Genomic DNA, 287,289 nt, shown 5'->3' with positions numbered 1-287,289 from the left:
TCGCCGGAAATTATCAAACCAAAACGCCCGAAACCCAAAATCAAATTCAATACACCCAAACAATAGCAAATCGCCGGAAATAAAACCAGAAAAAAAAATACCAATCCATGAGAATCGGTCGCCGGAAATCGGTCTCCCTCTTGCATCTCCAGCTCCGATCGGTCTCCCTCTTCCATCTCCCTCTGTGTGAAGAAAAGAACAAAAAAAAAAAGGAGATTTAGGAACGAAGAGCGTGGGAAAAAGGGAAAGAAGGAAAAGAACAAATACACGCGGAAATCATACCACATACCGGATCTCCAGCTCTCTCGGTCTCCGTCTTCCATTTCCCTCTCTGGCTCTCTATGACTGTGTGAAGAAATAAGGCTGGGGAAGAAAAGAAATAAGGGGAAGAAAGAAGGAAGAAGGCAGAAAAAAGAAGAAAGAAAAAAGAAGAAGAAAGAATCGGCCGTCCATTATCCTTGAAGGAAGAAGAAAGAAGAAAAAAGAAATGATAAAGAAAAAAAGAAGAAAGAAAAAAGAAGAAGAAGGAACCGGCGTCCATTATCCTCGAAGGAAGAAAAAAAAAAGAAAAAAGAAATGATAAAGAAAAGTCAAACAATGCGGGCGGTGCAGAAGAAAAAAAAAAAAGGAGGGAATTTTGAATCACTTTGCTACGTTTATTTGATACACGCGGCCAATTGGCCGCGTGTAAAAAATAAACGCGGCCACTTGTTTTTCGCAAACAATCTGTCACGTAGTCATTAAGACACGTGGCTAGTTGGCCGCGTGTCTACAGTAACTATTACTGTAGACACGCGGCTAATTACTTCTTTTTTTTGTAGTGTCTTAACACTCAAGCACAACTCAACTAAAATGAAAGGACCTGGTCTAGCTTACACGTCACCTGAAATGTCCAAGTAATTTAAAGCTTATTACAAAGGTAAACTGTGAAAAGAGCTAAGAATGTTTAGAAGAAAAAAAAAAAAAAAAAAACAAGAAAAACTGCCAGAAAACCACAAAAACAGCAGCATCAGAAATCGTCGTCACCGGAGCCGGCGCGTGCAAGACACGCGCTGTCACGGGAACCGGCATGTACGATACACGCGCCATCATCAGAAGCCCTCCAGCAGCAGACAACATCCGAAACCACCGATCTACACCAGCCACCACCGCACACGACAGGCAGTGGCCCTCACGCGCAAGAAACAGGAGAAAAACTCCTCGGCGCGTGCTGGCCACGCGCCAAGCAGGAGGCACCACCACGGCCGTGGCTTGACACAATCCGACCGGATGAAGCCGACGACCACCACGGAAGAGCGCGTGATGAGAGAAAACTAGCCGAAGGTCACAGATCTAGCTCTAAAGAAAATTGCAAATTTTACACAGCCAGCCATAACCTTCGCCAGAAAACTCTACAGACGACCACTTCCTTCTACCAATAGCTGATGTAGCTTCTGCCAAAATAAACCAAGAAAGAAAGCAACAGAAAGAACAAGAAAAAGCTTCATAGCTCTAAAAGCTAGGAGAACAACAGCCACCACCGGCCAAAGCCAGGGGGAACAAAATCCGCAGCCCTAGAGGCTGGGAGACATCTAGCCTCCACTGGTTCGCACCAAGGAGGGCAAAAAACCACCGTAGCCTAAGGCTAGGGGGAACAGATCCGGGAGGAGGGAGACATGAAGCCTCCCTCCCCCGGCACAAAGACCTCAAATTCTAACTTTCTCTCTCTAGAAAAGAAACGAGACCTTCTCTCTCTAGACTTTATCATAACGGGAAGGGTGTGTTTTCAATTTTTTTTTTTTTTTTTTGCTTTATTCATTACAGTGGTCAATGTAGGAATTCTCCCTCCTTTCTTCTGTTTAATGTAATCTCATTTAAAAAATAAAAAATAAAAAATAAAAAACAAAGAAAACTAGAATCGCCTTCATCTTAATATTGTCATATCTTATTAAGATACGTGTAATGTTAAAATAAAGACTCATATTTTTTTAAAAATTCTTTTAAAATTAATATAATTTTTAACATTATCATTATATCATAATTAATACTAATCTATCACACAATTAATAATAATTATAAAAATCATATTAATTTAAAAAAAAATTCAAAGAAGACATCAATCTACCAATTTAAGAATATTACTCGCAAGCTGGATAAGTGCACGTGTTATGGTTTTCCTAGCTGCATCCAACAGGACACTTAAAAAAAGCTCATGCCTGAGGCCCTCTCACCTCCCCCTCCCGGCGCTGTTCCTCCCCTAGCCTTCGGCTAGTGGGGTTTTTGTCCTCCTGGCTTGTTGCCAGTGGAGGTTCTGTTCCCCCGATGTTTGATCCGGTGGTGTTTGTTTGTTTCTTTTTTTTTTTTTTCCTTTGTTTTGTTGTTGTTTGTTGGTGCAAATAGAAGATTTTCTGGTTCAGATCCATGACAAACGGCGGGTGTTGGTGGTTTCGGCTGAGGTGTTGCCAAAGTTAGATCTACAAAACTCGGCTGGGATTTCATCGACAAGGATCTTTCTGTTGCGGTCGCCGGCCTTCCCCGGTCATGGTGGTCATTCGGCGAGTCCGTGTGGTGCGCTCCAGTTCGGCGTGTGACCAACACGCGCCGGGGTTTCCTTTCCATGGTCTTGCGCGTGAGGGTCACCGTCTGCTTCTCCGGCCTTGGACGGTGACTATTTGGACTCCTGAAGGTCGTCTGGCGCAAGAGAGGTTCTCGGAGATGGTTTGTGTTTTACATGTGTTGTCTCCGGCGGCGGTTTCTTACAGTTTCTCGTTTCCGAAGATTTTTCTATTTGTTTGGTGTACATTCTTGTCTATGTTTCACAGCTTACCGTAATGGTAGCTGCTCTAAGCTAGTTTTCTAGCTTTGTGGTTAGAGAATCTTCTTCCCTAATCACTCCTACGGCCTTCGGGCTCTGATGGTTGTAGATTGGCTTGTGATGCCGTGGTTCTTTGTTCTGTTCTTTGTTTGTATTGCTCTTTGGGCGTATGTTTCAGTAATGAAAATACCACTTGTTAAAAAAAAAAAAAAAAAAAAAAAAAGCTGATGCCTGATTATAAAGCTCCTCGAAAGTAGCACCAAAAGGATTAAAGCAAAACATCTGTCCAAACCCTCATACTCATACAACACGTGTATAACTTACTGCCTCCATATGCTGACACGTATTATCTCCCATCACAGCCAATAAAACCCACTCTCTCAAAGGCCAAAGCTTTACATTGCCTATAAAAGTCAAGGTCCTAGGCTCCCAGCACCATCCCAAACCACGTTACACGCCTAAACTTTGATCTCAGAAATTTTCAGAATTGCTTTACCAATATGACAACAGCTGGGATTGGAATTCCAGTATGTGTTCAATGTGGGACGGCTAGCAATCCTTGCCGGTGCAAGGTGGTCGGCCCGACTCTTGGGTTCCTGGCGTTTGCCGTGGCTGCTATTGTGGAGTGGCCGGTGGGGGCTTTGGTCTATTGCTTTCGCCACATGAAGGGCCGCCGCATCATGGCTCATCCAGCCACCGTTGTTTACCCAACCGTCTCCAATGCATTTCCAATTTGATTACTTCTTTGGTGAAAGCGGCCGCTTGTGTTATAAAATAAATCGGTGTCTTAATGTGTTAATTAAAAGTGTGTACGTAAGTTGTGTGTTTTTTATGTAATTCGCTTCTAATGATACCAGTTTGTGACTACTTGCACTACTTCTTAGCTAGATAATAGTAGATAAATACTAGCATGTAGAGGAAGTGAACTATTGCTAATAGTGAAAGTAAACCTAATCCTAATAAGGAAAGAAAATATTTGTATGTAATGAAAATAAACATTTTGTTAGTAGTGAAAGTAAATCACTCATAGTGAGGAAAATAAATAAATAAAACAAATCTAATCGAAAATAAATAAAGTCATAATTATAAATAACAAAATAAAATAAAATAAAAGTTTGACTTGACGATCATGTCTTTTCTTTTGTATTTTCATTGTCTGAGAACAAGTAAAATTCTAAACAAATGGCCTACTCTAATATTATTTTTAACATTTTTATATTTTCGTTTTAGATCTAGATGTGACTCGAAGATACAGGCATTTGTGAGTTCAATGCGAAAATTTTCATGGATTACATTATAAGAAATTTTTGTTATGGATTAAATTATAAGAAATTTTTGAAATAAAAAATGAATATTTGAGAACATTGTAGACATCATTTGAAAATGAGTAGTTCAGATAGAATCGAGCTTTCGGTTGATCCAGATACTTGGGATCCAATGGATGAAGACATGGTCTCTCTGGATCCCATTGAATGAGTATATTATGTCCTACATCAAACTAATAGGTCTATGGGTATTTTTTTTTAAAAAAAAATTAGTTTTTTGAAGTTAAATTCTGTTAAAATATTTGACGGATTCTTGTAGATGCAATGTCAGCACCGACGACAAATGACACTTTTAAAATTAATATTAAAAAAAAAAAAGAAAAAGAAAAAGAAAAAGGAAATAAGTGACTACTGATTGAGCAGCCACCCCTTTGGGCGGTGGCCAGCGTAGCACCCCTCGTCTGTGTGATTGATGCAATTAAAGTTATCCTTTATCTTGAGAGCTAAGGAGTGGAAATGGTCTAGCTCTGCAAGGTGTGAAGAGCTTGTTACTATTCAGAGCAATATGCTGCCTACTGTTAATTGGTGATGTTGATCATGCCATTTGGGTTTCTTCAAAGAGTCAAAGCTGCTACGTGGGAAGATATTAGAAAGCAGGAAATAGAAGGTGGATCGGTGGAGACTAATCTGGAATGTTGTAGCTAATATTCCCAATTATGTTTTTTTTCTAATTTGGCTTTGTTTTTCGTAATGGCCTCTCTACTGGCCGGAGAGAAAGTTTTGAGCTGTGGTTTAATTTGTTGGGGATGTGTCTTGTTCTTTCTGCCGTGGATGTATTGAAAATGCTGAGCACTTGTTCTTTGGTTCTGGCCCTTCTGGGTTTAATGCTAGGCTGCATGTGGAAGGCTCTTATGCAGAAAAATTTGCCGTTTGATCCCCCTGTTGAGTGGTCTGATCGATATATATAGCGAGTCATGGTCTTCAACATTGGAGGAAAAAGAGTTTATTTTTTGCTAGCTCTAGCAAACTTTGCTTAAGAAATGAGGGGAAAAAAAAAGGGTGGGTTTCTTTAATTTGGTTAATTATGAAAAGATGGCCACAACGGAGGAGGAGATGGTAATGAAATACAAAGATCCATGAGCAACATGCTATTCCAATAGACCTCAACAGTGATAATTACCATAGCACAGTATTCAACCTCGGTGCTTAAATGGGCAACAAATGATAGCTTTTTGGCATATTAAAACATATGATTCTCTTTGTTTCAATTCACTTAATGAGCAGGCCAGCCAGATTTAAAATTAGGACATTTAATGGTATGTATAAAATTAATTTGGCATGTCTGTTAAAAAAATTAAATAATATTGTAAAATTGTTTATACTCAGTGACAGAGTCACACGATCGAACTCACGAAGGCCAATAAGAGCCATGACCCTCCCAAAATTTAAAAAAAAAAAAAAAAAAAAAAAGAAATCTCATTTGTATGTGTTGATAAGGAGAGATTTTGAAGTGGTTGGTTAATTGCCCTCCCAAGCTGTGTGGCATTCTTCCAAATTGGCTTGAAGAACTGGCAGTTGAAACTTTATAATTGAGAAAAATGCAGAATTTGAAGGGTGTCTTTTACCCCAAGGCCAAAAAGCCAAAGAAAAAAATAGATCGAGGACCTGCCTTGTTCTTTGTTTTTGTCTTGGAGAAAGCTTTCCAATTTCTTGCTAAGCATTTCATTTTTTTATATATATGTTTTGAATTTATATTACAAGCAAAAGATGCATTTATCTATTGTAAAATTTGGAAAGAAAGAGGTGTGTTAATTAAAGAGGTGGTGGTATTTTAAGAATGATGTCGGCTTCTTGAGTGGACAGTTGTTTTTTTTTTTTTTTTTTTTTTTTAGAAATCAGTTTCATATATTTTGGAAGGGCATTTTTGTTATTTCACTTTTATTTAAGACAAAAATGCCCCTCAAACTGCAAGGAACCGTTCCTTATATGTGTGTACATTTTATTTTGGCGTTGAATTCTTGCTTTCGTCACACAGTTTTAGATACATAACTTTAAGTTTAAGTAATTGGGACAATAACAAAATATATTACCCATTTAAATAGCGTATTCTTTAACCTTCTTAATTTATTCTCTTTTAGAGGAACAATAATAACTCAACACGTGTACAAGAAAACAAGAATGCCCTTCATCTCGCTATTGGTGCATGTTGGATATATAAGTGCACCCCATGCTTTGGCTGCATCGCACTAGGACACTAAAAAATATCTCATGCCTACTCAGAAAACTTCTCGGAAAAGTCTCGAAAGTGCACCAGAAGGATAAGGCAAAACATCATCTTTCCAACCCCCTCATATGCTGACAACACGTGTATAACTTACTGCTCCCATATTCTGACACGTAGCATGCATCCTCCCATCACAACCAATAAAAAAAAAAAAAAAACCCTCTCTCTCTCACAGACCCCGACATTGCCGGCCTATAAAAGTTAAGGTCCTGCACCATCTAAAAAACACGCTTAAACTTGATCTCAGTCTGATATTTTCAGATATTTGTTTCTTGGTATTTTTCTCCTCTCTATTTTTAACGCTTGCTTGCAACCAATATGACGTTTCCAATATGTTTTCAATGTGGGACGCATAGCAATCCTTGTCGGTGCAAGGTGTTCGGCCCGACTCTTGGGTTCATAGCGTTTGCGGTGGCTGGTATTGTGGAGTGGCCGGTGGGGGCTTTGGTCTATTGCTTTCGCCACATGAAGGGCCGCCGCATCATGGCTCATCCAGCCACCGTTGTTTACCCAACCGTCTCCAATGCAATTCCGATTTGATAACTTCTTCATTTGGTGAAAGCAGCCTGCGTTAAATCTGTGTACGTCTTAATGTGTTAAAGTGCGTACGTAAGTTGTGTGTGTGTTCTTTTTTTTTTTTTAAAATTTATTTACTTTTTTATAATCATGTATTCGAGGCTTTATCCCAATTAGATTTTTAGGACACCGTACGGTAGGTTCCTCCATATGGATAGGATAAAGTTCGAGCGGCCAAGCGGTTCCTTAAATCGACCTGGCATCTCCGATCCAATCGATCCAACTACTCGGATTATGTATTGTATTTTTTTTTTTTTTTTGTTGTGTTTTACTTCGCTAATTATGAATCTATGATGATACCGGTTTGTGACTACTTGCAATTCTTATGTACTTTTTCTCATGTTACTTCATTAATTAATGGGCTTTTTCTGTAATTTATATATATATATAAATGAAACAATTCAATCACTTCATAATATAATTGTAACTGACATCAAATTAAGTCAGGAAATTTTTTTTTTTTAGTTAGATTACAATAAAGCGTATGATTCTGCGCACAAAACTTTCTTCTATTTACAAGTTTTGATAACGGCGTATTGGCTTTTTTGCCTGAATCAAGATCCTTTATAATTTCTTCCCAGCGTTTTATATCGAATTGACGGGGACATATTAGAGATATGATATGTTAATAATGAAAAAAAAAAAAAAAAAAAAATTGTTCTAAGAAGTTTTTCTTAACCTTGATTTTGTATTGTATAAAAGTTTTGGGCAAAAATTTGCTTTACATCGAAACATTTTTTTAAGAGTGAAGAAAAGAACTTTAGAATTTTTTTTTTTTTTTTTTATTGTAACATGTTATATTTTTAATATATAGCATTTTTCACGTCATTTTGATGTAAAAAAAGCTTAATTTTAAAATATTTAAAAATTTCAAATTTCTTTAAAATTATAAAGAATCTATCTGTTTTGGCCTAAGAGCATTCGTAGTGAAGTCGTCAAACAGACAAAATCACCAAAATCAGACGATTTTGCTCAAAATCTCGTCTCCAACGAGCTCGTCGCCTCTACAGTAAAATTGATGATTGTCAGAAACTCTCGTCTAATGAGACCAGGGCAAAGTCGATCGTCTATTATTATTTTGCATTTGTTTATTCCATTTTCACGGGGAAGGTCGTTGATGAGCAGAAGATCAACGCCAGAAATATCACAGGGGAGACACACAATCAGAAATCACAGGGGAGACAATCGGAAATATCACAGCAAACCCACAAGAAACACGATCAGCCAGAACAAGGAGATCAACACCAAAAATACACAGTTCATTAAAACCCATTAATCAATAATAGCCCAAATTAATCAATAATAATCCAAATAAAAAATACAATAAATTACATTAAGAATTTTCTGTTTAATCACAGAAAAATTCACCAAAAGTCATCTCTCAGTTCACCGGAAAACACCCATCGGAAACTCACTGGAATTGCCACGATTTTCACTTGAAAATCACCTCACGTCCACCGGAGATGGGTTCTGGCCGACGAACCATGGATGTGGGTCTCTGGGTTCGTCGGATTGCTACGAGTCCTCCACGATTGGGCTGGGTCTCTAGCACTACAAAAATCACTTCAAATTGCCACGTGCAGTTTGACACGTGTACAGTGTCGTACACGTGTCAGACAGTTTGACACGTGCATCACGCGTGTCAGATGTGGAAGTCATTAACTGCACATTTTGACACGTGTATCTCAATACACGTGTCAAACCGATTTTTTTTTAAAAAAAAATTCCAAATTGTTAGCCACGTGTATACATACACGTGGCTAAATGTGTGTGTGTGTGTGTATATATATATATATATATATATATTAGTAAAAAAAATGAAAAATTATATATTTTTCTTGATACGTGTTAAGAATACACGTTGCCAAAATCAAAAATATTGCTTTAAAAAAAAGAAGAAAAGAACAGATCTGTTCTTTTTTTTTTTTTTTTTTCCTTCCTAATACGTATACGATATACCTATACGAAACACATGCAGAACCAACTTGTCGTCCACTTAGAACTGGCCGGTGGTCCAGTATTGACGGAGAGATTAGAATTGGCCGGTGGTCCAGTATTGACGGAGAGATTAGAACTGGCCGGTGGTCCAGTATTGACGGAGAGAGAGAGAGAGAGAGAGAGAGAGAGAGAGAGAGAGAGAGTGAGAGAGAGAGAGCGAGAGACAGAGACAGAGAGAGCGAGAGAGAGAGAGAGAGAGAGAGAGAGAGCAAGAGACGTTGGGAAGGCCGGAGGGAAGGCCGACCACGCAGTGGTCGGGAAGCTGGCCTGTGATCCAGTATTGACGGAGAGAGAGAGAGAGAGAGAGAGAGAGAGAGAGAGAGAGAGAGAGAGAGAGTGAGAGAGAGAGCGAGAGACAGAGACAGAGAGAGCGAGAGAGAGAGAGAGAGAGAGAGAGAGCAAGAGACGTCGGGAAGGCCGGAGGGAAGGCCGACCACGCAGTGGTCAGGAAGCTGGCCGGTGGTACAGAGAGAGTGAGAGAGAGCGATACAGAGAGAGTGAGAGAGAGCGATACAGTGAGAGAGAGAGAGAGAGAGAGAGAGAGAAAGAACAATGAGAGCGCGCAGAGAGAGAGAGAGAGAGCGAGCGAGAGTATATAAATTTTTTTTTTCTTTTTTCTTTTTGAAACTTAAATTAAGAATGGTCATCAGGTGGGGGCGGGATAATTCCCGCGCGCCTACCTACACTAATTCTGGCCACGTGGCCTAAAGCCACGTGGCCAATTCTCTGGTACATATACATATAATATTTTTTTTTAATCAAAACCTTAATAAAATTTGTTTTTATTAATATATATTTGATATTTGCAATTGGCCACGCGTATTAATTACACGTGGCTAATCCGGGACGTGTATTTAAATACACGTCCCCAATTGTTGAAATTCTATTTAATTAAAAAAAATTATATTTGGGAAAAAATAACAGTTTGCCACGCGTATTTAATACGCGTGTCCAATTGTTGAAATTCTATTTAATTAAAAAAAATTATATTTGAAAAAAAATAACAGTTTGACACGTGTATTTAATACACGTGTCAAATTGGACGCGTGTATTTAATACACGTGTCCAATTGGACACGTGTATTAAATACACTCGTCCAATTGTGAAGATGGTACAATTAGACACGTTTTTCAGAAGACACTTGTCTAATTAGACGCGTGTCTACAGTAATCGGTACTGTAGACACGCGTCCAATTGTAGCGATTTTTGTAGTGTCTCAAGTCTTAGGTCTCCTAGAAAATGGGCTTCGATTAGTCACAGGTTGCAGAGCGATTTAGCCGGAAATCACTCCACAGGCCACCGATTGTCGTGTCTCCTGCTCCTCTGGCGACAATCCATGGAACCTACTGGAAATCGGCACCTCTGGAAGGTCGGATCTTCTCCGGTTCTATCTCCCGATCTCTGGGGTCTGATCTCTCCCGGTGTGCTCTCTCCCTTGATCTCAATCTCTCTTTCTCTCTCGTTCAGTATCTCACTGTCTCTCGGTGTAGAGAGCGAAGAAGGAAAAGGAATCAGATTAGAAAAAGAAGAGAAAGAAGAAGAAAATAATAAAAGTGTGTGTGAGAGAAGAGAAGAGGAGAAGAAAAAAGAAAAGAAGGTATAAATTCTAGAACAATTCGAAAAAAGTAGGTTAGTTGAAAATGAAGTAAAAAATAGTATTTATTTTAAAATAGAGAATATTTGAAGAGTTTGATATTTAAAAATTTTAAAAATTAGGTAGCTAAAATAATAAAAGTGATATTTTTTTATCAAAATTTACTAAAATTTTGACTGAATTCACTACAAGTGCTCTAACCAAGTGTACAAATTGTTTTTTAACCATATATGAATGTGAAAAATTAATTAATAATGAATTTTAGAAACGCAGATCGAGATTGGACCGACAATTATCTACTGATCATGATAATGCTCGCTTTTTATATCCTAAACGTGAAAAGTCTATGACTGTCACAAAAAGATAGTAGGAATAATATGAACTTTTTTCTACTTTTACATTTTGCATGCTTTTTATCATGAACAGGCCATATTCCAGTCTTTCTGGATTAACGGGGAATCAATTCCCCATGATTAAATTAAGATTATGCTAGCGAATGAGTACCATCACCAATTTAATTCTAACACGTATCATGTGTGGGACCCTAACAAACACGTAGTTGTTTGGGCCTTAGGCACGTACGTACGTGTGGACCATAATGTGGATAATATAAGAGCACGCAAAGTTTGGGCCCCCCCGTTCATCTTTGCTTAGAAGCCTCTCGAATTTCTTTCTTGATCATATATATTCAAAACAAGCAGTTAATGGTGACGCCTAGAATAAAGAACACCTTCATCAGAAACCTACTAGATAGGGAATTGCATGCCTTTTAGAACATAAGTTTATCCTTCCATTCATTTACAAAAATTAATTATAATTATAATTAAAAATCATGATCGGACGGAATCCATTATTATTCCTGAGAGTACACCACTTTTGTGTACATTAAGAATTTGAGATAGTGTTCTTTGCAGATCAAAAACTATTCAAATAAATTTATGAATAGAGTTGGATATCTTTCGAATTTGGTTTGTATTTAAACCAAATGATACGTTTTACATCGAATTTTAATGGTGGATAAAAATAATGAACATATGAACAAAAGGAATACATTTCAGTCTTGATCACTAACGCACCTCGATCACTATCGCCTTCTTCGACTGCTCCACTCTACACCGATCTCCTCTGCACCTCCATCTAGCTAATAGCCACGCGTTGGCGCATGGTTTCCACTTGCAGGCGTGTGGCTTCCATGTGTGACCCATAAGTAGTGCTACGATTAAAAAAAAATTGTTAAATTGTATAAAAGTTGTCAAGAGTTGTATAATAATTATTTTTCTTTTTTATTTTTCTTTTAAAAATGATGTCGGCTTCTTGGGTGGACTTCTTCCGATATTTGAAGGGTATTTTTGTCATTGCACTTTTCTTTAAGACAAAAATGCCCCTCAGGCCTCAAACTGCAAGGAACCGTTCCTTATATGTGTGTACATTTTATTTTGGCGTTGAATTCTTGCTTTTGTCACCCAGATTTAGATACATAACTTTAAGTTTAAGTAATTAGGACAATAATATTGTTTAACCTTCTTAATTTATTCTCTTTCAAAGGAACAATAACTCAACACGTGTACAAGAAAACAAAAATGCCCTTCATCTCGGAATTGGTGCATGTTGGATAAGTGCACCCCATGCATTGGCTGCATCCCACTAGGAGACTAAAAAATATCTCATGCCTGATCAGAAAACTTCTCGAAAAGTCTCGAAAGTGCACCAGAAGGATAAGGCAAAACATCATCTTTCCAACCCCCTCATATGCTGACAACACGTGTATAACTTACTGCTCCCATATGCTGACACGTGGCATCCTCGGGCCCATCACAACCAATAAAAAAACAAAACCATTACTCCCTATAAAAGTCAAGGTCCAGCACAATGTAAAACACGCATAAACTTGATCTCTCTGATATTTTCCGATATCTGTTTCTTGGTATTTCTGTTCTCACTTTTAACACTAGTTGCTGCAACCAATATGAAGAGTGGGATTGGTCATCCAAAAAAAAGTAGGAATCGTAGGACGCATAGCAATCCTTGCCGGTGCAAGGTGGTCGGCCCGACTCTTGGCTTCGTGGCGTTTGCGGTGGCTGGTATTGTGGAGTGGCCGGTGGGGGCTTTGGTCTATTGCTTTCGCCACATGAAGGGCCGCCGCATCATGGCTCATCCAGCCACCGTTGTTTACCCAACCGTCTCCAATGCAATTCCGATTTGATAACTTCTTAATTAGTTACTAAAAGCCGCTTGTGTTAACTGTTAAATCGGTGTCGATCTTAATGTGTTAAAGTGCGTAAGCTGTGTGTCTCTGTGTGTGTTTTTTTTTAATTTATTTACCTTTTATAATCGTCTATCCAAGGCTTTATCCCAATTAGATTTTCGGAACCACGTACAAAACGTTCCTTTATATGGATAGGATAATGTTAGAGAGGCCAAGTGCTAGAAACTTAGACCTGGCATCTCCATAATGACCAATCGATCCAACTCTTCGGATTATGTTTTTTCTTTTTCTTTTCTTATTTTGTTCTGTTTTAATTCGCTTATCATGAATTATGATGATACCGGTTTGTTACTACTTGCACATCTTGTATACTTTTTCTTATGTGAAAAATGTTACTTCATTAATGGGCTTTTCCTGTAATATATATATATATACCCGATAATGGTTCAACGCAAGTGTACGTACAAAACAACATTACAATTCAATCACTTCATGCAAATTGTGTAGTCGATCAAGCAACAAGTGTAATTATCTATAAAAACTTGAGAGCGAAGGAAAAAGGGCGATTTACGAACTCCGAGAGCAGAGAGCAAGGAAAAGCATTTCGTGTTGGGGAGGAGGGAGGTGTTTTTGGGTTTTGTTTTTTAGATAACGGTAGGTATTCATCTCTCTACGGGCGTTGTCGGCACCTTAGAGGAGAAGGTGGTTTTTATCTCGATCGTCCTGTTTCTGGGATGGAGAGGTCGCTTTTATGTCTTTGTTGTTGTCTTTGCTTCGTGGGTCAACCGGTTTGATGCGTAGCTAGAGTCCGGTGCTGATGTTAAATCTGAGTGAGTCTCCCTAGATTCGGTGAAAGGGTCTCCTATAGGGGCGAAACGAACTGTCTGAAGAGGAAGAACAAATTAAGCCGATGGTTTCACCCACACCGAAACCCATAAGAGAGAGGAACTCCAGGGATTTGGTGGCTATGCTTTGGTCTTTTTGGATCTGCAGTTATTACATGATGCGGCTGCTGGATTTGTTGCCCAGGTTTTCTCCATGGAAGCTTGCAGCGACGATGGCAATCGGATCTCTGCTGGGACGGAGGTTCGGGTGAAGAGTGGTTATGTTCTACGGTAACCGATCTCTTGCACATGGGGCACCAGGCCGAGGTTTTCGGTGAAGCAACGGTGTTAAAACTGTCCGATAAAAATTGTATCGTGTCTTTGATGGCTTAGTTAATGCGCACCCAAACCGACGAGCTTTTTTCTATTTCTTTGTTTGTGTCTTGTATAGTATTCTAAATACAGCCTGCTATGTATTTTGGATCAAATTTTTATATGTAAAAGAGCTATTGTTTTTATATCTAAAAGCCATATATATATAAAATGAGTAATGATTGAATACCACCTAAAGATACAATTTTTCATCATCTTGCCTATGTGACAAGGTGGTCCCCTACTTTAATTTATTTTTAAAAAATAAAAAAATTCAAAAAGTAGTGGGGTGACCACCTTGCCACATAGACAAGGTGATGAAAAGTTGTATGTTTGAGTGGTATTCAATCATTACTCATTATATATATATATATATAGCTTAGCATGTGTATCTTCTCTTAGATTAAGTAAAGATTCATGTGACGTAGATGTATCTTTTGTTAATTAGGTATTTTTTTTTTAACAGTGTTATAGTTTGTTATAATCTAAATTTGACTTTGCTTGAGTAAAGAAAATTTTACTCTCTCTACGTCTGACTTAATTTATTAGAGAAATTTTGTAACCTTGAGCATTAGTTTGTTTGGTTTCTTTTATATATAGCGGAAGATATGTTTTTTTTTTAAAAAAAAAAAAAAACTCAATCACTTCATAGTTCATATATAATATAATTGGGGTAATGTTTGGGTGAAGCAAAACTTTCAGAATTCATTGAAAAATTTTGCTTCACCATTAATAATTACAAGTATACCATCGTAAAGCAAAATTTTCGGATGAATTCTAAAAGTTTTGCTTCACCAGCACTGCTCGTATAATTGTAACTGACACCAAATCTAGGAAAAACAATTTTTAACAAGATTACAATAATCAAAGTGTATGATTCTGCGCACAGAACTTTTTTCTTTTTAAAATTTTTGATAACATTATTGGCTTTGCCCTAACCGGGTGTACAAAGTTTTTTTTTTAAGTATATATGAATGTGAAAAATTAATTAATAATGAATTTTAAAAACGCAAAGATGACCTACAATTATCTACTCATGATAATGCTCGCTTTTTATTTTCTAAAAGTGAGAAGTCTATGACTGTCACAAAAAGTGGATTCTTATGTCCCTCGTGCATTGCATGATTCGGATATTTTCTTTGATGCTAAATTGTTTACTATCATTAAGGGAAGGGATTAGTTTTTGCCCTTTGCTTGATCAAATTTAATTGTAGAGATTCAATATAGGCTGCCTGAGATTTCTCTTGAAGGTGTTGATTTGGCTATTTGGCATTCTTTTAATGGTGTTTATTCTCGTGCAGCAACATGGGATCAATTGAGAGTTAAATTTCCCGTTGTTATGTGGTGGAAGATAGTTTGACACTCTTTGGCTATCCCTCAGCATTCTTTCTTTCTTTGGTTGGTATTTAGAGAAGCCATAGTAACTAAATACCGTATGAGTAGTTAGGGATATTTTGGAAATTTGCTTTGTATGTTTTGCCATGCTTGTCATGAGAGTAAGGAGCACATTTTCTTTCGGTACGGTTTTAGCTTGCGGATATGGCAGACTTTGATGTCTGCGTGTCTCATCACTGAAGTTTCATCTGATTACGAGAAGGTTGTAACCTGGTGCATTGCTAAGCTCTGAGGGAAGGGCTTACGAGCTAGTCTTGGCAAACTTTGCTTAAATGATTGCATTTTTTTTATTTTTGACAGCAGATGAATGCTTGGGTGCACAACAACAATTTGAGATCTGAGGAGGCTATTGTTAAACAGATAACGTGGGAAGTTCGTACTCGAATCCTTATTAAGGAGTTATTTAAGAACCTTAATTAATGTATAGAGCTTGTAATTAGTTGGAATTTACAAAAGTCGTTGGTTTGTTGTTTTGTTTTGTAGTAATGGTTGTATAGGTTTTTTTGGTAGTTGTCTTTTGTTTGAGGTGTTTATGGATATAACGCTCCAGATTTTAAGATATAAAATAAATATCTTAAAATTGAATTTAAGACCTAATAATAAGGCAAATGAATAAATATAAATATTTATTTATTAAAAAGTGTTTATAATTTAATAAAAGTTCAAACGGACTTTAAATTTTAGAATAACGAAAATAGGATCAAACGAAGTCCGTTTTGGTCGATTCAAAAGCCAGAACGCTCGTCTCGAAGTCCTCTAGCTACTCTCCGAATTTCATAATTTTTGGACTTCGTTTAGTATCCGAAAATGGTACCCTGATTTGGACGAAAATTAGCATTAATAATTTATAGACCCATTTTATTTATTCCTACGTAACAGTCCAGCCCATTTCTATTTATTAAAAGCCCAGCCCACGTGAAGAAGACCCACAGCCCATGTGCAGCCCCCCCCCCCCCCCCCCCCCCCTCACGGCTCCTTCTCTCCCCTTTTCTTTGATTTGTCTTATATATCAAAGCAAATATCTAATCTTCAAACTTGCTCCCCAAGTTGTTTCTCAACCCTTAGATCAGATTGTTTTGGGTTAATCTGGGCTGTCCAAAACCTTATAAAAGGAACCCATCCTCCTCTGATTGCTCACGCTCAATCTCTCTCATTCTCTCCCTGCAACTTTTCTCAATTATTGTCTCTCTTTTGGTTTGGGTTCAGCAACAAAGATAATTTCTCTCTCTCTCTTTCTCTTCCCCTCTCTTCACTGTCTTCGTTTCAGTTCACCTGCAGGGAAGAAGAAGAAAAAAAAGGAAAAGAAGCCTTCCTCTCCTTTCTCTCTGTCTCTTTTCTTGCAGACAACAGAGAGAGAGCTCGTCGTTGCTGGGGGAGGGAGGCCTCCCTCCTTCCCCCAGGTTTTGTTTTTGTCCCTTGGTCCTCTTGGACTAAGGTTTTGTTTCCTCCTGAGCTTTTCTCAGTGGAGGCTAGCTTTCTCTCAGCCATTAGGGCTGTGGAGCTGTTGTCCCCTAGCCTTGTTAGGCTATGGTGGTTTTTTCTGTGTTTTCTTGTCTCTTTCTTTTGTTCTTTGCAGGAAGGCCCAAATGGAGGTGTTCTAGCTTGGGAGTGCGGCGGGTTTTGTGTTTTTAACGGAGGTTCTGGCCGGTTTTATTCAAATTTTCTTCTTCAACTTTGGAGCCAGATCTGCACACCTCCGGCTATTATTCCAAGACACGCGCCCCCCAGCCGTGTTCACCGTCGTCGTCCGCTCCAGCCGCCGGAAGCTCAGGCCACGTCGGTAATCGGTTCTCGGCGCGTGGCCGGCACGCGCCAGAGAGCTTGCTGCTCTTCGGCGCGCGTGTCGGCTACGCTCCGCCTTTTCTGGCCGTGCACGGTGATGGATGGGGTCTACGATGGTCGATCCTCTGCTGGGTGGTACCGGTGACGGCGCGTGTCCTCCACGCGCCGCCGTCTCCGGCGAAATCCGCCACTGTCTCACTGCCGGCAGCTGCTTTGGGTTTTCTCTGTTTTTCATTGTACATTCCTTTGTGTCTACTGTGGATCACAGTTTGTCTATTTGTAATGCACAAATGTTCATGGACTTATTTGGTGTCTGGGGTAGACTAGGCCAGTTTATTTGGTGCCCTTGTAATATTTGTGGATTGTACTTAGGCATCTGTTTCAAGTCAGACTTGTTTCTGACTTAAGGTTTAGGGGGGTCTTGTACCTCTAGCCTTGTACCCGCCCTTGGGGCGTTTCAGTAATATATGGTAGCACATGCTATCTTGTTAAAAAAAAAAAAAAAAAAAAAAAAAAAAAAAAAAAAAAAAAAAAAAAAGGAAAAGAAAAGTAGGAGGTAAGAAAGAAAGAGACAAAATGATAAAAGAAAGAAAAGAAAATGAAAAAGTGTTTGCGTTTGGTGGGTACAAAAAAGAAAAGGAAAAGAAGAAAAGAAAATGACAAAAGCAACAACTCTCTCCAGAAAAACCAAAAAGGAAAAATAGAAAAGAGGAAAAAGACAAAAGTAATGGGATATTTGGTGAGGGCTTTGATTTATTTTATGTAAATTTTTAATTTATAAGTTTTAGTTTTATGAATTTTATATATTTTATTATTATAAATTATAAATGTGTTTTATGTTGTGTTTAAACCTGACTTTTTTTAAGTGGTATGAATGATATATAAAACACGTAATTATGATGCTTGAATAAAAGTTACTATTTTATAAAAAACATCATTGCGCTGCCTAAATGCTTTTAAATATTATTAGGCATTATTAATGTCGTTAATCTGCTCAATTTAATAAAAGAATAAAATTAGATTATCTTATAAATATAACAATTAGTTATATTAATAGTTATGTTTATTATGATATATTATATTACTATGGTTTAAAAACGAAAATGATCATTTTTAGTAAAAGGGTATTTTAGTTATTTAATAATAAGGCTGTTATAATGCCCACATAAAATATGTGTCATTATAATTAAACCATTTTATATGCCGTTATTATGTCTAAATGATGTTAAAGATTATGTTAAGATTTAAAGGTTAAAAATGAAAATAAAGTTAAGATGAGTTTATTAGTAGGTTGTACTAATTCACTATTATTTGCATTAAATATATATTGCAGTGAACAATTATCTGTGAACCTTTTTGGAAGCTGGAAATAACGGTGAGTATTACTTACTCACTGAGGATGATACGTGTTGGTGGTCTTTGATGATATTGTAACGTCTGTTTTATTTAATTGTATGCGAGTTGTTTGGTATTTAACATGTTTGTTTGGAATAATGTATATGTCACTGCAGTGAGTATTTCTTACTCACCGAAGATGATATGTGTGGTGGTTTTTGATTATATGTTAAAGTCTAATTTATTTAATTGTATACGAGTTGTGTGTAACATGTTTTGTTTGGAACCATGCCTATTTTATTGAGTATATTATTGACATGATTAATGATTATATTGATAAACTGTCATTGCATATTTTATCATGAGAACATATGACTTGTTAACAAGAAAAGACCGAAGGTTAGCAACCCAAGGCAAAGACCAAGGGGTAAAGTCTTAAGGCGAAGACTGCGGGTGAAAGTCCTAATGCATCAATCAATCAGACAAACTGAGGGTTAATGTCCCAAGGCAAAGACCAAGAGGTATAGTCCTAAGGCAAAGACCAAGGGGAATAGTCCTGAGCCAGTATTGATTCAGACCATAGGTTTTAATAAGACGTAAGATGGTGAGACTCCACAAGCACTGATCAGTAATTCACTAATAATAATAAGACCAAGGCTTAGACCCTATGGCATTAATCAATAATAAGTCCTACAGTTTAAATCCCGAGGAATAAATGAATATTGAAATTGTGCATACATATAACTGTCATTATATAATTGTATAGTGTACTTTTAAATGATTCAGTATTTCATTATGTGGTCAAGGATCGTTGACTCACTTGACTACAGCATGAGATTGTGGTAGTAACTGCCATCTCATGCGAGTTTTTGCAGGATGGATTGAAGAACGGAACTACTAGGAATATTATGATAATATTATTATAGTGTGGTTAAAGACTTTTAAGTTGATATGTAATTATTTTTATATGTTAAGGTGTATTAGTTGAAGACAATGTTTAAATATTATTTAGTGGCACATATGTTATTATTTTGAATGTATTTATTATATCAGAACAATTGGTTAATATTTTTATATATTGAGGTAATTCAGTCAGTTCTAATATGTTATTGTTAAGAAAAAAAAAAATATTCCGCTGCCAATATTTATAACTCTGATAATGTCGTAATGTCACGTGAAAATCAAAATTTTCACTTACGCTTTTTGTAAAAATAGGGCGTTACACTGGACTAGTGTTTACTAGCTAGTGTAGCTTATATATATCTTTTTTCTACTTTTTATCATGAACAGTCCATATTCTTCTCTTTTTGGATTAATGGGGCATCAATTCCCCAATTAAGTTTATGCTAGCGAATGAGTACCATCACCAATTTAATTCTAACATGTATCATTAATGGGATCCTAGCTAACACGTAGTTGTTTGGGCCTTAGGTACGTACGTACGTGGACCATAATGTGGACAATAAGAGCACGCAAAGTTTGGGCCCCGCCCCCCGGGAAATTTTTTTTGTCTTTGATTAGAAGCCTCTCGAATTTCTTTCTTGATCATATTCAAAGCAAGCAATGGGGACGCCTAGAAGGGCTAGAATAAAGAACACCTTTGTCAGAAACATACTAGATAGGGAATTGCATGCCTTTTAGAACAAAATTTTATCCTTTTAGTCATTTAAAAAAATTATAATTATAATTAAAAATCATGATCGGACGGAATCCATTATTATGCCCGAAAGTACACCTCTTTTGTGTACATTGAGGTAAGTGGGGAAGCCGATAATTTGTTTTAGTAGGAGTGAAATTAAAATAATAAAATATAATAATAAATAATTTTTTATATATATATTATATTTTTATTATAATATATAAAAGTATGGTAATTACAATTCAAAATATAAATTATAACATAAATATATGTATCACAAAAAATATATCTATCAAACTTTATAAATATATGTCAAACTGATATATCAGTTAACATGTAGGCACTAAAAAAAAAGGAAGAGTAGGGGGGAGGGGGGGAAGAAAAATACAAAATACAAAGTGTCTAAAGCTCAGAAGAAGAAGGCACATAGGAAGTTGCCTACTAAGACCACATCAGGTACTCTACCTTCGGCAGGACATAAGGTTCCATGGCATCAGCGGCAACAACATCGGTCTATTCCGAAGAACACATCAAGGCACTACAAGAAAAAGCCGCAAAAGCCCGATAGCAACCATGCCTATGAAAGGTTGCTGAGCTTGTTACAAGGGATGCTGAGGAGAATGGACAGTATGAGCAATACCCGATCACATCTACAACGGGTACACCAGGGTTGGGTCAGAAAGGATGAGATCATTCACCTCTTGAGAGGGAGTAGACTTACCTAGTATAGGTGCAGTCTTACCATGCTTAGGATTTTGGTTCATAAATCCTAGTGCATACCAAATTTCTGTTTAAATATTTTCAAGAATATGTTGTCCAGTGGCTTCCAGCATAGTGTCAGATAGAGGGCTCTTTGAAAAATAGATCAATATTGAAATCATATGTTCCAGAGATCTTAAATTTTAGATGAGTTAATTCCTCCTGCTCATATAGAGTCTTCCGTAACCTTTTCCTCTAGATCTGCACAAGCTAGAGATTCAGGAGTGAATCTTCTTTATCATCTTGCAGACCACTTGTCTAGAGGATTTCTTTCTGCGGATGATCAATTTCGGGCAAGAAGACTCAAGTGACTGAAACTTTTCAGTCTATGGTTTCCCAGCTTTAAGAGCAAAAAGCCGAAGTGGCTCAAATTTAGAATATGTGATATCTTAAGGTCTTTAGGTTTCCTCTTATGTTGATTTGAGTTTTTATTGAAACACTTTACTATTATTCTTGTTGTTTTGAATTTTGGTAATTGTGGTTTTCTTTATACTCTGTTTACCCTTTGTCCTTTTGTGACAAAAATGGAGAGTATTTTTGTTTTGGATCGGTAATGTATTTCTAAACCGGTCAAGTGTTTTTTGTCCCAGAATGGCTAAATAGGGAGTTTGTTAGTATTTTATATTGGCAACATTCTGGTTGACAAAAACATTTTATGTAATGATTGCGATTTAACAGGATGATCGGTTCTCAAATTCAGAATCTTCATGTATTCAGAAAATGTTCAAATCAAAGCATGTGACTGATCACAAGTATTTTGAAGATATTCATGAAGAGTCCTTGCAAATTCCAGGGCAAATCAATCGGTTCCTGTGCAATCGTTCAGACGGGCCATTTGAAGGCGTTCGGACGCCCCGCAGTGTCTCACAGATAAACATTGAAGACGTCCGGACGTCAGAGCAACACCGTCCGGACGCTAGGTCAATCAGTATTCAACAATGAGTTTGTTTTCAGAAGTCGACACTGTTTGGGAAGTCTCTGCAAGCCGTCCGGATGACGTGGCAACACGCTCAGACGATGTCCAGTAGTTCAGAATATTCCAAAGTTCCGTTCGAACGCAGAAAGGATTTTAGCGAAGACCGTCCGAACGCTGGGGTCTAACCGTCCGAACGTGAACCTGATAAAGATAGAATTACGCTGGTTCTGAAAGGATATCGTAGAAAACCGTCCGGACGTGACTAACATCCGTCTAGACGCTCGCCAGCCAGAGTCCGAATCCAGCAGTTTTTTAGGTCTCTTGAAACCTATAAATAAGGGGCTATAGGCTAGTATTTTGTGCAGAATTCGGTGGTGAATTCCATAGTGCTTTGAGATGATATTTAGGGAGAATCAAAGATCCGCTAGCTCTTTAGCCGTTGCCAGTGTGTGCTAAGTTGTTCGTGTGAAGTCTATCTTAGGGGTCGGCCCTAGGGTAAAGGAATCCATAAAAAACCCCTTCAGGTGGAAGATCTGGTTGGGAAGCGTTCTTGTTGGGCTACACGTCAGAGTTAAAGGTATGACTACTGCATAGGGTTATGTGAGTACAAGTGTTTTGTAACTAACTTTGTTTTTGGATAGTGGATTTCCTGGGTTTGGCTGCCCTAGAATGGTTTTTTTTCTCTTCATAGAGTTTCCACTTCGTAATAAATATCTTGCTTTATTTAAATTCAGCATTTAAGATATTTGTTTGCACACAAACACACACATTTGGTTTAAATTAGAAGTCAATAAATTATTTTCAAAAGTCTATAGCAGCATTGAATATGTCAAAATGATAATGCTCCACCGTGATGTGATCTCGTTGATGACAACCTCGACCTTCAACATAACGAGCACTCAAATATGGAATGTCAGTTTCAAATTTCTTGGAGAAAGAAACTACTTTATCAAGCAAATTATCTTAATCTTCATTTCTCAATTTTTGGAGGAATGTTTTTATACTAGAAACTAACTGCATAGCATTCAAGATGTCTTGAGATTTTTGCTGCAAATGTTGACAAAGATGATTGGTAGTACCTATGATTTCCATCATCAAATATAAAATGAATATTAATTTGAAGGATGTAATCATTTTATAAATAGCATTAGCATCTCCACGTTGAGAGTAAGTAGACCCTCCTTTGATAATATTTTCAAGCGCTGAATAAGTAGAACCAAACATCCTTATTAGGCTACAAATAGAATGAAAATGAGAACCCCATCGAGAATCACCAGCTTATTTCAAAGTGCCAATTTGGTTAGCTCATTTTTCAGTTTCAAGTTCATCAACAGCTATCAAATGTGCGATTTCTGCTATTCGAGCTGCTTGTAGATCATCATGACGTTTACATGAAGCACTAACCACATTGATAATGAAATTCAAATTTGAGAAGAACTTATGAACAGAAACTACCTCTTGAGACGCAACAACTAATGCTAATTGTAATCGATGAGCAAAACAATGAACATAGCATGCACAAGGACAATCACTAAGAAATAATGCTGGCAATCATTTCCATTCACCTCGCATATTGCTAGCACCATCATACCCTTGTCCACAAATACTTTGAATATCAAGACAATATTGAGAAAGAACATCAGATATTTTATTTTTTAAAGTCAATGCCGATGTATCTTTAACATGGACAATATCAAAGAAGCGTTCTTATATAAATCCATATTTGTCAACAAATCTCAAAACAATAGCCATTTGTTCTCTCTTAGACTCATCTTGTGCCTCATCAACAATAATGCAAAATTTTGAATCACCAATTTCTTCACGAATCGCATCTCGTACCCTCTTTGTCAAGACATGTAGAATCTTTTTTTGGACATAATGTGAAGTATATTTAGCATTTTGTAGAGCATTTTCTAAAACAACCTTAGCAACATCCTCGTTGTAAATGGAGATAAGTTTTATCAACTCAAGAAAATTGCTACGACTTTGTGAATCGGGACCTTCATCATGATCTCTAAGAGCACATCATTGAGAGATATTAAATACCGAATAAACTCGATTGAAGCCTTCAATCGCAATCGATTATTCAATTTTTCTTCTGAAGTTTGCTTATCTATCACCATATCAATATGTTGAGATTGGTTTGGTTCTTCATAGTGTCACAATACTTAACAGCATTATTATGAGGCAAACATGGCCCATTTCCCATATGGACTAAAAAAGCACAATTCATATCATCATTAACCTTCTTCCAATTACGAAATCCTTCAATAGTAAATGCATTTGCTCCAAACCGTCTTGTTGGCTTTTCACAAAATAAATAACAGGGTAAACAATAAGCAACATCTTTTGTAGGAGAGTATTCTAACCAATGAAACATTTTATACCAAGATGATTGAAATCTCCGATGATTTTTTTCTTTTCCTAAAAACGGATATCCAAAACTATTAGGAGGAATGAATCTATATGGACCGTCTTTAAGATAAGCATGTCTAATTTCATCTTCTTGACTAACAGGATATTCCCACTTTTGAGGATGTAACACTGGATCATGTTGTAGAGTAGAAATGTTAACTAACTCAACTTTTTGAGATTCAATTCTTGGCATCTTAGAAGCAACTTGCTCAAGATATGATGTTTGATGATTAGATGTTGAGGAAGACATTTTAAAATTTGAATTAGCATATTTTTTCTTAAAAAATGCATCAATTATTTTTTACTTACTCATGTTGTAATCTAAGAGTTTTCGGGAACCTGAAAAATTTATTTATCTATTAGTGTTAAGACTTTTCACACTAAACAACTAATGGCCTAATGACACATACTCTAATGATATTCTAATAAAATTATTAGCATATTCCAATAGCTATTAATTTAACAAATTAACAAACAATGTCTTAATAAAAAGAACAAACAATAACAAATAACGTACCTGATAGTGGCAAAAATTCTAGTGAAAGTTGTTGTCACTTGGCCCAATCCCAAAGTATAAAGAAAACATTATTAAAAAAAAAATGACAATGTTTTTTTAAAAAAGAGAGAGAGAGAGAGAGAGAGAGAGAGAAAGAATAGTCAATAAAATTATTTATAATCACATTGATGTCAAAAGAATAAATAAATAAATTGAATTCGAGTATAGAAGTTTGAACAAAAATAAAAATTACAATTTATTAAGTAATAAAGATGAAAGATCTTTGACTCTTGCAAAGTGCAAACTCCACTTGGCACTTTGCCAAATTTATTAAATATTACCCTCACCTTTGACAATTGACCATGACCCTCTCCCCACACCACACAGTCCCCACCCACTTGGCATGTATAAAATCTGTTCTGCTCATGTATATTGTACACATGTTAATTTACTAAGTACCCTAAGTAATTGTAAATTGCAATTCATCACTCACTATTGATTCATTCAACCATCAAGGCATCAACCATTCACTAACGCATCATTCATTAAGCTGGCCCATTAGATATCAATATATCATGGATGTTTTACTTTTAATTTTTTTTAGGGGTAATTACCTTTTCCCCCCATGAACTAACGAAAGTCGCGGCACGCTATGATGAGTAAAATCATTGGGAGTAAGAGAATTCCTAAAGACTCAGATCTAGACTAGTTTCCACGGAAATTGAGTAGATTAAGAAAAGGAACAACAAACATGGGATCTCATTCACATACAAAGAGTCCGAAGCTAGCCCAACCTGTTTGGGTTAAGCCAAAAACAACAACACAAAATAGCTAAACATAATAATTAACAACAAAAAAACTCCAAACTCAAAAAAAGCAACACCAGAAGCGGAGGAGGTGGGCACATGGATGGGCATGAGATCAAGCAAGTTTAGTGAGAGGTGGCGATAGGGTGTGAGGAGACTAGAGACGACGGTGGAGAGGCGCGTTGGTTGGTAGGATTGTCGGAGCGGGGTAGTTCGAGCATCAAAGAATCCAAAAACTAAGACCCATGACAAATCCAAACGAGAGAAGAGTCCCGATGGCTCAAGTGAAGTGGTAGAGCGTCGGTAAAGGGGTTGAGGTTGCGATTTCTAAAGGAGATTGGATAAAGCCTCATAAGAGGTAGAGAAACCTAGAGAAAAAAAAAAATGGAAAGAGAAGGAAAATATGATGAGAAAAGAAAGAGGAGTAAGAGATGGGAGGAGGAGGTGGGCAGAACTATCACCCAATCATCATTTTAAATGTAATATCTCTACTTTTTCTTTTTTTTCTTTTTTATTTTTATATAGGTATCCATAATTTTGAAAAAAGTTAAAATGAATAAAAAAAATAAAAAATCGCACACCCAAACATCCCCTTAAAACCCTAAGAGAGCTTTCAGATTCCCCCCTTAACTTGTCTACTTGGGTATATTGTTAATATGTTCTTGTGCGTATTTTTTGTTTTTATTTTAAAAAAATGTAAAGATAAAATCAGTCTTTATATTTTGAAAAATGTTTTTGGTTTGGGTTTTTTCTTAATGCTTTTAACTCAAGAAAAAACAAAAGATAGGAAATATATATAAATGGGCTAATGAAAATTTGTTTTGTTTTAATTTCTAATTTCTAATGAAATTTTGTTTTGTTTTAATTTCTAATTTCTAATGAAATTTTGGCTAAGTAATAATAATGACCAACTTACTTTAAAAAGAAAAAAAAAAGAAAAAGAAAAAGATATTAATGACTCAAAAAAGTTTAAAGACGACTCAAAGTCAACCAGTCAATTCTACGTAACCTGTAAAACACGGTGACTCCCCACTTGGCATTTGACCCAGTCCTATAAGACTTCAGTATTTGGTTCACTGGCTTCTCTATCTCTGAGTCCGTATCTTTGTTTGCTCAATTCTCTTATTGTGATCATGGCGAGGCTTCTACCAAGCCTCCCCATGTACATGCATCATCTTTCATCTTCTTCAACACCGGCCGTCACCATTTTCTTCCTCCTAATTGCGATTTTCTCCGTGTTTTCAATCATAACATTTTTCTGTTCTTCTAGCAAAGTCAAGAAATCACTGGGACTAAAGGAGGAAACAATCTTTCGGTCGAACGAGAAAAGGCTCGTCTCAAAGATAAACAGCAATATTAGTAGCAGAGCTCTTTCAATGGTAAAGATGATTTCTTGGAGGAAGGCGCAGGCAGAAGGAGAAGAAGAAGAAGATAATGATGATTATAGTGACGAAGCAGTTTGGAGGAAGAGGATCATGCTGGGAGAGCGTTGTCGTCCTTTGGATTATTCAGGTAAAATTGTATATGATTCTCAAGGGAACCTTCTTGCAGATTGACCTCATCAAGATCCGAGTAAGAAGTATGTTTCACTGGAAAAAGTATAGTTTTTACTTCTCAATTAGTTCTGTGAATTGAAGGTTGAGAGGTGAGAACATCTTTTTTACCTGGGTCTTTTAGTTCTTTTTGCCCTTTTCTCCTCGATCTGAGTAATTTGCTATAAGAAAATTTCTATTGGAATTCAATATTCTATTTTCTCTTCAGATAAAATAAGTGCATATATCTATAGCCTTGGTAATAAAGTTGAGCATATAGAAAATATGCCAAACTATCTAATTAATCATGTAGGTTGACTGCTGCAAACTTAGGATTGACTAAAATCTAGCAATACCAAATTTGTTCCTCTATATATAACCCTATCTCTTGTTTATGATCTAAATGTTAATTTGAGTAATACTATATACTACACCACTAATTCACTTTGTTGATGTAATATTGCCAATCAATTAATTATTAGTTTTTTTTTTTCTCTTAATAAGAGCTGATTTAAAGATGAATTAACAATAACTTATCAGTATAGTGATATAATGATGAGATAGTGGAGTGATATAGCATTACTTGGTTGATTTAGTCGATGGAAACCAAAGGATAGATAGATGGCAATGGGTTTGGGCGTACTAGTTTTGCTTCTTTGCCATTAATGATTGAGCAATGCTACCCCTTCATCTTATTCTTATTTCTTTGTGTTGACGTGGTAGTCCATTAGCCTTTAGATCCGTCCTCATTAAAAAAATAAATAAAAAGATTGATCAAAACTATTACATCAGTCTAATAAAACGGAGTGAGAGGGGAGGTTTAATATTTAACATTTCTTTTATTAATTATCAACTACACACAAGCTGTAGCAAGCACACAAAAATACATCAAGACGCGTATGCATGCAAGAGTATAAGAATTTCAAATAATTAGAAAAGTGGCTTAATGGGCTCGTTTTGTTGCTTAATGGGCTCGTTTCTGTCCGGAATAAATATGATCAGGTTGGCCCAATCTGTCTTTTGAAGCCCTCCAACACCTCTTTTATCCGTGTTCGTACAGATAAAAGAGGTGACCCACGACTATGTCTATGTATCTAATAGTTGAGACCCACATTGGCCGTGTCAAGCACATTATGGACTCAATAGTAAAATGTTTATGCTAGTCCACCCAAAAGGTAATAACACAACATTAAGGACATGTAGTGAATTAAACACAAATTTAAGACTGCAATCCACATCCTCAATCCGGCTATACATAATGAACAAAGTTTTCTTCTATTAAGTCTATTAAATCGATTTGTGTTCAAAATGCATGTGATTTTCAAGTGAATTTTTAATAAATCATATAACTCACATGCTTTTAAAAACTGCAAGTTCGAATCAAATGTATTTTGAATACATATCAACATAATTGATTGAATAAAAACAAACCCACCTAAGAGGAAAACTCTTTTGAAGGAAAACTTTGTCTATATATATATATATATATATATATATATATATATATATATATATATATATATATATATATATATATATATATATATATATATATATATATATATAAGTTTTGAGACAACAGTTACAAGCACTCAAGAGATAAGAGTTATAAGATGATAAATTAGATTTATATATAGAAGTAGAAAAGACTTTTAACGTTCAGACCATTTCTCTATAAATAGAGTCTTGTATACAATATTCAAATAAATTAAGGAAAGATGTAGCCTGCCAACAAAAAGGTTTTGACATGCATATAGATGTAGACGATAGGCTAAACCACCTTAATTCTATGTCTCTTTCTCATTCTCAACTCTTTCCTAGAATATTATTAGTTCTAACAATAAGAACTAGTTATACCGGCCGATATTCTCTAGGACCTCAGAAAAAAACAATTGACAATAGAATGTATATATACAAAAGGACATGGACAAAGAGGTCGAAGCTAGTCGTTGAACTGCTGTTTTCTTCTACCCAATATTTTGACAAAGTCGACTGCTATTTAACTAGCTAGACAAATCTCTCTAGCTTCCGCCTCTTCCACCGGAACGAAACTCACTCGCTTCTGCAAATTTAATATGATCCGAGAAAAAATAGTCAGCATAATTTATTTTCCATATGCTTTGTAATTGAGGGAAAATAATAATTAATAATAAATTGAATTCAAAGTGGAGGTTACGTAAACAATTTAAATACGTACATCATTTGAAACAAAATTTATTTCCTTAGAAATCATTAGAGACAGCCTAATTTTAATTTTAATTTTAATTTTAATTTTAATTTTAATTTTAATTTTAATTTTTTCATGTCCAAATGCAATGTTCCGATTGACTTTTTGTTGTCTTCCATCATTCATTGCTAAAATCCCGCTCCAATTAGGAAGACTTTTATTCTAAACCCATCCAATTAACCTCTTGTCCGTACCAAAGAGATAACAAAATCTAGCCTCTAATGGTGTTTCAAATATAAAAATTTGCTAGCTAGTCGCTTAAGGGCTTGACATGATTAGATTAGTTAATTAACATTTGCGACTTTAATCTTTTAATAAAAATGGGTGGCGTCCAAATAGAAAAAGACAAAAATTTGTTCCAAATTGAATTGTAGGAATCCAACAACATAAAAGTAATATTTGCAATTAGTTCAAATTTAATTGGTCAAGTCTTTTAAGGCTTCTGAATGGCCCATTAAGTTTTAGACACCGGCTTGTAGGTTATTCAAGCACACAATTAAATAAGTTAAATAAAAAGAAAAAAAGAAAAAAACCCCGACAGTTCTTTAAGATTTCAATACCTTTTATTAAGGTGTTTTGAAATGTGTTTTTAATCTTTTATTTGACTTTTTTTATGTGACATAAAGATAAAAACAATTTTTTAAGTTTTTGTAAGTGTTTTGTATTTTTGTATTTTTTTTTTTTTTTTTTTTTGTATTAATGGTTTTATTTTGAAAATAGAAAACAAAAGAGGGAAGAAAAAAGTTTTAATAAACGAAGGGTCTAAATTTTTCAAATTTCTTTCAGTCAATTCTCTAGGCGATTGAATAAGTATGAAAGCTTAGGGTCCGTTTTAGTTTACTATTTTAAAAAGTACGATTTAAAAAAATAATTATTAAAAACGCAGTTAATCGTTTGACAAAATTTCAATTTAACCTTTAAAATTAGTCCTTAAAATTTTACGTTTTTAAAAAAGTATCATATTACTTACGATTTAAAAAAGTAGATTTTATACGTTTTTAAATCGCAATTTTTAAAAACTTAGTTCTTAAACAATTTATGTTCTACGATTTGGTTTAAAATCGCATTTATTATCTACAAAATTACAATTTCAAATGCACCCCTAGTCTACTAATCTTGAGTAGCACTCGGTCCCAATTTTTTTACACAATAGACAACATGTTGATTGTTGAGGCAACAACTTTTGGTTTATATGTATATAATAATAATAATACAAAGAAAAATGTTACAATTCCTTTTTTTTCTTTTGTTGTTGTAGTAGTAGTAGTAAGTGTTGAGTTTTGTGGTACGGACTGGATAAGAGAGACAGACAGGCCTTTCATGGTCAAATAAATACGTAGTTTGGCCAAGTCATGCCGCAAATCACTCTACCAAGAAGACACCTAATAAAGAACGACCAACGGCTTTCAAGTCAAATTCCGTCGACTGGTTCTCTTCTTCCCATTAAAGGGCTAACGCCTAACGAGGAGGTTTTCTTCTTTTTCTATTTTTGGGTGTTGGTGAGTGTGCCATATTCCATTCCTATAATAAAAAAAAATTTCAATATATTGGATTGTTCAAATTCTTTTAATTCCGTCTTTAAAAATGTTATTTATTTTATGAAAGTCTTTTTTTTCCTTTCAAATATTATGAGACTTTTAAAATTATTTATTTGATCAAAATACAATAATACTTATATCAAATATAATTGTAATTTTAAAATACATAAAAAAAATTGTAAGAAAATGTTTATGGGATCTATGTGATTAAATAAAAATTAGGCTGTCAAACATTTAATTTGATTAGGTGGGTCTTATAAATTGTTTTTCACAATTATATGCCTGATTTTTTTTCAAATTCAAACAAATAATAATAGATGATTTTAATATCAAAATTTTAGCAATGTGGTATGTCGGTCAAAAATTAACATTGTTATGAACACGAGGAATTAATTACTGCTGCATGTCCGAGATTAATCGCTTAATCTTCCACAATCCTAACGAGTCATAATTTTAAGCATAATGAAGCAAACATGGCACACGAAATTCGAAGTAAAACGTACCTTATGTGCCGTGTTTTTCTCCCCAATGCTACCAAGAGCCGGTTTCCATGGCGCTTCCCGGTGCATCAACACGCCATGATGCTCTTTTCCCTCCGGCGCATCCCCGTTAACCTCTCCGGCATGGTGCCTATAAAGATCTAAGATCTTGTCGGCCACCTCCGCCTCATCTTTGCTTTCAGCCATCAATTTGGCCACTTGAGCACTTGGCAACCTCACTTTCACCGTCAATTGGCCGGTAGCAGTACTACTGGTCCCGGGACGGCCGAACACGGGCCCCGATGACGGTCTACCAATTGAAAGGTCAGAAACCGTTCTTCGGGATAGCATCAAGCATTCGAGCCTATCCTTGGCGCTCATGTGCATACCACCAGATTGCGACCGCATAGGCAGCTTTTCCTCCGGCAACTTCGGCAGTTGGATTAAGAAGTATATTTTCTTGGGCTTGAGCTCTTGCTGCGGCTCCAATGGCTTGGCTCGGATGCCATGACGCTTAACGGCGTCAGACTCCAATAATACGTGACCAGGGTAGTCCTTTACAACGTCCCAAGCTCTCACGGGGGTCTTCAACTTCAAGGTTTCCCCATTGATCTTCATCACCTTAGCTTTCTTCCTCCCTCCTATACTGTTCCCCATCTACCTCTCTCTCTCTCTCTCTCTCTCTCTCTCTCTCTCTCTGTGCTGCTGCTTAGCTCTGAATATCCTTGAACATGATTTATATATTTACTCGGTCGTCTTACTACGGCTTTTTTTTTTTTTGTTTTTGGGTGGGGGGTTGAATTTATCCAAGTAGTGGAAAGTTGAAAAAACCAGCTATATAGCTATAATATGAACTGAATGGTCTGAATGGTTGAATTTTGTTGAGATTCCCTTAAAACTTTTGTAAAATAGTAGTGGGAAGCCGAGAAAAAATAGAAACAAGTAAAAACAATGGTGGGAAAACACAATCGCATCAATGACAAGACGCTTTGGAGTAAATGAAAATGATCAATAATATTTGGGCATGCTAAGTTAGCTGAGCTAGCTTCTTGTCACCTTTTACTTTACGCCCATTGAGAAAAGTAGTGGCTATCTTTAAGATTCTATTCATACTTTTGGGATAACTTTGGTGTTTGTCGTTGACAGCTTTTGAAAGGGATGGAGCCTCAACTTCAGAGCAAGCAACGTTAACATACAGGATAAAGATCACAATAACTAGCTGTCCGGCCGCCAGATTATTGTTAAATTTGAACGGTTAATATGAAAGGGATAATATGAAATTTATCTGTTCTGACAAGTGAACCTAAAATTTTGTTCAAATTATTAATAATTTAGACAATTAATTGTTGTGAATCATTATCTTAACATACATGAGATTACAGTACTGGATTGTTAATAGGGAAGTCAAGATTCACCAATTATGGATTGCTAGGTAAATTTTTGTAGATAAAAGTTGTGTAGTTATACAGCCATACTATTAAGCAAGCCAATCTAAAATTTACCTGTCATGACCGGTAGTCAGACAATCTAAAATTCTGCTCAAATTACTAATTATTTGAACAGCTAATTGCTATGAATCATTATCCTAATATACTTGGGATTACACCGGATTAATGTTAATAGGGAAGTCAGATTCACCAATTATAGATTGCTAGGTAAATTTGTAAATAAAACGTGCTTGTAGTTATACAGCTATACCATTAATAAAGGCAAGCCAATATATATTTGTAGAGCACGTGTTTTGGCTTTAAGTTTAGTATGTAAGTAATTAAGGGATTAATTAAACATTAAAAAAAAATCTAATTTTTTTAACTTCAGCAAAGATATTTTAGGCATTCTATGGACAAAAATAGTTATAGCATGATATAAAGCCAATTTTTTTTTTTTTTTTTTTTTTTTTTTTTTGAACATAACTGCATTTCATTGATATATAAAAACTGACCCTAAAACAAAGGATTTATGGACCAACTTGTTCCCTAAGTACAATACTAGCAATACTCTTCGGAATCTCCTCTAACCAATCCGAATCCATCAAAAAACTTGAAGCTTCTTTGGCAAGAACATGAGCAACCTTATTACATTTTTTAGATACATGGACAAATGAAGCACATCACAAAAAACTCAATTCGGTTTTAATACTCTTTACAAAGAGACCTATCTTGGACATATTAGGGGTAGTGGCTTTGACAGCTTTGACAATTTGCAGTGCATCCCCTTCAAAGATAGCTTCCAAAAAATCTACCTCCCTGGCCCTGCTAAAAGTGACGGCTTGAAGAGCAGCCATGACTTCAACCAATGACGGATCAACAAGCACCTGTTTTCTGATACTGCGGGCTCCCTGCAAAAAACAACCACCCATATCACTAGCAATAACCCCAATCCCTATACAGTTCCCTTCTAATTTATTGATGGAAGTATCCCAGTTAACTTTAATTTTTCCACAAGGAGGGGCCTGCCATCGTAGAGGTTGGTTAAGAGATATTGTTGCCTCCCGAGGATTCCTGCCCTTTTGTAGAGTTGCATCTTCTGAATTCTTCAAGTGAACTGATAGCCTCTTTAATAATTCAGTGTGGTGAGTGACTACCTTATCAAAAACCACCTTATTTCTCCTTAGACAAATCCGTCGACAAGTAACGACCATAAGTTCCATATTTTCCTTGTTAAATATGAGGAAGCTTTCCTCGAAAAAATACTTCGGTGAAACACACCCCATCAGAGCTGCACTTTTGGAAAACAATAGAGCCTCCTCCCCATTCATCTTGTACTGCCGAACAGCTCCAGAGGGCATGGATTACATATTCATACCAGGGAGGTTGATAACAGACAATATATTTGCTGCTTATGAGACTATGCATACCATACAATCTAAGATGTGGAGCAAAGTGGGATTTATGGGCATTAAACTCGATATGAGTAAAGCCTATGACCAAGTGGAATAGAGATTTCTGGAGGCTGGAAAATAGGTGGATTAAGTTGGTGATGACATGTGTATGCTCAGTCTCTTACTCGGTAGTGATCAATGGGAATCCGGTTGGGTTTTTTCAACCTACTAGGGGGATCAGACAAGGAGACCCTATTTCCCCTCATCTCTTTTTATTTTGTGCTAAAGCCCTTAGCTCCTTGTTGTATAAGGCTGTGAATTTTGGTGTCATTTCAGGGGTCCCAACTTCTCTAAAGGGGCCTAGGCTTAGCCACCTTTTATTCGCTAATGACACTTTACTTTTTTATAAGGCAAACTCAATTGAGTGGAGAAGATTGCTATTGATTTTGGGGGTTTATGAAGCTGGCTCGGGTCAAAAATTAAATTTAGAGAAGACATCTATTTTTTTCAACCGAAATACAAGTCATGCAAAACGATAGGAAATCCATAGTTTGCATGCCCTCCATCATAGGAAAATCAAAAATTCAATCTTTCAACAACATCAAGGAGAGTGTCCAGAAAAGATTGAACAATTGGAATGTGAAATTTCTTTCACAAGCTGGTAAAGAGATATTACTTAAGGCGGTGGTTCAAGCGATTCTCACCTATTGTATGAGTGTTTTCCTACTCCCGATAGTTTTGTGCAAAGAATTAAATCGATTGATGCAGAATTTTTGGTGGGGACATATGTCAAAAGAGACCAAAATCCATTGGATGAGCTAGAGAAACTGGGAAGATCCAAATCAGTGTGGGGGGTCTTTGGTTTCAGGATCTTATTATGTTCAACAAAGCCCTCTTAGTGAAGCAAAGATGGAGACTACTTCAAAATCCCTCATCCCTAATAGTACAAATTCTCGAAGCTAAGTACTTCCTTCGCTCTTCTTTTTTGGAATCTTCTATTGGGAACTGCCCATCTTTTGCTTGGCAGAGTATTTTTGCTTCTAGAGAGCTGTTCTGGCCGGCAAAGGTTGGTGTGGAGGGTTGGTGATGGTAAAAGTACACATGTTTGGAAGGATAGGTGGCTGCTTACCTATATTTCTTACTCGGTGCAACCCCCTCAAAACATACTTGAGATTTACACTTAGGTTGCTGACCTTTTAAACACTTAGTTGAAATCTTTTTTTTTTTTTTGATGAATCACTGAGTTGAAATCTTGGAATACAAACTTGCATCAGGAGGTATTCATGGGGAGAGGTGTACATGAAAATCTTTTTTTTTTTTTTTTTTTGATGAATCACTGAGTTGAAATCTTGGAATACAAACTTGCTTCAGGAGGTATTCATGGGGAGAGGTGTACATGAAAATTATTTTTAATAGAAAGGAGAGATTTCAGATATATATATATATATATCCGAAATCCGAAATCCCTTACTTACGATACATTCTTTCCCAGTCATTATATCCGGGTTAAGTGGTTAACAAATATTTAGTTAAAGAATATTTTTTTTTTTAATTTTATTTATCCATTTTTCAAAAAGCATTTTTATCCAAATCAAACATTTTAACTATCTACTTTTACTATTTCATTTAATATATATTTTTTTATTTATCTATTTTTACTATTTCCATAAAGGAGAGAGAATTAGACTGCTTTTTTATTAGTTTTTATGCATTGCTGGGAGAGAATTAGACTGCTTTTTTATTAGTTTTTATGCATTGTCCAGCAATGCATAACAAGTAACCAATTTCTTAGCCGAAGTGACTAGATCAAAGAGATTTTTTTACTATTTTTTTTTTTTTTTGTTATAGGACTCTAGTCGGCTAGTTTGACTAGCCCAATGACCATTCTTTATTGACTAGCCCAATGTAAATGTGGGTTATTTTTCTTGGTCCATTCTTTGTTGGTCTGTGGGCTGCAAAACAGCCTGGTATAGTGGGGGTCTTCTTTGAAATTGAGACTTGGGTTTCATATTTCCAAGCAAGTGAGATTTTTGCACTCCAATTTCATCATCTCTCTCAATTAAGAATTGTGTCGGTGGTTAAATAAATCAATCCGAAGGTGTGAAGGTCCCACAATCTCGTTCTAAATTTTCAAATTTTTTTTATATAGTTAGTAAGTTCAAATAATAATAATTACTATTGTTATGGAGGTTCGTGTCTATAAATTATTAATTAGTGCTTGTTTTGTTTGTAACAAATGGCTTAACAACGGAAAACCTCACCACATTGTTTGAGAAGTCAAGCTACACAGGTAAACATTTCTGTAGCGCAATCGCCAAAATATTCTATACTCAAAATTAACAAGAGCAAAAAAATGATAAGACATTTCTTCTGTAGCGCAATCGCCAAAATATTCAATACCCAAAATTAACAAGAGCAAAAAAAAAGATAAAACATTTCTGTAGCGCAATCGCCTATAAAAATACTCAATACAGTAATATATTTAAAAAAAAGAAAAGAAAAGAAAGACAATTCAGATCGAATTAAGAAGAACACTCCAATGAATCAACGAATAATGAAATATGTTGCAGTGGCCGCCCGACACTGGGATGATCAGGAAAATCAAACCAATAATTTGAAAATTAAACTTGGAAAGGCCATGGCCAGTCCTTCAAGTCTTCCTCTTGCTGCACCTTGGCAGTACTCCTCCTCATGGCATAGCGATTAGCCCCATCACCCTCAACATAAGCATAGTACTTCAAGAAAAATGCAAGGGTCAAGACCACCCACTCCAAGCAAAAGATCAACACACATAACCCTCCAGCCAACTTTAGTATCACAGCTCCATCCTCTTCCCTCACATACGACTTCAACTGCCCCAGAAAATCCCCTGTCCTCGTGAAGATCAGCACCGAGACCGACCCTTGAAATATTGCGGTGAGAACCGTGGTCACCATGTGAGCGGCGTACCACCGGCTAGTCCCTGATGACGCTGCCGCACAGCCTGAGACCGCCCCAGCGATGGTCAAGACGTGGAGGAGGATTAGGAAGAAGCCGCTTATAGAGGGGAGGAGGCGGAGCGAGAGGGTGAGAAAGATGCAACTGGAGGCCGCACCAAGTAGAATGTAGTTGCAAAAGAGGAAGACCTTGTGGGTGTGGTAGTGGGATTCAGCCACTGAGCTTGGTGGGGTGGTGTTCATGGCGAGACCCATTTGAGGATTCCTCAAAATTCAGAAAAATTGAACAAATTCCGGTGATTTGCGGAGATCTTGGGCAAGTGGGTTTTGTGGAATTTGAGTTTTGGAAGCTTAGAAATGGTGGATTTGTTTGTAGAGAAATGAGGAGGTGAAGGGGGAAGATATAGAGTGAAGGGGGTGGGGAGACTCAACGGTAATATTTGTTGAGAGGACAAGATGAGACTCAACGGTCATATTTGTTGAGAGGACAAAATGTGACCGTTGAAGGAAAAGTCGAGGAGCCCCACACGCATAAATTGAAACGGCTAGTTCTGCTTTCAAGAGTTCCTTGCATGTAATACATACATACAGATGGCATTCATTTGATTTGGATCATTCGATTTGTTGGGATTCGACCGTTGATGGGTGGCGTGAAGAATCATCGAACGATCAAAATGAACTTATCTCAATTTTGTTGAACTAATCAACAAATGTAATTTCCCGTGAAAATCCAACTAATTAAGCCTATTCCAGATTAGTCTAGATGGCCTGCCACTTGTCAGGCTGCCAGCAAAAGAAAAAAGTAAACATAGAGAAGAACAAAAAGATATTTTATAGATTGTGTTGCCAATGAATTCTTTTACAAATTTGAATGAAATTTATTGTTTGAGAATGATGGGTTGTATAATTGGGTTAGTCCCTTAAATTATTGTTTAAATTTGAAAAAATTTAGAGAGGTGATTGTGATTATAAACCTACTTAACCAAATAAGTGGTTAAATAATTCAATTTTTATTTAGTCAGATAAATTCTATAAATAGTCTTTCACAGTTAATTATTTAAATTCTCTCAAATTTAAATAAATAATTTAAAAAAAATTCTAATCCTGTATAGTTACTGAGGTAAAATTCATTTCCGAAGACGGTTGCAAATGCTGTAAATCTTGTAGCATTGTTGAATGATACAAGTTAGTCCAACATGCATCCATATCCTCGTGGCAATATATTAGAGTCCGGATGTTACACCTGCCCAAAACCCGTATATGGCATGGTGAACGTGTCATGCATTCACGAGCATGCCACATGCGCATGGTGAAAGATCATTAATTCGCAGTGCACGAAAATATGAGATTTACATATTAATTAACGTACGTGCCCTTCACGTGCTGTCCACCCGCCACTGGCTTCCGCCTTTGTTGACCGTCTGTTTCGTTTTGTTTTTGTTTTTTTGTTTACATGTTTTGGGGTTGTATTGTTTTGTCGTGCTTTCATGGGTTGTGTCACTTGTGTGGGTTATTGGTACTATATGGTTTTAGCTTACAGTGGAGACTCGTGATTTCTCTTCATTATTGGTTATTGTTTTGGATTTTGACATTGTTTTTCTCGTTTCAGTTTTCTTTCCATAGTTTTTAGAGTTTTTTAGTGGAGATTTAGATAAGTTCGTCCATATATTTGAAACCAAAAATTTTCTACAACGTCCTTCTATTCTTTAATTTTGTACAAGTTTACAACGCTACATGCGGCTCCAACATTCGGTTCAACAAATGTTTAGCTAAAAGAATATCTTTCTTTATTTTAGCTACCTATTTTTCAAAAGCATTTATATACAAATTAACATTTTAGTGTTATGAAGCGGAGGTCACTAGTTTGAATCGTTCCTCCCCCTCTTGTGTGACATGTCAAAAAAAAAAAAAAATAAAAATTAGTTATCTACTTTTATTATTTCATTTAAAATATTTTTTTTCTTTATCAATTTTCACCATTTTCTGAGGAGATAAAATCAGACTGATTTTCTTATTAGTTATTTTTTGAATTATTGAGCTATCGTGCTCAACACTATAGCAACTAGCCAATTCTTTAGCCAAAACGACTATAACCCGGTTGAGAAAATCTTTTTACTATTTTTTATTTATAGGATAGATAACATTTCGACTATTTTAATTAGCCCAATGTTAACGCACTCGGTCCACTCTGTATTGAGCGGCCCAATGTAAATGTGAGTTATTTTTTCTCGGCCCATTCTTTGTTGGGCCTGTGGGCTGCAAAACAGAGGCTAAGCCCTCCTCCCCTGGTGTAGTGGCGGAGTTCGATCTCAGCAGTCAACTTTTTAATCATTCCAAGATCCCAATGCAACCGACACAATAGACATTGTAAATGACGTAACCTAACACCGGCCCTGTTGTTGGACTTGGTTGACTATTCTCGCAACTAAAAATTCCTAACCAGTTAGACTCCATGATCAAGTGAGAAGGAGGGAGACGAATTATTAGTTTTGAAGAAGAGAGAGAAATTAAACATGTGAGAAGGAGGCAGGAGTTGGGGGAGGACTGAAGAAAATCACACCTTTCGGTTTTAGAAAATTAGTACTTTTTTTTGGCTTATAGAGACTTTTTAGGGGCTTAATTTATGTCTTTTTGAAAAAGTCCAGGTATTTTTATTTTTTTTTTCAAATTTTTCTAGAAGAGAACTTTTAGATTTTAGGAAAAATATTATTTATTTATTTATTTTTTTGGTCAGATTTTGGATGGGGATCAAGGGATTTAGATTTTTGACGTGTTCAATTCAAAGACCTTTGAGAGATTTTTCAAAATTTTGCTTCCTGCCCCCCACCCCCCATTTTTTTTTTCAATTTATATTTTATTATAAAAATATAATATAAAATAATTTCATATACTTTCCATCATCAATTTAACTAAAAATTGGACTAAGACTTTATTTGGCAGATATGCCTTAACATGCGATAGCAAAATTTACACAAAAAAAAAAAAAAAAAAAAAAAAAAGAAGGAAAAATGTAGGTCTCAGTTTGTAAAAGAACCAAAGCACATTTCCCCTACTTTTTCTCTTTCTTCGTCCCGTCTGACTCTAGTCCCTCCTATGCATGGAATTGCATTTTATGAACAAGGAAACGTGCTTTATGGAATAAACCGAAATTACGTTAAGCTTTCTTGTTTAAAAATAATTAATGGTGGTAGCGGTTCAGCGGACTCAAGAAATTTTTTAAAGTGGTTGGACATGTATTAAGGAAAGAGTTCGACTCCCAAAATGAGAATTTTCAATTATATTAGTATTAACCGTTTTGAGTCTCACTGATGCCTTAATGGGATTAGGTCAGGCTATGGCTTAGTCAGACTCGAGGGAACGCTTACAGTTTCCACTATCTAGGTCCCTCCTTATGTGGCTCCCAACGGACTAATGTTACTATAGCCTCACTCAGCTAAAATATAGTTACAGTTGATCTTTCTCGCTTGTCATTTTGAATAGGACAAAAAAAAAGAAAAAAAATAAAAGAAGAATAAGAAGAAGAAGAAGCAAACAACTACATGTATATATATATATATATATATATATATATATATATATATATATATATATATATATATATATATATATATATATATACTACTTACCATGAAAAAAGGCTACATTTTATAATTTGCTCAATATTTTTGTAAATTAATAACCGTCAGTCCTTTGTCCCATATATATACAGCTTGCAAATTTTAAACAAAGTCAATGCCAAAACTTCTACAACGTACCGAAATCTCACTTGCTGGCGTTCCTAAGTAACATTAATTTCCTTCATTTTGCACTCTAATTTCATCATCTCTCAATTAATAATTGTGTCGGTGATTAGGTTAATTATCAACCTACTCTCTGATCATGTGCTACTTCCCTCTAGCTCCTTAATTCCAAACGAGCCTTCAATAATCAATCCGAAGGTCCCATTAATCTAATACTAAATTTTCAATTTTCAATTTTATTTTTTATTTTTTATTTATATGTAGTTGAGTAAGTTCAAATAATAACAACAATTATTAATTATGTAGGTTCATGCAGATCACAAGTTTGAAGACTTTGAGCCCATAACTTGTGCGAGGATTTTCAATAAAAATAAGAAGAACGTATATGCAACATTGCAATAGATAATTATTCAAGTATATTTATATTCCATGCATGATTAGCGGGTTTGCACTACTTTTCTTTTATTCATTTATTTATTTTTCTTCTCTTTTTTCTTGTGCAGGGGCCGGTGTGGAATGGTGTCAGGCTTAATTATTAAGGGCCGTTTGGTGGGTTTTTTTTTTTTTTTTTTTTTTTTTTTTTTTTTTTTTTTTTATTATTATTATTATTATTTATTTTATTTTATTTATATAGTCAAACAAGAAGGATGATCAGATTGCTTATGACTCCTAATTGATGTATGCAGTTCTCAAAATATAAAATACGATCGTATTGACGAAACCTTTAGAAAGCTATATTAATCCAATCGAATTGGGCCTTCTTAGATGGATTTTGCTGTTGCTATCACTCATCACAGATATCTAAGACCTATGGCTACAGACTGCATGTACAGTACGTCGTCTCTCTCTAGAGATCTCCTCAAAATAATTCCAATTTCTCGTATATTGATAATTGGCCGGATGATGATTGTTTATCGTACGTGTGTATATATATATACAAGATTGGCCCTTATATTGAATGTGTTGTTGCTATCACATATCTAACACGTACGTGTTCTGTCTCTCTCTTGTGGCCGGGGATAAACATCGATCTAAATGTTTGTGTTGTTGAAACGAATGATTGCGGACAGGAATCTCCATCTCCATCATCGATTCATTGATCTATATATGCCGGCCGGTTCCTGTCTCTAATTATTAGTGCGCGCTTAGTTGTTTTGTTTGTATGGCTTAAAGCTGAAAGAATCTCAACGGAAAACCCCTCCTGGCCACATTGTGTGAGAAGTCAAAAAGTAAATTCTATTGAAAGAGTACAGATGAAATTAATTAATTAATTATAAATATTGCTAAATGGGTTTCTTTATTTGGTCAAATGCACACTGAGTAGAATGAAGAATAACTTCAACATAATTTAAAAAAAAAAAGAAAAGAATAACTTCAACATTGATCATCTTCTAATGCTTCTATTTTTCAACCCCTTTGCAGTTTACACATCATGTACACAGTATATATGCATGCACAATACCCCAAAAATAAAAATAAAAAACATGGCTTTTTGAGCCGTTTTAACCAAACCCCACCTGAGAGTTAGACAACGTAAATGCATGGAATGATGGAATGAGTTGTTGTTAGGGTACTACAAAATTTACTATTATAAGTTTTATATAAATTGCCATTATAAATTTACTATTATAAGTTTTATATAAATTGCCATTATAAATTTACTATTATAAGTTTTATATAAATTGACATAATGGCAATTTATATGATACTTAATTAGCACGTCAACTACTAAATTGTAGATTGTTATGTGATAGTTTACGTGTCACTTATTCTTATAAAATGTGAATTATCATATGAGTTTGTAAGAGGTTGTAATCATAACTTCTTATCGATGAGGGGTCAAAACATGAATGAGAAATATATTAAGATATAAGAATCAAAGCTTAATTGGATTAAAAAAATATATTAAGATTGACAATTAAATCAATATATATGTGTGTGTGAAAATTGGTATCCATTCAATATTAAGAAAATATAAGCAAAAGAAAATACACAAAATAATTGTTTCTTAATATATTTCAATTTTCAATTCAATCACCTATCAAAATGGAACTTTGAGTTCTTTTAGATCCCAAAAATCATCTATGATTGAATAGTATGTACTAAATTTTGTAGCAATTCATATCCCGATGTAAAACATCAAAGAATCAGTCAGAAACTCATCTTCGATTTTGTTGTGAAGCCCAATTTTGACAATATTTCTAACTGAAAATGCTTGTTTTGTAATTGTGGTAGAAATAGGAAGAGTAAGCATAAGTACAACAAGCTGGTAGACAGTTGATCTTCAGGTGCTTACCAACACTATTAATTGGCACAATTCTAAATGCATTTTTAATTCATGTAATTTGGAGTTTTGACAAATAGCTCGATGAGTTTTAGAAAGTAATTAACTAATCACCTCGTAGGGTAATCATAGGTCCCTACCACCAAAATCCGTTAATTAGGGGTGAGCAGACCCGTAGGCCCCCGCCCCAAACCAAGCAACCTGCCCGCCCTGCCCCAAAATTTCAAAAAACCGCATATGCCACCCAGGCCACGAGCCAGAAATTGGGCCCCCCACACGATGCGGTGCTGGCTACGGGTGGTCCGTTTCGAGATTAACGGGGACCCGCCCCTCCTCGCAGCATTAAAAAGAAAAAATACAAAATACAAAAAAAAAAATACAAAAAACCCTAAAAACTAACCCTTGCAGTGCCGCACCCCCCCTCCCCCCCCCCCCCCCCCCCCCCTCTCTACCTCTTCACATTTTTTCCTTTCTTTTCTTCCTACTCCCTAGCGCCGCACCCCTTTGTCTCTTCTTCTTCTTCTTCACGATTTCCTACGTGCTACATTTGCTCTAATGGAATTATGGAAGTTGATAAGCCTCGCCAAGTCGCCGATTCTGTGGGGACGTCATGAAGCTCCAGATCAGGGTTGACGAGGAGACCAGGAACTGCGGGAAGATCGTCGACGCTCACTTCAAGAGGCCTCGCCAAGTCGCCGATCCTGAGGTCAGTGACCTCTCATCCTTTTTTGTGATTTCTTTGAATCTGGCTTTTGTGATTTTGTTTGAATTTGGTACTGTTTGAATATGATTTTCTTGTTTGGTTCCTGAGAAAATCTAGCTTTCTTTTCGTTTTTCATGTTTCTAAATCTAGGTATTAAACCCGCATATCCCCGCACAACCTGCACCCATCGCCTCGGACCGCACGAGTTCTCCCCATTTTGTCCGGTTCGCGGGTGCGATTTTCGCAACCCGTAAGGATGCGAGGTGGTGCCACCCCCCCCCCCCCCCCCGCACGCGCGCGCGCGCTCCATCACAACAAAAAATCCTGTAATTCGCCACTTACAATTAGCCACGTGTACGGAAGCTATACACGTGGCGAACAGTTAGCCACGTGTAATTGGCCACGTGTTCGGGGCGTGGTAGATCCGGTTGTAGCGAATTATACAATTAGCAACGTGTATCTGAATACACGTGGCTACCCGTGTGCTACGTGTATATTACACGTGGCACAGTGGCCACGCTCCTATCAGTGCACGTGGCTGACAGTCAACCATGTGTATTGTTAGCCACGTGTATTTTCTGTACATGTGGCTAACTGTCAGCCACGTGTACTGATATACACGTGGCTGACTGTTAAAAATTAATTTTTTAATTAATTTATAATTTAATTTTTTTTTGTTAATTTCTTTTGATTTTTTTTTTATTGTTAATTTCTTTTTTAATTTAATTTTTTTTAAAAAAATTCTTTTTTCCATCCAAAAATATCACAGAATCTATTTTACCCAAAAAGATGACAAAATCAAATTACTTAAATCAATAATTAATAACGTGTTCGTTAACTACACAAATAAACACAACAATATACTAATAAACGTGTTCGGTAATAACAAAAAAAGATTACACAAAAATATCTACAAATCTGCAGAGCGTCCTTGTGGATCACGAGGTACCGTCCCAGGCGTGTACTCGCCAGCCGGCGATTGCTGCGCAAGGGATGGTGTAGCAGGCGATGGTGTTCCGACAGGAGAGTGCTGGCTCAGCCGTCTTCCAATAGGCGATAACGGACCAATCGTTGTCGCATTACCTACAAGTTATAAAAACAATTAAAGTATATAAAATTATATGCAATTTTAAACAAGTAATCTAATAAATTAAAAATAATTTTGTCGTATACACAATATGAATCATACCTGCAGATGCACTACTGACAGACGACGTACTACCGCCGTTGGCAGGTGAAGACTGCTGAGCACTAGGGCATAGATGTGATTGTCCCATAGAGGTCATGAAGGCCTCGAATTGTCGCATGCGTTGCTCCATGGCGTCGAATTGTCGCATGCGCTGCTCCAAGGCGTCATTCCTCTCTCTCTCAGCCTGTAGCATCGCCTCCATTTCCGCCATCTTTCGGGCATGTTCGGCCCAATCCCGAGATGTGACCTCAGATGGTCCCCCTTGTGAGCGAGCCATGTACGAGAAACACGTCCCACGAACAGGAGTAACGTTCGGCCCAACCTACCAAACCCTCCCTGCGTACTGCAAAACCAACATAAATTCACGAGGCACCGCAAAACCAAAAAAAATAACAAAACAATATATATAACTAAAAAACAAAACTGTACGCATATTTTCCATGCATAATGACCAACCGCAACAAAACATAAAATATAATAGAACAATATATATACAATCGCAACAAATTATCAGTAGCATTGCATGAAAAAAAAAAAACAAAACCTTAATCTGTTTTAAATTGCTAAATCCACATACTAGAAAAGAAAAGCAATTAAGAAAATATCTAAACAAACACATTAAAATGTACTAAATTTATTATAGCAAAAACATGAACAAATAAAATGTAAAAATTACTCACAATCGTGTATTATGTGGTGTAATATATGATTCTTGTATTTTTCGTACCTGCATTTTTGGAGAGGAAAAAAAAATTAATAACTGAAAAAGAAAAAAAAAAAAAGGAAAACCACACTTGTGGTTTTACTTAACGAGCAAGTTCAGTAGAGAGAGAGAGAGAGAGAGAGAGAGAGAGAGAGAGAGAGTGAGAGGGTATTGTTGTCTTACCGGTCGGTGATGTACTGGCCGGCCGGAGTTTGGAGAGAGAGATATAGAGATATAGATATATATATATATATATATATATATATATATATATATATAGAGAGAGAGAGAGAGAGAGAGAGAGAGAGAGAGAGAGAGAGAGAGAGAGAGAGAGAGCGAGATATTAAAGAGAGAGCTAGAGAGAGGACGTGTCACCGGAGGGAAAGCCGGCCACGCAGTGGTCGGGGAGTTGGCCGGTGGTGCAGTGAGGGAGAGAGAGAGAGAGAGAGAGAGAGAGAGAGAGAACACTGAGAGATAAAATGCACGGTCAAAAATGGGTAGCTTCCTCTAGAAGCTACCCATTTAACGAAATTTTTTTCTTTCAAATATTTAAATATAATTTATATATATATTATATTTGAAAGTAATGGCCACGTGGCCAATTCTCTTATTGGCGACATGTACAACACGTCGCCATTTGTATATTTTAAATATATTTTTTTATCAAATATATATATATATATATGTAAACATAAACCGAAGCCTAAGTGTATGTACTATATATAGTGCTAAACACTAAAACAAATATGGTTTAAGGGTTTATATAAACTCTAACCCATAAAAGTAAACCCTAAGCTGTAACCCTAAAACTAAATCATAAACCCTAACCCTGCGTATATATATTGTATAATATTTTAAGTAAAATTAAAATACTATATATAAATATATATATATTTTTGTTGTTATTTGTAAAACGCAAATACGAACCCTAACCCTGAGAGTATGTACTATACATACTACAAATTAAGCACTATGACATAAACCATAAACCATACATAAGGAAATCAACCTTTGAACCCTACTATTTACATATAACACATAGTCCTAAAACCTAACCCTAAGTGTATATACTATATATACCTATAAACCCTAACTATATATAACCATAAACCATAACCTTAAAAGTATATATTATATATAGACATAAACCATAACCCTAAGTGTATATACTATATATAGCCATAAACCATAATCCTAAGTGTATATACTATTTATAACCATAAACCATAACCCTAAGTGTATATACTATATATAGTCATAAACTCTAACCCTAAGTGTATGTACTATATATAGCTATAAACCATAACCCTAAGTGTATATACTATATATACCTATAAACCCTAACTATATATAGTTATAAACCCTAACCCTAAAAGTATATATATAGACATAAACCATAACCCTAAGTATATATACTATATATAGCCATAAACCCTAATCCTAAGTGTATATGCTATATATAGCCATAAACCCTAACCTTAAGTATATATACTATATATAGCCATAACCCATAACCCTAAGTGTATATACTATATATAGCCATAAACCCTAACCCTAAGTGTATGTACTATATATAGTTATAAACCCTAACCCTAAGTGTATATATTATATATACATATAAACCCTAACTATATATAGCCATAAACTCTAACCCTAAAAGTATATACTACATATAGACATAAACCATAACCCTAAGTGTATATACTATATATAGCCATAAACCATAATCCTAAGTGTATATACTATATATAGCCATAAACCATAATCCTAAGTGTATATACTATATATAGCCATAAATCCTAACCCTAAGTGTATATATTATATATAGCCATAAACCCTAACCCTAAGTGTATGTACTATATAAGAGACTAAACCATAAGTATACTGTTTATATATAGGAGGGAACCCTAAAAATAAGTGCATTTACTATATATAGCCATAAACCCTAAGGTTAATTAGGGTACACACAAATCATTATAAATGTATATAGTTTCTAAACCCTTTATATGCATGCATATATTTATATAGTCTGAATTATAGGTTTTTTAACTTTTTTATGTATATATATATATATATATATAAACATAGAAATGTTTAAGGCGATGGTCTACAAAACCAAACCTTAATTTGGTGTTATATATATATATATATATATATATATATATATATATATAGAGAGAGAGAGAGAGAGAGAGAGAGAGAGAGTGTGTGTTAGGGTATATATATATATATATAGTAATATATGGTATATATATAGCTAGGGTATATATATATAGTAATATATAGTATATATATAGTACAATATGCAAATTAGTACTAAATTACTAAAGTATAAAATTAGTCAAAACTCATTTGTAGTACGTCCATAAATGTAAACGCTAACCCTAGTTAGGGTTAGAATTTACTTATAAGTATACCATATATAAGGAACTCAACACGTAAACCTTAAGTATAATATTTACATATAGCATATAGCCTTAAAACCTAACCATATGTGGATATATATACTATATATAGCCGCTAACTCTAACCCTAAGTGTATATACCATATATAGCCATAAACCCTAACCCTAAGTATATGTACTATATAAGGGACTAAACCATAAGTATACTATTTATATATAGCACGGATTCCGTAACAATAAGTGCATTTACTATATATAGCCATAAACCCCAAGGTTAGAGTATATACAAGTCATTATGAATGTATATAGTTACATCAACCGTTTACATGCATGCATATATTATATATATATATATAGATAGTATTAATTATAGGTTTTTAAACTTTGTTATGTATACTTGTTTTTTTTAAACGTAGACGGTGTACAAAACCAAACCTTATTTTGGTGTTATATATATATATATATATATATATAGCACCAAATTAGGTTTAGTTTTGTATATAGTATGCATATAGTACAATATGCAAATTAGTATACTATTTATGGTACGTCTCTAAATGTAAACGCTAACCTTAATTAGGGTTAGGGTTTACTTATAAGTATACCATATATAAGGAACTCAACACGTACACCCTAAATATACTATTTACATATATCATATAGCCTTAAAACCTAACCTTATGTGGTTATACTATATATAGCCATAAACCCTAATTATATATATATAGCACAAATCTAAGATTATGATATGTACGCGTCATTATGCATGTATATAGTTAAAAAACTAAAGTTTTTTTTTTTTCCCAAAAAAAACCTAAATACAATGATTTATATGCATGGCGTATAAAATGAGTCATTATGCATATATATATAGTAATATTATTATGCATAGTGTACAAAACCTTAATTACATTTTTTTTATTAATATATATTTGATTAAAAACAGTTGGCCATGTGGAATATTGACACCTGTCTAAGTGGACACATGTAATAAATACACGTGGCCAAATGGACGCGTGTATAAAATACACGTGTCCATATGGATACGTGTGTTAATACACGTGGCCACTTGGACGCGTGTAAATAATATACGTGTCCATATGGACACGTGTATTAATACACGTGGCCAAATGGACGCGTGTATTAATACATGCGTCCATATAGACACGTGTCCATATGGACACGTGTATTTTATACATGTGTCTATATGGACGCATGTATTTTATATATGCGTCCATTTGGCCACATGTATTTATTACACGTGTCCACTTGGACACGTGTATTAAATACACGCGGCCATTTGTTTTCCATGTACAAATAGCCACGTTGTCATAAAGACACGTGGCTATTTGGCCGCGTGGCTACAGTAACCGCTACTGTAGACACGCGATGAATTACAGTTATTTTTGTAGTACATGCTCAGCCCTACCGTTAATGGCCACTACAACACGTACGTACGCGACTTTGAGACGCAGGTCCACAAGAGGAAACTCTGGGGAAGCTTCTCAAGTGGCATTTCAGCCACTCTTAATTTAGAGACAACCAATTGGAGGCCATTGAAGTTGTTCCTTGATGTTTGTACATTCCTTTCATTTCTTGTACGTGTTAATTTCTTTTTAACAGCTTCATATATGATTCACGTCCAAAATTAATTTTGATCATTTTAATAGCTCCATATTTGGCACCAAACTACCATATTTTTTATATATTATATTATTTTTTTAATAAATTTTTATTTTATTTTTTATTATAAGTGACACGTATGTGCCATATTATGATTGGTACTTATATGGCACATTAACGGATTTTGTCAACTTTTCTAATAATATGGACCAATTTGTTTACACACACACACACACACACACACACACACACACACACACACACACACACACACACACACACACATATATATACTTACCTTAGGTTACTTTTAAAAACCAAGTAAGCTATTTGTGAAAACTTCAATCACATTGACCAAAAATGCATTTATCCCATTAAGACCTGGAAGTTTAAGGCATCGTTTGGTTTGCGAATGAATATTCTATTAGGAAAATGAATAGTTATTACTGGGAATGAAAGAGAGTACTATTGGAATGGAATAGTTATTTTTACTCTTTAGTTTGGTGACAACACATATACTTTAATTGGAATCGAATCAAAATTACTAAAAAAAACTTCACATTATTTCTTTTAGTTTTTTTTTTCTTTTAAAAATAAATAAATAAACCTATGCGTGTCTGGCCAACCACCCCAATGGGTGGTCAACCAGCCACAAATGGAGCCGGGGTGACTACCCCTGGAGCATTTGGGGGTGGCCTAGGCCACCCCTGACGACGCTTGGGGTTGGTCGCAGCCACCCCGAGGGACTTCGACGGTGATCACAGCTACCCCCAAATGCTTCAAGGTTGTTCGCACCACTTCTAGAACGCCTCGGAGGTGACTGCTGTAACGCCCAATATTTTAAGTCAACGTCTTAAATTAGAATTTAAGACCTAATAATAAAATAATATAAGGATTATATGAATATTTATAGAATTAAATATTCATTGGTAATTGATATGAATATTTATATGATTAAATATTCACTAGTATTTGATGTTGTAAAACATTCACGTACTACACAAACTCTAGACTGATGAGTGCGCTCAATCCCTACATTCTTGCACTCAATCGCAATGTCGCTCGATCCTCTACATGTGACGATCAATCTACCTAGCGCTCGATCGCCAATATATGCCGATCGATCGACGAAGAACTGCAAAAACCGAAATGCACGTAACACATGTCTTCCAATTTTATCCAGATATTTTCCTTAATACATGAACCCAGTTCGTAGGTATCTGATTTTTGACTCCCAGGAAGGCTAACTAAACTAATTAAATAAGAAACCTTAAATATTTTGTAAGGTGACTCATCACAACAGCTTGCTACCCACGTTGAAATCTCTCAGCTTTTGATCAAATTCTACCCAAAGTAATCTCACCCATTCAAGGTTTCTATAAATGAGAGATGCAGCCCCTTCGGTACACGCGCAAGCTACTCCTTTCTTTCTTTCTTTCTCGGTTTAGCAGCAAGCTCTCTCATCTAGGGATGTAAATGAGCTGAGCTCGGGTGAGTAGTGCATGTCAAAGCTTGGCTCATTTAAATTTATTACGAGCTTGAGCTTTTTTATAGAGCTCAAGCTCATATGACGAGTTTTAAAAATTAAAAATTAAGTTCAACCAGCTCAAAAAAAGAAATACCGATCCAGTTACCACTAGTTCCTAATCTTTATAGTTTACATTACTATAAATTGTATACTTATTATGAGTTAGAATTTATGAATTATGTGACATTATATGACTATAATTTATACACACACACACACACACACACACACACACACACACACACACACACATATGAATTATTAGATCATATTTTATAATTTATATGATTAGATCATACTTAGTCACTAGTCATACACAATAAGTGTTGTTGTCTTGTTGATATAAATGATGAATCATATGTTTATTACATAATTTATATTATATAATGAAGATACACTACACTCTATCAGCATATCACCTAAATTCTAAGATTTAGTATCATATAAACAAGCGAGTCAAATTTTATACGGGTTTGTATCGTTTAATAATCGAGTATATTTTCATGTGCACGAATAGTTCATTTAATAACCGAGTCACGCACAAGTCGAGCTTTACCGAGCTGAGCCTAAACGAGCTCACAGATAACTCTACTTCGTTTACATCCCTACTCTCATCTCATAGTCAGTAGCAGAAGTTCTTGGTGTTTTTCCAGAAGCTCATGTCCACCTTAACGGCAGAGAGTACTCATTTTTCCCTCTCTTTCTCAGTCCTGTATAGTAGAAGAAATCCCTCTCTTTCTATGTTTGTTTCATTCGGCCAGCATCTCTAAAAATAAAGTTGCAAAAATCTTGTTCTCTCCTTCCCTATTTCTCTCTCAAAACAACAGCTCCCTTCCTCTTTGATTCTTTCACGACCAACATAGGAGAAAAGTCTTTCAAATAATCTCTCTGTTACTCTTTCATCCCATTAGCAAAACAAGAAAAGAACTCTCTGTTTCTCCCTCTCTCAGCTGTAGAAAATTCTCTCAAAAGCCTTCTTTGTTTTCCCTCTTACAAAAACCCTTCTCTCTTCCTATCTGTTTTGGTTACAACAGAAAAGAAAAAGAGAAAAAACTCTCTCTAAGTCTCTCTCTCTGCTTTCACCCACTCGGCCAGCACAAAAGGAAGAGAAAAATTCTCTCACGCACTCTGTCCCATTCGGCCTGTAGCTGAAACAAAGAAAGAAAACTAAAAAGGAAAAGCAAACACTCTCTATACCTCGGCCAGGCTTGGTTCTTAGCCTTGGAGTGCTTTTAAAAATATCCCAATCCCACTTTGAGATATTTTAGGTAAACCTGTAAACTTTGGTGTACATTAGATTTTGTAATTTTTAAAGTTATTGGTTGTTTAAATATTTAATATGTGCTTAAAAAGAGTATTTTCAAAGTGGAGTATTTATTTACCAAATACGTCGTTGTAATGTCGGGATGAAATCAAATGTTTTATAAAAGCGACGTTACGCTGCCTAAAATTCTAAAAGTGTTTTTAAGCATTAGTTACACTAATGACGTTGTTCTGTCAAATTTTATAAAGAGATAAAATATGAATTATCTATAAATATGTTGTTATGTCACTCATGTGTTTTAAAAATATTATACCCGTTATTTATACTAATAGGATTGTTATTACTATTTTTATACAAAGAATAATACATTTTTAGCATACTAATGCAGTTATGATGCTTGTTTTACTTTGTAGGTATTTTAGGCATTAATTACTAAATACTGTAATAATGCCCACATGAAAATATGTGGTCATGCAACCGGCTTTAATTTATATGCCGTTATAATATCTAAACGACATTAGGAAACAATGTTAGGTTGTATAGAAGTTAGATGTGACAAAAGTATTAAAATAAATTTCTTAGCAATTTGTATTAATATATTATTACATGTACAAAACTGTATTGCAGTGAACACTTGTGTGAATATTTTCTGAAGCAGGAGAGTGATGTAAATATAAATTACTTACTGAGCGTGATACTGATTTCCATAATCTAATGATTATAGATTTGTTGAATTGTATGTCTGTGAATGGAACATTGCATATTATGCATGCTATTGTGATTAATGGATTTGTGAATAAAAAGATCGGGTGTTAGAGGCCCACGACACTAATAAATAACAAGACCGTATCATGGGTTAAAGTCTCATGGCACCAATAAATGATAAGATCGTATTATAGGTTAAAGTCCCACAGCACCAATAAAAAATAAGACCGTATCATGGGTTAAACCCACGGCACCAATAAATAATAAGACTGGGGGTTAAAGGCTCACAGCATCAATAAAAAACAAGACCAGGGGTTAAAGGCCTATGACATCAATAAATAAGATTGTACATATAAAATGTCATAATATATTTGCATTATTAATTTCTAAATAAATCAGTAATCTCTATATTATTGAAACAGTTGACTCATTTATGTGTATATGGAATTGTGGTTATGTCCATAATCTTATATATGGATGAATGTGCATAATTGAAATGAGTGAAGTACGAGGACTATCAGGATCCTGTTACCACTCCTAATATATGTGGATGAAGTTATCTATTGCCTCTTTTGTGTGATGGACTACCCTACTTAGTCTATCTTTTGTATTTATGCTAGACTTATCGTTTACGTAATTCTTTTAATATGTAATATTTTACATTATGGTTTGTATTAGGTTAAAATAATGGTTATGTAATATCAATGCCGCATGTGGCACATATATCATCACTTTAATGTATATTTATTATGTAAGAACATGTTCATATTTGTTTATATTAAGGTATATTAGACAACTCTGATGTGTTATTAATTCCTATGGATTTAGAAAATAAAAAATAAAAAATTCCGCTGCGAGATTTTATCGTCTCTATCTGGTGTAGTAATGTCACGTGGATTATTGGATATAATCACTTACACCTTTTTGTAAAAGGCGAAGTATACGTTATAGCTGCAGTCAACCCCAAGAGTTGTCAAGGGTGGCTCAGGCCACCCTCAAATGCTTCGGGGGTGGTCACAAAAATCCCCGGCTCCATCTGTGGCTGGCCGACCACCATTGCGGTGGTCGTCCAGCCACACATTGGTTTGTTATATATATATATATATATATATATATATATGAGAGAAAATACAAAAATAATGTAATTTTTCTGAAAAAATATAGTTTATTCTTTTCGTAATTAATAGTTATTCCTCTCAATTTTTTTTAGAAGAATATATATTTCTTTTTTAAGAGTTATTTCCATTGAAATAACTGGAATAAGTAATCCACAACCAAATTAATAAAATAATAGACGTAATTGGCCGAACATGCAAGAACGAACATATTGGCCGACCGGTGGTCCAACATTAATCAGAAAAAAATCTTCCAAATAGACGTAAAGTTCCCACCCAGAATGTGGAACTGAGGTTTAACCTTTGCGTTGGTCTTCACAACTTTCAATGAAATTTATTGCTTGAGAACGATGTGTCGTATAATTACTAGGGGGAAATTCATTCGTGAAGACGGTTGCAAATGCTGTAAATCTTGCAGCATACATATATATTGTTGAATGGTAGTTACTCCAACATGCATATCCATATCCTCGTGGCAATGTATCACAGTTCGGATATTACACCTGTCCAAAACTTGTATGTTGCATGGTGAACGCGTCATCACTGTCATGCAATTAATATTCACAAGCATGTCGCATACGCATGGTGAAAGATCATTACTAATCCGCAGTGCACAGGAGGAAATATCAGAAATTTACATATTAATTAACGTGGCCTTCACGTGCCGATCAGCCGCCGCGCGCTCCCCTTGGCCTTTGCTGCGGCCGTTGGGTTTTCTTGTGGTGTTTGACCTTCTGTTTTGTGTTGCATGTGTTGTATTATTATTATTATTTTTATTTTTATTTTTTTTTTCCTGTTTTTGGGTTGTGTTGTACGTTCTGTTGTGCTTTTACGGTTTTGTGGGTTATTGGTATATACTATGGTTTGACCTTGTAGTGGAATTATTAGCTCTTGTTTCTTATTTTGATGGTGCCTTTTTTCTCCGGTTTCTTTGCTGTAGTTACTATAATTTTCTAGCAGAGATTGATCAGATACGTTTGTCCCTAATCATCTTTATGCGCACTTTTAAAGATGATTAGATCACTTGTTTAGCCAAATTTTTACTATTTATCTGTATGTAGTATATATTTATGTATTGTTATTTTCGTTTTGAGTTAGTTGTTAGAGAAGCGCTCCTTTTTCGATGTTTTGATCTTTTGTAACCCTTTTTTCATTTGATTAGAAAAAAGAAAAAAGAAAAAAAAAATGATTTTAATATCAGTTAGTGATTTCAGTATTAAATGTATGTATTATATATTACGATAGATACTAAACAAGACCACCCAACATTCTATACTATACGCACTCCGACTAGATGATCATCATGCATGTGACAAAGCATTAACTTCCTCCCACAAGAAAAGGCTTTGGCAAAGTCCAAACTACAGTAAATAATTAAAGAAGCTTGCCAATATTTCACGCAACAAAAAGGTAGCTGCCCTTGGGAGCCAAAATTTTTAGCTAGCTGTTCGATCAACAATTGAGATAGTAGAGAGATTATAATGGGACTCTAATTTTTTTTAACAATATTATTGGTCGAGAAATGCTCGGTTGTATGTACACTCACATATCACTCCTATCCTATGTTTGTCTACGTTGACTAATAATATTGTTAAAAAAATCAAGATTTCACTACACTCTTTCTACTTTCTCATATTATTGGTTCACCTAAATAATGGTGGGATAGAAGTGGCCGGGATGAAAGTACAACCAAGTATTTTTCTTAATGGTCCATGTAAACAAAAATGAAATAAGAGTTGCCAGAGTGTACAACCAAACTTTTTTATGTTTGGTTGTAGTATTTAATGCTCTCTGAATGTTTCAATCCATTGATATGATCATGATCGCAACGAACTGCATGTGTATTTTGACGTCTTTTCAATTCTGCCTTTTTTAGGAAGCACATTCTTTAGATAGATTTCTGTATATATTACATGTTACCTGGAATTGGAAACAACGAGAAGAGGTTAAACAAAAGGGTCAATTCTCCATCCACATAAACAAAATGTGTACCTTTACAGCTTATCTCTTGAATCGTATACAATAATTAAACACCACAAAAAAAAAAACCGGCATTTAGTAACGCTTTTTAAACGTCACTATTCACTAAAAAAGTGTCACCAATTAGTTGGTGTCATTTATTTTGCAACGTTTGCTAAGTGCCGTGTTATCACACGTCTGAAATTTTTTTTAACGATCCTTCTTCCGAGCATAAGCATCATAAATTTATGACGCTTCTTTCGCAAACATCATTAAATTTTTTTAACGACACTTCTTCCGAAAGCGTCATAAATTTATGACACTTCTTTGGCAAGGTCTTTGCATGCATCCATTTGTATATAACTATGAAAGTTATGTATAAGCATTCTTTAAAATCGTACGTAAATTCAAAAATGATGTGAATTCAGGTCCTACTTTACATCAAATGGTTTGGAGAATGTTACCTACTAAAAATGTGACATATTACTAATAAAAATTGAATATATTTTCATCAAATTTTTGCGTTTTATGTTGTAAAATAGATTTGAGTTAAAAGCTGTTTTTGGTTTTCAAAAAAAAGAAATGTCTTTTTGATAGTAAAAAATAATTTAAGCTTTTTAGGAGAAATTCATTTTAATTGCCTCGGTAACATGCCACATTTTCAATCGGTAGCATTTTCCAAACTATTTGATAGAATTAATTAGGAATAGCTTGAATTCATGTAATTTTTAGAATGAACCTTATCGGAAAACTATTTATATCTTTTTAAAATATTACAACGTCTTAACACCCAAAATTAGTCTCACCAACCCTTTAACTCTTCACCCAACTCACATGGAAAAACCATCTTAAGCCACAAACTAGCTAGCCATTCTCGATCTACATCCCCAGGAAGTAATTCAACCTAATTATCGATTTACGTCAAGAAAATATATATATATATATATATATATATATATATATATATATATATATATATATATATATATATATATATATATATATTGTCTCTTGACATATTCCACAATACTTAGCAACAAAAAGACATAATTCATAGTCACGCTGTTTCAATCTAAATGCTAATTGTTGACTAAAATCATAGTAAGCAAAAAATCATGCGCCAAGAATTAGAGGAATAAGGTAGGCCATGCACTAAATTCAAATGCTGAATTTTCAATATTTATATAAATATATATAATCAATCAGGAGTACTAGTGCTACAGAATAACATATCCATATGTACCATAATCCCAAGATCATCCTACATTAGTTTTGAGATCTGGAATACATGCAAAAGACCCTGTGTCTGTCATCAATTTTTTGTTGATTGCACTAGTAGCTAGCTAGTTGCGTACTCCATCTCTCATTTATATGCTATTCTTCTGAGCTGTACAGTCTGAAAGATTACATAAAAGTATTCAAATAGACTTGGATCGATCCATAAACTTCGTCTATTTTATGTAAATCGATATCCATCCAGGCTAGGTTATATTAATGGGCTTCTGTTTGCCGGTACCAAAATAAAAATTCTCCATCCAAACAGTTTCCACTTATGAATCTTGCTTTCTCCGATATTCCAGGATTGGCAGTAAAGAACATTATGATCATTCGATCTATGAATATTAGGTACCATGTTGTCTAAAAAAGGAGGAGCGTAGGAACAGGTTCACTACTTTCCACTTGCCTTTTCATCTGGGTCTTTGAAATTCGTTGCTTATTCTCTTCCAAGGAGGTAGCCGGAGGAGAAGGAAACGCAATTGTGAGATCAAGATTCAAGTCCAAAGAGTCGGAAACCCTATTATCAGTATCATTTCCAGAGGATTTCAACGGCTTACACTCGTTATTCGTCGATTCAGAGGACGTTGCAGATGCAGAAACGCCGCACTTGGGTGGCGGCCGGAGAGGAATCTGGTTTAGTCTATGGTTATTTGGATCGATACCCATGCTTATTAGCTTTCGCCGGATGTGAGAGTTCCAGTAGTTCTTTACCTCATTGTCTGTCCGTCCGGGCAACCTTCCGGCTATTAGAGACCACCTAACGGTCACATAACCCTCTGTTAGGAAAAGACCTACACGTGTTTGCACATGCAGATATAGATTCATACACACAAATATAGATTTACATGAGAAATGACATTAAGTAGATTTATACGAATCGATTTTTTTTCTTTTCAAAAACTAATTCTGACCGTTAAGTATTCCAGCTAGCTGTATTGTAGTCGTATATCAGATATTAAATAATATTATTCGTATTTAGATATAAATATTATACGTATATGCATGTCAAAGAGATGTCAAAGAGAATTGTTGAGAGAAGATGTATACCGATTGCCTAGGAGGGCATGGAGCTTGATGATGAGGTCCTCTTCATCTTGACCAAAGTTACCACGTTTGATATCTGGCCTGAGATAGTTTATCCATCTAAGCCTACAACTTTTGCCACAACGATCCAACCCTAATCAATCCACATGAAACAAGCTGATTAGGTGATGAGAAAAGAAAAGAAAACAAACCCAAAAAACAAAAGGTTATGATTTTGAATGACAAACCTGCAGCCTTGGGGAGGGAACGCCAACAGCCTTCGCCGTTGGTTCGGATGTAATCGATGAGCTTTTGGTCTTCTTGCTTGGACCAAGCGCCCTTGTTGGTGCCTTCCTTATCACAGCATGGTTTTCTCATTGTTCAATCTCCCTCTTGTCAGAAACTCGAAGAAAATACACACAGAGAGAGAGAGAGAGAGAGAGAGAGCGCGAAGCCAAAAGCAGGTGATGCGGGCGTAGATATAGCTAGTTGTGAGGAAGTGGGGGGGTTGGGGAAGTTAGTTGACTTGGACCGGTTGTTTTGCGTTGTTTAGGTGAGTCACACTGTTCTGCAGTTAAGAGGATAAGGTGCTCTCTACCGACTCTCCTCCTGCGCGCTTACTGTTTAGTATACGTCATTTTCCTTGATACAATATTTGCATTTTTCAGTTTTCACTTATTTATTTATTTATTTATTTAATCAGGGTAGTTCACATATAGCCTAACAATACCTCGAAATGGCTAGCCCACACATAGTACTATAGTAGTAACACGTATCTCAAGTATAGAGGCTCATGTAGGATTTTCAAACTAATCTCTGGCCCAACTCCCGACGCCACTTTAGATATGCGCCTTTAAATACGAGATTCGCCCAGGTGACTAGCCCCAAGAAGAGCTAAATAGCACCTTTAAGACCTACCATCTCAGCTCCTGACCATCAGGCTACCCCTTAGGATTATTCACCTTTTCCATTTTGTAAAGGAGAAAATATTTTTTTCTTGGAGAATTATAAAAACCCTAAACAAAATCTATTTTGATTTTTGAAGATGTGAACAAATAAATTAGTATGTATTGTTTTTTCGTTTACCATGAAAGGAAGATCGATGTCCATTTCATACTGTGGAGATGAGATATATATAGTACAATTTATATATAGTACAATTTACAAACAGGGCAAATAAACCGAGGTGAGGATTTAATCGATGGTTATTATTAATTAAAGAAAATTACATATACCATCCTTAAATTATCAAGTAATTTGCAATATCCTCTCAAACTATCAATCAAAGCAGTCCTTTTAAATTACCAAGAAATTGCAATGTACACCCTTGATAAAAATAAAAAATAAAAAATTAAATAAGCAAAAAAGAAAAAAACTGGTGGGTCTTCACACAAGACCCACGGTGGCCATGGCTCTTCCCTAGATCCACGGACACCACGGATTGCTTTTTTTCTTTCGAATTTCTAAGGGTATTTTTATCTTTTCGGAAAAAAAAAAAGGTGGTGCCGGGGGGGGGGGGGGGGGGGGGGGATTAAAAAAAATAAAATTAAAGGGGACATTAATTGTAAATTATATGGTAGTTAGATGAGATTTTGTATACTTCTTCTTTTTCTTTTTTTCTTTTTTCTAACTATTATTTATTAAAGACCTTAGTTAGCCTCCGGCTAATAGCATTGCTAGAGATACTTTTCTTTAACATAGCATTGTATAAACTACGTGCACTTTATGACTTTCTGTATCATTGTTATAGAGTAATGGAACAATTGGCCGGAGCGAAATAAACCTTTGTGAAATAATTAGACCTTTTTGCTGAAATCAATACCCATAGTTTGTCTTATTAAAAATATAAAATATAAAAAAAATATATTTATATAAATAATAATAATAATAATAATAATAATAATAAAAAAAAAAAAAAAAAAAAAGACCCGTAGTTTGTCTTTAAGATTTTCTATTCTAGCCCGCTACTTTTATATGAAGAGGAAACTAAGGGCCAAAAGTTTATTATTGGTTTCTCTTCTATTCTAGCTGTTCGTAAAAACTTCCATTTAATTTCCCTTGCCTTATCTTCCCTCGCCCAAACGCAACTGATTGTCACACCTTTTTGTAAAAGATTTTCCCCAAAACAATCTAAATCATATCACAGAAATTAAGCTTTTAGTTCCCAACCTAATGTTCACTTCTTCTCATGCTACCTAATTATCATAAATTTCCTCAATTTTTGTTCCCATATAATTTAAGGAAATTACTAAATAGATTAATGGGCAGTACGAAATTTTCACATTATATTTCCTCAGTCCTTACGCTAAATCAAACACGTGCAGCAACAATTAAAGTGACAACAAGTGAATTGTTTTATGTTGATGTTAACATAAACTTTGTAACTGTTAAACGTCCTTAATGGTCCACTTCCCATCAAGCAATATATAGGTAGGAATTCCTGGCTAGCCGATGATCGAACCACGTTTTTCCATCAACTCAATACTAGAGATCGATAGATGTGGATTAGGTGGTGGTGTCCCCCTTACGGTAATGTACCCATTACTCAACCACCAAAGTACCTAAAAGGCTCGTCCACCCAAAGCTCTTCGGACCTAACAAACAGTTGGACCACCCTTCTCAAAGGGTCTAGAGTCTAGCTATAAGCATGTCCAACAATAATAGTTAAAGTAAATATTGAAAAAGTACGACTCTTTATTTTAGTTACTTTTTATTTTTATACTCTCTCTAACAGATTCTCTATTCTAATCTTTTTACTCTTTTTACTTGTATTTAAATATTATTTTTCATTATTTTTTATTATATTTTTGCCAACACTTAATGAAAGAGAAAATATTGAATTTTCCCACATTCTTTAAGCTACACCGTACAATGTTGCACCTGTTCAATATTCTAGTAGAGAATTATACAATTTATGAAAGCAAAGCAACCAAAACCAAAGCAAATTGATCATTTTTTTGTTAAAAAAAAAAAAAAAGGCAACAAAAAACAACAATATAAAAAGGAAGACAAAGCAACTAGAAACATACAATAAGACTAATAATTCTTAAGATTGACCATGCAATTGTTACATGTGCTTGACAAGGCCGAATTGCAGATGAGAATGAGTTTGACTGTCTCTAATGTTCGTTTACATGCCTTTCAATGAATTCTAAAAATCAAGGGGTATGCTCGTGAGAAATTTGTACATAGGGAGTTTCATCGATTTGTTCATATTCAAGATCACTAACATCGTCAGTATTTTGTTCGTCTTCAATAATCATGTTATGCATTATTATGTACGCTTTTATAATGAAAAGTGGGTGAGAAAGAATTATACATGAATATTATATGGTTTTAGTTTTAGTTTTTCTCAATATTTTATTCGTTATAGAGCCTATTCACTATTTATTCTATAAGGAAAACAACCACTTTGCCTCATTTACTAGATTGAAAAAAAAAAAAAAAAAAAAAAAAAAAAAAAAAAAAAAAACCTGATACTAGTCAAATTTGACTATTTTGAAGCATTTAACTAGCTTGTTGGAGATGTTCTAAGGCCATTTAGATAAGCTCAGCTCCAATAGCCCAACAAAAAGCCTGTCGTCCTAAGCTAGCTAGGAGGCAACCTACCCTAAGGTCAAATAGCACTTAGACCGCGCGCAATAAGGTGATATCACACAGGATTCCCTCCTCTCCATGTCAAGTAACTGTCGTGTGACGACATCTCACATCCCTTGGGTATAGAATTTGAGATGTGCTTATATGTATATTTGCATCATTTGTAAGGTTAAAGGTCTCAAATGGTGGAAATAACAACTCGCGCAGGTGAAAATGGAGGAAGAAATCAGGGAAGACAATAAAGAAAATGCACTGGATAATCACTACTGGTAGCTACGGGCTCTTGGGAGAGGCCCAATCTCTCTGAAATTACAGCTATCACAATATTCTCTTTTTACCTTTCCCCCCATAGCTCTCTTCCTAAATACCCGCTGAGATGGTATCGAATAAGAATCTATCCTCAGCCAAAACACAGCTGTCCTAACAGAAATTGGAATAACAAAACGGTTTTCCAGCATAGGCGAATGCTGTACAGGGTATCAAACGCCTATAACCGAATACATAAAGGAAAACAAATGAAACGACAGCTAAGATAACCAAAACGCAGAGAAGTAAACCAGCTCATTGTTCTTCTAGAAGCTTCTACCCTGTTCTACTACTGAAGATAAAATCCAGCTCTACTATACACGTTATCTATGGGATTCTACCGTGAGTGAGTGGCAGCTCCACCCCTACCACCGGTATGCCCATAACATCATTCTTGACACAACGTGTTTTAAAGTCATAATGGCCATGAACTTATCAGAACTCCGTAATTAAGCGTGTTTATGCGAGAGTAGTACTCAAAATGGGCAACCTTTCGAAAAAATTGATTTTATATCGTTGGGGAGTCGTTACAATTTGGCCACGTTAAATAACCTCTCTTAATACTCTCGGAAGCGAATCATCTACAGTTATAACAGGGTATACGCAGGAATCCCTATTCCCTAGAGCCCCACTAATTAGGAAACGCGGGAAATGTTGATCTTTACAAAGAAAGGAGGCCCCTTCTTCAGCTATGCATAATTTTCAATTACCTTTTCTCCTTCCTCTCCATATTGACTTAGACATCATAAGTTGTTCCGTCGGTACCTCCAACAAACCATCTTTGATCTTTTACGGTTTTACCGCTTTTGCAAGCTTTTGCTTCCTCGTTCTAGGCATGAAGGCACTGTACGTTGTACTAACAGTGTTGTGGGTCCATGACCTATAACCACTCACAACGTGATAATCAAGGCCGGCCCTTCTATTAGGTGAGTGAATAAGACTCTCAAATGGTAGTAGTTTACTAGTGTTGGTTCAAAATAATATATGGATCTAGCGTGCATTGTGCAAGGCGGCAAGTAAACGCATGGTTGGGACTAAACAGCCAAGAAGTAATATAATGAAGAATAAAAATACTACAAATATTAAAATAAATATTATTTAATTAATATTTAAATACAAAAAAAAAAATGTTTCATTTAAATTTATTGCTTTAAACCTCAAAATCTATCGAGTTCATCCTCGTGATAATATTTTTTGAAAAAGAGAAATTGATAAATTTTGGAAGACCCATCTAGCAAACCACCAATTAGAGCATTTGTAGTGAAGTTGTCAAACAGACGAAATCGCCAAAATTAGATGATTTTGCTCAAAATCATGTCTCCAACAAGCTCATCACCTCTACAGTAAAATTAAGGATTGTCAGGAACCCTCGTCTGATGAGACGAGAGCAAAGTTGATCGTCTGCTTCTATTTTCTAATTTTTATTTCTTCTCTTCTCTTTGCTCTTCCTATTCATCGTCTTCTAGGATGCGACGACCGTTGGAGTAGTATCCTTTCATTCGACTGGTTGTGGACGGCGTGGATGGCCGGTTGGGCGAGGAGCACCGGCGTGGTGAGCTGTTCAAGCGAAGGTACAGAAAGTCGTCAGTGAACCACAGAGATTCGGCCGTCAAAAATCAGGTATCCAACGTTGATAATTCCGCCGATTTTGCTCTGCACTTCAAAAATCAGGCACCTAGCATTGATAATCCGGCCGATCTACTGAGGTTCTATGTTTTTTTGCTCCGGCCGATCTACTGAGTCTCTCCTTCTTCTTCTTCTCCTTTTTCCTCTTTTTTTTTTTTTTTTTTTCCTTTATTTTTTTTTTTTTATTTTTTTATTTTTTTATTTTTAATTTTTATAAAACTAATAAAAAATTAATATTTATTTGAAGTAAAGAATATTTAAAGAGTTTGGTATTTAGAGCTTTGAAAAAGGAGGTAGTTAACATAACAAAAGTAAAATTTCCGACTAAAATTTGAAGAAACTTTGACGACTTCACTACAAATACTCTAAGTATGTCTTTTTCAATTGTACTACACCGTACGTACATTATTGTCTTCCTTTCCAATCGTTTATACCTTCATTTCCATCTTCTTTTTTTCCTTTTTCTCTTTTTTATTTTTTATTTTTTTTTATTTTCTACTCAATGAGGAAAAAGAGATTACAAAGACAATCTTTGCCCACTTTAATCTTTAAAAGAAGAAAGAAATGGAAAATTCTGAGATGCTTCCAAACACTAGGCAATTAAGTATGCACGGTAGTTGGCGCATCACTGCACGCCTAACTGATTCCCCTCTTTCTTTATGAGATTCAAACGGAGCATGATCAAAATTCCAAGAAGCCCCAGGAAGAGTCTTTTGTCCAGCCGAAGTCTGTATATGTATTGCTGGAAGGGTTATATATAAGCTCACAGCCACAGGCAATTCCAGTGATTCTAATTTCTACACCTTGAGAGAAATTTGATATCACGTGCAGTTTGCCCAAAGACATCCTCTGCTCAGTAGAATTTCTAGCCATTACTTCCATTTCCCAAAGCAAAGTTACAGCTGGTGCACAGGAAACAAATACACTTCGACAAGACTAATCTGTTGTCTAAATAAAACAATTCTCAAATAGATCAAGACATTTACAAGACAACAACAAAAACTAATAAAATAAAATAAAACATCAGACCCACCTGCGAGAGAACACAAACCAGGGGCCTGAAACAGGCTGCTACGTACTAAAATCCAAGCAACCATCAGTAGCTAAAGGACCTCAAAAGCGTTTCTCTAACCAAGACTCTGATCATAGTCAAGTAGGTAGTGGGTTTTGTGTGTGTCTAAATATTTAAGAATAGCTCATGAAGTAATAAAAACAAATAAATAGAATCTAGTTTATTAAAAAAAATAAATAAATAGAAACATCAGTAAGAAGTAACAAATCCACAGTGTCTAAGATTCTCCTGCTCCACATTGCAAGTGACAATAAACTGAGGGAAGCATGGGAGGGAAAGCACATGCATCCAAATCTAAGGCATGGATGGGTGGCCATAAAAAATAACAAATACCAAAAGATTCAAGGTCAAAAAAATATTTCACCATCAAGCATTAGGTGTTATCCAAGAGCAAAGTTTTGTTGGACCCCAGTCTATAAAAACTGGATATCAAGTTCGTACATGAGGGAGAGGCTGGTAGGTAAAAAGTATGACTGACTATAATTTTTGGAAAAGCACTTGAATATTGACATGAAAGCTCACTCACCAATGTTTTTTTTTTTTGAAACTCACCAATTGAATACAAAAAATATCTACTCTGAGGTTCTGCTTTCTTCCCAACTGACTTAAACTGCTAAAAGAGGATAAGAAGATACGTTTATAACATGATCCAGAATTCATTTTACATCAAATTTCCGCAGCCGTATCTAATCAAAAATAAATTTTGTACAGCAGTGATTTACATGCCAACAAAAATGATTTCATACTCTGACAAACCAATTACATGAAAAGTTCTAAAATTAGAACACATTAATTTGCACAATATTTCTACAGAAAGCTAGGACATTTCATGCTACTTGTTTTTGTTCACTTTTTCTTTTCACCCTGCAATATCTGAAGGTTTGACTTTGTCATGGTATCTTCAGAATCCATGTTGAAAAGGCACAGTTGTAAAACACTCGGTTAATCTTTTAAGCCTGTGAATCAGTTTCGTTAGGACTGGTTGGTTTGAAACCTCTACCATCTAACAGTCATGCTTTCACTGAGTCTAGATATAAAAAAATGAATGGCTTCATTGTCTCTTGCCGATTATGGAGCAAACAGTCCTAGTCACATCCAGAATTGACATTCTTCATCAGGTATGAATCATCCCCCACCTACAATTATATGAAAACAATAAAATAATCTTAATGAATAAAATGAGGGTTCTTCAATATAGTCTATTTCGCCTATGAATTTCCCATTATCAAATTAACTACCATCCAGTTGACCAACAGTTGGCTGCCAGCCAGTCTGATGTTTGTCTTGCCCTCGAAATCTTCATTTTGCTTTTTACCAGTCAAGGAATGCATTAGCAATAATCTGACTTAGCATACGCATTTTGACTTTGATTAAATATTTTCATATCCTGTGGAGTGTAAAACAATTATATCATAATGATGCAGAATATGGAGTACAGAGTTCATTACCTACAGCCATGATATACTTATTGGCCTGTCTTTTATTTTTCTGGTAGTAGTGTGATAAGTGGTAAATGTTGCACATTCAAGCTCCTTAACTTACATATGTCAATTCCTTAGCATTGTTATTTGTTTGATTTTGTGTTGTTTTATTGTTTTTAGGTTTTAAATAAATATGCAATTAATTTCATTGATTTTGGGCTTAAAGCACACTTTGAGAAGACCTAGAAGATATAGTTAAACTTAACCAATTATAATAGAAGACATATATGATGTGGTTAAGTTTAATTAAATTAAAGAAATTATTAAATCGAAAATTCTCCAATAAGAGTCAAAATTGGATTGGATTCAAATTTGGATTCTGCACACGTCTTAATGTTTCGATCATAAATATATGCTCAAGTCTTGGATTGTAATGAAATTGGTAGAGATGGATTTTGGAAAGCTAATAAAAAATACAACAAATATGTCAGAAATAGGTTTCTCCTAACTTTGACGTTTTCTATGCCAAAATTGCCCCGTAATAAAAGACCGCAAATCTGAACGAATTTGAAATTTTTTTCCAACTTAGATTGAATTTTTAATCTCCTACTTGGACTAAGAGACTAAGTTTCGATTTTTCTTGGATTCCTAGAGCTTTTAGGCCTCCCCTAGTTTCTATAAATAGACCCCTAAGTTTCAAGAGAAGGTGTGCTTAGCTTTAGACAAAAAATTCTTCTTGGAGGCTTGATAAGTTGAAGAGGAGAAAAGAACATGGCAGGAGGCCATCTCAGCACTACGATGAGCAGCTAAATTCGTAATACGGTGTTGATGTAGCCATTTTCCAAGTAACAATGGTTTAATTGTATTTTAATTTGAGATTTTCTATATGCATGATAGTTGTATAATTGTGAGAATTGATCTTAATGTTTATATTCAATCATTATGAATTTCTTATCTTGTCTTATAAATTCTTTTATATTGATTGAACTTAATCATTCATATTTTCTGTGATTATGTGAATGATTGTTATATAACGGTTTTAATTGACATATGATCAAGAAGGTTAGGCCATGCCTAGGGAAAACGAATTGTACTACACCCTAGTTTAGTGTAATTTAGGTAGACAGTTCGTACCAACCGAAAATGGGTTATACTATTCCATTGATTGTGTGTATCCTATTAAAGATGTAACTAATCTATACCTAGGGAAAACGGGTCGTACCGCATCTTAGTGGTTAGGTGGACGGTCCGTGCCAACCGAAAATGGATTATATTTATTCTTTAGAGGTAATTTCTTGACTACTCGAGTGAGACAAGCCCTATATCATTCATAGTATGAATTTTCCTCGTTAAACCATTGTTATGAGATGAGTGGTGAAATCAACCCCTTATTCTCTCTCATCACTACTCTCTTTACATTTATGTCTTTTACTTTTATGTATCTATTTTTAGAAAACAAAAATCAAATCAAACATATTTTAAATTAAGTTATATTTAATTTTGAAAAGCTTGATAACAACACCTACGCAGTCCTTGAGGTTCGACACCCTCAATATAGTCATATCCTACAATGATTCGCACTATTGTGAGAAGTAATTTTATCATTGATATTTTTGTACATAAAACGACCACATCATAGTGGTCATACAAGAATGGAACTTGAGTTACATGAAGACTCTATCAACAAGGGGTGGTCGATTGGCAGAAGGAGTCTATTTACAAGAGGGTTTGTTTCGTACTTCAATTCCATCTGCAAGAGGATTTGTTTTCCTGAAGATCTCTATCAAGACAATGGTGTTTTCATAGTAGCACTAGTAGTTTTAGACTCGTATTGTTCTATCTTATCCTTTAGTCGGCAATTGTCTCATCTCCTATCCTAATTCCACTAGAATAATTAGGTAGGCTCTATATAATGCTATGTACCCGATGAACAAAATTAGTGAATGAGAAATTGAGAATTATTCTAGTTTTTACTAAACTATTGAGATGAGATTTCTCTTTTGGAGGTTTGTTTCCTCTTCCCTTCAGTAGTGAGACTCTACCAAACTCGATTGTTGGCCAGTGAAACTATGTTCAACATAGAATTTAGCTATCTTTTCTTTTGTCCTGCATCACATAATCTGAAAGCAAATTGTAAAAGCCAAAGTTGGAAATAACCTTGAATTCTTAGGTTACCTACCCAGTTCATTTAGTTTTTCTACAATTACATATAACAACCAATAATTTTTTTATAAGCATCTAAAGATCAATCAAAGTCGAACATGTTACAACCAATATGCAGCCCAATTTGCAATGAATCAAGATTTGGTTCCAAAATACCATCTCCTAAAAATGTAGCTACAGGAAATTCAATTAGTTCTAAAAGTGAGATGCCAACTTTTTTTTTTGATAAGTAAGAAAATTTCATTAAAAAAAGCGTAAGGCGCCCCTAAGTACACAGGAAGTATACATATAAGCAAACTCAGCTAATCCACATAAAAACCTAAGAAAACCCACAAGAAACCCACAGGAAACCCACAAGAAAACCCCTAACAAGCATATAAGGAACACCGAACCCAACCCCAATACCCCAACAGGACCCCCAAAACCCAAAGGAAAAACCCCAGAACCCGAGAAAAACCCAAGAGAAACACTCGTCAAAATAAACCAAGCAAAAACCGAACCCGATGGATGACCCACAAACCCATCCAAGCAATAAAGGCACACAACTCTACAACATGAAGTCCTTTCCTATCCTACGCCTAGCGGAAGATTTATCGTCGCCATAGTTGATAGAGCTATGCAGATTTAGAAGCTCCCTCTTTCCTTTAGACTTTTGGCGCGATATCATCTTGTCACGCTGAAATTCTTCTTCCATGGCATCCCGAATAGCCAACGCCTCGTCCCCAAAAGCATCCTCTAGCGCCCAATCCAAAGGCGACACATCCCAAAGATCAACGTCCTCCTCCCAAACCACAATCTCCCCGTTATGATCAAAACCGATCGGCCAATCCCGAGATTGGGAGAAGCTATTACCCTCAACGGATGAAGAAGTGGAGCAACCTCTAGGAGGGGAGGAAGGCCTGACCATCCCTACATCGATAACCTTCCGAGGCAAATCCATAATGTGAGATGCCAACTTATCAGAGACTAGTTTGGTTAATAAAATTTTAACCAACTCAATAACAAAAAACAGCAGACAATTATGACAATCTTATAGATTTGCTTGACTCATACCTACTTGTTGATCATTTTACAGTGATTCTTGACAATTAGCTTTCTTCATCTGTAACCAAGGGAATTCAGCATTAGTTATTTAGTACGCACTTTATACACCAAAGAATGCATAGATGCCAACATCAGACTATCAAAGTCCAAAGTGATAAATTTTACAAAGTCACTAATGTTGGGGCGAAAAAAAGGAAAATATAAAAGAAAAAGAAAGCAAAGCAAACAGTTTCCCCTCAATAGAAAGCATTGGTGGTCCCAATGCAGCATAACAGTACTATATAAGTACTGTGAGATCTACAGTTTAATTCTGACCATTTAATTAAATAAAAAAACAACATCAAGAATATATTGGTCTTCAGCCACTCTCAATAATTTTTCTTTTGTTTTTTCAATTGGTAACTTACACACTATACTCAATGATCCATGATCCAAAAGCAGGTTTTTATTAACTTGAGGTATTCTATTTATTTTGAAAGCATAGCATATTTATGAGCATTTCAGAATTTTTTTTCCCCTATTTTTAATTGGTGAAATTTGAACATAGACTTCTAAAGTACTCTTCTCTCTTAATAGTTTCATCCTTAGATAACGGTCTCTCCTCTACAATCATATCCAAACGAGTCATTTCCCCCTCCAAGCTTCCTCTTGTTGGGTCTATGAGTCAAGATCATGTGTGTTCTACTAGTCAGCTTGGAAGAAGTAAAAGGCTTCCATTTACCAACTCAACTAGAGTTTCATCATATCCTCCAGATTGACTTGGTTGTATCCCATTCATATTAAAACAAATGTTTTTTCTTCCTTTGTTAAAGACATTAGTTGAGTGTAAAATCAAACAATTCCAGTATGATAATGGGGGTGAATATATCTCCAAACAATTTACTTCCTTGATTTAAATGGAATTCATTATCATTTAACACACTCATACACATCCAGTATGATAATGGGGGTGAATATATTCTTGAAAAGAAACATAGACATGTTATGTAGATTGGACTCTCTCACTCCTTGCCAAATCCAATCTTCCTTCTTTTAGGGTAGATGTGTTACTAATAGCAATTTACTTGATAAATTGTCTACCCACACCATTGTTAAACTATGAGTCTCCGTACAATAAAACTTTTAGAGAAATCCTCATTACTCTCAACTCTGGTGCTTTTGATGTGCATGCGTCCTTATGCGTCAAATAAGCTTGCTTTCTGAATCAAGCAATGTATTTTACTTGGACACTCCTCCAATCACCTAGGTTATCATTGCTACGATCCAGTCATTAAGAAACTCTATTTATCCTGCCATATTTTTTTTATGAACGGTTATTTCCTGCTCAACAGAAGACTACACTCACTCAGACACCTCCCTCATATGCTCCCTCAAGTCACCCACTCCTTATTTTGCCACATGGGTCATCACACACACACTCACCCCTAGACAACAAATTTTCTACTCTGACCCCATACTCCCAGCCTCCTTCAACTTCAGTCACTCCTATACTTGCTGCTACCTATATCTCACCTCCATTCACACTTGTTTCTCTCCCACCCGACTCCAACACTCACAATCTTATCCTCTTTGTCTCCCTCCCATACCAATAACCATATGGTCACCTATTCCCAAACCGGCTCTTTGCGCCCTAAACAATTGAGAAATGCTATTTTTTCATCTCCATCCATTTTTTTTTACATCCACCATTGAATATGTAGGACAAATCCAATGGTGAATTTGAAAAAGGGATGGGATGGGAGATGGAGGAGTAGCTGATCTCTAAACAATTTCCCACCTTTCAACTTTTCTATTCTTCCAATCACTCTCTACAGGCACTTCATAGCTCACTCCAAATTTCATAACCTACCTGTTTCTCTCAACGCAATACATTTGAGGAGTGGAGAAAAGCCATGGGCCAAGAGTTTGAAGCACTCTTAGCCAACGGTACATGGACACTATGTCTTCACCCACAGAATCACAACCTTATTAAAAAAAACAAAAACAAAAACATAAAAGGCCTATAAGATGAAGCAGAAGGCGGATGACACCATCAATCACTACAAAGCTCATTTAGTGGCGAAAGGGTTTGATCAAGAGAGCGGGATTGATTTTCGGAGACTTTCAACCTTGTCAGTAAACCTGCTACCATGTGGGTAATATTGGCTCTGGTGGTTCACTTTGGTTGGAACATCGGACAGCTTGATGTATCCAACGCTTACCTTCGTAGTACACTGCATAAAAAAGTCTACATGGAACAACCGAGAGGATTCATTGATCAACCGCATCCTGAATATGTTTTTAGATTACATAAAGCATTGTATGGCGTAAAACATGTACCTAGGGCTTGGTTTACACGTCTCTTGTTAGAATATTAATTAAATTCACAATTTCCTATTAGCTTAAAATTTTGTGATAAGTGGTCGATTTAACAAAGTATCAAAGTAAAGGTCCAAAGTTCAAACCTTGTCTCTGTAATTCACCTCCCATCTTGAATATTTCACATGTAGGGTCTTACTTACTGAGGGGGGAAGTTTAAGCCCAAGTGTAAGGGAGAGTATTAGAATATTAATTAAATGATTAAATTTACGATTTCCTATCGGTTTAAACTTTTAACACATTTCTTAGTGTTTACTTGAACTTGGGTTTGTAGCTTCACAAGTGGACAGTTCTCTATTCACCTTCCATTAGTCCAATGTTCATTTGTATTTACTGATCTACATGGATGATATAGTGTTATAAGGACGCATGATTTTGTCATCTATTCTTTAATTGCAAATCTGAAATCTAAATTTACGTTAAAAGACCAAGGACCCCTTGGACCCCTTGGCTACTTACTTGGCATCTAGGCTACCCGTAATGCTCATGGTCTTCACTTTCAACAAAGCAAGCATAACCTGAATGAGCTTCATCGGGCACATATGATTGGTGCAAAACCATATGCCACACCTTTCGTATCTGGTGGCAAATTGTCCTCTACAGACACATAGTGGGTGCTTTACAATATAGCACACTCACGCGCCCTAAGATTGCTTTCTCCATCAACCAATTGTATGAATATCTCCATGCCCCAACCAACGCTCATTGGACTTCAGCCAAGAGAGTCCTCCACTATCTTAAAGGTGCCATCAACCATGATCTCTACTACACGTGCAATTCTCTCAACCTTCATGCCTACTGCGATTTGGACTGGGTGGGTAATCCGATTGTGATCAACAACAGGCTATGGTGGCTTCTTAGGCCCTTGTCTTGTCTCATGGTGTGCTAAGAAACAGTTGATTGTTTCTCGGTCAAGCACGGAAGAAGAGGACCGTGCTCTGGCCATAACAGTGGTTGAGTTCTACTGGCTCCGCATGGTTCTTAAAGATTTACGGGTTCCTCAACCCATCACCACAAATCTATGGTGTCATAATATAGGGGCATTAGCACTTGTATCAAATCCAGTGTTTAACGCATGCACGGAGCATATAGAGGTGGATTTCCATGTCATCCACGAGAAAGTAGTCAACAAGGATGTCTGTTTACGATTTATTCACAAAGGGGCTCTCTTTTGCTCATTTTTCTTTCCTTAAGGACAGTCTCCGGTGTGTCAACCCTTGGGGCCTTGGGGGGGTGTTAGCCAACCACAGTTTGTTATGGTCTGTTGTATAACTTAGCCTCTCGTTAGCAATTGTAGTTAGTTTATAACTCATACATGTAAATTGTTATAAAGGAGATAATGGAAGACAATTTTGGTAACTTTGAAAACCAAAACTTTTTTTTCCTCACTCTTTCATAGTCCAACAACCACCCAAAGCAATAAAAGAAGAGATCAAACTTAATATGGTTAGAGAGCAAAAGCATTAAAAATGAAGGGCATATACTAAGTAGAGATGTCACAAATCATAACAAAAGAAGAATCCTTGCGAGTATAAAAATATTTGTGTTACTTACAGTTCAACTTAGGATGCTTTCGAAGCAAGGAGCTTTGAGCAAGTTCTGTTCCATAGGAATTTCCAAAAAAGGTAAAATCTGCATGACTAAAACTACAAACTTGCGAGGGTCCAATTTCTCGTAAACTCAACCCAATAATGCCCCGGCCAAGAAATATGGTGCTAAGGCACTCAGTCTGCATACAAAGAAATCCTTTTCAATTTTGTACTATCATGTAAATCTCTTAAATGCTTTTTACATGTTTATGTGCCGACATACATCTATCCAATTTAACACCTATGCCAAGAAATTAAATAAAAATAAATAAATTCAGGCTAAGTTCCTCCGAAGTTCTAAATTCATTATACCTCACACTTTGGTCAAATTCAAATTCATAGAGGCCTCTTAGATGGTAGCTCCATGTGGTGTTGGTTGTGGTAATTTTTGAAGTGGGTTCACAGCAATCAGGATATTTCCAGTGTATGTCTTGGAAAGATGGTTAGAAACAGCAATAATAAGACTATTTTAGCAACTTAAAATGAAGTCAGAGAGGAAATTACTGCTTCAGGAATCAACGAACCGTCCTTGCCGCACAAACAAGTGCCTAAGATGAAGTTAAAAAATAGATGCATTATTGACCCATCAAAGAGCCATAAAATTCTAAATGAAGATTAAGCTCAAATATAGATGCATTGTTGACCTATCAAAGAGCCATAAAATTCTAGATGCTGACTGTCAAAAAGCATCAACTATCTTCAATCAGCCACATCAAATCAATAAGCAAAAAGAGAAATCCATTAAACTATAAACACTGAACCATAATGCACCATACCATCTGCCATATATCCAAAGTGTTATCTGAAAGATTTTCGCATGTGACGTTCAGGAGTTTAATGCTTCAATGTATAGCAGGAGGAGTTCATAATACAAGTAAATAATGTTCTTCTATATTTGGAAAGCAAACAAAAAAAAAAAAAAACAAAGCAAAAATATAAAGCATCATTTGAAGGATCTCCAAAAATGACATCTGCAATATATTCTTTTCTTTTCTTATCTTTTTTCTTTTTTCTTTTTTTTTGCTTTTACGTAAGTAATTGACCCTAAGAGAAATAGGAAATTCAAACTAGTGACCTACGCTTCATGAAGCGTGGTCCCCAGATAGAGCTACCCCCTTGGGATCTGCAATATATTCTAAAAGAAACTAGGGGGAGACAAAACATAGGGTATACTGTTACTCCGGAAAATTCAAAGGATGAGATGGCTGCATGATGAAGTAAAGAAGAACAATTAATTTATATTTTCCAGTTTCTTGATAAATGAAATTACCTTTTTTATTTTACAAATATCTCCAGCACTTTTACCTATGCTTCAACAAATTTGTTTCCAGAAGATTTCTCAAAAGATTAATACTTTTTCCAGAACACTAATATCTTCATTTTCTCCTCTAGTTTCCACAAGTTAGCATAAAAGTCTAAGGACCAAAACCTGAAAAAAGGAAACCAAAGTTGATTATAAGGGGTTTCTTGCCTGTACCTTGATACAAATAATAACAACAAAAGCGTAACTCTTTGCCTGCCCCTTTTGGAGGATTTGGGAAATTTGAAAACTCTACCATGTGGAATTCTGTCTCTTTCTGCGGCATGATACTGATACAATTTCTTCCTATTTCTTTGTAACTTCATATGTTCCTTCATTTTGAACAAAATTACAATCTTCTCATTTCTCAAAAACTCAAAACATGAAGCAAAGCTCCACATTTGTACCATAAAAACATCGGCTCCCACTTCCTTAATTTAAGAAACTATAGTACACAAAGAGTGACTCAAGCGACTTCTATTGATAGCACAAAAGACAACAATGATTGCAGTAAACTACAATAAAACTTATTATGTAATTGAACCATAAGGAAACCGATTTCCCCTCTCGAGCATATTTACTACTAGTCACATCCATTGCGCATTATCCAGGTTTTCAACTAATATAACAAGAATTCAGCTACTAAAAATAATACGAAAAGAAAAGTTCAAATGGTCCAGAAGAAGTGCAGCTTGAGAGTCTATTTCGTCATTCCTAAACAAAGCTAACAAGAATTGCGATATACTGGACTGAGATTCTCCTTTGCAAAACAGAAGGTGTAGGGGAAAAAAAAAATCTATTCATTCCAATTACATATTTCAAAGATACCCAATATCATAAAATCCGGCTAATGAGCATGCCTCTAGAGATACAAGAGTAGTATGTATAAAAAGGGTTAGAATTACAGTCTACATGAATTCAGAAGGCGAATTGGCATCAGGCTTCCCGTTATCGCCCAATCCCCCTGGATGCTGCAAAACTTGAGGCGGCAACGCTCCCAATGCACCACCCAACCCATCACTCGCCGACCCATAAAACTGGCAAACAAGCCGAGCCATCACCCCGAGAACCTGCATTTGGTTCTGGCACGCCTCAGCGTGCATTTGCATCATTTGCTTCTCATGCTCAATCTGCAACCCCACCATCCTCTCCCTCCACTCCATCTCCTCCTCTTCCCTCTCCTCCTCCATCCTCATCCTTCTCCGCCGCTCCTCACTGAATTCCCTTTCCAATCTCAACCTCTTCTCAGATTCCCTCCTTGCCCACATCAACTCCCTCTCTTCCAACTCCGATTCCCTATTCTCCAACCATTCTTTTCTCTCATATTGCCGCTTGACCGACCTCAAATGCGCCTCTTTCCTCTTTTCTTCCCTCTCTACCTCGTCCTTCTCTCGCCGAAACTCCCTCTCTCTTTTCCTCTCCTCCCTCTTCACCACCACATCCCTCAACTCCGAAACTTTTGCACCCATTAATTCCAATCTCCGATTTACTCCCAAACCCTTCTTCGGTTTCTTCATCCGAGCAAAAACCATTTCCCCAATTCCCCTCTCACCTACAAATTCACCATCACTCCTCGCAATTTGCTCACCATCACCACCGCCACCATTGGCATCATCACCACCACTACAGTCATTTTCTTCTTCGTCGTCTTCATCTCCTTTATCCTCATCTTCGTCTTCTTGCTCCTTTTCCTCCAAATCCTCAGAATCAATCCCAAACCCCAAATCCCCACAATCCCCAAAAACATCAATATTCTCACACAGCCTCTTGCCCTTGGCGTCGAGCTCCACATCCCCAAACACCTCCTTGTACTTCAAGAAATTGACCCAGTGATTCTCCCCATCTTTCCAGTTGAACTCGTCCTTGGAGATCCGGATCTTCTGCTTCACGCCCAGGTACTGGTGGCGCATGTTCTGGACCTTGATGGATACGTCCCGCCAGGTCCACTTGAATGGGAAGCTGGCTGGGTCCTGGAGGTGGTGTACCGCATTAACGTGGTCCGCCACGGGCTTGAATTTCTTCTCTCGGGTCTTGAGCTTGGCCAACGCTCCTGAGCTTCGGAGCTCCGAGTACTTGGTCAGAAGGGTCTGCTCTTCCATCTCCGACCATTTCTTGCGCTTCATATGGTGTTTGAGGTTTTGAATGCTTACCGGAGAAGGGAATGGTCGATTGTTTTCTCGCCCGAGGCCGGAAGATGGGTGCGTTATATATGTTGGTTACTTCTACGGTTCTACTGCTTGCCATGCGTCTCTTCTCTTGAGAACTAGTTCATTATTATATTATACATGATTTTTATTTTTATTTTAATCTTTTGATTAATAGATTTAGTCTGATTCACTTCCACTAAATAGATTTAACTTCAAAACATTATTACTTTTTTCATTTTTTATTATTATTCAAATAAATAAAAAATATTACAAAACAAAAAATTTCACTTTATTTTTATTAACAAATTCGTAATATTTAATATCACATCCATCAACTCTTATTACTATTCAAATACAAAACTCACCTTAAAAATTTTTGGGTTAAATACGTTTTTGGTTTATGAGTTTTGAAAATTTTATTTTTAAGTACTTGAGTTTTAATTCGCATCACAGATGGTACTTCCGTTTTGGAAAAATACCAAATTAGTACCTCAATCAAGTTTTTCATCCAAAAACTAATGGCCCGCCTGAGGGTTGACATGTGTTTTAGTATTAAAAAATAATAAAAAAAAAAAAAATCTTTAAAAATTAATTAAAAAATTAAAAACTTAGAAAAAGAAAAGAAAAAAGATGAATGGTTCAGCCACCCTCTTGACGGGTTTGGGGTGGCCGAACCACCCCTAAGGGCCACGGGGGTGGTTCAGCCATCTCCATTGGCAAACTTTCAAATTTTTTTATGGGTTTTGACCTTTGAGGGTGGCCGAAACCCTTTACCAAATTTGATTTATTTATTTATTTATTAATATTATTTTTTTGCCATGAGGTGGCCGAACTAGCCCATGGGGGGTGGTTCGGCCACCCTATACTAGTCAAGAGGGTGGCTGAGCCACCCTTCTCTTTTTTTCTTTTTTTTTTTAAAAAGTTTTTTTCTTTTTTTTTTTAATTAATTTTTAAAGATTTATTATTATTATTATTTTTTTATATATAAAACACGTGTTAACCCTCAGAGGTTAACACCTAGCGGGTCGTTAGTTTTTTGACGGAAAATTTGATTAAGGTATTAATTTGGTATTTTTCCAAAATTGAGGTATCATCTGTGAAGTGAATTAAAACTCAGGTATTAAAAAAATAAAGTTTTTAAAACTCAGGGACCAAAATCGTATATAACCCAAAACTTTTACCAAACACACACTAAATGATTGAAATGGTGAAAGAAACCAATTGGGTAAAGAATTTTATTTAGAGCCAAATATTTGTGTACACTACTATATAATTGTCATATAACTTACCTTGATGATATAAAAGTGAAATTTAATCTTTAAATTAGCACTTGTAATCAGCCCCCCCCCCCCCCCCCACAATTTCCTAAAAAAAAAAAAAATTTATTAGGTAGAATTTTTTTTTTTTTTTTCTAAAAAATTAAAAAAATATAAGGTAAAAATAAAAATTTAGTTTATTTAGCCCATAACAAAAAAAAAAAATTTGGCCATTAGTCCCTATCCATAAGAATTCATGGCTCCATCCCTGCTTGTAATATATATATATATAAGTAGTCATTTTAATTATATAGCAGTTTCATAACAATTTACTGAATAAACTAACTCTTATAATTTTATAAGTGAGACAAAAAATGGTTTTTATGCTCTAGGAAAATGTAGGGTTTGTTTGCTAGATCTTATTCTTTCTTTTTTTTTCTTTATAACCAAAAAAGTCCAAAATATTAACAAATAATTTTTTTCACAAAAAATTCAAAACTCATTTTTTATTTATATCATATCAAAAAAAAAAATTCACCAAATTATTAAAAACACCTCTCAAAAAATATGCTAATAACAAAATAACGTAAAATATGAAAGAAAAATGGAAAAAGAGCGTTCTGAAAAGTCTCTAAGTGGTTAGATATCTTTATTTGGATAATGATTTTTTTACATTATATTGATGTACATTAACTCTACACCAAAACACATAGGTTTGAAACTCATGTATGTGAATTTTATACATGTGAATTTCATATGCATGAGTCTTACACCAAATATATCTTTGTGAAGACTTGATGTAAATCATAGTAACGTAGAAATAACAAATTTCTGATTATCTTTATACATGATTTATCTTCATACATGACTCACAAGGGGGATTTCTCTATCGCATAGAAGTAGGTTCCATTTACCAAATTTCGTACAACTATAACAATTTTTTTTTTAATGATAAATTATTAGATTCGTTTTCCTATATGTGAGTTATAAATATCTAATTATTGATCTTAATAAAAGTTGTTAGAGTTATACAAAAGTTATACGAAAATTGTGAAAAAAACATAACTCTTTACGGATTAGGCTTAGGTGCTGTAAAAAAAATTACAATCTTAGTGCCGCAATTTTTTCAATGGTCAAGATCTAACTTCATTTTCCATCTCATTTTTATAAAACATTTTAAACTAAATATTGACCATTAAAATAACTATAACACTTATGATGTTTAGACAAAGGCACGTTACCTCGTGGTCAGTGCAGCAACTCAAATTTGACTCAGACATGCAACGAGTTGACCAAACTACCCTTGCACTTTCCGCAAATGTACGCTAACGTGCTTCTAGTGGCAGTTCCGAAATTTCGTCGAACAAATCCACGTCAGATTCTTGTTTCCAGTATAAATACCACCACGAAACAAAATCTCCCAGGATTCGACTCCCCCTGTATGTTATTTCGGTCTCAACTCATAGGCCATCCTCAGTTGGGAATTTTCCCAGAAAGGCACATTTTCCGGTAAAATCTTTCCCGAGAAAATCCTCTAGTCTTTGATTTTCTTTCCCGATTGTTTCTAGTAATTTTGAGGTTCTCTTTCTACGTTGCTGTTTTGATTGCAATTGAAGGTCAAGGAGCTCGAGAAGTTCAGAAATGGCACCTCCGATCCTTTCCTTGGCCCTGCCCTCAGAGACCGGTCGAGTTCTCAGTATTCAATCTCACACAGTTCAGGTATTTCTGGTTTTTTCTTTATTTTTTATTTTGTTTTTTATATTTACCATTCGGTTGCAGTCCGCCAGAGAAACAGAAAGTTGAAGCCTTTCAATTTTGTTCCTGATAAAACGAAAGTATTACATTGACTGAGCCGGGAGTTTGCATGCCTTAATCCAGTTGATTAGTAAAGTTTGTTGGTCCTGTTCTGTTTTTCTTTTTCTTTTTTCTTTTTTCTCTTTTTTTTTTTTTTTGTTTTTTTTGTTTTTTTTGTTTTAGCATTTAATGGTACTTTATGAATGTAATCTCAGTTAGTTTAATGTGGGTGTTGATTTTGACTTAGAAATGATTTGCTTATTTGAGTGGTTATGTCAAGTATGGTTATGATTTATGTGAAATGTGAGCCGTGCTTTGTTTTTCTATTGAATATGTGCTACCTGCTTGGATTTTTATAATCCTCCAACCATGTAACAGGATTCAAAATAAATGGCATTTCAGAAAATAATTACAAATGCATGCCTTTTTCTTTCTTTTTATTTCCTTTTCAGCTATTCTTACCAACCCATTATTGTTAAATTGGTAATAGATAAATGGACAATGCATTGTATGTTATATCCTCAGAATTTATTGTTCTTCACTTATTGGAATATTATATACGCGTCTCTGTTGAGCCTCCCAAAAAAAAAAACAGGATTATGACACGGTCGAACATTTTATGGGCAATTACCTTCTTTTTTTGTACAGATTGCGACAACTTAGTCGTTGGGTATAAATAGCGAGTTGCCGTGTATTCCTTCCTTGTCGATATTTTGTGCTTGTCTGGTCTGCATTGTTGTCAGAGGAATGGCATCACCTGTTTTGCTTTTTGCCGTTAAATAGTACACACGTTCAGCTACCACTAAGTTATGCCCCTTGCCCCCAAATTGAGAAATCGAACTGAATAATCCTAATACAGTGCCATAGTGCAAATGAAACTAATTTTTTAGTTATGTATCAACAAGAAATTCTAACCGACAACAAGATGTTTGTGTATCCCTGATGTGGTCCCACCTCACTACGTCACTCGGACTCTGTGTTAATATGCCATTATTGTTACCAACCCATTTTCTTTCTCTTTTTTATTTTTATTTCCCTTTTCAGTAATTCTTACCAACCCATTATTGTTAAATTGGTAATAGATAAATGGCCAATGCATTGTGTGCGCGTGTGTGTGTCACTGTTGAACGTCCCAAAAACAACAGGATTATGGCACGGTCGAACCTTTTATGGCAATTACCTTCTTTTTTTTTCTATAGATTGCGACAACTTAATCGTTGGATAAATAGCCAGTTGCTGTGTATTCCTTCCTTGTGGATATTTTGTGCTTGTCTTGTCTGCATTATTGTCGGGGGAATGGCATCACCTGTTTTGCTCTATGCCATTAAATAGTACGCATGTTCAGCTACCGCTGAGTTATACCCCTTGCCCCCAAATTTAGAAATAGAACTGAATAATCCTAATACAGTGGCATAGTGCGAATGAAACTAATTTTGTAGTTATGGATCGACAAGAAATTGAAACCGAAAACAAGATCCTCGTGTATCCCTGACATGCAATACTTTACCTACTACATGCTTTGTTAAAATACTCTATCTACTATGCTGATAGGATATAGACAGTTACAATGAGCAACTTCAATAAAAGAGTTTTAAACAGTTCAAGAGTATGGTGTATATAGAGGCAGGGTTACATGGTGGCTGGGGTGGTGGTGGCTACTAGCTTGTATCTCCCCTTTGAGTTAGAAATACCATTGAGAAAACCGAAAATGGAACTTTTTTCCTTTATCGGTAAGTTTCGCATGTCAACAAGTAGGTCTTGGACTCACAACCTCACCCTCAATTGCATTCTTACGAGGAGAGGAAGTGGCATTTGACTTAACCTAAATGGAATGTTTCACACGATTATAAAGTAAAAAAGGCACATATTCCCCAACAATTACCATTTTATGGGTTGTCGTTTCATGTCTATTGGAGGGGAGTTCTGTTGCTTTATGTTGTGAAGGTATTTTGGTCATATAGTTGGTGAATTGTTGATGCACCACTATATCCTATGTGCCATTATTTGAGTGAAATGTTCAATGTCTCACCATCTCTTATGTTATGGTGTACATAACCCAAGGGGTTGGTTCAAGTAGCAAGGGCATTGGTCTTTGTGGCATCTTCATCAGGTCTAAGGTTCGAATTTCCTTTGGTGCAAACAATTTGCTAGGGCCACATCCGCTGGCGAAACCGGAGTCATACCCAATTCGTGTGAAGGGGGTGCTTTACACAGGTCCGGGTTTGCCAAACAAGAGTGGGTACACGAATTGGTCCTGCCTTGGAGGGGTTCCCCGACATCAAAACAAATAATATCACAATGTTATTGTTTTGCTTCCCCCTTTTCCACCTTGCTTGGTGATTCAATTGTCTAGCTTGTTTGGGTATCCCATTCTCCCACTTTGGTTGGGCATTATGTAAAATTAAATAACCTAGGTGTTTAGTGGAATAGAAGAATCATTAGCAATAGGGTCGTGACCACTAAAGAATGTAGTTGGGTCAAGGGTGGCTACTGCCTTGGTATCTTTTTCTTGACTTGTATCATAGAGCATGTTCTTCTCTATGGACAAATTGCAACCTGCATTAGCATGCATATTAGAGTACCCAAAATTGAATTTTACATCTATCTCCTTGAAGAGAGGAAGTGCGATCGAGTTCCAAGAATGAACCTGGTATACAAGAGTAACTTATTGATGAACTAAAAGAAGTAAAATGTAATGTAGGTGGAAGTTATCTAATTAGTACAGACATTGTCCTAGGAAAATTGTTCGGTTTAGATGGTGTCATTGGCATTTAATTTTATGGAAGTTTCTTAAATAGCGAAACATTGTCATAAGTGATTCTTTGCTCCATTGTTGTGCTGGGGACAGTAGAGACCCCCAAAACTGTTAAGGATACTTTTTATCATAGGCTTTAAAGATAAAACATCATTTTAGACTAATGGTCGACTTGCGGCTTAGATGTGTCAAAGAAGCAGTGGATACATGTTCTTTGTTTAAGTATAAAAAGAGGATATAAGTTATAAACTGAGGAAAAAGAGAGAAAAAAGAAAAAAGAATTGTTGTGTTTTTAAGTACCAGAAAGGTAATATTAGAAGCAAATGAAGAGATCTTAAAATATATATATATATATATATATATATATATATATATATATATATATATATATTTCTAAAATCTGGGATATTTTCTAAAATAAAAGCGTATGTGGTGGTTTTGGTGGGATTAGGAGGAGTGGAAGAATATGCCATAAAAAAATAACTTTGCCTTTTAAATGAACAAGATTTGGTTTTTTTCTTTCTAAAATTGGTTTTTTGTTGTAAAGGTGCTTTGGTGGGATGAGTTGTGAAAGGAAATACAACTAAATGTTAAATAACTATCCATTTGGTGTGCATGAGAATATAGTGGTATAATGACGTGTCTTTGCTGAGTCTGTTTCTTTCATTTTAAATTTTTCCCGGGCCAATGCCATTATTCACATGACACAAGAAAGGAATGTATATATCTTCTCATTAATTTTGGAACTGTCTTTAAAAGCAGAAATTAATATGAAGTAGATTAAATCTCATAATTATCCTTATACCTTCATATCTGGCTTAGTATCTTTAAATTTATGCCATCATTGGTCTCTAAAATTTGAAGACATCCTTTGTATCACAATAAATCCAAATAGTTCTCATGTGAAGCACCTCTTTAATTATTAGTGTGCATGAACCCTCTCTAGAATGTTGGTGTGACTAAAACTATTTTATTTTAGAGAGCATTTGGAATGAGCTCTAAATAAATGTTTCTCATGGGATTGTTGTAACTGAAACAATTTGTTTCAAGCCTGACCTTGAGAAAAATTTATGTTGTACTGAATTTATTTTTATTTCTCTCCTCGTACATACAAAAATATGTGTCAGAGAAAAGGAAAAAAGAAGAATTTATTCCATATGGAGTCACAAACATCATTTCAGTTCGTGTGCTCTTGGCATAACAGGAGACTGCATTTATACCTAACACTGTTGCTTCTATTTCTTAGGGATACGTTGGGAATAAATCAGCCGTCTTCCCTCTCCAACTATTAGGCTATGATGTGGATCCAATTAATTCAGTGCAATTCTCAAACCACACAGGCAAGCTGCTACTATTACTTCCATTCAGTCTCAGTAACTCTGAGGCCTGATATACGGTGCGATGTCATCTATCAATCTGTATAGGTCCAGACAACATATAATGAAGGTGCCATTGTAGTTTAATCTGCCTGAAAATATTGCAGGATACCCAACTTTTAAGGGCCAAGTTTTGAATGGACAACAGCTATGGGAATTAGTAGAAGGTCTTGAAGCGAATAATTTGTTCTACTACACTCATTTATTGACAGGTATGTTAAGGTTAGTTTCTGTATTTGTCATTTGATTCTTGGATATTTGGTCTCGCGTTCCAAGTAGCTGGAATATCCCTCTGAATGAAGTATGTGGCATTATTTTTTTTTTGGTTTTGGGGGGGGGGGGGGGGGGGGGAGAGAGAGAGAGATTTGGTTTGAAGTTAACCTGTACCTCATGTAATTTTTGTCAGTCATTTCTGCTTGATGCTTAGCAGCCCCAAAATAATTTTGATGTGTTACATGGCACACTTTACAGACATTGAAGAATCTGAGAAATGAATAAATGGTTTCACATAGTTGAGGTTCACATTTGAATAATCTCCATTATCATACTATGGAGCGCCCCCTCGAGAGCTGGGCCGTCAAAATCAATATTTTGACGGTCCAGTATTGACCAAACGCAGCTATCGAGAATATATGGTTCCAAAAGCAAAAAAGAGAAACATTTTGCCAGATTGTTCTGTGGAGGGTTGTAGTGCCCATAAAAGAGCACTGTGTGCTAAGACATGCTTGCCTTTCTGGTTAACTAACTGCAACAGCCATCAGGGCCTTTCAACATTAGTCATGTTCATGATTTTATATCCATTACCATATAGCCAGATCTCCGTGTGAAATATTTGATTACCAGTTAATACACTTCCCAATGTAATGCAAGCAAGGCATTTCTGGCCCTTCCTATAGAAAATGTTGATCATAGATATCTTTTTTTTTTTTAAAAAAAAAAAAATTTTAATTTTTTCTTTTTCTTTTTCTTGGAATAACTGATGTTTTCAGCTTGAAAATTGATAGTTATGTGTTTCATTTATTTTACCTAGTAAAGGAGGGGCACCACGTTTTTTTTTTTCTTTCTAATTTCAATCTGCTCCTTGAAAGTCTTTGTAGTGCTGTATGTTGAAAATTGAACTTACTTCTCCCTGTTTTCGAAAGAACTATGCTTGTATTTGGAATCTTCCTCTGATAGTATTTTGTTCTTAAGTTAAATTATGAGCAATAGTCACTTATCAAAAAAAAATAAAAATTATGAGCAATATTCCTTTCCTGTTATCTGGTAGTTTTTTTTTTTTTTTTCTTCACTTATCTGATTTTCTTATTAGTCTATTTGCAGGTTATATTGGTTCAGTTTCTTTTTTGAACACTGTATTGGAAGTTGTGAAGAAACTTCGTTCTGTAAATCCGAAACTTACATATGGTAAGTAGATTACCTTCTAATTGTTTCGGAAGTTTTTGCCATAATCAATCACAATTGCTCCTTTGTTTTGTCCTTTTACTATTACTTTGGGATTATTCATTGACCTAGATATACTGGTGACTGGTAAAAGGTGGTTAGTTAAGGTTTTGATTTGTTGAGTAAATATATGGACATATTGTACTTTTTACTTGAATAGACTGTTCTTCGATGGTGTAAAGTTTCCAGCTGTATAGCCATTTTTGCAAGGAAGACCATTTTGACTGATTTTATTGATGTACTTGAGATGAAAATAAAAATTTATTGTCCTTTTTACTTGAATATAGTGTTTTCCAATGATGTAAACTTTCCAGTTGTTTTACCATTTGCGCAAATATCATTTTGAAAGATTATATTGATTTATGTTAGATGGAAAAAAAAATGCAGTTAATATATGATATTAAAATAGAACTTGGTTTTTCATTCTAGCACAAAATTAGTTTGGATAAGGCGCAGCTGTTGGCTGTTGTAGTATTTTTGTTAAAAGCTGTTGTAGTTGATGCTGCAGCTGCTGACAATTATGATTAGCTTAGAATTGAGTTTTTATCTAAGTGCTCCAAAATACAAAAATCAAAAGAGATCATAGAAATGGACCGAGACTTGAAGAGAAGAAACTATTGACTCTAGCAAATAATATATACAGTATCTGTTCATTCATTTAGGCTAGATTTAGAATAGTGTTTCTTTGTTTTTTTAAAGCTCAAGAGTAACAGGTCAAGCATGTAAATTGTGCCTCATAGAATGTGCCTGTAATTTTTTTTTTTCCTCAAAAGAGGGGAAAAAACTGCCCTTTCATTTCTATCTTATTGAAATTTGGCTTTTCTTGTCTAGTCTGTGATCCAGTGATGGGTGATGAAGGAAAGCTCTATGTCCCTCCAGAGCTGGTGTCAGTATATCGTGAGAAGGTGACCAATCCAGTTGACGTGGTTTTCGTCTTGGGTCCTTATGATACCATATCCTTTTCACTTCCTCCATCCCAATTATATATATATATATATATATTTTAAAAACACGATTGTTAATAAAAGGTTTAAAAAAATAGTAATCTTCTCAAAATGTCCTTTGCTTTATGTTGAAGTGGCACGATTTTCAGTAGGGTAAGGGTAATGAAGGAAATTAAAGAAGTAAGATCTCCACTTTCAAAATAATTATTTGTATTTTAAGATGTGACAAAAGAAAAAGAATATTTGTAAGTTGAGATTTTGTAGTGTAAAACTTGAATGTAAATTCTGGAATATTTGGATGCTCCTACTTCTGGAGCTCAGATTATTTTTATTTTTATTTTGTGATAAATAATGACCTATCATTGAAAAAGTGCAGAGGGACACAACCCTAGTACACATGAAGTATACAAGAGATGCCCTAAATTGAAGAAAAAGAATAGCATAAGTTTAAAAAGTCTGCAAAAGTAACACAACTCAGGCTATGATGAGCCGATATCCATAAATATAAAGTGTTAAGCACATTTCTTCGCAACTCCAACACCGATGTTTCTACATCTTCAAAATGCGGGGCATTCTCTCTCACACCAAAGACTCACATTAAACACAAAGGGACCTGCCTCCAGATCGTCTTAGCTTTGACCACACCCCAGCAAACCATCCCAGCTATTCAACAAATCCAGCACCCATCTTGGCATAACCCACTCCACCCCACCCCAAACAAAGTAAGAAAATAGCTCCATAAATCTTGTGCAACATCGCAATCCAATAGTAGGTGGTCAACGGATTCCTTACTCTTCTTGCACATACAACACTACTCAACCAGCACAAATTGTCATGTGTCAGAATTTTTTCTAAGGCTACTGTCCACAAAAAGTGGCACCCTCGACGGAGCCTTTACACACCAAATACTCTTCCAAGGAAAGGAAGAATCCTCTTGGGTGGTTAACACCTTATAGAATGAATTCACTTCAAATTGCCTGGAGCTCAGATTATTATGTAAGACAAATAGTTGAAATCGTGTATTGGACATTTGGGACAGTTAGATCCCAAATATTAGACTACTGGAGTAATCATTTAATCATGAATGGTTGCCCATTGATTTAATTATTTCTCAATGCAAAGATCTTTAGAGAGACTTAAAATTGATGTGATGACTACATTTTGTTTATGCTCTCTATGATTAGGTTGTCCCAGTGGCTTCAATGTTGACTCCCAACCAGTTTGAAGCAGAACAGTTGACTTGTTCCAGGTAGTTTTTGATACCTTAATAAGGTTGGTGAAGTTTGCTATGTTGAGTTTGAGTCTTACCTTCAGATAAGTCTAGGTATAGTATACAGTTCACCAATATGTGATTTTCCTTTACTTTTTCTTCTCCACTTATTTGCTGTTGGAAATATGTGTGAAATTAAGTGTGGCAGATTAAAAAATAGTTAAGTATCCACAAAATAACTACTAAATATAACCTACAAAAAATTGGAGTAGGAGATGTTGAAACCTAGAAGCTGCTACTCACTTTGTAATTAATATTAAAAGGGCCATATTTGGCTTTCTGACAAACTGAAGATTATTATTATATTTGACGGCATCAATTATTTTTAACTAGTTTCATAGTAGATACGTAATATTATCTTATAAGAAGTGAAATTATGTCTCAACCTGTAATGGGAGGAATCCATTGATGCCTTATATATTGTTATGTGAGAATAGGTTTCGATTTGCACTTGTTTTGCTGTTCACTTAGTCTTTCTATTAGAAGCATGTGTTATCTGGGGTTGCATTTTCGTCCCCATTTGGAGCTACTAGTGCTTGACGTTTTAAACTACTAAAACTTCATGACGAGTCTTAGTATGTGTTATAAAGATTAGGTTGTATCCATTTACTCTATCTGGTGCCTTTGTGTTACTGTAGCTCTTGTGCCTAAAGATAAGATATACTTGTCACAGGATTGGCTCTGAAAGAGGTGGCCGTGACGCTTGTAACATCCTTCATGCTGCAGGACCATCAAAGGTTTAGTAATATCATTACATATTTAACTCTTCAAGTCCTGAGATGCTTACATTTTTTTGAATGTGCAAGATTCTTGTTTTGTTCTTTATTTATGGTCTCTTTAGTCTATGTATCATGGGAGATTGTCATTTGTCTACTTTATCCTTGAATACTGTCATTGGAGTTGGGGGTATATACCGACCCCCTCGGGTCGGAACATGCAATCTTCCGACTTCCAACCCAACTGGGGTTGGAAGCTAATGTCTTTAACCGAACTGACCCATAGGGTCGGTAAGTACTGACCCGCAACGCACCAACAAGTGTCAGGTGGTGATTGGTCTGTTTGTTGAGTTGAGAAGGCTCACCTAAAGTGATGTAGGAGGAGCCTCCTACCATGACGGCAGCTCCCAGATCGATCTCTCGCTCCATTGCCTCTACATCCAGGGCATCTTTCACAGGCTTTGGAGGAGGAAGTGTGGAGGAATGGGAAGGCGAAGCTGGGATTTTGGAGGTTGGGGTTTCTGTCCAGGTTTTTGAAGAGAATGAGAGCAGCGCTTAGTGGTTTATTAGGGATTTTACTATCAACACCTTTGTGAGCTAGAGAGGAAGGGAGTTTATTGGGGATTTTGCTGTCAACATCTTCATGAGCAAGAGAGGAAGAGAGTGATGGCAAGGAAGACAGGGTTTTTGTTTATTCTCGTTGTACCGATTGTTCAAGATAAGGGTTTATGTGGTTTTTTGGTTCTTCAAATTTAAGAAACGATTTTGCTACATCTTGAAGATAGGGTGTCTTCAATTTTTGCTGAGATCTGTGAATTTTCACTGAGATCTGGGAGGAGATGCCTAGAGCTCCTCTCTCGGCTGAAGTTAGTCGAGTACTTGAGTTTCGGGGGTGGCTTGCAAACCCCACCTAAAAAAAAAAGTGTTATAAGGGTGATAAACACAGATTGTAGTCGGTTGGCTTTCCGTCCTTATAAAATTGACTTCCGAATCGACCCTCCTTTGGAAGTCAACTTATCTTCCAACCACCGGCACCAACATGGTTAGAGTATGGCTGATTTTTGCCAGTTTTATAGGGTCTGGTCGGGCAGGTTGGATACTTGATCTTTTCAATAGACCTAATTGGAGTACCTTTTATACTTACTAGAACACGGCTTTGTACTAGGGTTGCACACATCTTTGTACTTTCTAAGTAGAGTTGAAGTACTTAATTGAAAAAAAAGAAAGATGGTGACATTGGAATACGAATGTCTCAAATCAATGAGGCATATATATTTGTATCAATATGTGGTAGAAATTGATCACTCAAGTTAACTGTAATCTTAATGCTTGGGGACAGTGAAAAGAAAAAAAAAATAGTGAATGCAAAAAGAATAAACAAAACTGCTAATGGTCTGGTTTTCCAGAATCTGTTGCAAGAATAAGAAAGAATACGGTATCTCCAAGTTCCAGCTGATAAATACTACCCATGGAGCTCATGGAGCTTCCGATGAGTTTGCTTCACCAGAGATCTTGATGGAGGAAGGTTTTGGGTCTGACCCGGTGGATGGCTCGGTGTTGGGGTTGCCAGAGTTTGGGTCTGAGATGTTTTCAAGGGACCACCGGTTGGGTAACATGGTTTTGGTTTCCACTGCTCGGGATGGGCTTGTCCCTGTGAGCTCCGGTCCTTCTCCTTCGACATCTCTACTTGAGCAAGAATCAGCTACAATGTCGACTCCGGTTCACCTTTTCCCCAGTGGTTCTTCCTCAGGGGCTGTAGAGTTGGGAGAGAGGCTCCTTCTTTCTCGTCCAATGGCATCGACCTCAAAGCCGTTCCTGAAGTATTATAGGAAGGCTAGGGAAGGTCAAGCTGTGAAAATGGATGAGCGTTTATTTTCCAATTCTGTGGCAGCGATGATATCAGATTTTGCTGATGGGTTTCATTTTCCTCTCTCAAGTGCCACTCCTGCGTCAGAGCTTCCTTTGGAGTCTAAGCTAGTGCAAAGCTCTCGGGTGCCACCCCTTGTCGACGTGGCAGCTTTTGTGAAGGATGTCATTAAGCGAACTCCTCCGGCGAGAGGTTTCTTACAGGGGGGTTTTCTCAATTTGAGACCGGCAAGGCAAGTTTCGCCTAAAGTGCCGGTCGTGTCGCCATTGACCCTAGTTGTTAAGGAAGATGTGGTGGTAGGGACTCCCTCTCATTTGTGTCGTTGCGTCTCTCCTTCAATTGATAAAGGTGAGGACCTTAGGGTGAGCTGTCTGGTCGAGTCTCAGAAGTGGCTGGTTGGTTTTAGTCCGTTTGGTGAGGTTGTTATGTGGGATCAGGGTGATGACGTTTGGGATGGGGAGGATGGAGTATCCCCTTTCTCTTTGGGTGTTTATCCGCCCGATGAAGAGGATGAGGCTCCGCTTTTGGCTATCCTGGATGCCCGTGTTAGTGAAGAGGAGTTTCATCGGGATCTATGGTTGCGCGTCAAAAGACTAAAGGTAAGAAGGAGATGTTGAATTTGAAAAGCTCCATCAACTATGGCGATGATTATGCAACCTCCCGGCGTCGGAAAGGCAAGGCTCACATGATGTAGCGTTGCGTGTCTCGTGGGTCTTGGGTCTTTTGGGTTTTTAGTGTCTCGCGGGTTTGTTGGGTCTATTTCTTTTTGGGCTGGTTTGGTTGCTTCCTTGTATACTTCCTGTGTACTTGGGGGAGCCTTTTCGCTTTTTTAATAACATTTATTACTTATCAAAAGAAAAAATACTGATTCCTGTATAGATCATTTTCACCCCTTCAATAAACCTGCTCCAGATGCACATGTATTATTGCATAGAAAAGAGCAGATGTATTCTTGATTTCTGAATCTGCAAAATGCTGCAGTCAAGTGAAAATTATTAATACAGTGGCATGAGCATGGGCATGCTATAGCGCTCTTTCTTAGAAGGCATCACATGCAAGAGTTTCCTCTGATGAAGTGAACTTAGTTTTGATGGAAAGAATCACAGGTAACTTTGATGGCTGAACTGGCCAAATCACGTCTTTTTGTCCCTCAGTCTGTGGGTACTTCCACATGGTGGTCAAACCACCTGATGAGTTACCGTTGTTTTTTATTGGTCTTATGACACTAAGAGCCTTGCCTAATGCCTAATACCTATTCAGTCACCTCCTATAGCTTCTTGGCAATTTATTAAGGCAATGATGATCTTCTAGTATACTTTCACAGGTGCAGGTAGTGTATTCCTGGGTTGTGAGATTCGTTTTCCATTGTATAGACATCAACTAAGTATGATATGGCAAAGACAGCATTTGTTATCACTCATAGATGCCATCAGATAGCTCCATTACATAAGCGCCATGGTTGGTCTTCTTTGAAGTCTGGGATCCATGTGTTACACATCCAGATTCTTGGTTGCTAGATTCTCTATTGTTTTTATTGTGGGCATTAAGAAATTTGTGTCTCAGTTCCACTTTGCATACACGGCACATCATGCTGCGTGACTTGACTTATGTTTGCATTCCTTAAAATGCTTATTCGGATAATTTATACATGCAAGGAACTTGTTCATGAACTTCATGTATATGTAATTTAACATCTCTCTCTGAATTTTATGTTGTAATGTACATATTCTGATAAATCACAGGTTGTGATTACAAGCATAAATATAGAAGGCAACCTTCTCCTTATTGGCAGTCATCAGAAGGCAAAGGTACGCTATTATAGATGCACTTGAGGTTTGAGATTTCAACCTTGGCTTAAACTTGGTCATTCTGAAATCTTGTGTGAAACTGTGCTGCTATTTATGTTTCCTTCTTGGAATATTGCCTCTCTTGTTTATTGGGATGCTTAGGTGTTGGTAGGAATTTCCAAACTTTGAATTCCATTGTGGTTGTCCCTTCAAATACTCTTCTATATTATTCTATTTGGGAATGGATTGTTGAGAATATGGCTTCCTGTCAAAATATTTTATATATATAGAAATTTGAGGTGCTCTCTCTCTCTCTCTCTCTCTCTCTCTCCCCCCCCCCCCCCCCCCCCTGAACCATTTTATCTCTTTCTTGTTTCTTATGAAGTAAACCCCTCCCAAAAAACTCTTTAATAAGTGTTGTTAATAATCATTTGAAATGCTAGCTTTAATTTGGATCTCTTGAATTAAATGGATGTTGCAAGTGTGTTCCTAATACACAGCATTCATTTCTCCCTCCCTCCCACTTGCTTTTCATAAATGTGATTTGAACCTTTTTATCTCTTTCTTGTTTCTTATGAAGTAAACCCCTCCCAAAAAACTCTTTAACAAGTGTTGTTAATAATCATTTGAAATGCTAGCTTTAATTTGGATCTCTTGAATAAAATGGATGTTGCAAGTGTGTTCCTAATACATGGCATTCATTTTGTTTGTATGTCTTAAGTTCTATTTAAAACTTCTTCACTTGCATTTTGGAAATAATTTTACAGCAATTAATTGATTATCATGGTAAATACGTGTTTACTAAACTCTTGATGTGACAGGATCAAGCTGCTGAGCAATTTAAGATTGTTTTTCCCAAAATTCCTGCATATTTCACGGTATGTAAAGGGTAATTGTAATTCCTTTCACCTGCAAAACTTTCATGGTTTTACAGAGTGATTTGTAACTGGAAATTGCCTTTTTGGCACTGAGCATTTAACTAGATGACGAGAATTTGACAATTTCGCTGGTCCAGCCCAGGATTTGAGACATTAAAAGTGGCAAATCCATGGCATGTGATATGTATATCTATGAAATCTTGAATGCGATGACATTAGAAACACGGTTTCATGATGGATGCATTTGACTTTCCAATGGTATTACTTGTATCTGCATTAGCTTTGTGGTCATGAAAAGAAAATACTATAGAATATATGGGCAAATCCAGTCAAATGGCCCTGTTCTCATTCTATTAATCTTATTGTTATTCTAAAAATATTTTTTTTAGAGAAAGTGAAATATTGTATATAAATAAAGAATAAAAAATAAATCCTTTGTACATTAAGTTCTTTCTTTTCTGAGCTTAGGCTTTCATTATCAAATCTATTTACTTACAAAAAAAATATATTATATTAGTGACATAACATTATCATCAGTAGAAAATAGAAGAAAGTTCAGTTATAGCTGGTATCAAGCACAAGTCAGGTTCCACAGTATTTTAGTTCTTGTCAAAAAGTTTGGCCTTGATTATTAAATATGAAGAAAAACTTTTTCCTTATTTGTGCATTCAATTTTTTGTTTTTGTTATTGCAACAACAATCTCCTTACAAGATGCACTAAATTGACAATCATATATGCATATGCTTGTAGGGAACAGGAGATCTTACAACTGCTCTTCTACTTGGTTGGAGCAATGTAATGCCTCTAAATTGTATTCCTGCTTAAGCCGAACACTGACTTGTTCTTGGCAATAACATTTTATTTTCTACTAATAATTTTCCTTTATTTCTTCTAGAAATATCCTGACAACCTTGACAAGGCAGCAGAGCTTGCAGTATCAAGCTTGCAGGTACTCCTTTTGCTGTTTTTGCAGTTCATTACTAGAAGTTGCTTTGATAATGTCGTAGAATTGTTTCTAGAATGATAATAATCCTTCTGTTGTCTTGCACTATTGACTCTTAAATTTGTTTATAGACATCAAGTTGGATGACATATTGTATCTGATGCTTTGAGCGTTTAATTTAGATCTCGACTTTTATCTCATTATCAGATATATTCTATCAACTGAATGCAAATTTCAAAAAAAGAAAGAAAGTAAATTCAAGGAGAGATTGGATGAGACCCATCAAGTAAAAAGACAAATTCAACTGTTTAAATAGTGATTTGTGCGTGAAGTTACCCTATCATTAAGAAGTAAAGGGTCTGGAATTGATTTCAAAGGAGATGAATAATGGGCTCTCTATAAAATGTTTCTGCCTACGTGGCAAGAGAAGAAAAAGAAGTCATTACAATAACTGCTACTCTTGACATTATTAAACTATGACCTTGCAGTTCCACTTCGCATTTGGATCTTCTTTGAACTATGGTTAATTGATCGTTGGTATTTTTCAATCCTTGCAGGCACTTTTGCAGAGGACAGTGAATGACTATAGAAGCGCGGGACACGATCCCCAATCAACCAGTTTGGAGATTCGTTTGATTCAAAGCCAGGATGACATTCGCAATCCCCAAGTTAAATTCAAAGCTGAAAAATACGACTAAATGGGTTATATGCACAAGACCATATTTAAAAATAATGCTTTATCTGATACTAGTACCCAATACTTTAGGCATATTTTATAAAAAATAAAATTTGGTTTTATGCACTCTTGTTTTTCCATAAACAAAAAGAGATACTAATTGTGAAGTGAAAAAAAAAAAAAATTGCCTTATTTAGAAGGCAATTGAGACGACTGGGGGTTCCTTTGCAAATTGAAGAAGTCAGATCACACATACTTTCATTTAGTCTGTGGGAGAGAGAGAGAGAGAGAATGCTTTTTATTTTGTTTGCTTCTGTTTATGTTTTTGTTTTCTCTTAATGTCCCTACAAGCCATGACTTTGCTACTAGTTTGTGTTTTGTGGTGGTCAGCAGAGTATAAATTGTATAATAACACGCTGCCATCATGATTTACACTTGCTTCACTGTATTTTGGTATTTTGGTACGTGCTAATGTGGGATTGAGATTTTTAGTAATTTGGACATCACATTGTGAGAGACTCATACGAGGCCGATCTATATAAATAAATTTTGAATTGTCTGATTATTTACTCGAGCAGGTGGGTTTCATATGGGTCTCTTGCATGTGTTTCCTAAATTGCTACAATTCGGGCAGCAAATAGCTAAGAATCTTGATCCGTTGTTGTGACCAAAAGAGTTAAATTTGACGGTCCATAGTTACACAACGATTAATTATAATGAATAAGGATCCTCCGTTATTAGGATGCTTGCATTTTATAGAAATTTGGACAGTGAAAGTGGAGGGGGATTGCAAGACCTACTTAATTATCTTGACTCACTTGTTCGGAGTAGATGGATCGTGCAACTTTCCTCAATTATATAGGATGCCCAAATTTTTGTCAAAAATTTGGGCAGCTTAGCAACATGAAATTCCAATCGATTGTAATACGACTCTGAAATAGGTTTCAAAATTGTAGACCGACAAAAGATGAAGGTTAAATAGTTGATGGTTAATTTCTATACTACAGTAATGCAATGTGATTTTTTACCTCATGGTCGATCAAGGTGCAATTATGCGGTCATGGGTCACAACAAACACCGACTTCCCAAAGGAGCTAGAGTCACTTATAACCCAAGGCGAGAGAGATACGGATGTTGCCCTCTCCCATATTGTTGACAAGTCGGACCTATAAGAGCATCTCCACTATCTTGCGACAATGGTTTTCGATAGTCCGATGATGTTTAAGTTGCTCATCCCTACAACTAGACGAACTACCCATTGCGGGGTTCAGCAGTTCGATGCCGACGATCGAGGGGGAGGTTTTCATGCCTTTCATGCCAAACTGCATGGATGATGGAGCTCATGAAACTACAAGAAGGAGATCGACCTGGTGAAAGTACAAAAGCATTCCCTTTATTGGAAAAGGGAACTTACGTGAAGTTGCAAACCCATGCTATTTGGAGGAACAACAATTTTCTTTTCCCTGCCCGGTGTCATCTCTCTCGCTTTCAAAAGTCAGGGCACATAGGCGAGCATATTAGGCTTTCCAAGAAGCCGCCTAAAGAGTGTGGGACTTGTTCTTTTTATTGGCCATGGCCAAATCTCTGTAAATCAACATTTGTAAATTGTAGTGTCAAATATATTTGAAAAATATATAAAAGAAAGAGCCGAAGGATATAATGGACTTATTATGAGCTTGGAAATTTGAGAATTTCATTCTTATAGACATAATGATAAAAGACAATGAAAAATAATAATTTGGCACTTCAAGGGGTCAATCCCTCCTTTACGCTCAAACACACGGTAAGAAGTGAATCTTTGGATAATTTTCTAGTTACCTTTTATTAATCTCAAGTACTGAATTAAATACAAGAACTCAATCACTGCTGAACCACTAACATTTTTACTGGACCTCAACTGATCCACTACTACAATAACATAATTGACCCACTACTAAAATAACTACCCCTAACCCAATACATGTAGCCCACGACCCACTATTGCACGTCTATTGCACGTATCCATGTACATCTCTCCCACGTCTTCGAGAAGTGCTATAAGTGCGTCAAGAGTCCGGCTGGAGTCCGGCTCTTGACCCACGTGGCACATATTAATTTTTTTTTTTTTTTTTTTTTTTTTTTTTTTTTAAAAAAAAAATTTCAAAAATAAAAGAAGAAAACTCTTGTCCAATTCAATCTAGTCTTCGTCTTCCAAATTTTCCCCCCATTCCCAAATCTCACCCTCTCCCGCCGCCGTCCCTCGGCCGGCTCCCAGCTCGCTGTCTCTCTCTCTCTCTCCAAACGACGGACCGGTGCTCACCAACCACTCAACGACCGCCCAACGACCGGCGCCCACCGACTGCCCAACGACCGGCGCTCTCTGACCCAACGACCGGCGCCCTTTGACCTGAATCGTCCCTCGGCCGGCTCCCAAGTCGCTGTCTCTCCGTCTCTGTGCCACGTGGGTCAAGAGCCGGACTCCAGCTGGACTCTTGACGCACGTATAGCACTTCTCATAAGGCAGTAGCCACAAGTTACCATTGAATTTGCAAGAAGCACTTCACGTCCATCCTTACTTTTTCTTCTCAAACCCAACGCGTGTACAACAGCTCCAATTTCAAACCATATGAAACATGATCACAAAGCTACAAAGCAGGTCTGCAGGCCCTCCATCCCACCAATGCAAACGAAGAGAATTGCTGCTGTTATATACATCGACAAAACCACTAGAACGACCAATACCTTCCAAACTTAGGATTTCATCTGAACCATCCTTTAATAGCTTGTCATGCTCAATAGCCGCTTCCCTAGCCCAAAGTTGTGGTCGCAGCCTGGCCGCTGAGGAGTGTCCTCATTGTGGTGAACTATGTCTCCCGCTGATCCCAGAGACGCACTCAACAGCAATACAACACATATAACACTCTGAGAATCCATTCTCGATTTTCTCTTCCACAGTCTTGAAGAAGAAAGTTAGGATTTCAAGATAAAGATAGAGAGAGAAGATGAGGAAGAAGACAGTGACCCAGTGGATGGCTTCTTTGGCGTTCTGCACCTCACCTTTCAGCAATTTATCAAGCATCTTCTCTGCATCATTGCGAGTCCCTTTGCTCTAGCCCACCGTCCACGAGCGCAATTTTCCAACGCAATCGGTGCTTTGAGACTCCAAAAAACTGCATCAGGTTCGGCGCTGCAGACATACTTGCGAAGGGGCATCGTCCCAGTTTTAGGTGCTTACGAACAAATCCCTCGTTTCGTTAAAGTATTCACACTGCTTCCAACCATATATTTTTCTTAAATGTATGAAACAAAACTATTTATTTTTTTTCTAAACGAAAGCACTCTGCAACAGGTTTCTTTATATCATTAAAATATTAATTTTTACTTTTTCTTTTTTTTAATCATTTCTTTCCTTTTTCTCTTTTCTGTCTCTCACTGTCCCTCTTTGTCTTTCTCATTCACTCCGTCTCTCTCTCTCGGTCAGTTGCAGTGCTGAGGAGAAACTGTTTTTCTCACTCACTCCATCTCTCTCTCGGTCAGTTGCAGAGTCTGAGGAGAAAGGGGGTGGATCAAAAGCTAAATCTAAACCAAGAGGAGGAGGAGAAGGCCACCTGTTCCCGGGGATGGGTTTTTCCATTGAGAATAGTGCTCTTAATCCCTCGTCTTCTCCTCAAAAGAAAAGCTCTGTTTGGCTTAGGACTCGAGGAAACAGTGAATTCCACTCGACTGAGCTTCATTTCATACAATCTTTTTGATCATTTGTTGTTTCTCGTTCTATAAAAAAAAGAAAAAGAAAAAAAAAGATGCAGCAAGCGAAAATCAAGAGTTTGTTTGTTTTTGTTTTTTTTTCTTTTTTCACACATCGCATAAAATCTGGTTGGAATTCAAACTTCTGCTCTGTTTGTTTCCCGAGAAAACAGAAAAGAAAAGCTCTGTTTGGCGAGGAAACAGTGAATTCATTTTAAGCTTTGCAGGTCTAGGATAAAGCATCCATGGAAGTTTTGGCAAAGAAGGGGCTGCGTGCAATGTGCAGAGAGAGCCGTGAGAGGAGAGAGTTTTTTTTACTATAATAATGCCTTGGGGAATGCTACATTAGACTTTTTGTGATTTTTTTAATTTTAATTTTAATTTTTAAATTTAAGAAAAAGAACCCTTATAAAGAAATTGATCTAAATGCTAGATTTATCTTCCCGTATACAGCCTATATGTCAAATATATATTATTTATTATATTTAATAATAAATAGTATATACAATTAAGTAATTTAAATTAATTTAATTACCGTAATAGAATCCTTTAAATTGATTTGAAATCAACTTAATTAAAATATATGAGTCTCTAACCTAACTTATAAATAAGGAATAAGGAGCATGTGTAATATGTACACCATACAAAGTTTCTTTTTTTGCTGTGAAACTTACTGTATACATGAGAGACCCATGGACGAACACAGCAAACCCACCGGCTGATCTCCTAAGCCCCGGCCATTGAGCGGGTTCCGCCACATGCGGTAGGCGCCGACCCTCTTCGTCGTCGGCGTCAATCCGTGACAAGAGAGGCCGCTGAACCAGTCTCCGGAATTGGCGGCCCGATTCCTGGGTAAACGGCAACTCCTCTGGGTCGCCGTTGCAGCTGGGCAGTGGCCTCGAAGGGCCGTTGCATAAGGAAGTAACGGGCTTAAGGGGAAGCCGGCGTGAAGAAAATCTGAGGAAGAAGAAGGGGAAATGGCGCCAGATGCAAAATATTTTTCGGTTCAAATGAAGGGTGCGTTTAGGATTGCGATTTCGTAGACAATAAGTGCGATTTTAAACCAAATCACTAAACATAAATCGTTTGGGAACTGGGTTTTTAAAAATTGCGATTTGAAACGCAGAGAATCTGCTTTTTTAAATCGCAGGTAAGATGATGCTTTTTTGAAAACGCAGAATTTTAAAGGCTAATTTGCGATTTTAAATGCCAAACTGCGATTTTGCCAAACGCTTAACTGCTTTTTTAAAAATCACTTTTTTCAAATCGCACTTTTTGAAATTACAAACCCAAACGGACCCGAAGTTTTTTCGGGTTAGGGCTTCAACCCTCTACGGTTTTCGGGTCACGGGCCACTAAGTGGGCTGACCCGAATGGGCTAGCCCATCCAGTTTTTATTTCTTTAAAAAAGGCCATTTAAGTGAGCTGTCCCAAACCGAGTCAACTCTATTCAGACACTAACCGGGCCAGCCCAATACTACTGTCCATTTGGATTTTGTGAAAATAAAGAAAAACTTGGCTCATGTGGGGATTTTGGAACCTTCAAGTCCATAAAATGCAAAGCGTCAAACCATTAAACTATGCTTGGTTTTATGTTTTAATATTATAGTTTTATTCGATTTATGATTTACTCTGTTCTATATTAAAATTATTGTTTTTTAATACATGAACTTAAGAATATATTTAATTGTTTAAATATAAATTGCTTGATGCCTAGACTTAAGAATAATTAACAATACCATATATGGTGGTGTGTGTTTACGATACTATCCATGAATGCAATGTCTAGAAAAACCATGTTTAAGAAAGTCTTAGGATTTAAGAGTGTCCTTGTGACCCCCTCCTCACTTTCCTGGGAACTCACTTGGTTGTACCTTGGAGAATGCGGTTTACCTCATTTTCTTATTGGTTTGTTTTATTCCTTTGACTATTAATGGGCATCTATAAAGTTGTTAGATGTTAATGAAGTCGTAATTATTATGATAATTTTGAAAAAACCAAAGCATCCAAATTTTAAATGATAATTGTCTCAAGATTAAACATATGAACTTCATATAGAAAAATTACAATTGTGTTGTAATTAATTCATAAATTTAATTACTTGTCCCCAAATTGAAGTTTTTATTTTGGGAAAACTGCAATTTACCCCTCTAATGTTTACACCAATTTGCAATCCTGGTATCAATGTTTAGATTGCTTCAATTGTACCCAAGAAAGTTACAAAAATTTGCAATCCATCCCCTTCCGTCCAATTGCTCCGTTTGATGAGACGGAAATGCAGTCAGTGCGCCTCACGTGACTTATAGCCAAAAAATGGGACAAAAATACCCTCATGTAAAATGAAACCTAGCATTCCATGTAAATGAAAAAAACCACTATCGTCCGGTGCTTTCCACGTCGTCGTCTTCTTCCGTTGGTCTAGCTTCTACTGTTGCCTTCGGCTATGGAAAGAATCTGTGCTACACCTTCTTGAATTTGGAAAGAATTTTTGTAACACAATACAAGAAAACTTTCAGTCTCTTTCAACTCACCGACTCTGACGATGGCCGAGGCTTTGTTAGAGAAAATGGTAGCTTTCATTCTCTTGATTCCTTAAAGCAGAACCTTCATGCCACCGGTTCCTCTACCTGAAAAACAATCTGGAATTTTTTGATTTCACACCCATATGGTTTAACCCCCAAAATCACGGTACCCAGAAAATCTTCTCCATTCCAGAAATAATCAACCCAAATCAAAAGAAAATCATACTAAAAATTAAATCTCAAGAGAACTCTTACCCGAAAGTCTACCCAGTGAATTCTTCTACACCCCTACGGTTTTTCTTCAGAAAAAGTTCAGAAATTTCAATACCCGATAGTTTCTCTCTTCTTCACCGAAAATCCTTCAATAAAATCAGAAAATTTTCCTCCTAAATTTTCCATCCTAAACCTAGAAAATAAAAAACCCAGAAATCAATACTCACAGGGGACGGATTTTCTATACTATAGGGACCCAGAAGTCGCCGGAAAACGCTCTCCGGTGGCGTCGCCGGTGCGGGGCCGTGACCTCTGGGCCCGGCGGCGTCTTCCGCCCAGTCCGGTGGCCAGCCCACCGGCTGGGTCTCTTCCTCCCCCACTTTCTCTTACTCTCTCTCTCTCTGCCTTTCGGTTACTCCCTCTCCCTCTTGCCTCTCTGACTTCCTTCAGGTATGAAAAATAACAACAAGAAAGAGGCAGAAAAAAGAAGAAGAAAGGGAAGAAGACAACAAAAAAAAAAAAAAAAAAAAAAAGGTCTTCTGCGAGTGATGGAGAGAAAAAAACATTAATAAAGGCTAAATAAAATAATAGGAAAGAGGGCTCTGAAACTACCTCTTGAGTTGAACAACTTTGAAGCTCGAGTATCTCTGAAAATTTAACTCGTTGCTGACGTCCTGAACGGCGAGAATGATTGCTTAAATAAAGGAAGGAGAGGAGTGTCGTGGTTTGAAGGTCCAGAGAATGGGTGCAATGTGCAGGAGAAGATCAGAAATGTGGTGAAGTTTTGCGGAGGTGTAAAAAGCTTTCTGACGAGTAAATAAAGATTTGAAAAGGTCCAGAGAAAAGCGGTGGCATGAAAATGGTACATGCAACTAGCCACGTTTCAAGGGAAGGGAAGGTCGACAATGGAGGCAGAAGTGTCAGCAAAAGACTGAGAGATGAACGGACGTGTGAAGCATGCTCAGGAGCGCATGGCGGTCCTCTGCGAAGAAGACGACGACGTGGAGTTGAGTTTTTTGGTGTTCTGTTTTTTTTTTTTTTTTTTTTTTTTGGGAATTTTTGGTCCGGCACCGTTTTTCAATATAAAAGAATTTGAATGAGAAACGCTGCCGTTTAAATAAGGGTATTTTCGGTAAGTCTAGACCAAAATATGCATGTGCCGCGCACATGGTGTGACTTCCGTCTCATCAGACGGAGCAATTGGACGGAAGGGGGTAGATTGAAAATTTTTGAAACTTTCTAAGGTGCAATTGAAGCAATCTAAACATTGGTACCAGAATTGCAAATTGGTGTAAACATTAGGGGGGGTAAATTGTAGTTTTCCCTTTTATTTTTATTTTTATGACTTAATTAGAATAAGATAACAAATTTAGTATTAAAAGTAAAATTTCTCTTAGGCCCAAAGGTACGGAGAATTTTATTTATTAATATTTAAATTTTTATTAGTCTTATTAATAAAAAGTAAATTTCATACGTGATGTAACCTTTGCCTAAAGGTAGGTTGAAATTTACTATTAAATTTGCATTGGCTAATTTAAAATAAAACTACTTCATAGCATTAAAGTGTTTTTTATTTTATTCTCCTGGTCATTGCAGTTATTCCTACTACTCTACTTATTGGTAGAAAATGTGCTTTTACACTTTGGGGTGTTTGAAATTATATTTGGCGCTCCGTGTAGATGAACCACCTATTCCCACGGAATTAAGTATGCCACATAAGATTATTAAGCATGAACGGTGTGAATGATTTAATTACTTAAGTTGGATATTCATGAAATCTCATGTCACCAAAGGCATCAGAGATTTATTCCTGAATGTTTTAAGGCCTAAGATTTTATAAAGGATGTTGATGAACATTTACTAAGTTCAAATAAAGCTTTGGCCAACACTCTAATAGAAAAGGCTTTAAAGACAAACATTTTACAGTTTCAAAAGTGTTTCTAATCCCATTATGGGAATGAAGAATATAATAGCTTGACTTAAGTCCCTAAATGTTGAGATTTTGAGTTATTATTGGTCTATTTCATTTTGAATTCTCTCTTCTAAATATGATATTTTATCTTGTGGCATACATAAGGATAATTGGTTGGAAAATGAACTTCTAACCATGTATGTTCGAGAAGATGGGAGAATTCATAAATTGTTCACATGGTTACTCATGTTAAGGAAAAAATTGATAAATGCAATTATGTCCAACAATTAAAACATGAGAATAAAGTGCCAAGAAATGCTATGGAAATTAAGATATCTATTTCTTTTGCATTAAGGAAAATTAAAGGCATATAAAGAAAGATTTCATAAAGTATGAGAAATTACTTGAAATAAAGGTAATTTCATATATCTAGTGTCGTAAATTTCTTTTATTGACTCCTTTAAATATGTTGTGGATTGATTGTGGTTTAACAATCAATGTTGTCAACATAAATGCAGAGTTTTCTTAAAAATGAATAACACGTGTTTATAATTAGAGATTGTTGGAGTCTATAGATTAATTTTAAAATTTAGTTATATTTTGGACCTCAATAATGTTTTATATATTCTACAATTTTTTAGAAATTTAATTTCTATTTTAGTTTATTAAATCAAATTTCAAATTTAAACTTGAAATTTTTTATTTACGGTAGAATATCAGTTGATGGTCTATTTAAAATTGACCTATATCCCAACTTTAGAACAAAATTTATTGTTTATTTTTGCATATTGATGTTGACGTAAAGTGGGGTCTTGTGAATGAAAAATACTCTTATTATGGCATTAGAGATTGAAATATATCTCCAGAAAAAAAAAATAAAAGAAAAGGTCGATAAATGATAATTTTATTAACTTTAGTACTTATGTGCACTGCATAAGGGAAATCATACCTACAAGACCACTAAAGGTGTCGAAAATATCTTCTTCTTTTTTCTTTTTTTTTTTGAAATGCTTGAGATCATACATATTGATAGGTGTTGACATTTTCATACTATTTTCTCTTTTAGTGATAAACATATAAGATTTATGTATTTCTATCTTCTAAACAATAAGGTTGAAGTATGGAATGCTTTCAATACCTATAAGGTAGAATAAGAGAAACAACATGAAAAGAAAATGAAGATCATAAGATCTGATATAGGCAAAGAGTACTATGGTAGGTACTCAGAAATGGGAAATAATTAGTATTAGTAATATGCTATTAACCTTATGGAGCGAAGCCTTGAAAACCGTTGTGTATATGTTAAACAAGATTCCATCTAAGATTGTCCTTAAGACACCTTTTAAATTATGAATTAGATGGAAACCAAATTTAAATCATTTACACATATGGGGTTACCCTGCTAAATTGCGGATTTACCATCCTCGTATAAGGAAATTAGATTCAATGACAACTATCAGATCATTTACACATATGGGGTTTTAGGTTTTATTATCCTTCATATAATCTTAGAGTTGTTGATTGCATATTTTCTAAAGGATGTTGAACATAATGAGAGTGCTATCCTCAAAAGGTTTTATTTAGAGGAAGCACGAGAGTTGACTAAAGCTCCTTCACATGAATGATGTTTGATTGTACTTATGTCAAATTGATTACCTTGAGTTACAATTGGTTTTAGAACTGCCAATTCATGAAGAATAGGTTTAATATGAATCTACTCATACTTTGCAAAATGTAGAGGAAATAGAATTAAGAAGATCTTATAAAATAAGGAGATCAGCAATCTCTAGTAATTATGTTGTATACTTCAAAGAGTTTGACTTTGATATTGGACTTAAGGATGATCCAAAATAGTTTTCACAAGCCATGAGTTGAGATAATTCTACATTGTGGTTCAATGCCATGAAAGAATATATGAAATCTATGACTAAAAATCAAGTCTAAGATCTTATTAACTTACCAAAGAAAGCAGTAGCCATAGGCTGCAAATGGGTTCATAAAACCAAAAAATGGATGCTTTCGGTAATGTTGAATGATATAAAACTAGACTTGTAGCCAATGATTTTACTCAAAATGAAGGCATTGATTATCATGAAATCTTCTCTTATGTATCAAAGAAGGATTCATAATTATGGTATTAGTAGCTCATTTTGATTTAGAGCTACATCAAATGGAAATGAAAACAACTTTCTTAAATAAAGATCTTAAAGATGAGGTTTACATGAGACAACCTAAAGGTTTTATAAATAACAGTCAGAATGCTTGCAAATTAAATAAATCTACTTATAGGCTGCGACTGATCTCCCGTCGGTGGTATACTTTTTACAAGTTTATTACTTCATTGTTTATTGAAAACTTTGTTAATTAGTATATATACCGTAAGGTCAGTGGGAGTAAAGTAATCTTTCTAGTCCTATATGTAGATATTATTTTATAAGTAATGATTTAGGTTTGCTACATGAAGTTCCTCTCACAAAAACTTTGAAATGAAGGATTTGAGCGAAACCTCTTATATCTTTGACATAAAGATTCACAGACGTAAAAGAACATTAATACTGTCTTGGAAGGCTTACATTGAAAAAGTTTTTGACAAGATTTAGAATGAAGGATTTTAGACATTTAGTAGCAACTAAGAGTGACAATTCAATACAGATTAATGTCCCCAAAATGTATTGGAACAACAGCAGATGAAAAGTATTTTGTAAGCATCTGCAGTGTGCAACCTAATGTAAACACATGTTTGCACTAGACTTAACCATTGGACTGACAGTAAGATTATTGGGTCAATAAAGGGTTGCAAATAAAGTCTTGCAGTATAAGCAAGGAACCAAGAATTACAACTTAACCTAAAGATACACTTACTATTTGAAGGTGATTGGTTATTCAGATTTGAATTCTACTGATTGTGTAGATAGTATAAAGTCTACTTCAGAATATATTTTCTTATTGATGGATATATCCTAGAGATACAGTATGCAAAATATAGTTGCTACATCTATCAATAAAGCTAAAATTCTCATATGCTATGAATTTACTATACAGGCATGATGGATGAGATATTTTTGTTAAAAGTCTTAATATTGTCGATTTTTTCAGTTAAATCATAAAGATATTATGCGATAATTCTACTGTAATTTTCTTTTATAAGAATAAAGAATAGAAGCAAAAATAAATATATCGAAATCAAGTATCTCAGTATGAGATGGAATATTAAGAGATATAAAAGGTCTATTGAGCATATAAGTACTGAATTAATGATTGCGGATCCCATGATTAAAAGTTTACCGTTAAAAGAAAGTATAAAGTCATGCGAAGTATGTGAGACTCATTAATTCATTTTTTTGCTTGGTTTGTCTCTATTTGGTCTATAGACATGAAGTTATTATAATAAAGATTTTGTACACATTTGTTATTTTATCCATGAGGATAAATAAAGTTGAACCTGAATGGCTTATAGGAAGTTCATTCATAAAGCTTGACTATCCATAAAGTACTCATGTAATGAGTGTTTTACATTGTGATACATGGAAATGACGACCTATTTTATAATAGTTTTACTGCTATGATTCATGTGGAGCATTTCTTATCTGAGTGAGAGAATTCTATTAGTAATTGGCCAAACTAAAAACCTAATACCATAAGGTCATGTGTCATAAAAGCCAAGTGGGAGAATGTAATATTTATCTTTCATATATATATATATTATTTATTATTTATTATTTATTATATTTAATAATAAATAGTATATACGGTATACAGTTAGGTAATTTAAATTAATTAAATTACTGTAATGGAATCATTAAATTGATTTGGAAATCAATTTAATTAGTGTGTCCTTAATGGGAGAAACAATACGGTGCTTACCAAATGTAATGGTCCCTGACCTAGCCTATAAATAGAGAGCCTGTGTACACCATCAGTACGGTAATACAATAAGGCATAGGTTAAAAGACACCTTATAATTTTATTCTTCAAAAGTTCTTAGGAAACACTTGAACAAGATGGCTAGAGGTAACATTGATTCTTGTCTTTTTATTTTCCGCTGCTTATTGGTTTAGTGTAATAATATTTATTTATGCTAACATGTTTTGCTTTAATTGGTCCTCTAGTTCATCTTCTTTGCTATGGACCTCTAAATGTCCTTTGGTTGCGGAAATTGGCTCGAACTCGATCTTCCACTTCATCTGGTGCTCTGATCTCCTTTGTCACCTTTATAATTGCATTTTCTTCAATTGCCGTAACAAGCTGGAACTCTCCAATTTGCAGGGCTTTTTCTCTAGACACTTCAACCATTTCTTTGGGATGAACATCTGCATGAGCATCGGTTGCAAAGGCTACTTCTAACTCGGGGACTTTGTCATTTGGTGGTTGTTTTGTTCTTCTTGTTCTTTAAGCACCTCTTTCGCTTCAGTGACCACAATCTCCAGCAGCTTAGAATGATTGTTCATTCTTCGCTCCATATGTTCAAATCCCTCTTTTACTTTCTCATGATTACTCACAAGCATTTCCACAGTTTTTTTTAAGTTGTCTCACTTGTTTCCCGAGCTCTTCTATTGCTTGATTTTTACTGTTTATGTTCGCACGATCGCGGCTCTGATTCCACTTGTTATGAACCTAGAAATCTGAGAGTTTCATTCTTACTGACATAATGATAAAAAACAATGAAAAATAATAATTTGGCACGTCAAGGAGTTAGTCCCTCCTTTACATTCAAACACATGGTAAGAGATGAAACTTTGAATAATTTTCTGGTTACCTTTAATTAATCTCAAGTACAAAATTAAATACATGGACTCAATAACTACTGAGCCACTAACATATTTACTAGACCTCAATTGACCCACTACTAAAATAACTACCCATAACCCAATACATGTAGCCCACTATCCCATTATCTAAAGACTAGGAGACACACGCACGACCCATTATTGCACATCTATTGCACCTATCCACGCACATCTCTCCCACGTCTCCCCTTATCACGCTTCTGTTTCCTTCATTCACGCTTGCTTCATTTCCTTCTTTCCAGCTTTTAGTTCCATTCTTTCACCTCTCTTGGTAGGCTCATAACATGGACTGCATTATGTTGAAGTAGTATATGAAACAATCTTACATATGTCTCTATTTATAGAGAAATAAGGATGCCATGCTTGTACATTTTTGTTGGGGTTTTAAGGAAGACAAAAGTAGAAATTTCATCCCCAAAGCATGGGTCGGGTTCCATTTGCATTCTTAAAGAAATGGGAGATTTGGACCTTACTGCATGGATAAGTATTATTCTGTATTTGTTCAAAAAAAAAAGTATTATTCTGTATCCAAACCATCCAAGATCAGCATTGTCTACCTAATTAGGAGATTTGACCACCATACAGGATATCCTATAAGCCTCCTAAATCGAGCCAAACTTCAGACTACCCATAAAATTCGTAGAAGTTGGATTCTTAATTTCTAGTATTTTTTTTTTTTTTTTAAAAAATAATAATTTCGAAAGACCCATCATGATTTTCCTTTTGAGTGTTTTATTATCATTTGCTCAGGGAAAAAAAAAAATTCTATATATGATGCTTAGGCTAGTAGCTACCCTGCTCAGATTTCAAGATAGTAAAATGTAAGTTGTGATTTTATTCTCTTTTATGATAAGTTAGAGCATCCACAATGATTTATACATTTTAGATTTTTATGTAAAATGACTAATTATACCCTGAAAAAATATATTCATCTGGTTATTTAAACTAAATGCAGTTTGCAATTTATCTACATGTGCTTACCCAAATGTAAGGAAGCACCGTAAATAAATGCACAATTTATTTATTTATTTATTTTTAATGATTCTCTATCTGTCTTTTTCTTTGTCTTTCCAAGTAAATATTTGAAAATTGAAATAGAAGGATGAATGTTTTCTCTTTTTCTTTGTCTTTCCAAGTAAATATTTGAAAATTGAAATAGAAGAATGAATGTTTAAATGATATGGAGAAAGAATAGATAATCGAATGTTAATTCAGGCTAGGTTTAGGCTAGGATTTCAACAATCCTATTCCAACTTCGGAGCTAACATATGTCGGAATCGGATGGAATTGGAGGTTAAGAGCGGAACTAGAATTTTAGGTTTGGGGGACAAATAAAGACACTATTTTGGGAGTAAAAAATTAATTTTGAAAGAATTTATATGGATATATCTTTTTAAAAACCCTCTATAACATTAGTTGGAGCCTAGGGGGTTACTATCCGCTCAGGCTTGAACATGGTTCCGCTGGGGCAAAACGGATTGGAAATGAGGGCAGGTTGTTGGAAGGACGGGTAATTGAACACCCCTGGCCTATAATAATATGCATTGATCAACACAACTGCATGCACTCGATGAAAAGCGAGCATGATACGCAATTCCTTCATTAATTTATCAATTCAAATATTTTACGGCACACACATACTGCATACACATGAGAGCATCAAAACATATATAATTAACAACCTCCTCCTCCATTTGAAAGAAGAAATATTTATTCATTACACACTGACACGTCACTTATTCATTACACAGTACTGACACGTCATTTGGCTCCTTAAAATCCTTAATAAGGTTTAAGGCTTGACTTTGCTAATTGGCGAATTCTCCTCCGCTTTAGGCTTAGCTTCTGGATGAATGAGATCTTTAGCGGTGTTGGGCCTACGCCACTTTATATTGTCACCTATATCAGATTCAGGATCGAAATCTTTGGCAAAATGAACTCCTTTTCCTGTTTGTGGATGAATACGACCTTGAATTGCTTTTGGATGAATGAGATCTCCGGCGGTATTGGGCTTAAGCTTGTGCCCCTTTATATTTTCACCTTTTGATTCAGGATTGAAATCCTTGGCAAAATGAACTCCTTTCCTTGTTTGTGGATAAATACGACCTTGAATTGCTTCTAACATTGGTGGCTATCCATGGCTTTCTTCCCGATCCTCCAACGTCCTCTTTTCTTGCAACCACTTCTCTGCCAGCAAACTGCAGGCATATTGCATGCCCAAAAGTCACAAAATTAATTGATATTAATAGCATTTAATTTCTATAACTAAATTCCACTTTTTACTTGAGTCATTATAAATTTAAAGGTTTGGATAAAGAAGCAGAAATGCTTACGAGAACCAGAAGAAGTGATAAGAGGGTAATGAGAGCAAAGACACTTCTCATCTTGATGTTTGACCTCTTAGTACTATAGTGAAAAGACACTTCCTTTCTTTTCTCTTCTCTCCCTAGGCCAAGCTATAGCTTTCGATCTCCTTGCCTAATTGGTATATCGATCACCTCGATCTTACTATATATAGCACGACATACCCTGAGGCATGCATAATGTTCAAGGTATTTCAATTGCGTTTACATCAGAATTATCCGCTCGCTCTCTTCAAGTCAAGAGTCATGATGGATAGATATAATCATTTTTTTTAAAAAAAAAAATTTGAAGAACAAATCTATTTTTTCTTCCTTATCTAAAAATACTTCACAATAGTTTTTCTTAATTTTTCCCTAAGCCATTAAATATTTTTTACTTTTACTTTGTTTTTTTCTTTCATTTTATTATTATAAGAAGAAGAAAAGTGATAAAAAGAACAATCGAATTTATGATTATAATAATAATTGAGAATGCTTAAACACTCTACAATAAAATTTTTTAACTTTTATTATATCAATTAAATATTTTTTTAACTTTTTTTTTATTCTTTTATTTTTTTTTTTCTTTCCTACTTTTTCTTTTTTATTCATTTTTTTCTCTTTTCCGGAGCCGCACTGGGCCTTTTTTATTCATTCTATTCTTCTCTATTTCTATTTTTTTTTTTTCTTTCTCTTTACTGCTTTTCCTTTTTTATTCATTTTTCTCTTTTCCGGAGCCGCACTGGACCTTCTGCTACACCATGCTCCAGAAGGTCTCTCGCAGCTTCGCCAAATCGCCATGACGCCATGGTTATTGGTTATTCAGCATCTCGATTCCGAGCATCACAACGCTGTAAGCCCCACAGGTCAAGGCTCTTGCGCTTTTTTATTTTTTGGCCCATAAGTGTATTGTTTTGTTTTTTAGGATTTGATTGAATCTGGTTTGGATGATTATGATGGTTTTGGTTGTGATGGGTCATGTTATTGGTCCGGAAATTGATGGGTTAGTGAGATTTTGAATGATCCGGGTATGTGATTATTCTGGGCTTTTTGATTGATATTTGGATTTATTTGGGTGGGGTAGCAGAAGGCCCAGTAGAAAGAATTTAGACTCTGTTTCATTTCTATTCTACTACTGTTTCTCTTCCCAGACTTGAACACCAATTCCACTGCCTCACCTGTCCCGGCACCGGGTCCAAATGTGATAGCAGAGAAGTGGGCGGCGAGTGTTGCAGTGGGCTACAAGTGGGAATTTGGTGAAGAAGAAGAAGGAGGAGAAGAGGGAAGAGGATCTGGCGGGTGAGGGTACAGCTACAAGAGAGAGTCAGAGAGATGTGTTTTTTATTTTATTTTATTAAAATATTGGATTGGGTAGGTACGGTGTTACCCAATACAATGAGTAAGTGGAGCCTATTGTGGCTTTTTTTTTTTTTTTTTTTTTTTTTTTTTTTTTTTTCTCAATTTTTTTTTTATTTTAAAGAATGAAACTACTTATAAGACATATGTTACTAGTGCGCATAGAACCTGCATGTAGAGAATCAGCTTCAAGTGATTTTTTGTGATTTTTTTGAAAATTTTCCTATATTTAAGGAAAAATATAACTCTAAATCGTGAGACCCACGTATCTGATGAACGGAGAAATGTCTTCGATTTGCAAAAATGAGGTACAAGTTATCGATGATCATTTTGAAAAAAAATAATTAAATAATATTTATTCATGTTTATTTATATTGAATAATAATTATTTCAATTATTATTCCGCACTAATTTTCATAACTCTAATCATTCTACACAATTATTCATACCACCAATCATTTGTTATCATGGTTTTTCGTGAAAAAATAATTTCATATAACTCTCACCCAAACATGATTTTAAATATGATTTAAATTCTATTCAACATCCAAACATTGTTTTTTGCCTTGAAATTTGCACACCAAATAATAATTAAATTCTAATTTCAAAAAATCGAACATCCAAACATACCATAAACTCTCTCCAAAAGAAAAAGAACTCATAAGAGCCTCATCATTGGACTCTTCAATCCAAAATTTTCACCAAATTTTGGTGTAAGTTCTCAAAAACACTCATGCATCAAGCTCTTCAAAGTTTCTCTAAATTAATTATTGTAAGAAACTCTCATCAAATTTAGGGAAATAATATTTACACAACACATTTTACTCAACAATTACATAACACACTCACATGGAGTGAGACCCATGTAAGTGGGACTTACCACATGGGTCTCACTCCATGTAAATGTGTTGTGTAAAGTGTGTTATGCAAGGATCACTTCCCCCAAATTTAACCCCCACTTTTCTCACGCTATTCATTAAAATATTGTTTTCTTTTCACGTCCCGCCTGTTTCTCTCTCTCCCTCTGCCTCTCCTTCTCCGTCGGTGAAGACGTTCACCTCTGCTACCTTCTCCAGAAACCCAACAAAAAAATATTGATAATTTGCAATCCTATCAACAATCCAACAAGAGGAATAACGTAAATTACATTTTGCCGCTTCAATTTTCATCAATCTTCTTGTTCCCTAAGCTAGAGCCGATACCCCCCAAAGACCCAGACAAGAAGAAGAAGAAATGAAGAGCAATTTCAAGGGCAAAAAGGCAGAATCCAAAGCACCCAATGACCCAAGCAAACCAATTAGAAAGGTGTTTAATAAACACCCACTTAGAGTGCCTAGGTCCATCGAAGGATATAACCCAGAGGTCCTGTAGAGCAAGAGGATCCTTATCAATCTGTTTTTGGTAATAGCTCACTGAGAAGATCAATAAAAGACCCACAAATTGATGAATTTGTTGTATCCAATGACAACAAATTTTTTTATTTGTTTTTCATGAAATTGGGGGGCCATGGCTGTAGTCTTGCAAACCTTTAAACAATGACGAGGGGTAGTTAAAGTAGTTGCTTTTAAAACTATTAAAAAATAATATCTAGTCAAAATAGAGAAATTTTTAGAAAATTTGATGTAAGAAACTTTTTAAAAGTGATAGTTTTTTTTTTCACTAAAATTTAGTGAAAATTTAAAGAGTACATTGAGAATGCTCTAAGAAGCTCCCAAAAAAGCCATAACTACTAACTAGCACTGGTAACCGAAGGCTTAAAATGGAGCCACAGTTCATTTGAACGAAACTACAGTTTGTTAAAGATCTAACTCACAGTAGTAATGATAAGCGCATCTCAATGAAGACAATAAAAAGTCATTCATAGTTGATAAAGATAATAATAACTAAACAATTATAGAGTTCTCACAATATATTCATGGTCGGCTCTTTCACTAGGCGACTTAGGCAGTCGCCTAAGCCCCCAGTAGAAAAAGGCCCCCAAAAATACTATTGATGCTCTATAGATATGAAAAAATTAAGACATATTTGTTAAAAAAAAAAAAAAAAAAAAAAAAAAAGCCCAATTCTAGTGCACAACGATTTTGCTAAAGAAAAGAAAAAAAAAATGCATTAACTTTAAATCCCATGAAAAAGTCAACCGTAAGGCCTAGAAACATAAGATTTTGCCAAAGAAAAATAAATACATTGATTTATCTTTTCCTTTGATAGATTAAAGAAGGATCCGGCTTGCATGCGGTAGTTTAAAACTACTACATGCATGCTGTAGTGAAAAATGGTACTATTTTTCACAAAACGGTACCGTGTTCCACTTAAAAAATTTGCAAAACTTTTAATTAATTTAAAAATTATAAAAATAATAATAATTAAAAACAAAAAATATTAAAACAAAAAAGAAAACAAAAGAGGTGGTCGGCATTGCCCAAGGGGGTGGCCCATTATTGGTCAAGGGGGTGGCTGGCACAAAAAAAAACAAAAAAAAAAACAAAATTTGGTTTAGGTTTTGGTGGCTGATCGGACCATCCCCAAAGGCCTTTAGCCACCCCCAAATCAGCCGTAGGGGGTGGTCTAAACCACCATCAGGCCTTTGGGGGTGTTGCAATTTTTTTTAAGCGGAAAACAATACCCACTACAACATACATGCAATAATTTTAAATTACTGCATGCAAGCTGGATCCATTAAAAAACTCTCACCTAGAAAATCTAACCATAAGATGCCTAGGAACACAAAAAGTTTGTAAAAAGAAAAAAAAAAGAAAAAAGCAATCTCTCCATTTGAGACACCATAACCCAACGTAGAAAAATCAATAGAAGAAGGAAATAGCTATATCATTTCAAACAACACATTGTTTTGTCACTTGTCAGAGATGTTGATGAAAAATGTGGCTGTGATTCTTTGTTTTTCGATCATTTTCCAATGCGACTTCAGTAACTTTTTTTTTTTTTTTTTTTTCATCTTCTTTTTAACAATAAGGGAAATGAGTTACTTTACTTATAAAATAGTATTACATTTTTTTTTCAACAAAAACTTATATTAATAAACTAGTATTAGGCATATGAAATTATGAAAGGATGCAGTTTATTATTTGGGAAAAGTACACATAACTCTTTTAAACTATTATCTCTTTGTTAATGTCCCCCTCCCAATTACCAATTGTGTCAATATCCCCCTTTAAACTATCAAAATATGTCAATGTCCCTCATAATGACAAAAGTACCCTTCATAAAATTATTAAGTTTTTTTTTGAAAAAAAAATTATATATTTTTTCAAAAAATAATAATAATAAATCTATACAAAAAAAATAATAAAAATAAAAATAAAAATGAAAAAAAAAAATAAAACCATTTTTTTTGGTTCCCTTTTTATTTTATTTTATTTTTTCGTTTTTTCCTTATTTTTTTTAATTTGTTTTCTAGAAAAGTTATTTTTTTTCGTTATTTTTTTATTTTTTAGTTTTATTTTTTTTATTTTTTTGAAATTATAAGGACATTTTTGTTGTATTGAAAAAAGTTTAAGGTAATTTTTGTCTTTTTGTTGGTCTTAGGCCTCACACTGATATGTTTTCGTAGTTTGAAGGGGTATATTGACACAATTGGTAGTTTGGGAGGAGCATTGTCAATTGAATGGTGGTAGTTTGAGGGGGATATGTGTACTTTTCCCTTATTATTTTGTCTTTATAAATTAGTTAGTAATTATTAAAAAAAAAAGTCTTATGCAGGTTACATGATTTTATTATAGAGTGAAGCGTCTTTGATAAATCATGTTCTATTCTATTATTCTTTTATGTCACTTTTTTATTTAAAATATTATTTATCATAGATTTAGGGAAGCAAAAGTGGTTCATTTAACATTATTTTAATATAAATAACTTTCTCTTTCCTTACTCATTCATCTAGCATTTCTTTGAAGCAGTATTTAAATGTTTTATATTTCCTCTCTTTTTTCACTAACATTTAATTTAAAGAATAATTAAATGGTATAGGAAAAGGATAAGAAAAGTTATTGTGGAGTGCATTTAAATAGAGAAACAAAAAGTGCTTTAGTTTTTTAAATTGATGAAAGGTTTTAAAAAAATTGCTGCTAGTACTCTAATAGTTCAATAGCCTGTTCATTTTGGCAGTAATTTGGGATGGTGAGATGGGCGTTACAAATTAATCTCAATCATTTAAATATTATTTTAAATAAATGATAGAGGAATAAGAGAAGAAATATAAAGTTTTTTATATTAAAATAATGTTAAGGGAATCACTTTTGATCCCTAAATTTATGGTACAACTTTTTGTTACAATAAAAAGAAAACAATTGTTAGAATTCTAAAACTAATTAGTAAACGGGTTGTTTGTTGGATATTTTAGAATTTTGTAAGTATAAAAGAATTGTTTAATTAATCTTCCAAATTGGTTTTTTATTTTTTTGAGTTTAGTTGTCTCCAAGTAATTTTACCTTTAAAGAGTTTTTATTTCGTCACTAAAATAGATATATTTGATCTTTTTGTTGCTTTGATTAGTTTTAGTGATTGTTTGTGTGGTTGCAATATTTTAATTTGTTTGAGTTTGCTATAAAAAAAAACATCAATTCATCTCCCTTAGATGTTGTTTGAGTTCCTCGGGAGAATTTCAATATTAGTCAACTTAAGTCTTAAATTAAAAAATTAAATTAAATTAAAAACTCAAATATTGAAATGGAGTCTAGACAAAGCATGACGTACAGCTTGTCATTCATCCAACTGGGTTCAGCAAAACAAGAAGACATATACTCGTGGTGAGGTGTGGGAAATTGGGAATAAGAGTGGGATCTATTATGGTGTGTCGTGTGGTGTAATGGGTGGAATAAGAGTGGGATCTATTATGGTGTGTGGTGTGGTGTAATGGGTGGAATAAGAGTGGGATCTATTACGGTGTATAGACTAGCCTTTCTCTCTTGCTTTTCCAGCTCAATTATTGATCCCATGCCTCAAATTTAATTATGGTATCACACTCATGTTCCAACAAGATATGAAGTTTTTCAACTTTTGGATAATTGGCGATATCCTTTTCATTATTTAAATGAAGTTGTTTAATGTACAGGAGAGGGGCAATTCCAATAAGGCCATTTTTTTCTTTTTCTATATATCATTACAAATATAGCTACTGCTAATCACACTCATGTTCCAACAAGATATAAAGTTTCCCAACTTTTGGACAATTGGCGATATCCTTTCCATTATTTAAATGATGTTGTTTAGGGGCAATTCCAATAAGGCCATTTTTTTTCTTTTCTATATATCATTACAAATGTAGGTTAAATACAATTTAGCCTTCCAAACTACCATCATTTATTTGGATGGCCTCACAAACTACCATGGCTTGTATTTTGGCCCCCCTAAACTACTACTTGCTTATTTTTTGGCCCCATTAGTCAGTTTGTGCCGTCTAAGCGGACGGAAACTGAGTCACATGTACGACACATGACTCTTTTAGCCCAAAAGCCTAAGAGAAATACAATTTAGCCCCCTAAACTACCATCATTTCTCTAGATGGCCTCACAAACTACCAAAACCTTTGAAAAATACTATTTTTGGCAAAATATCCCCATGATACGCCTAGCACGTGTCATTTTTCAATTAAAAATTAAAAAAAATTAAAAAAATTAACAAAACAAAGTCTATCATCGTTGTGGAAGACCTTGATTGGTTTCTGACGGAGAAATCAACGGCCGTGAGCTTGTTCGTCAATATTCATATCCATTTTACTCTCTGTGATTTTTTGACATTCAAAACGTTGGCCAATAGCTACCTGGAACTCAATGATCACAAGCTTTTCTCTCAAGTAGAGTAAATTTTCTAGAGCGGGACGAGCTTGAGCTCGGCCGAGATTAGCGAGTTGATAATTGTGAATCGGATCTCATCGAGCTAGGCTATAAAATCGGTCATCACAGCGTTGCAAACAGATGGTGACCAGAGGGGTGTCAGGAAGATCAGGTCGCGGTTGGAAAATAATGTCACCTCCAAACACCCAGGAAATAATGCCACCCCAAACACCCATCTTTTTTTCTTTTTTAAAAAAATACAAATACAAATAAAAATAAGGAATAAGAAATTAAATTTTAGTTTATTTATTTTGAAATTTTTATTATTATTATTTTTTTAATTGAAAAATGGCACGTGGCAAGGGTATTATGGGGATATTTCGCCAAAAGAGACATTTTTCAAAGGTTTTGGTAATTTGGGGGGTTATAATGCAAGTCTTGGTAGTTTGGGGGGTCATCCAAAAAAAGAGTTGTAGTTTGGGGGGCTAAATTTTATTTTGGGCTAAAAGAGTCACGTGCCATGTACATGACTTAGTTTCCATCCACTTAGACGGCACAAACTGACGGATGAGGTTAAAAAATAAGCAAGTGGTAGTTGGGGGCCAGAATACAAATTTTGGTAGTTTGGAGGTGTAACACCCCGGTCCCATATTGGGAAGAGATGAATAGTTCACATAGAGTTAGTAGTTTATAAAGATACTCATGGGTGCTAAGTCCTACATTGACTAGTTACTCGGTGAAACTGGGCTTTATAAGTGATTCTAGGGAAAGCTTCAAATTGACTTGTCCTTTTGAGGTGATAGCGCAGATGTGGCTAGCGCTTTTCCTTGGGTCCTTGGGTCGTTACAAATGGTATCAGAGCCACCTAGTAACGCCAGGTCATGTGGTACTGGAGCACCGCATGACATGGCCTTGACGGGGACGTCAGGGGTTTAAGGGGGGGAGTTTGTAACACCCCGATCCCATATTGGGAGGAGATGAATAGTTCACATAGAGTTAGTAGTTTATAAAGATACTCATGGGTGCGAAGTCCCACATTGACTAGTTAGTAGGTGAAACTAGGCTTTATAAGTGATTCTAGGGAAAGCTTCAAATTGACTAGTCCTTTTGAGGTAATAGCGCAGATGTGACTAGCGCTTTTCCCTGGGTTGTTACAGGAGGCCATCCAAAAAAAAAGTGATAGTTTAGAGAATTAAATTATATTTAACCTTACAAATATAGCTCGTCAATCACACTCATGTTCCTTCGAAAGTTTCTCAACTTTTTCGCAATTGGCGATATCCTTTCCACTGTTTAAATGAAGTTGTTTAATGTATAGGAGAGGGGCAATTCCAATAAGGCCATTTATTTCTTTTCTATATATCATTACAAATATAGCTAGATCACACTCATGTTCCTACAAGATATAAAGTTTCCAACTTTTGAACAATTGGCGAACTCCTTTCCATTATTTAAATGAAGTTGTTTAACGTTCATGAGAGGGGCAATTCCAATAAGGCCATTTTTTTTTAATTTATTTATTTATTTATTTTAATTTTGTAAATCCATTTACAACCAATAAGTTTATTGTCAATAGGTTCTTTTACAGGGAAATGTTGCCTCTCCAACCTCCACACAGTGTGAGTTTTAGTTTGTTGCCATTTATCTGCTGAGGATATGTGACAAGATCACAATTTCTTAGAATTTTAGGGTATAAAAATATATAATTGATGAATTTATAAATATTGATATGATAAAATTTATATAATTTAATTTTAAAATTAACAATGTTTAATATTTGAGGAAATATACTCCGTAGAATATCTTAAAAATTCTAAGAGATATCTATGTAAAGAGGGTATGTATTGAGCAAGATTGTAGAGTAATATTACATGTCACCCTATATCTCCCTTATGTTTTCCCAAAATTAATGTGACTTTTAAAATTATTATTGAATTTATGATAGATCACTATTGAATTTTGATTTAATAGTGATTTTAAAAGCCACATCAATTTTGAGGAGACACAAAAAAAGCATAAGACTGACATATAGCATTACTCAAGATTGTAACATCTATTGGTCTTGATAGAATAAAAATTTAATTGACTATCCCCTTTCTCTAAGGAAAAAGCTTAGAACTCATAAGAATCTCCTAAGAACATATGCATATTACTGAATCTCATCATACAAGTTGAAGGGCTAATACTGTTGATCCAACATACATATTACTAATTAAACGTCATCACCTAATAACAGCAACACTTTTGAGGCAAGCATATGATATCATATTGGCACATAATAGAGTCACAAGAGGGATTTTCAGAATTCCTCATACTAAGTGCCAAGTGAATGAGTGGGTCATTGGTACGAGACTTTTCGTTTGGGTGCGGACCGAATGCGAAAAACTTAAGCATGAGAAGGCGTGAGCAATAATCAACTTTCTTGTCCTTAAGGAATAATTTAATCGGTTGGGGAACACACCTTATGAAGTAGAGGTCACTAGTTTGAATTATTCTTCCCCCTCTTGTGTGGACATGTCAAAAAAAAAAAAAAAAAAAAAGTAAATCAACTTTCTTATACGATTAGAGGACTGCCTAGAGCAAAACCACGCCCTAGTGGATGAAGTGTGGGAGAGCGATGAAAAGCATGATCTATCTTGACCAGAGAAGGACGTCGAGTGTGAGATTCCTACTAAGGTCCGTTTAGATTTGCGATTTCAAAAAATATGATTTTAAAATGTGTAATTTGAAAAAATAATTTTTAAAAATACAGTTAAGTGTTTTACAAAATTACAATTGGCCTTTAAAATTCTGAGTTTAAAAAAAAAAAAAAAAAACCCCACCCCCTTACGGTTCATTTTCTACAATTTAATTTAAAATCACATTTTTTATTTACAAAATCATAATTTTAAACACACTCTAAGAGAAAGTAATAAGTATGGTAGGACTACTGGCCAGTAAAAAAAGGGGGTGTACTAATTACACTGGAAGCTTTGCCTCACAAATTGACAAGAAATCCTTGAAGATTGAAAATGTTGTGGATTTCTGTTGGTCACCAACTGATCCAATGCTTGCAATCTTTGTTCCTGAACTGGGGGACCATCCTGCTAGGGTGAGCATTGTTGTTGATTATGAAGATGCTTTCTTCTTCTTCTTCTTCTTCTTTATTTTTTTTCATTTATTAATTAAGGTAAAATTGATCGATGTTCTGCAATCAAACTGTATGTTAGGGATAAAATCAACCCTAGGGACACGTGGATTCAGAAACATCTCGGAGCTATGTCTCGGACAATTATTACGGCCAACAAAGAAAAGACTGCCTAGGTGTAAATACATCTCGGAGGTATAACGATGTCTCGGTGCAAATACATCTCGGAGGCATAACAACGTCTCGGTCATAACACTCCAGGTTACGGTACGAAGAACATCCCGAGATCTCCTAATCTGAATGGAGTGAGCATATCTCGGGTATTTGAGTCTCGGAGTAACCTCGCCTCGGAGATGACAACAAGTCGGTACAATAACACCTCGGCCTTTTATAACTCCGTTATGGTGCGACGATATCCCGAGAAGTTATTACGTCTCGGACATCATCATCTCGGGGTCTGATTGAAAGTCTGCCGCGGATGTCTCAGAGTACAATAAGGATAGAATTCCATAATTGATGGGATAAGGTAATTATTTAACGATTGAGGTGGGGTTCAGCACTAAACAAATGCTAGTGGGGAAACTCTGCTGGACAGCAACATCAAGACAGCATGGGCAGCACCTTCCTCCACGCCTGGCAGCACTTCTTCCAAGCTTGGACAGCACACGCACTCAATAGAATAATCCCACTCAATCATAAAATAACCATCCATTCACTCCTTCCAAAAACCATGCACTTTTCGACCAACACAATCCCACTCATCACCATCTCCACTCAGCATTATATAATCTCCAGTCCCTCCTTCCACTCGAGGGGATAACCAAAACAAATGTTAAAGAACTAGAAGGTGGCAAACATGGAGAGATGGGTGTTCCAGCAGATTAAACTAAGCGAGGAATCAAACTCCTAAGGGGAACGAGGCATGAAGAACTCGAAGAAGGCAGCAAGTATGGTTAGGCCAGGGGCCTGGCCTATAAATAAAGCTCATTACACCAGGTACAACACAGACAAAAAAAATAGGAAAAACGATACAGAAATACAGAGGCACAAAGAGAGAGATAAAGAGAGAAAGAAAGGAATTTATCCTTCTTGGTGTACGGTACAGAGGCAAAGAAAGAAGAGGTTTTCTCTTCTTGATTTGTCGTACAACAAGACATAAGTGAGGGAAATCAGGGTGTATCGGGGCTTAGGGTTACGAGTAATTTCCCTCCTGTAACTGCTCAATAGTGAATTTTCTCTGCGTCTCCTACAGTGGATGTACCTCGGATTGAGGGAACCACTTAAATCTTTGTGTCATCTTCTCCCCTATCTTCTCAATTTTTTCATTTCTAACAGGTCCTGGAAAGTAAGACTTATTTCTTAACAGAGCGAATCAACAGCCGACACGTCACCATACCGGAAACTGTACCAACACTGTATATCAGGTGAGTCTTATGCAAATACCAAGTGAGGATGAGTTTAGGCAGAAAAACCTTTTCGGTGTTAGTGATTGCAAAATGTACAGGCAAAGCAATGGGGATTATCTGGCGGTTAAGGTTGATCGATATACAAAAACTAAAAAAAGCACATACACAGGCTTTGAGCTTTTCCGCATAAGAGAAAGGGATATTCCTATTGAGGTTTTTGAGCTTGAGAATAAAAATGATAAGATCATTGCCTTCACAAATAAATATTCCTAAAGCAGTCCGTAGGCCATCACAGTGACCGGAGATGAAGAATCTCCAACCACTAAGTCAGAAAAATCTTGACTTAAAACAGCTACCAATGGTAAACTGTGACAAAGATCAAGAATAATACAAAAACTATAACTATCTAAATAATAAACAAACATTACAAAGAGTAGACATTAAGCCTCTCTTGACAATGAAGTATAACCTATCACAAATAAATAGAAGCAGATCTAGCATCCAAGCCATCAGACAAATCCCCATAAACACAAGCAGAAAACACAACTTCAGAGCTGACACAGAGAAGAAAACATCCTGGCGCCGACGAGTGACTCACACGTGCCACCCCCGGGACTCCCCTTTTGCGGTCAAACACCAGCCCTTCTGAAAACACCAACAACCAAGCCGGAAAAGGTTGAGCGTGGCCCTCACACTCAGGCCCCCTTCTCAGCACATGCAAGCCACGCTCCGGGCGTGGAGGTCTGACACAGTCGAAAGTTGAAGCATTGGATACGGAAACTAACGGCGAGCAATTTTGAAGGGGACGTGTCGCAAGATTTCCGGCATATCAACGTAGATCTAGCTCGAAAGGTGGCCAGAAAAAACACGAACGGTCACTCTCTATGAATGTCTCAAAACAAAATGCCTCTGTCAAAAGGAAACACAAAAAAACATATAAACAAGCTCCATAGCCCCAACAGGTAGGAGGACAACAACCTCCACCGGATCTGACCGAAAGGACCAAAAGCTCCTCAACCCAAAGGTTGAGAAAATAACAAAAGCCCTATTGGAAACCAATGGGGTGAACAAAAGTCACCCTAGCCCATAAGGATTAGGTGGAAGACCAACGCTGAGAGGGGAGGCAACCGGCGAAACAAAACACTGAAATGTTCTCTCTCTCTCTAGAAGATACTCATAGAGAAGGTAACGAAGCTGCCCATACACTTGCCCAATTGGCTGTAACTCAGCACCTCAACCATGCTTGGTTTGACAGGTGGCCTAGTTGCTTATTCGAAAGTCTATGGAAAGATCAATGTAATTTTATGAATATATAAAAGTCCGAACTCCTTTCAAAAAAGAAAAAAAACTATTGTGAAGTAAATGAAATGGTTGTTACGGCACCTTTTGCATAAAACCCTAATTAAAAGCTAATTCAACATACATATTACTAATTAAACATCTTCACCTAATTAAAAGTTTCTTTTTTTTTTCTTTTTCTTTTTTTAATTACCAAACAACTGTACTAACAACTTCAAAGCACTTAGACATGCAGTTACCAAAGATTAAACACATTTTCAGTGATAATGTCTTTTGGGAAAGCTGTTCACATAAAAGTATTACAAACAAAAGCTTTATTACCCACAGCAATCCAAACCCGTTGTAGTCCTAAAACTTATAATTATGAATATATAGATGAAAGTAATAGACATATTAAATTCTCAGAAAAAAAAATAAAAATATATATATATATATATACCCTCTCCTCTTCACAGGATCGGTCGGGCGGATGTGGCTTGGGGCCAAGCCTTAAGGCAGTCCCCAAAAAATTTAAAAAATCCCTTAAAAATATATATATATAATTTTTTTTAGTAACTACGTACAACACACCTCTTAAAAAATGAAGGGTTGAGATTTAATCTCTGACTACCCAAAACAACGATTTCCCTTTGCAATCCTCAAGTTTTGTAGATCTCTCACATGCGTCATTCATCACTCCACAAATATGAAAGTGGAGAGATGGGAGAAAGTAGCGAGAGATTAGATTAAATCTCAACCCTTTATTTTTTTAATAGTATATGTGCTAGCACATAAGCTGGATCCATTTTTTTATGAAGTAATATTTAATATCCTGGCCTCTTTTCCTCGAGTAATTCTACAAATACCTTGCATTTTCTCTAATTAAGAGCCATATATAGACGAGTGAGAAAGAGATTGGAAGGGCCTTCAGGATTAGAAGGAAGATGGCTCTCAAATTTGTTTCTTTAATTCTCTTATCTAATATTTTTCTCTTGACGGTATATATTCTCAATATGCTTCGGTTTTTGTAAGTTTATTCCTTGTATTCTCCACATTCACTGATTCAGTAAATGTTGCATATATGCAGTGTGACCGTGGCTATGGAGTAATGAAGACGACTGAACAGGAATGGCAACAATCAAGAAGTCGTGAAGAAGAAAAGAAGCAGCTGATGGAGGATCCGAAACTAGGATACGTCACCATAAATGATCTACATGTTGGGAAAACAATTACACTCCGAGTCCCAACCGAAGTCCCCTCTTCTTTACCTCACTTCTTGCCTAGAGAAGATGCTGATTCCATTCCTTTCTCAGTTGAAGAATTCCCAAATATCCTTCAACTCTTCTCAATCTCTCAACATTCTCCCCAAGCAAAAGCAATCAAGAGGGCACTGGAAGATTGTGAATCTAAACCCATTAAAGAAGTGAAGTTTTGTGCCACCTCCTTAGAGTCCATGGCTGATTCTGTGCGAGCCATTTTTGGATCGCAAGCCCCTTTCAAAGTTGTAAGCACAACCAGCTTCACAAAATCGAACACCCTTCTCCAGAACTACACTTTCCTGGAAGTTAAAGAGTTGCCAACTTCAATGACTGTGGCGTGTCATGATCTGCCTTACCCTTATGCAGTTTTTTACTGCCATGATCTGGGTGACACCAAGGTTTTCGAGATTTCACTGGGTGGCGGCCGTGAGCATGGAGAAAGAGTGACAGCTTTTTTTATTTGCCACATGGACACGTCCGGCTTTAGACCAGACCACATCGCGTTTCGCGTTCTCGGCTTCAAGCCAGGAGCAGCTCCTGTGTGCCACTGCGTCTTTCCAAAAAATCTTCTTTGGGTTCGACATTAATGAATGGAAGGACAACCTTATTCTTCACACTCATTTATCGAATCCTTAGTGTGTTTTAAATCGTTTTATTATATATGTTTAATTATGATATTTAGCGTGTTTCAAACGGTTTTATTGTATATGTTTCTTTATGTCACTGCTGCTTTATTGCTGGTCAATTATCTTGTAACCTAATTAATCGCAATCGTTCTCTTATTTAATGTGATCGGTCTCAAGTCAATCCGTTTTAAATGTATGATATATATATTATAGGCTAGATTAATCTCTTCGGTCTTTCTCATGGTTTGTTTTTCTGGTTAATGACTAACAATTTGTTATGAGTAATGTTATTTGCAAGACTCTTATCTTCTTTTTATCGTAATTTTTAAAATCACCACTGAACCAAATTATAATTGAATTCTAATTCACTGCACGAATTTTGAGGTTTGACTTTGTGAGATAAAATTTAAAATATTAAGAAAAAAATAAATAAAATTGGTCCCTATCGTTAGAAAAATTGACAAAATTATTTCCTTAATATCAATTACTTACAATAAAAATTTATTATTAAAAAACTATATTTTTAAAAATGCAGGTGTACGTGCACACTCCTTTGGAACCACTCCTTTTGTCAAAATAAGAGATTTTGCCCTATTTTGAGGAATCAAAGATTATTGAAAAACATGTAGGCTTAAATTTTTGGAATTTAGGCCCATTAAAATTGTAGCTTGACTTTTGGACCAATAAAAAATGGAATTGTCCAAGAGAATTGAAATGGGCCCAAAACCCCATTTTTGGCCCAATAGGCCTTGTTTACAATTTTTTTTTTTTTTAAAACAAAAAAAACTTCGGGGATGTTTGGAACCTTTCTCAACTCAACCCTTTTTTTTTTCTTTTTCTTTTTTTTCGAAATTATGTTTCCAACTCAAACTTTTTCCAACCTAATTAAAAAAAAAATGTATATATATATATATAAAAAAATAAAAAGAAAAAAAAAAGAAAAAAAAATTAAAAAACCAAAGTTTTTATTCGTTTATTTCCATTTTTTTTAAAAAAATTATTTATTTATTTTTTTAAAAAATATATTCAATTTAATTCATCTTCTCAAACATAATATATATATATATATATATATATATATATATATATAATTTTGAGTAAAGTAGAAAAGAAAACAAAACAATACAAAAAATAAAAAATAAAAAAATTCACATACCCAACAATCCCAAAAAAGTATTTACCTAGCTCATATAATTATGGCCAGGCAAGGTCAATTAATTATGTCCTAAAGCTTTTTTAAGCCCATATAAAGGGCCATTCGGCCATGAGCTAGAGAAAAGAGAGGAGAAAAACAAAAGGAAAGGAAAGAAAAAGAGTGGAACAATAATATCATTTGATTCGTTGATCTCAAAAAAGAAATAAGTAAAGTTCCTGACCCTTGACCCTTGTCCTTGAATAAGAATGCATGCAAATTGAAGAATAAAATGAGAAATTACACTAACTATTTGGAGGAGCAACAATTTTCCGTTTCCGGTGTCATCTTTCTTACATTCAAAAGCGATTCCCATCTTCAGGGCACATTAGGCAGATTAATGGTGCGTTTGGGTATTGAATTTTTAGAATTAGAATTGAATTCTTATTCTAATTGCGAAGTTCGAGGCAAAAAGTTGTGTTTAGGTGTTGAATTTTTAGATTAAAAAATATTATTTTTAATAGTAAGAAATGATTGGAAGTTTGAAAAGTTGTGTATAATGATTGGTATTTGTGAAAAGTTATGTGAAATAATGATTTAAATAATAATTATTTAATTAAAAAATAAATATTTTTTCTTTTTAAAAGAAAAAACAAAATTAAAATTAAAATTTTTAAAAAAAAAATAGAAGCAAGGGGTGGCTGCCGGTTGGCAGCCACCCCTTTGGGGGTGGCCGCGCGGCCACCCCCAGTGGTCGGGGGAGGCCGCGCGGCCACCCCCAGTGGTCGGGGGAGGCCGCGCGGCCTTCCCCAAGTGGTTGGGGGTGGCGCGCTGCCACCCCCATTAAATCTAGGGGGTGGCGCGAGGCCAACCCCTAGATTTAAAGGTGGCCGCGCGGCCACCCCCATTAAATCTAGGGGGTGGCGCGAGGCCAACCCCTAGATTTAAAGGTGGCCGCGCGGCCACCCCCATTAAATCTAGGGGGTGGCGCGAGGCCAACCCCTAGATTTAATGGTGGCCGCGCGGCCTTCCCCAAGTGTCGGGGGTGGCGCCCCCGGCCACCTATGGTGGTGGCAGTGCGCCACCCCCTTTGAGGGGTGGCTACCAACCGGCAGCCACCCTGCCTTTTTTTTTTTTTTTTTTTTAAAAAAAAAAGTTATTATTTTTTTAAAAAAATTAAAAAAAAAATTATAATTATTTTTTTTAAAAAAAATAATTTATTATTATTTTATTAAGTAAATGCGGGACCCACGCACTGTGCATGGGTCCCAGTGATCATTGAAGGTAGAATTGGATTCAGAATAGAATTTAAATTCTATTCTGAATCCAAACAGATCATAAGCTTTCTAGGAAAACGCCTAAAGAGTGGACTTGCTCTTTTTATTGCCACGGCCAAATCTCTATAAATCATATATATATATATATATATATATATATATATATATATGTTTTTCGGGCATGACCCGGTTTGTACTCAGGATGCTCTAAATGCCCTAGACGCAATTCCAGGCATAGAAGACATCTCAGAACTCAATTATTGACTCCCACGAGTCTCTTACTGTTGAATCACGCTCCAGATAGCATTATTTGCTCCACCAAGAGCTCCATCGAAACTGTGCTTGTCTTTTGCGGAATTAATGGTTGCATCTGCAGCTGGCCGACAACTTAATTGACCGCTACAGTCCCGTCGCATGCTGATCTACAGTCTTGATAATTTACTATTTTACCCTTGTAATTGGCCTATTTAAAGGACCAAAGTCTTCGGGGTAAGGCATAAGCTTTTAGACAGAGAAATTTTGTTTCCTGATCTGCTATCTCCTGCTCTCTTATTATCCACACCTGTTGATCTTCCGATCTCCCCATTTGTATTAATCCCTGTTAATTCTGTAAGTATTTCAATTTTGAAATAAATACAGTTTCTGTTAAATTTGATAAAATTTATTTTATCATTTCATTATCCTTATCTACATCCCCATTGGCAGGTTTATACCGCCTAATCCCTCTCTTCCCTCATACACACACACACACAACTCTCTCAAGGTCTCTCTTGACCTCATCTTCTCCACGCTGAAAAGGATTCCCTAAAATTACTTTATCACTCTTCATGTTTTTAACAAGCACAAAAGGAATTGGGAAACAAACATCATTCTAGCAAACATAAGCTTTACTAAGCTCATATTTAATATTAAGAGAATCTCCACTGGCAGAATTTAATCTTTCAGTAGATTTCTCAAAATATTTACTAGGGACTAATCCCTCCTAGATACAATTCATATCAGATCCAGAATCAATTAAAGCAAAAGCATCAAAGGAATAATCTTTTGCAATAATAATAGAAATTTTTGTATACCATTTGGGTGGTATAAAACTTTTAACAAGTTTTACAAATTTCAAATTACTACTAGAACAGATAGTTGCATTGCTGGATTCATGATCATTAGAATGCTCAGGTTGGTTACCAGTAATATCTTCAATTTTTAAATCTTCATTTTCAAGCTGGAATTTTTTAAGAAGATTTGTGATTAACAGTTGATCTCTTAAATCTTGATTATAAGTTTTAATATGATGCATGTTATTTTTCAAATCAACAATTTCTTTCTTGATATTACTTATTTCATACTGCAAATCTGAAATAGTAACAACTTTAGATTTTTGTTTTGAAAATCTTTTCAAAGTTTCATCAAGAGAGATTTTGGGTTTAACAGATTTTTCAAAATCATGCTTCATTGTTTTCTTGAGTTTTTTAAGATATTCATCTTTTAACTCATCATTTTCAATTTTTGAAATTAAAGTGATTAATAAATTTTCTTGTTCTTCTTCTTTAGAATTAACATTGCAAAATTTACTTTCACAACATGGTTTATTGCAGCCAATTTTAAAAACATTTTTATCAAATTATTCGCTAGCTGAACGATAGCAAGAATCATCAGATGTGACTTCATCAATGTAGGATGAATTGGAATCGGAATCGGAATCGGAGTAATCTTGGGATTGTAGAATCCTGAAAAGATCATTCCTTTCTTCCTCATCAATGTTTAAAGAAATAATTTTATTCTTTAATTTATTAGGTGGGGTTGGACATTTATCTGCATAATGTCCCTTTTTATCATAATTAAAACATCTTCCTTTAGAAGGTTTAATAGTTTTAGAATGCTTATACTTTCTAAAGATTTTATTAAGCCTTTCAGGCTTAACAATTCGTCTTTTAGTATGACGGTATTTTTTAGTGAACTTATCTGGTCTCTTCCTATGTCTCCTGCTAGGAACAATGGGAGGTAAACCAAATTATTTACAGAAATTACCCATTTCATACTTAGCTTTCTTAGCATTTTTTTTAATTGTTGTCTTATCATTTTCTGATCGACACACATTTTAATGCCAAGTGTTTTAATAATTGAAAACAAATCACCATAAGTTAAGTTTTCATATTCAATGGATCCTGTAACAGAATCAACAAGTTCGTCTTTTACTTTGTGAGCAAATAATGAAGGTAATCCATCAATGAACTTTTCCTTCCAATAGGGCTTAAAACTATCAGTTCTAAGCATAACACGAGAAATAAAAACATCTTGATACCATCTATAATCAGACATAGTAGGGCATCTAAGATTATTCAAATAATCAGAAATACGAGAAGTAATATTGGACGGAGTCCCAACAAAATATTTAACAATGGTGTATATCAAAGTATTGACACCATCAGGCAAATGCTTGCCATTAGTGAGGACGGGAGTCCCGTCATCATTGGTCTTAACAGCAGTTTTAATTCGGGTTTTAGCATCTAGAGTAAGATGCTTATCCCACCAACTATTGAGGGTACCGGAAAAACTAGTAACTAATAGATCAACAATATCATAATCAGAAACATCATGGTTAGTCATGTAAGCATTGGCAACTATGGACATATGATTCATCTTATTAAGGATTTCCTGTTTAGACAAACCATCAATATTCCACTCATATAATTTATCAGCAGAAACAGAAAACTAGTTTTGAAAAACCCTTTCTTCAAACCGCAAATCAGGAGGAGTGGGTTTATTATACCAATTCTTGGTAATGTTAACAGGTTTAGATTTAAAAATTCTTTGGATTTTTGGAGAAACATTTATTTTCCCCAAATTTTCTTGAAGAATTTTAATATCTTCATTAGTGAATGAGTCAGATATAGAAGAATCAGATTCCGCAAATTTTTCAGACTCACTATCAGGATGGTTAAAAACCTTTAAAGAATTTTTGCCTTTGTCATAATTTATGACGCAAGCATTATTCGAAGAACTGGCTTCGGGAACTACAGAAGTAGTTTGAGCAGCTTTGCGAAGGCTGATCTCAAGAAGCATTTCTTCAATTTTTTCCAAATTCTTTTGGCTATTAGTTTTTAAACTAATTCTTTTTCTTTCTTCTGGTAAAGAAATCAAAGGTTTTTCAATATCTTTCTTAATAGCAAAAGGAATAGTTTTTTCAATAATTTTAACAAGAGAATCAATCTTTTCTTCAATTCGATCAAGTTGTTGACCAATAATGTGAAGGGATTGATTAGTAAAATTATTTTGTTCAATAATTTTCCGAGCCTCAGTATGAGAAGTATCATTCTTAGAGACTTTATAAGGAGAAGCTGTAGCGCCCCAGATTTTAAGACATAATTTATAATGATTTAAATTAATTTTAAAACACTTTTAATAAGGCAAAAGAATAACTATGATTATTTATGAAAATAAATAATGTATTTCTGTTTTTAGAAACGTTTATAGTTGCAATTTGATAAAAACTCAAAACAGACCTTAAACTTTGGAATAACGGAAACAGGGTCAAACGAACTCCATTTTGGTCGATTCAAAAACTGAGACACTCGTTTTGAAGTCCTCTAGGTCCCCTCCAAATTTCATGATGTTTGGACATCGTTAAGGCCATGAAAACATCCGTCAAAAATACAACCCCTGTTCTGGACGGAAATTCACATTATTCATGGGCCATCTTTGGACTTAACCCAACCCATTCCAAATGCTATCCACAAACCCAATCCATCTATCACATGTTATCTTCCTATGATCATGATGATTACATGAGTCATCACCCAACTCAACATGTGAAAGACCTATTTTTATACCTTAAAGAAATGCCATTAATTAATGTGTGTTAGATGATTAAATATGTTAGTGGAGGATATAATGATTCAACACCTAGTGCAACATTCCACTACATTTATTCCCTCCCCCTCTTATGATGAAAGAATAAAGGATGTCTAGAATAGAATCTAGAGTAATCATAAAATGAAAGTAGTCTAAACAATATCTTGGTTTAACTTGTCAAAATAAACCAGAAACTTTGATTGACCAAAACTAAGTCATAACGAACTCGGATTGAGTTGAACCAAAAAGAGAAAGTGTTCATCTTGACGTCATCTATCTACCCTCAAAATTTCACAGCGATCGGATTAGATTTGACCACCAAAACGTTGTTTGGAGTAAGCTGGCCTCTATTTGGACGAAAATTCATATATAGCATTATTTAATACTTCCTTTGATTTGAACAACTCATCACCCACTTCCTCTAATGTGTGCACTCATCACCACAAGTGTTGCCCACATCCCACATCTAGAATGCACCACCTTAGTGATGATGAAACCCATGTGCCTTGGAAATAAGGCTAAGATGCACCAATTCCTATCCATTGGATCAAAATGTGTCTACTTGATCCTAACCATTCATTCTCTTATAAATAGAACCAAGGTGGAAGATGCAATGCCCATTAAGCTTCACTCACACACACACCTAAGGCCAAGAGAGAGAATTGTAGGATTTGTGTAGTCTTGTGTTGTTCAAGGCTTGAAGTGTATGCTAGGAAGTATTTTGGGTAAGCTTCTAATCATTAGTTTCATTAATTTGATGATATAGGTTATGATTTCATTACTTGTTATTTGAATTGTTTAAAGACCCAATAAGCTTAAGAGATAAAAAGAAAGTAATATAAACTACTTTTATATTTCATTGTCCTCATGACTTCATGAGTTGATCGTATTTATGTTTCCTTTTATATTTCGTTGTCCTCATGACTTTCATGAGTTGATCGTATTTATATTTCCTTTTTACATTTCATTGTCCTCATGACTTCATGAGTTGATCGTATTTATATTTACTTTTATATTTCATTGTCCTCATGACTTTCATGAGTTGATCGTATTTATATTTCCTTTTATATTTCATTGTCCTCATGACTTCCATGAGTTGATCGTATTTATATTTCCTTTTCATTTCATTGTCCTCATGATTCTCATGAGTTGATCGTATTTATTCCTTATTGTCCTTATGATATATTTTAATCCTTCAAGTTCATATTTGGTAGCATTGGTTATATAGCCTCGTCACCAAATCATGAACCAAGGTTTTAAGATTTATTATGAGTGATCGTCTCAAACGTAATGAAGTGATGAATAATAAATATAAAAAGATGAGGGTCTATAAACAATGATTTGTTTGATAGATGATTGATAAATATATTATTGCATGGATGGATTTATATGCAGAAAAGAAGTTTAAAGGAACTACACGAAGAAGAGTGTAAGTATTTCTATACTTACTGAGAACGAAGCTGGTGGATTTTTCCATGATATCGTGTTTATTGTTTTATTTAATTTATTCATTGCATGTGGCCGATCATGCATAGCATGTTGTGTCTAAAATAATATAACGGCTGATGAGATAGCCATCAACAAGCTGATGTAGTAGCTAGGGGAAAGTATGGCTAGTCAGTGGATCCAAGAGGGGTTCATAGTGACCCAAGGATATCCGAAGACCTAATATATAACTAATGCTGGGACCGGTAGGATTCCAGTAAAAACAGGTAAAACTTTAAGTGGGAGGCAACGGACGTGAACGGGTTCAGATAACCTAGAACGAGAGGTCTGAAGAAAGATGATCATAAAATACCAAACTAAATGGTCACTACGATGCATATTCATACAACCCATACATTTGCATTACACGCGTGACTATAAAGTCACATTTGCATGCTAAGGAATTTATTAAGTAAATCAGTATTCACCGTATTATTGGAAACAGTGGACTCACTTTAGTTATTTTGTGTTTTTGTTTCTATATATATGTATATCCTGTTAATGCAGGTTTAATAGACAAAGATCAGAGCTCAAGAGGTTTTATAGCTAAGGACGCATAGTTTATATTTTGTTTGTAGTCGTCTGTGTTTATAGCATTTTATGTTGACAAGATTGCTAATGATTTATATGTATTCTTTTGTGTCATTATAGACACCTGTTTCCTTGTATTTGTTATAAGTATTTTCTAATGAATATCTAGAGGTATTTAATTTAAAAGCTCTAATGTGTTATTTAATCCAAGCCTGTTGGATAAAAATATATTCCGCTGCGAGAGTTTATCTCTGATGTAGTAACGTCACGTGGAAACCGGAGGTTTCTGCTTACGAATTTGCTGGTTCAAATTTGGGGCGTTACAGAAGCAATGGCAACAGTGTCATCCTTTCCCTTAATATATATATATATATATATATATATATATCTTAAGTTATATCAATTGCACTCTTTTGTAGAGTATCCTTAATTGGTATTGAGAAGAGTTACAAGAATTTAAGAGATAAGAGTTACAAGACGATAAATTAGATTTATTATTGTTAATGTAAAAATAGAAAAAACTAGTAACATTCAAATTTTTTTCTCTATAAATAAAGTTTTGTATATAATCAAATGATTAAAAGAAAGATGTAGTCATTAAAATGCTTTGACGTGTGGACATAGGCCATATGTCGAACCACCTAAAATCTGCGTTTCCTCTTTGATACCGGATAAGATCTAATAATAATTTAAAGAGAGATAAATGAAATAGAGGAAACATATATTTTATGTGGCTCATCTATAGGATCTCTCGCATGTATTGCCTAAATTGCTACAGTTTGAGCAGCAATTGCTTGGAATCTTAATCATTGCCGTGACCAAAAGAGTTAAATTTTTGACCGTCCATAGTTATACGACGATTGTAATGAATGAGGATCATCTATTATTAGGATGCTTGAATTTCAAAGAAATTCGGACAATCTAAGAGGAGGAGAATTGCAAAACTTATCTATCCCGACTCACCTATTCGGAATAGGTCACTACTACTACAAAAAAAAATAGCATTTTGCCACGAGAAATGATCCCTACACTCATTTCTCACAACAGCCCCACAACAAGCTGACGTGGCTGGTAATATTTTATTATTTTTTTGTTTTATTTTGTTTTCTTTGCCATGACCCTCTGGACTCCAGCGCAGTCGTCGACCACGGCTCTCTCTCAAAATCGCTCAAATTCTCTCAGTATCCCTTTTCATCTCCCTGTTTGCGTGAAAAAAAAAAAAAAAAAAAAAAAAAAAAAAAAAGGAGGAGGAAAGGCGTCTATGCAAGGGAAAAAGGGGAAGAAGGAAGAAAAAAGAAGAAAAAAAGAGAAGAAGGAAAAGGCCAGGTGTGTAAAAAATAGAAAGGAGGAAATGAAAAGATAAAGGGGGGAAATGGAAAAAAGAAAAGGGGGGAAATTAAAAGTTAAAGGGGGAGAGGGGAAATTAGAAACATTTGGCCACGTGTAAAAAATACACGTGGCCACTTGTTTCTCAAATGCAACCTGCCATGTGTCATCAAGACACGTGGCTAGTTGGCCGAGTAGCTACAGTAACCGCTACTGTAGACACGCGGCTAATTGCAGCATTTTTTGTACACTGCAAAAAATACACGTGGCTAAAAGTGTCTAATTCTTCTGTTCTTCTTCTCTCTTTTTTTTTTTTTTTAAAAAAAAAAAAAATGAAGCAATTAGCCACGTGTATTTAGTACACGCGGCTGACTATTTGCAGCGTGTACTTCAATACACGTGGCCACTTGGTACACGTGTATTTTTTACACGCGTCCAATTGGCCGTGTGTATTTTTTACACACGGCCACTTTTTACACGTGGCCAACTGTTTCTAATTTCCCCCCTCCCCCTTTAACTTTTAATTTCCCCCATTTATCTTTTCATTACCTCCTCTCTATTTTTTACATGTGTCCAATTGGCCGCGTGTATTTTTTACACGTGGCCAACTGTTTCTAATTTCTCCCCTCCCCCTTTAACTTTTAATTTCCCCCCTTTATCTTTTCATTTCCACCTCTCTATTTTTTACACGCTTGGCCTTTTCCTTCTTCTCTTTTTTTTTCTTCTTTTTTCTTCCTTCTTCCCCTTTTTCCCTTGCACAGACGCCTGGCCTTTTCCTTCTTCTCTTTTTTTCTTATTTTTTCTTATTTTTTCTTTCTTCTTCCCCTTTTTCCCTTGCACAGACGCCTTTTCCTTCTTCTCTTTTTTTCTTCTTTTTTCTTCCTTCTTCCCCTTTTTCCCTTGCACAGACGCCTGTCCTTCTTCTCTGTCTTTTTTTTCTTTCCTTTTTCTTCACGCAAACAGGGAGATGGAAAGGGAGATTGAGAGAACTGGAGCGATTCTGAGAGAGAGCCGTGGTCGACGACGGCGCTGGAGTCCGGAGGGTCGTGGCCCCATGCCGGTGAAGCCAAGGGGGTGTTTTTTCGGCATTTTTTGAGGTTTTATTTTTTTCCTTCTGTTTCTTTGAGTTCTCTGATCTGAAAGTTTGTGATTTTTGGTTTTTGTTGTTGATTTTTTGTGATTGTTGGTGATTTTTTGGTGTTTTGTTGGTATTTTTTGGTAATGTGGTTGACGAAGGATTAATTTTGGGGGATTTTCTGGATCGGATTTCATGGGGAAGTTTTGTAATGATTTCGCCGGCCTTGCAGAAATTTTCGGCGAGGAAAATTAAAAAAAAAAAAAAAAATTGCAAAACAAGTTTATGGTGAGGGCACTGGCAAAAAAAAAAAAATGGTGTTAGCAACGTGTATTAGTTCCACGTGACTAAAAGTGTATAATTTTTCTGTTCTTCTTCTCTTTTTTTTTTTTTTTTTTTAAATGAAGCACTTAGCCACGTGTATTTAGTACATGTGGCTGACTGTTTGCCGCGTATACTTCAATACACATGGCCAAGTTGGCCACGAGTATTTAAATACACGCGGCAAACAGTCAGTCGCGTATACTAAATACACGTGGCTAATTGTCAGCCGCGTGTACCATAATACACGTGGCACAATGGCCACGTGTATTGTGGTACACGCGGCAAAATGTACATTTAGTAACAGCCAGATCTAACACAAGTTACACACGTGGCCATTTACACGTGGCAAACTGTTCGCCACGTGTACTGTGTCCGTACACGTGGCGAAATGTAAGTGGCAAAATGTTATTTTTTTTTTGTAGTGGGTGGATCCTGCAACTTTTCTCAATTATATAGGTTGCCCAAATTTTTGTAAAATTTGAGCAGCTTAACAACATGAATTCCAATCGATTGTAATACGACTTTGAAATAGGTTTCAAAATTGAAGACAAAAGATGAAGGTTAGTTTATGGTTACATAACATTCACAACTAAATACGCTCAAAATGGTCTTCGATGGCCTCACACTAGTCAAGGTAGCAGAAAACCAGCCGGAGTTATAAATGAGTAGAAGATAAATGTCTCTTTTTCTTTCCTTTTTTCTATTTTTTTTTTTTTTTTAATTGTATTCTTTCTTTCATTTTAAAAATCAACTCACACGTAAGTCTTGTGTGGATATATCTTACAGTTCTAATGACTGATTTTCAAAATCGGAGAAGAACTCAAGTGTACTAATAGCATGTCTCTCAGCAAAAAAATTGGATATAATTTTCCATATGCATTTTTGTTGAAAACATAATTAAGATAGAAGAAAACACAATAGAACTCTGCAATTATGCGGTCATGGGCCACAATAAACACCGACTTCCCAAAGGAGCTAGAGTCACTTATAACCCAAGGCGAGAGATACGGATGTTGCCCTCTCCCATATTGTGACAAGTCGCCCCTATAAGAGCATCTCCACTATCTTGCGACAATGGTTTTCGATAGTCTGATGATGTTTAAGTTGCTCATCCCTACATCTAGACGAACTATATACCCATTGCGGGCCGGGGTTCAGCAGTTCGATGCCGACGAGGGTGAGGTTTTCATGCTTTTCATGCCAAACTAGATGATGGCGGTGCTCGTGAAACTACAAGGAGATCGACTTCAAAAGTGAGGGCACATATATAAGCATGATTAGGCTTTCCAGGAAGACGCCTAAAGAGGGTGGACTTGCTCTTTTTATTGGCTATGGCCAAATCTCTTTAAATCAACCTTTGTAAATTGTAATGTTAAATAGATTGGAAAAATATATGAAACAAAGAGGGGAAGGATATAATGGACTACATTGCATGTATTGAAGTAGCATATGAAACAGTATTACATATGTATCTATTTATAGAGAAATAATGATGCCATGCTTAATTGTACATTTTTGTTGGGGTTTTAACGAAGACAAAAGTAAAAATTTCATCCCCAAAGCATGGGACGTCGGGTTCCATTTGCATTCTTATAGAAATGGGAGATTTGGACCTTTGTACTGCATGGATAAGTATTATTCTCTATCCAAACTATCCAAGATCAGCATTGTCTACCTAATTAGGAAATTTGACCCCCATACAGGCAGGTAAGCCTCCTAATTAAATCGAGCCAAACTTTGGACTATCCATAAAATTCATACGAGTTTGGATTCTTAATTTCTAGTATTTTTTTTTTAAAAAAAAATAATAATAATAATTTCAAAAGACCCATCATGATTTTCCTTTTGAGTGTTTTATTATCATTTGCTCAGAAAATAAAAAAAATAAAGGAAAAAGTACACATATACCCCTCAAACTACCACTCAATTGTCAATGTATCTCCCAAACTACAAATTGTGTCAATGTCCCCCCTCAAACTACCAAAAAATGTCAATGTTCCCCTTAAGACCAACAAAAAGACAAAAATGACCCTAATTTTTTTTATAAGATTAAAATGTCCATATAAATTAAAAAAAAAACTAAAATATATATATATATATATATATATATATATATATATTTTAAAAAAAAAACAAATTAAAAAAAGTAACAAATTTTTAATTTTTTTTATTTTAAAAACATTTTTTTAAAAAAAAAAAAAGAAAGAAAAAAAAAAAAGAAAAACCAATTTTTAATTTTTAATTTTATTATTTTTTTGTATCAATTTTTGTTATTTTGTATTTTTTTAATAATTTTTTTGGTTTTTATTTTATGTTTATAATTTTATGAAGGGTATTTTTGTCATTAGGGAGTCATTGACACTTTTTGGTAGTTTAGGGAGATATTGACACAATTGATAGTTTAAGGAAGACATTAACAATGTAGTAGTAGTTTAAATGCATTATGTATACTTTTCCCAAAAATAAATCTATATACGATGCTTAGGCTAGTAGACCCTGCTCAAATTTCAAGATAGTAAAATGTAAGTTGTGATATTCACTTTTATGATACGTTAGAGCATCGACAATCACTTATGCATTTTAGAATTTTTTATTTTATTTTATTTTATTATTTTTATTTATTTTATGTAAAATGACTAATTATAACCTTAAAAAATTTCTTCATCTCGTTATTTATACTTCATTTATTTTGACGTAAAATATTTTCGGCGAAATTATTTTTAGAAAAAAAAATGATTTTTTCAAAAATATTTTTCGGCATTTGACTCGTACGAAAAAATTACTAAATGCGAAAATTAGAGTTTGACAAATGCCACCGGAATTCGGCAACGTCCGGTCACCGTTGCTGGGTTTCGGCGAGCAAGTTTGGCCAGATTCCAGCCAGACTCTTCCGGATCCCGGCCATTTTGGTCGGATCTGGACGGATTCGGCTGGATCCGGCCGGCTTTTGACCATGGTCGGAATCCGGCCAGTTTCGGCCGGAATCTGGTCGCCGGCATCCGGTAACGGTGGCCAAATGTCGCCAGCAGAATTTCGGCTATCAGATGTTACCGGACTCCGGCACTGGCTAGATTCCGACCATCGACAATTGTTGAATTTCGACAATCGAATATCAAACGTGCGTGTAAGGACAAAGAGTTTAATTTCATAAAAAGATTTACGGTTTTAAAAATCTTAAATCGTTTTTCAAAAATTAAAGAAACTTTTATGGTCAAACTGAAAATGATTTCCGTTGACCATTATTTTCGCTCCTATCAAACACCGTAAAATATCGAAATCATTTTTTAGAAATCATTTTACGCTGAAATAAACAGAGCATTAAACTAAATGCATTTTGCAATTTATCTACACGTGCTTGCCCAAATGTAAGGAAGCACTGTAAATAAATGCCTAAGTTTTTTTTTTTTTTTTTTTTTAATGATTCCCTCTCTCTCTCCCCCTTCCTCTATTCCTTTATTCATTTCTCTTTTCCTTTTTCTCTTTTTCTCTCTTTCCAAGTATATATTTGAAAAATGAAGTAGAAGAATGAATATTTAAATGACATATGTGGAAAAAGAATATATAATCAAATGTTAATTCAGGTTAGGTTTAGGTTAGGATTTCAACAATCCTATTCTAACTTCTGATCCAACATCTTTTGGAATCAGATGGGATTGGAAGTCAAGAGCAGAACTAGAATTTTAGATTTGGGAGACAAATAAAAACACATTTTTGGGAGTAAGAAATTAATTTTAAAAGAATTAATATTGAATATATCTTTTTAAAAACCCTCCATAAAACTAGTTGGAGCTGTGGGGTTACTGGGTTACTGTCAAATATGCATTGATCAACACAACCGCGCGCACTAGATGAAAAGCATGATACGCATGCAATTCCTTCATTAATTTATCAATTCAAATATTTTACAGCACACACATGAGAGCATCAAAACATAATTAATAATAACCTCCTCCTTCTAAAAGAAAAAAGAAGAAATATTTATTCATTACACACCAGCACGTACGTCACTTATTCATTACACACGAACGCATTATTTGGCTCCTTAGCATCCTTATTAACGCTTAGGGCTTGGCTTTGCTAATTGACGAGTTCTCCTCTGCTTTAGGCCTCGCTTCTGGATGAATGAGATCTTCAGCGGTGTTGGGCTTTAAATAATTATGAAACCCTGCAGATAGTGATTTCGGATCGAAATCCTTGACAAAATAAACCCTTTTTCCTGTTTGTGGATGAATACGATCTTGAATTGCTTCTGGCATTGGTTGGCTATCTATAGCTTTCTTCCAGGATCCTCCAACAGCCTCTTTTCTTGCAACTACATCGCTGCCACCAAACTGCATGCCCGCCCAAAAGTCACAAAAAATTAATTATATTAATCGCATTTTCTATATATAACTAAAAAATTCATATATATAATATATATATCCTCAATTCCACTTTTTACTTGAGTCCTTAGCTTATAAATTGAAAGGTTTGGAAAAAAGAATCAGAAATGCTTACGAGAACCAGAAGAAGTGATAAGAAGGTAATGAAAGCAAACACAGTTCTCATCTTGATCTTTTTTCTTCTCTCTCTAGGCCAAGCTTTCGATCTCCTTGCTAAGTGGTAGATCACCTCTTGCTATATATAGATAGCACCACATTCCACGATGTTCAGAGTTAACTATAGCTCTCTTGAAGTCAAAAGTACTTATGGATAGACATTTTACTAATGACGTGTATTTTCACAAGACAAAAACTCTAAAATTATTTTATTATTCGGCCCCCGGCCCCTATTGAGGATGTAGGACACGTTACACTTTAGCTAGTAAAAATCCTATGGTAGAAACAAAAAAGTACACAAGAGTCAGAAACATCTATTAGTCTTGATGGAATAAAAAAATGGGGAGTTTACTCTCTCCAAAGAAAAAGAACGAAGAAAGAAGTGGATCAAAAGGGCACAATAGAAATGCTAAAAGTGTACTACGTACTTCTAACTTCTTATTTTCTCATGTCCTAGTAAATATCACTATTAAATTGTGGATAGGTTATAAATTTACTATTAAATTTTAGATGGGTTAAAAAAAAAAAAAAAAAGTTTTCCTTTTTTTTTTTTTTTTTTTTTTTCTTTCTTTAGAATTCAAATAAAGTTTTCCCTTTTTCAATGGCAAAAGCATCTTTTCTATTGTTCGTTGAGGAATAGTAAGTGATATTAAAATGGAGACAAAAACCGGTGACATTATGATCACGTTTAAGTAGAATAGTTGTAAGATCTCCTCTGTCTGCCATTTAATAGAAAAAAGAAAAAGAAGGAGACGATACAAAGCATAACACAGCTTGTCATTCATTCGAGTGGGTTCAATTCATTCAGTGTCTACTCCATAAATTTTGAGGCCTAAGGCGACAAGTTTAAGTGAATGCCATTTTCTTATATTTAAATATTAATTAAATTAAATTTATTTTAATATTTGTACTTTTTTTAATATGTCAAATAGAGCATTTTATTCTGTTTGTAAAATGTATTTTAAAATCTTATATATATATATATATATATATGTATAACTTATTAGATATAGAATAACTTATCACTTGATTCAAAGATATGAAATAATAAGATTTATGCTCTGTTTGTTTCGGTGTAAAATGATTTTGGCATTTTCCGGTGTTTGGTAGGGGCGAAAATAATGGTCAACCGGAAAATGATTTCTATTTGACAAAAAATGCTTAGTAAATTTAGGAAAATGATTTACGCTGTTTAAAAGAGTAAATCATTTTTCGAATACGCCAGACGCATTTGACCCCTATTAAACAACACAGTCAACCTTCACTTCAAGTAGTCGGCCATCACCGAAATCTTGCCGGTATCAAAATCCGTCAGCATTCAGGCAATTTCGCCGTAATCCGGCCATCGTCGCCAGAATTCAGTCAGTCCAAATTCCGGCGACCTTATTCCGGACAGAATGGCTGGATTCTGGCAGGCTGGCCGGCTCTGGCCAGAAAGGCAGGATCTGGCCAGAACGGCCAGACAGATCCGGCTGGCCGGATCTAGCCAGAAAATTCCGGCCAGAACGGCAGGATTCCAGCAGTTCTGGCAGATTCCAGCCAGTATGTCGGAATCCGGCAATTTTCGCCGGAATCCAGCCTCTTTCGTCGAAATCCGGTCAACCTAGATTCTGACGAAACTGTTTGGATTCCGGCCTTTATCTTGGATTCTGGCTATAATAGCCGGAATGGCGGAATTCAGTAAAAGTGATCGAAATCCTGTTTGTTAGTGACAGAATCTCGTTTTCAGTAAATTTTATATTATTTTTTATTAATATTTATATGTTTTGAATAAAAATTGATTTTTATAGGTTAATATGATTGAATAAAAATATTAAAAATATTTGTGATTTTTCGTACGCGTCAAACACCGAAAAATGCTTTCGGCGAAAAATATTTTCCAGAAAAATGACTTCTCTGAAATCATTTTACGACGGAAACCATTTTACGTCGAAACAAACGGAGCATAAAGAGAAAAATGGAAATAATTTATATAAAGATTGATTTGTAATAGAACATATATATAATGAGGAAAAAATCTTTGGACATTGAAGTCTCATCGAGTGACACAAACAATGAGAATTTATACATTTTGAAGACATTTTATATTTTTCTAAACATTCAATTCAAATAAACGTTGGAGAAAAAATTATATACATCGGACTAATTTCATGAATGTAAAAATGGGGCTTTTAAAAATAGTAAATAAGTGAGACTTTCCAAGAAATTTATGGATAATTTTTTTTTTATTATTGTGAATAATGAGACTTTCAATTAATAATTACTTTTATCATGATTGAGGGCCTTAATTAGAAACTATTTATTAAATTGTTACCATATTATAGTTTTAAAATTTGTTTTAGAAATAACCTTTATTGTACAGTTATTAAGTGGTGACCTTAATTAAAAAGTATTTTATTAACTTTTTACCATATTAATATATATATATATATATATATATATATATTAGTTGAAAGCCTAACTTATTCAATTGGGGGCCTTAGGCCACCGTGTAAATCACCTAAGGCTCGAACCACCCATGAGTTCAATTAATCTCGTCCCCATTTGAGTTTGAGATATAGCTTTTCAATCACACTCTTGTTACTACGAGATATAGTTGAAAAATTAACCAACTTAAGTCTTAAATTTTTTTTTAAAAAATAAACCCTCAGATATTAAAATGGAGATAAGACAAAGCATGACGTCGTACAGCTTGTCATTCATCCAAGTGGGTTCAGCAAAACAACAATTTTGCTTTTTGAGTTATTGATCTCATGGTCTCATTTGAGTTGGACATACAGCCTGTCAATCACACTCTTCTTAGTTCTTCCTGCAAGATTTAAAAAGTTTCCCAACTTTTGAACGGTTGGCTTCTCCTTTCCTTTCATGAAATGAAGTTGTTTAACGTTACATGCATGAGAGGGGCTTCCAAAACGGCCATCTTTTTCTCATTAAATCCATTTACAGTAGATTTAATGTCGGTGAGCTCTTCTACAAGAGTCTAGACTTTATTAGAATACACATGATTCCAAGGCTGCCTCTCCAATCTCCACACACAGTACTGTGAGTTTTTTTTGTTTGTTGCCAATTGTCCAGGCCAGTACTGAGGATGTACATATATATATATATATATATATGACGAGATAACAATTTCTTAAAATTTTAGGGTATATATATATATAGATGATGAATTTATAAATATTGATATGATAAAATTTATATCATTTAATTTTAAAATTAACAATGTTTGATATTTGAGGAAATTTACTACGTAGAATATCTTAAAAATTCTAAGAGCCATTGTATATAAAGAAGGTACATATTGAGCAAGATTGTAACGTCAATCTGTTGGTCTTGATAGAATAAAAATTTAATTGAAGATCCCCTTTCTCTAAGGAAAAAGCTTAAAACTCATAAGAAGCTCCTAAAAACATATACATATATATTACTGAATCTCATCATATATACAAGTTGAAGGGGCTAATACTTCTAGCTGACCCAATAATTAGCTCGCGCGGGTAATTAAGAGTCACTACAAAAAAATTTGCGTCTCACCACTTGCAGGTTGCCACGTGTATGGTACCCATACACGTGGTTGATTGTTAGACACGTGTAACTGGCCATGTATGCGGGCGCGTGGTAGATCCGGTTGTTGTGAAATGCACAACTTGTCACGTGTCCACCAAATACACGTGGCCACTGTGCCACGTGTAATATACATGCGACTGACTTTTAGCCACGTGGACTATAATACACGTGGCTGACAGTGGCCACGTGTATCTAAGTCCACGTGTCTACCTGTTAGCCACGTGTATTTAATCCACGCGGCTAACATTCAACCATGTGGCTGAGAGTCAGCCGCGTGTGTATTACACGTGGCTGACCTGCCACGTGGACATTGATCCATGTGGCTGACAGTGGCCACGTGTTTTACAGTGCATGTTGCCGACTATAGCCACGTGGATACAATACAAGTGGCCACAATTGGCTGCTAGAAATTTGACACGTGGCATATGCCACGTGGCAATTATTATTATTATTATTATTATTATTATTATTATTATTATTATTATTATTATTATTATTATTATTATTATTATTTTCCCCCCTAAAACTATTACAAAATTCATTTTACCCAAAAATATCACATTGATATTAGAACAACATTTAAAATTTACCGCGAACACAAAATCAAAATATAGAAATCAATAATTTGAAGATTATGTACTAATAATCGTGTTTGTACTAATAGATTATGTACACAAATCAAAGGACACAACAATATATTATGCACTAATGGACGTGTTTATTACTAACAAAACAAAATTACACAGAATATCTATTGAGCTGAAGACCGTCTCTGTTGATCACAATCGGCCGTAGCAGGCGTGTACTCGCCAACGGGCGATTGCTGCGCGAGGGATGGTGTAGCGGGCGATGGTGTCCCGACGAGGGAGTGCTGGCTCAGTTATTGTCACGCCCCCATTTTGGGATATAAGGGGAACGCGAACTTGAGCCTAAAAATACATTTACATAAAGCACACCTCTTTTAATAAATTATGGACCTTACTCACCTACTTTATTTCTATGAACATAAGAGTAGTTCTTTACAAAACTATAAATTTCAAAAGAGGAACATACTATGCAATACAAAGGTTACATCAGTCCCCCAAACCATCTATTGCTCTTAGCGAGGTCTTGCCATTACCAAAAAGTGACTCCGGCTTACTGTATCCTGAAAATGTTGATGGGGGTAAGGGGTGAGTTTGACAACTCAGTAAGTAACACAACAAAACATATGGGAGTATAAAAATCACAGTTTGGTACTTTAGAATTTTCAGAGTCCACATATAGGAATATCAGAATCAATAAGAAATGTGCATACGTAATCATCATTCATAATGTGTAAGTTTTGTCTACCACTGACCCACTTCCGCATTTTTACCATGAGCGGTGCACGTTGGGCTCGTCCATAGGACCAATCCCGAATGACCCATAGCTCATCCTGTCGTCACAGTAATGAAAACAATTAAACAATATAGTAATTATATGCAAATTTTCTCAAGTAATCAAAACAATTAAAAATAAGCAGTTACATAATATTAATCATACTTGCAAAAGCACTACTAACAGACGACGTACTACTTCCGTGGGCAGGTGGAGACTGCTGAGCACCTGGGCTCACATGTGATACTCCCATAGAGGTGAGGACGACCTTGAGTTGTCGCAGGCGCTGCTCCAAGGCATCATTCCTATAACACCCTAGAAAAATTTAGCATTTTTTTTAAAAAGAAAACCCAAAGAAAAGTTTTGTATAGTAGATTAAAAAGGAATTAAAACTTTTATAATGTAGAGTATTATTAAAAGAGATTAAAAGGGATTAAGAGATGAAAAAAAAAAAAAAATAGAAAAATGTGCTTGACACGTTTTTATAGAGCTAGCATAATAAAGACAAGTGGGGAGCCTTCGGATGACACATTTCAAAATAGTTGAAATGTGTCTTGCTCCCCTTTTCTCTATCCCCACACATGGCAGACATGCACCAAAACCCAGCCACGCACGCCACTTTCCCCTTCACCTTTTATTTTCTTGCTTTTTCCCCCCTTTCTCTTCCATTCTCACTTCTCCTCGGCACAGCCTCACACACGAGATTTTGAGAGAGAAAGATAGAGAAGGGGCCGAGAGAAAGAGAGACCGGGAGACAGAGATGAGCGAAGGAGACCCAACCGGTGGGCTAGCCACCGGACGGGACAGACGGCGACGCCGGGCTGGTAGGCCTCGGCTCCACGCCAGCAACGTCACCAGGTAGCAGATTTCCGGCATTCTTTTTGGGTTGCTAAATAGGGAGAAAATTGCATCTTTTGGTAAGTGAAATCTTCGGCTCTTAATCGTATTAATTGTGAAAATTTTCTTGTAGCTTTTGAGAGGGACTTTCGGTAGAAAAGAATAACCAACCGGGTATTAAAATTTCTGATATTGTTGGAGAAAATGTATGGGTAGTGAAGAATTTTCTGGGTTTTGTATTGTGGAGATTTCCTGTGGGAAGGGACCGAATGGGTAGGGAAGATTTTGGATGTTCTGATTATTATGGGTTAATTTCTTGTAGCTATATGAGTGTGTTTAATTATGTTTATCAATGGGTTCTTGATTTTGTTAAAGAAGAGATTATGGGCCTTCTATGTGTTTGGAGGTACATTTTGGTCGATTAAATTGAAAAGTTGTGGTCTAGTTCGGATTAATCATATGATATTGAATTTTTGACAATTTGTAATTGGGATTCTCGGGTTTTGGGTAGCTGATTGTAGAGGACTTTTGGTTGTAAAAACAGAGTGGATATTGGAGATTTTAGACATTAATTTCTGTTTGAATTGTTGAATTCATGTTGGCTAATTCAAAGTACAATTTCTGAGTATTGATGATTTCGTGATGGATATTACTGTTGAATTAGACTCTTGATGGCAGGAAAATTATTTTGTAATGTTGTAAATTGAGTTTGGAGTTATTTTTATAAAGGATTTTGTGAGAAGTACCGAATAAATGCATTGTTGGGTAATTATGATTCTTGGATGGTTTTTCTTGAGTTGTGTGATTTTGGGGTGTTTTCGTAAATGGTTTGGGTGATTAATTCTGGAAGATGATATTGGTAAATGACTTTGGTATGAGATACGGGTTTGGTGATTTAAGTATTATTGTAATTGAAAGTTTATGGATGTCTTGTTGAACCAAGTACTAATGTACCCCATGTAATTCCTGTTTTGGTACTTGCTGGATTTTATTATCCTAAGTTCGATCTAAGGTCAATTTGTTTGGGTCATGGAGTGTTGGCTTATGGGTTAGGTGATTCAAGAGAAAGTTGATATTCATGGGAGTTTTTCTATGGATAGGCCGAAGAAATTTTTGTTTCTTTGAAATTTCTAGAGTTCCGATGTTTTAAATCTGCTAAAGTAGTAGTGTTGATAGGAAGCACAGTTTGAAGATCCATGGTTACATATTATGTAGAATATATACATATATATATATATATATATATATATATATATATATATATATATATATATAGAAATCCTCAGTTTAAATTTTAGGCTTCAAATTTCAGAATATTCTTCTAAGTTCTTCTTTCAATTTGTTTAGGTAAAAGCTTGACCCCGATGCTAATAGCCAGTCCAGGTAAGGGAACACAACTTTACACCCCGGCGAATTTTTTTTAAATAAAACCTTTTCAAAGAAAAACGTCGGGAATTTTCAAAGGACTCTTTCACTTTAATATTACTTGCTCTTTTTCTTCAGTTATAACGATTCTTTTATGAAAAGTGATTGAACCTCCATATGATTATATGATAGCTCTCAAGAATGAATGAGAAAACTATAAAATGAAGATAATGATGAGATTGTGATTCTCAAAATATGTATATGTTATATGTGCACCATATGAATGAAGATGATGATGAGATTATGATATATGTGCACTATATGAACAAGATGATGAAACTATGCTGAATGTATGTTTTATGTGCATCACACAAAGTTTTGTCCCACGGTACCATAATGTTGTGATCCGGATCTTATGCTGCTGATGATGGGTAGCGGGGCAACCACACCAAAAGTGTGGGGCTATCGGCCGGGGGGTCCTCACCTAGGGAGCTTCCTAACCCGGCAGCTCTCCCCTGTGACGACAGGATGAGCTATGGGTCCTTCGGGATCGGTCCTATAGACGAGCCCAACGTGCACCGCTCATGGTAAAAATGCGGAAGTGGGCCAGTGGTAGACAAAACTTACACATTATGAATGATGATTACATATGCACATTTCTTATTGATTCTGATATTCCTATATGTGGACTCTGAAAATTCTAAAGTACCAAACTGTGATTTTTATATTCCCATATGTTTTGTTGTGTTACTTACTGAGTTGTCAAACTCACCCCTTACCCCCATCAACATTTTCAGGATACAGTAAGCCGGAGTCACTTTTTGGTAATGGCAAGACCTCGCTAAGAGCAATAGATGGTTTGGGGGACTGATGTAACCTTTGTATTGCATAGTATGTTCCTCTTTTGAAATTTATAGTTTTGTAAAGAACTACTCTTATGTTCATAGAAATAAAGTAGGTGAGTAAGGTCCATAATTTATTAAAAGAGGTGTGCTTTATGTAAATGTATTTTTAGGCTCAAGTTCGCGTTCCCCTTATATCCCAAAATGGGGGCGTGACAATTCCACTCTCTCTCAGCCTGGAGCAACGTCTCCATTGTCGCCATCCTCTTGTCATGTGAGGCCCAGTCCCGAGATGTGTCCTAAGATGATCCCCCTTGTGAGTGAGCCCGATATGAAAAACACGTCCCACGTACCGGAGTAACGTTCGGGCCAACCTGTTGAACCCTCCTCGCGTAGTCAGGCCTCCCCAACGCCTATTCGTACGTGTAGTTCGGTGCCTAACGCACCGTGTCTTCTGACACGCTCTGAGTAGCGACAAGATCACTGGATAAATTCTGTGTTATCCTCTCCTGTATGTCGTCATTGGATCACTAGTAAGACGTCTTAAAAAGGGCACTAGCCACCACATCTGCTATATATATATATATATATATATATATATTCTATTTCAATTAAAATTGGGAGCATATTTTATTTCAATTGAAATGGGAGACAACGGATAAATATAATCACTTTGAGTAGGACTCATTAGATATGTAAGACCCACATATAAGAAAATAGATCAAATGATTAGTTTGAAAAACAGTTATTAGAGTTGTACAAAAATTATATCAAAAGTTGTATAACAAACATTTCTTCTTATAAAATGATTAAATAAAAAACTTCACATGTTTTTTACAGCTTCTAAAAGCTTTTTTTTTTTTTTTTTTTTTTTTTTTTTTTTTTTTTTTGTTACCAAACAACTGTAACAAAGCACTTCAGACATGCAGTTACCAAACACTTAATTAAACAGCTTTTCAGTAGGTAATTTCTTATATTCTCCCACTTGGCCATTTTGACACATAATTCCTTATGATGTTCGGTTCTTCAATATGACAATTACTTTATTTATTTCAATCATTCATGAAATCCTCCCACTCACACAAAAAATACTACACATGAATCATGGAGGTAAAACTTTATATAATAAGTCGTCCCTTCCATGTATTACATATAAAATATTCCCTAAATGAGTACTATATGGGCAATCATACTTTATGAATAAATTCCTATAAGTTATTCGGGTCCAACTTTAATTTTATCTACATGGATAATATAACAAATGTGCACAAACTTTATTAGCAATAACTTCATGTCTATTGTCCCCAAGGGGTAGCTCAATCGGTTAGGGACCACGCCTCATGAAGCGAAGGTCACTAGTTCGAATCCCCCTCTCCTCCCTCTTGTGTGGACATGTCAAAAAAAAAAAAAAAAACTTCATGTCTATAGACTAAATAGAGAAAACTAAGCAAAAATAAATTAATGAATTTCATATACTCTGCATGACTTTATAATTTCTTTACCGGTAAACTTTTACTCATGGAATCCGCAATCATTAATTCAATACTTATATGCTCAATAGACATTTTATGTCTCTTTAATGTTCTCTCGTACTGAGATAATTGATGTCGATATATTTATTTCTGCTTCTACTAATAAAAGAATATTACAGTAGAATTATCGTAAAATATCTTTATGGTCTAACTGTAAATCGACAATCTTGAGTCTTTTAATAAAATGTCTCATCCATCATACCTGTATAGTAAATTCATAGCATGTAATAATTTTAACTTTCTTGGTAGACGTAGCAATTATAGTCTGCTTTCTGCATCTCTAGGATATATCCTTCTATAAGAAAATATATACCATAAAGTAGACTTTCTACTATCTACACAATCAGCAAAATTCAAAACCCGAATAACCAACCACCACCAAATGGTAAGTGTATCTTTAGGTTAAGTTGTAATTCTTGGTTTCTTGTTTGCAGCACTTTATTGACCCAGTAATCTTACTGTCATTCCAAAGGTTATAGTCTAGTGCTAGTCTATGCTTGTATTAGGTTGCATAATGCAGATGCTTACAAAAGACATTTCATCTGCCCTTTGTTCCAATACATTTTGGAACATTTAATATGAATTAAATGTGTCCCTCTTAGTTGCTACTTAAGGTGCAAAATTCTTCATTCTAAATCTTCCCAAAACTTATTCAATGTAGGATTTTTGAGACAATTTAATGTTCTTTATGTCTCTGTGAATCTCTATGTCAAAAGACATAAGAGGTTTCACCCAAATCTTTCATTTCAAAGTTTTGTGAAAGAAACTTCATGTAGCAAACCTGAATCACCACTTGCAAAATAATATCTACATATAGGACTAGAAAGATTATTGTACTCCCACTAACCTTAAGGTATAATATATACTAATTAACAATGTTTTCAATAAACAATGAAGCAATAACCTTATAAAAAGTACATCACCAATGAGAGATCTGTTATAGCTAGCCCATAAATAGAATTCTTTGATTTGCAAGTATTCTGACAGTTATTTATAAAACCTTTAGGTTGTCTCATATAAACCTCATCTTTAAAATCTCAATTCGAGAAAATTGTTTTCACATCCATTTGATGTAGCTCTATATCAAAATAAGCTATTGTATCATAACGTGGAATTATCTCCACTCATGGCTTGTAAAAAACAATTTGGATTATCCTTAGGTCCAACATCAAAATCAGCTCGAGATATACAACTTAACCACTAGGGATTGCTGATTTCCTTATTCCATAGGATTTTCTTAATTCTACTTCTTCTGCATTTTGCAAAGTTTAAATAAATTCAAACTGAATCTATTCTTCATGAGTTGACAATTCTAAAATTGATTGTAGCTCAGGGTGATCAATTTGATTTTCCATAAGTACAATCAAACATCCTTCATATGAAGGAGCTTCAGTCAACTCTCGTGTTTCCTCTGAGTAAAACCTTTGAGGATAAACACTCCCACTAGGTTTTACAAGCAACAACTTTAGGATTATATAACGGATAATAAAACATAAAAACCCCTTAGAGTTTACTTTATATATTATAAAAGATCCGCTGGTTGTCCTTGAATTTAATTTCCTCAGGTGAAGATTGTAAATACTCTCTTTAGCAAGGCAACACCATCTGTGTAAATAATTTAAACTTGGCTTCTATCTATAAAAGGTGTCTTCAGGACAACCTTAAATAGGATCTCGTTCAACCTATACACAACAGTCTTCAAAGCTTTACTCTATTAAGGTAATAGAAGATTAGTATTACTAATCATTTCCATTTTGTGTGTACCTACCATAATACTCTTTGCCTATATCAGATTTTATGATCTTTATGTTGTTTCTCTTCTTCTTCCTTATAAGTATTGAAATCATTCAATACCTCAGACTTATCATTTAGAAGACAGAGAATACATAAACCTTATAAGGTCATCACTAAAAGAGATAAAAATATCTCTGACCATTTAGGCAATGTGTATAAAAAAAGGTCAACACCTTTCAATGTACATGATCTCAAGAATTTCAAAAGGCTCTCTTTGGCACCTTTAGTGGTCTTGTTGGTATGCTTTTCCTTATGCAGTCCACACAAGTACCAAAGTCAGTAAATTATTTACTGACTTTTATTTTCTGTATGGAGATATATTCCAATCTCCAAAGCCATAACAAGAGCATTTTTAAATTCACAAAGACTCCACTTTGTGTCAACATCAATATGCAGAAATAATTTTGTTTCAAAAGTTAGGATATAGGTTAATTTTAAATAAACCATCAACTAATATTCCACCCTAAATAAAAATTTCAAGTTAAAAATTGAAATTTTATTTAACAAGCTAAAATAGAAATTAAAATTTTCTTGAAAATTCTGGAATATTTAAAACATTATTGAGGTCAAAAAATAATTTAATTTTTAAAATTAATCTATAAATCCCAATAACCTTCAAATGTAAACACGTGTTATTTATTTTAAGAAAACTCTGTATTGTATTGACAACGTGAATTGTTAACCAGAATCAATCCACAACATATTTAAAGGAGTCAATAAAGGAGATTTACTACACACTAGATATATAAGATTTTCTTCATTTCAAGTCATTTCTCTTACTTCATGCAATTTTTCTTTATATGCCCTTATGTTTTATTTATTGTAGGAAAAATAAGTATCTTGATTGCCAAAACACAAGTTTCTTGGCACCTTATTCTTATGCTTTAAATGTTGGGCATGATTGCCTTTATTGGTGTTAGGGATAAAATTAACCCTAGAGACACGTGGATTCAGAAACATCTCGGAGTTATGCCTCGGACATTTATTCCGACCAGCAAAGAAAAGATTGTCTAGGTGTAAATACATCTCGGAAGTATAACGACGTCTCGGTGTAAATACATCTCGGAGGCATAATAACGTCTCGGTCTTAACATTCCAGGTTACGGTATATGGAACATCCCGAGATCTCCTAGTCCGAATGGAGCGAACATATCTCGGGTATTTGGGTCTCGGAGTAATAGCACCTCGGAGGTGACATCAAGTCGGTATAGTAACGTCTCGGAATAATAACGTCTCGGCCTTTCACAACCCTGTTACGGTGCGGCGATATCCCGAGATCTCCAAGGCGGAGCGAACATATCTCGGATATCATCACCTCGGAGTTTGGTTGAAAGTTTGCCGCGGATGTCTCAGAATACGATAAGGATAGAATTCCATAAGATCAGGGAAAAAACTGCAATTCCATGATTAATGGGATAAGGTAGTTATTTATCTGAAATCAAATTTAAAGAGATACAAGTGCAATCAAACTGCGGATTCTACAATCTCATTCAAATTCTCTGAAGATAAGATTCAACTAAGCTAGGATTTAAACTCCTAATCCAACTAGGCGTCAAGAATTCTAGTAAGATAGCAAGTCTGGTAAGACCACAAGCCTAGCCTATAAATAAAGACCACTGCACCAGGTATGAGATCACGCATTCTCTGAGTTCTTGAGATTGAGATATTCTTCAGAAAATTGATTTGAACTGACTTAGGCATCAGAGTGGGCGTAGTCGGCACCCCCGACGAGTTGTTTGTTATTTTTGCAGGATTGGAGTGGTTGATCAGAATCCAGTAACAAATCACCAGGCGACACGTCACCATACCGGAAACTGTACCAACAATTGGTATTTTCCTTAACATGAGTAATTATGTGAAGACTTTATAGATTCTCTCATCTTCTTGAACACACATGGTCAGAAGTTCCTTTAACTAACCAATTATCCTTATGTGTGCCACAAGATAAAATACCATAATCAGAAGGGAAAATTCAAAATAAAATATACCAAGAATGACTTAAAAAATCTCAACATTTAGGGACTTAAACTAACTTATCATATCATTCATTCCCATAATGGGATTACAAACACTTTTGAGACTGTAAAAGGTTTTACTTTAAAGCTTCTTTTTTTTTTTTAATCAAAATTACTAGCATTAAGTATTGGAACATACAACTACTAAAAGTAGAATGATAGGCATAACTGCAATAACCAAAACAATAAACAAAAAAAAAATACTTTAATGCTATAAAGTAACTTTATTTTAAATTAACCAATGCCAATTTAATAGTAAATAGTAAATTTCAACCTACCTGTGGGCATAGGTTGCATCATGCATGAAATTTACCATTTATTAATAAGACTAATAAATTTAAATATTAATAAATAAAATTCTCCGTACCTATGGGCCTAAGAGAAACTTTACTTTTAATGCTAAATTTGTTATCTTATTCTAATTAAGTCATAAAAATAAAAACGTCTCAGTGGGGATAAGCAATTAAATTTATGAATTAATTACAACATGATGTTAATTTTTTTATATGAAGTTCAAATGTGTACGAACTTTATGTAATTATTATAAAATTAGGATGCTGTGGCTCTCCCAAAATCATAATAATTACACTGCAATTCATGAACATCTAATAAAATTCTTTACGATGTTCATACGTGTAATCCTGATTTAATTATCAATAAAAAAAAAATGGAATGCTGTGGCTCTCCCAAAATTATTATGATAATTACGTGTGTGTAATCTTGATACAATTATCATTCAAAATTAGGATGCTTTAGCTCTCCCAAAATTATCATAATAATTGCGACTTCATTAACATCTAACAACTTTATAAATGCTCATAAATAGTCATAGGAATAAAACAAATCAATACTGAAATGGGGTAAACAGCATTCTCCAAGGTACAACCAGGTGAGTTCCCAAGAAAGTGAGGGGGATCACAATAACACACTTAAATCCCAAGACTTTCCTAACCAGAACTTTTCTAGACATTGCATTCTTGGATATTACTGTAAACACGCCAGCATATATGATATTGTTAATTATTCTTAGGCCTAAGCACCAAGCAATTTATATATATAAATGATATATATATATATATATATATATATATATATATATATATATATATATATAAAATCATGTATTAAAGAAACAATAATTTTAATACATATCACTGTAAATAATAAAGAGAATAAAATCTTAATAAGAAAACATAAAACTAAGCATAGCTGAATGGTTTGAAACTTGGCATTTTTATGGACATGAAGGTCCCAAGTTAACCTCATATAAGCCCAACCTTTTATTTTATTTAAAGGCTATTGTAATGGGCTGCTATATTGGGCTGATCCAACCAGGTCAACTCATTTAATTGGGTTGGGCCCGACATTCAAAATAAAATTGGGTCAATCATTTGGGTTGCTGTATAGGGTTGGCCCAAACCGGGTCAACCCACTTAAATGAGCCTTTTTTTTTTCTTTTTCTTTTTTTATTGGTCTGGCCCATTCAGGTCAGCCCACTTAGTGACCCTAAATACCTTCAGCCCACTTTGAAACCCTACCCGAATTGGAACAAACCTAACCCGTTAACTCGAAAACTGACCAGGAAACACCTTTGCATCTGCATCGTTTTTTTCTTTTTTAGTCTTTTGACTCTTCTCCTTCCTTCCTTCACCATGGCCGGCCACCTTCCTTAGCCAGAACTTTATGCGGCAGCCAAAAGAGGCCACCGCTTGGCGACCCCTATGGGCCGCCGTCTTCTAGGACAGTAGCGACCTAAATAAGGTTGCTGCTATTGCAACTTGCAGGCCACCTGGTGCAGTGACGAGGAGAGGCCGCAGGGTGCGGCCTCTCCTCGTGTGGCGACCACGCCACTGTGCACAGTGGCGTCTCCTCTTGTGGCGGCTACCCGGTAACTCATGAAGAGAAGGTTGTCCGGAGGTTTTCGAAGATGTGTTTTATGGCAGAAATGCAAAAAAACTTGATGTGAATTTTAATTGTACTCGCAAGTGCGCGAATCGTTTGCAATAAAGGGTTTTGCAAGTGCGAGTCGATCCCACAGGGAATTGTGTTCTTGAAAACAAATTTATGACTAAATTAATTAAATCTTAACCTAGTTCCAAAAAAACGTTTGATTTTTTATAAAAAGAAAAACAACATAAAGTAAAAAAAGTAAAATAAAAACAAAAGAAAATGTACTAAGGTTTTGGAATCCACACCCACCAAATCATAGCAACATATTCTCATATTCATCAATACACATCCGAAGTTCTCACTATACAACTCTTATGTATGTTCTACTATACTTAAAAAAATCATTAAATCATTCAATGAATCCATTCTTTGCACAAATCACAAAAGATATCCGGTTTAAACCAAATCATCAAATGTATCCGCAGAACGAAACACAATGAATATCCAACGTTTTGATAAATAAAAACCGAAGCAATCAATTATGTGAAATTATCTCAAATCATCAAATGTATCCTTCAATCACAAAAGATGTCCAAGAATCATCCCACAAATTAAAAAGAAGTAAAACATTGAAAAAATTAAACCAAATAAAATTTGATAGTATAAACTTACATGAAAATATTGTTGCTCTTCAATGGTGAGGCTTCATCCTCAACCTTGTTGAAAAATTAGCTACACATGGCTATGAAAAATAAATTCTAAACTAAAGAAAAACTAAACTAAAAAGAGAAGAATATTTTGGTCTCTAGCTTCTCCCCTTTCATGAGGCTTAGAGGTCTATTTATAGGGAGAAAACAAATCCTAGAAGCCCTAGAATTCCTATTAAAATCGGAGGTTAGTCTCCTAGTTGAGTAGGAAACTCAAAACACAATCCAAGAAGGAAAAGGACCCCAAATCCGTGCAGATTTACGGTCTTTTATTGCGGGGCAATTTTGACATACTAGAAGTTCGAATTAGGAAAATCCTATTTCACAAGGATTTGTAGAAAATTGAGCTAGCTTTCCAACGTCGCTTAATTAACTTCAATCGGATATTTGAGCTGAAGGTTATGGCCAAAATACTATGACATGCGCAGAATTTGAATTCTAATCCGATTTTGACTCCAATTAGAGAAATTTCGATTTAGTCATTTCCTTGATTTGGTTGAATATAACCACATCATCTAGATCTTCTCAAAGTGTGCTTTCTTTCATCATAAAGCTATTATTTTCTCTCAATGACCTGTAAAATACTAAAATATCAAAACTAACAAAAAATATTAGAAAATAACAAAACTAAAGGCTTAGTAAATGCAAATTAAGAGGTTTATATATGCAATATTTGGCACTCATCAAATACCCCCAAACTTACACTTTGCTAGTCCCTTAGCAAAACAAAACAAAACATAAAATGAAAGCTTGAAACTTAAATCCTCTTTCGTGGGAGAAACGATTGCATTTAGCATATGCAACAAGCCTTTTAAACCTCCAGGACTCCCTAGAGGACGAGTGAAGTCTCGTGAGGGTTTGTCAGGAATGATACCCACAAACATTTTAATGCACTATGTTGTTGACAAATAATGACTTACATACAAACACATGGTTCACACATCATGAGACGGCTTAACAAAGTGAACATCACACTCACATAATTCGGATATCAAAAATCATTCAACACATAGCTGGAAAATTGAGACAACTCAAATTCAAATGTGTGCAAAGTGAGATTAACATAGACTCATGAGGTTTCAATTTTTCTCAAAGTTTGTGTACCCCAAAATTCATAGGAATCTTCATAAGATGAAACAACCAAGGCTTAAAATCAGTTTTTTTTTTTTTTTTTTTTTTTTTACGTAAGTTGTGCAATGCTTGACTCCCTTAAGCTTTCTAGTTGACCCATGTAATGAGTGTTGGGCCAGTGACTCCCAAACCAGATGGTTTTAGGGCACTAGATGTAGAAACATCTCTATGAGCTTAATTACTCAAGTCAAAAAGGTTACGAAGCCAAACTAACCATACAATCAACCAAATTGAATTTCTCATCTTTTGACGCGAACACTTAATGCTTAGTGAGGCAAGAGGCCCGGTTACTCAATGAGAACTCAAACTGATGATTTTATTATGATTATTTTTTTCTTGCATTTTTTTTTTTTTTTGAATTTAAGCCAAGATTTCATAAACAAATCATCCTACAAATCTTAAGACATACATTCCTCAATTCAAAGCTCATACCTCACAGAACCAATGCGAATGTGCTTGTGATAAATAGTCCAAACAAGAGAAGTCTCTCTAATCCAACAAATGAGTCAAAAGATTCAGATTTTAATGACATGCAGTGTTCAACATGTTAAACAAACCAATGACATAAAAACCACAGTTACGATGTAATCATGCTCAAACAACAACCTAGCACAAATTTTATTTTATTTTTTTTTTGAATTTTTTTTTTTTAAAACGAAAAAGACAAATAAACAAACAATTTTTTTTTTTTTTTTTTTATGAACAAAAACACAAATAAACAAACAAACAAATAGACAGAGTGTTTTTCCATACCCCCAAACTTGAATTACACATTGTCCTCAATGTGTAGTATAGAAATACATTACCAGAAGTAAGGAAACATCAAGGTATGAAAAAGGCCAGGGCGTCCCCCAAACTTAAACACCAAAACACCTGTCAACAAAATTAACAGCAATATTTTCTCATAAAAACAAACATCAAAAGGTTAATTATTGTCAGAAACAAAAACAAAATAACAATAAATTAAATGAAAAAGTAAAAAGAACTTAGAAATTAAATGCAGAAAAAAAAAAAAAAATTACCATACCTTCCTCGATCATGTGGATGTCTAACCAATCTCTTCCACCCTTTCTTCTTTAAAATTTGATAGCACTCTAGGAGGATGTTTCGCCATCGTAGGTAGCCAACTTGCTTGCTTGGAAATATTTGCTTGGGCTGATGATTCCTAGATTTGTGCACTTGTCTGCATAAATCCTTGAGAATCTTGGCATATGATGGCTCTTTGAGACATTGAAGAATTAAAGCTTTGGATTCCTGAAGTGTCTCAAAAGGGACAATGATGAAGGAATGAGCTTCAGTACTCACTTCCTTGTCATTGGACAAACTTGTATCTGTTGGGGGCTCAATTTTTGCTTTATGTTCAGCTTGCTTCATGTGCTCAATTTGGTCTCTGTGTTCAATTTGCTCCTCTTTGTGCCCAATTTGGTCCTCTTTTCCTTATTCCTCTATGTGCTCAATTTGCTCCTCTTTTCCTTCTTCCTCATTGTGCTCAATTTGCTCCTATTTTCCTTCTTCCTCATTGTTATCAATTTCATTACTCTCGAGTATGATGGTGTCAGGGACATTCTCATGACAAGAATGGCTAGCATCATCCTCATCAATCATGTAATGCCCTTCAGCCATCAGCTGACTTTGAAGCTCTTCTTCCTCCATTCTGTTGAATTCAGCAACCAGATAATCGATATGTGCTTGTATCTTGGCAAGATTCTGTATATTATTGCTATCGCTTATAAAGGCGGTCTTAAGCTCTTGCATAGCCTGGTTATTGCTCATAGTGGCATTCTTCAGCTCTTGCCTACTCTGTTTAAGCTCTTGCATAATCTGGTTATTTCTCATGGTGACCTTCTGAAGCTCTTGTATATCTCGGTTGCTTGTCTAAATGTATGCTTTGACTGTGTCTTCAAATGATAATGTTGGTTCCGGATAATTGTAGGATAAAGGATTGGAAGATTGGTAATCGAACTGCTGATACTCGGGATGGTGCAGATCATGGTATTGGGGAGCACAATTTCCCATGGCTTGAGTTTGCCACGAAAAATCAGAATGGTTGCTCCAGTCCGAATTTTAAACATTGGAATTTGACTCAAATCCCGGACTGGAGAAATTTGTGTTCATTTGATCATATGAAAATTTGGAGTCTCGTCCCCAGGATGGACAATTACTAGAACTATGATAAGGATTGGAGCAATATGAACATGGTTTATGTGGATAAAAATTGTGAGTGTAGTTGATAGGAGCAGGTGTCGTACCACTAGGCGAAACATGTTGTGCAGAAAAATTGTTATAATTATCATAAGAAAAATCCATGCTTCGTTTTCACTTTTTAACATGCAAATATCCTACATAAAACATCAACAATTTTTTTTTTTTTTAAAATAACAATAAAAGAAAATAAAAACAAAGAAAAGATTTTTTTTTTTTTTAGAAATAGGAATAACAAAAACAAATTGCAAATAAAAAAGATCCTAATTATAACTAGTAGAAAGATAAAATCAATTTAGAAATAAAACAATTTTCAAAAATTCAAACAACTCCCCGGCAACGGCGCCAAAAACTTGATGTGAAAATTTAATTGTACTCGCAAGTGCATGAATCGTTTGCAATAAAGGGTTTTTGCAAGTGCGAGGTCGATCCCACAGGGAACTGTGTTCTTGAAAACAAATTTATGACTAAATTAATTAAATCTTAACCTAGTTCTTGAAAAAAAAACGTTTGTTTTTTTTAAAAAGAAAAACAACATAAAGTAAATAAAGTAAAATAAAACAAAAGAAAAGGTACTAAGGTTTTAGAATCCACACCCACCAAATCATAGCAACATATTCTCATGTTCATCAATACACATCCGAAGTTCTCACCATATAACTCTTATGTATGTTCTACTATGCTTAAAACAATCATTAAATCATTCAATGAATCCGTTCTTTGCACAAATCACAAAAGATATCCGGTTTAAACCAAATCATCAAATGTATCTGTAGAACGAAACACAATGAATATCCAACGTTTTGATAAATAAAAACCGAAGCAATCAATTATGTGAAATTATCTCAAATCATCAAATGTATCCTTCAATCACAAAAGATATTCAAGAATCATCCCACAAATTGAAAAGAAGTAAAATATTGAAAAAATTAAACCAAATAAAATTTGATAGTATAAACTTACATGAAAATATTGTTGCTCTTCAATGGTGAGGCTTCATCCTCAACCTTAGTTGAAAAATTAGCTATACATGGCTATGAAAAATAAATCCTAAACTAAAGAAAAACTAAACTAAAAAGAGAAGAATATTTTGGTCTCTAGCTTCTCCCCTTTCGTGAGGCTTAGAGGTCTATTTATAGGGAGAAAACAAATTCTAGAAGCCATAGAATTCCTATTAAAATCGGAGGTTAGTCTCCTAGTTGAGTAGGAAACTCAAAACACAATCCAAGAAGGAAAAGGACTCCAAATCCGTCCAGATTTACGGTCTTTTATTGCGGGGCAATTTTGACATATCAGAAGTTCGAATTAGGAAAATCTTATTTCACAAGGATTTGTAGAAAATTGAGCTAGCTTTCCAACGCCGCTTAATTCACTTCAATCGGATATTTGAGCTGAAGATTATGGCCAAAATAATATAACATGCGCAGAATTTGAATTCTAATCCGATTTTGACTCCAATTAGAGAAATTCCGATTTAGTCATTTCCTTGATTTGGTTGAATATAACCACATCATCTAGGTCTTCTCAAAGTGTGCTTTCTTTTACCATAAAGCTATTATTTTCTCTCAATGACCTGTAAAATACTAAAATACCAAAACTAATAAAAAATTCAGAAAATAACAAAACTAAAGGCTGAGTAAATGCAGATTAAGGGGTCTACATATGCAATATTTGGCACTCATCAAATACCCCCAAACTTACACTTTGCTAGTCCCTTAGCAAAACAAAACAAAACATAAAATGATCTTTCGTGGGAGAAACGATTGCATTTAGCATATGCAACAAACCTTTTAAACCTCTAGGACTTCCTAGAGAACGAGTGAAATCTAGTGAGGGTTTGCCAGGAATGATACCCACAAACATTTTAAAACACTATGTTGTTGACAAACAATGACTTACATACAAATAAATGAAATTTAAGGAAGCTGCTGTTGGTGCTAAGAAGTGTATTTGAATAAGGAAGTAAAAAATTAATAATGTTCTCTAAATTTAAAAATAAAAAATAAAATAAAATAATTGCTACTATTGCCCTAAAAGTTTCCCAAATTTGGACTAGTCTAGTTGGCTTCTCCTTTCCTTTCATGAATTTAAGTTGTTTAACGTACATACGAGTGGGGCTCTCAAGTTACGGCCCGCCTCTCCGCACATGCATGTGAGTTTTTTTGTTTGTTGCCATTTGTCCACCGAAAATGTATGACAACTCAAGTCTTAAATTAGAAAATAAAATTAAAAACTCAGATATTAAAATGGACAAAGCATGACGTACAGCTTGGCATTCATCCAACTGGGTTCAGTAAAACAACAATTTTGCTTTTCCAGTTCAATGCATGCCCCATTTGAGTTGGACATATACTTGTCAATCACACTCTTCTTAGTTCTTCCTACAAGACATAAAGTTTCCCAACTTTTAGTCCAAGATCCCCTTTCTCTAAGGAAAAAAAATTAAAAACCTTAAGAATTCTAGAAAAGAAGTATACCTAGCCGACGTCCGGAACGATAAGAACTATATTGAAAGACCACAAAACCTTACCACCCAATTGAGTTGGACATATGTCGTACATATTGTAACAGTACTCCAATCTCACATTAGATAGATGAGTCATAGTCTATTGTCTATATAGAGTGAATAGTTTATAGAGATAGTCATAAGTGTTAAGTCCCACATTGTTTAATTACAAAATAAAATTAAACTTCGTAATGAATTCTAAAAAAATTTAAATTGACTATTACTTTTAGAATGATAAAGCAAATATGTCTAACGCTTTTTTTAGGTCGTTATCCATATAGCTTGTCAACCACATTCTTTTGTTCCTACAAGATATAAAGTTTCCCAACTTTTGAACGGCCATGCATCTTTTTATTTTGTAAATACGTTTACAACAAATAGGTTTAATGTCATAGGCTTTTCTACAAGAGTCTAGACTTTATTAGAATACATAATTCCAAGGCTGCCTCTCCAGTCTCCAAAGTGTGAGTTTTTTGTTTTTTTGCCATTTGTCCACTGAGGATGTGTGACAAGATCACAATTTCTTAGAATTTTAGGGTATAAATATATAAATGATGAATTTATAAATATTGATATGATAAAATTAAATTAAATGTTTATAAATTCATCATTTAATTTTAAAATTAACAATATTTGATATTTGAGGAAATTTACTCCGTAGAATATCTTAGAAATTCTAAGAAATATTGTATGTAAAGAGGGTACATATCGAGTAAGATTGTAACGTCTGTTGGTCTTGATAGAATAAAAATTTAGTTGGCGATTCCCTTTCTCTAAGGAAAAAGCTTAGAACTCATAAGAATCTCTTAAGAACATGTACATTTTACTGAATGTCTGAATCTCATCATACAAGTTGAAGGGACAATACTGTTGATCCAACATACCTATTACTAATTAAACGTCATCACCTAATAATACCAACACTTTCGAGGCTACCATGTGATATCATATAGGTACACGAGGAATTTTCAGAATTACTCATACTAAATGCCAAGTGAATGAGTGGGTCGTCAGCACGAGACTTTTCATTTGGGTGCGGACCGAATGTGAAAAACTTTAGAGAAATGCTAGAGTTTCTTCTAGTGTTCTTCTGGCATCAATCTACAATGATAGAAATGTAATTAAAAAATTTATCTAGTTATGTCCTTCTGAATGACATGGATGCAATTTTTTAATTTATTTTTATTATATTTATATCTTTTCAGATGGACACCAAAAAAATACTAGAATAAGCTCTAGCATTCTTCAAAACTTAAGCATGAGAAGGTGTGGGCAATAATCAGCTTCCTTGTACGATTAGAGGACTACCTAGAGCAAAACCACGCCCATGTGGATGAAGTGTTGGCCGGGAGAGCGATGAAAAGCATGATCTATCTTGACCAGAGAAGGACTCCGAGCATGCGGTCCCTAGTACTAAGAGTCCGTTTGAATTTGCTATTTCAAAAAATACAATTTTAAAATATAATTAATATCCTGGTTCACCCGCGTCCTCACCATCTTTTCCTCTAGTAATTTTACAAGCCCCTTGTATTTTCTCTAAGTAGGAGCCATATATATATATAGTAGGGCCTTCAGGATTAGAAGGAAGATGGCTCTCAAATTTGTTTCTTTAATTCTCTTATCTAATATTTTGCTCTTGACGGTATATATTCTCATGCATGCTTCGGTTTTTGTATAGTTTATTCCTTCTATTCTCCACATTCACTGATTCAGTAAGTGTTGCATGCAGTGTGACCGTGGCTATGGAGCAAGGAAGACGAGTACTGAACAGGAATGGCAACAATCAAGAAGCCGTGAAGAAGAAAAGAAGCAGCTGATGGAGGATCCGAAACTAGGATACGTCACCATAAATGACCTACATGTTGGGAAAACAATTACAATCCAAGTCCCAACCAGAGTCCCCTCTTCTTTACCTCACTTCTTGCCTAGAGAAGAAGCTGATTCCATTCCTTTCTCAGTTGAAGAATTCCCAAATCTCCTTCAACTCTTCTCAATCTCTCAACATTCTCCCCAAGCCAAAGCAATCAAGAGGGCACTGGAAGATTGTGAATCTAAACCCATTAAAGAAGTGAAGTTTTGTGCCACCTCCTTAGAGTTCATGGCTTTTTCTGTGCGTGCCATTTTTGGATCGCAAGCCCCTTTCAAAGTTGTAAGCACAACCAGCTTCACAAAATCGAACACCCTTCTCCAGAACTACACTTTTCTGGAAGTTAAAGAGTTGCCAACTTCAATGACGGTGGCATGTCATGATCTGCCTTACCCTTATGCAGTTTTTTACTGCCATGATCTGGGTGACACCAAGGTTTTCGAGATTTCACTGGGTGGCGGTGAGCATGGAGAAAGAGTGACAGCTTTTTTTATTTGCCACATGGACACGTCTGGCTTTGCACCCGACCACATCGCGTTTCGCGTTCTCGGCCTCAAGCCAGGAACAACTCCTGTGTGCCACTACGTCTTTCCAGGAAGTCTTCTTTGGGTTCGATACTAATGAGTGGAAGGACAAACTTATTCTTCGCACTTATTTATCGATCGTTAGCGTGTTTTAAATGGTTTTATTTGATATGTTTCTTTATGTCATTTCTGGTTAATTTGTAGTCTTCCTGGGAGTGTGAAGTATGGGATCAATTATTGTAATGAACTTTCTTGTTTTTGAATTATAGAATGAATAAAATGTAATAAAAACAGAGTATGGATGGAATGAAATTGATGAAATGTATGAATTGTCTACTGAAAGATAGGAATATGGCTGATTCGAGCTCAACCAAAAAAGCTCCAAAGTTTACAATTGAAATATATATATTCTATCAAATTCGATATTTATGGATTGAATGAAATTGATAAAATGTATAAACTGTCTACTAAAAGATAGGAATATGGCTGATTTGAGCTCAACTAAAGAAGCTCCAAAGTTTACAATTGAAACATGTATATCCTAACAAATTCGATATTAGTCCAATGATTGAGTGGACTAATATACTCAATGGATCTGCTAACCACCTAACATATAGGCCCAACGGAATACCAATTTTACATGCCTTAATACAAAACGTGCCTTTTACCTACTAACAAACTACAATCAGTTTCACAAACGGTGCGTTTTACTATTGTCAGTTGTAATTCAACCATCTGTCCAACTGCCTCTCACGCACAGTTGTCCATCTCAGCCTTCTCACGCACGCCTAACTCATTGCCCAAGACTAGATTACACATTTCTCGATACTTCACAGCATGCATGTCCAATGTCTCTGACTTACAGCTCAAGATCAGATTCACATTTCTCAAAAATTCAAGCCCCAACGTCTCTTCTTTTATGTATATCCTCCGGAGACTGAGTCAGACGTTCTTATAGACAGTGATTAATGATCAAAATTTTTTTTTTAATAAGGGTTAAATAAGTTAAATTCTTATTTTTATCTTATATTTTTTAATTTTTTAGAAAAAAAAAATTAAACCTACTAAATTTTTTGTTTTTAGGAAATTGGGGGGGGCATGGCCCCTGCCAGCGCCCTCCTCCCTCCGTCCCTAATCTCCACTATCTTTCCTTTGCCTTTCTTCTTCCTCCGCACATCTTACAATTATCTTGTAAACCTAATTAATCGCAATCGTTCTCTTATTTAATGTGATATATCTCAAGTCAATTTGTTTTAAATGTATGATATTCTAGATTAGATTAATCTCTCCGGTCTTTCTCACAGTTTGTTTCTCTGGTTAATGACTAATAATTTGTTATGAATGATGTTATTTGTAAGACTCTTATCTTTCTTTTATCGTAATTTTTAAAATTACTAGTAAATCAAATATAAGTAGTGATTGATCCATTTGCATGTCTTTAAATCTCAAATATTAAGGAAAAAAAAAAAAATTGGTCTCCGTTAGAAAAATTGACATAATTTATTAATGTATTTTCTTAATATCAATTACTTACAATAAAAAATTATTATTAAAAAACTATTTTTAAAAAAACGCAGGTGTACGTGCACACTCCTTTGTAACCACTCCTTTTGCCAAAATAAGAGATTTTGCCCTATTTTGAGGAATAAAATATTATTGAAAAACACGATGGCTTAAATTTTGGAATTTAGGCCCATTAAAATTTTAGCTTGACTTTTGGACCAATAGAAAGTGGAGAATTGGCCAAGAGAATTGAAATGTGCCCAAAATCTCCATTTTTGGCCCAATAAGCCTTGTTTACAAAAAACCAAAAAAAACTTCGGAGATGTTTGGAACCTTTCTCAACTCAACCCTTTTTTTTCTCCGAATTATGTTTGGCTCCTACTTAATTTATTTTCAACCCAACTCTAACTTTTAAAAAATATATATATGTATATAATATAAAACAAATTAAAAAAAGGTTAAAAAAAAAAAAACCAAATTTGATATTCGTTTATTTCTTCTTCTTTTTTTTACAAGTTTTTTATTCTTTTTTTTAAATATATTCAATTTAATTCATCTTATCAAAAAAAAAAAAAATTCGGTATTTATAATTTTGAGTAAAGTTTAAAAAAAAAAAAGAAAAAAAAGAAAGAAAGAGAAAGACAAAAAAATTGCACAACCAAACGTAAAACGTCCCATTCAATTTCAGGTCACCCCACCAGTTTACCTGTTTCATGAAACCAAACAAATCGGTAGCATAAAATAGTAACCTAGTTACGTAGCTCATATAATTATGGCCAGGCAAGGTCAATTAATTATGGCCTAAAGCTTTTTTAAGCCTATATAAAGGGCCATTCGGCCATGAGAGAAAACAGAGAAGAAAAACAAAAGGAAAGGAAAGGAAAGGAAAGAAAAGAAAAAGAGTGGAACAAGAATATCATTTGATTCGTAGATCGATCCCAAAAAATAAATAAGTAAAGTTCCATTGTTTTTTTTTACACAATTAAAGTCCATTGTTGAGTGAGAAATGAGAAATTCATATAGAGGAGGTTTTCGCCCAACCAAGAAAGAATGAGAAAATCTTTGCAAAAATTCTCTTTCCTTTCTTTTTAGTTGTTTGACTTATTTCCATAGAAAATATTGCTTGATTTTGAAGAAAAATCATATAAGTATGTTGTAACAAGAATATCATTTGCTTTGTTGATCCCAAAAAAGCAAGCTATCCTCGGACCACTACTGAGTCACCTTTAAACTACCACTGAGTCATCATTAGACCACTGTCGAGCCACCCACGGACCACCACAGAGCCACTCCTGGACCATTGCTAAACTACCCTCGGACCATCATTGATCGAGCCATCCCAAACCACCACTGAGCCACTGCCGAACCACTACCATGTCAACCCTGAACCACCACTAAGTCATCACCGAACCACTACCTGGTAACGCACACCAAACCATCACTGAGTCACCTCCGGATGACCATCAAGCCACCTTGAACTACTATCGAGCCACCCTAAATCATGACCAATCCACCTATGGGCCTTTGCCAGACAACTGTCAAAACTCAAATTATTAGTTTTTTTTAAAAAAAAAAATTATATAACTATTTTTCTGTTGTGAATAAAAAATTATTTTTATAGGTTAATATGATTGAATTATAATAGTAAAAAATATTTGTGATTTTCCATACGCGCTAAACATCGAAAAATATTTTTGACGGAAAACATTTTCCTAAAAAATGACTTTCAACGAAAAATATTTTACTTTGAAACAAAACAAGCATAAGTGTTAACTATTTTACGCCTCATAATGTTACTGGGCAATTCGAAAGTGTCAGAGGACAACGAAAAATAATTTATGTAGATGAGAAACGTAAACTATATTACGTCTCGTAAATATTATTTTTCTTGGTCATTTCAGATAGACCAAATTTTACGCCACGCCAAACACTCAATAATGGAAAAACCCATTTCCACAATATATTTTAGACCGAAATAAACAGAACCTTCAAATTATTTCCAGCTAGGGCTGTATTCGAGCCGAGTTGAGTCAAATATTGAATATTCAAGTTTGACTCATTTAATTTTATTTCGAACACATGTTGAACTCGAACTTATCATCGAGCTAGATATTTTGTTGAAGCTTGGCTCGTTTAATTTTATTTCGAACACGAGTCGAGCTCGATCTTATAACGAATTACTCAATTAACTTATTCATTTCTTATATAAAGTAAATATCATGATAGTTTACATTTCTGTAAATCAATACTAATCATGAATTAATTAAGTATTATTAAAATTTTATCATTTGATTTAATTAAATTAATTAATTTGAATAATATAATCTCGAGTTTATATGTATATATATAAATTCATTATGCATATACACAAATTACGTGCATGCATATCCACATATAACCACACATATTCACAAACACACTCATGTACATAAAAATCTATAAAACTAAACTCACAATAATAATTCAAGTTATATCTATATTATGAAAATAATTCTTTTTTACTTAAGATGCTTTTATTACAAAAATTAAAATAATATGAAAAAAAAATAATAAAAATAAAGTTATACGAGTTCATACAAACTTATTCGAGTCAAGCTAAGTTTATACGAGTATGTCTCGTTTAATATTCGAATATATTATTATGTTCACAAACATTTAATTTATTATTCAAACCGAGAACCAAATTGAATTTAACCAAACCGAACCGAACTGAATTCACGAGCAGGTGAGCTTATCTTACACCCCTGTTTCCAGCTCTTTTAGTCAGCTGTTCTGCCTGATCAGGTGGAGAAATGGAAATTATAAAACCTCAAGGAGGCAAAATACAAATTAATCTTTTTGCGTCACGTGCACGAGAGGCTTCTCAATCTCTCCCTCTCTCCCTCAGTAGTCAGTATGTGTGCGCGCGTTACTCTTCACAGCTCTAACAAAAGAACTAGAAGATTCAAATCGAAGCCGAATTTGTTGAATTTGCAGGCATGGATCCCGACGCAGCTTTAGGGCTCGTAAAGCACGGCGCTACACTTCTCCTCCTCAATGTTCCTCAGCACACCCTCGTGGGCATCGATACTCAGGTCAAGTCAAGTTCTCTGCTTGGTTCCTGGGAAAGTGTAAAGAAAGAAAAAAAAACGAAGTTGAAAACCTGGAAGTTTGAATGCTGCATTTACTTATTTTATCGTATTGATCATATACTTGAGAAATGAAACGAGACCAGTGTTTAAGAAAGCAAACGGAGGGTATAGTCTTTTAAATTGCTTTGTTTAGTTGTTTCTGGATTATTTGTAACTGCATATTTACAATACAGACGTGAGGTAAAAAGAAAGAAACGTCGTTGTTAAATGGAGAATAATTTAAATTACGCTTGCAAAGTTTTATGATTTCTTTTTCATCGAAGTTGGATTGTGTGAAGCTGTTTATGCCTTGTCATATATGTGTAATCTAGTAGAAGGCCTACAATTTTTTTCTTGCACTAACATTTTTGGATTCTATCTTGTAGATGCTTTCTGCTGGGCCTGTTTTTAAGGGTATTAAGATGATTCCTCCAGGTCCTCATTTTGTGTATTATAGTTCATCGAGCAGGTTACTTTATTTTATTTTTAAAAAATTCTAAATTTTTGTCATACACCTTTTTGAACATACAGAGGATTTTATTTTTTTTAATCAAAGAACAGTGTTCGGCTTAGCAACTGTTGGTACAGTTTCCGGTACGGTGACATGTCGCCTTGTGATTCGTCAGCCTTCCTTGACATTCGCTCTTCTCGTAATCTGCAAAAAAATAAACGGCTAGTCGGGGGTGCCGACCGTACCCCTACTCCGATGCCTAAGTTAGTTACAAACTTTTGACTTTTCAGGAGTACTTAAAATCTCAGAGCTTAGAGAATATATGTATCTGTAAATACCTGATGTAGTAGTCTTACTTATAAGCTCACAGTCCACAGTTGTAGAACTACTGGAGTGCTTGGAGCATAATCTAATTAGGAGTCTTTTGTCTTATCTTCATAGAATTTGAATTGGGTAGTAGAGTCCAAACTGAATAGGACACTAGCTCTTCATCTGATGCCATATTATTAGATACTTTATCCCATATTTGATGGGATATGAATCTATCTCGATATACTCGGGATAGGAGTGTTTTTGGAGATAACGACGGGTTTTGTACTTAAGTCTGATCTGGACGGATTGACCCAATGGGCTCGGCCCCCGATACTACTTTAGGCCTACGTGTCTTTGAGGTTGATTATTTTCCCAACAGCAACATATGGTCTATTAGTTTGTTACTGATCAAATTTTGCTTTATTGAGCATGCCTGTTTGAGTCGGCTATTTAATGTTCTTGCTTTGGAATATTTTACATGAACTGTTATACTCCAATTACAATGTCACCAAAATCATTCTTTCATAGAGTCTTCTAACAATATTTAACAGTCAGGGACCTACCTAAAGATATTCATTTTTTATTTTAAAAAAATTGATAGGTAAGTTCCACAAGCATCAGGTGGTTCTTGAACCTAAAACTTCACCCTCCATCCTCTTCTTGAACTATATTTTAAAGATATTGAGTTGATCGTTAAGTATTAACTGAGGCTTTAGCATATCTCATCCTTTTGTCTTCCACTATGGTTGTTGTCTTACATGTCATTATACTACAGTAAAATGAGACCCTGAGTCCCTTCTGCCTGTCAACATTCACTATGTTATTCTGGTGCTATTCATCTGTCATCTGTTATGTTTTTCTTGGATGAGATATATAGAAACTTGAACTTCCCCTAAATAAAGTCATACTAAATTAGACTAGGTGGAGGGTATTGTTGTACTTCTATGATGCTGTTAATATACTCGGCAGAATTCAAATTACAAAAAGAGTAATCTGACAGGAGAGTGAATACTTGTGCAGACACCTGGCCTATTCCAAAAGGAAAAAGAAGATTGTGCACACACTGGGGGGTTGGTGAAAAGTGTAGTAACATTTAAGTTGTTTTCAGCTTGAATATTTAGTGATGATTGAATACTGAGCATAATTAACCACTGTTTATGAATTGTTGAATTATAAATGTTCCTATTATCAAAACCCTTCTGTTTCATTTTATTTGATTATCACATTTTTATGCCATTTTTATCTGTAAATCTATCTCATAATATTTGTTACATGTAGAGATGGAAAGGAGTTCTCACCAATTATTGGCTTCTTTATAGACGCTAGCCCCTCTGAGGTTTGAAACGCATATGTTTCCTTCCCTTTTCTATTTTAGTTGACAGTATATTCCTTCACTTAGCTTCATGTGGAATCTTCCAAATGTCGATTTGTTACTTGCACCAGTTTGTTATAAAGTATAGAATTTAACACTGTTATATATTGCTGTTCAATTTTCATTGCTTGTTTTCCAACTTAGAAGAAAAAAAAGAAAGAAAAAGAAGCAAAAGGAATTTTGATTCATCTACCATGGAAAGCTCTACTGGCCTTGTGACGTTAATGCATGGAACAACAAATTGTTTGGACATGATCCATAGAGATTGATAGAGGGTGTAAAACTTTTCCAATTTCATTAACGAATGTAACAATGTAAACATTTCACTATCATTTGAAGCCAATATGCCTACTAGTGTCCTGCCATTGCATAAGGTCACAATCATTTTGCAGTTACCTTATCTTAACTATGAAAAGATTAGATAAAGGAATGTGCATCCAATTAATAGCAAGTTGTTTTCAAAAGATCTTAAAGTGTGGGTGAGGGAATGACCTTATATATATGCTTGCCACAGGTAATTGTTCGTAGGTGGGATCAAAAGGAGGAACGATTAGTCAAAATATCGGAAGAAGAGGTATGCAATCATTTTAATTGTGCATATTTTTTTTTGTTTTGTTTTGTTTTTGTTTTTGGTTTGTGATGCATATGATAGGACGGCAGCAAGACCCTTCAAAGTTTATAAAATATAAAAGAAGAAAACTAGTTTTTATTTGGGATGAAACAGAAGGACTGACATGGGAGCTTGAATAGCGGTAGAATGAAATTGACTAAGCTTAGAGGCCTTTTGTCATTTTGTTGTACAGGGGGCATTTGTATATGAAAATTTAAGGAAGATTATATTAAGTGCTGTTTTTGGGTTTAGGGTTTTTTAGAGAAATTATGGAGAAGATGATAGAGAGAAATACTAGAATTTCATTGAAAAAAGATAATGAGCATTTGAGAAGCTCTTTCTCCTGGGGATGAGTCACTGACGTCTAGATTCTTTTCTACCCCTTTTCCTTCCCATACCCAGCTATATATAAACTACCCATTCTGTTCATCCTTCTAACAGAATGCCAGCTGGAGATTCTCCTCTCAACCGCCTAGCAAAGTTCTAGAACATTAAAAGGAAATGCTACTAAACGCACCAAGGAAAACTTAAAACACAGAAAGCATAAAACGACAATAATTTTAACATAAAACGCAGACCATCTAGATCCTTCTCTGCCACCTCAGCCCTAGCAGTGATTCCTACTAGCTGTACTGATCAATCCCTAATTCTGCAATCCCTAATCCGAACCCCTTTCAATTGCACACATAACAGATTAGTTGCTTAATTGGCAGCTTGTTTATGAAGCGGGTTGCTTAGCCATGAAGTGCTTCATTATGGAGCAATCTAGTCTCTGTTACGTCAACATTAAGTAACATCCTTTGTATGTCTATACATAAAGGGCTGTAACTTTTTTTATCTTGGGAATGGATTCTTGTTTTTTAGAAGAATTACAGACATGCTGGTCTTATGGGTTTTTTGATCCTGCTTGGTGGTCCTTTTCCGTTTGCTTCTATTGTGATGGATCCCTCTTGGGTGTGATGGTTCCACTATTTTCTTTTCTTTTGGTTTGTTCTCTTATCTTGTTCTAGCCTTTAGTTGGAGTTTCTGAGCAACAGAAACTAGTTTCCCAGTTCAAATATAGCCTAAATTTCTAACCTTATACATTTCTGCACCTGATCGCCCAAACTCCTTAATTGCTTGGTAATTAGGTGCTGAACCAAGTGGCATCCTGTATCAGATTTCGTTCCGTAGCTCTTTGTCCTACATTTTGGCATCAGAGCACGTCATCCTATGTCATGCATTTTTTTTTTTTTGTTTGTTATTAGACACAATTTATTAAAAAGCGTAGAAAGGGCGCAACCCAAATATTCAAGAAATGGACAAGAGAGACACCTAGCTAGCAGAAGAAAAAAAATCAAGAAAAGCATGAAAGCTAGAAATGTTTAAGTCAAAGGCAGTTGTCCAGTGATAGAGTTTTCAAGAAAAAATCCTTTAGTTCCGACATTGTCCGTTCGTGGTCTTCAAAACTCCAATTATCTTTTTCCCTGCAAAGACACCACATAATGAAATACGGAACCATTTTTCACATAATAGCATTCCAAAGCCTACCAAAATACCATTTCCAGCAAGCGAAAAGATCTACCACATGATTAGGCATCATACACACCGACCCTACAAGGTAGAAGATGGTATTTCATGGAGCACTAAACATCTCACAATGTGGTAAAAGGTGGTCCACCAATTCCCCACTCTTCTTACACATACAACGCCAATCAACCACAATGTCATGTTGCTTTATGAGATCATCCAGAGTTAGAATCTTCACTAAGGCAGCCGACCAAACAAATAATGCTACTTTCAGTGGAACCTTATTCTCTCAAATACTCTTCCAAGGGAAATGAGTGCTATCATGGGGAACAAAGACATTGTAGTAAGATTTAACATCAAGCAACCCTCTCTTGGAAGGAACCCAACAAAACTTGTCTTCGTCACTCTGTCTCAATCCGAAGGAGTACAACAAATTGGAGAAATTGGAGAACGACATAGAGCAATCCACCTCTCAGTCGTGAGCCACTCTGAGAAGGCTAATATTCCATTAATGAGATTCATTAGAAAACTCCAAATGATCTACCACAAAAGCATCCTTACAATGGGCCAAACTGAACAATTCTGGAAAAGTTGCCTTGAGGGCCTAATCCCCCCACATACGTCATGCCAGAATCCAATTCTGGAGCCATCACCGACCTCAAATCTAGTATGACTGAAAAATGCCTCCTAACTTCTAATATTCTTCCAAAGCCCCACCCATACACCTCATTCACCTCATTAGAACACCACCCAACCCACACACTGTCATCCTACATCATGCATATAATACCAATATGGAAACAGAGTGATTACTTGTGTATTTTACAACCCATGGGTTGGAACTTTGTAGCCTCATTCCTTATGAAACAGGAAGGGAATGTGTGCCCTATTAGTTTTTGGCAACACAGAACTTGAATTTACACGAAAGATGTGGGACAAATTTCTAAGATTCTATTAGCTAAGTGCTAACTTACTACATTTTTTGAAGTGCTAACAGGCAAGAAAGATCTGTTAATCATCCATTTCGTGAAAACACGATTCTTTTCCCCTCTTTGCAATCTTTTTTTTTTTTCCTTAAAAGGTTCTGAAATCCTGTAAGAAAACCAAAGGATGTAGTGTTTTATTACAAAATTTATAGCATTAAACCGAGTCTGGTAGGAGAAATTATGAAGCTGAGTTAAAGTTAGTCCTGTCTTATTGTTCAGTTCAGTTGCTTTTCTTCTTGTCTTATTTCTTTTGATTGGAGGTTGACCTGGTGAGTCTGGGCTCCTGCTGATTAGCTGAATCTGAGCAACTAGATAATTGATCACCCAAAAGCATATGTATGTTTGAGTGAAGTTAATCCCTGATTGTGTGTTGGCAAATAATGTTTGCTCTTTCTGTACGGCTAACAATCCTAATTACATTTTGCTTGTTTCTGAATCACATCATATTATCATATCAATGTTCACCATTACTGGTTTCTAGGTTACATGTCTTTATATGGCTGATAATAGAATTCTGACTGAATCTAACCATACAAAATGGATACAGAAATCTTGTAGTACAGTCAGAATCCTGAGTTGACTTTATCTTTTCACATGTTTATTGTTGACAAGTAGCAACACATATTAAGTGATGTAGGGGGACACATACAGCTAAAAGGGGGCAGGGCTCCTTCAGATGGTTAACCACTTAAGAGTTCCAATTTGTTCAAATATTGAACAATTGAACATTCAGCCCTAATATTTTATTTTGATAGATGAATATGTATATGATTTATAGCTATTGTGCAATTGAGTTTCGACTGTACTAAATCCAAGCTCTTTGATTTGAAACTTGAAATATTGTCCGAGTCTTTGAATATAAATCCCATAGGTCTGAATTTGTGTTGGATATTATTTTATTTTATTTTTGTATCTTATCGTGTTAGATTTTTTTTATTAGTATCTGAATATGTGTTATGATAATTCTGTTTTTTGTTTGTTTGTTTATTCTTTCTCTCTCTCTCTCTCTCTCTCTCTCTCATTTTCACCTGTTAAGGAAGAGAGTTATTGTCAAGCAGTTAAAAGTTTGGAGTTTGACAGACAACTTGGTCCTTACAATCTAAGCCAGTATGGAGATTGGAAACACTTATCAAATTTCATCACGAAGAGTGTTATTGAACGGATTGGTATGCTCTATCTAACTACCTCTAGGGCTCTTCACGCTAGAGTTTAGTACATTCCATTAGGAATTTCTTTAATATTGTTGCTTGTGTTTGGAGGCTTGGCATTCTTTATTTTTAAACTGCATTCATTGTTGCTTTTGTAATCAATTTTATGTTGTTTTTCTTTTGAAATTACTTTGTGTGTTAGATTCTTCATGGGCATTGGTTGTTGGAAACTTCGTGAAAATGAAAAGCTTCAACAAGTCAAAGTAGTGTCGTGCTGCGTGGTGTATCTTTATTCTTCTATATTCATATCCAATGTAGCTCATCAATTATAAATTGTATGGGGAAATGGTACTGTAAGAAGAGAGAATCTTCCACCTATGAACAGGAGTTCTATTTTCCAATAGAATGTTTATTGAAGATGTCCAGAGAGTGAGAGATTGGAAGGAATTTACGTCCCTGGCTTAAAAAAAATTGATTTTATAAGTCAACAAGGCACATAAATACATGCACAGTAGCGCGCACAGAGACACAATAATAATTTATACAGGAATCTTAATCCAACCAATCTCTTTTTTTTTTTGATGAATAATAATTTATTAGAAGAAGAGGCAAAGTCCTTGTACATGAAAAGTATACAAGGGATCTTAATCCAACCAATCTGATATACTGTTTAGGACCTACTTTGCTTATCATTCATTTTTCTTATACATGAATCTTCTGCTTTTTGTATTGGTTCCACCCTTCATTCCTTTTGCTTATCAATTTATATAAAGCGGGGGAAAAATTCAGAAGAAGATATCTTGCATTCATAAGAATTTTACTTGCCAGTAAAATTATGCTATACATAGTTTAGAGAGCAACTGGAATGGAGCTCTGAGAGGCTGGGCATTGTCATTGCGGTTAACAAACTCATTTTCTATTCAGTCTCAGATTATGTCCTCCCATCCTCTGAAAAATTAAGAGAAGTTTTTTCATGGGAGTATCTAAATTCTTTTTTACATCTCTGGTTATGAATCCACTACAATACTGAAGTCAACGTGGAGCTAGAAGTATCAAAGAATTACATTTTCAGTGATCCGTAGATTATGACAAGGTTGTCGTCATTTTATTCAAGTCCCTTGGAAAGTGACATTCTTGGATGAAATCGATAGTGGAAAATCTTACTAAGAGGAGATTATCATGGTGGACTAGTGTTGTATGTGTAAAATTCTGACGAATCAGTTGACCATTTTCTACTCTAATGTTCGATAGCAATGGAGATATGGTTGGCAGTGTTTTCTATTTTTGGGGTGTAGTGGGTGATGGCAAATGGGGTTGTTCACTTGCTTGCTTCTTAAAAGTGAAAGTTTGGTTTGTTAGAAGTATTAGAATTTGAAATATTGTTGTATGTGGTCAATTTGGAGAGAAGAGAATAGTCGGACGATGATGATATAGAACATTCTTACATATCCTGTAAGTCTTTTTTTGAGGTTGTAGTGTGAGCGGATGTTGGCTGTAGTCAATATCCTCTTCTTCTATTTCTATTTCTTTTTCTTGATTGCTTTTGATTATTCGAATTTCAGAATTTAATTCTTGGTGGACTCTTTCGTACAGATCTTGTGTATTTTGGTATCTCTCTTTTCAAAAAAATATTTGTTTGTAAAAAAAAAGGGGGTGTTTAATCATGATTATTACTGAATGGGTGGACTCAGCTAATACTGTAACGAATTTTCTTGGGATTAGTGTGTGGAAGCAATCATGAGTGAATGAATGGGTTAAATAAAAATAAAAATAAAAATAAAAATGGAAATTGATTGAATGGGTTAAATAGGGTTAGAGACTGGAGTCACATGATTCTCTTTGCAGGATGTTTGGTGCAAGGAGGTTCCTTTAAAAGACTTATTCCCTGATTTGCTTGGGACTGCTTGCCTTTGAGGAGTTGCGAAAGTACCTACTATAGTTTCTTTCTTTTCTGAGCTTTCTGCTTTCACTGTCATCTTACAACAGAGAATCTGGGAACAAATTTATGATTAATTGGTGTTTCGTGTGTTGGAGGTGCAGAGAAACCATCTATTCCTAAACTGCCCACTCATGAAGACCTTTGGTCTTTTGTTTTTTTTTTTTCCCCCTTAATTGGTGTTCAGTGGAGTATGCCTGAATTCAGTGGCGCAGCTTATGGCCTGTTGGAAAGGTAGGTTTGCAGGAAGGAGTATTATGGCATAGTGAGTATATTTATCTCCTTTGATGTAGTTCATTTGCCAGTGGTGAAAAGATAGAGCATTTAATAGAAGTGTAGAAAGCTTAAGATGGATTTCTTGATGGCCCCTTCATGGTTATCATCTAGTTGTGTTTTGAGATTTTGGATCTGCATCTTGGTTTTCCTTTGGTAAGTTGGAATATTCATGTGAATAGTGTGATGACATAAATAGTTGAGTCCCACGTCGGTGGTCTTGTTAAGAAATCAATACCTTGGAGAGTCTTATTGTGAGACTTGATACGACCTTAATCCAAAAATGTAATCTTAAGGATTTGAGCCCAACAATGTTATATCAAACCAAATACTCTTACCATTACTTAATAAGGATAAATCAATTAAGCACTTACACCACTCATATGTGAATATTCGAACAATTCATTTTCACATGTGAGGCTTGTACCACACCACATTAACTATACTTCCCCTTGAACAAAAGCCTTTTTTATAAGCCCTAGTTTCACGCTTCCTGCCGGGATTGTAGAATATTGTCATGTCACCACCAAGAATCGCTCTTAGTCATCACACCCTACCATGGGAATGAAGCCAGCACAACCATGTCTACCACTTGCCTCGTCGAATCGTTGACTCTCATACCATCTTTTATGAAGTCAATCATTTTAGGGAGTCTTCATGTGAGCGCTTGATATACGTTTGTAGCATGTACTTTCATGAACTTGGATTATGCCCCCTTTATGGTTGCCAGAAATTTCAACATTTTATTAGGTTTAGATCATGGTTGCCAAAACTTTCAAAATTTTTCTTTATTTTATTTTTAATAAAAATTATCTTCAATGATCTTGATTTCTTGTTGACTTTAAAACTAGGTTATGCCTCTACTGATGGTCAATTCTTAATAAATTTATTTTCAATGATACATTTCGTGCACAGAACCCATTGGAGGAGAAATTACTGTTGCATGTGAACCTGGAATGGTTAAAAACACTCCAAAAACAGCGATGGAGAAAGCACTAGTTGAGCAGTTGAAGACTAGTAACTTCTCAACATCTGTTGGCGAGTCTCAGAGCAGAAGATGTTACTATACATCAATTCCACGAGTTGTCAAACAAAAAGGAATTCATGGGCAAGAACTTACTTCCATGAATCTTGACAAGGTAAGAACTAATCCACATCTTTTGAAGAACAATAGAACTGAACAGGTTTTTTTTTTGCGGTTTAACATTAGCTGATTTTGGTTTTGAATTCCTCCACTGATCTGTTCAGACACAACTATTAGAAAGTTTATTGATAAAAGATTATGGAAGTTCTGAAGACATACTTCTTGGGGAGCTGCAATTTGCATTTATTGCATTTTTGGTATGTGCAGACCTATTTGACATAATTTTCACGTTGATATTGTTGTCAGATTTTGATGACATCTGATAATTATGCAGATGGGACAATCACTTGAAGCGTTTCTGCAGTGGAAATCTTTGGTTAGCCTTTTATTTGGATGTACTGAAGCTGTAAGTATGATTCCAGTGCTAAGTTTCCCATTATTATTATTTTTTGTAGTAAGTAAACTAATATCATTAAAAGTGCAAAATTAAGATCTAAAGCAGCTGTCCAGTGGTAAAGAGTTTTGAAAAAGAAAGACCTAAGTTCTACCTTCAAAATTTCTATCATTTCTTTTCGTCCAAAGACACTACAAAAGCCAGAATGGAACCATCTTCCACAATGCTATGCTTTGAGGACTGCCTACCAACCCTCTTCAATAAGCAAAAAGGTCTACTACTATTTTAGGCATGATCCTAGCTAACCCAACACGGCTGAAAATAGCACTCCATAAGGCACTAGCGATCTCACAATGGAGCAGAAGATGATCAATGAAAGGTTGAAGAAAGAAGATATTTCTAGAGAGTTGGAGAGGAGTATTATTCTTGAAGAAGTGAGTTGGAGACTAAAGTCTAGGGCCCTTTGGTTGAGAGAGGGAGATAATAATACTAAATTTTTCCATCGTTTGGCAAATTCGCATAAAAGAAATAACTTGGTGGAGTCCCTAGTTGTTAATGGGAATAGGATGTCTTATTTCGTAGAAATAAAGGAACATATTGTGAACTTTCATAAACAATTGTATTTAGAGCAATATATGTGGAGACCAAGTTTGATGGCTTTTCATTCCTTTCAATTGATGTGGAGGAAAGAAATTGGATGGGAAGAGAATTTGAAGAGAGTGAAATGTTGGAGGTGGTGAGAAATTTCAATGGAGATAAGGCGCCAGGATTTGACAGGTTTTCTATAGCTTTCTTCCAAAATTATTGGGAGTTAATAAATGGATTTTCATAGCCTAGGGAAGTTCAAGAAGAGCTTCAATACTACTTTTGTCTCTTTTCTGAAGAAAGCTGGGGCGGTGGAAATCAAGGATTTCCGTCCCATTAGCTTAGTGGGTGGTGTGTACAAAATTATTCTAAGGTCCTGGTGAATAGGTTGAAATTGGTATTGGGAAAGATTTTCTCAAGTTCTCAGAATGCGTTTATCAAAGGTAGATAAATTATGGATTCTGTCTTGGTGGCGAATAAATGTTTGGATAGTCGGATTCGATTTGGGGAATCGTGAATATTGTGTAAATTGTATTTGGAGAAGGCTTATGATCTTGTAAACAGGGAGTTTCTGTTATACTTGTTGAAGAAATGTGGCTTGGGGGAGAGATGACAAGTTTGAATAGAACATTGCATATCTCTGGTTCGTTTTTCCATTCTCCCATCTGGTTTCTTTAATAGTTAGCATGAATTAAGACCAGGGGATTTGTTGTCTCCTTTACGGTTTGCAGGTTAGCTTTGGTTGTCCCTGTGTATATTTTCTGTATACTTAAGGGCGCCTTACGTTTTTATTAATAAATTTTTATTACTTATCAAAAAAAGTATGATGTTTGCTACTGTGGATAGCGGGCTCTCATCTGGATTTTCGGTGGGATCGAGGAAAATCATGAGGAGATGATATTATCACATTTGTTTGCAGATGATATTTTGATATTTTGTTAGCCTAATTGTAAACAACTTCGTAACCTACGGTGTCTATTCTTATGTTTTGTCGGGGTTGAAGATAAACTTGTACAAGTCAGAGATTGTTCCCGTAGGCGATGTGGGTGATGTAGAAGGTTTGGCTAGAATTCTTGAGTGTAGAGTGGCTTTGTTGCCGATGAAATATTTGGGTCTTCATCTGGGAGCTTCTTACAAGGCTTCTACCATTTGGAATGGTATTATTGAGAAGATGGACATTGGTTGGCGGGTTGGAAGAGGCTTTATCTATCAAAGGGAGGCATGTTGACTTTGATAAAAAGCACTCTTTCTTATTTATCGACGTATTGTTTGTCCATTTTCCTTGTTTTGGTAGGAGTGGCTAATTGACTGTAAAAACTTCAAAGGGACTTTGTTTGGGGGGACATTGGTGATGAGTGAGGTAGGAGGTGAGAGATGGATCTACAGTGTGATGACTTTTTTTCTTTTTTGAATTACTTATTAAAAAAAAAATGGATTAAAACTAAGTTTTAGACATTTGGTTGGTTTCTGCTTGGGGTCAGTTCACTGTGTTCCCTTTCGTAGGACATCATTCTCTTTTTAGGTTTTACCATGTCTTCTTGCATACAGCTTAATAACTTCTGAGGTGTTTCTCATGCGATAGAGCGCAATAATTGTTATAATCTGAAAGGAAGAATCTTTGTTGGAGGTGATCTGATTGTGGTGACTCTATGACAAGTTTCTTGTTGCTCTATTATTGTAAAAGTAGCTTTTACTTCTTTTGTAGGATAATTTGTTGGTGATATTATGGCTTAATGTGGATATGTGTTAACATGTTCGGATGACCGTGTTGTATTGTATTTTTATTCATAACTTTTGCCTTTCTCACTGACTTGGGTTTTTTTTTTTTTTTTTTTTTTTTTTTCTGTTGCAACATGTCTAAAAGTTTACATTTTTTTACAGCCTTTCCGTACAAGGACTCAGCTATTCACAAAGGTAATGGTCAAAATTGGAGTTTTTTTTTTTGAATATTTCTTGCTATCTTATTGAGTATGTACAATTATTGTAGTTTGGGATGTTATTATTGAATTATATCTAAACAGAAAGTAAACTGAACATAGCAAGGCCTTTACCAACTTCTTGGTTTATATATGTGATTTGCTCTATATGAGGCCATTTTGCCTGTTAGATTATAGCCTTCTATGTGTTTAATCATTGATCCACTAAATACAGAAGGATAGCATTGTTTTAACAGCCTGGCCGGGTCGATATAGGAAAAACCTAATTAGTTGACCTTTTGATGTATCTGTTCTATTATCTATTGTATTTATTTTAGTTATAGGCTGAAGTCCTCTACTCTCAAAGTTCTTTAACAATTATCTAGTCCTTTATAGACTTGATTCTTAATTATTGCATGCAATTGAAATGAGATTGGCTGGTTTATCACTTAATTTGACATGTGTGTTGTTAACTTGCACAAAATCTCTAAGTTTGTCTGATTCGCCAAATCTAGGTCTCATTTCTTCTTTCATTTACTTATAGTTCAAAGCTCAATAAATGTACATTCCCCTTTTGTGTGCTGTTCTTTTTGTGATGAACTCTGACATCTGCTAGAATTCTCACAGTTCATTAAGGTCGTCTACTATCAACTGAAATATGGGCTTCAAAAAGATTGCACAGATACCAGTGGTGCAGTGGGACAGGCATCAACACTGGTGGATGATTCATGGTTTTCTGCCGATAGCTTTTTGCACCGTCTTTGCAAGGTAGGTCTTTGAGGTTATTAAGTCAATTCTTTAAATGCCCGATTGTGCTGCCATGCTGAATTGGCATTTTTGAAAATTTGCAAGGCCTTTTGTGCGTTAAATCCTGTTTATTGCAAATGAAATTTATAATTTCAGGCTTCCATTGATCTACTGAATTTTTCTGAAACACCAACTTTTTATTGTTCAATTTTATTTACTCCTTTTGTTAAAAGAAAATAGCCAACAGAATACTATGGTTAGTCGTTATGAATGACAATGATTGGATTTGGTAAAGACTAAAGAGTACAAATTCCTTACTCATAAAAGAAAAAAAAAATGGTTAAGTTCATTTTAATTTATTTTCTAATTAGTGAGCTGTATTGCAGGACTTCTTTTTGTTGATGCAAGATGCTTCACCTGTTGACGGACATCTTCTGTCATGGGTATGAGCACTAACCCTGCCTTTTCATGTCAAATCTCTATCTGTTTGGGGGTTGGGAGAACTTGCCAGACTTTCATTTTCTCTTCATATGCTTTCCTCAATTCTTACTTTTGTTCTGCAAAAGATCATGGATTTTTCGTACTGCAAAATCAGTTTTATGTCTATTTGTTACTTTTAACTGATTCCATATGGATATAGGTTGCATATGTAACTCCATATAACATATATAAATCTGAGGGGTCATTTGCTTTATTCATAAAACGAGACATGGATATAGGTTGCTTATATAACTCCATATAACATATATAAATCTGAGGAAACAAAAACATATGTCAAGGTCATTTGCTTTATTCATAAAACGAGACGTTGTCGCTGGTGATGAGGCAAAAAAATAAATAAATGAAGTGTTCTATGTCTGATTGAGAATTATTGTGCCCCGCATCTATATTATTTAAAATTGTTATATTTTACAGGAAGTAGGTTACAATTAGTCATAAGGTTCAGAACTAGATTATTATGGCTTAAAGCCGCTCGTGTTATGTTAGGTATTGAACAAGATTTGTCCTGAAAGAGTAGGCTTACAACCGTCAGCTACATTTTACATGAACAATAGATTTGATTTGTGGCATTTCATGAACTATACTGAACACAACCATATAGTCCCTGCAAAAAAAAAAAAAAAAAAAAAAAAAATCACAATTGTACTTTGGGCAATCTGCTATTAGGGTTTCATATCAGAAAGTTCTTAAAACAGTTGTGAAAGAGTGTTGTCATGTTGGCATCTTAATTTTTTGAAGTAGTACCTAAGGGTAGCTCAATCAGCTAGAGACTAGACCTTATAAAATGGAGGTCACTAGTTCAAATCTCCACTTCTCTCCCTTTGGGACAAAAAAATTACTTATCAATTTTTTTATTTTTTATTTTTTGAAGCAGTTTTGATAGGATCTCGGCTAGTTGGTATTTGAAAATTTATAGGCTCTACTTGAGAAAAGTCATTTATTTGCTACGACCCTAAATCTTGTTCCAACATAGCTCACGTATTTATGTTGGTTTTGTACTTTTGGATTTTTGTCTCTTCTTAGTTGATAGCTCATGTTCCTCATTTAATTCATTTCCATACAGACGACTATATCTTCATATGATTTTGGAATTATGAAAACTGTAGTAAGTGTTAGTTATATTCAAAAATGATTGCTATATTTTACTGGTATGATAAGTATGTATTGGAACTTAGTTTGAGGTTGGAGATCTTACATACTGCTTTTTCTCTTTTTGATGGGAGAGCTATTAGGTTCTTGTGTTCTTGAAAATAAGTAGGTATTTTCTGATTTCGAAATGAGGATGCTATTTAAATTCTATTTTTGATAGGCAAGTAGTATTCATGCACCCACACAGGATTAAATCTGTGATGTCATCCTCCATCCCTTAGGAGAAGCCATTTGGTTCAAAGACCGTTGGCATGGATGTTGTTAAGTTTTCAGTTGTTTGTGTGTTTTTTTTTTTTGGTCTCAAAATTTCATGTATGAAGTCTTTTCGGTTTTGAATTCTATGTATTAAATCACCACTTATCCAAAAAGCTTAAGTTAATAGGATGAGGTAAATTTAATCATTTAATAAATATTTTAACACTTCCTTTTTAACGTGTAGGCTCAAACTTCCTTTTAATAGGTGAGGCTCAACACGTGAAATATTTAATTGAAATAGGATGAATGATGGAGTCAAAGTTCAAACTCAGGACCTTTGGCTCTGATACCATGTTAAATCACCACTTATCCTAAAAGTTTAAGCCGATAAAAAGAGATAAATTTAATCATTTAATCAGTACTTTATTCTGATTACTCATTATGAGGACAATCCAAAGTTTAAAGTTCAATTTAATATTTCTACCCTTACAGACGAGGAAACTTCAGGAGCTGCTTGAGAAGAGTCTAGGGTGGGAGTTTCAGCTGAACAGTGGAGCTGATGGAATGTACTTGGAAGAAGATGATGAGGTGAGTGCATCTGTATTAAAAACTGAACTATTATAACCTTCCTCTCTCATTCTCTCATTCCTGTTCATTGTTCAACTTCCGCAGTTTGCCCCTGTAGTTGAGATGTTGGATGACCCTAGTTTTAGCTAGATCTCAGGCAACTTTAAAGCATGCGGATCATGTATATGCATGTTGGTCATGGCCACCATGGTTCATTTGATATCTTTTCACTTGCCAATTCGAAGAAGATAAATGTATTTTTACTTTTTACAGAAGATAGCAACTACTTGTAAATTAACAAAATAAGATTGATAGATTGTTCTAGCTTTTTCCAGTGATTTTGTATTTTTTAATATTTTGCAACAAATTTCAGTATTTCTTTTGACTTGGTAAAATCTGAGAATCAGTTATGTGTGTGTGTGTGTGTATATATATATATATATTTTCAGTCTTTGGTACAATCGGATCATGCAATTAAACAAAAATTGTTTTCTGGATAAAAAAAAATGTTCACATCTTTCTGCATTACACACAAAAAAAAAAAAAAAAAAAAAAAAAAAAAAAATTGTATGATTCCCTCTAAGTCAATCACTCTCTACCTCAGTATGGCTTACAATTTCTCCAGCATACAAGCGATAAGATTGCTTTAATCAATCCAAGGATAGTAATAGCACAGAATCGTCAGAAAAGCTACGCCGATAATTGCCAACGTAGCCTGGAGTTGAACGAAGGCGGAGGTATTTTTGAAGGTGGCATCTATAAAAGGAGTATAGTGAGATTTGGCATCTATAAACTCAATTGTCAATACGAGTTTGGGTTCAATTAGAAAATATTATTATTTTTAAATATTTTCTGAAAAAAATAACTTAGAATATAAAAAAATGTTTGATTTTATTCCTTTACATATTTCTTGTCCATTTTTGTACAAAAAAAAGTGCAAATTTACTATTAAATTTATGATATCATATGTACGTTCTACAGATTTAAAAGTAGATTACTAGATTTAAAAAAAAAAAAAAAAAAAAAAAAAAAAAAAAAAAAAAAAAAAAAAGAGAAGAAGAAGAAAAGTGTAAGACAATATTACCAACCACATCTCTAAAATATTTCATTTGTAAAGTTTGATTTATTGTAGAGGGCAGAGAGTATAAAAAAATTAAATATTTCAATCAAATTTCAATATCTTTTAATGAACATACAAAAAAAAAAACACGATGACTCGGAGTTTTATTATCCAACTTACCGTACAATTTCCCACACAATTGACGTTCAAATTTTTTGGTGGAAGCTCCATTGATGATTTTGGTAGTGGTTCCGACTGTTCAGCAATATTTTTTTTCTGGGTCGGTGTTGAAGCTATCTTCAATAACTTCGCCGCTTCTCTTTCCAGTTCTGTATACAGAAAAGGTCCGTTTTTAATAATTTTTATGATTGAACAATTTTGGAAGCTTATGTTCTGCAAGTGATGGCTCGCAGGCTCTATTCCCGCCTTTCCCTCCTCCCATCTCTTTGCAAAGTTCCAAAACCCCATTTTCAACCTTCAGTTTCTCCAAGGTCAGATTCCTCTTCTCTTCCATCCCATATATATATATATGCTAAAATATACTTATTTTTCTCTCTTTTAGTTTCATTGTAATTTCTGGTTGTAATGTTTCTTAGCATGGTTTCTTGATGAAATCTGAGAAACGCCATTTCGCTCTATCTTTCAGATTAGAGACCCTTTCTGATTCAGCTGGAAGTGGTTCAAGACATCACATTAATTTTGGGTTTTACCCAAATTTTCAAGGTTTGTTTCGCTTTCAAAAGTTTTGGATTTTATGGCTTCTGCCTTTTCTGTTGTCACTGTTTTGGGATGAGTTCCACAATTTTCTCTGTATGTAGAAGACCCATCATGAGGTTATGGTGGTTGGTGAACTCATTGCTCAAAGCCTGCGATGTTATGCCATGTAGTCTATGTACTTGTACAAAGTCCTTGTAGAAGACAATTAGATTGGTTATTGAAAGCAACCCATTTCAAGCACGTAACGGGATAGTTTAGGGTAGGTTCTTAGAGGGAATTTAGGCCGCCTTTAAACATACATTTGGGGAATAATACTCTTGATAATTCTATTCATATATCAACTGTCTTTAAATAAAACGAGCATTGCAAACTAACTGCAACTCATCTTCCTAACAAGTTGATGAGTGATAAGTGCTAAAGATAATAACTGAAGATAAGATAAATGCTAAAGATAATAACTAAAGATTAGATTAATGGTAAAAAAAAAAAACTCCTGGGAAAAGCATTTATTCTTGGACTGCATATAAATGAGTATATATTTAAGGGAATGTTAAGGTTTTGCGGACAAACCGTAAATCTTGTGGCTGATTAAATTGCGTAGTCGGTCTTGAAATAAATATACATCATGGAGTAATTGGGTTTGAGTGGCTTTGACAAACGGGCTCTTCAGTTTTGGTTTTTGGTCCTCTTGACTTCTAAGCATATTAATAGAGCCTACTAGTTAGCTTTTTGAAGTGCCAGTAGATAAGATATACCTTTAAAAGGTAATGCACTATAAAATTCTGAGTGCTTAAAAATGGTTGAACTTAATTATTATTGTTGTACTGGTTGGGACTTTAAGTTGCTATCATCAACAACTAGACTATCCTTATGATTCTTATCTGGTAAAAGAGATGCATAATGTATATATGATAATACAGATGCAGTATAGTTTTTTGGGCTACAAATTATTTGAAGGGATTTCTGTCATTCTCCTTAATTCTAATTCACAGTTGCAACAAGGATTTAGTTTGGCATTGTCTACTGTTGTTCTTCATCACAGTTGCGACAATGATTTGTGAATGTTTTGCAGCATCACGATCATATGCTCGTGGTAGGGGCAAACATTATGATCTTTTTGGCACTGCAAAACTAGGTGATGAGGATTTCAGAAAAGCGTGGAAGAAAGAGATGGATGAAGATACTAGTCTATGGACAGGAAGTGAAGATGAAAGCGATGATAAAAAAGATCCGAAAAGTAATCTTGAAGAAGAAATCCGGAGAGTGAGACAACAGGCAAAGGAACACTCTGAGCTAATTGATGCTGATGACAGTGATGAGTTAAGAAGTGTGTGGTCTGGGAGTGATGAGGAGAAGACGCTGTGGACTGGTAGTGAGGGTGATGATGACGACGATATTCCTACAGAAGCCTACCCAAATCAAAGTAGTGATAAGCATATAGATAAATTGTTTGAGTTTGACGAAATGCCTAAATATCGAACACTCTCTGAATTATTGAAAGCTGAAGATGAACCAGAAGAGTTGTCCCCAGGAAAGCAAGCTAGGAAAATTGCAGTTGAGAATGCTTTGAAAAAATTGAAGAAAGGGCCAGATGGGCGTTACACTAATGTGTGGGAGGTCATGAGTGATTTAGACATTCTAATTGGAGCATTTGAAAATATTGTTTCTGGACCAGAGTATGCCGAACTTAGACAAGGAGGGCCTAAGAAATTGAATATTCAGTTCTTCAAGGATATACAAGCACGTATGAGAGATCCAAATTATAAGTTCTCACCTGAGTTAAAGTTGAAGCCGAAGAGCAAAGTAGTTTCAAGAAAGAAGTGGCAGAAGGCACAATCTAGACGGAGGAAAGCACAAAAGCGTTAAGTTGTAACAGGTTACGTATGTATATTGCTTGTCCCTTGAAATTATGCTTTTTAATGTTTAATCTATTATCATTGATTTTTCTGAGCTCAGAGATTAGCCTCCAATGTTATATCATCATCCAGTCCATGCATCTGAGGAAGATTTATTGATTTCTGCAATGCCTTTATACCTTGGTTATTGTTTTGTTTCTTTTTAGTGTTTGATTTTTAATAGTTGCAACTTGCATTACGGGAGACCATTGACAAATTTCCTTTTTAGTTGAGCATATAAAGGCAGAGTGTCAAAAGAATTTTGAGTTAAACCATGTTCTCTGTTTTGTGTGCAAACGAGTTTATGGTTTTGAATTTTGGCCACATACAGGCTCATGATAGTGTTATAAATTAACCTTTCCAAAATAACAAACCATCATGGGCTCTGTTTGTTAATACATTTTAGGTGATGCTTTTCGTGATTGGTTTGAAAAAAGTGTTATAATTAATGTGAAATAAAGGTGAAAATTGTTTTTGTGTTTTTAAGAGTGTTGTGCTTGAGTTGTTTTTAATTTTTAGAAAAAGAACAAAAGACAGAAAGCAGAAAGCAAAAGTTTTAACAAACAAAGCTTAATCGTAACAATAGCATCTACTAGGAAATTATCTACATGGACTCAAGTCTTAGTAGAAGTTGCCACTCATGGGGAGTAGCGAAGATGCAGGGTTTGTCGTCTGGGGTTCATGCATGTATACATTTTCATTCATCACCATATTGTTGATGGCTTCTGTCATGCATGTAGATGTTCATCATCTCAGTTGGTGGATGGTTGTAGTGGCGCAGCTGTCTGTTGGCCATCATCATTGATGATGGATGATCGTACTCATGAATTGGTAACTCCCAAGGAATGTCCTGATACCCACCAAATTCGCGGCCTCCTAAGCCAACAAAGCCTGCAGAACCATTGCCAAGAAAACCTGCGTGGCCGCTCAATGGTATGATGTTGTTTTCCAATTTGTCATGACCACCAATTGGGAGTACTCCATCTTCACCCAGGTTTGCATTTTGCATGGCTGCTGTCAAATTTTGATCGAATTCACCTGTCACAGCCTTGTTCCCCCTACTCTGATTAAAATACCATTCAGATCCCCACCCATCATCTTCTCTGCCAAAGGTGGGGAACATGTGCTGATTTTTGGAGGAATTGTGGCCATTCATTAGATGTTGGGTTTGGTTCTGGTTGTTGTCATCATTGACCAATTTAGCTAGTTTCTTGTTGGAAATTGGGGACCAAAGCTCTGCATGTTTACCAGATCGGACCAGCTTATTGATCAAAGTAGAAGGATCTACACTACCTCTGACAGTGACCTTCTGCTCTTCTGCGTCTATGCTTACTTGATAAACACCTGTATCCAGTACCCAAAGTAAATAAATATATAATTAAAAAAAAAAAGAGTAAAATTGATAGAGATAAACAATAGAAGGATGAGGGATTGAGATCCCTCCCTCTATTGCATTCCATGCAATACCTTTTTTGTGGGCCTTTTTGACAACCCTTCTGCAAGTGGGTGGTTCGGCCACTAAACACCCACACACAAAAAATACCCCAATAACCTACTTTTTTCGGTTTTGGCTTTGTTGTCATGAATTTGGACCGTTCGTTGCTCACCACAAAAAAAAAAAAAAAAAAAAAAAAAAAAAAAAAAAAAAGGAAGAAGAAGAAGAAGTTATTGCATCCCTACAGTATTGCATGGGATCTCAATCCAAGGAAAAAACTCGATAGACATTAATTCTTCTTTTTCTTTTCTGTTATGTTTTTTTTTTTGGTTTGTTTTCTTATAGTGTTTCAACTTATAAACTACTAATTGCATTTGCTGCAATCTTAGTTAAGATCTGATAATGATGAGTGAGGTTAAAAGTAATTACACAAAGAAATGTGGAAAAAAGAGATGGTCCCAAGGAATAAGGACTGAACATCCGAGTAAAGGCACTCCTGCTCACTTGGTCATATTACTAGAATCCAACATCCAAGGAGAGATTCTTGACGCTACAAAGGACAAAAAAGCCCAAAAATAGAACATTAGCACCATTATCCCCAAAACCTTGGTAATTTCAACAGTACTAAAGACAACAGTAGCCATTGATGTGCCATTGAAGGCCTGTCAGGATTTTCTGAACATTCTATTGGATTTTGGTCTTTTAAAGAAATTTGGGTGTATTCAAGTTTAGTACCTCCAATTTTTCGGAGGAGTTTCCTCACTTTCTGAATGCACCCTTGACAGTTCATGTGCACTTTGAGAACGTATGTCTGTGAAACAAAAGAATTAATCAAACTCAACACAAAAAGGAAGCAGAGAAGTCAAGACAAAGAAAGAATATTAGCAAAAAAACAAAGAAAAAGGGGACCTCAATCTTTAAGAACTCGAACTCATTTGTTGACATTTTCAACTGTGCTGTCTTTCTCTGTTTCCTATTTTCTGCATTCTCCACAGTGTTTTCTTTCCTATTTATTGAACCCACTAGTGAAAGCAGTTCAGCAAATAAATCATATTGGTTGGAAGCCCAACACTGCAGAGTTAAATCACGGATATATACACACAGAGAGAGAGATAAGATGATTTGACAAGGCTTAGAGACTTGACACTTTGACAGCCATAGTGCCATGTGCCTCCTCTATCTATTTTGCTCATGCACTATACATTTTTCTGCCAGCCCAACAATTGCACCATTTTCTCGTGGTGGGTGCATGGTTTAGTTGCTGGAAGTACTATTGTCACTATGTTGGTAATTTTGTTTTGTAACATTCGTAAATTTAATATAAATTTAATACAAAATTAATAAGTTAAGATTGAAGATTTTGACTTTTTTAATTAAATGTGGTTAAAGTTGATTTATATAATCTTATACTTATGCTTTGACAATTAAAATTTAGAACCGACAATTTTTACACAACTATTAAACTTGACATAAATCCCAATACAAAATTAACTAATTAGATTCGAAAAGATTAAACCGTTTAATTAAATGGGTCATGATAAAATTTACCTATATAATATAATATTTAATGTCAATTGGGAATGTCCAGTCCGGTTGCTTCCTTGATCCCAACTGAAAATATCCTTGATTTGATTGTATATCAAATGTACTGCGCACCTTTTTATGGTCTTTGAAGGCTTGAAGCAACTGATATAGTTTTGAGTCTTGAGGATGTTGGTTCGAATAATGATAGTTGTACACCAAGTGTACAACAAATGTACAACACCCCTTTACAAGGGGTGGCCCCCACACACTGTGGAGTCCACCCCTTGTGAAGGGGTGTTGTGCATTTGTTGTACACTTGGTGTACAACTATCACTCCCCTGTTGGTTCCCTTGAACTAGCTAGGCAGTAGGCTTGGGGAAAATTAACAATATCTTTGGATAAATATGCTTGGATTTGGCCAACGTTCAGCACAAACTTAGACGCGATAGAATTAATTAAAAATAGACAAAGTGAAACTGTGAAAAGAAACGGACACGAAAATAATCAAATGGCATTTACATTTGGGATTTAGAAACATGTATGTTGTTACATATTGAGAGGTCAATGTTGCATAACAATCGCATACAATAATTTTATAACTTTATTTATATAGGGTGAGATTCATGTGGTAGGTCTCACTCACATGAGTTCACCTCATATGATCCATGTGAGTAAAATTGTGTAATTGTTGTACATGGTTATTGTGCAAAAAGCATTTTTCTTATGCTTTACACTTGGCATCTGTACGTGTCAATCCATCTTGGGGCATGGGACGAGCTAGCATTTACAATTTAGAGAGGGTATAACTGAAAATAAAAAATTATGGAGTCAAAATTTTAATTTTTTTTTAAAATTATAATAATATTTTTTAAAAAAAAATGGGAAAAACATGTTGACTTGGAGGGCCCCAGCCCCCAAGCCACCATGTAGTTCCGCCACTATTGATGGGTGAATATCTTTAAGAAGGGTGTCCTAACAATTTGTTGGTTGCATCAGAAGACCCCGAATATATAAAGTTTTGAAAAAGGTGAAGATTGACAATTAATTTGGTAGGAGCCACATTTGAGAAAAAAAAAAAATTATATGTGACGTCCAAATAAGAAAATCTGTTTAATTAAATTTTGAAGAATGTGTTTGAAAAACAAAAAATTGATTAGTGTTTTCTAAAATAAAAGATAATTTTTTTTTTTTAAAAAAAAAAAAAAAAATTCTATAACTTACATTCTATAGTGGTAGCTGGCTGGCAATAACGACTAAAGTGTTCATGCTAGACGGTCATAGTAACTATTGCAAGGTAGCCAACGCGGGGTTGACTGGCGAATATGGCGAATAGGCTACTACATTAATAGAGATATTTGAGGAATTTCACTATCAAAGCGATGTTATGGGCAGTTGAGAGCCATTGCCAACGACTATGTGAACATCACCAAGGTATTCATCTCGGTTGCCAAGGGTGGTTAAATACATAGGTCCCAAATGGTCTTATAATGGTTTCTTAATATGGGTTTTATCTTCATTTGGGAAAGTCAATGAGAATCATACACGGGTATGAGATGGCAGGTTCCTGATGGTGATGGATCCAAAAAATGCGCCTAAGACCCACGGACCGGTCTTGTTAAAGGACCACTTCTACTAAGGCCTAAGAGGGGCCAGAATAGCCTAATACAAGACCTATTATCACAAGAGGCCCAAAAAAGAGTCCAAATGAGCCACAGACATGAGGCCCACTTTCACTAGAACCCAAGAGGCCTAATATAAGGTCTCTCTTCTCTCCTCTATATGTTTATAAGGAGCTCTCTCTCTCCCCATATATTCTCCCCTCAAGTTCAAGCATACTGATTTGGGTATCGGAGTGCCTTCGGTCTCATAACTAGAGGCCTACTGACGCCTCGTTTCTTGTCTTGCAGGTGATTCGCTGGTCAGTCCGTACGTGTACTTTTTTTTTTATTATTTTTTTTTGATCTAAGAGTTCCAAATCACTAGGGAAAGAGATCTTTCATCTTTATTTGAAGAGACTGTGAAGTATATATTAGCTGGATATATCTAACAAAGATCTTTCTTCAACCATAATAGTGAAATGAAAAGAAGGCAATGATTTCTTCCACTAGGCATTCTTTTGAATGAGTAGAGAGGTAGTTGGTTCCCGGACATTTGCACTTTCGGTGGGCCAAAAGACCGCGGTATTGAATGACCAAAAGTATGTTGGCCTAAAGCATTGGAAGGTTACACTTTTGGGATTCGAGAATTGAATTAAGCCCTCTATTATTATTCCCCACCTTCAAATCATAAGGTTACAAATTTGGACCATTTATATGTATCCACGTAGAAGTCATGCGAGATTCAAATGGTTTCTACATATTGGATGGTTCAAATCATTGCGTTCAAATTTCAAGAAATGTATCCAAAGCTTTATAATAATATTTAACTTTTTTGTTTAGCGAAGAGATTTGTCATCTATTGGGCCGACAAAGTCACATGGCCCACAAAGCATATCTGCGGAGACTTAAAAACCAGTCTGTGTAAGCAAAATTAGGTTCAGAGATCCGATCTTATTATGCTACGCGTAACAAGAGATCCGCTCCGATAGCAAAGAAGCGTGTGCCAAGCCATGCAACCACATTCAAACCATGCACTATGCCGGATGCATTCCTAATTTAGGAGATATGGGATGCTTAAGCCTACACCATTGTGGGAGAAAAGCTTACGATTAGACTACCGCATGGTATGAAAGCAGTTATATCTAGAATATTATAAAATGAAAACTCTAACAGAGTAAAGGAGACTCTTGACCCCAAATTCAAAACTCGGGCTTAATGCATTTATATTTCCTTTATAAATACTATACTAACTTAAGCATCAGAGCTATCTTTTCTTACATTCTTTTTGTTTTGCAGGTGTGAATTGATTGATTCAGCGTTTAGTATGAGGAATCTATTCTAACACTGTATATCACATGTAGACGTTGGGAAACCAAGTTTTGATTATTGAATAATATTTTAGATATTTACCTCTCTTATTTTTTGCTATTTTTAGAAATTAATAAGACATCCATATTTTAAAAAGTGAAAGAAAAGATTTGAAGAAGATTTTACATCTAATATTATTCCTAGGCGAATCACTCAATTTCAAGTGAGGTGGTTTACTTTTATAATTAATACCATTTTAATTAATCTTATATGGATCGTATCAAAGTATCCAATATCAATCATGCACCTTATTCTGGAATTTTGTTGACGGGAGGCTATGGATCTGTCTAAGCACGTTGACTTCTTGTCAAAGATCTTGACTTTTGTTCAAAGAAAATTCCCACGGTAATGCTTGCTTGGGCTAATTTATTTTTGTTTTTCCTGTCCACTTAATTGAATTGGTGATGGATAAAGAAATAAAAATCTAACTGGGTGGGCAATTAGAATCCCAAGAACATAAAAAATTGCAACAAAGAAATAGGATGTTGGAGTAATGGATGCATTTTGATGTGAATGAAAGCACCAAAGAGCGCTGCAAAGGGGCCAAAAGGTCACTCATTTAATACAAAGTTTCTTTTATAATTAATCACCAAAAACTCCAAGCCAAGGGTGGTGCTCCCACTAATCATTCTCCCTCTTTTGGCCTTAATTATTAGTTGGATAAATTAATGAATTATGAATCTGTCTCTTCATTATTATTTTGTAATCAAACCTGGCAAACCACGCTCAGATATGTTTAATTAGCTTAATATATAACTAATTTATACATTAATTTTATCATCGATCCCAGCGGCGCCGTTTGGTATGAGACAGCCAAAACATATATATATATAGATCGAAGGTTGTTTCTTTCTTATTGTCCCTTTAACTTTAAAAAAAAAAAAAAAAAAAAAAAAATTAAAAAAGTTAGCAGTAACTATAAATAAGATGTTGGGATAAGAGCAAATTAAAGTTCACCACCATCATTTTGAAATTGAGTAGTACGTCATGCCATTAACGTTAAAGCCAGAACTTAGGGATATGTCGTTGAAAAATGAGGCTAGGACTATATATATATATATATATATATATATATATATATATATATATATATATGCAGGCAAATAGTTGTTGTATGTTATTTGATCACCACCAGATTTTACGGGAGAACATAATTAATTTGTAATAGAAATATCATTATACAAAATAGCCGGGAATGCGTACAATATATATATATATATTTTGACATGTCCACACAAGAGGGAAAGAGAAATTCGAACTAGTAACATCCGCTTTATGAGGGATGGTCTCCAACTGATTGAGTTACTCTTTGAGGACGTACAGATGAACATTTATATTTATAGTTGCAACATGCATGCACTTCTTAAAGCTTAATTAGCATATATAATATAGAATATCAGGGAGGAGAAATCATATAGTCTAATTAATTATTAGGGATGACTTTATAGTCTAATTAACGATATGATATTTCTTTCTCCGATTCAAAGAAGAAGTTTAAAGTAGGGTAAGCATGACCCATTGGATTGGAAATAATTGGATTTGATGGAGATCGAAAGTGATGGGATTGATGATATATAGACGGAATCTGGAGAGCAACCCTCTCATTGACGAAGCTCAATTATGAAAGATCGAGCCGAATCGACTACAAACCATCCATTTGAACATAATATAACCAACCGACTTCAACACTCCGCATATGTTCACGATTCCAGCTAATTAATTAATCAACATTAATTTTAGCTTAAATAGTAAGTATTGTTGTTACATGAATGGGGTCCTTTGCCCTTTGGAATGTTGCTTTAAATATTCCAACAAGCTAGGCATTATATATGTATGGCAGTAATTATCATTATATTAGCTCGCTAGCTGAATGCCATCCAGTTGGAATTAACAGTACTCATTTGAATCATCATTCATCTTTTTGTGGTAGGGAACGAGAATCTTATATATATATATATATATATGTACTCCAATAAAACATCATCCCTCCTGTCAAAACTGCAAGAACTCGGGACGATGCATTTGGACAGGTTGATGAAGATTCATGTTGTAACGCTCCGGACCTCCGGTTCCACGTACTTTGAGAAAATGAATAGTTCACGTAAAGTTGTAGTGCAATTTATAAAAACATTAATGAGTGTTAAGTTTTACATTGCTTATTTATTATGTGAAACTGGATTTTATAAGTGATTTTAAAGAAGTTTCAACTTGATTAGTCTTTTTGGGATGATAGCGCAGATGTGACTAGCGCTTTCTCTGTATCATTACAAATAGTATCAAAGCTGCCTAATAACTTTATGTGGTATATATATAGAGCACTGCACGACGTGACCTTGATAAAGACTACAAATAGTATCAAAGCTGCCTAATAACTTTATGTGGTATATATATAGAGCACTGCACGACGTGACCTTGATAAAGACGTCAGAAGTTTAAGGAGAAGATTGTAATGTACACTCCCATATAAATAGTATCAAGGTCACCTAGCAATGCCAAGTATTATTGAATCACTCTATGACGTGACCCTAATAAGAACGTTATAAATTTTTTTCCTGAGTCGTTGCATATATATATATATATAGCCTTAACATGCTTGACATTGTCATTCTAGCCACTTTGAGGCAACAGAAAATGGTATGTCACACAAAATGGGAGCCAACAAATAATCTAAATGCAAGGGTTCTACTTTTAGGATCTTTCAAAATGATGTTGTTATGATTCTTTGTATTAATATATTCAACCACACAAATCAATTATCATAAGTTTCCTCAATCCCATGCTTGAATTAGTTACCTAATTTGTGGATTAAGATTCTTTCCATTTGAAGTGAAACGGAAATAATCAATTTTGTGGTTCATATTAGATTTCAAAGATCTAATAATGTATATGTTGTCGCATGGTGAATATGCTGCCTCTTCATTTAAAACTTGTAAATGACATGGTATCATATACACCGTTAGATGCAATAAAAACAAAATTTTAAATGTAAAGAGACGGAGACATGCTACTTCCTTTGTAAAGCACATGGTTAAGCTCCCAATACCAAAGAACGAAATCACACATATATACAGTCTCAAAAATATACACACTCATGTATAATTGCTGTCTCGATCATTCATACTTGGGAGAAAATGTTTCAAGGTTCTTGTCTAGAAGAACCACATCGTACTTTTCAGTACGTAATATATACATAGATATATCATCGATCACTCCTTACATGATGGAACATGCGTTCACATTATCATCACTGAATAGTGAGACAATGTTATCCTCAGGTGCATTTGAGGCCGGAAAAGCTTGCACAACGTTTCGAACGAAGCCGGATGGTGCCCTTCTGTCGTAGGCTCCGGACGCATAAGGATAGTGGACTAGATGTTGAGGGATATAAGGCCAAAATTCAGCTCTCTTCCCTGTACTCTTTACCCTCTTCAACACCTTATTTGGTTCAACATAACCACTCACTGTTACCCGGTGTTGCTTTCTGTTCACCTCCACAGATTTTACACCTAAATCCAATTTGAGAGAAATAATTAAGTAGCTACAAATGCCTAAATAAATCTATATAAAAAAATAAAAGAAAATAAAAAGAAAACTAAAGAAATGCTACAATAATTACGCCTGAGTAGGAATTTCCAATATTTGGTCACTCTCCACCCTTTTTTGACTTTTTTTGAGTGTAAATAATCTTTTGGGACTATGTTTGTGAGCGAAAGCTTGAACTTTACCTTACTCGTGTGAAGGGATCGCCTTGCATGGTGTCCCGGGATCTAGTCGGGACCAGATACCCTGGTTAAGAAAAAAACTGTGTATCTACTGATGTATAGGATTTTCAGTTCCCCACGTGTCATACATTAAGCAAAAACAGGATAAAAGGGAAGTTTTGTAACGGATCGGATGGGAGATGAGCCTTTGTTTTGTAGTCTATTGTCTGCTTAACTGTCAGCTATCATAACTAAAACGAAAAAGAAGAAGAAGAAGAAGAAGAAGAAGAAGAAGAAGAAGTTGTAAAAGTTTCATATTGATAATGGGTTTTCAGAGGTTCACACGGATAATTTGTTTCCGTTTGTTATATTTGTGGATCTTAACCTAAAAGTTGCTTTTGTTTTTCTTATAAACGCTAGCTGCTATATGCATCGATCCCTTTCTTTCACGGTTGACATGTCAGTGAATTGCAATGCATGGGACAAAACAAAGCTTCAATACAAGGAAACACGCAGAGAGAGAGAGAGAGAGAGAGAGAGAAGTTCAGAATGTAACCTTTCATGGTGGTAACAGCATTTTTTACTCTCCTTTCACAGCCATCACAGTCCATTTTGACTTTGATCTCGACTGTCTGGGAAAGAGAACATAAACCATCCTTAAAGTTTAAGACACAGGAGCACAGAACAAAACACAACAGAGAGAGAGAAAGAGAGAGAGAGAGAGAGAGGGAGAGAGAGAGAGAGGTTCATCTTCATTTGACAGAGCGAGCAGAGTATGAAAAGGTTATATAATTGGCGATATTGAATACCTGCATTGCTTTGCGCTTGCCCCTTGTGCTGGTGACAGTGCAAAAGTTGGAGAGGTAATCAAGAGCACCCATTTTCCTTCTCTTTAGAACAAAGCAAATATGAGAGAGAGAGAGAGAGAGAGAGAGAGAGGTATATGATACACTGCCAAGACTCTGAATTTATATAAGAGAAGAAGCCGCTTGTTAGATTTAAAAAGAAGATATATATGAAACAAAGCAGGGTGTAGAAAATCGAGTATTATTCCATAAACAAAGGAAGAAAAAAATTCCACAAAGCATGCTAGTGTGTCTAGAAATAATGAAAGGCAACAGTACTGCTTTTGGGTATGCTTCTTTGTTTATTTTAGTTAGTTTGATGAAAAGAAATTTGTAAAAGATCTCTCCCATTTGTTTACTTTAATTTTTCTTTTTCAATAAGACTAGTTTTGCTTTCCAATTATTTTATTACAAGAGATTTACATTAACTAACTTCAAGATTTTTTGTCCCTAAGGGTAGCTCAATTGGTTGGGGACCACGCCTCATGAAACGGAGGTCACTAGATAGTTTGAATCCCCCCCTCCCCCTTTTGTGTGGACGTGTCAAAAAAAAAAAAACACTTCAAGATTTTCTAAAATTACATTACATTTTCCCTAATTTTGACTTAGGTACAAACTTCTTTTACACGTACCGAAAAATATTATGCAATCATCTATAAATAAAATGTTTTGAGAATTACAGTTTTTACTACAATTAATTATCTCCAAACTTATGGGATAGTCCACATGAGTGCCACGTGACTCAAAATAGGTGAAAAAATTAAGCAAAAAAAATTGATAGCTAAATTTAATTGTTTAGTCGTTGGCAACATGAGTGACACGGCAACATGAGTGACACGTGGATTGTCACTTCAGTTTGTAAAAAATTTGTAAAAAAAATTATATATAATATCCCTAGCAGCAAGCTATATATACACCACTCGAACCGATATTTTAAAATTATTTTATTGAATTACAAAGAAAAAAAAATAAGGAGAAAGAATTATATATTCTCCCAAAAAAAAATAAAAATTATTGGACCATTGATTTTTAATTTTTAATTTTTAAAAATAATGTTCTCACTCACAAAAAGTAAAATACTACAAAAACTTTGAGTTTAATTAAGTAAAAAGAACCAAAACTTCAAAACCAAAAAAGCAATGCGAATATGAGAAATTTGGCTGAAATAATACAATAGGTTAGAATTGAAGCAAGCTTCTTTAAATAATTTAAGCCTCCAAGGTAACAGTATAACACTTGCTAAGCATAAGTGGAAGACACATTATTTTGAATTAGAAAGACACATTCTTTTCTTCAACTCTAGAAATTAAGCTCAAAGAAGCTCTTTGAGTGATGCCATTTAAGTTCCCAAGGAGAATCTCCTGAATTATGAGCTACCGGCCACTCAATTTTCAGACCCTTTTTTTTTTTTTAACTCAAATTTCAGACTTTTTTGTTGACTATATATATACTGCAAAACTTTTGTGATGTCCAATATTAGGCAAGCATGATTTTCCAGCAGATCGAGTTCGGCCATAGAACTTTTCATCCCTTTTCTTCTACACCATTAATGAAATTTAAATCGAGATTAGACAATCCCAAACAGAGAAGATAGAAGAAGCTCAAGAGATGAGCAAAAGTGTAAAAGAAGTGATTAAAGAGTATGTATGCATTTAAATAGTCTTCAAATAGGAGAGTTCCACATAAGAAAAATAGAAAATAATAGTGGCGTTTATAATGCCAACTCACTATTGATTTAAAGCAATAGTCGGGTATATGCACTTGTATGTATGCTTTAGCACCGAACGTGTTAAATTAAGTTTGAACTAAAATATAAATAGCCCACTTCATATCAAACTTACCAATTTTAAACACACCGAAATCTTCTATTTTCCTCTCTCTCTCTCTCTCTCTCTCTCTCTCTCTCAAAATCTTTCTGCAGTGTTTATAAGTCATGTTTCTCTCCTTGCTAGAATAGAAACTATGAAGCTCCATTGCACCCTAGAAAAGTATTTGCTACAACTCAGTGCACACCAATTGATCAAAATAGGTGGAGGCAAATAACTTTTATAAAAAGCTACTCTTTAACGCACCTAACGAGCATTACTTTTCTGTTTTAGATTTCTTTACTAAAATGTCATACGGCTATTAGTGAATTGTTTTATAAAATTTAGCAAATACAATTAAAGATTGCCAGAATTTGAGCAAAAGGCTACGTTTTCTCCTACAAAAAGAGCCATTTTGATGCCTTGTGCCAGAAACGCGGCATCCATGCCTGCTTATCTGGACCATAATTAAGATGTACGTTGCAGGATCACCCCCCACCAGTGGACCAGAACAAACAGATTTTATAGGTTGCTGGGTGTCCAATAATGGTGCTGTAACATAAACAACTAGAAAGTAATTCTGCATTATTTCTCAAAAAAAGAAAAAGAAAAAAAGTAATTCTGCAAGAACAATGTTGAAGAAAGAATGTACATCAACCGGGTCATGAACTTGATGCTTCAAGAGGCATCAAAATGGTTAGAGAGTAGTAATGAGGAAGCGAGTTGCTACATTGTTAAAGATTTTTCTCCTTTAGAATTAGAAATGATAAAGTAAAAACACTAATTACATATGTGCTATTATATTACGAAAGTAAAATTCTACAAGATGTAGAAGACGATGACATAACTTGCATTAGTTTATCTTAGAGTAATTGTAGTTTAATTAAATAAAGATAGTTATAGTTATCTATCTAAATCAGAGTCTTTTAATTATTTGTAGCACTATGGTGCAGAAGTTATTTAGTAGTAGGTTTCTCCAAGTGGTTTATTTGTATTAGGAGTTTAATTTAGGGTAGAAGTAGAAGTTCATCTCTTATTCTCTGTCTTTATAATTCTCTTATTTATATGCGTGAGTGATTAATAAAAAGTATGCAGAATTAATTCCAAATTTTGTGTTTGCAAAGGTCTAAGTTCCCTCAGAATTTAAGGTTTAGGTTCCCTCGAAATCTATCAAATTATTCTGATGTGTTTAATAACCCATTCACATAACATATTAATCTAAAAGAATTGATCAAGTTACAATTGGAGCCGATCCCTAGAATCGCCTATAAACCTCAGTCTAACCTAGTATGGAACCAATGTGAGACTTACACTATAAACATTTTTATAAATTACCCACTCAACGAGAGCGATTCATCTCAGCGATGTGAAACATTTTATAGTAATATCAGTAAACTCAGAACAGAACATGAACAGCAAAACAAGTACATTTATAAAGGGAGGAGCCCTTAGAAAGTCTACAATGTAGGTCTTGTTTAAACGAAATTTCAATATCAATTGCAGCTGAAAGTTTTGCATGTAGTTGTACATTAATTGAAAACAATGACAAATGGACAACAGAAACAAAAACAAAATCATAAAATGACAGAAAAAATGATGACTCCACGAATTTTCCCAACTTGATTAAACCTCAACCTAAATCTTAAATGCCGCCTAAATAAAATGATCCCTTTGTCATAACTTTTTCAGCTTCTGACCTCGCAAGCCATTCCAAAAGGCAGCTGCACTATACACCTTCTTCCCAGGAAGTTGAAGTTCCAAAACCTGGTGGCGTTACCAAAGAAACAAAATCAGCATGTCATATAGAGAGTGACTGGTATGCGTTTGCCATATTGAAGATTTCAACAGAATATTCACTTTTGCTTCAAATTCTTTCCGTTTGAATATGTACCTACATATATTGCAGGTTGACTGTGAATATATATTCATATGATACATGTTGGTATATATATATATATATATATATATATATATATACAGTAATAGTCCAAATATTTAGATTTTAGGGTGAAATGCATGTCCAATACATGCTTGGTAGACCAAAACACATCACCTAACAACTTATTATACGCCAAATGGCATTTACTGAGAAAAAGAAAATAAAGAAAACATATACTAACATGCCATCCAAACAACCAAAGTAAAAAAATAAACAAAAAAAACAAATCGAGACTCAAAGATATGCTTATAGAAATTATGAAGCATACCTCAAGTGTGGTGCTCCCTCCACATGGAAATACCAAGGCACCCTCGACAAAAGTAATGTCATCAACTTCATTGCCCTGAATATTTCTATGGCCGCAAACTCTTGTAGTGATAATTTTAAGCTCTACGATATTCCGGTGATCATTTTTCTTGTCAATAACTACAATCTTAGCTCGGGTTCCAGGCCACCCTGCAAATGCACGAACCTGGGAAGGTTGTATGTCATGACAGCATGGTTGGACTCGAATAAGAAAGAGCTTACCTTATTATGTAGGACTAGAGCTTCTTCATCAAAAGATAGCCATGACTCTTCTGGACTTAACTGCATAAAGCAAGAAAACCTAAATGTGAGTAATCTTTTACCAATTGAATGTCACTGAACATAAAATATTTGGCCAACTTAATATGCTGCAGAGGTACATCAAGGTATAGATAATTCAGAAAGATATAAGGGTTAGTTTCTCTCCAGTTCCACCTTGTTTACTAAAATATTCAAATTCTTAGGATGGGATTTGCGGCCAAATGCTGTATGCTACATCCTACAAAGGTACCAAATCCCATATTCACTTGTGAATTTTGATATTATTAAAAGCAAAACCACCTTCTGGAGAGAAAAATGGGATTTGCACAAAGAGAAAAATGTGAATCATTGCACACACATACACGCACACATTGTCACCAAGTTCTGCCAACAGTATGTTAAAGACTTGGTAGCCAAAACAACAAGGGCGCCACATCATTTGATGCATGTTACACCTCAAAGTACCACTATTAAATATTGCAAGATAGTACTCCTAGTTATATTTCTAGTATGCTACAAATCACACAATGGTACCTTTGGAGCTAAGGTAGCTTTAGAGTCATCCTGGGGTTGTGCTTTTGCCCTAGCTGATCCGTCAAATATAGAAGGAAGTTCACGGATTAGAAGTTTAGATCCTGAATATTTCAAGGCAAAAATGTCTTAGTTTGTACCTCTCTTCAACATTTCAAATAGAAACTTTTTACTACTTGTTATATTTAAACTTTTCCTACTTCTAATAAAAGGTGTTCTTATCATTACTAGAATTCAGAATTTTAAAAAGCTTATGCACCAATGCTTTGAGGCTTGCATGTTTACATGCCTATGGTCAATAAAACACCTTATTAGTAATGGGGAAAAAAACACAAACATAGTGATAAAAGGATTCTTGAAAATTTAACGAATTTTGTAATAGAGGATATAAACCGATTAATTTTATTATTAAAAAAAAAAATTAAATCATTCTAATTGACAAACTTGCTGATGATGTCATACATACATTAAGGGACGCATTTTTGTGTGTTCATCTGTAAAACAATTGGAATAATAATTGACCAAGACACCCTGGCCTATAGCATTAGCAAGCACAACTATATCATTCTCGGGTAACACAATTTCAGCTTTAGGTACAAAGATGAAGTAGCTATAGTTAATCAATTGCATGAATGTTTGACATATTAATACTAAATTTAGATACTAACAAAAAACCGCACCTTCAGAAAATAGCAATTCAAGTAAATCAGGTGCCTGTAAGCAAAGTATTTTAAGGTTAGTTAGAAGGCGCTTAACAAACAGAAAGCAGTCATTGCATTTCAAGGCAGATAAAGAGGACATTATGAGTATCATCCAAACAGAGAGAGAGAGAGAGAGAGTTTCGAATAATTTATAAAATTAACTCTTACAATGCCTCAGCTAAAAATGCACACTAAGACTGAAGCTAAATGCAGATACAGCAGTGAGTCTGTGCTTGCAAAGAGAGGGACAATAAAGTGAAGCAAATGAAGGAGCCCCTTCCCAAAAAATAGAACAATAATAATAACAAAGAAGGATAAAAGCTGAACAATTGCAGGTTAACAAATAACTGACATCTTGATATTTAACATACAAGACACGGTCAATAAGATTTTATCAAACTTGATAGATCTTGCCTCCAAATTCATGTTATGGAGTAATTGATTCAGACAAATCCATGACACTTTCAAATAGGACTAGGCAAAAATAAAGACTAGCAGAATCCTTAAACTTAAGCCTCTATATGCTCCATAATCAATGTAGTAATTCCAGATAAGCATACCTTAATTTGATCATCAACTTCCAATCTTTCACAGGCAATGACAGGTCCAGCATCAAGTGCACGAACCGTGAAGGCCAATGATACTCCTGTTTCTTTAACACCATCCTAATGCATAAATTTACAGATGTCACTATACACACTTTAGAAGGAAGAAGTGTATTAAGTATTTAACACAATGAACATCATAAACCTACAAAAATAAAGAACCTGCAATGCTCTTTGAACAGGAGCAGCACCACGGTACAGTGGCAGCAGACTAGGGTGTATATTCACTGTCCCTGAGAAAATTAAATTTGAATCTCTGAAATTTTTGTAGAACATCTTTTTTTTTTTAAGTAATAAACTTGGCTTATTAAAAGCGTAAGGCGCCCCTAGTACACCGGAAGTATACAAGAGAAAGCACTTAGCTAGAACGCGAAAAAAAAAAAAAAAGCCCAAAAAAAGAAAGAAACCCACCAAACCCTCAAAACCAAAAGCCCTCAAACCCGAACTAGCCCACAAAACGAAACCCAAACAAACCCACAGGGACCTAAGCCCTAAAGCACAAAACCCACAAAGAGCACTCAAAGCAACAAAAGAAAAGCCCAAACAAACCCACAAGGACCTACCCTAAAACCCGAAACCCACAAAACTTGAGCCTTTCCTTTCCTACTCTTAGAGGGCACGCTCACATCGCCATAGTTGATTAAGCTTTTCAGATTCAGATCTTTTCAGGCTTCATATGAATCATATCACTTGAAAATTTAGAATCTAGTATGTTTTACATGACAAAATATACAACACTAGCAAAAACACAAAATTCTTTTTTGGTAAGTGCAAAATTCACAGATGCCAAACTACATTAAAAACTTTTCTGCAATAGAATGGTGTTGGTAAAAATAAATACTATCAATAAAAAGTGTTCACCATCCATAGGTTGGATGTTGGAGCAGTCATTTCCTGCAAAACTTTGGAAATTGGTTGAACTAAAGTCTCGGGTGATACCTGTCAAATAACTGTTGATTGATTGCTTGAAGCTTAGAAGTGGTGAAACTTTATGATTCAGTTATTCAATGTTTTTTTCTGGGGCCATGCAAAACATGAATGAATTGGATAATCTGGAGATTTATCAGATGGTATGTGCACAAGGAGGTCTAGCTGATGGACACCAGTATAACAAAGCTTAAAAGGTTGAATTTTAAATGAATAAGATTACAAGTAAAAATCATATTACAAGACCAAATGAAATGAAGGATATGGTTCAATACACGCTTGATGGCAACAATAGACAACGAAACTGGCAAGAAATTGTTTCAAACACAAGCATGCCATCTACCCCTTTGAAACGTGCCAATGGCTATGACACAAGAAACTTGTCTCAAAATCCAAATTAAAGGAGCAAGCCTCAGACGTCAAGTTTTACAACAGGTGCATGCCAAACGTCACAGGCCAAAGCTTGTCTAGGACCTCTTTGCTTTACCATGGACGCTTGCCTCAACTCCCAAACTAAGCTCTTCTAGCATTCTTGAACTTACTTTTCAAAGTAAGAGCCTTACCAGCATTTATGTACTTATGTAAACTTATGAGCATACTAGAAATAGGTTTTGGGCCCAAGATTGAGGGAAACTGAGACCACAGTTAGAATTTACAGACAGAACTTGATAAAGTGTTCTAACTTCCCTGACACAAAACTGAGATTTAAGTAGAAAAATGGCTTTATGCTTGTTCATGCTTACTGATATTTCCTTCTGCCAGGTGGGTCACAGCCCAGAATGCCCTTTAGGGGGGAGTGCCTAGTTAGTGGACCGTTGGCCTAGCACGCTGGTATACAGGTGAGTCTCTTTGTAAAGCTTTTCCCTCCAGCTCTCACCATTGTAACCACTCTCTTTACATTAATACAAGTAGCCACTTTCCCTCAAAATTTGTGTATTGTGACAACTACACTATTTTGGAGCATTGCTTTACTCTTCTAAATAAAAATTCTTACATATTATTGTCATTGTGTGTGCGTAAGCGCCTTATGAGATACTCATTTACTTGCTGCCCACTTGGGGATAGCAAGGCCGCACTGTGAACTAGCCTCCAGCTAAGACTGTGACACCAAACCTACCAGAAACCTTTATGATTAAGACGTTAAATAGGTTTCTTAATAATATCAAATGCATGCACACTCACACACACATAAAGAGACATACACACGCAAACACAATTTAAATTCAGCATTGAGAAACTATTGAGAGATTTCAATAGCCATTACTATTGAGTGATAATAAATTGCTATGACATATTGGAAGATTTCCTCATAATGCCAAAGAAACCTAATCCCTCTACCACAAGAAATAATAAAAAGTGAAAGTATGGTTTCTTGCTCCCACATTTCCCAAAAGAACATTTTCTAGTTTATATATCTTGGCTATTATGATGGTTAAACATATCCAAATAGTTTATTTATTAATGGGAAACCAAATGACAAAACAAATATACATCAATACCTATATACAGACACGTGTAGGTGAACACACGCATAAGGCACAAAAATCATGAGGCTTACAACTCAAGCCCAAGGTCTGTACCTCACATAATATGCAACCCATAGGCTTTTTCCAATGAAAACATTGGAGGCAAGAGTAAAAACTTGGACCTTATAATAAACCCCCCAAACGATAAGCAAGATAAATTATTACTCTTTTTTCCATGGTATCAAAGCAATGTGTGAGTAATGTTATAGTATTGATAAAATAATTAAATTTACATCTTACTATTAGCTTAAAATTTTAGAATAAATGGTGATTTAACATGGTATCAGAGCAGAGATCTTAAGTTCGAATCTTGTCTCCATCATTCACCTTCCATTTCAATTAAATATTTCACGTGTTGGGCCTCACGTGTTGGGCCTCACCTATTAAAAAAGAGTTTGAGCATACACGTGAGGGGGAGTGTTATAGTATTGATTAAATGATTAAATTTACCTCTTCTTATTAGTTTAAGCTTTTGGGATAAGAGGTGATTCAACAATTAATTGGGTATGCTCAAACATTTTAAATGGCATATTTATGTGACAAACAAAATGCGGTCACATTGACACTCATGCCATGTTTAACAAAGAAGTAGGAGGCACAATATTCTGAATTTTGTTAGAAAAGAATATGTTTGACTAACCCGATGGTGGAATATTGAGAAACTTGCTGGGTAAAATATTCCCATATGCTGCTGTAATGCAGAGTTCTGGATCCAAAGCTTTTAAATTTGACAAGAACATGTCCTGCATATAGAAAGAAAAATGAATCTCTTCCTATGGTCTGCCATCTATTCCAGATGAAGTTAAAATGATTGTTTCTAGACTAAAAATGATAACAATTAAAAAGATTTAGTCTTTTACTATAGCTTCACTTAATGTTCTGAAACTTGAGTAAGAAAGAAAATATTATTTACTTGATTAAAAGTTTGCAAGCACCAAATTTGCATTCCCATAGTTCCTTTTCGGTATAAAAACCCACTGGCAGACAATTTTTTTAATGTAGCAAACATTCTCAACCCCTTTTTTTTCTATAAGTTTAAATTTATTACAACAAAAGATAATGAGAGACATAACCCAATTAAATTTGAAAAAACTAAAATAAAATTGCAATACTGTCAAATGGAAAGAACGAGTTTACAAACTTCTGCAATAAGAAGAAAATGTAGGTCTAGTGCAGGATTTCACCCAGACACACAAACTCAAACACCACTTACGGGATTGAACAAGCGGCTTCACCTTCCTCCTCTTGCCATTTGGTCGAAAGACCAGGCTTGAATGTTGTAAATGAACCCAATCACTACTTTAACTACTACTTAAGCATAAATTTCAGGAGCAGAAAACATTGATTACCTCCCCAGCCCTCTCGGGTGTGAAAATGAGGTCAGAAGAGAAGCCTCTGTCGAGAGCATACTCAGCCAATGGAGAAGGCATCACCTTTCCCCCCCTATTCCTTCTAGAAGGTGGCTGAGTAACAATTGCTGCAACCTAAACCATACCAAATTAGCAATCAATAACATCAACCTCTCATTTTATACAGCTAAACATAATTATCAAAACAATCTAAACGTTAACAGTCCCTATAACCTTTTTCTGATGGCTAAACGAACTAACTTTTACACTGAGCATTACACAGTCATGGTCTATTCCTCATTTTGGCATGGCTTGAGATCTAACTAACGTGTAAACCAAAGACACATTCCATGATCATATGCAGTGTCTCTATGTTTAACTACACATTCAAAGACACACTGACAAATGCACCCTGGCCATTAAATTAATCTTCACAGAGTAAGATTAGAATTAAAGGCTTAATTAAAAATATGCTAAGAATCCTAATGATATAAACCTGTAAAAGTAACCCCAATCAAACAAATAGTAAAATAAACACTCCAAGTCATACGACAGATATGAAACTGACGGAACAAAAGTCAGTTGAATATAATGGAATGAAATTATGGTCCAATACCTCAAACGAGGAGTCTGGAGCACTAGATGCACAGAGAAGGGCATCAAGGACTGTTGCAGAGACCTACAAGAATACCCATTTCGTTAGAGACCAAAATACCAAAGATAGACACAGCAAACGAAAGAGAGAGCGTACCTGAGGAGAGCCCAAGAAGACAAGGGGCTTCTTCTTGGAACAGACGCTTAGAGAAGAAGAACAAGAAGAAGAGGTGGAACTCTGGAAACAGAAACAACGACGAAGCATCAGCGAGGAATTCATTCCTCGCTGTCTCTCTCTCTCTCTGTGTTCAACGGCTACTGAAGTTTTACCTTTGCTTTTGCCGGTACTATATATCTGTACGTGTATGTTATCTACTACATCCGTTGTTTCATTTGAGTGCTCCGTTCAAGAAGAGGCTAAGGCGGCTCGGGCAGGTTGGGTTCACTTGGGTTAACTTATAAAGCGCAGTCCAAGCCCAGTTTGAGCGTTTGAGAATGATCCTGGTTGCCGGTTGGAATCACTTTGGTCTGTTTGAATTTAAGACTTTAAAACGTGCGATTTGAGTTTTTAAAATTACGGTTTAGTCTTTAAAATCGTGTGTTTTTTAAAACTCATGCAGTTGCCTGCGATTTGAAAACACATATATTTCTATATTTTAAATCGCAATTTTTTAAAAACGCACTCTAAAACGATATTTTTTGCAATTTAATTTAAAATTGCAATTCTGATCTACAAAATCCCGGAATCCTAGTGTGAAAACGCACTCTAAACCTACATGGGCTACCTTTTGTTGCTTGTTTTGCATGATCATGCTGACTAATATCATCTGTCACTGTGGCTGAAGACACTTTTTTAAGTTATAATCCTTCAGAAATTTCTATTCTCGAATTTCATTTCCAATTTCGATCTAGAAGGAAATCCTGTCATCTTTGCACTTAAAAAGTAATTTCTCAGAACCCATTCGTCAAAAATTAACAAGTGAAGCCATGATATCTATTTTGAGTAGTTTGCTTGGGAAATGCTTATTGGCTACCTTTATAGTTGAATCTCACAAGAAGAGTCTTGGCTTCAGGCTTGGTTGATTTGACCTGATTTTCTTTTCTTAGAAAACGAAATTGAGTTTATATATATATATATATATATATATATATATATATATATATATATATATATATATATATATATATATATATATATATATATATATATATATATATATATCCGGGAAAAGGGAAGGGATTAAGGCAGGTCTTTCCCACTCTTGAATCTAACCTAGGAAAGAAAATAAAGAGAGGTGAGAATACTTCCATAATAAGGATGAAAAGCAGTTCATTTGACAACAGCATTTGCATGGAGATTAGCTCTCCTAGTAAATTGTGTTGATATGTTATACAGACATGGTTTTATTGGAAGACTTGGCAATCGGCATCCTAGAAGCATGTATTCCAACTCTTGTCATGATTCGAGCTTGATATAGATGACTGACTTTTGATGTTCCAACATGCAAAATAGTCTAACTTCAAGCAGCTTGTCTGGTGTTTATCATTGTGATCCTGATAATGGCACTGTTTTCATAGTTTTAGTTATGGTGGGGAAAGGAAGGAGGGTGCTGGAATTTCTTGCATGGCAAAAGACTAGTCCCGGAGAAGCCGAGAGAGGAAAACTTCGGAACAGAATGCAAGCCCCATTAACTTTACACTCTTCAACTCTTAGTTATAGATCAGCAATAAGAGACTACATTGATCTTAGTCAACATTCTATGAATCTGTTTATTTGTTTGTCCAGGGCAATCAGTAAGATATTCCATTCTGATTTCTCAGATCATAATTTACAAGGTATATTTCTAAGACCTCTGAAAGAGAGGAAAGTTGTATACTATAACCCTTTACAGACGACTAATCAAGGGCAATCTGCACCAAGCTCTGTAGAATTCCATATACAAACATCCAAGTTGATATGCCCAGGCCTACTAAGGAAACGAAATGGAATCAGAAGAAAATCCGTTGGGGGAAAACCTTCCACCCGTCCTGGAAAAGTCTCTGTCACTGATTTTAATCTCAAAGAGCTGGTTCCTCTTCCTGATACAAGATCATACAAGAACCTTCCCTTTGATGATGAGCTTGGTCCAATACAAGTTATCATGACAGTGTTCCCAATACTTTCAACACCCTTGTTCAGGAGAAAAAGAACACCATCCTCCTCTGCTTGAAGAACAAGGAACTGTTCATTAATCCCTAAGAAGACAGCCAATGGGCTATTATACCTGAAGCGCCTTCCAGAATCCCAATGTTTACTGCTGAAGTGTAGTGACAACTGATCAGATGAGCCAACAAAGTTGCAGTCTAGAAGTGGGCATGAACATGGGGCATAGGTGCAAGTTTCTTCATGGTCATTATTCATGTAATCCACTGTTTCATTGCAACCGTACTCTTTGTTCCGGCACGGCATTCTGACTGAATCAACAACCACCTCAATGTCCCCACAGACAATATTTTCACTCCTAATAAGAATTGGCATCTCTTCCTGTAGAATCATATCAACCAAGCCCGTCCTTAAAATTATATAATAATAAAATGAATGAATACACTTTTATGCACTTAGGGTCAAACTCCTTAATAAATCTTTCATTTCTATTATATATAACGTAATAGGGAAAGACTTTCTCAAGCAAAAGAAAACACTGGTATCAGAAGTTTATGGTCCGATTCAGGAAAATGAATTTAAAACAATAAATCTATCTGCTGGATGGTGTATCTCAAGACACTAACAATGCCAATTTCTACTTCCTGATAAACAGCCTATATGAACAATACTTTCTTTTATCTTCAATTTTTTGTTGGGTGAGCAATACATTGAGATATCCTAATTTCTTTTCATCAGAAGTACTATGATTATACGATCCCCATCGTTTAAGAGGAAAAAAACAGATAATATTTTGAGACACTCTTAATTATTATTCTCCATTCTGCAACAGATGCGGCCATAGTATACTGGTGAAAACAGTGATCTCCCAATTGTTAAGCAGAAGAGGATGTTTACTGTAATTTTAGTCATAAAACCTTCTAGGATGTAAACAGATATTTAATATCCAGACCATATATATACTTCAGAAAACCAATAAGATAATCCATTAATACAAAGTTTTAGTACATTATGTATATTGACCAAACTGTTGTGTACATTTTATCATTCTAGTGTATAATTTCAATTAGATCTGATTTCTTTTCTTCTCTTTTTACCGGTTGTTTTATACATTATACATGTGTATCATAGTATATCAACCAATATCATGTCCTACATAACCATCAAATTGTATTTACGCAATTACGCCCGTCTACAGTTACACTATGATCAAAGATAATGCTCCGCTGGCAACACCCATTAATGCCATGAGTCTTGTCACAGCATATAAACAAGAGAGGTGATGTCAAGGATTCATCTCTAAATGTATGTCCTCCTAGATTGATTAAAACATATGAAACTATACATATCACAACCCCTCCCCACTGTCATGTGACTTTGTTGTTAAGAGGAAAGTGGCGCCAAGAAGCAAATTTAAAAAAGAAAAACAAAGAGAAAGAGTCAGAGAGTTGACAACCTCATCCATAGTAATCTCCCCGTTCATTTGTTCTTTGTCAGCCTATGAAATAGAGAAGCACAACAACACACACTGTCAAATATTTGTCCTTATAAGGAGGGTGATCCTTTAATAGGTTATAATACAGTTATTAGGTGAATGGACCTTAGATGTGTGTCACTTGTACCCAGCCTAAGTTGTGCAGAAAAAGAAACATTTTTGTCATGCAATAATATTCTTTCCAATATCAAGGCAAACAGGTCAAGCTCAAGACAAAACTAAGCCTACGGCTGAACAACACATCTTGGCTAGACATAAGAGGGACAGAGCCAGGATTTCAACTTTGGATTGCAAAAAGAATAATAATAATAATAATAAAAGATATTAAAAAGAAAAAGTGATAATATTATAATAAGTTGCAAACTCAACATTAAAATTTTTATTTATATACTGCACTTAAAGGGGCAAAGATAGAGTGTAAAATGCTCTTCTTGTGGTCCATCATTGAGAAAATGGCAACCAAGTCATTGCAGACCATATTTTTCCCTCCAAATCTGCTGACATTCCATTAAAAATATACAAGGCTATTTGGTTGCCATATGAAAAGGACGGACAAAAAAATTTTGTTTTTACAAAACTTATTGATTAAATAAAATAAAATAAAAAATCGTTTTACATAATTTTGCCATTCTTCTCCTCTCCCAATAAGTAAAGGTGGGAGGTGAAATCACTCGTTCAATCTCATATGGATGCATGAGTTATATTACCTATGAAAAAAAAACAAAATATAAAATAAAGGCTTGTATGGCAAACTTTGCAAATACCTTTTGCTTTTAAAACGCTAAAATACATTTTTCAAACAATGTTATCCAAACGAGTAATGAGATGTAGCTCCCACCACTAACACTCTTTTCAACACAAAATACTTTTTAGAAAACAAAACATGAAACACAAAAACACTTTTTAGAAAACTTCCCTCACCTTCACATAAGAGTATTTTGAAAACACATACTTTTCAGATGTGGACGCTGGCCTTGTTATATAATAATAATAATAATAATAATTAATTTCTTTTTTAAAAAAAAGTAGAGACTGTATGGCGACTGCCACCTGTGGAGGCCAGCCTCCAGTTTATTATTATTATTACTATTATGCTTTTTTTGTCTTGTTTCTTTTACATTTTGAAAAAATAAATCAAAACACCTTCCAATTTTTTGCTTTTTAGAAACACTTTTTAGTTTTCCAAACGAATTTTTAAATGTGGCTCCTATAGGCAACACCTTTTAGATGTGGTCCACAAAGGCAACATTTTTTAATTTTCACTTTTTCAAAAATACTTTTCAAAACACAAAACAAAATATAAAAGAAAGGCCCGTAAGGCAAACTTTGCAAATACTTTTTGCTTTTTAAACGCTAAAAAACATTTTTCAAACAATGTTATCCAAACGAGTAACAAGATGTAACTCCCACCACTAACACTCTTTTCAACACAAAAAACAAAATACTTTTTAGAAAACAAAACGCAAAACACAAAAACACCTTTAGAAAATTTTCCTCACCTTCACATAAGAATATTTTGAAAACACATACTCACTTTTTCAGATGTGGACGCTGTATGGCGACTGCCACCTGTAGAGGCCAGCCTCCAGTTTATTATTATTATTACTATTATGCTTTTTTTGTTTTGTTTCTTTTACATTTTGAAAAAACGAATCAAAACACCTTCCAATTTTTTGCTTTTTAGAAACACTTTTTAGTTTTCCAAACGAATTTTTAAATGTGGCTCCTACTGGCAGCAACACTTTTTCAGATGTGGTCCACAAAGGCAACACTTTTTAATTTTCACTTTTTCAAAAAAACTTTTCAAAACACAAAACGAAATTGCTTTTCGAAACTTTACCAAACAAGCCCAAAATTATTCTCAAGAATCTCAATGTCGTGAATACCTGTTTCCCCTCCTGTTCAAAAACAGGACCAAGCTTAACCGTGATGCTTATGCTGTCTACTGATTGGCCATCCAGTTGATCTCTGCACTCTGAGGACTCCATACCAAGGCACCTCTCCTTGCGTATCACCTGCACAAAAGCAGCTAGCTTGATAAATGCATACGTACTTATACCAAATTGCAAATTTGAATGTACCTGTCCTAAACCATAGCCACCAAGTTCTTTTTCTCGTCTTTCTCTCTCAGTAATCTCCTCCTCACCCCATGAAGACAAGCATGGAACAACTGCACTGGACAAAGGAGCACATCCCTCAATGGAGATGCTCTCATAGTAAAAGAGCTGAAAAGAAATATAAGTTCTGTGAAATCAATAATATATTTGAATAGTTTAAGATAAAGTCATCACAGCTTACTTATAAGAATCTATTTACCTGGAGAAACAACAGACAACCACCAACTGCCCGTTGCTTCCCTTGATGAAAGCGAGATACTTCTCGAACAAGCCGGTCAAGTAAGAATTTCCCCCAGTTGTACTGATGGACTACATCCATATTTGTCAAAAAGTGGAGGAACGATGGGCTAACATCCAGCCTCGCTGTTGGGGACAGCAGAGTGCCTAATGCATAGAGGACAAACGATCTCTTAAAATCCTCTCCTGCTTCTGGAGCTGCCAACCGCTCCTCTAAAAATCGCACTGAAATCCCATGATTTGTAGCATTGTAACTATGGCGCAAGTCTGCAATAAAATCATCTGGCCCTGAGTTCACTACATCCTTTCCACTAGCCGCTAATCCCATCACAAGCTCCACATCTTTTGGGCATAAAGGAACCCTCTCACCACAAATCTCCAAGCTACATCTTGTAGTGTTGAACCTCTCCAATAGCCAAAGGCACAAACTGCGGCGGAGTGTTCTACATCTAAGGCCAAGGAGGCTTCCAAATCCCATGCTCTTCACCACAGCCTTCTGTTCAGGTGTGAGACGCTGTAACACATTGAATAAGCGTCCAGGAGAGCATCTTGTTACAAGTTTACTCTGCATTGTAGAAGCTGTAAAATTCACCAGATGCAAACTCAGAAAAAAAAAAAAAAAAATCACCGAGAAATCTGCATTACCTGTTTCCTTGGCTTGGGGCTACAGGCAGGAGATGTACTCAAGTACTTATCCCACACTTCACGAGAACGCTTAGTGTATTTTGCTTTCTCCTCTAGGCTCATAGACTTCCAAGCATCCGATGCAGCCTTTGTGGCCTGAAATGGAAAAAGGCATTACATCCAATCATTTCTTTAAATATAGATACAAATAAAATGCATTGCTACTCAATTTAAAAGTCAATCAAGAGGCTCACAGCTTTAAGGCCAGAGGACTCAGGATGGGAAGCACTATACTCCTTGATAAACTCCCGGCTATAATATTAATTTAGAGATTAGGTTGTTGGAAATAATAACCCAAACACGTATTTGCTTAGAAAAAGTAGGTCTTACTTCAAGGAAAAGCATTACCTAAAGTACACCCATGAGCATGCAGGACGAGGAGTGGCAACTTGCTTCTTTTTCTTCTTTTTCCTCTTTTCTTCTGAGACAATCTGATCATCGGCCTTTCGCTTGACTGTTGTAATATCTCCTTTATTAGGTACCTAGAAGTTTGGGTCAAACAAAATAGTGTAGGTTAATTACTAACAAAATAAAATCCTATAAGGAAATTTTTTTATCCAAAAAACTTAGCAAATAGAATAGAATTTATTAGTACTAGATAAGATATCTTAAGAACAAAACTCCAGAGGCACCTTGAAGTTCATAGCTCTCGATGGTAAATAGCAAGATATAACTAATTTCTCACGAAAGACTGCTTATCTTGGTCATACCTTAAGCAGCTTTGAGTGATGGGTGATGTTCAAAAAGATACTACGACATTTTTCTGTGTTTGATGCAGAATTTAGAGAATACTCAAAGTGATGTTTATGAAGAATTGGCGTCATTTCTGGCTAGGGCAGCTTGCAAATTCTTTTGGTAATTTGTGGAGCAGAGGACGCCTTTTGTAATATGCAACTTCTAGAAAGAATAGCAGCTTGTTTATCTAATAGGATACTTAGCCTGTAAATACTTCACCATGAAACAACCTGGTTTGGCTCGCTTAAAGAAGTACTTCAACATGAAAGTTACCTCTGTAGCTTATCGTTTTGAGGTGATGATGGATGAATGAAATAAAGTATTTCAGCCTCTTATGGTTTATTGGTGGGGTGTGATGCCATAATTTGGGTATGGGTGTGGTTGTGATGCTCAAGAACCATAGGTGTGGCACTTAGTTGTTTTTCCTAAGTTTATTTCATCTATTTTCTTCTCTTCAAGTTCCAAAGAACTATTATTAATTTATTACCATAATTCTGCCACAAACCTAATAAATTCAGCAAGAATCCATTGCTTCATAGAGTTTGTAGCGCTGGAATATAAGATTTGAATCAGATCTATTACTATTGACTAAACCAGCCCCAAAATCATTAAATCCTTAGTTATTAGGTGTTGACCAAGTAAGATCCTGCATCAGATTTGGCTCCAGAGCTCTTTCTCCTACATCAGTATCACAGACGAGAGAGCTTACATAATGTCCAGGGTAGTTTTATCAATGTTATCTTAGGTGCACTTTAAAGTACTAACAGCAACATGCCTTGTCTGGGTCAATTGAGTATGCATTTTTCAATAGTATCTCTACTATCAAAATGACATTCAGAGATTATATGGAGGGTTCCAAGTAAAATTCAGAATTGTAGCAGAAGTGACAAGAAAACAAGTACAAAAATCTTATATCACGATGGGCAATCTCTAATGATAGAAACAACTATCACAAATTATTGTGATACATACATAGATATATAAAGGAATGATAACTTCCTCACTTCTACTTGAAGGTTAGCATTATCCGCAATTTTCATGAGACAAAATATCCCCGATAGGTTTCAGTTCATAACTGCTTTAAATGGGAAGGTGATAATTCTGCATATCTTTCTTCCAAAACTCTCAGCCTTGCACCCATTGTCTGCAATATCCTTGACCTAATCACCAGGTCACTCCAGAGCCAAAGAAGGAAGAAAGCCTAAGGAAACAATGAAGGCTGAGGAAGTAAAGGCATACTTTTTTAATGAAAAATGACTCAAAAACAAAGCAAGAGCATTGGACTACTGACAACAACAAGAACAACAGCAACAAAATAAAAAATAATAATAAAAAGAAAAATAAAAAGGTAATTGCTACAGAACACTAGGAAAGGCTAATAAGTAGCACAAGCATCAAGTCACAGATTAGAGATCACGCAGTTTAATACTGTTTTAAGGGGTCCCCATGAAACCATAAATGGTACCTCATGCCACCTCTTCTTAATTAATAGGCAATCGACAAACAACCAACTCTTGTATTTCAAGGTTATAATTCCTGCTTTTCTAAAAACTTATGTGACAGAAGTTCATTCTTTTTTTCTCTTTTATTGTTAAGTTACAAACACAACCAGCAAATCTTAAACCCACGTTTCACCCTCCACCCCACTCTTATCGGGGGAGGAAGTGCCTACATGAGCTAGAATTCTTTTGCTTTGCAGAAGTTGAATAGGTATCATGCGTTCAATTGATACACCATAGTCCAGTAGTTGACCATTATAGACACCATCCTTTTGTAACTATTAATCTATCAGTTCTTTTCTTGTGAAGCATGATTCGAAAAGCTCCAACAAAACCTTTCCAACCTAGACAAGTCTCAGGAGCCATTACATCATAGAATAAGGAAATTTTACCAAAACCAGTCAACCCATGCTTAGCTCACCTATTCTGATGCTTTCCAACAAGGTGCACCATTATTCTCCAAGCAGCCGGTCATGTTCTTCATTCAATTTAGTGTCTTCCTAGGCGGCTTACCAGATTCATGATCGTGCTTTTAGCAGAGCACCTCATGCTATTCACGGTTGTACCTCGTATTTTTTTTATTTAAAAAATAAAAATAAAAATTCTTTTTAGAAGGACTTCATCTTGTGTTCTCAAAGTAACTAACTTTAGTCTTTCATGGATACAATTCCTTACCAAGTAAAATATATGTACGTTAATGTATATATTAAATAAAAGCATGCCATTCAAGTGGTACATAAAGCTGTTTTCAGTGACAATGAACTGCTTAAAAACAGCCATGCTCTTTCCGGGTGGTACCTATGCTATTCAACATTGTACACTACAATAAATTCAAGCATGCATCTCCTACTTCTCTTTAACAGAAATCTCATGCCTTCCAAAATAGTAACATAAATCGACTGAAATTCAAGCATTAAACCATTCAAGCACATGCACAGAGCCTAACCAAATCAAATATGAAAAGCACTATGGGGTTGTACCTCATGCTGTCACGCATTGTACCTTCACAGTTATATTTATATCTAACTGAATTTAACATAATTGGAAGCTATTATTGCGAAAGCAACAGAAATAAAAATAGTATAGGGTTTGAGAAGCAAAACCATTTCGCTGAGAATGAGGCCTGCAGCTGTAGCAAAATTAGGGTTAGGGTTTCTGAAAGGGCCTCGGATTCCGTGAATCTCAATTGGAATCGACTCCGATTGAAGTCGAAGTAGATGAAAGAAAATGGATTTTGCTATTGAGTCTCATCTTCATCCTCTTTCTCGTCTCTGCAGTCTGCAGGGTCGCAGTGCTGCGTTGTACTTTCTAATTTTGTGAAAAAAAAATTTAAAAAATAAAAATAAAAATTGTTGTTTTTTAGAAAAATAAATTATTTCCTTTTAGGGCTTTTAGGTGTGCAATTTTTTTTTATTATATTTAAAATTGCAAATACTAAGACAACTTGTTTTTTAAAGTTATGTTTGGATGATTTAAAAAATTTGAGAAAAAATTGAATAAAATCTAAGTAAAATTTAAATTTTAAAAAATAATCCAAATATATTTTTAAAAAATAATAAAATATAATAATAATAATAATAATAATAATAATAATAATAAATTGTAATTAATTGATAATGGCATGTTTTGATAATAATATGAACTCATCTTTTATCACATGAAAAAAATGTAAAATGTATAATTAAAATTCATTTATAAAACATCTGAACTCATCTTTTATCAAATTTGAATATCTGAATTGACTTTTTTTTCAAGGGCCAAATTAGGGGTTTATTTTATTTTATTTTATTTTTCTGGTGTGGGAGGGGACCAGAAATTAACTCTGGGGCCCTTCATACAAAAATGGCTTTGTTTAAAAGTTTTTTTTTTTTTTTTTTCTTTTTTTTGTGGCTTTCGTTTAAAAGACTTCATAAGAAATTAGTTTTGGAGGACTAAAAATTTAGAGAATTTTTTTTAAAAAAAAAAAAAAACAAATAAATAATGTTATTCTTCACACTTATGTATCATATTCATGTAAGGGTTGACAGGACATAATTTTAGTAATTTTTTTTTAAGTAACTAACCTGAAAAGGAACTTGAAATAAATATGATAAATAGATGTGAAAAATACATTACTCTTTAAATAAATAAAAAATTGGGGCATGCCTATATGTTTGCCCTTGCTTTTCTGACCTCATTTATAAAAGGAAAATGATCATTGCACTCTTGGAGTACAACAATGGTACAACAACAAGATATATTGGGTCCCACCCCAATGTTTCTTATTGTTGTACCATTGTTATAAATTGTGAGTATTTTGATAATTTCTCTTTATTAAAACGACTTAGAACATCTAGGAAGATGGTTGTATTTGTTTTTCTTGGATCTAAAGCATTTTTGAAAAGGCTGTTATGTTTATGATTTTTATTTTTTATTTTTTATTTTTATTTTTGAGGAAGAAAGGTTTTTATGTTTAGAACTTTTACACGGATTAAGGATCCTTAATAATATTTTAACATGCATATTATGTTAAACCTTAACTATTGTTCTAAGTATAATAACATTAATTTTATTTTTATTTTTAAAAGAACTTGATCGCATCAAGGGCTGCAAATGAGCTGAACTATTCGTATATAGCTCGAGTTCGACTTGAAATTGGTTTGTGATACAAACCAAGCTCGAACAAAAATTTAAATTCGTTTATTAATAAAGTCAAACTCGTGTAATTTTAATCTTATTATTTTTTATAATATCATTTTAACGTTGTAAAATGATTGAATTATCATGATTGTGAGCCTTAAAAAAGGCTGATCTAAGTAGGTGATAAGCTAGAGTTCACCTCATATTTAAAACAAAATTAAACGGAACAAGCCTAAACATTCAATTAACTTGACTCTACTCAATTAGATTATAGATCTAATTGCATACCTTTCGTTCTACATGATCTTACTGGGTAGTCATGTTCCTTACAATAAAATATTTTAAAAAAAAAAAAAATTACAAATACATACAAGCAATAAAACAGGGTAAAAACCTGTAATCAAGAAATAAACTTTTTGCACAGCTTTAGATAACCAAATTTTTACTGAGGTAACTAAATATTTTTAAGAACTGGAAAAACACGCAGAATTGCGCTGGATGCAGACATCCAACTTGAACTGGCCACTTGAACCAAAAAAATCAGAAGGAATTAGCAGGAACCCAGTTGCTGTTGAAGGAGGCTTATCCACGCAATGTTGACGGTTCTTCGTGAAAGATCGTAGTTGGAGAGAGCTTCCGGGGATTTGGGCCAGAAGGGTGTAGGGGAACCCTCCTGTTGATGAGCAGGGGCCAATACAATAAACTCTCACTAAATTCCCAAGAATTTCGACACTATTGTTGAGGACAAATAGAACACCATCATGCTGTTCTTTAAGGACAATAAATTTGTCGCTAACTTTTAAGGTAACAGAGAACACAGAACCGTAAATGAAGCAGGTTGCAGAAATTGGATGTTTCCTGCTATAGTGCATGTATAATTGCTTGGATGAGGCGACAAAGTTGCAATCTGAAAGGGGGCATGAACAAGGTGCATAGATGCATGTCTTCTCATGGTCATTTTTCTTACTGTAACTAACTGCTTCTTTGCACCCATACTTGGCGTTTGAGCATGAAATTTTGACTGATTCTAGAACCTTCTCAATGGATCGGCAACGATTATATCCAATAGGCCAAAAGCAGGAGGGACATTTATTCCTAAGTTTGATGCAGCAGGAAGAGCAAGCTATATGCCCATTCTCACACTGAATTGCCACGCAAGCAGACAGAAAGTTATCAGACTGGATTTAATAATATATATGCATTCCATGAATGATAGACTAGGAAGGGATTGCAACATGGATAGTTGAAGATATGCATATTCTGAAAGCAGCAAAATGGCAGCATTCTTAGGTAATTGCTCAAATCACAAAACATCAAAGATTACCTATTCTGGATCGTTATTGAGGTAACCAATAGCACAAATCTCTTAATCAATTTTAAAATGCCATAACAACTTCACATTGTAGTGCATACCTGTTAACACAGTTTCAGGCTCAATGTGTCTGTATCTGCACCATGACTAATACTTCAACAAGATTCATTAATAATTGAATCTATGTCCATGAATAATTTAGGCGTTATCAGGACAGGACTACCTTTTTTTGAACTAAATGACTACTTAAACACTGTAGAAAGAGAGAAGAACGATAAAAGAAAACCATGTAAAACAAATAGGAGTGTACAATTATATCTTTCCACACCAAAACTATTTATGATATGTTTGACTTTGTTTCTGTTTTTGTTTTGTTTTCTTAAAATAAATATATTATCAAATAACTCAAAAATAGTTTTCACCTTTATATCACATTAAAACACTTTTTCAAAACAAAAACAAAAAACACCCCTCAAAACAGATTAATAAACATACCCCTTATCTTGATGCTTCCATGAAATTAAGCTGTCAAAAGGATCAAGCAAGCCAGTCCAGCAAGGAGATGAACTTCAAGCTCAACTTTCATGCTTCCAAGCCAAAAACTTGAAGGAAGCACAATGAAAACACTCCCCTCTTGATGCATCTAGTGCAAGGTCTTTGACTTAAAAAGTTTCTTTAATTTTGGCAAGTGATTACACTCAATTGATATGCAATTGGATCTTTTATTCCCTTTCTTTTGGGAAAAATGAAAGTGGGATTCATTCAAAAGGTCAAGGCACATGACAATAAACGCAAATCATAAGGAAAGAAGAGAGTACACCAATAAGTTTCCTGCATAAGGTCCCTGCAGCCACTCAGCAATAAAACACTGACTAAAGTGTCTCAAATATTCAAGAATTCAATGAGACATAAAATGCTGGCTCACAAGCAAATCTATGTAAATTTAGCAAATCAAGATATGCACGTAGCAACCACATTGTCAATACTGAAATCTCTTTCACTGGTGAAGTGGAACACCTGCCACCTCACCATTGAATGATTCTCACTGGTTTCCTAAATGAAGATAAAAGCCATATTGTATACAACTTCCTTAAATGGTATACGATAAAAAAAAAAAAAAAAAAAAAAAAAAGAAAAAAAAAAAAAAGAAAAAAAAAGTGTAAATTGAATCATTTATAATTAATATTCTAACAAACCTCGCTTATCAAAAAAAAAGTATATATATATTCTCTTTTGATAAAGTTTTTTTAACCTTCTAATGAACCAGAAAAATATGAATGTACAAATGTGGAATAAGTAGGCTGGTGTTTTTTTTAATAGGTAAGATAAGTTAACATTAAATAAAAAATAAGAGATATCGACGGAGGAGGTAGGGCCTAACAAACACCCCAGTATAGTTGAAACGGTGCAATAGGAAAGCATAACAAAATTGGTGATGGGCCAAAAAATTGACCCAACCCAATAGCTCCTTGGCTCACAGGCCAAGAAAGGGACTATTGCAGATGGCGGGAAGATGGGCTGCTTGGTGAGATGCCTGCAGTGGCAACAAGGAGACCTGAAAGCCACAAGAAGGAAGGTAGCACTGAAAAGGACATGGCAGAAGCCATTGAAAAGGGGCACCACTCCGATGTCCAGTGAGATGGTTGTCTTTGGGATAAGTGGTGATTTATCATATTATCAAAACAAAGGTTCTAAGTCTGGAACTAATTCCAGTTAATGAGGGGGAGTTTTAACTCGCATGTGAGGGGGAGTGTTAAAATATAAATAAATAAAATTAACATGTTCTATCGGCTTGAGTTTTTGGGATAAGTAGCAATTTATGAAGGTTTTAACTCAATAAAAAAAACAAAAAATCGCCAACCCTTACTAAGGGAGTAACATGTCCTAACTCCACAATTATGTAGCATGAAAGTACATTCAATTTGTATTCTCTATTTCGCTGATCCTCTAAAGTTAAATATCATAACGAGTCTTTTCATCTAATTTCCTAGGAGAGCATCATAATTAGTTGCAAGCAAGTGAATATTGTCTTTTTTTTTTTGATAAGTAAGTAGAGAATTTTATTAGAAAAACGCAAAGCGCAATCAAGTATACAGGGGGTATACAAGAAAGACAATTAAGAAGAAGAAGAAAGCAATACAAGGAAATCGTTAAAACTAATCTCTAGAGGTGCTAGATACGCAGCCGTCCAGGAGTACAAAGAATGAAGAAAAAAGGAAATGAGCTCCTCTATGGTTCTTTCTTTGTCCTCAAACTGTCTATCGTTGCGTTCCGTCCACAAGCACCACATAAGACAACAAGGAGCCATTTTCCACACGACCGCACTTCGGGACCGTCCCCCCGACCACCAACAGGCAAATAAGTCTATCACCCGAGAAGGCATCACCCAATACAGACCGAAACGGCTAAAGATGACATACCAAAGAGCGCGTGCAACCTCGCAATGAAGAAGAAGATGATCCACAGTCTCCCCGGTCATTTTACACATGCAGCATCTATCAATCACAATGACACGTTTCTTTCTGAGATTGTCCAAGGTGAGGATTTTTCCTAACGCTGCCGTCCAAGCGAAGAATGCCACTTTCAATGGGGCCTTGGTCCGCCAAATACTTTTCCAGGGGAATAAAGAAGCTTCTTTGCAGGCAAGAGCCTTATAGAATGATCTAACATCAAAAGACCCTTTGCGAGAGAGGGACCACCAAAGCCGGTCCCCCCCATCTTGAGCCATCTTGGATGAATACAGTAAGGAGAAAAAGGAAGCCATAACGTCCACCTCCCAATCGTGAACATCACGGAAAAATCTGACATCCCACTGATAGGAACCACTTACCACTACCAAATGGTCTTCTACCAAAGTATCCTTGGCACAAGCTATATCATACAGAACTGGAAAAGCTTCCTTGAGGGACATCTCTCCACACCATACATCATCCCAAAAACGTATCCTCGACCCATTGCCCAAGATAAGTCTGGTATAGCTACAAAACAAGCTCCACCCCTTCCTAATGTTCTTCCAAATCCCCACACCGTGAGACCCAAGGGGATCTAAGGAACACCAACCAGCCCTAGTAGAGCCATACTTTGCATCCACCACGGATTTCCACAGAGCTTCTCTCTCATAAGCATAACGCCACAACCACTTCCTTAAAAACGCCTTGTTGAAAGTTCTCAAGTTTCGTATGCCCAAACCACCTTCAGAAATAGGATGACAAACCTTGGACCAACTAACCAAGTGGTATTTGAATTCGTCACCTATGCCACCCCACAAAAAGTCTCGATGCAGCTTCTCAATGCGACTAGCAACACTGGATGGAATAGGGAAAAGAGAGAGAAAATATGTAGGAAGGTTGGAGAGAGTACTCTTTATAAGGGTAACCCTACCCCCCTTCGACAAATACAACCGCTTCCAGCTAGCCAACCGCCTCTCAATCTTCCCTACAACTTCATCCCAACAAGACTTAGCCTTGAAAGGAGCTCCCAACGGAAGACCAAGATACTTTATAGGAAGAGAGGAAACTCCACAGCCCAATATGTTAGCCAGACCGTCCATATTATCCACCTCACCCACAGGAACCATAACAGATTTGGCCAGATTAATCTTCAATCCTGACACAGCTTCAAAAGAAATAAGAAGCATACGAAGATAATGAAGATGATCAGAATTAGCCCCACAAAAGACTAAAGTATTGTCTGCAAACAATAGGTGAGAAATGTTAATAGCTTCGCTGTTGCCAGAACCCACAGAAAACCCTGAAAGGTAGCCCTTTTGGACAGTAGCGAAGAAAAACTTACTAAGAGCCTCCATCACAATGACGAACAATAGTGGTGACAGTGGGTCACCCTGTCTAAGGCCACGAGAGCTACTGAAAAAACCAGTTGGGGAGCCATTCACCAGCACAGAGAACCGCACCGTAGATATACAGTGCGCTATCCAGGAGCACCATCTCTCCCCAAAGCCACATCTTCTCAACATATACAATAAGAAATCCCAGTTAACGTGATCGTAGGCCTTCTCAACATCCAGCTTACAAAGTAACCCTGGTTCGCCGGATTTGATTCGACTATCCAAGCACTCATTGGCAATAAGAACAGAATCAAGAATTTGCCTACCTTTCACAAAAGCATTTTGAGGGGATGCTATAATCTTCTCCACCACCTTTTTAAGTCTATTTGCAAGGACTTTTGCAATGATCTTGTACACACCACTTACAAGACTGATAGGACGAAAGTCCTTTAGATCCACAGCCCCAGACTTCTTCGGAATTAAGGCAATAAAAGTGGCGTTAACACTTTTGACAAACTTGCTTTGAGAGTGAAAGTCCCAGAAGACCCTCATAAGATCTGTCTTGATCACATCCCAGCAGTCTTGGAAAAACGCAAGAGAAAACCCATCTGGACCAGGTGCCTTGTCTCGATTCATGCTTTTCACCACCTCTAAGACCTCCATCTCCTCGAAAGGAAGTTCTAAAGTAGAGGCCTCAGCTGCATCCAAGGTGTCGAAAGCAATATTATCCATACTAGGTCTCCATGGGAAAGGTTCTGTAAAGAGAGACTCATAGAATTGAGCAACATGCTCTCTGATAACCTGCTGGTCGGAAGAAACAGAGCCATTGATAGAGAGCGACTCTATGGAATTGGACCTCCAGTTCGAGTTAGCAATTCGGTGAAAAAATTTAGTGCATTTATCACCCTCTCTCAGCCAAAGAACCCTAGACTTCTGTCTCCAACTAATCTCTTCCTGCAAGATAGAGTTCTCCAAGTCTTTGATGACCACACATTTCCTCTCCTTTTCTTCGGAAGATAAACCTTGTTGTTCCTCCAACCTATCAAGAGTACATAACTCTTCCATGTGCATTTTTTTGCGAAACTCCACATTGCCAAACTCCTGTTCATTCCATCTCTTGAGATCAGCCTTTAAGGCCTTAAGCTTTTGAGTGAAGATGAAGCTAGGAGAACCCTGGAAGCGATAAGACTCCCACCAAAGCCGGACCCTATTCACAAACCCTTCAGCCTTCAACCACATATTCTCAAACTTGAACGGTCTGGAACCCCATTGAATGCCACCACAATCCAGGAGGATAGGGAAATATTGTCTTATACGGAGGGGTTACTTAAATGTGTAATAAGACCCAGCTCTCTGTCGCAAAGCTTTAGCCGAGAACCTCCCTCTCTTACCGTTCCTTGTGTTCCTTCTCCTGTATCCTAGCTCCTCCCCATACACTCCTAGTCATTCACTCTGTTGCTAGTCTCCCACACTCCGTTTCCCATCCCTCTTCCTTCTTCCCTTCCCCGCTATGGCCTACCCCACACCTGAAATTGACCTCCTAATCAAGAGAACTGAAGCTCTCAACTAGCATGACAACCCCCCAGATCTCCAACCAGTCAGCCCAGACTCCCTCACAAACTCCAATCTCGCCCTTGTTAGCTGTGTTGTTTCCCTTAAACCCATATCCAAGTCCTTAAAGCAACTTCTCGATTTAAGTCATAAATGACATTTAATATCTTTCTAACAAAGACCGTATCTTAACAACTTTTTGACCTGGTTACATAATGTTACAGAGACCATGTAATTCAGAACTTCCATTAAATTTATGAGAGCATATAATTATGAGCCTCTCAAGTTCACAATGTCTCATTTAATCTATTCTGCAAACTCATCACAAGTCAGAAGTAAAACCTCTTAACCTCTCTCTCTCTCTTTTTTCCCACCAAGTAACAAAGCTCCTTGCATCAACGACTCGAAGTAAGCCAGACAACCTTCTCTTGAACCCTTATTTCTACGATCAACCTCTACAATGCCCCATATTCGACAAAACATAAGCTAGTATCTCTTACAAAACACTATCTTTAAACAAACAACAAAAAGGGTCATTAACCAGTGCTCTGGGAGGGGTGGCTTAGATATGGTCCTACCCTTCACTAACTTTTTTCATGAAGCGGCCGCCGGCCGCTCTTGAGACTCGATAACGCACAGTGGCGCTTGGCAACCCGACATTACAACAAAATATAACTACAATGACAACCAAAACCCAAAATTCAAATCCAAGAAACCAAATGGAATTCTCGAACCCCAGATACAAAATTCAAGAAAACCAAATCGAATTTTCAATCATTATAACGCATACCAAACCAAAACACAATAAACCCATGAATTTCCATCACATCCAACATAAAAACATCATGATTAAATCGTAAAACAAAAACAGAGAAAGAAGCTAAAGAAGTGGACGAAGAGAAGAGACCTGGAAGACGGGACTTGACAAGGGTTCGTAGCAAATGGAGCAATCGAGGACTTCTGGATCGGTAAGGGTCACGGAAATGGACCCGTCACGGCCCACTTGGGCGCCACCGTTGGATCTGGGTCCTACAGTCACACTAGGGCCCGGATCTACTTCTACGTTGTCTTCTTCTTCATCATCAAAAAAACGTTCTTCTCCTTCTCCTTCTTCTTCTTCTTCTTCTTCGTCTTCTTCTTCCTCTTCTTCGTAATCGCTTTCTTCTTCTTCTTCTTCTTCTTCTTCGTAAGTTTCTTGCTCTCCATCTTCGCAGTGTTCTCCTTCTCGTTCTCGATAGTCTCTATCTCCGGCGTTGCTTTGCACAGCTATCCTCAGCCGCTTCGGCCCCCGGCTACTCGGGCCTTCCCCATCTTCGTCTCCACCCAGCGAAAACTTCGTCATCTCTTTCTCTCTTCGATACGGAGCTCCTACCCCCAAAGACACCCAAAACGAAAACGCTTTATTAACAACCATTTCAAAATAGAAAATAGCTTTAAAAATAGAAAACACTTCTTCAAATAAAAAAATAATAATAATAAAACACTTTTAAAAATCATTGGCACGTACCAATATCATTTATTTTATTTTTTGCACATAAAAGAGTTCGATTTAAAATCCCAACGGCACTATATATTCTTCGTTTTTTTTTCTAAAAAAATTGATTTTTTGAGTTTGTAAAAGTGGTTGTTTCTAGAAGACGTTGTAAGTTTAAGATGTTCTTAAAGCTTTAAAAAACTATAATTAACAATTCTAAAGGATGCTGACATTAATAGATGTGATTCTAGTTTGATACAAATTTTGTTTTTATTTTTTCTACAGTTACCATTTTGGCATTGCAGAATTTATTATAGGTTAAAAAGAACGTTAAAATGTTAAACCGGATGGAAGTGCTTTGAGAAAATAGATAGTTAAAAAAAAAAATTTTACAAAAAAAAAGAAAAGAAAAGTATCTTTTTAACTAAATTGTAGTAAAACATTTGCTAAGCCAGATGTAAATGCTCTTACCTAAAAGATTCCCGAAGAAAAACAAAGAAACGAAAGTTTTTTTGTTTCACTGTCTTCTCAATCAATAGCTTTTCAAAAATGTTCTCAAAGAACTTTTTTGTTTTTTTTTTTTTAAAAAAAAAAATTACAAAATATAATGATTTATGACATTTATAACCTCGAGATGATTAGATTAGTGTAACTTAGGACTCAAAAAGACCTGTCTAACTAAAACCTGCATTGTGATTGAACATTAAAGTTGAAGATACAATTTGTGAATGTTTTGGGAACAGAAATATGTGAGAATAACATTGGTTTTCTAGTTCCATTAGAGACCGATTGGAATAAAACCTAGAAATAGGTCGTAGTCCACTTCCTTTCCAGTAAGCTCCCAACAATGGTGCTCAGGGAGAAAGGGGAAGGGGGAATTCTCTCAACAATGGTGGAAGGTACCATTGTCAGAAAGGTCAGGATAGTCTTCAGGATCAAAGTATGAATAGGACTAATGCCCCAAAAAGCCATCCAATACACCGTTCTGTTATCCCAAAAGGCACCCTGAGAACTTCAAAAGAATTATTAAACAAGCCTAGGTTGCGTATAAAAGATACCTTGAGCACTAAAACAAAGTATAAGGAATCACTAAACAAGCCTAAAATAACAATAACCAGTCGGCTTTGAGAGATGAACATTACAAGTTAAAAGTTCAAAATATATCTCATACAGGAGTAGGTGCTTGCTTCTCTTGTTCACTGCCTATCTCCCCATCACCTCCTTGACCCGCTCCATATCCATTCTGTAAAATCTTATGCTCTGAAGGCAGATTCTTCTTTGCTTTCCTACTACCCTCAACTTTCCATAGATCCCATACCCGAGTCTTGGGTGGAGGTGTTGCATCTCCGATGGGTGCAACTAATCCTGGCTTGCCATCGTCAATAACCACATCAACCAGTCCATATTCCTTAGCTTCCCAAGGATTCATGAAATTATCACGGTCTGTGTCCACTTCAATCTGCAATTAACCACACAAAAAAAGAAGAAGAAGAAAGAAAAGTCATATAAAATGCAAAGAGGTAGTTGGACATCAATAGAAATGTAAAAAAAGGGAATATGATTTGATGCACAACCTGCTCTAAAGGCTTCCCTGTGATTCTTGACAGTATTTTGTTCAGCTTAATCTTGTGATATACCATTTCTCTGATTCGTATACCCATATCTGTTGCCTGCAATCACATGTGACCACTAAGTGAGATAGAACAAAGAGTTTTTCCTTTTGACCACAAATGGAAGGATCAACCTCAAAACATATTGTGTCCTTTCTACAGAAACATTTACCCATATCAAGCCGAAATAACTTTTGAGTGTCATAATAAGTTTATAATGTGTTTACGCAGAGCAATAAAAAACAGATAACCAAATTGTGACCAGAATATTTATGACTTGTTCTATCAAGCAAAAATTTATCTGCTAAGGCTCATTCTTGTGCTATGAAAATCATCACTCGGCTAAACTTTCCTTACTAATAGCTAACTATATTAGTGGGAATTATTGTTTTTGTTTTTGTTTTTTAAGAAAAGCCCTTTTGAATACATTGTCTATCATGACTGAAGAAAGTTAAACTTTGCACTCATATATGGAACAACCAGTCATCAGCCCTCATACCTCATAGAAAAAATTTGGCGAACTCCTAAACAAAAAGCAAACGAAGAAACTTCTTCACTAAAAGCCATTTGCTCCTCTCTGTTTTTCTACATAAGAACAGCAAAAAAAAACACAAAAAAAAAAGGTCCAGACCTAATGTAATTTCGAGCATATGCCCAAGGAAGAAAAGGCAAAAAGGGCAACTTTTAAATTTAAAACAGTCTAAAACTCAGCAAAAGAAATAGAATTTTCTTCCCTCTTACAATATAAACTGTAATCTAATTGAGTGAGACAGCACGATTGTGCATGAAAAGTGTTACCATATTCAATTTTATACCAAACAGAGCAGGAGAAATCATCAAAACATCATGAGATTTAGAAAACTAGGATCCTTAAAAGAGATTGGAACTTGAACTAAATAAGACGAGGAAAAATACATATTTATAAATGAAAAAGATTTCACAAGCAATAAAGTTCTGTAAGGTGGATGTTACAACTGCCTTCAGGGACCCATGCCTTAGATTCTAGCATAAAACTAGACAACACACTCTTGGACCATGAACATGAAAATATCAAGGGCCTAAGGGTCAAAACGACAATGGCAGAAGAAAAGCATATGACGAGGATGTGATAGTTGTGCGTTCCTTTCATTGACTGTAATAGCAGTTAAGCACGGTCCAAAGTATCTGTTCGCTTTCTGGTATGATCAATGTCCTACATCAATCTGCTTCTTAAATCCAATATAAGATGAAGGCCAGGACATGACAGTTTGGTATTCAATTGCTTATCCTTGTATGCAATTTTTCTTTTTTTCTTTTTATAAATAATCGAAATATTTAAAAAGCAAACTTGTATGCAAATTCAATGCCCTGACCTTGGACAAAACTAATTTCTTGGAATGGCCACTCACTCCTACTTATTAAAATGAAGAAAATGCGTGTATTAGCCAAAAAGGAGATTTTTTTTGACAGGAGAGAGAGAGGAGGGGGGTGGGGTGGGGGGGGGGGGGGGGGGAGAGAGAGAGAAGCGAGAAGCCAAAACTGGATAAATAGTAATAATATGTGCAACACCATCCTAACAAGAGTCATGTTTCGCCATCCATAATTGTATGAGTTATTCCCAAGTATTCTTACCATAGCAACTCTAATAGTATGTTGAATAAAACAGAATTGTTTAGTAAATTATTTTAATTTGTAAATATCGGTATCACTCTCATCCTTTAATGTCAAATCCAGTTAACGGTTATATCCCCTATACCTAAGTTAACTATGATTAGTCTCACAGCTATTATGCCAATATTAGTAATATATTGTGAGTCACTTTAAAAGGCAAACAATTAAACCAACATCAGGATCATGGCAAAGCACAAGAAAGCCAAGAACAAACATTAAGATTGGGAGTTTTAAGGGAAAGGGGAGGAGAGGAGAGGCGAGGGGCAGAGAAGAACAGAGGAGAAAGGATGGAGATCTTTTCTCTTGTTTGGGTATGTAGAATAGAAAAGTAAAAAAGAGAAGAAACGATTTTATTCATTATTGTACCCTTTCTTTGATGGTTAAACAATTTGGAAGGATTAAAAGGTAGGCCAGATTCGGAAGGATTAAACTATGTCATCCCGTCCTAATCCTTCCAAACGAATTTATTCATTATTGTACCTTTAGGCAGATTTGGAAGGATTAAAAGGTAGGCCAAATTGGGGATGTCTTTCCCCTCAAAATCGTCTCCCAATAAAAGAATTATTTCCATTCCTTCCTTTTTTATCTCCTTTAATCCCAACACTCACCCCCCCCCCCCCCCCCCCCACCCCCCGCCCAAAAGAAAAAAAGAAAGCATAAAGGATATAAGATTATTATCTTTCATAAATCAATACCCACAAAATTCAGACCAAGCACTTACTTTGCCCCCAGCAGTTCCAAGTGGTTGATGGATCATCACCCTCGCATTTGGCATGCAGAACCTCTTCCCTTTTGTACCAGAAGCAAGGATAAAGGCACCCATAGATGCAGCAAGCCCCAGGCAAACAGTTGAAACATCTGCCTTACACAATTTCATTGCATCATATATTCCCATTCCTACATGCATCAGATAAATGAAGTAAGAACAAGATAATCAGAAGTAGACCAAAGAGTTCTTTAGATTTACTGAACTCATTAAAGCTTTATAACTCAACTAAATTTTCCAATTAGCTCTATGTGTAGCCATCTCCATAGTTCTTTTTTCTTTTCTTTTTTTGTTGGCGGGGGGGGGAGGTGATGCTCGCAACTCATCTAGTAAAGTGACTGTCATCCTGATAAAAACCTCCTTTCTCAGGAGTTGGGACTGGTTATTTGCTTAGGTAAACCTTCAGGCCCCATTCATTAGTTAACTAGTTGTCAAAGATGTCATCACAATCCAAGCGAAAACCCAATACAGAAAGGATCAACATTGTCCAAACTGTCCACTAGTAGGACATATGGATCCCATATCAAAGAAGAATTCATAGGCATAAATTCACTAAAAGAAGTTATGACGAACTTTTCAAAGTAGAGTTCTCTTTCAAAGGCATAGTGACCTTTTCAATATCTGCAAAATGATTCACACAATCCCCTGCTAGTAGGACATATGCATCCCATATTGGAAAGCGTGCAATTTAATCCCATTTTTTTTACACATTAAATAATTGATCTCTTGGGCCTTTAACAGAAACTGACTGGTATAACAACTTTGGACCATTTCTGATCAAACTCCTTTGACATTTTTCAACTTAAGTCCATGCTCCTTTCATACCTATTATGAGGTTTTTTTTTTAAAAAAATAATAATAATAATAATAAATTTTTATAAGTAATCAAAATATCATTAAAAGCGAAAAGCACAACCCGAGTACACAGAAAGTATACAAGAGAAACACCTAGCTAGAAGGAGAAAAAAAAACAAGAAAATCATAAAGCTAAGCACAAAAAGAGCTAAAAACGAAGCTGGCCAAACATTATGAGTTGTTGAGTATGAGTTTCCAAAATCCCAGCAGAAATTAACTTCTAAAAGGGGCTCAACTCCATCCATGGGTCTTGTCCAACCCTGATCCTCATGAAAAACAAAACTTTCTCGCAAAATCACCACACCCACATAATTTATCATATATATGTATATAGTATACACACGACTCACCAACATGACAAAAAAACACTTGGTGCAATTCTTCAAGTCAAACGTTTAAAAATGAACAGGCCTACAAGGAGAAGTCAAGCCGAGCCATTGCATAATCTCCACTTATTGCCCAGCAACTAGGGTGTGATATCAACTTATCAAAAACAAAAACTAGGGTGTAATATCAGTTTCCTTTGTTCTGATCCAACATGCCTTGGGGAATGCACATAAGTCCACATGTTTAAAAATCATAGGGGTATCTTGTCCAAAAATTTCCCTTTCAATATAGGTAGGATAATATTTTGCTTTTTTTCTTTATGAGACCTGATCATCTAACAGTAATATTTGGTACATTGCAGAAATAAGCAGTTTGTACAACATCAAAAGACATCCTCTGACAAAACCATCACAGACCTATATCACCAATAACCTCTTAACTTTCACAACAATTTTTTTAGGAATTTTCAGCATCTTTTGAGTGACTTTGCAAAACCAATATATAGCTGTATGTTTGTTCAGGTCAATCAGAAGGCACAGAGATAGATAGAACTTAATGGACAAAGTATGGAAAACATATCATAATGGATTCAACCAGAAAATTGATCCTCTTTGTCATTGAATCTTAGCCTTCTTAGGTGTGGAAGTTGGATTTCATATAGCAAGGAAGAAAGGGACGTGGTATATCTGGAACGTATGAAACATTCTGTCCCATAGTAGATGTTCTACTTAAAAATTGCATCCCTCTGTCCCACAATAGATGTCCTACCTAAAAATTGCACGATTCTTAATGAAAAGGTAAAAATTTAGTGATCCTTCTAAAATGTCCTTTATATCAAAGAGGGCACGACTTTGTAATATGAACCTTCTTTGCTCAAAAAACAAATAACTTTTAATAATAACTTTGTACACCACTATTCTTTCTAGGCAGTACTTTCGCCTGCCATACACTCCACCCATGAAACAATAAGTTCTCTTCTTTCTTTAATGCCCCATAGTACAAACTTTATTTAATGAATTCATTATCTATGGATGTCAACCATAGTTTGTCTTCACCTTCCCCACAAACATTAATCATATACAGTAAGTCTAGAAATGAAACCAAGGGCTCCAGCTCCCACTCTTGCAAAGCCCTCATAAACGTTGGAGATCAAGTAATATTCCATTTCAACCAATCCATATAACCTACCACCGTTGAGCTTCTATCAGCAGCAATGTGAAGCAATTCTTTTCTTCTTTTTTTCTTTTTTTTGATAAGTAGCAATGTGAAGCAATTCTGAATAGGCATCTTTTGACAGATTATCTCCACACCATAAGTCATGCCAAAACCAGGTCCAAGTATTGTCTACCTCATACAGAACAAACCCGCCCCTAATATGCTTCCCAACTCCCATACCATAGAGCCCCTGATATTGATGAACACCATTGACCCCACCAAACACCATACTCATATTCACAACCTACCTCCAAAGATGATCTCTATCCTTTACCATATCACCACAACCACTTCCCCAATAACACTTGGTTGAAACACAAAACAAGTATAACATACTCCAAAAGCTATTTGCTTCTTAACTAAACTTCACTCCCAATACATTAATTGTCAATTATTCCTTTGAAGTGCTTCCAATCTTTTTTCTTTCCCTCAACAAATCCTTTGAAGTGCATTCTTTAGTGACTAGGTGAGATTTCTTCAGGCATTATGTTTCAATGTTTGGTTGTCTGATACAAGAATGACCACCATATCCAGCATACCCAACGCTCTTCACAAACATCTCATTTCTTTCACCACCTTCAGTATTAGCTCTAATACGTATAAAATATGAAGAGAATCAACAACAATAAACATTAAGGAAGAAACACGGAATCAACCATAGTGAATAAATATTCAAAAAATAAATAAATTTTCAGGCATACCAGCAGTGACAGAACCGCCAGGTGAATTAATAAACAATTTAATGTCTTTCTTTGGGTCTTCAGCATCCAGAAATAAAAGCTGGCTTATGATCAAATCTGCCGTCATGTCATCCACCTGCCCATCATTCAGGGGAAACAAATCTAAACACTCTTAGGGCAATCTTTTTCTTTTTCACTTTTTGGGGGATATGGGAAGAGGAAGGGTCAGAAAAGGTAGGGGATTCAGTTTTCCAATACGAAAGATTATGATAGATCAACTTCTGAACTACAACACATGCACTAGAGTCATCCAACATTGACAGCTACCTCTATCTTAAGGAAAGTTTAATAGGTAACAGAATTCTCGAAATCAAAACCATACACTACCAACAGTTCACAGGAATGGACTGAATAGCTAATAATCAACAGAACATCTTTCAGTCAGAAAATTCAACTTCAACTAAAAGCAAATGCAGCAAATTAACAACAATCTTAAAAACCCATGTCCCGAGCCCAATGTTCAAGCCAATAACAGTCAGCTATCGTATAGAGGTATACCCATGACCACATCTAGAATCACTTCCCTACATCTCCAACAAAAGAAACATAACCCGACAATCAACAATAAGTAAAACCCATCTCAGAATCCAACAACTAATCCAAAAAATAAAAACCCAACTTTCACGATTCTAGTGAGACAGAAAGAACGAGACCTGCGACCCCAAGAATATAATTCTCTGGCGGAGCAACGTGTTGGCGGTGTCGAGCTCCTCCAACCTGGGCCGCCATGGAGGTGAACTTGCAGAGTAATCTTGGGAAACGTCCCAGTTGCTCGATAAGGTCTGCTTCGAAGACGAGCCATTCAAAGCCTTAATTGTAGACACAGGTTTTCTTCTTATTCTTTTGCCACTACCACTACTATTACTAAGACCTGAACTGTTCCTCTTAATGGCTACAATAGGGAACGGTGGGTGTAAAACGCCATGGTTGAGGCACAGAGACCCTGAAGGTGAGGCTGCACACGTTAAACCCATCTCCATGTTTCTCTGTTTCGCTGTCTGATTCGATGATTTTCTCACCCTTTCGTTTCGTCCTCTTGCGTGCTTTGCGTGCTTCCGTTGCTCAGAAATTGTTTGGCTGAGTTTGTTACGACGTCGTAAAGGATGCTGCATTCAAAAAAAAAAAAAAAAGCTTTTTATTTTGAGTAATTTGGGTAAGCCGCGAGAACAAGTGGAAGTCTTTTTATTAAAAAAATGAATAAAATTAAAAATTAAAAAAAAAAAAAGAAAAAAAAAAAAGAAGCTTTTTATTTTGAGTAATTTGGGTAAGCCGAGAACAAGTGGAAGTCTTTTTATTAAAAAATGAATAGTATTTTTTAAAAAAGAAAGACAAATTCCTTGTACATGAAAAATATTCAAGAGAAAATAATCGTCCTAATGCTGAAAGTCTTTTTATAATTTTGTTTGTTTTATGTTAGAATTATAAGACTCTTTTAAAGTTTCACCTAAATTTTAATTTTGAGTAACCAACATCTAATAATTGCAAAGTCTTCCAATGTTTTTCATTTTATCACATTTAATCTAAAATTTTACATCTTTATCACAAGGCCACAAAAAATAAATTATATGATAATATGGTAAGTATATGCATTTTAAGAATAGGTATAACATAGAATAGAAAAGCGTTAATAATAGCATTGACCTCATAATTTAGTATAAGAAAATACAACGTATATATATGCATATATTTATTTAAAAAAAAAATGATTTGAATAAACAATATCTTTTCATTCATTTATTAACTTCCCAAAAAGTTAATTCTACTTCAAAAAGATGAATTACCCATGTAGAACGGATGGATTATAAAGAAGCTTATAGATAATAAATTCTACATTAATGATTCCTTATTAAATGAAATTGAGATTTATAAACAATTTTAGAGAGCTCTACAACTTGACTAACATTTTAGGAGTAATAGGGCAGATGTGTTCTTTTTATAATGGAATAATTATACAAAGAGGACTAGAAAGCCCATTTGTATCCTCTCAAATATCATGTTAGTTCTCCATATAGTATTACTCTTTAAGAAAGTGATGTTTATATGCCATCTGTATTTAGCCGCTTTGCACCTTACAAAAAGAATTGGGGGAAGGGGAAGGAGAAGGTGGAGTGCGGCAACGGACCAGTTCTATTTTCTTTTCTTTTTTTCTTTTTAAGTAATTTTTACATGATAAAGTTTTTTTTTTTTTAATGAACAAGGTACATGATACAGTGTTATGAATGGAGATTAAGATGATCAATGCCTTGATAAATGGTCCAGTGGTATGAATAAATAATAAGAGGCAGACTTACTTTATACATTTAGTTCAATAATAATAGTAAAGGGACTAATACATTGGACAATTAAAGGGTCAGGAGGACACCAATTTGTCTCCATTCTAGCCAAAAGAGTCCTCAACAAATGAGTCCCACGCCTACTTTACAAAGTACAAAGACATGGCAATCCAGTCTATCTAGTCATCAATCCTAAGAACCAAGCTTCGTTTCCAATGTTGCTTCTTCTCTGAAATGGAAAGAGAACAAGAAACTTAAGCTCAGTTTTTGTAGACATTGGTAATGCTGTTAGACTTCGACTCCCAGAGCTGGTGTGACCTTTACATGGCCATCATTTATAAAAGCTGCATGTGTCAAGTTTAGCTCCAAGAGACACATTCCCACTCTTTTGCCTCGATGTTCATTTCAATAAGCACTTCTTGACCATGGTCCATGGGCGAAAACCACATTATGTCAACCAAGGTTACAGAAATTAGTTCCAAGGTGATCCGCTCGGTTCATACTAGATAGAGTTGACAGAGTTACCATCACTGCTTTCACTATCAGTGCTGCTACTATCGCTTCCGCTTCTACTCCCACTACTGTCACTCCGACTGCTACTGCTGGCGCTTGAAGTCTGTTCCTCTCTCGCCTCAGCATTCACCTGAGCTCTAAGGGCTTCAGCAGCATTGGGGCCGTTATCTGTTTCATCATCACTGACGTCTACTTCAGCAATCTCATCGTCCATGTCAGCTGGATGTGGTAAGTTAATATCAAAAACCGAGTTGAATTCAAGTTTAGTAATATTTTCTTTCTCAGCTGTTCCACAACCATCGTCATCATCATCATTGACTATATCTAAATGTTCCTCCAGTTCAAAATCCGTGGAGTCTGGTGATGAAGTTGATGGATTTGGATGTGAAGGTGGATAATCCACTTCCTTCTCATTTTTAGCTTTCACAGCTGGTCAGGAGGATAAATAAGTAGGTCATTATAACATAAATGAGAAAACAGATCCATGTTTACTTAAGAAGACACAAAACAGCCATCAAGGCTAATTAATGCAGAAAAAAGAAGCCATTTAATGCAATTAAAATTACCTAGTGTTAAAGATTCAGGTTAGCAAAGGGTAGCATTTTCAGACACAAACTGATTTGTAGATAAATTGATTTATTTTCATACATCCATTTATTTACAAAAAAAGTTTGATTTGAAATATAAAGGCAGGAAGAGATAAGTGTTAGGTTCTGCACTTTTGGGCATGAAGACGAAAAATCTATGGTTGAGAATATGTATGTGTGTGGATGGCTGGGTGGCTTGTGTGCCTGTGCAAGAATAAACAAGAATTTAAAGAAAATGCTGTCACTGGGATCTTAGGCAATCAAAATTCTGCTTCCAAAATGTTTCAAATTTCATATTCAATGTGAGTTTCAAATGACATACAAATACAACAATTGATTTTTTTCTATTTCAAACTCTCAATGGAATGCAAAAACACTAGGCATAAAGAAAGGCCAGAGTTGACTAAAGTTTTAAAATTTTTGACTTAATTGTTTTGCCGTCTTGAACAAAATCGAGCTCCAAACCCCCTTTTCCATTTAAAAGCCCTCTACAGCAATTTTCAATTTCCCTAAACCAATCTGCAAAAATCTTAAACCTTAATTTTATGCATGCAAAAGGAATAGATCATTTTCTAGCCTACAGCACATTGAAATTTTATCCAAGCAAAATATGAAAATAAGGGGGGAAGAAAAGAAATAAAGAAATACCTAAGCTCTCTGAGTTGCCAACATCAATTTGTTCATACTCAGCCTGTACATTACACAAAGAAGAAATTTAGCTCACTAATAGAATTGAAGAGGAACTCACAAAAACAGAAGGATTACAATGCCAAACACCTGCATCTAACTTTTTCAACCTTCCTTCCCGGGGCATATGGATAAGTATGAAGAGCAAAGAATGCAGTAAGCACGTAACTCAATCTCCAAATGTCTAAAATGATCCTAACAAAGCATACATTAATTTATAAAATAAAAGGAAAAATACACATAACCCCCTCAAATTATCACATCATTGTCAATGTCTCTCCCAAATTACCAATTGTGTCAATGTCCCCCCCCCCCCCTAAACTACCAAAACATGTCAATGTCCCCCCTAATGACAAAAATACCCTTCATAAAATTATTAAAAAATAAAAAAATCTAAAAAAAACAAAATTATAAGAAGAAAAAAACTGATTTTTCTTCTTCTTCTTTTTTTTTTTAAAAAAAAAAAAAATTGTTTTTATAATTTTCAGTTTTTTTTTTTCGTTTTTTTTTTTAAAAAAAAAATTAGTTTTAGTTTTTTTCAAATTTATAAGAACATTTTTGTCTTATTAAAAAAAAAATTGGGTCATTTTTGTCTTTTTGTTAATCTTAGGGGGAAGACACTGACACAACTAGTAGTTTGAGAGGGACATTGACAATTGAGTAATAATTTGATAAAGATATTTGTACTTTTCCCTAAAATAAACTAAACTGCATTTCATGCCATGTTGAATCCTGCAAAGTAGTAATTTAAAGCAGATGTATGAATTTGATATAGCCCCAAAGAACTAGCATCCTGCCCTACCAGTAAGAGACAACCTCTTGTGCAGGCATACAATGCATACTTGTTACAACTACCAAAGACATGTCAATGATGTCATCATAAGCAGGTTTCTACTTTCTAAGTTAGGGTGTAATTGATTCTGTCTAGGTTGTTAACATTATAACTTTGTGAAGAGAGGTTAAGAATATCAATCTGAAGAGTACTCCAACGTAAGCCACACACTAATACCACAAAACCTCTAAAAAAGAATTCTTAAACATCAAGTAAACTTATACCACCAAATTTCTATGTTCAATCTGGGTGAGTTCAGGTTGAGTGGTTGCAATATACAAAATAACAAAACGGATTTACCCCATCTGATTGACCTTTCATATCTCTTAACATCAAATATCCTATTTGTCTCCAGGCACATATACATGCATGCCTACCAGGTATGCATGCTTCTTCGACAGGTATACTTTGAGACCCATCCATAGTCCAATTCAATTACATGTCAAGTCTCCCCTAGTCAACTGAAACCAGCTAAGTCCATGCCAAAACTGTAGATATGAGTCAGGTAGGTCACTTTTTGGCCAACCCAGGTTCCACCCATTTCGTAGTTTAAAAAGTAAATGAGCCTAGTCAAGCACTGCGGCGTCCAAAATCAAACTGAATTATAGCTCAAGATTGAGCTTAATTATTATGTTCAAACTCGTTCAGTATTTTCCTGAACAAGCTCAAGTATGTTCCGAGCTTTGTTAAGCTGGTTAAGCAAATTAATTTAATCTAATTTTCATTCCAAAAAATAAATAATCTAATTTTACTTAGAAAACCCATACTCCTACCTTTGTTTATGCATATTAGCCACCACACATGTTTTAAACATTTACTAACAAATTCAATACACTTAATTGGTGATAACTATTATAGAGCATGAAATAAAAATGGATTTATTTGACTTAACAAAAAAAAAAAAGTTGTACCACAGTCATCATGAAAGAGTATGATGTTTTTGCTCACAATAATATCCAGCCAATTGTTCAAGCTTGTTTCATTGAGTAATCAAACTTCAAACTTGAGCTCGAGCTTGGTTTGTATGGTGAACGATGATCTAAAACAAACATCTTAAAAACCAAACTCGAGTTGTTCATGAGCAACTTGGTTTGTTTTACAGCATTTTTTATGTGTCTGCTATGGTCTAAATGGTCTAAGCTACTTTGATTGAAAGAGCTCAGATATGCACTTAAAACATACCATTATCTAGTAAGTTTAGTATATGCATGCCATAGCAATGCAAAATAAAAATGATTATTTCTCTTTGCATCTTTTGATAAACGAGTTCGCCCAATGATCATTTGCTCTTTTGATGTTTTTATGCTTGAAAGAAATATAAGAAATTGGAAAACCAAAGAAAACTCACCGATACTTGATGAACCATGCCTTTGTTCAAAGACTGAACTTTTGCCTCTTTATCCAGTGGTGGTGAATAAGATTCTGCAGTTGCTCCAACCAAAGCAGTTGGAGCTGAGGTAGCTGCAGCTGTGGACTCACCAGGCAACCGAACATGCCTCAGCCGCTTCACTGCTCTGTGCAACCGCTCCAACCGAAAGTTCTGACCGTCAAAGAACAAGACCGCATCATTCTCCTTGTAATCCTCACTGATACCTTCAAAGCTAACTTTGGGCTTCCCATGTTGGTTATTGTGAAATTCCACTGTAACTCTGTTGTCCTTGTTCTTATGGAGTGACCCGGATTGGTTCTTATCAATTGAAGCTGGTTTAAATTCATCTGGGAAAACACATAACTGAGGACATTATCTTTTTACACCCTTTCAATATAGAAGCTAACTATTTAAAGAGTACAAGTAATTGATAAAAGATGTATACATTTGTATACTATATATATAAAAGTAATCGAAATATCATTAAAAGCACAAAGCACCCCCATGTACAAGAAAAGCCACCTATCTAGTAGAAGCAAAAAGAACAAGAAAAATCTTGATAACTAATTACCAAAGGAGAAACATAAGCTGCTGTCCAAATATACAAAGTGTTGATAAATAAAAACTTAATCTCCTTCAAAGTCATCTCACGGTCCTCAAAACTCCTATCATTCATTTCCCTCCATAAACACTACAAAAGGCACGAAGCCACCATATTCTACACAGCAGCATTCCGAGTGCTGCCGAATCTGTATATTATTATCAACCAAATTACATCTTTGAAGAGCAATTCAGGCAGAGTTCAGTTGATACTTTTTGTCCCAAAGAATATAATCAGCAATAATTGTAAGAATCCAAAGCTCTTATTCTTTTTCTTTCTCTCGTTTTCTCCACAACCAAATAGATACAAAAAAAAAAAAAAAAAAATAGTCGATTTCATGACAAAACCACCATTTATTTGGATTAGGATCCACAACAATTAACTGCCCAAATTGCTAGATGTGAGAAACCCTATATAGGACCTACCTGTCGAAATAAGTTTTAGACTGCCCGAGAAGACTTCGGCAAATGGGTCCCATATAGTCTCTTACATTATCTGCCAAATTACTAGCAATTTGAGCAAGTAATTACCGTGGATCCTTATCCCATTTATTTGCACTTAAATCTGTTTTGAATAATAATAATAAACCTAGCTCATCTAACATTCAAAGTCTTCCTCTTTTATCTCGCTATAAAATTTTCTTACCAGAAAACTCTGCATAACACAATCGCAATTAAAATATAAAATTTTAAATTTTAAAAAGTATAGGTTCCATCTCAATACAACTATTCGGTCCAAATGAGTTAATTTTGAGCCAAATTTTTTCTCATAATTCTGAACCCAAACTAAACCAAACAGAAGCCAGGAAATGGATTTGATTGAAAATGGAGAGACTTACAACGTAAAGTGCAGAACTTGGAAGAGGAATGGTGATCCTTGAAAGAAGGTCCTAAGGCTAGGTTGTACCACCTCTCTGGCTGTGGAGCAGTGCTGGGCTCCTCTTTGTTGTTGCTCTTTGCCATTTTCTTTGTCCTGTGACCCAATTCAAACTCTAGGGATTTGGAGTCAGTTGCACAGAGAGAGAGAGAGAGAGACAGGTATTGTGAAGGAGAGGGTAGTTTGTTCGTTTTGTTCGTTTTGAAAAGAAAACAAATAAAATAGTTTCTATTTTTAATATTTTTAATATTTTTCTAAAATAAAATATGAGTTTTATTCAAAATGTATCATCTTTAATATAGTGAAACATATTTTAAACCCAAAAATAGGTTAAATACCTTTTTCTCTACCCGTTTAACAACTTTTTTATTATTATTTTATTTTTTATGGTTCATTTCGTATCGTAGATAATACATCGTTTATTGCTAAAGACGGAGATGATATTTCCATCCAACTTTTGTTAAAAAATTAACAGAAGTCAACGTCACATACCTTAAAAAATCGACGTGTGTCCTTATGCATAATTAAAAATAAACAAATAAAAACTAAAAAATAATAAAAACTTTAAACGGCCAAAACCTTAACATGACCTTTTTTCCTTTCTTTTTGGGCTTATATGGGTAGTCGAATCACCTCCAAGAGCCATGGAGTGGTTCAGCCATCCCCAGACCAACTTCAATCATCCCTATTTTTTAAAAAATAAATAAATAATAAATAAATAATTTTTTTAAATATTTATTATTTATTTATTTTTAATTATGCATATGGACGTGTTCATTTTTTAAGGCATATAACATAGAATTTCGTTAAATTTTGAATGAAAGTTTGACAGAGATACTATATCTGTCTTTAGGATAGAGATTAAATACTTGTTTAGGAGCATAGAGATTAAATAAATAAGGAAAGTTACACTTTAAGTGTTTACTTTTTGATATGATAATAAAAATAATCATTAAATTTTTTACAAATTAATTTATATATTTTACATCAATAATAATTTTTATTATCGTATCAAAAAGTAAACACTTAGAATCACGTGTAACGTTTTTCATTAAATAATTACATAAGCACAAAATTTGGATTAATTACTTTCAAAAAAAAAAAAAAAAAATTGGATTAATTCGGATTTCGATTCAACCCATTACAACCCATCATAGCCAACTTTAACCGATAATGTCCGATCCATAACCCACCGGCCCAAGTCAAAATCCGAACCCACTCCTTTATCCACTGAGCCGTTAATTTTTCTGCAGACTTTTATCAACTTCATTTCGAGTCCTCATCCTCCAAACCCTATCCCTGCCATAGTTCACGCTCACAGCTTCGCTCAGCTGGGCCATGGCTCTCTTGCTTCCTCACCCGCTGGCTCGCTTGCCGTTCTTCCATCAAACCCCACGGATGGCTCCGCCATTGCACCGAGCTCCCACGTCGGAGACGGGCGTAGGGTCGCTGAGATTCTCGGCCATTCGCTTCCCGGCAAAGCCTAGTGACCAAGTAACCGTCAAAACTTGCTGGGGTTCCAAAACCCAATACGGCCCTGTGCTCATTCGCGCTACCGCTAGCGGCTCTCAGGCTGCTGAATCTGAAGGTACCCCCCTCAGCCCTTGTCAATTTGCTAAGGCTAAGAATTTATCTGAGTTTGTATGTTTATATTTTGTATTACTGAGAATTTTTATGCATGATTTGTGTTCAGTTGGGAAATAAAATTTTGATGATTTACTTGGTATGTATTCGGCTCTATATGGTGTTTTATAAACCAATGGGTGTATGAGAGGGAGGTGTATTTATAAACTTGATGAACATGTACCAAAATGGACAAAAAGATTGGGTATTTTTAGATTATCTCTAATCAGTTATCGAGCTGGTACAGAAAGAAATAGAATCCAAATGCTGAGTAATTGTTCATCAATCCTTAGTGGCTGGAAAAATATATGAAGCGACAACGATTAACAGACTCTATGAAGTAAGAACTATTGATAAGTGATCAGAATTTTTTTTTTCTTTAATATTGAAGCAAAACACAAAAATTATTTAACAACCCCAAATTGAGCATCTAACTGCAGACAAATTAAAACCAATTCTTGATGAAATATAGCGTATAAAAAAGAGGGGGAAAAAAAAACTTGACAGCTTGACAATGACATTTGGACTGGAGCATTGGAAGAGGTGGATTGGTGCTGTTGTATGTTGCCAGAAATCTGTAAGCTAGAGACAAAACTATAGCGGAGGATGGGAAGTCTCGAACACTATGTGTTTCTTGTTTGACTTTACATAGCAATTATATGAAAATTTAAATTGGTCCATGATGTTTGACCTTGTAAAAAAGAAATCCCTGTGATTTCGAAATGAGCTTGTAAATCCCGATGATATACCTATGTGAGTAACGTGACAAAATGGCTATTTTGCGACAGAGTCCTTATGAGATTACAATATTACCATCACACTTTTCTTTGTTCTTTATTTATTTTTTATTTGATGATAAAATTATAATTTCATAACTCATAAGGATTTTGCGGAAAAAAAAAATTGACCAAAATTTATACAGAGGAATCATTCTTGTTATGGAGGCATACCACTAGGATTTATAAGGTCATTTTGAAACTATAGGGATTTATTCGTTATAAGGTCAAACTATGTTTCTTAAAAAAGAAATGGGTTTCTGAAAACAGTTCAATGGGTTTCTTTTTTCTTCCTGAACAAAAAACAAAAACCAGTTCAAAGAACATCATTTTTATGTTCTCCTACTATTTTAAAAAATAATCTTTTTTTTTTTTTTTTTTTTACTGTTTTCTGTTTTTGTGTTTTTCAAAATCTTAGGTGTTTCAAAGATTTGGAAAGTTCCATGGAGGATATTTTAGCTTCGTTTTTTCGTACGCTGTATCTTTAGACAGGGGCTTTTTTGTCCCCACTGTCAATTAATTTTGTTGATTTCCTTGTTCGTTTTTTTATTCCTAGTTGAGTGTTTCATTTTGTATACTTCTAGTGTACTTAGGGGCGCCTTACGCTTTCAATAAGACTAAATTTACTTATAAAAAAAAGAAAAATTCAAGAAAGATTTTTTAAACTCCCTTCATCCTATAATAAGTGATTCATTTGGTATTTTTGCATTTTAATTTTGTTGAAAGTTTGTAATGTTTTAGTATTAGTTACTTTTTAAAATTTGTGTGTTTCTCAATTTGAGCCGCTGGTTATGAACTTATGGGACGAAGGGAGTAGTAAAGCCTTCCCAATACACCAAGCCACTACCCTCTACCCATTTGCTTTTTATGCCTAAGAATTCCAGGGACAGCTACTACTCTACCTGTCTTCATTAGGTCCTGACACCCTAAAGAAACCCCAACGTAAATCATCCTCAATATTTTGAAATAAACTGTTTTGGAGATGTCCTTTGAGATAACCGATTTGGACATGATGAACTGTTGGGCAGTGGGCCACAATGGAGGTGTGATGAGGGAATTTCATGCTAGATTGGAAGTTGGACTTGAATGGTGAGTGAGGCAGCGAAGGTGTTTAGATGATATCCAGTCTAGCTACTGTGGAAGTCTGAAATTTTTTATGAAGTATTGACAATTCTTTTGGTTGTTGCTTAAAAATCTTTCCAAGTAAGGGGGGATGAACTTACTGCTTAGAAGCTTTTCAGTGAGAAAGGGAACAAAAATGTTGGATTTGGTTTACTACAAGAGATATTTTGTGGCTGTGTGCTGATTGATATATACGGAGCACATATCTGAGAATGTTGAAGTCATGATTCATATTTTTCAGTTTGTTGACATTTTACTTTATTCATCCTGTTGTGTATTATAAATCTAATTGGATGATCTAATAGAAATGGAATGGAGAAACTTATTAGTTTCAAAAGCTGATGCACTTCTGAACAAAATAGTTTCATGTGCTTATGTAACACTGCAGGGATGGTGACAACCAAGAACAGAAAGCAGGGCAGTTCTGCAGAAGCATATGCAATTGGTCGCCACATACATATGTCTGCTAACAAAGTACGAAGGGTAATCGATCAGATACGGGGACGTTCCTACGAGGAATCACTTATGATACTAGAACTCATGCCTTACCGAGCATGTGATCCGATTCTGAAATTAGTTTATTCTGCAGCAGCAAATGCTAGTAACAACTTGGGTTTGGACCAAGCGAGCCTAATTGTTAGTAAAGCTTATGTTAATGAGGGTGTCACCAGGAAAAAGCCTAGACCTCAAGCTCGAGGAAGAGCTTATGCGGTAAGGAGGCGCACTTGTCATATAACCGTTGCAATGAAAGATTCAAGCGTGTAATACATGCAACTTTTAGAACCATTTCAATCTCAGGTTTTCTTTCAGCATGTAATATCAACTGACATGCAACTGTTGTAAATTCCATAGGAAATTGTAAGTGTAATCCTATGCCTTTTAAATCTTATCAATGTCTTTTAATTTTTTTAGAAAATTGCATTTAACCCTTCTTTTTCCTTTGTGATTACTTTCATGAGAAATTATGAGATTGGTTTATCACTTATCAAAAAAAACTTTCATGAGAAATTGTTTTCGGTAGGTTTTAGAATCAATGTACTATAATGGCACTCTTTTGAGAGACTCAGGTTTAAATTGGCTATGAATACTACGAATGTGCCAGAGTTCTTCATTACTGGGATTTCTGTGGGTCTGAATTTCTTTTACCTTTGATGCACCGTTGCTCACTCCTATGATGACTAGTGTAGTTGACTATCTTCAAGACTTCAACGATCAACGCATTTGCTCGCTTCTCTCACCCGGGATTTCTTACTGTTTTCTCCAAGTATTGTGTTTGTTGCCCGTGAGAGTTAGCTCTAATGGTGGCTCGTTTGGTGTAATACCATGACGTTGGCTGTTCGATTCTCCTTTCGTATGGTTCTTGCGGTCGGGGTCGTTTATCTAGGGTTTTACCGGATAAGGATGGGTCTAAAAAAAATTAAAAATAAAATTGGGCAGCTAAATTCATGGACATTTTTTTTTATATTGAATATGTACTTTAAAAGGTTTTAGAGTAAAGGTCCGTTTCGGTTTACGATTTTAAAAAATGCGATTTATAAATAAAGATTTTAAAATGTGCGATTCAAAAACGAAGTTAAATATTAGACAAAATTGCAGTTTGATCATTAAAATTGTAGATTACCTTTTAAAATTTTGCATTTTAAAAAAAAAAATAATCTTGTTACCTGCGATTTGAAAATGCAGTTTTTCTACGTTTTTAAATCGTAATTTTTTATAAACGCAATTCTCAAACGATTCGTTTCTTGCGATTTGGTATAAAATCACATTTTTTGTTTACGAAATCACAATTCTAAACGCACTCTAACTCCTTCGTAAAGTCTTTAAATTAGTCATCAATTTTGAATTAAATGATACAGGTTTTATGATCAAAGCATATATTACATTTGGAAGATTTTAATTTTTAATAGTTTATTTAATAATAAATATGAAATTAATAGTATAATCGAAACCATCATAAAATTATCCTAAAAATTGAATTAGTGATTTACCAGGATCTTCATAAGTTCCTCTTCACTCTTCAGTCTTCACTCCTCACCTCCTCAAAAACTCTATCTCAGGCAAATCACAAAAGAGAAGGCACGGACCAGTTTTTTTGTTTTATTTTTTGGTCTGAGACCCATGGCTCTAGCTCTTCCTCATTCACAGGCTCGCTTGCTACTCTCCTCTCAAAGCCCACCGGTCGTTCCTCTATTCCGGCGAATACGAATGTCGAAGACGAGCGTTGATTCGCCGCCGATCCGCGCAATCCGATGCTCGGCGAAACCGAATGACCAAGTTACCCTGAGAACGTGCAAGAATTGCAAGACCCAGTACGACCCCGCCCTCAATCACCCCCGCGCCTGCAGCTTCCACACTGCTCACTTTGGGGGTACGATATTCATTCATTCATTTATTTGTTTCGCTTTTAGCTCTCCGTTTTCTTGTATGAAAAATTGTTCTGAAAAATCTGATGTTTGGGAAATTTGTATGTTATTGTGAATAGAGTAAATTCAGGCGTGTTCGAATTTTTTGCAATTTTAGAATTGAAGAGAGAAAATGAAAAAACTTGGAAGCATAATCTGAACATACAACATACATTTGTTTGTTTGCTGAAAGACTATTTGTTCATGAAATTGTTGATTAGAAAACGATAAGTATGGAAGTATTCGTTAGAGGAAGTGATAACTTGACTGTAGAAATTCTATTTTTTGAGCAAATTTTTCTCCTGCAAATTCTCAAAATTCATGAATGGCACACATTTGTTGGGAGCAGAAACCAGTTCAATCCAATATCAACAGATTATCAATCCAAATCGTTTTGAATCTCTACTTTTGTGAGGCATTGTCTCTTGATATTTTACATGCTCACTTTTGCTTGTCTTTTGGAGTTTAAATTTAGTTTAGCTTTGATTTGCCATCCCCTATTCCCTCAGGAGAAACAATGAGGAAGTTTGAGAGTGTATATTCAGGAGGCACCATGGATACTCCTGGCTCCGGCAAAGTTCTTCAATATTGGCATTGCTGTGGGTCTGAAGATCCCTTTGATCCTGGATGTACAGCAGCTCCCCATTCCTCCTATGATGATTGATGAAGCTGCCAATCTTCCACAATTTAAATATGTAACACCCCCTTTCTGTAGGTTCGAACCAGAAATGCAAGGATACAAGAATTCTATAAACTGAAAATCAAAGCAAAAATTAAAACTTAAACGTCAAACCTTATTCTTAACATAAGAAAGCATGCTGAAATATAAAAGAACTAATCCTCTTTAAGCAGTTGTGTCGCCTGAACGACCAAGATCGACTGTGAAAACGAGGATGTCGTGGACAGGTTCTACAGGCCGGAGAAACTAGAGTCATAAGCCTTCACCTGGAAAATGATTAAGTCCTTGCATGTAGCACATTAGTTTGCTTGGATTGGATTTACAATCGTAGACTATCAGTTTGTAAGAAATTTGTAATAAAAACTGCATTACCCGTAATTGCACTCAATATCTTAAGAAAAATACTCGATACTATAATTGTATCCAATATTCGTTCAACAAGGCGGACGCTGTATTTCTAGTTAACCCTTGAATTAATCATTGTTAAATAATAATAATAATAATAATAATAATAATAATAAAGGTTAATGCTAGTGAGCAGCACTTTATCAGCACTTTTTTCGAATAAATTATGAATAAAGTACTGCTCCCTAGCATTACTCTAAAAAAAATCTAATGGTTGACTAAGATTTGGAGTCTCATGTTAATATAATTGAACAATTATAGAATAAAAATATAAATTATAGGATAAAATATAATATTTAGCCTTAATCATATGAGAGAAAGATGATTAGCACCCACCCCCATATTAAAACCCTGAAGGGAGGGATCACACGGCTCTTATAGTTGCATTCTGACTCTGTGATGTGGTAATACTAGTATCATCACACATGCTTAGGCAGCGACACGTGTTAGATCTCACTCTCTTATCATATGGTAGCCACATGTAATTCCCTTGGAATCCGGCATATCCTATGTAAGTACACCTGCCAAAGTTCAACGACTATAAATTATTTTAATAAATAAAAAATAAAAAAATATATTTTGGCGCCGACCTTATTGCTAGCCAGCTTCCCAAGAAGAGAATAACTAAACACACGGCACGCACCACCGAAGTTTTATATTAAGTAATATTAAAGGAGACGGCGAGACGCGGAGAAAGGACACGTGTCGATTACCCAACGAAGTTTTGGCTAACCTTAGATCTTCAGGAATCAGGTTCGTATCTATTAATATGATTATGGACGCCATCTCTTCCCCATCCATCTTTCAGCTTCGATTTTTCTATTTTTCAGCTAAGCATTTCAAATTTCATTCACTTTGTACAGCAATGGAAGCAACTTCTCTATTTTCCTCAGTACTCCCTCCTCCTCTGCCATTTTCCCTGGGAAAAACAGAGTGCAAGAAAATGAGATTCTTGCATGGGAAAAGATCAAGCGGCGCCATGGTTTTTGCTGCTAAAAGAGACGACGATAGAGGATGCTCGGTGGATGAAAGCATGATCATCTTGAGGAAACGAATTCATGAGATGAAGATGATTGAGAGGAATTATGAGCCGCCGGAGGAATGGACGGAATGGGAGAAGAGATATTACACGTGCTATGATGAATATATTTGTCAAGTAGTGGGGTTATTACAATCGTATTTGATGAACACTAGGCCTAGCGTCTCTCTTGGGATGCTTGCACTCATCACCATGAGTATCCCGGCGTCGACGGTCATGATTGTGCTTCGCTTGATGGAGGGGGCTAACGGGGTCCTCTCTGCCGTTCATCACGGTTGATGTCTGGTCGTTCTTGGAGTTATCTGTGAATTTAAATGTATGGATATATATTTTTATATATTTCGTTTTCCCTATTTTTTTTTTTAATTAAACAGGGAAACGACAAGAATTATGTTTATGTATGCTGTATGCATGTACATGTTTATATCTATGTATGGATGAGTATTGGATTCAAAATTTATGTTTCAATGCCTTTTTTAATGTAATTCTATAATAACCTATTAACCTTAGAATTTGATGTTAGTTTTAAGTAAAACTTTGAAATTTCAATTGCAACAATGTCCATCTATCTAATTCAAAATCATTACTATACCAATATTAGCTGAAAAAATATTTATTATTTATCTTTGAATAAGGGTGTGTTTGAGATTACGATTTCGTAGACAAAAAGTGTGATTTTAAACCAAATCGCAGAAAATGAACCGTTCGAAAATTGCATTTTAAAAAAATTGCGATTCGAAAACGCAGAAAACTGCTTTTTCAAATCGCACAGGCAATGTGCTTTTTTGAAAACGCAGAATTTTAAAATCTAAAATGAGATTTTGTCAAACGCTTATCAGCGTTTTTAAATCGCACTATTTAATCACAAAATTGTTTAGTACTCGTGTGTAAGACGTTACAGATAAACGCAATTTGATCAATTAAGATGACATCACGAGAACTGAGTAGTATTTAATTACGTACATGATTTCATTATAATTATATTAATTCAGAATGACAATATGTGGTAGAAATGGAACATTTGAAACCCTTCACATGCACCCAAATGATATACATACATATATATGATTATGAATGCATGTATGTAGATGTGCTAGAAACACTTAAAACACTAATAACATTATTTATAGTTGAACACTATTATTTAGATCACACTTGCTAATCATTTTGCCATGAAATTTTCATTTCATACATTATTTAGCTTCAAACATTATCTACTTATAGTGGGCAAAGGAAAAAAAAATATTGCAAAACCGCTATCAGGCATCATCTATTTATAGTGGGCAAAAGGAAAAAAATATTGAAAAAAAATCCTTTTCTGAGCATTGTGTTTTCTTCATATCCTTATTTTTAACGTCAACTCTGATCTTCTCCCTAATTTTGTTAAACGACCCACATATGAGTACTAGCAACAGACTTTTTAAATCTTATTCTCTTCCCGCGGCCTAAATATAGGAAAAACTCTTAAAAAAAACATTTGCAACAAATTCCCTGGTTCTTCCTTAAAATTAGGAAAATCCAAGGGAACTAAGTATTGGAGCACTTTTACTTCCCTATCTATTATTTTATTAAGAAAAAAGCTTTATCTTTCCTCTTTTTCTTCTTTTTTCTTTTTTTCCTAGCATTTATTTGGAAGAACATTTAAATGGCTTTATCTTTTATCTCTCTTTTCCTTAAAATTTATCTAAAGGAATATTTAAATAATATAAATAAAAGATAAGGAAAATATTGTGGAGTTTATTTGAATAGAAAAGCAAAAAGGTGGCTAGGTTGATTCTCTAAATTTTTTTTAGATTCGATCTCATTCCTATATTTGGCTATGAATGAGCCCTACATTTTTACTTATTTACTTGACGAAACTACTCGATCAGGAAAGTGATGATTGATTGATATTACGTACGTAATTAATAATTAAATTTTGCCTGAATCCCAAGGCAAACACTCCTAAGTCCTAAGAGAACCTAATTAAACCCTTAAAATACAATATACCACTTAATTAGGCTTAATAATATTAATGTTAGTGGATTCTTAGCTGTTAATTTTGTCCTCTCAGTTTCCGCGCGCCAATTATGGTACTCCAACACTCCAAAACGAATAATTGTAATCCTAAGAATTTTTTCAACATTTGTCCAAGAAAGAATGATGGAAAACGACATTATTTGCCTACTTTAATTAGGATCTCAACATATTTAATTATTCTATGCCTCATCGATCCAGACGTACGTACCCCTCTAGGCTCTAGCTTAATTTGTTTGAACTTCCTAAGTAAGTACTGTCTTCAACGCAACTTCAAAAGTTGTCAGAGATGTATATCATAATCGTCGATTAATTAATGTTAACCCTTTTTTTCATACTCGTTTTGATCTTTACAATAAGATATCGTCGTCCGTACACGTTTTGCCAAATACGCGTCGTTATAGATGCCGGCCGCTTGGCACTCAACACGCTTTTGACACACAACCTTAACTTGTTTCATAAGATTTTATGCTTTATTACGTAACTAACCTCTTTCTAGCTACTTCTATATATATATCCGGCCGGCCATAATCTTCATGATTAGTATATATCGTTCACAGCAAGTATTTGCTTGGCGATCGAAACAAAAAACAAAACAAGAACCCATATATTAACCTATATATCAAAAAGGATCTCCATCAATGCAAGCAACCAGCTGCTTTTCATCCGCCACGCTTCCACTTGGACCAGTACTTTGGTTATCATCATCATCATCATCATCATCAGCTTCCAGGAGAAAACCTGCTGTGATCAATGCAAGCGGAGGAAGACATCAACATGGACGCCGAGATTATGGGGGAAGGCTTGTGGACGAGAACATGATCACTCTACGAATGCGCCTTAGGGAGTTGAAGATGCTAGAGACGAGCCAGGAACCACCTGCGAGCTGGATGGAGTGGGAGAAGAAATACTATACACAGTACGACGAGGATGTTTGTGAGGCGGTAGGGCTTTTGCAATCTTATTTGATGAGTGTTAGGCCAAGTTTGGCTTTTGGGATGGCCGCACTTGTTATGTTGAGCGTGCCTATTTCTGCTGGGGTGGTCTTGTTTCATGCTATAGACATGGCTAAGGCAATCTTATAGCTTAATTATATATATAATTAGCTAGGTTCATCATGTTATTGTACGTGTTTTTTCATAAAATTTTGTCAGTTACATTTAATGATATAAGCAAGCTATCCTATGATGGCCGATTAAGTACAACTCTTCAAAAATACTTAATTATATATATATTCTTCAATTAATTAATTGAATAGCTATTTTCAAAAATTATAAACTAATTAATTAACCAAACTAAAGGAATAGAGTTATCCAGAACGTACACATGATTAATCTTTAGAAAGCTATTTTCAAACAAAAACTACTCTTCAAAATGCATTCTCCGATCCCCGCCGGCAGGCTTAAGGGTCCAATCATCTTTAGAAAAGAATTTGCTTTGATTTGATGGCACTGAGATTAATTTTCAGCAGTGAGAAAAGAATAAGACAAAAATGTGTACGAGGTATACACTAAATTTCATGTCCACGCGTCCATTCGCACGCTATAGCTTTGGCTAATGTGTCAAGCGCCAAAGCCGCCGCAAGTTATGAGCTGATATTGGTTGGCAGATATATACTTTAAAAGAAAAAGAAAAAAAGATCACAATTATTCTATGCACGCCTATAAAGTTAGGAAAATTTTTTGTCGAAGACTCAGGTGAAACGAAACTAATTAATTAATGTATATAGTTATTTATTTATTTTTTAATCAAAAATAAATTTATTTTTCAAATTTAGTAAAAATATCTTCTTACATCTTTTTAGGCTCGCCAAGCCACTCATGGCCCCTTGACAGCGTCAGCAATCGTTGGAGTTGATGATTACTTCTTTTTTGGGATATTTTATTTTATTTTATGTTAAGCAATAAAACAGCAAGTCTCTATGTAATTGCTGGCGTGATAGCAGGCGTGGACAGCAAGTTTCTGTTAATAAGAAATTTTTCCATAAGTCAGCAGATTTGGTAGCTTGATTATAGGCGTAATAAGGTAGGGTTTTCAGTATTTAATAACCTACTGTATTGGAGTGGAGGCAGAAGATGATGAATAAGAATTGCTGTGTTTGTTTTTTAGGTGGGATTCCTCTTCCAACGAGACGTTGGTTGTTTCTTTTTTTTCTTTCTTCCCTCCAGCTCCAGTTTTATAGCCCTCTGCTGCGTCAATTGTGGTATCAGAGCCCGTCAATTATCTTTCTTAAGATAGTCACGGATCCAACCATCATACACCCCTGTTACACCCTACCATCACCAACTCCCGAAAAAGGAGATACAGATCATCCCCCAAACCCCATTCTCACAATCCCCATAACCGCTCATACCCTTCAACCTACACCCCACTTACCCATCATCCATAACAGCCAAATCCTTTACCTTCCAGATGAGCACTCGTAGTGGCAGACCATATAATACTACCCAACTCACCCAGCAACAACGGGATGAGTTGCTGTTGAGCCTGGTCAACCAAATGGGCGATCTGAACAAAAAGGTGGACACTATGTGGAGTCATCAAATGGAGAAACCAGGAGGTTCGGGCGAGAAGAAAGATGCGAAGAAGTCAAGTTGAATAAGAACCACGTGGAGGGGGAAGATCAGAATGGAGAAGTCAACGCCCGGCAGGCTTTTACCACAGCGTTCCACGAATCTGAGTATGCCCCACGCTATCACACCAACATGAGGCCATAGTACCACCGAGAGGAGGAAAACCCCTACGTTGAGAATTATACTAACCGAGTGGACGAGGCGACAAAACGAGTTCGCATTGAGGTACCCGATTTCCATGGGAAGCTAGATCCTTATGCTTTCCAAGATTGGTTAACTTCATTAGATGATTATTTCGAATGGTTCAGATTAGCTCCGACGAGGCAAGTTCGGTTCGTGAAGATGAAGTTGAAGGGGCAAGCCCGAGTCTGGTGGCAGAGTGTGGAAGAACACCTCCACCGGCTTCGACAACCACCCATCACTGATTGGGAGGAGATGAAGCTGAAACTTCAAGAGAAGTACTTGCCAATTGACTATGAAGAGGCCCTGTTCGAAGAGTTGTTGTTACTGAGGCAAGGGAACTTATCTGTGGATGAGTTCACCAACAAGTTTCATGAATTATCAATTCGCAGCCGTGTGTCCGAAACGGACCGCCAAACTATTGCTCGATACTAGGCGGGTTTACGTGAAGAAATTAGGAGAGAGCTCCTCACTGTTCGACTTGTCAGTGTGGAAGAAGCTTATCAATTGGCGTTACGGGTAGAGCAGCAACGTAACATCCCCACACGCCGTACGTTCCAAGGTTGGGGAAATCTCCTTCCCCGTGGATCAACAATCACACGGGCAAATTCGGGGGGACAGGATCATTTCCCCAGCAAGGTGGGCACCCAGGCCGATCGTAACGTTGTGGAGCGCGATGATAGGAAGGGGAAGGCAGTGGTGAACAATCGACCAGAAAGGGGAAAGGAAGAATGCTACAGGTGCGGAGGCAAGGGCCACTACGCAGTGGTTTGCCCCACAAGGGATCAGAAATTTACCATGATTTGTGAAGAAATGGAGCCGCAGACTGAACCCGAAGCACTTCCCTCAACCGCAGTCATGCAAGAAGATCATAATACTGAGGCAACTGAGGAAGTATTGGAATGTTCCAATTTACCATTGTGTGTTATACGACGAGTTTTGGCTGGACAAAAGAACCAAGAGCCGGAGGGTGAAGATTGGCTCCGAAATAATATTTTCCACACCCAAGTGGAACACAAAGGACGGGCGTTGAACCTCATCATTGATAATGGGAGTGGTATGAATATCATCTCCAAAGAGGCCGTACACAAGTTGCAACTGCCAGTGGAAAAGCACCCACAGCCATACAAACTCAATTGGGTGGACAACACTTCCATATCGGTAAAACATCGCTGTTCTCTTTTATTTTCATTGGGTAGGATGTATGAGGATACATTATGGTATGATGTAATCCCAATGCACGCTTGTCACGTGTTATTGGGCCGGCCCTGGCTGTATGATCGGCGAGTGATGTATGATGGGTTTGCCAACACTTACACATTCTTTTGTAAAGGTCGGAAGATAACCTTAAAACCCATGAAGCTCCAAGACTTCCAAACACCAGCAGAAGAGAGCCGAGTATTGTCTATGCGGCAGTTCTCTTTGGCCTGTCAAGAACGAAGAATGGTGTTTGCCTTAGTTGAAAAACCAGTTACCGAGGTACCATCAAAGTCCTGGCCGACAGAAATTCAGACCATCCTGAGTGAATTTGCAGACCTAGTTCCTAAAGAGCTTCCTCAATACCTCCCTCCCATGAGAGATATACAGCATGCCATTGACTTGATCCCTGGAGCATCATTGCCTAATCTGTCGGCCTACAGAATGAGTCTCGAAGAGCACCGTGAAATGCAACGCCAAATTTAGGAGCTGTTAGACAAAGGCTTCATCCGTGAAAGCCTAAGCCCGTGCGCTGTCCTAGCATTGCTTACACCAAAAAAAGATGGTAGTTGGCGAATGTGTGTTTATAACCAAGCTATCAACAAGATCACGGTAAAATATCGTTTCCCTATTCCCCGTTTAGATGACATGTTGGATGTCTTGTATGGTTCACAGGTTTTTTCAAAAATTGACATCCGGAGTGGATATCATCAAATTCGCATTCGGCCCGATGACGAGTGGAAGACGGCGTTCAAAACCCGGGCAGGGCTATTCGAATGGCTTGTCATGCCCTTCGGCCTCACCAATGCCCCAACTACATTCATGCGAGTCATGACCCAAATCTTACAACCCTTAATTGACAAATTCGTAGTCGTCTACTTCGACGACATTCTCATATTCAGCCGTGATTTTTCAGAGCACCTACAACATATTCGACAAGTGATGGAGGTTTTAAGGTTTGAGAGCCTCTTCATCAACCTTAAAAAGTGCACGTTTGCACAAGAATCTGTTTTGTTTTTGGGCTTTATCATTTCTGCGCAGGGGATTTCAGTGGACTCATCCAAGATCCAAGCCATCACAGATTGGCCCATTCCAACTAATGTGCATGATGTTCGTAGCTTCCATGGACTAGCCTCCTTCTACCGCAGATTTATAAGAGATTTCAGTGCAATCATGGCTCCCATAACTGAATGCACCAAAGTTGGGCCTTTTTCTTGGTCCCCTGCCGCCCAGCAAGCATTTGAGGTGATCAAGAGCAAGCTAACAGAGACTCCAGTCCTCAAGCTCCCAGACTTTGCACAACCGTTTGAGGTGGCCTGTGATGCATCACACGTGGGCATTGGGGGTGTCCTCAGCCAACAACGCCACCCTATTGCTTATTTCAGTGAGAAGCTTAATGAGACCCGGCGACGTTACCCCGCCTATGATTTAGAGTTGTATGCCATTATACAATCTCTCAAATACTGGCGGCACTATCTCATACACCGGGAGTTCGTGTTATACACCGACCATGATTCCTTACGGCACATCCAGTCCCAAAAGAAGTTGAACGCCCGGCATGCTCGGTGGGTGGACTACTTACAACAATTTACATTTGTGCTAAAACACAAGGTGGGTAGTGAGAATCGGGTAGCAGATGCACTCAGTCGCCGAGCCCACGTGTTGACCTCACTCACTGTGAACGTCACTAGATTTGAAGAGCTTAAGCACTGTTACCCAAATGATCATGACTTTGGGCTTATCCAAGCAGCCATATTTATGAACTGTTTGGCATTAGAAATGAAATTTTATTCCATCCGGGTTTTTTCTAAAACCCACCCACCCGCCCAAAAACCCGAATTTTGAAATTATTGGTGGGACCCAGCGCAGAAAAAGTTGACTAAAAAAAATTTAATATTAATAATTTAAATCAATATAAAATAAAAAAAATATTAATATTAATAATTTAAATAATAAAAAAAAAAAATTAAAAAAAAAAAAAAAAACAGAGGGGTGGCTGCCGGCTCCTCCTCTGGGGGTGGCGCGCGGCCACCCCCAAAGGGGTGGCTGCCAACCGGCAGCCACCCTTGCTTCATTTTTTTTTTTTAATTTTTAATTTTGATTTCAATTATTTTTTTTAAAAAAAATTATTTATTTATTTTTAATTAAATAATCAATATATAATAAATTATTATTATTTAAATTATTATTTCACACAACTTACCATTAAAATATAATATTTTTCAATCTCAAAATTCAACACCCAAACACAATTTCTTACCTCGATATTTGTAAATAGAATTAGAATTCAATTCTAATTCTCAAAATTCAATACCCAAACGCACCATTAATGGCCCATCTCCTAATCACCCGCACTACACTGTCCAGGATGGTTACCTTTTCTTCAAGAACAGGCTGTGTCTTCCCAAAACATCTATCTGTGAGTTTGTCATTCAGGAGTTGCATGAAGGTGGCCTGGCAGGCCATTTCGATCGTGACAAAACCATCAGCCTTGTAGAAGACCACTTCTTTTGGCCCGGTTTAAAAAGAGACGTTGCCATGGTGATCCAGCGCTGTCGGGTTTGCCAATTGGCTAAGGGACAAAGGCAGAACTATGGGTTGTATACACCCCTGCCTATTCCCAAGGAGTCATGGACAGATGTGAGCATGGACTTCGTACTCGGCATCCCCCGTACCTTGCGTGGACATGACTCCATTTTTGTGGTGGTCGACCGGTTCTCTAAGAAGGCGCACCTCCTAGCCTGCTCCCGCACTTTTGACGCATCTCGTATTGCTTCACTCTTCTTCACTGAGGTAGTCCGTTTACATGGCCTACCAACCACTATTGTGTCCGACCGAGATGTGAAGTTCGTCAGTTACTTTTGGAAGACGCTATGGGCTAAGTTGGGGACAAAGCTCCAGTTTTCCAGTGCTTACCATCCACAAACGGACAGTCAAATGGAAGTCGTCAATCGCAGCTTGGGCAATCTCCTTCGTTGCTTAGTAATTGATCACACTACCTCATGGGACCTCCTTCTTCCTCAAGCTGAATTGCCTATAACAATTCCGTCAACCGCAGCACCGGACGCTCCCCATTTGAAATAGTTACTGGACTTCAACCCCGCACACCAGTGGACTTGGTCCCTCTGCCACTACCCCCTCGGGTCAGTGAAGGTGCTGCAGATTTTCTGCGCCATATACATGAGATACATGAAGAAGTCCGGAAGAAGATCGCACTAAGCAATGAAAGTTACAAGGCCCGCGTGGATGCTCATAGGCGATTTGTTGAGTTTCAGCCCGAGGACTTGGTGCTAATTAATCTTCGCCCCGAACGCTTCTCCAAAGGCTCCCTCCACAAGCTCCACTCGCGTCGAGCTGGCCCCTTCAAGGTTCTCAAATGATTGGGAGATAATGCCTATCTTATTGATCTTCCTTCTAATCTCACATTCAGCCCCATCTTCAATATTGCCGATCTTACTTCTTTTCATGGGCCTGTGGATGGTGCTACTCCCACTCCACCTTTCTCTCTTCCTCCCTCCATCAAACCACGGGACGAAATTGCAGAAATACTTGATGACCAAATTGTGTAGACTCGCCGCGGGGGGTACCAGAAATTCTTAGTCAAATGGAAGAACCGGCCACCATCCGACTGTTGCTGGTTACAGGCTGAAGAAGTGCAACGTTTGAACCCTGACCTCTATGAGTTTTATCAAGCTCGTCATTCGTCGGAGTCGAATGCTTGTCCGGTGGGAGGAAATTGACGGAGTCAGCAACCGTTGGAGCTGATGATTACTTCTTTTTTGGGATATTTTATTTTATGTTAAGCAATAAAACAGCAAGTCTCTATGTAATTGCTGGCGTAATAGCAGGCGTGGACAACAAGTTTCTGTTAATAAGGAATTTTTCCATAAGTCAGCAGATTTGGTAGCTTGATTATAGGCATAATAAGGTAGGGTTTTCAGTATTTAATAACCTACTGTATTGGAGTGGAGGCAGAAGATGATGAATAAGAATTGCTGTGTTTGTTTTTTAGGTGAGATTCCTCTTCCAACGAGACGTTGCTTGTTTCTTTTTTTTTCTTTCTTCCCTCCAGCTCCAGTTTTATAGCCCTCTGCTGCGTCACCCCCGGCCCCATGGCATTGTCTTCTTCAAGTAGGAGACTTCTTGCCTCCCGAGACCTTCTGCCTAATTAAAGGGCTTTACTTTTTGTGTTGAAATATATATATATATATACAAAGAAGAGAAAGAGCCGCAAGTCTCAAGTTTATGGTCTCAAGCACTCAAATTTTATCCGATCTGTTTTTTTACCCGTTTTTAATACAACTTAAAAATAATAAAAAATCAAAAACTAATAAAAATTAAAAACTTAGGGGTGGCCGAGCCACCCTAGGAGTCTAAGGGTGGTGGCCAGAACACCCTCAGGTGTCTGGAGGTGGCTCGGCCACCCCCAAGCGGTTTCGGAGGTGGCCGAGCCACCTCCAAATATATATATATATATTTTCCAATTAAATTCAACTCAATTCACACTCACAAATATTTTTTTTTTCAAATTTTGTTTCAGATTCTTTAAACCATCCAAACTTAATATTTGTTAGAATATTTTATATTTACCGTATTATTGTCTTTCCTATTAGGATTTATTTCCTACTTTATGTAGTTTAGGGTTTCTTACTCACTATTCATTGTCTCTCTACAAATAAAAACTTATGTAATAGTGTTAGAAACGCTACTTTAATACAATGTAGTCCATTATATATTTTCGCTCTCTCTTCCGCTCTCTCTCTTTCATATATTTCTCCAATATATTTAACATTGTATCAGAGTCACTTTCTTAAGGCCTTCAATAAACGTATTTGACGTTTTTAGACGTCCTTCACGTGCTCTACGACTGTCTCATAATTCCAATCGTCCACACGTCGTCTTATGCCTTTAAAATTGTTGTCAGTCACTTCAACGCCTTCATCGCAATACCATCAAGAAAAATAATCCCGGAGTCAGGTCTAAAAGGTATAGATCTTATGATCTAGGGAAGATCTGTCACCGACAACAGCTGCACGTGCCTCCAATTGTCGTACAAAACTGTATGCCCATGTCGCCATGCGCCTCCAGACTTGGCCAATTGCTTTCGTGACAGTACCAATCGACAGATCAGGAGCCGCACAATCCAGAACTGCCTAGCCCAAACTACTTAGAGTATCCACGCGCCGCCCACTCCTTCTGCCCAGTCATCCACGCGCCTCCACGTTCAGCTGATCGTCTACGTGACTGGGCCAATCGACAGATCCAGCGCCGGTGGTTCTATATTAGTCTCGATCTCCCCCATCCGAGGCTCCACGCGCTACTAGTTCAACCCATTATCCATCTGGATCAACCCGGATCGCCACAGAAACCAGCCCATCAATGTCAACCCGAACCAGCGGATCAGACCCGGTTCAGCCAACCGGGCTAAATTCCATTCCAGTTTCTAACCGGGTCATCGAGGTTTGAGGATTCAACCCGAACCAGCGGGTTTCAAACTGGTTCGGTCCGCTGGGTTTGAAGACCCCAAACGGCCCAATCCTCCCCCGACCCAGAAGTCGAAGCAACAACGCGCCACACGTGCTTCACGCACGCTTCCCGGATCCAGTTCTAGGATCCGATCCAAACCCGAACCAACCAAATTACATGTCGATTTCAGTCTAGGTTTCAGAACTGCTCCACCGGTTTAGTACGAATTAATCAGATTTTCGGTCTTTTTTGCCTGGTTCAATCCTGTTAAATCAAGTTCATGGCCTGTTCAGTCCGATTCCTATGTCTCTTCAACTGGTTATGTCCGTTTCCAAAAGCTTCTCCATCGATTCAGCTCCTTTTAGACTGGTTATGTGCTCTATCAGCATGTTCAGTTGATTTCAAGGCCAGTTCAGATCGGTTTGTGCTCTTATCAGCCGGTTCAAGCCTTTTTTCAGTCTGATTCCATTCGATGTAGGCTTCCTCAATGTGGTTCAGCATTGGTTCTGTCTCTTTCTTCACAATCCAGTCCCTTTTCAACCCGGTTCACCACTGATTCAATGGTTTCAAGGCCGGTTCTACCCGGTTTAGCTCCCTTTTTAGTTTGGCTCCATCCCGGTCCAAGCCTTGTTTAACCAGTCTCCAGCCCAAATTCTTTTCCCCTTCCTTTTCCCAAACACAAGCTCACACCTTGAGTTTGAGGGGAGATGTTATAATATTTTATATTTACCGTGTTATTGTCTTTCCTATTAGAATTTATTTCCTACATTATGTAGTTTAGAGTTTCTTGCTCACTACTTATTGTCTCTCTATAAACAGAGACTTATGAAATAGTGTTAAATACGCTACTTTAATACAATGTAGTCCATTATATATTTCTGCTCTCTTTTTCGCTCTCTTTCATACATTTCTCCAATTTTTTTAACAATTTTTTTTTTAAAAAAAAAAAAAACAGATTTTTCTCAGTATTCACAATTTTAAATATAGTAAAATATAATTAAAAAATATATATTCTATGCCTTAGAGCTATAGCAGCAAATACCCAACAATTTTTCCTAAATTTAGGAAACAAAATTACTTTTTGCTATGCTATTAAAAAAAATATATATATATATATATTTCACAATAAATTCCCTTATATTTCTCTATATCAATTAAATACTCTTTCTTTATTTTTTTTTGTTTTTTCTTACTTTCCTACTTTTTGTTATTTTTATTATTATATAATTCATTAGATAGCTACAGTACTACCCAAGAGTTTAAGAGAAATATAAAAAAACTGATACGGGTAATTTTTTATATTTTTAAAAAAAGAACTACCTATAAAATATCTGCCGTTAATTATGCTCTTGCCTCTGATTGAGTCCCCTCTGGCTCGTTCCAACTTCCTAAGACCGGCCTTCAACGCAACTTCAAAAGTTGTCAAAGATATCAACGTCGATGGTTACTTTGGGGGCATATAAGACAAGATACTTTGCTTCTTAATTAATCAAGCAACCATGCGAAGTTGCGAACCTACCACAAGACACACGCGTCCGTCCACGTTTTGGCAACAAGTATGACACAGTTAATACGCGTTGTTAATTATGGACGCCACTTAGTATTGATCAACACGTTTTAGACATACATACATGCAACCTTAACTTGTTTCATAAGATTTCATGTTTTGTTACGTAACTAACCAGTTTCTACTTCTATATATATATCCGGCCGGCCATATATATCTTCATAATTAGTATATATCGTTCACAACAAGTATTTGCTTGGCGAAACAAAAAACAAAACAAGAACCCAACCTTCGCTTGAGCTCGCTATCAAGGATCTCCATCAATGCAAGCAACCAGCTTTTCATCCGCCACGCTTCCACTTGGGCCGGTTTGGTTATCATCATCATCATCAGCTTCCAGGAGAAAACCTGTGATCAATGCAAGCGGAGGAAGACATCAACATCGACGCCGAGATTATGGGGGAAGGCTTGTGGACGAGAACATGATCTCGCTACGAATGCGCCTTAGGGAGTTGAAGATGCTAGAGACGAGCCAGGAACCACCTGCGAGCTGGATGGAGTGGGAGAAGAAATACTATACACATTACGACGAGGATGTTTGTGAGGCGGTAGGGCTTTTGCAATCTTATTTGATGAGTGTTAGACCAAGTTTCGCTTTAGGGATGGCCGCACTTGTTATGTTGAGCGTGCCTATCTCTGCTGGTGTGGTCTTGTTTCAAGCCATAGACATGGCTAAGGCAATCTTAGCTTAATTAGCTATCTAGGTTCATCATGTTATTGTACGTGTTTTTTCATAACATTTTACATTAATTAAGAGAGAAATTCGAGGCTGTTGTCTGATCGAACAAGGATGTCTCTATTAACAGATGTATTTGTTGTCTCGGGGCTCTTGTTTTCTTTTGGCTTAATTTTCGTTGTAGGTTCCAGCTGGTTTAGGTGTGGTGTTGTTTGTTTTTTCTTGTTATTGAAGGTGTTATAGCCTCTCAGCTGTGTATAGTTGCTGGCTCTTGTTCTCTAGGAGCCAATTCACGACAACTACTTCTAAATTTCATTTTGTTTCTTTAATATATTTTAAATTATAATTTTGGGTTAAATATGTACCTTACACCCCTATGGTTTACGACCATTATTTTTTGCTTCCTTAGTTTTTTTTTTTTTTTTTATAGGTAGTACTTGTACTATATATATATTATTTTGAGGTTTTTTTAAAAATAAAAAAAAAAATATGGCAATTATGTGTTGCAATTTTAATGGTGTCATGTGTCATTGACGTGGAAATCCGTCAGTTTTAGATAGAAAATTTGATAGAAGTATCATCTTCGTATTTTCCCATAACACAAGTACCATCTATGAAAAAAAAAAAGAAAACAATTTATAACAAAGGCTCATATAACATTCTTCTTTTTATTTAATTGATGTGATATATATTAAAAAAACAATGAAGAAGAAGAAGTAAAGAAGATAAGATAAGACTGAATAAATTAGACGTTTTATTAGAATTCTGAGTGCATCAAAATATCTGAAAGCTTTGTTCTCTCTCCTCAACTCCTCTATGCCTCTTCTCTGTGCAAGCAAATATGGGAGGGACTCCTCTTCCCTGTAACCTCAACCCCTTCTCTGTAACCCTGCCTATTATGAGGTTATCCATTACTCAACCACCTTTTGCATCAAATGCCATGGAAGGGAAGCAAAAGCCTCCCATTTCCATCCTTTCTTGAACCTTCTGCCTCTTATGAGGTGACTATCCTGCTGGTTTTTCCGGCAATGTATATGTTTTTTATGTTTTCAATATTCTCAACATAGAGACCACCAATTTTTCCCATCTCCTCCTTCAGTGTTTTATGTGATTTTTGGATAGGTTGTAGGGTCGAAATCTTTGAATTTAGATCTATAGCTCTCTATATGTTGTTGCACGACACGCGCCTCACCAGTGGGTTCGTCGGCGTCCTCCAAATCTACCGATGGCCGCCACATCTTCAACCACTGCCTCCACATTGGAGCGTGGCCTGCATGCGCTAGGGACTTTGTCTCCTTTCCAGCGCATGCTAGCCATGTCTTCCCCTCCAGCTTTCCTTTACGACGACTTTCGGTAGTTCATGGCGGATCCTGCTTTCCCTGCTGGCGAGAAGCCATCCAGCGGCGGCGCGTGGTCCTCACGCGCCGTTGCTGGTGGCTCCCATTCCACTTCCCTCAACCGGTTTTATATTGTTGTTTTATCTGTTGTTTTTTTATGTTGCTTGGGATATAGTTTTCCTTTACGAAAAACTTATGTCTTTGGAATTGTGTTGTGTTATCTCTTGTCTGCAGTCCCTTTTTTGGACTCTAACAACATTTTTACTGTTTCCACCATTTTTTTGTGGTTGTTGCAAGTCTCAAGTGGAGATGCAGTTGAACTTGTCCTGATCTGTTTTCCTTTCACTTTTGAAACTGCCTTGTGCGGCCATTTGAAAGGATCGGATCATTTAATTGTCCAATTTCCTACCTTTTGTATATATTGCAACGCTATTTCTGTTTGGTTTGAGTTTAATATTGAGGAGCTCACCCATTTTTCATTTAAAAAAAAAAAATAGACATTTTATTCTCGCTCTACAACCTTCAAACTCGCAATGTAGCCGAAGCAGCACGAATTGAGATCCCTGCAAGTCTTATAATTGTAGGGTTATACAATTATCTCTCAATTACAACACATTCATTTGTAATGAATGGTGGATAACGAGTCACATCAAATAATAATAATAATAATAAAAAAGGATGGAGTTCTTAGATAAAATTTTATTTTTATGTCTTTTGATTCCTATTTTCAAAACAAAAGTTTTAACAAATAACTTAAAACACACATCACTTACAAAACATTCGAAATTACTATCACATTACGACACTTTTTTGAAAATTACCTCAAACATATTAACAACTAAATCCAATGATTTTAGGTGGACAAAAGGGTGGTTGACAAACCGAATAGGTAGGGGGTGCCGACCACTCCAAAAAAACATTGTTTTAACGTGGTTCAACCATGCTCAACATGTTATGAGGGTAGACGTGTTCATTAGACCATCCCAAAATCAAGTTTAGGGAAATTTTGTTGTTTGGGTTTTAGTACAGTTTTAATAATGCGATTCATTAATGATTCATTTGAAATTACTATCACATCACAACACTTTTTTTAAAATTACCTCAAACATATTAACAACTAAATCCAATGATTTTAGGTGGACAAAAGGGTGGTTGACAAACCGAATAGGTAGGGGGTGCCGACCACTCCAAAAAAACATTGTTTTAACGTGGTTCAACTATGCTCAAGACAGCTCAACTGTTATGAGGGTAGATGTGTTCATTAGACCATCCCATAATCAAGTTTAGGGAAATTTTGTTGTTTGGGTTTTAGTACAGTTTTAATAATGCGATTCATTAATGATTCATTTGAAATCGTGATGACCTGTAATTTAAGGCATCTGGATCTTCTTCAATTTAAATAAACTAAAGAGCATCCATGCAATTGGTTTATTTGAGAAATATAACTGTCCATTCAAAATATGAAAAAAAAAAAAAAAACAACTATATCTTTAAAATAAGACTAACCGGATCATCGGGGATCCTTGTCCACGACCTCAACTATAACACATGCCACCGGGCCGGATAATATGGTACGAGGAAGGTCGTTGCTCGTGTTTCACCCCCGCCGAAATTAAGAGTGCTATATATATTTCTATCTGTTGAAAAGAATTTGCTTTGATTTGACGGCACTAGGATTGATTTTCACAAAAGTGAACGAATGGAAAAGACAAAAGAGCATGTTAGGCAAACCATTTTCACCCTCTTTATTTCTTTTCACTTTTTTTTTAAAATAACAAATAAAAAATATTTTAATTATTTTACACTTTTTATATTATATCAATAATTTTTTATTATCATTCAAATAAAAAAATTCACTACAAAACAAGATTTTTTTTTACTTTTCTATTAAACATTCTCAAATTTTATATCACATTAATCACTTCTTATTACTATTCAAACAAATATTCCACAACACAATTACTTACCAAACAAACTTTTTGTTTTTGACATGACGGAGTAGGTTAACTATAGTTCCATTCACACGTCACAGCTAGCCTTTCCCAATGAACACGTGTCAAGCGACCAAGCCGTTGCAAGTAATTATGATCGAGCTGATATTGGCAATATATATAGGAAAATGTTAGATTTACAACACCAATACAACAACTATACAGCAATCCCTCACATGAGGGTGGGTCCCACATACTGGGGCCCACCCTCATGTGAGGGGTTGTTGTACAGTTGTTGTATTGGTGTTGTACAAGAATCAAATCCCTTTATAGGACCTTTTTTTTAAAGAAAAAATAAAAATTGAAGTGATTTTTAAAATTATTATTAGATTTGTAATAAATTATTTTTAAATTTTGATATAATAATAATAATTTTAAAAGTCATATAAATTTTAAAATGACAGCAAAGAAAACATGTGGTGACCCACATTTAGAATTACTCGGGTTTAAGGTGCTGAATTGACTCTTAGTCTCTTACCCCCTTTTCTATCATGTATTGAGTAGGTTCAATGCATATGGTCGAAAATTTCTCTTTTAGTTTCATGTAGGAAACACGCCTTTAAAGCTAGGAAATTTTTTTATAGGTATATACTAATTGCGAATAACGGCAGGTCAGAAATTTAGTTCACACGCAGTAAAATTACAAAATAGAGTAAAAAGATAATATAATCAACAAAATAAATAAACAATTCAACAAAAATTGAATTATATATGCATTTCATACAATATTAAAGTCAAAATAATGCAGTTATACATTTAAAAGAGCAATTTATAATACTTAATAATAAATTAAAAAATAAATTCAGCCGGACTTTTTGCTTAGAAATTTCAATCTTGTACAAATTGCTTGCAAACGTGGCTTTTATTCAAAAATGTTGAAATGCGCGTATCCTAAAAAAACTCTCTTATGGGTGCCAATGGCGATGGCCCACTTTAATTTGTTTGGACTTTGGAGTTTGGAGCTACTCCTCGACACAACCTCTAAAATAATTGACCATACAGTTTATATGCACTTCATTTGGCCAATATCATGAAATTCAATGATTATAATTGTCTGATCTTCTTACAAGCTACCGGTGCCGATTTCTGTTCAAGAATTGAATTCCGGTTATGTCGGTTTACAATTATATTTTTTAATTAAATGAATTAGACTTTTTAATTTTAACTTGTAAATTTTGTGTCAAGTTGTGGATCATGTAAAATATTACAAGTTCTAGTATTATGTGTCGGGTTCAGCTCGTGTTAAGACATAAATATAATATTATATAAGTCAATCCTAACTCAACTTATTAAATTAAATAATACTGACCTCCTAACTTTAATCTACTAATTTTAACGTGTCAAAAATTGCCTCCCTACTCCTATTTCATAAGTTGAGGTCACACGTATTGATTATAATTGAACTAGCGAAACTTGGTCTAAAAAAAGCCAATCGAGAAGGCCAAAAAAAAAAGAAAAAAAAAAAGAAAGAGAAAATCTGGACTTTTCGTCTCAAAGTGCCAAACAGTAGTACGCGTCGTGAAGCGCGTGCCATTCTTCATATTTCCTATAAAGCTATATAGTTTTATAGGAAATATATCCCCCGGCCCTCATCATATATGACTTTGTTCACTTCTAAGCTTTACTAGCTTGATTCCTTTGTATACTATCTTCGCTTAGGAAAAAGATATCCTTAGTATTGTATCTTCTTCATCAATGGAAGCAACCAACCGCTCGTTTCCTTCACATCCCCGCAACCTGTTTTCTTTGACATCCCCACGTCAAAGGCAGCGGCGCGTTAACTTAACTGTGGCAGCAAGTGGATCAGGAGGAACAGAGGGACGAGATTACTGGGGCAGGTTGGTGGATGAGAACATGATTGTGCTCCGGTGGCGGATTAGGGAGATGAAGATGATAGAGATGAATCACGACGACTTACCTTCGAATTGGATGGAGTGGGAGAAACAATATTTTTTGCAGTACAACGAGGATGTTTGTGAAGCGTTAGGGTTGTTGCAAAACTTTTTGATCAGTACTAGGCCAAGTTTCGCTTTAGGGATTGTCGCACTTGTTATATTGAGTGTGCTCATATCTTCTGGAGTAGCCTTGCTTCATGCAATAGAGATAGCTAAGAGAATCCTTTTTGGGTTTCCTAGCCTCTGACCTAGTGAAGTTTTTATTACCTTGTACGTTGTTCTTGATATTTTGAGTTAAATCCTTATTCCTTAGACATAATAATGAGTTTTTGAATCTATATATATATAGCTGTGATGCTGTGTTTTGTTCTTCATAGCTTAATGGACTGTTTATTCATCCAAAATAAGAAATCATAACATGAAAATATGAAGACAACTGAAACTGAACGCAATTAACATCTATAACAATTCAATTTTTTTTTTTTTCGATTATTATTCTCCATAATAATCTCTTTTTGAAGTAGCGTTTCAAGATGATTCTGTTAGAGGATAAAATCAGCAGCACACCCTTCTTCTTGATTCCTGCTGATTCCTTGGTCAGCTCCATGTCTTTCGGATGCATCTTCCGATCCAAGTGTCGCAGCCACCCAAGCCTACCAACTAAGGTTCCAAGCTAGCACTCGTTGACAGCAGCAAACATGTGTCGGTGTGTCCATGTTCTCCGTAAACAGCTGCAGCTACAGCCCCTGCATGCAGCCTTTAGCCTCTGCTCAGCCGATCCAGGAGTCATCTCGATCATTTTGCCTAGTTTGGTTTTCTTACTTTACGCTCATGTTGATTTCTTGATACTTAGCTTCTTATGAATATGATTCTCGACTCCTGTAAAAACCCTCTGTACAAATGCTCTAAGCATAACCAAAACAGAGCTTCTTCCAAAACTTTCAGATTCACACTTCTTTTATATATAATTAATTTATTTGTGATTCTTTCTATGATCTCATCTCTTGATCTATTTCCTCACCATGCCTGCCATTTATCTGAATGAAACTTCATATATCAGTGTTCAAACCGGCTTGATAATTGGACTAATTAACAATTTGATAAACAAAACCGTTAAAATTTAAGCTTTCCTCCCAGCAGCGGCGGAGGCACGTTGAGACCATAAGGGATCGTGGCACTCCCAAATGTTTAAAAAAAAAAAAGCTCTTACAAATCTTTAATCGATCTTTATGTAAAAATTAGGCTGAATTCTTTCTTCTTCTTTTTTCCATAGTGTCAAACAAAAGCTTGCTAGCTTTCATGATAAGTTGTAGGAAGGAGGTAATTAATAAAAAAAATATAAATTTATTAAAAAATAAATAAATAAACTTATTTTTTTTAAAAAAAATCAAATTAAAAAAAAAAAACAAAAACAAAAAAATAAAATTAAAAAAAAAAAAAAAAAAAAAACAAAAAAGGAAGGGGAGCCACCCAAAGGCCACCCCAGATGTAACACCCCGGTCCCATATTGAGAAGAGATGAATAGTTCACAGAGTGAGTAGTTTATAAAGATACTCATGGGTGCTAAGTCTCACATTGCCTAGTTAGTAGGTGAAACTGGGATTTATAAGTGATTCTAGGGAAAGTTTCAAATTGATTAGTCCTTTTGGGGTGGTAGCACAGATGTGGCTAGCGCTTTTCCTTGGGTCGTTACACCAGAGGTGGCCGGGGGTGGCGCGCAGCCACCACTAGTAGGTCCAGGGGTGGCCCGAAGGCCACCCTAGGCTATTGGATTGGAGGTGGCCAAGCCACCCCTTCTTTTTTTTTTTTTTTTAAATAAGTTTATTTATTTATTGTTTAATAAGTTTATATTTTTGTATTAAGATTGACACGTGCCGTCATTTTATTGGTTTGATGTGGCACTGACGTGGCATTTAACAAAATTTGTCAAAAAATTTAATGGAATTTGACTATAGGGATCGATTTGTAATTATAGTTTACCACAAGGATCTCCAATAAACTTTTTAAACCATAGGGAGTGATTTGTAATTATGGCATACCAGAGGACCAATGGTGCAATTATCCATTTTTTAAAAGGTTGTTTTCACACACTCGATCTACCCTTCAGTTGACATTTTTCAATTTTTTGTACTTATTTATGACTTTGGTAGATATAGTTTTTGTGATACACGTACATATTATATAAAAAATTACTTAATTTTGATTTTAAATTGCGTTTTTCATATTTTAGTTCGGCTCCTATAATAATGAATTTCTGGCTCCGTCACTGCTAATAAGTAGGTATAAATTACGCCAAGCCCTATGGTAAAAATGTAGCTCACATTGGTCTTGAAACTTCTTGGATTCGCCATTGTTGGCCAGTCACACCTTTTTCTCTTTTCTTTCGATAATGAGTAATGATACATACTATATTTTCATGTCACAAATATTTCACAATGCTCATGTGACAGTCTCAACCAACTAACTTGTATCATCTATTGTTAATTTTTTTTTTCAAATAATTAAATAAATTCAAGAATTGATTGTGATTGTCACATCAACATTGTGGGATCAATAATTGTTGAATAAAAATGTGTTATATACCATTACTCTAACTACCATCGATCATATTTGTAATGTTCCCTCTAATATTTTAATTTCTAAATGCTCTCCCTAATCTACCATTGGGTTACATTGTCCCCCTTTTACGTCCAAAATGATAAAAATACCCTAATTAGATGTGGATAGAAAAGAACAATTGAAAAATTAAGGAGACAAAACAAATAAAATGATAGTTAATTAGAGGAAGTAAATATAAATCATCCTTAGTGTATTGAAGTAATACAACAAAACAGAAGCAATAGTTTAACTTATCCCTTGTTAATTAACATCTTTTATTCTATTTGTTATTTCCTTATTTTATCCTTAGTCTAATTAAGCATCGTTAAACAACTTGAGAGGAAAGTAGAAAAGCTCCATGTTCACACTTCATCAGTATAAGGTACAAATAGATTCCATAACACATTTTTCTTTTTTCCATTCTTCTATTTTTATTTTTATTTTGCTGGAGATATATGTATATAAAATTAAATAGTTACATCAATTTCTAGAATATTTACCGCATGCCTAAGAATATCTTCAACCATGTCCTTACTATGGCAAAGACGTTGAGATCCTAATCATTATTGAAGTGTTCTTGGCCGTAAATCACGTATAGTTCTTCATTTAGTGTATTTTGACAAATCAAAAACATTCATATTTTTCATATCACACCAATAACTTTTTTATTATTATATATGTAAAAAAATCCATTAAAAAATATATTTTTTCACTATTCTTTACAAAAGGAGAAAAAAAAAAAAAAAAAGCAACTTTTTTTTTTTTTTTTTTTATTTTGTATCAAATCAATAATTTCTTATTACTTTTCAAACAAAAATTTCATTATAAAAATCTTTTACCAAACATTCTCATGTTTCGGCAGGTCTCCATCCCTTAGAATGCCCCATATATGGTGCTGGAGGAAGATCATCAAACTAAAGGACCTTGTAAAAAGGTTCATTAATCATAAGGTTGTAGATGGCCGAAACATATTCCTTTGGTATGATAATTGGCATCCAGCAGGGTGCTTATTTGATGCTTATGATCATAGAACTTTGTATGATGCAGGACATGCTATTGGCCCTAAACTTTCTTCAATTATTAAAGAAGGTTCATGGTTCTAGCTCAGTGCAAGATCATAAGCTCTTGTAGCTATTCAAAGTCGCCTTCCTAGGTGGAATTGGGAGATTCTGATTAAGTGATTTGGGAATCGAAAAGCGACAAGTTCTCGAATTCAAAAACTTGAGAAAAGCTGAGGGATAAGCATCCAGTTGTTAGTTGGCATAAAATTATCTGGTATCCTTCTGCTATTCCTAGACATTCTTTTTTTTTTTTTTCTTTGGTTAGCGTTCCACAATGGCGGTTTCTCATTGATCATTAAAAAAAAAAAAAAAAAAAAAAAGATTCTCATGTTCCGTATATTTCCAAATATAGAAAATAAAGCTACGTGATCATTTCATACTTTGAATTCAGCGACCAATGACACATCCCATCACTTTACAAAAAGAAGGTATATGTCCAATTTTGTCCTGAAGAAAGTTAGAGGGCTATAACTAATTTGAGAACGTTTTTTTTTTTTTTGGTTTTGTTTTATTTTTCTATATGTCACATCAAAATATATTTTTAATTAAAAAAAAAACCATTTCATAAAAGATTTATGAAAAGAATCTCACTTTTCCCTACTTACAATAAAAAAATAAAAAAAAATGCATAACGGCTTTTTAAGGAAATGTTTTTTGAAAATTATTTTTTATTTTTTTATTATGATTTAATATAAAAATGAGAATGATTTTGAATAAATTTTATTTTTTTGTTAAATAACAAAAAAAAAAAAAAAAAAAAACAACGCTAGAAAGCATTGGCAAATGGGCTTAGTCCATGCTAATGATGGCGCTATTATTTGACTTCTATACTCGCTTGGAAAGAGACAATTATAAAGTAGCCGTTTGGCAAAGCCTTGACAAATTGAAAGATGAGCAGCTTTATTCCTATGAAACCAGAGAAGATCACATAAAACAGCAGTATAAATCTGAAAAAGATGAGTTATCCTTAGGAGGAATGCCAAAACTCAAAGATGGGCTACTTCATATATTATGTCAACCCACCGAACCACACCTATCAACCCCTCATTTCTGTAAAAAAAAAAATATATATATATATATATAAATCCTGGAGAGCCACAATGATTAATGTTTCTTGCAAAATCTTAACAATATTTTTTTAAGATCAACCATTAAATATTTATAGCTCACATGTAGGAAAATAAATCTAATAATTAATTATAACAAAAAGTAGTTAAAATTATGTAAAAATTATGTAATAAACATTACTCGGTCACAAAAGCCCAAAAAAAACCTTGTGAAAAAAAATCGAATTTCTCATTCTTGACGTGGGTGACTTTTCACCCATCAATTCTTGTGGGCCTAGTGATTGCTTTTTATTCTAAAAAATAAATAAATAAATAAAACAAAAACAAAACTCTAGGTCCACAGTGACTTGAGATCACGAAACCAACGAATATGAATAATCATTTATCATAGTTTCTTATATATATTTTTGGTAATACTCAATATTATTCTTAAGTAATCAACGTTCCTGTGTACTTAACGTACCCTCAATATGAAATTAAACTTATTTTTTGTCACTAAAAAAAACAAATCTATGCCACCATGTGGGTATGAAACTAGTATATATATATGTCTTCAACCTTCCCTTTCTCATGCCTTGTCCTGACCTCTCTCCATCTCTCTCTCTTCACAAAGTTCAAAACAAAACTTCACTATCGCCATATATATATTGATAGATTTTCTTCATAATTCATTTGCATATATTTTTAATGTCATCTTGAAACATTAACAAGAGAGACAGCTTGGGCCCAACATGAACCGTACAAATTACAGCTGATTACTATGCAAATGTTGAAAAATACCCTGTTCAAAGCCAAGTGGAACCAATTAACCAGGCTAGGATATCTTCGGAAACGCTTATGTTGCCTTTTGCCATCGTACGTCAATTCCAGACATTTTGAAATTAATTCAATACCCTTAAATTAAATTATCTCGAAAATTTAAGAAGCGTACGTGGCCTTTCCATTTCTCCAACTCTAAACTAGAAAAGGGAAAAACGCCGACCCTCCTCATACCACGTACGCTGGCGGTTGGTCGGTGGCATGTGTACGTTGCCTTCGCCACGTCAGGCGTCCGAAGGTTAGCATTGGCAGCCCAAGGAAAAAGTAAAAATGCGGCACATACCTTTATTCATTAAAAAGAAGATCAGAACTTTGTCCATGTCCTCAAAAAACTCTCTTATGGCTGCCCCGTGCCAATGGCGATGGCCCACTTTAATTTGTTTGGAGTTTGGAGCTACTCGCCACAACCTCTAAAATAATTATTGGCCATACAGTTTATATGCACTTCATTCGCCCAATATCTTGAAATTCAATGATTATAATTGTCTAATCTCCTGACAAGCGGTGCCAATTTGTCTTCATGAATTGAATTCGGGTTACGTCAGTTTATGGCTAACCTCTTGAATTAAATGAGCGGAGACTTTTTAATTTAAACTCAGTGAATTTTTTTGTCGATTGCGTAAAAAGTTATAAAAGTTCTAATATTATGTGTCAGGTACAGCTCATGTTAAGACTGGAGTATAATATTATATAAGCCAATTCTAACTCAATTTATTTAATTAAATAAAACAAACTCCCAAACTTTAATGTCCTAATTTCAAATTTAATTCGTTATCATATATGTTGAAAGATTGTACGTGTCAAAAATTGCCTCTGGCCTACTTCTGCACAAAAAAAGTCAGAAACAGATTTGTATGAAGATTTCTACCTAAAAAAAGAAGATTTGGACTTTTCTTCTCAAAGTGCCAAACAGTAGTACGCGTTGTGAAGCGCATGTCATTCTTCATATTTCCTATAAAACCATCCCCCTCATCATATAACTTTGTTCGCTTCTAAGCTTTACTTGATTCCTTTGTATAATATCTTTGCTTAGGAAAAAGATATCCTTAGTATTGTATCTTCTTCATCAATGGAAGCAACCAACCGTTCGTTCCCTTCGCATCCTTGCAGCATGTTTTCTTTGACATCCCCACGCCAAAGGCAACGGCGCGTTAACTTAACTGTGGTAGCAAGTGGATCAGGAGGAACAGAGGGACGAGATCACTGGGGCAGGCTGGTGGATGAGAACATGATTGTGCTCCGGTGTCGGATTAGGGAGATGAAGATGATAGAGATGAATCACGACGACTTACGTTCGAATTGGATGGGGTGGGAGAAACAATATTTTTTGCATTACAACGAGGATGTTTGTGAAGCATTAGGGTTGTTGCAAAACTTTTTGATCAGTACTAGGCCAAGTTTCGCTTTAGGGATTGTCGCACTTGTTATATTGAGTGTGCTCATATCTTCTGGGGTAGCCTTGCTTCATGCAATAGAGATAGCTAAGAGAATCCTTTCTGGGTTTTCTCTAACCTAGATAGCTAGTGAAGTTTTTACCTAGTTGTTGTTCTTTATATTTTGAGTTCAATAATCCTTATTCCTTAGACATGATACGAGTTTTTGAATCTAAATTTGCCATCCAAAAAAAATAAAAAAAAATGCTCGAGTCTGTTGCAAGTGATATCCATAAAGAATGCCAAAATAGTACGAGGCAAAAGTGAATATATATTTATTGATAATTTTACTTTTTAATAAAACTAATCCATTAATAGGGCTTTTTAAGAAATCATAATGGATGCAAAAGTATATATTCTAAGTTGGGGAGTGAAAAATGTAAGAGGAAATGTAATATCCTTGACCTCTTTAAGGGATAGAATAATAATTTGCTTGAGTGAGAAACTAGGCATAGTGGATTGGTCTAGCAATGAGAATGGTTTTAAAAAAATAAAAATAAAAAATCAGATAATCGGTTTTGTATTTTATTAAGTAAATTTGTAAATGCTTTTTTTACTTTTACTAATATTATATTAATATTTATACCCAAACCCTAACCCTATAAATTTGTACTTTAGGTCAGCCCATTTCTCCTTCCACAAACCCACCAGCCGCACACCTTGCTGAACTGTAGTATTTGCAGACAAGAGGGTAATCTCTTGTCTTCTTCTTTCCTTATTTTTCTTGTTGACCATCTGTACATAATTTTCCATTTCCTTTTGCACCTGAACTTTTCTTTTTCGTGCGTATAAGGTGGCTATCAAACAATGTATTTTAATGGTCTTATTATTCTCCTTTTAGCTTCTTTTCCCTTTTGTTTGGTTTGTAGCACAGTCGTATGACCAGTACTCCTTGATCTATGCTACTGAGTTGTTTTTTTTTTTCTCCACCTCATTGTTTACTCACCCTGCAATACCTTGCCTTTGGATGTATCTCTTCTTTTAATAAAATAAAATTTCCTGCACCGGTTGTAGTCCTCGTGGAGCATTTATTTCTATTATTTTGTTGTCTTCATCCCCAAATGTAGATCTGGACTCCTGGATGTCGTAATCTGACCTGTCCTCTTCACCCTCTATTTTGGTCCTTGGATGTTCTGTTATAGCCTTATAACTCATTTGTTTTCTAATTTTTCCACATTCCTTTGACTCACCGTAGGACCCATTCCTTGTTCTTTGTTGCTGTTTTTTTTTTTCTTCTCTCCTTGTTGTACGAGAAAGGCCCACCCACCTTTCATGCACCTTGACTTTTGCTTTCCATATTTTAATCTCTTTTATTATCTCTCTTTCCATGAGGTACTTAAGACCCTTATTGCACAAATTTTTCCCTTTTCTTCTGTCTGAACCGGGATTTGCTCAGATTTGTTGCTTGTGTTCTAGCCATTTTATCTCCTGCTATGACTGTTCAACTTCCCTTCCTAAAGCATTAAATTTTGTTTCTTTTCTTTTCTTTTGCCTTTAGCTGTGGCTTGTGAATCCCATAATTTCTTCATGTGTCTATCTAATTTATTCCTTCTTTCACCATGTTGTAAAGTAAAAGTTGACACCCAATATTTATTAAAAGTTTTACTTCTTTTCCCTTGCATAACCATAATATGTTGGAAACTGTTAGTTATTTCTTTTACTTTCATTTCTTTTCTCTCTATAGCCCATTTTCTGAATTTATTAACCTCACCAAATTTCTTCGAATTTCATGACTCTAATAATATATATGTTGTTACCTATTTAATGGTATAAATATTATTTCGTTAAGGTTGTTATACATATATTTTGGAAACCATTCTCAATATGCTAGCAAACCAAGCTGTAGATATGTTAGTACGTTGTCTAGTAGTGAGCTTACGCTAATAGATTTGTTTGAGCCTGTATTCAGGTGATTAGCTAGCAGCTAGAAATTTTAGTAGCTGTGTTCAGAGATGTAAGGGATCCTCTACCCCTTCTCAAATTGTTTATGTCATATTACTTCAATTATTCCTTTATTTGCATATTTGCGATTGATTGTTCTTGTTCTTTATTTCAACTTATTTTGTTTGCATGAAGGATTTTGTCTTACATTGGTTTTGATATGAAAGTTATTTAGTGGAAATGATATTTTGAAAGTAGTGATTTAAGAAAAACCTCAGTTCTAAAGGACTTTGCAATTTTAGAAAAAAATTATTATTTTACCCCGAGATGGGAAATCACCACTTTTAGAAGTGACGAAAAGAGAAGCGTATAATTGTAAAAAACCCTCCAACACGTTGCCTCAAGATATACAAGAAAGAATGAGAAAGCTTTATGAGATAAATAAAGGAGAAATTTTTGAGATAAGGGCACGTGTGTGGAGGAGACTATTTTTAGCCCCAGAGATATTAACAGAAATTCACAGAGGATAAGCTCGGCACCGTTGCTTGAGATGGAGGCGCACCCGCTGAAGAACGTTGAGAAGCGGTAATCCGTCTCTAGGTCATGCTAAGTGCACTTTGATTAATTAGCTGACGGGGCAGGCCTGCGGCCACAATTACCTGTCATGGTCACAGCAAAGACCGCGCAACCCTAAGTACACAGGGCATAATAGTGTACACGGGCCCTATTATGAGAAATTAGTTTTAAGTATATCATTAAAATTGTATGTTCCATATAAAGGAATAGGCCTTAACTTGGTTTATTGAGAATTGAATTGCAATTAATTAACAATATGACACAAGAAGTTTTCAAAGGGTTTTTAAGAGATTCAATGTTTTAAGTAAGGATTTTAATAAGAAGGTTATCTTGTATAAATAGTGACAGGTATTAGTTGTGCCTTGAATTGCGACTGGAAAATAAATTGCTTTGAGGTTTTAAAGAAATGAATTTAACTCAACTGTTTTATGGTTGAAGATTTCTTTACTGAGCATTTCTCGCTAACCCTTATGTTGTTTTGTTTTCAGGTTTTGAGCAGTAAGACCTAGGCAGCCAGAAATTGGGAATTTAGGCTAGCAGTAGGAGCATTGCATGACCCTTTTGTTGTCTCTAGTGCATTAGCACGAACTTGTGCCCTTGGGCTTTTATCTATGTTGTCCGACTTAACTGTTATTTAATAATCGTTTCCGCTTGTAATGAAGTTTATGAATTTGACCATTTCCGTTCGCTTTAGAAATCATGCATCCTAGTTTAGTGCTTTGGCAGACCTTATGATTTTTGCGCCTCTAAGTTTGTGTATGGACGACCCTAACCCTAGCTGGTTTGGGGGCGTTACAGGAAAAGCTTGCTTTCGGGGCTATTTGTGTATATATATATCATATTTGGATGCATAGGAGTCACATAATTTTTGGAGGCCTCCCAGAAGATATGGAGGCCTCCCTAGGGCAAGTTAGTTCGGAAGAGAATATATTGAAGATCATATGATCATGGGATGTGAAGGCTAGAGTACGTTGCTTTCCAAGCATAGGTTTAAATTAAGATTCTGGTTTGAATGGGGCCCTTTAATTAATTTGTTCTGATTGGAGTATTCCTAATTTAATTTTAGGAAAATGAGTTTGGAATGATGTTGTGTTTGTTTTAATTTGTTGTTTGGTTGTAGTTCCCTTAGAATCAATTTGTAACGAGGGAACTTGAATATATAGCTGTGGTGCTGTGTTTTGTTCTTCATCGCTTAATGGATTGTTCATCCATCCAAAACAAGCTTTAGCTTCTTTCTTCTTTCTTTTTCTATTTTTTTTTTTTTTTTTTTTTTTTTTTTTTTGTCAATCTCTTTCTCTACAACTTTTTTTTCTTTTCTCTTTTGAAAGGTTGTATTCACACACTCTACCCTTCAGTTCAGTACCTTTTTCAGTTTTTGGCACATATTTATGAACTTTAGTAGATATAATTTTTGTGATACACATATTGTGTGAAAATTACTTAATTTTTATTTGAAATTGCGTTTTTTCATATTTTTAGTTCGACCCCTACAATAATGAATTTATGGCTCCGTTAATGGCTCCTTAATTAAGTAGATGTAAATTACGCCAGGCCCTATGGTAAAAATGTAACCCTCATTGGTCTGGAAACTTCTTGGCATGGATTCACCATTGTTGGCTGGTTGCACCTTTTTCCCTTTTCTTTCTATAATGAGTAATGTTAAATATTATATTTTTATCTCACAACTATTCAACAATGCTCGTGTGACAGTCTCAACCAACTCTTATATCATCAATTTTTTTAAAAAAAAAAAAAACAAAGAATTGATTGAGATTATCACATCAACATTGTTGGATAAAAATGTGATATATAGCATTACTCTTCTATAATTAACAAGGAAATGTTGGGTTTAAATTATTCAAGTTTTACTTTATTTTACGGAGAAACTCATTTACTCCGCTCTAACTTCCATCCATCATATTTGTATTGTTACCTCTAATATTTTAATTTTTAAAATGCTATACCTAATCTACCATTGGGTTACATTGTCCCCGGCCCTTTCACGTCCAAAATGATAAAAATACCCTAATTGGACGTGGGTAAAAAAGAATAATTGAAAAATTATACAAGGAGCCAAAACAAATAAAATAATAGTTAGAGGGAGTAAATATAAATTATGTCTAGTGTATCGAAGTAAAACAACTAAACGGAAGCTATAGTTTAACTTTCCTTATAATTGATAGGAAGTATCCCTTGTTAACATCTTTTATTCTATTTGTTATTTCCTTATTTTATCCTTATTCTAATAATTAAGCAACTTGAGAGGACATTATTAACTCTTTATTATTATTTAAATAAAAAAATCTGTAAGAAACATAAGTTTTTTTTTTTTACTATTTTTTACAAAAAATAAATAAATAATATTTTTCTATTTTATATCACGTTAATATTTTTTTTATTACTTTATAAACAAAAATTTTATTACAAAATCGTTTACGAGAGACATTCTCTTGTTTCGTAGATTTCCAAATATAGAAAGGAAGCTACGTGATCATTGGATACTTTGCATTCAGCGACCAATGACACATCCCATCACTTCATAAAAAGAAGGTAACATTAATGTAAATATTTTGCCCTGAGTAATAAAGTTAGAGGGCTATAACTAATTTGAGAACTTTTTTTTTATTATTTTTTGTCTTGTTTTATTTTTTTATATGTCACATCAAAATATATTTTTAGTTAAAAAGATTAAAAAACAATTTCAAAAAAGATTTATAAAAAGAGTCTCACTTTTCCCTACTTACAATTAAAAAAAAAAAAATGCATAACGGCTTTTTATGGAAATGCTTTTTTTTATTATTGTTATTATTATGATTTGATATAAAAGTAAAAATTATGTTGATTAAATTTTATATATTGAAATTATTTATTAGTACTTTTATTTTTATTTTTTTTTGTTAAATAACAAAAAACAACGCTAAAAAGCATTGGCAAATGGGACTTGAATTCGACCCTGCTTATTGGTCCATGCTAAGTAATGATGGCTATTATTTGACTTCTATCCTCCCTTGGAAGGAGACTATATGGAGTATCCGTTTAGCAAAGCCTTGACGAATTGAAAGATGCATTGTCAGTGCATTCGTAGTGAAGTCGTCAAACTCACGGAATCATCAAAATCATATGATTTTGTTTAAAATCTTGTCTCCAATAAGTTCTCCACTTTTACAATGTTTATGAAGATTGTCAGAAACTCTTGTATGATCTAACAAGGAAAAAATCAATCATCTCTTATTATTTTGTAAATTTTTATTCTATTTTCGTGGGCAAAAGTCGAGGAGATCGATTCCATCTCTTCTCTCTCCTCTTCCTATTCATCATCGTCTCAATTGCGACGACGTCGCTGGAGTCGAATCCTTTGATTCGACACGTTGTGGACAATGCAGATAGTCGATTGGGTGCGGAGCACCAGCGTGGCGAGCTGTTCAAGCAGAAGTATGACAAGTCTTCGATGAACCACGGCGTGACTGACCTAGTTCTCGGACCTCACCCCATCGGCGTTACTAACAAGGCTCCGATCTTGCCTACCGAAGATCTCCTGGCTGATTTTGCTCCAATCATGAAGCTATTTCCGTTGTAAAAAAGCAGGTACCCAGCGTTGATAATCCGATCGATTTTTCTCCGGCTGATCTACCGAAGGTTTTATTTTTTTTATTCCATTTTTATAAAAGTAATTAAAAATTAATATTTATTTAAAACAGATAATATTTGAAGAGTTTGGTATTTAGAGCTTTTGAAAAATATATAGCTAAAATAACAAAAGTGAATTTTCTAGCTAAAATTTGCTGAAACTTTGACGACTTCACTACAATTGCTCTAATATTGTTCCAGATTATTCGCTAATGTTTCCGTAAATAGATGTTGATGACTTTGCCAATTGAGCTATGCTACATCCTTTTTCTTTCTTTTCTTTTCTTTTTTTTTTCTTTTTTTTTTAAGAAGATTTCATAGAAAAAAAGAATATGACATACAACCAACCAGCAAGAAAAAACGCCCACATCAAAAAGGGAAGGTGAATCTTTGCCACTACAAATGGGAAAAGAGGGAAGATGATGGAATTAAGTAGGAATACAGCCAGAGTAAAGTTTAGCTACGACCAGATAAACCAAATGGTAGGTGCAAAAATTGGCACTTCTGTGAATTTTCGAGCCTTCCAAATAGAAGAGGACGAGATAATAAAAACTGAGTCAGAGATTAAATTTGCAATCTTCCAATCAAGGATCCGTGAGGGGTTTTGCAAAGCCAAAATTACTACAATAGAGTCACCTTCCAAGCAAAACTCTCTAAGGTTGAGAGAGACTGCAATGAGGCTACAAGTCTAGCAGCAAGTGCTTCACCATAAACTATATCACATTGAGGGCTAATCTGAGATAAAGCCTTTATAATATGACCATGAGACTATGGGAGTCACAACAAATTGCAGCTTGAGCAGAAAAAGAGCCCATAATTGCTGTATCAAAATTAATTTTGTAAGAGCCTTCAGCAGGATGAGTCCACTTCTTTGAAACAAGAGAAGAAAAAGATTGCTAGACTGCAAAATGCTCCATCAAGAGCTTTTTGATTGAATTAACAAACACCAAAAAATCAGGAATAACACCATCATGAGCAGCTTTATTCTTATGAAACCAGAGAAGATCACATTAAACCAGAGAATATCAGATTAAATCTGCAATCTTCCAGTCAAGGATCCGTGAGGGGTTTCGCAAAGCCAAAATTACTACAATAGAGTCACCTTCCAAGCAAAACTCTCTAAGGTTGAGAGAGACTGCAATGAGGCTACAAGTCTAGCAGCAAGTGCTTCACCATAAACTGTATCACATTAAGGGCTAATCTAAGATAAAGCATTTATAATACGACCATGAGACTATGGGAGTCACAACAAATTGCAGCTTGAGCAGAAAAAGAGCCCCTAATTGCTGCATCAAAATTAATTTTGTAAGAGCCTTTAGCAGGATGAGTCCACTTCTCTGAAACAAGAGAAGAAAAAGATTGTTAGACTGCAAAATGCTCCATCGAGAGCTTTTTTATTGAATTAACAAACACTAAAATATCAGAAATAACACCATCATGAGCAGCTTTATTCTTATGAAACCAAAGAAGATCACATAAAACAACATCATAAATATGAAGAAAAAAAAAAAAAGAGTTTAGGGCTTAAGACTACTCTCAATGGCTTATCTATTTCTCAATCTAAAATAGCTAACTAAAACCCACTTTGAGTTTTAAAAGGCATCATCCATACAATTATCTAAATTTCCCTATATTTTATTAAAATAAGCATTTTTTAAAAAAATTATTCTTATTATTGTTTTTTTTTTTTGTTTTTCTTAAAACCCATCTCCACGCTTCTGGATGGTTCGTCGCTGCTCAAGCCCCCACCCGCCCTTGCATTGCGATGCTCCCCCATTTGTACTCCTTTGGTTCTCAATCCAAGTCCAAGGATCTCGCTGACGCCATCCTCTTCACCGTCCCCGACGCCACCTCATCCTCCATTCTCTTCCTCTCTCACCCTCCTCACTCTTAAAGCCGCCATCGACGTTGACCCGTCGACCCAACGCATCTTAAAGCGGCGCATGCGTGAGAATGTGAGATAGAGAGAGAGAGACGCAGAGACGACTTTCCGTCTTTTTCACTTTTTTGTCCGTAGAAAACAATAAAATAAAGGATATAGTGGTGAACAATGCAACACCACATGTAAAGTTACTCATTCTTCAGCCACAATAGGCCAAAAAATACCCTTGTGAACAAATTTGAATTACTCATTCTTGACGTGGGTGCCTTTTCACCCATCAATTCTTGTGGGCCCAGTGATTTTTTTGCTTTTATTCTTAAAAATAAATAAATAGATAAAATAAGAACACTTGACCGAATGTTTAGAGGTGGTTTCAGCGGCCACCAAATGTATAAGGGATGATTTGGGCGGCCACCCCTCTCTCGGCCTTTTTTTGTTTTTCTTTTTTAGTTATTATTTATTTGTTCTTTTTAAAAAAAAATTATTAAGGGTATTTTTATCATTTGAAGTACATAGCAAATTTTTGTAGATTGAAGAGATGCTAATACAATCTTTAGTTTGAAAAAACATTGTAAATTGAGTGTTAAATTTGAGAAAAAAAATGTGTAATTTTTCTAAAAACAAAACTCTAGGCCTAATTTATCATTGTTGACATGGGTAACTTTCACCCATCAACTCTCGCGGGCCATACTAATTGCTTTTTCTTCTTAAAAAATAAATAAAACAATGACGCTTGACCAAATGTCTAGGACTCTAGGGGTGGTTTTGGCCGCCGCAAATGCATAAGCAGTAATTTGGGCGGCCGCCCTCTCTTTCACTCTTTTTTTGTTTTTTTTTTTAATAATTTGTTGTTTTAAATTTTTTTTAATTTTTATTAAGGGTATTTTTCTCATTTGAAGTGCATAGTAAATTTTTGGTTGTATGAGAAGACATTAATATAATCTTTAGTTTGAAAAAACATTGCAAGTT

At 35.5% G+C, this 287,289-nt stretch overlaps 25 protein-coding genes and 3 long non-coding RNA genes across 42 annotated transcripts in view; 14 read left to right on the top strand and 14 right to left on the bottom strand.

The window, feature by feature from the left end:
* LOC133859263 (uncharacterized) overlaps positions 1–401 on the bottom strand; it is a 639-nt gene extending 238 nt beyond the window's left edge. Inside the window, exons 1-2 of the long non-coding RNA XR_009898727.1 lie at positions 283–401; positions 1–182 (exon numbers count right to left, since the gene is read on the bottom strand). The exon at positions 1–182 is cut by the window's left edge and continues 238 nt beyond it. This is a non-coding gene — a long non-coding RNA (uncharacterized LOC133859263). The remainder of the gene's footprint in view (positions 183–282) is intronic.
* Positions 402–3,294: 2,893 nt separating this feature from the next.
* On the top strand, positions 3,295–3,531 carry LOC133860487 (uncharacterized). Its single transcript, XM_062296077.1, has one exon. The coding sequence runs from the start codon at positions 3,295–3,297 to the stop codon at positions 3,529–3,531; it is 237 nt and encodes a 78-aa protein (XP_062152061.1).
* Positions 3,532–6,565: 3,034 nt separating this feature from the next.
* Positions 6,566–7,232, top strand: LOC133861128 (uncharacterized). The gene has a single exon (XM_062296844.1). The coding sequence runs from the start codon at positions 6,662–6,664 to the stop codon at positions 6,881–6,883; it is 222 nt and encodes a 73-aa protein (XP_062152828.1). The 5' UTR covers positions 6,566–6,661; the 3' UTR covers positions 6,884–7,232.
* Positions 7,233–12,395: 5,163 nt separating this feature from the next.
* Positions 12,396–13,071, top strand: LOC133861143 (uncharacterized). Its single transcript, XM_062296859.1, has one exon. The coding sequence runs from the start codon at positions 12,478–12,480 to the stop codon at positions 12,712–12,714; it is 237 nt and encodes a 78-aa protein (XP_062152843.1). The 5' UTR covers positions 12,396–12,477; the 3' UTR covers positions 12,715–13,071.
* Positions 13,072–28,602: 15,531 nt separating this feature from the next.
* On the bottom strand, positions 28,603–32,150 carry LOC133859381 (uncharacterized protein At1g66480). Its single transcript, XM_062294774.1, has 2 exons — positions 31,257–32,150; positions 28,603–29,050 (listed from the first exon to the last, which is right to left on the bottom strand). Exons 1-2 carry the CDS (start codon positions 31,887–31,889, stop codon positions 28,988–28,990), a joined length of 696 nt encoding a protein of 231 aa, XP_062150758.1. The 5' UTR covers positions 31,890–32,150; the 3' UTR covers positions 28,603–28,987.
* Positions 32,151–36,465: 4,315 nt separating this feature from the next.
* LOC133860781 (uncharacterized) lies at positions 36,466–37,379 on the bottom strand. Its single transcript, XM_062296402.1, has one exon. It carries the CDS (start codon positions 37,242–37,244, stop codon positions 36,675–36,677), a length of 570 nt encoding a protein of 189 aa, XP_062152386.1. The 5' UTR covers positions 37,245–37,379; the 3' UTR covers positions 36,466–36,674.
* A 19,981-nt stretch (positions 37,380–57,360) lies between these two features.
* On the bottom strand, positions 57,361–58,960 carry LOC133859353 (myb-related protein 330-like). The gene is made up of 3 exons (XM_062294742.1): positions 58,757–58,960; positions 58,533–58,662; positions 57,361–58,242 (listed from the first exon to the last, which is right to left on the bottom strand). The coding sequence occupies exons 1-3, from the start codon at positions 58,884–58,886 to the stop codon at positions 57,846–57,848; spliced, it is 657 nt and encodes a 218-aa protein (XP_062150726.1). The 5' UTR covers positions 58,887–58,960; the 3' UTR covers positions 57,361–57,845.
* A 6,809-nt stretch (positions 58,961–65,769) lies between these two features.
* On the bottom strand, positions 65,770–77,218 carry LOC133859352 (uncharacterized). 6 transcript variants are annotated; one of them, XM_062294736.1, is made up of 6 exons: positions 75,897–77,218; positions 74,955–75,113; positions 73,997–74,232; positions 73,650–73,824; positions 69,747–69,795; positions 68,975–69,615 (listed from the first exon to the last, which is right to left on the bottom strand). In XM_062294736.1, exons 1-2 carry the CDS (start codon positions 77,105–77,107, stop codon positions 75,032–75,034), a joined length of 1,293 nt encoding a protein of 430 aa, XP_062150720.1. In that variant the 5' UTR covers positions 77,108–77,218; the 3' UTR covers positions 68,975–69,615; positions 69,747–69,795; positions 73,650–73,824; positions 73,997–74,232; positions 74,955–75,031. The 6 variants fall into 6 exon arrangements, with proteins under 6 accessions (XP_062150721.1, XP_062150720.1, XP_062150723.1 ...); XM_062294739.1 differs by having other exon boundaries at positions 69,751–69,795; XM_062294737.1 differs by lacking the exons at positions 68,975–69,615; positions 69,747–69,795 and adding an exon at positions 65,770–66,245.
* A 2,559-nt stretch (positions 77,219–79,777) lies between these two features.
* LOC133859350 (pyridoxal kinase) lies at positions 79,778–94,960 on the top strand. Its single transcript, XM_062294735.1, has 13 exons — positions 79,778–79,896; positions 80,004–80,106; positions 84,183–84,276; positions 84,420–84,524; positions 85,633–85,716; positions 86,584–86,657; positions 87,881–87,945; positions 88,640–88,703; positions 92,292–92,357; positions 93,158–93,214; positions 93,966–94,010; positions 94,111–94,164; positions 94,716–94,960. The coding sequence occupies exons 1-13, from the start codon at positions 79,829–79,831 to the stop codon at positions 94,854–94,856; spliced, it is 1,020 nt and encodes a 339-aa protein (XP_062150719.1). The 5' UTR covers positions 79,778–79,828; the 3' UTR covers positions 94,857–94,960.
* Positions 94,961–109,560: 14,600 nt separating this feature from the next.
* Positions 109,561–110,608, bottom strand: LOC133861167 (uncharacterized). The gene is made up of 2 exons (XR_009898966.1): positions 110,325–110,608; positions 109,561–110,189 (listed from the first exon to the last, which is right to left on the bottom strand). It is a non-coding gene; the product is annotated as an uncharacterized LOC133861167 (long non-coding RNA).
* Positions 110,609–124,124: 13,516 nt separating this feature from the next.
* On the top strand, positions 124,125–125,290 carry LOC133859347 (BURP domain protein USPL1-like). Its single transcript, XM_062294730.1, has 2 exons — positions 124,125–124,284; positions 124,374–125,290. Exons 1-2 carry the CDS (start codon positions 124,231–124,233, stop codon positions 125,130–125,132), a joined length of 813 nt encoding a protein of 270 aa, XP_062150714.1. The 5' UTR covers positions 124,125–124,230; the 3' UTR covers positions 125,133–125,290.
* A 2,865-nt stretch (positions 125,291–128,155) lies between these two features.
* On the top strand, positions 128,156–164,987 carry LOC133860840 (BURP domain protein USPL1-like). The gene is made up of 3 exons (XM_062296469.1): positions 128,156–128,160; positions 164,039–164,097; positions 164,185–164,987. Exons 2-3 carry the CDS (start codon positions 164,044–164,046, stop codon positions 164,941–164,943), a joined length of 813 nt encoding a protein of 270 aa, XP_062152453.1. The 5' UTR covers positions 128,156–128,160; positions 164,039–164,043; the 3' UTR covers positions 164,944–164,987.
* Positions 140,083–140,770, bottom strand: LOC133860160 (uncharacterized). Its single transcript, XM_062295822.1, has 2 exons — positions 140,668–140,770; positions 140,083–140,501 (listed from the first exon to the last, which is right to left on the bottom strand). The coding sequence occupies exons 1-2, from the start codon at positions 140,716–140,718 to the stop codon at positions 140,232–140,234; spliced, it is 321 nt and encodes a 106-aa protein (XP_062151806.1). The 5' UTR covers positions 140,719–140,770; the 3' UTR covers positions 140,083–140,231.
* On the top strand, positions 146,237–148,893 carry LOC133859758 (uncharacterized). Its single transcript, XR_009898798.1, has 3 exons — positions 146,237–146,551; positions 147,819–147,854; positions 148,634–148,893. It is a non-coding gene; the product is annotated as an uncharacterized LOC133859758 (long non-coding RNA).
* A 4,237-nt stretch (positions 164,988–169,224) lies between the features above and the next one.
* LOC133860977 (uncharacterized) lies at positions 169,225–185,589 on the top strand. Its single transcript, XM_062296666.1, has 13 exons — positions 169,225–169,423; positions 169,846–169,928; positions 171,501–171,558; positions 172,109–172,168; positions 175,736–175,865; positions 178,972–179,195; positions 179,305–179,397; positions 179,475–179,546; positions 182,001–182,033; positions 182,663–182,803; positions 183,169–183,225; positions 185,120–185,215; positions 185,300–185,589. The coding sequence occupies exons 1-13, from the start codon at positions 169,328–169,330 to the stop codon at positions 185,342–185,344; spliced, it is 1,188 nt and encodes a 395-aa protein (XP_062152650.1). The 5' UTR covers positions 169,225–169,327; the 3' UTR covers positions 185,345–185,589.
* An 853-nt stretch (positions 185,590–186,442) lies between these two features.
* On the top strand, positions 186,443–189,075 carry LOC133861290 (uncharacterized). 2 transcript variants are annotated; one of them, XM_062297043.1, is made up of 4 exons: positions 186,490–186,534; positions 186,668–186,745; positions 186,901–186,977; positions 188,044–189,075. In XM_062297043.1, the coding sequence occupies exon 4, from the start codon at positions 188,142–188,144 to the stop codon at positions 188,835–188,837; it is 696 nt and encodes a 231-aa protein (XP_062153027.1). In that variant the 5' UTR covers positions 186,490–186,534; positions 186,668–186,745; positions 186,901–186,977; positions 188,044–188,141; the 3' UTR covers positions 188,838–189,075. The 2 variants fall into 2 exon arrangements, with proteins under 2 accessions (XP_062153028.1, XP_062153027.1); XM_062297044.1 differs by having other exon boundaries at positions 186,443–186,745.
* A 401-nt stretch (positions 189,076–189,476) lies between these two features.
* Positions 189,477–191,552, bottom strand: LOC133860486 (heavy metal-associated isoprenylated plant protein 37-like). Its single transcript, XM_062296075.1, has 4 exons — positions 191,504–191,552; positions 191,211–191,323; positions 191,037–191,112; positions 189,477–190,210 (listed from the first exon to the last, which is right to left on the bottom strand). The coding sequence occupies exons 1-4, from the start codon at positions 191,550–191,552 to the stop codon at positions 189,564–189,566; spliced, it is 885 nt and encodes a 294-aa protein (XP_062152059.1). The 3' UTR covers positions 189,477–189,563.
* Positions 191,553–197,861: 6,309 nt separating this feature from the next.
* LOC133861133 (heavy metal-associated isoprenylated plant protein 21) lies at positions 197,862–199,451 on the bottom strand. Its single transcript, XM_062296849.1, has 3 exons — positions 199,302–199,451; positions 199,049–199,124; positions 197,862–198,297 (listed from the first exon to the last, which is right to left on the bottom strand). Exons 1-3 carry the CDS (start codon positions 199,371–199,373, stop codon positions 198,005–198,007), a joined length of 441 nt encoding a protein of 146 aa, XP_062152833.1. The 5' UTR covers positions 199,374–199,451; the 3' UTR covers positions 197,862–198,004.
* Positions 199,452–202,613: 3,162 nt separating this feature from the next.
* On the bottom strand, positions 202,614–210,318 carry LOC133860914 (uncharacterized). Of its 2 annotated transcripts, none has more exons than XM_062296579.1 (11): positions 210,039–210,318; positions 209,904–209,966; positions 209,288–209,422; positions 208,579–208,681; positions 205,648–205,718; positions 205,441–205,545; positions 204,860–204,893; positions 204,183–204,235; positions 203,610–203,669; positions 203,350–203,553; positions 202,614–202,906 (listed from the first exon to the last, which is right to left on the bottom strand). In XM_062296579.1, the coding sequence occupies exons 1-11, from the start codon at positions 210,159–210,161 to the stop codon at positions 202,817–202,819; spliced, it is 1,041 nt and encodes a 346-aa protein (XP_062152563.1). In that variant the 5' UTR covers positions 210,162–210,318; the 3' UTR covers positions 202,614–202,816. The 2 variants fall into 2 exon arrangements, with proteins under 2 accessions (XP_062152563.1, XP_062152562.1); XM_062296578.1 differs by having other exon boundaries at positions 204,183–204,283; positions 210,039–210,317.
* Positions 210,319–211,167: 849 nt separating this feature from the next.
* Positions 211,168–220,094, bottom strand: LOC133859343 (uncharacterized). 8 transcript variants are annotated; one of them, XM_062294723.1, is made up of 10 exons: positions 219,895–220,094; positions 218,297–218,493; positions 216,906–217,039; positions 216,752–216,809; positions 216,519–216,653; positions 215,836–216,438; positions 215,601–215,744; positions 215,406–215,534; positions 213,481–213,522; positions 211,168–212,405 (listed from the first exon to the last, which is right to left on the bottom strand). In XM_062294723.1, the coding sequence occupies exons 2-10, from the start codon at positions 218,330–218,332 to the stop codon at positions 211,782–211,784; spliced, it is 1,905 nt and encodes a 634-aa protein (XP_062150707.1). In that variant the 5' UTR covers positions 218,333–218,493; positions 219,895–220,094; the 3' UTR covers positions 211,168–211,781. The 8 variants fall into 8 exon arrangements, with proteins under 8 accessions (XP_062150707.1, XP_062150704.1, XP_062150708.1 ...); XM_062294720.1 differs by having other exon boundaries at positions 215,406–215,744; positions 218,297–218,511; XM_062294724.1 differs by having other exon boundaries at positions 215,406–215,744; positions 218,265–218,493.
* Positions 220,095–221,627: 1,533 nt separating this feature from the next.
* On the bottom strand, positions 221,628–229,463 carry LOC133859342 (E3 ubiquitin-protein ligase SINA-like 10). The gene is made up of 2 exons (XM_062294718.1): positions 228,965–229,463; positions 221,628–222,552 (listed from the first exon to the last, which is right to left on the bottom strand). Exons 1-2 carry the CDS (start codon positions 229,397–229,399, stop codon positions 221,875–221,877), a joined length of 1,113 nt encoding a protein of 370 aa, XP_062150702.1. The 5' UTR covers positions 229,400–229,463; the 3' UTR covers positions 221,628–221,874.
* Positions 229,464–230,459: 996 nt separating this feature from the next.
* Positions 230,460–237,780, bottom strand: LOC133859341 (ATP-dependent Clp protease proteolytic subunit 3, chloroplastic). Its single transcript, XM_062294717.1, has 5 exons — positions 237,348–237,780; positions 236,656–236,770; positions 233,513–233,688; positions 231,106–231,201; positions 230,460–230,990 (listed from the first exon to the last, which is right to left on the bottom strand). The coding sequence occupies exons 1-5, from the start codon at positions 237,672–237,674 to the stop codon at positions 230,697–230,699; spliced, it is 1,008 nt and encodes a 335-aa protein (XP_062150701.1). The 5' UTR covers positions 237,675–237,780; the 3' UTR covers positions 230,460–230,696.
* Positions 237,781–238,958: 1,178 nt separating this feature from the next.
* LOC133859339 (uncharacterized) lies at positions 238,959–244,609 on the bottom strand. The gene is made up of 4 exons (XM_062294716.1): positions 244,395–244,609; positions 242,935–243,302; positions 240,716–240,758; positions 238,959–239,909 (listed from the first exon to the last, which is right to left on the bottom strand). Exons 1-4 carry the CDS (start codon positions 244,516–244,518, stop codon positions 239,470–239,472), a joined length of 975 nt encoding a protein of 324 aa, XP_062150700.1. The 5' UTR covers positions 244,519–244,609; the 3' UTR covers positions 238,959–239,469.
* A 1,060-nt stretch (positions 244,610–245,669) lies between these two features.
* LOC133859338 (large ribosomal subunit protein uL22c-like) lies at positions 245,670–248,869 on the top strand. The gene is made up of 2 exons (XM_062294715.1): positions 245,670–246,020; positions 248,342–248,869. The coding sequence occupies exons 1-2, from the start codon at positions 245,771–245,773 to the stop codon at positions 248,716–248,718; spliced, it is 627 nt and encodes a 208-aa protein (XP_062150699.1). The 5' UTR covers positions 245,670–245,770; the 3' UTR covers positions 248,719–248,869.
* Positions 248,870–249,946: 1,077 nt separating this feature from the next.
* LOC133861194 (uncharacterized) lies at positions 249,947–251,140 on the top strand. Its single transcript, XM_062296918.1, has 2 exons — positions 249,947–250,321; positions 250,865–251,140. The coding sequence occupies exons 1-2, from the start codon at positions 250,072–250,074 to the stop codon at positions 251,017–251,019; spliced, it is 405 nt and encodes a 134-aa protein (XP_062152902.1). The 5' UTR covers positions 249,947–250,071; the 3' UTR covers positions 251,020–251,140.
* Positions 251,141–252,304: 1,164 nt separating this feature from the next.
* Positions 252,305–252,757, top strand: LOC133860485 (uncharacterized). Its single transcript, XM_062296074.1, has one exon. The coding sequence runs from the start codon at positions 252,305–252,307 to the stop codon at positions 252,755–252,757; it is 453 nt and encodes a 150-aa protein (XP_062152058.1).
* Positions 252,758–265,740: 12,983 nt separating this feature from the next.
* LOC133860483 (uncharacterized) lies at positions 265,741–266,169 on the top strand. Its single transcript, XM_062296073.1, has one exon. The coding sequence runs from the start codon at positions 265,741–265,743 to the stop codon at positions 266,167–266,169; it is 429 nt and encodes a 142-aa protein (XP_062152057.1).
* A 5,007-nt stretch (positions 266,170–271,176) lies between these two features.
* Positions 271,177–271,623, top strand: LOC133860482 (uncharacterized). The gene has a single exon (XM_062296072.1). It carries the CDS (start codon positions 271,177–271,179, stop codon positions 271,621–271,623), a length of 447 nt encoding a protein of 148 aa, XP_062152056.1.
* The last annotated feature ends 15,666 nt before the right edge of the window (positions 271,624–287,289 follow it).

The sequence above is a fragment of the Alnus glutinosa genome, chromosome 2, assembly GCF_958979055.1.
Source record: "Alnus glutinosa chromosome 2, dhAlnGlut1.1, whole genome shotgun sequence".
Classification (NCBI taxonomy): Eukaryota; Viridiplantae; Streptophyta; class Magnoliopsida; order Fagales; family Betulaceae; genus Alnus; species Alnus glutinosa.
This window is presented reverse-complemented; position numbering and strand designations above follow the sequence as displayed.

Excerpts from the sequence above, each read along its gene's own strand:
- LOC133860487 (XM_062296077.1), top strand. The coding sequence starts at position 3,295 with ATGACAACAGCTGGGATTGGAATTCCAGTATGTGTTCAATGTGGGACG.
- LOC133861128 (XM_062296844.1), top strand. The coding sequence starts at position 6,662 with ATGACGTTTCCAATATGTTTTCAATGTGGGACGCATAGCAATCCTTGT.
- LOC133861143 (XM_062296859.1), top strand. The coding sequence starts at position 12,478 with ATGAAGAGTGGGATTGGTCATCCAAAAAAAAGTAGGAATCGTAGGACG.
- LOC133859381 (XM_062294774.1), bottom strand. The coding sequence starts at position 31,889 with ATGGGGAACAGTATAGGAGGGAGGAAGAAAGCTAAGGTGATGAAGATC. Across the intron at positions 29,051-31,256 it reads AGAAAAACACGGCACATAAG|AAGCGAGTGAGTTTCGTTCC; the intron begins GTACGTTTTACT and ends TTAAATTTGCAG.
- LOC133860781 (XM_062296402.1), bottom strand. The coding sequence starts at position 37,244 with ATGGGTCTCGCCATGAACACCACCCCACCAAGCTCAGTGGCTGAATCC.
- LOC133859353 (XM_062294742.1), bottom strand. The coding sequence starts at position 58,886 with ATGAGAAAACCATGCTGTGATAAGGAAGGCACCAACAAGGGCGCTTGG. Across the intron at positions 58,663-58,756 it reads TTCCCTCCCCAAGGCTGCAG|GGTTGGATCGTTGTGGCAAA; the intron begins GTTTGTCATTCA and ends TGGATTGATTAG. Across the intron at positions 58,243-58,532 it reads CATGCCCTCCTAGGCAATCG|GTGGTCTCTAATAGCCGGAA; the intron begins GTATACATCTTC and ends TGTGACCGTTAG.
- LOC133859352 (XM_062294737.1), bottom strand. The coding sequence starts at position 77,107 with ATGAAGCGCAAGAAATGGTCGGAGATGGAAGAGCAGACCCTTCTGACC. Across the intron at positions 75,114-75,896 it reads AATTCGCCTTCTGAATTCAT|GTTTTGGTCCTTAGACTTTT; the intron begins GTAGACTGTAAT and ends TCCTTTTTTCAG.
- LOC133859350 (XM_062294735.1), top strand. The coding sequence starts at position 79,829 with ATGTTATTTCGGTCTCAACTCATAGGCCATCCTCAGTTGGGAATTTTC. Across the intron at positions 87,946-88,639 it reads GAACAGTTGACTTGTTCCAG|GATTGGCTCTGAAAGAGGTG; the intron begins GTAGTTTTTGAT and ends TACTTGTCACAG. Across the intron at positions 93,215-93,965 it reads AAATTCCTGCATATTTCACG|GGAACAGGAGATCTTACAAC; the intron begins GTATGTAAAGGG and ends ATATGCTTGTAG.
- LOC133859347 (XM_062294730.1), top strand. The coding sequence starts at position 124,231 with ATGGCTCTCAAATTTGTTTCTTTAATTCTCTTATCTAATATTTTTCTC. Across the intron at positions 124,285-124,373 it reads CTAATATTTTTCTCTTGACG|TGTGACCGTGGCTATGGAGT; the intron begins GTATATATTCTC and ends GCATATATGCAG.
- LOC133860160 (XM_062295822.1), bottom strand. The coding sequence starts at position 140,718 with ATGAGAACTGTGTTTGCTTTCATTACCTTCTTATCACTTCTTCTGGTT. Across the intron at positions 140,502-140,667 it reads TATCACTTCTTCTGGTTCTC|TTTGGTGGCAGCGATGTAGT; the intron begins GTAAGCATTTCT and ends GCGGGCATGCAG.
- LOC133860840 (XM_062296469.1), top strand. The coding sequence starts at position 164,044 with ATGGCTCTCAAATTTGTTTCTTTAATTCTCTTATCTAATATTTTGCTC. Across the intron at positions 164,098-164,184 it reads CTAATATTTTGCTCTTGACG|TGTGACCGTGGCTATGGAGC; the intron begins GTATATATTCTC and ends TGTTGCATGCAG.
- LOC133860977 (XM_062296666.1), top strand. The coding sequence starts at position 169,328 with ATGGATCCCGACGCAGCTTTAGGGCTCGTAAAGCACGGCGCTACACTT. Across the intron at positions 179,196-179,304 it reads CTTCCATGAATCTTGACAAG|ACACAACTATTAGAAAGTTT; the intron begins GTAAGAACTAAT and ends TGATCTGTTCAG. Across the intron at positions 179,547-182,000 it reads TATTTGGATGTACTGAAGCT|CCTTTCCGTACAAGGACTCA; the intron begins GTAAGTATGATT and ends ATTTTTTTACAG.
- LOC133861290 (XM_062297044.1), top strand. The coding sequence starts at position 186,657 with ATGGCTCGCAGGCTCTATTCCCGCCTTTCCCTCCTCCCATCTCTTTGC. Across the intron at positions 186,746-186,900 it reads CAACCTTCAGTTTCTCCAAG|ATTAGAGACCCTTTCTGATT; the intron begins GTCAGATTCCTC and ends TCTATCTTTCAG. Across the intron at positions 186,978-188,043 it reads GTTTTACCCAAATTTTCAAG|CATCACGATCATATGCTCGT; the intron begins GTTTGTTTCGCT and ends AATGTTTTGCAG.
- LOC133860486 (XM_062296075.1), bottom strand. The coding sequence starts at position 191,552 with ATGCACCCACCACGAGAAAATGGTGCAATTGTTGGGCTGGCAGAAAAA. Across the intron at positions 191,324-191,503 it reads TGTTGGGCTGGCAGAAAAAT|TGGGTTCAATAAATAGGAAA; the intron begins GTATAGTGCATG and ends TGCTTTCACTAG. Across the intron at positions 191,113-191,210 it reads TCGAGTTCTTAAAGATTGAG|ACATACGTTCTCAAAGTGCA; the intron begins GTCCCCTTTTTC and ends TTTGTTTCACAG.
- LOC133861133 (XM_062296849.1), bottom strand. The coding sequence starts at position 199,373 with ATGGGTGCTCTTGATTACCTCTCCAACTTTTGCACTGTCACCAGCACA. Across the intron at positions 199,125-199,301 it reads GCAAGCGCAAAGCAATGCAG|ACAGTCGAGATCAAAGTCAA; the intron begins GTATTCAATATC and ends TCTCTTTCCCAG. Across the intron at positions 198,298-199,048 it reads TGCTGTTACCACCATGAAAG|GTGTAAAATCTGTGGAGGTG; the intron begins GTTACATTCTGA and ends AATTGGATTTAG.
- LOC133860914 (XM_062296578.1), bottom strand. The coding sequence starts at position 210,161 with ATGAATTCCTCGCTGATGCTTCGTCGTTGTTTCTGTTTCCAGAGTTCC. Across the intron at positions 209,967-210,038 it reads TCTTCTTGGGCTCTCCTCAG|GTCTCTGCAACAGTCCTTGA; the intron begins GTACGCTCTCTC and ends GTATTCTTGTAG. Across the intron at positions 204,894-205,440 it reads AAGTTGATGATCAAATTAAG|GCACCTGATTTACTTGAATT; the intron begins GTATGCTTATCT and ends CTTTGCTTACAG.
- LOC133859343 (XM_062294720.1), bottom strand. The coding sequence starts at position 218,332 with ATGAAAATTGCGGATAATGCTAACCTTCAAGTAGAA. Across the intron at positions 213,523-215,405 it reads TTGAACAGGAGGGGAAACAG|GCTGACAAAGAACAAATGAA; the intron begins GTATTCACGACA and ends TCTATTTCATAG. Across the intron at positions 212,406-213,480 it reads GGGAGATTACTATGGATGAG|GAAGAGATGCCAATTCTTAT; the intron begins GTTGTCAACTCT and ends ATGATTCTACAG.
- LOC133859342 (XM_062294718.1), bottom strand. The coding sequence starts at position 229,399 with ATGACGAAGTTTTCGCTGGGTGGAGACGAAGATGGGGAAGGCCCGAGT. Across the intron at positions 222,553-228,964 it reads TGTCAAGTCCCGTCTTCCAG|TGTGAGAATGGGCATATAGC; the intron begins GTCTCTTCTCTT and ends GTGGCAATTCAG.
- LOC133859341 (XM_062294717.1), bottom strand. The coding sequence starts at position 237,674 with ATGGAGATGGGTTTAACGTGTGCAGCCTCACCTTCAGGGTCTCTGTGC. Across the intron at positions 236,771-237,347 it reads TTATATTCTTGGGGTCGCAG|GTGGATGACATGACGGCAGA; the intron begins GTCTCGTTCTTT and ends AATGATGGGCAG. Across the intron at positions 230,991-231,105 it reads CAGGGAAGCCTTTAGAGCAG|ATTGAAGTGGACACAGACCG; the intron begins GTTGTGCATCAA and ends GGTTAATTGCAG.
- LOC133859339 (XM_062294716.1), bottom strand. The coding sequence starts at position 244,518 with ATGGCAAAGAGCAACAACAAAGAGGAGCCCAGCACTGCTCCACAGCCA. Across the intron at positions 240,759-242,934 it reads GCATGGTTCATCAAGTATCG|GCTGAGTATGAACAAATTGA; the intron begins GTGAGTTTTCTT and ends TGTAATGTACAG. Across the intron at positions 239,910-240,715 it reads TGGCAACTCAGAGAGCTTAG|CTGTGAAAGCTAAAAATGAG; the intron begins GTATTTCTTTAT and ends CCTCCTGACCAG.
- LOC133859338 (XM_062294715.1), top strand. The coding sequence starts at position 245,771 with ATGGCTCTCTTGCTTCCTCACCCGCTGGCTCGCTTGCCGTTCTTCCAT. Across the intron at positions 246,021-248,341 it reads TCAGGCTGCTGAATCTGAAG|GGATGGTGACAACCAAGAAC; the intron begins GTACCCCCCTCA and ends GTAACACTGCAG.
- LOC133861194 (XM_062296918.1), top strand. The coding sequence starts at position 250,072 with ATGGCTCTAGCTCTTCCTCATTCACAGGCTCGCTTGCTACTCTCCTCT. Across the intron at positions 250,322-250,864 it reads CCACACTGCTCACTTTGGGG|GAGAAACAATGAGGAAGTTT; the intron begins GTACGATATTCA and ends CTATTCCCTCAG.
- LOC133860485 (XM_062296074.1), top strand. The coding sequence starts at position 252,305 with ATGGAAGCAACTTCTCTATTTTCCTCAGTACTCCCTCCTCCTCTGCCA.
- LOC133860483 (XM_062296073.1), top strand. The coding sequence starts at position 265,741 with ATGCAAGCAACCAGCTTTTCATCCGCCACGCTTCCACTTGGGCCGGTT.
- LOC133860482 (XM_062296072.1), top strand. The coding sequence starts at position 271,177 with ATGGAAGCAACCAACCGCTCGTTTCCTTCACATCCCCGCAACCTGTTT.